A 230,713-nucleotide genomic window follows, 5' to 3' on the forward strand; every position below is an offset into this window, starting at 1 on the left:
GCGGCCGCACCTGCGGAGCGGCGCCTGCCTCCATCCCTCAGCATCCCGCCCTGCCGGGGAGCGGCCGCACCTGCGGAGCGGTGCCTGCCTCCATCCCTCGGCATCCCGCCCTGCCGGGATGGGCGCAGAGCGGCTCGGCTGCGCGGGGCGCGGCCGCACCTGCGGAGCGGCGCTGAGCCCGCGCCCTCGGCAGGGGGCGCCGCGCGTTGTGCTGTGTCACCGGGCGGGGCGGGGACGGGGGTGTCGCGGCCGGGCCACCTCTCTCTGTGCCCCGTGCAGGTGCTGTCCCGCCTCGGGGTGGGTCCCGGCTGGCGCTTTGTGGACGTGCTGGGCTTCGAGGATGAGGCGCTGCGCGCCGTGCCGACCCCGGCCTGCGCGCTGCTGCTGCTGTTCCCGCTCACCGAGCAGGTGGGTGTCCCCTCCCGCGCGGGGGAAGGGGGGGAGACTGGCCGCGGGTAGCACTGGCTGCTGCCAGGAGGGTGTCTGTGTCATCCACTCAAGCATCAGATGGTTGGGCGTGGTTGGGGCTTGCGCTGGGGCTGTAGGTGGACGATGTTGTGCATGGCCCCCGCCTCCAAACAGCCTGAACTATAATGAACTGAGCAACAAAACAAGGCCTCTTATTCTATCCCAATGCTCCTGTGAGACTGCTTTTGTATATCAGACTGAGGAAAAAAATGACCAATCTTGAGCGTGAGGAATAGTAATTCCTTTACCGTGCTGACTCATTGGATCTAGAAAGGCCTAAACTACTTCTCTATGGTTAATACATTCAGTCCACTTGATGCTAAGGAAATGAATCAGAATATGGGCTTTGAAATAAAGTATATTTAACAGGTTCTTTAAATGAAGGATTATAATATTTCAGTAGTAATGGATCTTAGTTGTTTATACATTGTTCTGGTGGGAAGATGTTCATGAAGGGATGTAACCTGAAGGTCCAAAGGCACATTATTGCAGAGACATGTCAGTAGTCTTGTTCAGTGAACCAAAGCACCTGAGGGACGATATCGAAGAGCCTATCCATTCTATGGTTCCCCACCCCAAGCGATTTCCAGTATACAGAACAGATGAAGGACTAAGTGCACTACCTTTGGATATGACTGAGTCACGCAGGTAGTCCATTAAGTGTTGGCCTGAATCCAGTTTAGACATATGGTGCTTACTCGACCTGTGCCATAAAGATGACTTTCTTGTCCAGTCTTTGTATTGCTTCTCCTGCACAACTTATCTGTAGTTTACACAATAAAAAGATACGACTGTAATGAAATGCTTAAAACAGTTACATGTTTACAGCATGAGAACTTCAGGAAGCAACAGACTGAGAAAATAAAGGATCAAGAAATCAGTTCCAAGGTGTATTTCCTGAAGCAGACAGTCAGTAACTCCTGTGGGACAATTGGTCTGATACATGCAGTTGCTAATAACAAGGACAAAGTGAAGCTTGGTGAGTATGAATGTTCTGAAATGCTTGAATTTCCACTTCTACGACAGAAGATTGAGTGCATGTGGGCTATTGGGAGGCATGGGGCTTTCATTCAAGGCAAGTTAAAACATGCTGTACTGCTTCAGTTGGTAAGTGGGTCTTTCAGCTCTTGGAGGAGGGCATGTGGACTCAGCCTTTGACTTATGTTTGGTAGCTGCAGAGGTATTGTCCTTGTGAGCAATGCAAGAAGAAAAGGGCACATAGTAGGACTGACCAAAGTCTGTCTGTAATCTGGAAGTACTGTGTTCAGAAGTAGTTGTTGACATTGGTCTTGATGTCAACTGAAGAGATGGAGTTCTTCATGCCACCTATGTCTAATGTAAATAAATGTGCTCAGAGTAGCCTGTAAATCAGTTTAAAACATGTTTTCTTTTTTCTGGACAAGTTGTAGAGATGATAAGGGTCTGTAAGTAGACTTTTCCTGCTGAGATAATAGTTTTGATGGTTTGCTTCCTATAGAAAAGGATTATTTTGTTGTTCAGAGACTGGAGATCTGCAAAATACAAGTATCATTATTCCAAGAGAACTTGAACCCTTTGTGTGGTGTGGGGTTTCTTCTTATACAAAAGAAACACATGCAGAAGGCATAGTGAGCATATGAGCATAGTTTTGCTTTTTGAAAAGATTCTCTGAAATAACACACTCTAGATGAGTGAAGCAATGATGCAGCACATATTTCATGGAAGACCAGAACTTAGCACATATTTGTACTGCACTACTAATTTATGTCCTGGAAAACCAAAGTAATCCTGTAATGAGCAAGTGTTGCCGTCATTTGAAGGCAGTGAGACAATTTCATCTACCCATATTCTGTTATTCGATACTTATGTGTCCTTACAGCTGGCACCTTTCTTCAATTTCTTCAAAACAGGAGTGAACCCTTCTGCCAAATGTGCAGTGGGGAAATCAGAAAAGCTACATCCCATTTGAAAGTGACTTTCAAGACAACCATCCAGAGTACCCTAAAGTTCTACGCTCCAGTTGTGTAGATTGTTACTAATAGCTTCTGGATAAATAGCTTACTTCAAGTGGTAGTTATAATGAGCTTGTGTAGGAGATAGTTACAGGCTGAACGCAATGAGTTGTAGTTGGTGCCACAAACACTGATTACTGTGGGCTGCATCTCAACTGGGACTGATGCTTTACACATACTGAATAAAGTTTTTGATTATCTCGTGCAGATGAGGGGTCTGCCCTGAAGAAGTTTCTTGATGAAACAGCTGATTTGTCTCCTGAAGAGAGAGCTAAGCATTTTGCAAATAATAAGGTATATAAACTATGCAAACTGCTGACAGCTACCAGCACTTAAGGATGTAGTAACCTGTATCTGCTTTATCTTAAGGCTATACAAGAAGTCCACAATTCGGTTGCACAAGAAGGACAATGTCGGGTAAGATGTGAATGTGTAAAATATTGGGGAAAGAGATTAACAAAGGTAGTAGAGCAATAAAGCTTTTTTTTTGCCTGTCAGATGGCTGTTACATTTCACGAGGACAGACAAATGAGTGACTACTTGTTCAGAGTTTCTTCCTTAAATATGGATTGAAAATTTGGGTCTAGATCCAGATTGAAAACATGACTCTGCATTAGGATTTCTGGTGCATGACCTTGTAGAGGTCTTGCCACAGATCTCTTCAGCTGAACTTAAGTTTTCAGTCCTTTGCTACTGCTTTGTTGTTGTCTATTTTGTTCTGTAGTCACATGTAGGGTTTGCAGTACTAGCTTCAGCCTAACAAATGTGTCTAATGGTATCTCCAAATGTATCTAATGGTATCTTCTAAGGTTGAGGACAACAGTTTGAACTTCCACTTCATCCTGTTTGCCAATGTGGATGGACACCTGTACGAACTGGGTAAGATCCTGCTAACTCTGCAGTTGGACTGGGCCTACTTCAGGCTTCACAGCAGCGTTGGGGGCTCAGGCGAGATACTCAGTGCTGCTTAAATTGTTTGCTGAGGCTCTCAGAGCCAATGCACAGTTTGTACCTTCACTTGAAGATTTTAACTGATGGTGGGTTGCACTAAATTCTTTTGTAAAGTATGTCTTTGCTGGTAGAGCTGAGAATACTCAGTCCTCATCTCAGACTATGTTGTGACAATTTGTTCTGACTTCCCAAATACGTATCATCATATGTGTACTTGTTTGGGCCCACTGTGCTCAGTGCTGCTAATTCTGAAATAATACTAAGTATAGTGAGTGATAAGGCTTTCTTTCACAGATGGCCGTATGCCATTTCCTGTAAACCATGGCACAAGCTCGGATGACTTGCTGTTGAAGGTAAGACTTCTCCCCTGCTGCTTGTTTCCCTGAAAGCAAAGCCTGTAAAAGGGTGATAAGTGTGCATTTGGTGTATAGTGGCTGTACCTACTTGCTCTACAAGTCTGTGCTTCTTAAATCTACCAAATTTACGACTACTAAAGGTATTGTCCCCCAGAGCTAGATACCTCTTAAATGTATTTATCCACTGGTGCTATAAAGACCTTGTAACTTAGTTGGTGGGACTCAGAGAGGAACTGCAATGACTTGTTCCCTATAGCAAGTCCATTTTCTTAGTCTAAACAGCTGCCTTTTTTTTATCCCTAAGGATTCTGCTAAGATCTGCAGACAATTTACAGAACGTGAAAAAGGAGAAGTTCGTTTTTCTGCTGTGGCTTTCTGCAAGTCTGCCTGAGACTCTGAAGAGATGCAAGGAAAACAGTCTAATAGCACACTAGCAAATGCAGTTTAAATTCCAGTGCTTCAGTACTTGTTAAACACCGCTGTTCTGGTAACTATTTCCACCTTTTGCTATACACAAGAGCAACATCAGCTGAGCTTATGTTAAAGGATGAGCTCAAGTTTTAAAGTGAACAGTTTGGACACATCAGATATCTTTAGACTCTTTTTTCACATGTTAAGTAGAAAATGCTTAACAGGGCTTGTTTTGATCTGTGTCATGTTAATTGAGTTGTTGGTTGATATTTCCTTGTCCTTGATGAGAATAAAATGTTCTGCTGGATAAATGGACTAAATTGATCACTAGCTTTCTCTAAAAGAAGTTGTGTGGCATTCTCTGTAAACCTTGTTTTTAAAAGACCCTGAAAGATCTCCTCTAAGCAAAAAGGTAATGTTGGCCTCAGGGTAGCAGGACAGTTGATTTTTCTAGGTCTTGAAGCCCCTCAAGGATAAAGAGATGCACCAGTCTGTGTAATGTGTTCCAGTGCTGCACTACTGTTCTAGTAAAGTTCTTCCTAATGTCCAGTTTGAAACTCTTAAGCTGCAATCTGCCACCCTGAATGCATTTATTTTTAGAGGGGTAAGGTGTGATAAACGAACACTCAAATGGCACCTTAATGTGGTCTATATTAGTGCTACAAGCAACAGAATGCCCACTGAGTCAGCTGATGTTGTTTCCTTATAGGAGACAGTATTAGAACAGCTATTCTCCCTATCTGTAGCTAAAACAAATCTGCTGGCAAACACAGAAAAAAATCTTTGGCTACCCTGTATACTTACTAACTTGTGGTTGTTACAAAGACCTTGAAAGGGGCTATACTCCTCTGTCCCTTCCAAAATGACCTGAAAAGGAGAAACCCACACTACACAAATTTCTAATAGCAAGATGAATTTTTGGGTTTAAGGGAAAGAGATTTAAACTTTATTACATATTCCTTGGCCTCAGTTGTGACCTGTGGAAACTGTTTTTACCTGAGTCTAGTTGCTGTTTGCTGCAGCTCCTTGCTGATATTTCAGGTAGCTGCAAAAAGGGATAAAACACCCTTCAACCCTTATTTCTAATGCATGAGGTCCCAGTCTGTCCCTGCCAGCCATGTTGTGTGGTGCTGGGTAACAGTCTTAGATGGCTGCTCGTGCTCTGTATGCTGCAAGCTGTTCTGGCTTCCAGGCTTTTTTGAAGGGTAAGTAAAGCTATGTGTGGGCTGAAGTTGCTTTGTATTGGGCCTTGTTACTGCTCATATAATTAATTACCTGATAGCTGAAGCTAGCAGAGGGTTACAATACATTTTAATTCAAAGTCTAAGGCTTTGCTCAAACTCAAAGTACTTCAATTCTGAACATTAGTGTCTTTTGGTTTCTGTTAGCAGAGAGGTGAAAGCTGAGAAAAGGTCTGTTACATGTCATTGGTCTCTACAACAGCATCTTCTGCCTGTTAGTGGAAGTCATTGCAGGGTGAAAGGAGGCCTCCTAGGGTATCTCTGCTGCAGCCTTCTGTGCCAGCATAGACTCAGAGCCATGCCTGGGGCTCAGGCTGCTTAGCAACAAAACCTTCAAGAGAAGAACTGGCATAAGCACAGGAGAGTGGAAAGAGCAATAAAAACCAGATACTGATAGAGGAGGGGTATGAGAGCAGAGCCCAGTGAGCTGTATGCCATAACCTGTGGCAGTGTGCTTTAAAGCCAGAGAGGACCCTTTCCTTCCCCTTAAGGCCATTATGAGGGTACCTGCTGTAACTGTCTGTGTAGAGTTACACAGGTGATCAGTCAGTGCTGAAACAACCTGAAAATGCCTTTGAAATACTACTGTATTTTTTATAGTGATTGCAGCATTCAAATATTTTGGAGTTTTTTTCCTTTTTCTTTTTTAATTTTGTTTTAATTAGCAATATAAATGGTGCTATGTAAGTTAATTTAGTGTTTCATAAACTTTTTTTCTCTCTTTTGCTCAAGTTTCTGAGTTAAGAATCTGGTAAGAGGCAACATCTTAATGATTTTGGCCTCATGAAGAAACAAGAAAAGGATTGTGACAGACTGTTCTAATTTTCTCACATTCTGGTCCAAGGTAGAGTTTGAAAGGATGAAAATAAAGAGAACAACTAAGGAATGAATCTTATCCATCCACTCATGTATCCCTAGCAAGCCTGTTTTGCCCTTCAGAAACGACCTCAAGGGTCTGGCAAACAGCTGGGCTTTACTTTGAAACACTCTAGGTTCTAAAAAGAGGAAGATAAGTTACTGGGGATCTTGGGAGTTGGGATAGAATTGCTCCAGATGAAGGGGTTTTCAAACAATGGGTAAGGATCTATAAGCTGAATAAATGGAAGATTTTGCAATAATAACAGTGCAGCTGTTCCAAATGTGTTACTGCATTCACAAGGAAAGTCACAATACAGGGAAGCATGTAGGTGGCAATTTAAAACCATACTGAATAAGTCATAGACAGAAAACAAGGAAGATGTTTTAAAGTCATATTAGGTGTGTACAATCTCAAAATAAATGTGGAGGTTTTGCATATTTTCCAGCTAATTTTACCTACTTGGCAGTTTTTGAATTTTAATTTTTGCCCATTGTTTCACACTTCGGCAGAACTGTTTGAGCGAATGTGAGACACTGCCAGTCACTGGACACTGGGAGCACTGCCCCACACCACACCCCAGAGCCCCCAACCCAGCTCCAGAATGGCTGCCACAGTGGAAGCCCCATCGGGGGGCGGGGGGCGGCCACAGAGGGACAGAGCAAATAAAACCAGCATCATGCAGCTATTGTGTGGTTGCCCCCTACCTTCTGGACATGTGGAAGCTGGACTTGCATGAGACACAAGGTGGTAGCTAAAATTCTTTTTCTTTCTTCTTCTCAATCTCCTTTCTTGATATTTTTGGTAACTTACAAGGTTGGATTTTGCTAAGTTTTATGGGTTAGCATGTGCTAAGTAATTGCTTTGTGAAATGCGTTATTTTGGTTTAATGTTGCCCTTTAAACTTCTGCCAAGTTCCCTTATTTTCTAAAGTTTGCCAGTAAAAGTGTGTTGTTTCACCTCCCGAGAAACATGTTCAGCATCTTCTCCTGTGAGCTCTCCCAAGGTATTAAAAGAACTGAAGGCCCTTTTAATAAATTCAGCCAGGTGAATTTTTTTAGGCCTTGTATATTTTTAAAGTAAAACTCCTTCAGTGAGCTCACAGCTCGAGGCCTGGGGTCTTACAGCCAAGAGGTATAAATGTCTGTAGGCTATTTTAGAGTGTTATGTATCAAAACACTGTTTTCATGAGAAGATGTTCTTTCATAAATTAGTATTTTCTGTTGGTCACATCCTCTCTAAAGTGCAGCTCTTTATGTTTCTTGTCTCCTTATTTTCTCCTCTTTATTCTTAAATCTGTAGTCCCACATGGAACTCTTATCTTTCCTTGATTTCCTGTGCATCCTTCTTTAAGTAAATTAGTTGTTTTGACCCTTTCTAATGCTTATCTAAAGCTCTGTATTTTTTCCCAAATTTCCCCCTGAATTTTCCCTATGGCAATTGTTGAGAAGGGCAGGAGCTTGTGAAGCCCATTCTGTGTTTTATGCCCTGAAAGAAACCTGTGACTGGCTGTTGCCACCACTGCTCTTCCAGATAGAGGAGTCTATTGAGCAAATTTATTTTAAATCAAGAGGTTCCTGCCATTTTTGTGCAGCCTTCCAGAGGTGTTCTTTTAACAGTTAATATACAGAACTATCCTCAGAAATATATAAGAAATATTTAAGAATCTCAGGTAGGATTTCAGATTTATCTGTTTAGACCTGCACATTGCTAATTTAGAACTGTATCCAGGGTTGACTGTGTGCAATCTTATAATTTTTGTGAGTCTTCTTTGCTCTGTTGAAAGCTGTAGTCAACCTATTCTGTAGGTGGCAGCATTGGGAAACTTTGAGCAACAAGTCCAACAGAAGAACAGATCCAGAAGCGATCTTATTTTTTAAATCCACAATTTTTAAATCTACTGCTTTCAGTGAGACCACTCACATGCTTAAGCACACTTCTGATGTGGCCAAATAGCCAATCCTTATTTTAGTCAAAATTTAGGAATAGTGCAATGTCCAAAGCCTCTTACACATTTGAATAGCCTTTGGTTCAGATCTCCAGTTTACTTGAAGCTGATACAGCACCGCACCACCTCTTTGTCCAGTATACACTGCTGTACAATATACACGCTATTATTTCCATGCTAAATAGAATACGTTTTTGGGAGAATAAGGAACAAAAGTGTGAGACTAACTCCAACAGTGTCCTGCCTTTGATGTACAGACCAGCTTATCAATCTCTAAATAATCAAGATGGAGAAGTAATTAGCTGAAAAAGGAACTAGACACACTAGTATCCTTTGCCTTTGATACAAAGGCAGTGGGGAGCTCTATGGGCCAGTGCTGGGCAGTGGGAGGAAACAGACACTGCAATAAACTTTTAAAGTCACAGGATCCCTCTCCTGGTGCTGCGAACAACCAGGAAGAGGCTGATGACAGAACTTCAGCTCAGTGAGACTGTGGACCAAACGGGAACAAACAAGAACTGGGAAAAATGCATCCAGAAGTTGAGTACTAGCATTTAAGTTCCTTTGTGACCAAAGGAATTAAAGTATCACTTGTATTTTGTAATTTTTCAATTCTTGCACAGGATGATATTAAGTTACAAGGAGCGGTTGACATTCCAAATCCTTTGAACCCAAGAAACCTCAACAGATGAGAGGATGGATCTAGAAGAAACCTCACGGAGTTCAACGTGGTGAGGTGCAGAGCTTGGCACCTGGCTGGAGCCACCACAGGGCCAGGAGGTGATGGGATGAGTTTCAGCCCTGCTGCAACCTGGGGGTTATAGCAGGTGCCAAATTGAATATAAGCCCATGTATTGAGTGCTCTCTTTGTGAATAAGGAAATGTTGGGAGTTACATTGAGAGGAGCAAGACCAGCAGATGGAGGGAAATTATTATCCATTATTACTTGGCCCTGGTGAGGCTGCACTTGGACTAGCAGTTCAGTTCTGGGTCTCCCCACCCAGTCCAAGAAGGATGTGGAGGAATCTGGAGAGGGTCTAGCAGTAGGTTACAGAGGTAGAGAGCATGTGGCCTACAAGGAGAGGCTCATGGAGCTAGGTGTTTATAGTCTGGTATAGAGGAGACTAAGGCAGGATCTAATTGTAGCCTACAACTACTTCAAGGGCAGTTGCAAAGATAATAAAGCCATACTTTTTTCTTGGTAGTAGGAGATGGTATATTAAAGGGCAGTAACTGGAAATTGCATCTTGGAAGGTTCAGTTCAGGACATTTGGAAACTAGAAGAGTACTTCTTCATGGAAGGGTGATATATTGGAACAAGTCATCAGAGAAATGGGAGCATCTCCATCCTTGGAAGTTTGTGAGGGACCAGAATTTAACAACCAGCTTTTGTTAAGCTACCTGAGGTCACCTATTACATATGAAAAATTTAAGCAGCAATCAGTGTTGCTCCAGGCTTGGGAACTGAGATCTGTGCTCCTTGACAAGGAGCTAATCGTGAATCTCCTCTCTGTGCCTTGTGCCAGGGAGTTGTTTCCCCCAGGAAGAGCTGGAGGCTGATGCTGCTGACTGCTGCTTTTCTTCCCAGGCTGGGGTGGAAGGACAAGAATGGCTGCAGAAACAACACCTGATGCATCTAGGAGGAGGTGCAGATTTTGTCACTGATGGGAGGGTTGTCACTTCACAGGAGAGGAGAAACCAGATGCCAAGGGAAGATCTGAGGGAGCTCTTCCATGGTCAATAAATCACTGAGGATGTGTGTAACATCTCCATGGGTACCCTAGTGGGAAAAAGAGCAGTGAGTGATAGGGAAAATGGAAAAAGGAGAGAACGCCTGTATATTTTTCAATTATCATCTTTCCAGCAGTACCATGAACAACATAAGACTGTTTAGTGGAAGTTTCCCAACCCCTTAAAGAATTCTGCATCAAAAATGTGTGCTAGATGAAGCTCAATGCACAAGTAATGAGCTATGTAGAACTGATTTGAAACTTTCTTATGTACTTTTTCCCTAGATGAGTTTCACATGTGGTTAGGTGATATTGCAAGGCCTGCAGCAACACATAAAAAGTGAGATCTGAATGACATTGGAGGAACAAGACTGAGCAAAGATATTTCAGTTGCTTTAGCATTTCAAACAGGGTACCATAAAAAACAAGTTCCATTGCTTAAGAACACTCAATACCATACTGAGAGGTATTATTACTTCCAATACTGTAGTCAGACTGAATTGCATTTTCTTTTCAAGTCTTTATACATGTGCATGCTAACATCTTAGCAGAACTGCTTCTACTCCTAGTGTGAGGAGGGTGTGAGAAGTGAAGCTTTACTATTCCCATTTTGCAAGTAAGGAATGAAGACATGGGTTCCCTCATTTGCCTAAGGGGATGCTTGAAACTGATGGCAGAGTTGGAATTAAAACTAAGTTTATAACTACGTACGGATTGTGGGGTTTTTGGTTTTGGTCGGTTGGTTGGTTTGGGGGTTTTTTGGATGGTTTTTTGCAGGCAGAGTTTTTATATTTACTCTATGCTGGCTTTGGGCCTGAGTTAATACATCCACCCTCTTAGCTCAGCTAATTAGCTAAAGCTCAGTGCTGACTTGGAGAACAGTCAGGTGAACTCATGTCTGTCTGCAAAAGAGGGTCTGTATTGACATATAGTCCCCAGAGTCCCCTTCTAATGCCTGCAGATATTTCTCCAGTAGACTTATATTGCATCAACATTCAAGAAATACTGCTTTCTCCCTCTTCTTCCCCTTCCCATCCCACAAATATGTTTAGCAACACTGGGAAGATTATGCATAAATCTAAATTGCAGATGATTACAGAAAAAAGAGTGGTTGCAGTATGGCTTTCTGACATACAGAAGAGTCAGGTGGCAAGGCTGTGGCCATGTTCCTGATGGTTTCATGGAATGCTGTGAAGAAGTATTGATGAAGGAACAAGATGGTTCAGGAAAAAATATAATTATTTGGCTAGCTTGATATTTCTCTGGCTTTACCAACCATTCTTTCTCCTTTCACTGAACAATGGCCCTGACGATCAAGTTGTATCAATAAGCAACATCTTTCTCAGGATCAATTCTTACAGAACAATGTGAGAGAAGGGGTTAGATACTGGATGGTTAATTTTTCCCTACTTCAGAAAGCAGCTGTTGGAGGTCTTTGAGGTAGCCTGATGCTGCCTATGGAATTGGACATGATCTTCCTTAAATACACAGTTCAGAACTTGGTTTTCAATTTTCATGACCCTCTGAGAGCAAGTCATAAAGTAATCCCTGCTGTATTTTAGATAATAGACACAGGCAACTGTGACAACAAACTTTCCTGTAAAACATCATGCAAATCTTTTCTCTAAGGTGGCAAAATTCTCTGGTTTGAATCAGTCTGATGCACGTTCATGGCCCTGGATCAGGCTACGAGGGTTTAGGCAAGTTGTTGCTCTTTGGGAAAGTGCAGTGTTTCAGGGCAATGAGAAACTGCTGGTTAAGCAGATGTGGATCTTGTACAACATGTTTTACAAAAGTTGCTTCATTTCTAGTGCCTCTATGCCACAGCTGCTGCAGGGATCCATGTCAGTCAGGTGATGGACTTTAATCCTCTGCTTAACTGCACTGTGGATGTGTATAGCTCACAACTGTCGCTCCTGAGGCTTGTAATAGGGGAGAGTCCCAGGAAAGCTGGGACTGCTGCCTGTCTTCCTTCAAGGAATATGCTTGCTATGTTGTAGCCTGAGAGTCACACACTCATTGACTGACTGAAAAGATGTGTGAAGAAATTAGCTTAAAATCTCTTTAATTTTCAAAACTTGAGATATTTTTCCCACCAGCCTCAACCAATATGCAAGCAGGGTTTTTTTATTTTATAATTTACCTGGCATTTTTGAAAGTAAAATCCACAAGTGCACTTGAGTCGCTGTACAGTGCAAAGAAAAGGAAAAAAATTGAAACATTAGCTCCACAGCAACATTGTTTTTGTTACTGACCCATTTGATACAAGCATGTCAGGAAATGTCCATTAGATTCGGTGGGGCAGGGAAAAGTTCTTCGGTCAAATATGCTAGGTAAAGTCAGCTCCTGGGCTGAACAGGAGAACTTTTTATTTTCTCTGTACCACTTGGGGTCTGATTTTGCAGAGCACCTCAGCTCATGGTTAGTCCATGATTTCAGCTAAAATCAAGCCTTCAGTTAGGCTCGAACACATGGTTGAAATTATGTATAGGCTGAAGTGATTTCCTTAGTCAGACACTTGATGATATTTCCACATCTGCTTAGACTCAGAGCCTGAACCCATCACATTAGGAGGGCAAAAGTCCATTTACTTTTAAGCCGGAGCCCCTTACTTGGTATTTTTCACTCTGGACTGGACAGGGAATTAGCAAACTGCCAATCCTTCTTACAAAATTATACCAATTCTACTACATTGAGTAGGACAGCTTTCCTTAGAATGATTTAACTTTTCCAAGATTTCATATCCTCATTCCATTTACCACAGGAAATTACAGTTAAGCTGTACGAAGACTTTCCCTGACTAAATCCAATGTTTATAAATTATAACCAGGCAGAAAATGTGAATCTCAACAATGTAACTATAGTCTGAAGTGTAAGCATTCACAAGTTCAACTTCTTTCCCAAATATTTTTTACTGCAGCAGTAACATGAGTTTGTATAAATAAAGTATAGATTTTTAGCATATTTGCACACTGCAATATAATAGATAATGTTTGTGTGTATTAAAAGAGCACAGACCTGTGTGGGCTGTCTCTGCCTTCATTTTTAGACAGGAGATTTTTGGACTTTTCAAACAGTGACCACCAACAGAGCAACTTCCTTCTGTTCAGGGTTTTGGTTTTGTGTTTGGGTTTTTTTTGTTCGTTCGGATTTTTTTTTTTTTCATAAGAATGCTACTGGAATGCTTCTTAAGAAATAAGCTCTATAAAGCTTCTTAAGAAATAAAAGAATAACAAGTTGGATATGCTTTATCCAGTCCCACATTATTCTTTATGTTTACACAAGATCTCAATATTTGTCCTTCTAGTCCTTCAGCAGTCAGATCAAGATATACTTGTTATTACATCCATGTAATAACCTCATACATACAATATAGACCAACAGGTGAAGAAAAGGCTCTCTCCAGAGAACAGAGAATATCTAGCAGCACTGAGGGCCAGAACCGGTCATACAGTTCTTTAGATTTTCTTGTGCTGTCCTCAACAAATCACTGACTGGACCCAGATTTGTTATTTTCTCTTATGTATATAACAGATTTAATACCTTATCCACATTGTGTAAAATATGCAACATCCAACATGGATCATCATAATATATATCACAATAATATCATGGATCATCATAATATAGAGAGTTATTTATAAAACTTTAAGGCTAAATAAGAAATCATAAAACCTAAATGCAGTCAATACATCCTGCATGGTAATTCTTTAAAATGCTTGAAGTAGAGCTACTGCTCACAAGCATATTCATGTGTAAGAGGCAGAGGATTAGGAACAAAAATAAGATCAATTACTGCATTGAATTTAAGGAAAGTTTATCATACACTGATTTCTGGAATCCACTACATTTTAAATTTTAGGGTTTGCATTTCTAGGATATAAATTAGCCTCTTAGTACCTAAACTTTGTGCAAAGAGGCTGGCTTTAAATATCATAGAATCATCATAGAATTGTAGAATGGTTTGGGTTGGAAGGGGACCTTGAAGATCATCTAGTTCCAATCCCTCTGCTGTGGGCAAGGACACCTTCAACTAGTTTAGGTTGCTCAGAGACCCATCCAACCTGGCCTTGAACATCTCCAGGAATGAGGCATCCACAATTTCCCTGGCCAACCTGTTCCAGTGTCTCACCACCCTAACAGTAAAGAATTTTTTCTTAATATCTAACCTAAACCTATCTTCTTTCAATTTAAACCCATTCCCCCTTGTCCTGTCACTACATGCTCGTGTAAATAATCTTGCCCCATCTTTCCTGTAAGTTCCCTTCAGGTACTGGAAGGTCACAATTAGGTCAGCCCGCCAGCTTCTCTTTTCCAGGCTGAACAATCCCAGTTCTCTCAGCCTTTCCTCATAGGTGAGGTGCTCCATCCCTCTGATCAACTTGGTGCCCCTCCTCTGGAGTCGCTCCAACAGGTCAGTGTCCTTAACTATATTTTGTTGAACTACTTTTCATGGATGACTGCAAGCAACCCCTTCAGGTATCACCCTACAACACCGCAAATGTCACTTAATAAAATCAACAGTGGTGAATATGTGAGGTGTGGAGTATAAATTAGGGAACTTCAATGCCAGGTTTATGCTTGGCCATAGCAGAATGAGTCGCCAGCCCCCTACCTTGATTGTACATAGAACCAAAACAGATAAACCAGGAATGATGCTTAGCATTCCCATTTAGGATCAGTTTTAAAAAGGAAAATAGCTCTACTGTGCACCAACAAATTCAGCTTAATTGAAAATGTTAGCACCCAGGAGAATTCTGGCCTGTGACCTAGATAACACAGAAGCAAACCATCGTGTGACGGCATCTCTTTAGCAAATGTGGTACCACAGTCAGCAGTCTGCAAAAATACTCATTTTCAAAACAAGGTTTCAGTGAAGCTTTCAGAATGACTTCTGTTTCAGGAGGGAAACACAGATGCAGAAACTGGAAAAGGCTTTCAACACCTGTTTGTTTATTTATTTATGTTCATTCTCATCTGAGGTAAAATAAATGTTTGTGCATATTTTACTTGCAAATAAAGCATGAACAGTGAAATCCATAACAACACAAAAGGGTACACAGTGGTATCCTTTAAGCTTGGCCCAGTGTATATAAGATAACTAGTTGGAGGAAACATCTGCAAATATTAATATGCATATACTTTGTAAGCTGTGAAAAGAAATAAATCATTCATAATGTAGTAAAGTGCTCTGAAACTCATGTCATTTCTTGTAGGGAATTATAGTTGACCTTTCTGCATTTAAAAAGGAAAGCACACCAGAAATTATTAGAATGGAATACTGGAAAAGGCTCCCAAACTACAGCCAGTGCATGCTTATGGTATTTAAATATACAACTGCAGCCCACATTACAGAAGGCCAGGCCTCTCATGTCATGGTTCATTTAAAACTGTAGCTAATCTGGAATATGTTCAGGGTCTAGGGTGTTTTTTTCATATAGAAATGTACTGTATTCTAACCTACAGATTTTTTACTTGAATTGGTAATGCGTTTCACTTATGTCTTGTGGCCCAGATGTGCTTGTTTTAGTACATCTCTAAGTGTGCTAGTCTGGGAAGCCTTCAGGGTGAGACACAACAGATGGACAGAAGCAGCCCAGGTCTGCACTTCTTCGAAGCAGCCACACATGAGCTATGCTGGAGCTTAACTGGCATGCAATGATGAGGGGATTGTTTCCTAGAATAGTCCTTGTCCTAAGATATCCTCTCTATTTCCACTGTATCTCAAAGTGTGACAGTTTCTCTCCATCGTGTAAAAAAATACCTCTGCCCAAGAGACTCCATCAACTCATCGTCATGCCCTTATTCTCATGGAGTATCATCTTACTCTGTGCTACTTTCTACAGCCTGGTGGGCATTTAGAAAAAGGAAGTATTCACTGAGGTGACAGGCAAAGGAAAGTGTCAGTGTTGAAAGAACTACAGTATTGAAAGAAAAACTGTGTTTCTGGAATGGCAGCAGCTCATCTCAGCTAGTCAGACTTTGGTTTTAACAGTGATTTTTTTCACCCACTCAGATCAAATATCATAAACATTATTCCTGCTGGAAGAAAAATTTTAATTCTCCCTGCTCATTCAAAATATTTTCCCCAAACCGGTGTCTAAGGCTTTTGAAAAGATAACACAGCATTTTTCATGAATATCAAATAAATGTAAAGAGCAGTTTTCACTAGTGAAAGACATTACACTGTTTCTTTTAAAGATGGCTGTGAATTTTTGCCTTTATGTTTTTTGTTTTCATCTTCTTAGATTTGTTTTGCAAGTAGGTTTTTGCCAGTGTTGAAAATGGATGCACATTGCTGTAGGTAGGCACAAGAAATTCAGTTGCACAGTGAAGCCTCGTCTCTTCAGGGTAATAAACCAAACTCCTAAGGCAGCTGAATTTGGTGGCAAAACACCCAGTGATGGTACCCGGTAGCACACTAGATGCTGGATCTTCTTTTACTCACCTAACAAAATCTACAGACTTATAAGAGGCAGAAAGCCATTACTGTCCAAAGCAATGGGGATGCTCAGTGATAAGCCACAGTGCTGTGGCCAACTGGTAGTAAAAAGCAGGAGGGCTGGGCCGGTCAGACCAGGTCACCAGAGTTTTACATTAAATGCCCTGCTCTGCCACCAGCCTTCTTGAGCAAACTCTTCAGAGCAAAGCTCCACTCCCACACACTTTGTCACTCAGGGAAACCTCAGCCTTCAGTTAGGCAGCATGATCCCTACAAAATAAATGGGAGGAACAAGGGGCTTATGGCTGGGGAATACAGAGAGGAAAACAACAGAGTGGGACATTGCTTAAACCAGCTGGTGGGAAATACTGAGTCTAGGCACAGGTTTACCCCAAATGGAGTTAAACATGTTGTGATGGTAAGAAGGAGGCACTTATCCCTGCTTAATACTCTTCAAGCGAATATTCTCCTAATGTGAGGTGCCCTTTTGAATAAGAGAAAAAGAAGAGAATGATGGGCCACCCTGGGTTGTGTCACTTCCCTGGTTAGGCATTTTCTCCTGCTCTGCTGCCAAGACATACACTGAAGCCCCCTGCATTTAATTAAGTTTAACTACTAAGTTATCTGGCACTTCTTGCAGTGGTCCTCCACTTCCTTAGCAATGCACTGTCCCTGGAATAGGGACTTGAATCTGACTCTTTCACACCAGTTTCTTCATCATGAAGGCAACATCTTAACATCTCTCCTTGGCTTAATGTATATCCATTTCCTTTATGCAAAATATATTTCAAAGAGCTGTACAACTCACTCTACAATGTAACAACCTGCTGGCAGTATCCAGCTCCTAAAATACAGAAGCATCAGCTGCAGAAACAACAGCAAGCTGGAGGAAGACCCCGACGTCCCAGTCAGACCTTTCCCACTAGGTGATAACAGACGTGCACTGAGAATTACAAGACTTTCCTCAATTCTGTCTTATGCAAAGCCTCACCCAAGAACCTTCACTACCCTACTCCTTTGGCAAGGGTAAACCCAAGTTTAAGAGTGCTCTTGTCCCTAATTGAGACTACCAAGCAGTTCTGTGTTACCAGGAGATGGAGGCCCACCTGAAAAAAACAAATGCAAAACTGGGACAACACTGGCATTAAAATATGGCCTCAGAGAACTAGGGGGGAAAGCTGAACAAGTCTTCTGAGGATTTCAGTAGTACCTAAAGATTGAGTGCAGTGCTCAGAGTTTCCTGTTGGATTTAATGTTTAGTTCCACCTAATGGTTAAAACAGTGACCTGGTTGCTGAAGGTAAAAAATAAGGTTTTTGAAGGCAGTGACCTCAGTTTGCAGGCTGGTGCTGTGTTCCTTCTATAGATGGCACTGTAACTTACTGAATGCTTTGTTTCCCTGCCCGTAGTTTTTCTGATCCTATCAGCATTATGCCATCTCAAAAAAAGAACACTGAGGGGGAAAAGGCCTCAAAACCATCAGTAACACTTAGATGCACCTCAGATCACAAGTGTGATTTCTTGTCTCAAGAGCATTATAGCATTTTACAGGATCTGATCAAAAAGTGTCCTTGTGCAGGATCTGTGAACGGTCAGTAGGATGACCTTGGGGTAGAATGCCAGAGGAGACTAAATTTATAGTTGTGTGCCTTTATATGTTGTACCAGCTTGCAGTGAGTTGAGGGGATGCCATACAGGCAGATGTGCTATCTTTACATTTAATACTCCTTGACAGATTTTTCTTCAGTGAATTTCTTCAATTGCTTTTGCACCCATATAAACTTTAAAAATCCATAGCAAACCAGAAGGTCCTGGTTGAAAGATAACTTCTGACTTTTTTCCAGAGTGAACATAAATCCAAATGCATTGTAAGACATTTGAAGCAATTAATGTGCAAATGATTATCATTATGAGCAAGAGCCAACTAAAAACAACTGCTTACATATGACAAGTCATACATGATTTCCTCCATTATCTTTCTCTTTGCATGTAACTTCTTCACGATAAGGGCTCTTTTGTCTCAACACTGCCTTGTAAAAACGGCACTATCAGCATCCTTAGTGCTCATCAGTAGTTTAGCAAACATCAGTGTCAGTTAAACCAGGGCAAATACACCAGCTGAATGAACTCTGTGACCACAAAACATTTCTAAAAATATCTCTGAATGTAAACAACCTCCATAAAAAATATCTGTTCATCAAATTTACAGGAGTATCAACAAAGTACCTTGATTCAGAGTCAAAACACTTTATGAAATCCACAGGGACAGCCCAACAGCTTGGCTTCTCCTCAGGGCATGGAGTTCACATTACAGCAAAGTGGGCTTTTTAAGTGTTACAGCTACAGAGCTACCGCAGCACCAACTACCTCATCACTGAAAGCAAAGTAACAAGTAGTTAGTTACATGTCCTAGACCTTACACATCCAACACAACAATAAAAATGCACCATTTCTTTTTAAACTCTAATAAAATGCATGTTTCTATCTATATAACACAACTCTTTCAATCATGCCCCCCCATTTATGTTCTTTCTTCAATAACCTCAACATATATATACATATTTATCTACATAAAAATTATAAAAGCAGTATCAAATTGTGTTTCCAATCCCAGATGCAACTTCAGTTGCATATGGAATTTTAGGATAAATTGTCATTATATACCTTCCTTTCTGACAGTTTTCCTGCTGTTATCACCCAGACTAGTAACTTGTAAATATCTATGAAAAAAATTAATCCTCTTATCTTTTGGAAATTTACAGCAGTATTCTTCATAATTAAATACACAGATAGTGGAATGTATACAGTAACTGAGCCAGATTTATGATTATGAAGAATTAGGCCACAGTTTATACCTGATAAGCACAGTGTATTTCTTTGGTGGAAGCAAAAGATTTATTATGTGTTTAAGCTTTCATTTCCTTATTTTTGTACATGTTTTCTGTAAGGGATGTGTTAACTGTGTTACAATCACTTAAACAGGTTTGGAAAGTCAGCCCTAAGTTTCATAATAAGTCGCCATGTTATAAACTGAGGGTATCTGTTAATTGTAAACATCTCCCTCCCTACTTTTGCATGGTGTTTCTGTAAGAAGAGACCAGTCAGGAGATGGCTTTTGTTTTATCACAAGCTTTTAAATGCAGAATGTTCCAATTAAGTCACTTCAATTCAGGCATAGAGGGCCAGAAGTTTAAGAGGGAGATAAGAGGTACATCTGGGAAGTTAGGATGTCCTCTTCCCACTGTCCAGCCTCCTCTCTGGCATGGTTGCAGAAACCTCATCTCTCTTTCCTCCCTAGAGACAAACTGGGTTTCACAGTCATGAGCACTGAAAAATATAAATGTATTCAGAAAGTCTATGTGGTCTTGCCAAGTTCACAAGTGGGATGTAGCAGAATTAGTAAAAAACCAACAAAGGTCCATATCCTACAGACAGAAAAGTAGATTCTATCCCTCCCTCACAGCTCCTTCTCACCTGCCTGAGGTGTCTTGACAGCTTTTTCTTTCCCCTGCATTGCTCCTGGAGGCCCCAGCACTTTCAAGCCCTCAGAAAATAGGAGCCATAGACTCTTTGCAACAAAGGAGCCCTAAGAAGTGGCAGGTTTAATGGAGCATATGTACAGCTCTTACACTTCTCCACATCACCCCCAGCATGTGCTTATGAACACCATGATGGTTTCCAGCTGGCTTCTTCTACGCTGGGAATGGCTTCAGCCACTTTCAGCACTCTGTACTCAATAGTTTTCACAGCATTTCTGCAGCTGAAGAAAATAACTGCTGTAGAAAGTGAAAGGGAAGACTGTAGCCACCTGGTGATCCTGGGACATATCGAGAGATTGACATAGCACATGCCTTGAAGAGCCACTGTTCCTCTAAGATGTCTTACTCTCCACACGAGACTCCATTTTCCTTCCTGAAGTGCATGCCTCCCTCCTCTAAGTTTAGATCATGAATACCTGAGTGCTGTATTGACATCAGCTACCTCAAAATACAATTAGTCTCATGTTAGAAGAGCTCCCACAGCTGATAGCCCAGCCAACCTCCACTGATGGAAAATCTTCCAAGCTGTGGAGCCATTCAAGTGACTTCCCTTACACACTGGGATGGAGATCCCACAGGTCTTGATTGTCAGCAAGGTTTGAGAGTCTTTATTCCTGACAGGCTCATGATTTCCCAGTTTCATTGAGGCATGTAAGATGTTGACCAGTCCCACAAGGTGCTCCAGAGGCTGATCATCTCTTCCTGCACAATGATCTTTGCTACATTGTGCTTACAAAGTGGTCTATAAAGAGAAGGATTTACAATGAAGCTTGACTGAAAAGTCTGGAAGTAGTGCACAGACATATATTTGACATATTCTAATTCAGCACTGAAAACTGATTAAAAATACTCATTTTCAGAAAAACATCATTCTGCACACTGTCTAAAGTTAGCTGAAGGCCCCTTATCCCTTAAAAGACCTTAATGCAGAAGTCTCTCAAATGATGAATTACCCTAGTGTTCCCTGTGCTGTCTGACCTGAGCTTACAGCCATGACTTCTAAAATGTTTCTTTAATGCTAACGCTCCAGTCTCTTAGAGACACACCATAATTTGATCTTTTCCTCACCTACAAGCAGGCTAAGCAAATATGGTGTCACTGGTGTCTAAGGACTGGAATTTTTTAAGGCATAGATGGGACTTGGGTGCTTGACCCCACTAATTTCGGTGAGATTTGAGCATCCAATTCCTTTAAAGTCTTATGAAAATCCCTATCCAGTTTCCTGGGCCTGATTCATCAAGACAGTGAGGATGCATTCAATGAATACTGTATTTCAAGAAGAAAAACCACTCAGAAAATACGGCCCTTTTAAAAAGCAATGATTAATGAAAAAACATAGGCATACCACAAAATGCTAGCTTGTATCAGCTACAAGTATGAGAATTCTGCAGCCCATGCCTGTCCTTTCCTCTGTCTAGATCAGGAGCTCCCGTGACAGGCAATCCCACCAGCAGCCAAAAAGTGCCTGGGAATAAGAGTTAACACGTATCGGCAGGTATCAGTAACATGGATTATCAGAACGTATTTTCTGTTCTCTTGAGTGATCAGTTGAGGTTTTCCTGACCTTTGGGCTTCTTTTGGAGGCCCACAGAGGAGTACCGGGGCCTCTAAACTGGGAAAAATTCCAGGCACTTTTGCTGGCCAGACAGAAAGACATAATTAAAGAAGTAATAATAAAAGAAAGTTATGAAAATAACTTTAAAGGAATTTCCCCCCCAATTTTGCTATTTTAAGGGCTGTGCTCATGAACCTTTTTGGCTGTACACTCAATAGCAGTGATTTTTTGGCAATCTTGTTAGCTCCACTTTCATATGTGTGGGCAGCCCTCATATAATAAATCATTTAGGAGTTCAGACAGTGATTCAACAAAGTGTAATATCCTTTTCTTCCCTGACAGCTTGTCAAAATGGACTATGGCCCAACAGGCAGACCTACGTCATCACATCCAGTCGTAAAGCAGGCTGGAAGAGAGCCAACTCTGCTCCAAAATGTCCTCCACAATACTTGGGCTTGAGCGAATAAGCCCAGTCTGTTAAGCTGCCAGAGTCAGTGGTACAGTAATGGTGCTACTGGTTTGGAGCTGGCTCATGTCTGACCAGCTGGGAGCTGAATGAACTTATGTCTGGGTTCAAAAGAGTAGAGTGGAAAACTTACATGAACCCTTCCAGCACTGAGAGGTATGGAAAGTCCTGATGGATCCACATTCTTGCAGGGTAGGGTCTTCAACTTCAGAAAAGTTTCTGGGGATTTCAGTGAAGTTTGATCCCCAAGAGATCCAGAAGAAAGCAGAGGAAGTTATTCTCTAGAAGCACTGAAAGGTTTTAGGAAGGTCTTTACCAATAAGTGTCAGAAGAAGAATTCAATATCTGTGGTCACACTTAAGAGTTACATTTTACGCCATCAGTTGCTCCAGAGAACAAGTTTTTAGCTCGTAAATGCATGTAAGTGGTGAAATAATATTGCCAAGACATATCAACCTTTTGGTACTTGCAGTTTAGGGAGTTATAAGGTTGCTGCTATCTGGAGAGATGTCCACTGCCCCTCCTAGCTGACAGTTATTTAGGTAAGGTTGCAAATGATACTCCATCCTTTGAAATGGTTGGTAGAACAAAATAAAGAAAGCATAATAGACTTCATTTTGAGTTTAGATTGATGGTTGATTTTGACACTTTGACTCTTACAATTATGTGACCATCCATGTCTGTAATGGCATGGCAGATGCCATCTGTCCCAAAAATGGTACTTGTTGCTCTGAAGGACACTCATAGTCTTTGACGAGTGTCTTGTTCTGCAAGGACTGTCATGCCATGGGAGATCACTGAGCAAAAGAGCCTGCCTTGGGAGAACAAACTCACTTATATCTTACACTACACTGCTTTCTCTTGCTTCTAGTTGAATATAATCCTCTGCTAAATATTGTCCTTTAAAAATTCAAAGGAGAACAAACCCACCTCTAATATTCCTCTGTCATGGAACTAAATCATAACGTTGTTAAATAAGATATACTGTTGTCCTACTGCATGGAGGCAGTCTTTTATCTTTTTTTCCCCTTGTTTTCTGCCCCTGCTTCTTTCTTTCCTTTCCATTTTCCACTTTTGGTTGCCTATATCCTTATCTCGAGTAAATGAATATTTCAGTTCACTATGAACCAGCTAATACTCGAAACAAATTTGGATGAAGCCCAGTGTTAATTACAGGTACAGATTTTCCCTCCACAGGGATATTAACTAAGACAAGAAAAGGGAAGATACTGTTCACCAGTTCTTTGCTGGATGATGCAAGTCACTGCTAAAATTAAATGCTGAATGTGATGTAGCTTCTCCCATATTTCTTAAGCTTCCACAAGCAGCTACCTAGCAAATCGCTGTTCTAACATCAGTGAGAGGGGCATTTGCTATTGTTTTTTTCACATTTGATAAAAATAATTGTTATAGGTTTGAAATTCAGGAGAATTTTTTCTTTCCCCTGCCCCCCCACTGTAAGAAAGACGGAGTTTGAATGGAAAGGGGGAAAGGAGTTAATTAGCCTTACAAAAGAACTAGCTAGCAAGGCCGCATTCCTCCCTGATGGCCCATCAGAGGCTGGGGGGAGAGGCGAGGAGTTTTGGGAGGGGGTGGCTGGCTCTCTTGGGAGGAGAGAGATTCAGACTGCTGGGTTCTTTTTCGGGGACGGAGACAGGGTCTGTGTTCGGTGCATTTGGAGAGAAGGCCTGGAAGCCTTTTTGTTTGGTTTCCCGTCCTGGTCAGCCCTGACTGCTGGCTTCAACTTGCCTGTGAGCTGACTTTTGTCTCCAGCCTGGACCTGCTGTGTTTTCATCAGAGAGTCTCTGTGCTCGCTGGGAGAAAAGGAGGAGCTTTTGTGGCGCCATCAACTGAGAACCACAGTGAGTCCTGTTGGGGGTGAACTGCTTTCCTTTCCCCTTCCTTCCACTGGGGGAAGGGTGCCCCATTTTCTTTTTGGCTTCTCCTGCAACCCGAGACCAACCCCCAGACCCCTCTCGCCGCGTGGTGACCGCCAGTGATCCAACAGCGCCCCCTGCCGACCGTGATTAGAACTGTGCTAAGGACAGAGAAGTATCCAGACTTTTTCTTTTGTTTGAAGGGAACTTCTGAGTACAGGACTATTGTTTAGCTGTTTTTTATGTTCTGTTACTGTTCTTGCCAATATACATATATATCTTTTAATAAAGGGTTGTTATTTCTTCTTTTCTTCCACACTTCCTCGATTAAAGCCCCTTAATTTTTGAATTTACAATTGCTGAGAGAGAGGAGTTTGGTCTGTCTCATAACTCATCCTCTTTAACAAACATTCCAGTCTCTTCAAACTGAGACAATAATGTTGTTTGGTGAACTACATGGTTATGCCACCACTACATAAAATTTGTTATATGCTAAAAAAATGAATAGAAGAACCCAGGAATTTACTTTGGAAGCTCGGACTTGTTTCCAAATCACCTTTTTTCCACATATAGTTTTTGATTTTCATCCCATTTTTCACCAGTCTGGCAAAAGTTTCTAACTGACTTTATTGCATTCTGTTGCACACATGACAGCCCCTCTCTTCCCCTGAATACCATAACTCTACAGCACTTGTTTGAAGTTATAGCTTGCTGCAAAGGTTTGTAGACCACTGAAATACTTGCTCTGGCTCTGTCTCTTTTCAGGTACTGAGCCTAGACAGGCCCAGCTGCACTTATAGAACTTACAGCTGGCGTGGGCTCTCTGAGCATGTTAACTGACTTGACTCCCTTCCTAGGTGATGACACTATGAAAGAGGTGTTGAGGAAGGTACCTGAAGGTACTAAAACCATGCTACCATGTTCCTCACTGAGAAAAATTTTACTAACTCTGTGTGCTTGAAAATTTACTCTGGATGGCGAAATGGGGTAAGATGTATACTGGGTGGGTGGCAGCAGTGGAAGATGCTGCATTTAAATGAGCAGAGTGCAAAACTGGCTGGAAGATTATTGCAGATACAAACTAGAAGTGGAAAGTCCTGCTCTGGACCAGGCTGTGTTTGAAAGAACCCTCACTTTCACTTCCCATCTTTAATGAAGTAGATTGTAAGAAAGTGAATGAAAAGCAGTCAAGCTCAGAAGAAATCTGTGGGGGAAATACCATTTTGAGCTCCTGTGCCACTTCCAGCTCAGCAGAGAAGTGAAGGCCATTTTTTGCCTCTACATTAAAGAAACGAGACGTCATATTGGCAGGTACAAAAACCTATAACCATCCGCTCCCTACCAATGCACTTTTTTTTTAATGGGCTAAAAAGATCCTTGATAACAGCTGGTGAAAAAGCCATTGTCCTGCCACATGGTTTTCCTGGCTTGACCTGTCAATAGAATGATGCTGTGCAGCTCTGGGAATAGAGGGTAAGGTAGAAGAGCCATACATTCCTTCAGAGTACTCTTTCCATTGCTGGTCTGTGCGTGTGGACACTTTCCTCTTGTAATCTGGTATATATTTTATGGGAGACCTAGAAAAAACATGCTTGGTAGCTATGAATGCAAAAGGAAAGAATGATTTCTGGCCTGACAAGTTCACTGGTTTTGTGCCCAGATTTATTATTTCCTTTACCTTGGTACCTATATATTTCTGGTTGCTTCACTTGCCTTTCACCGCTCCTCCACTTTTTTATGTTACTGCTCATTAGTCAACCCAATTTATGTCTTTTTAATTTTGTGTAACTTGTTATCAAGTACTTGTGATATTTCTCCTTTCACTGGCCTTCTTTTTGCTTTTCTTTCCCAGTGGTTTTCATGGTTTATATGTATTATGTTTTCCCTCCACCTACTCTGTATGAACAAGAGGAAGTAAGAAGCACCTGAGACTGAAGAGACAGAGAACGGGGTGAAAGACAGGAGATTATGGCAGGCTGGGACTAAGTAAAGCAGGCTGGTCAAGAAAAAAAAAAAGCTTGTTAAAGAGGAGGCTGGATATAGGAATTTCCTATACCAGAGGAAAGGCAGGTCTTGATGAGAACAATATAAAGAAGGAAGGAAATGGTTGTTTGGGTAAGTAGGAGTTTGACCGTGGCTGCAGATTAAAGGAGAAGCTGATCCAGGCTCTGTGCAATTAGCAGAGCTATCAGCCTGGGTTCTGGAAGCCTCCAAGAGAGGCAGAAGGAAGTTTCAAACCAGAAAGGAAGGCCAGGCAGGAAAACCTCATAACTAAAGGCATAGTAACACTTAAAATGAAGAGATATTGTCAGAGATTTGTTATGCAGGGAACAGAGAGGATGGTGAAATCCCCCAAAATTATGCCTGTGACATTGAATATTTACATGCATTTATGCATTTATGCATCATGAGCTCTCATTTTGAATCATTCTGATTCATTAGGGTTATAGTTCATTAAATGAACTATATACTACACAACATGTGTAGTGGTATATCCAATACTGGATAGTCAACAGCTTTTGAAATCTAAAAATTTAATCAAACGCAAATACAGGAAAACAGGAAAGTGTCAAATGGTACTCAACTACTAGATGACAATTGGCTGTACTAGCTTTCAAAAATTAGTTCAAAACCCCAAAACAGACGACAACTGCTTCGCAAAAGAGCTTCACATTCTTCCACGACAGGATGAGAAAGGATAATACTGCTTTCCTCCCAGGAAAGAGCAAATTCAAATGCTCCATCTATTCCTGTAATTCCCAGAACAACACAGAACATCAATGCCAAGCCTGACAATATGTTGCTGAATGAGTGGTACCAGAGAGAAAGTGACTATGACAGAAGACAGCATGGCTGGGATAAACAAACAGGTGCTGTCAGCCAAATGCTGAACACTGCAAATGCACCACAGCAGATGCCCTGATTAAATAAAATGTGAAGTCACAACATTTGTCTGAGTGATTGAAAAAAATCAACATGCTCTCCTGTTGATTCATTGATTTTTCATGAGACTTAAAAATAACTAAAGCTCATTTAAAGAGTCATTTTTCAAAATATGGATTTTTTACGTTTTGCTTCGGAGTGGATATCTTTACCAGCCTTCTGCATGGCTGCATGTCACTGAGAGTTGAACTGTCTTTGAGTCTAGTTTTATCAAGGAAGAAAATGCTAAACTCTAGGTAACAGTCTCCTCCACCTTGATAAAGGCTGCTGTCAGGGCTCTTCCCATATGCTCTCTCAGCTCACCTCTCAGCTCACTCTTTCACCATGAGAGGCTGTGAAAGTGCACAACCTGCCTTTGGTAGTCAGTAAAAAACCTGCAAATACTCTCCAGCAGGATTAATACCTGTTGAAAAGTATTAATATCAATGTCTTTATGTCAGAGCTGTCCAACTCCCACAGCATCCCCAGGCAGTCACACTGCTCTTTGCAATAGTGTGAGTTCCATGGCAGCTCAGATGCTGCAGCTCTGAAATAATTTGGAAGTTATACAGGGCTGTGCTGGATGTGCCTATCCCTACCTTATGCTTTAGAAAATGAAGGAATTCCAAGCAGAATTTTTACAGTAAGTACCACACAGCCTCAAGTTCTCAGTGAGACATTCAGTGGTTTGTTAAATGTACAAAAAAGACAAGCAAAGCAAAGAAATGTATAAAAATCCTTGAAAAAACAAGAAAGATATTTAGCCAAAACAGTCTGCTTATGGCTCAGCTCAGATTTCTACAAGATCTGGCCCAGGACTGTGCAACATCCTAAAGTATGACCATTATGGTCTGGGGAAAAAAGAAGCGCCGTTCAGAGAATTTCAGCCAGAACTGGCAGATTGTGAAGGAGATAAGAAGACAGAAAAGCCCTGGTGCCAGCAGGATAACTTCCCTTCTTAACCAGCCCTGAGGCTTTGCTGGTTTAAGGCACATTTATAAAAGCTCAAAAAGAAAAGATTAATAAGCAAGGTAAAATACAATAGAAATAGAGGATCCTTGGGTGTTTCACCCATTTGCTCTCTGTGCCATGCTTTTTGGTAAAAGTATTTTTTTTCAAATGGAGGATGCATTTGTGTCAAACCTCTTTGAAGAAAGAGGTTTATCGTCAGGCTAATATAAGCAGAAAAAGTAGTGAGAGCACAAAGATATCATCTAGGAGCAGTTTTGCTGAGAACTTGTCTTGAACACCAGACCTGTTCATTCAAGGAGATAGATCATAGTGGCAGAAACTGTCCAGGACACAGTTTCCTTGATGCAAGCTGTTCATTGCTGCCATGGGATAAGATAAGGCCTGCCATAACAGCAGTCAGGCCTTATTAAACCTCTGCTCCTGCTACTCAAGGGGCTTTAATATTTTAAACGTTAGGTTGAAGACAAAAAGGAAGGGAAAGTTCCTCTTCCCAGCAGAGAAAACCAAACTGGGTAGAAGACCAAACCCCCTGCCTAAAACTGTATCTTCCTAAAAGTGTCTATTTTTCCTTTTGTGTATAATAGCAAAAATATCCCTGACAACCAGAGAAGACCCTCTTTCTCTCCTTCTGCCTTCTCCTATAACCACTATATCACGCATTTTTCCACAATTAGCTTACTTTTGCATAGGCACAGTCTGCTTTTGGGAAGGCTGCCTGCACCTGGACACTGATACCTGCACCTCCATAGGTAACAGATGCAAGTATGTTGATAAGGATTGCTGACACTCTAGCTTGAGTTTTAATGGAAAGAAAAGCATAGAAGCTAAACTGAAGCATTCGTTTTAAAACAAGAGAGTTTTGCAGAGAGCTACAAGAAAAAAATCTCCTATTTTGTTGCTGCTACAAATTCCATCACTAAGTTTCTAGTAATGTTTCTGGTCGGGAGCAACAGACCGACCTTGGCAAAACCTTTCTGGAGTTTCTAACATGCTTGTTTTCATATTTTGTCTCCTGTACCAGTTGCCAGGGTGGTTGTAACAGGGAAAGTAAAACCATTGAAAAACCTATGACTGCTATTCAAGGGACTTAGAGCAAGCCCTGAAACTCCCCAGGCAGATGGTGGTTTAAAAAAAAAAGCAAGCTGGGCTGATGCTAGAAGTGTGTTTCCATGGGAACAGGGAGGTAGGGATGCTGCCTTGTACTTGACCAAATGGGAAGCTGGTTCAGGATTAGGATTAGGAAACAAGTGGCCAGATTCCTGCTGCCATTCAGGGTGTCTTTTGAACTCCTAAATGCATGACAGGGCTCTTTAAAGACTGCGCTAACTCTATATCCATGTGTCTCTGTGAGGATTTAATAAATTTAAAAAGTCGTGTATGCTTGAATATAAGTGTGTGAATAGGAGTGTTCATAAGAACACACTTTCTTTAGTGATCTATGAAAAATGACTGCATAAATGTGAAATGAATGTCCATCTTTCACTTTAAGACAAGGTCTGGGGTGGTGGTCTTTGTTTTGAACAGCTACTTTGTGCAATATGATGCTTACCCCAGCCCAATCCAGCTCTTCTAGTTCTCCGAGAGACGATGTTGAGATCACCAGACAGCAAAATCATACATTTGATTTTGCACAGTAATAAAAAATTAGGTAGGATGATTATTTTAAATTGTTAGTCTTCCACCGCCCCAGGAGAATAAATGTAATTGTTGTCTGATAAACATCAAAGTTATTTAAATATTACAAGAATCAGAAAATAGCTTGTGTTATCATAAGTATTTCAAACTACACTTATTTATCTTTAAATGTTTGAGATTAGACTACAATTCATCTAGATTTTGTCTTGTTGCAGTTCTCAGAAAAATTCCTTTAAACCTGTTTTTAGGCCCTTTGTTACTCCCGCAAATTTGAAACAATAAACAAAGGCCAAAACAAAAGACAGAGAACAATAAAGACAAAATCCTAGGATATAGATCCCTGGGAAATAGAGAAATAAATATATGCACTTTCGTGCATATTTGAAGAGTTGGTATTTTTTTCTTGACTATAACAATAAACAAAATTCAAAATCCCAACTGAGGTGAATTCAGGTTTAAATTAAGGGCATGTTGAAAAGTAGATCCTACAGTTTGCTTCTCATCAAAATTTGTTGACAACTGAAAAAGCAGCCAGTTACGACCCCTTTCAAAAAGACCTTAGTAGTAAGAGATTAATGTTCGCACACCTGCATTTCCAGCACACAGACACCTTTCTATGCTTGCATAAATATAAACAAGTAACTTTGGCTCATCTTTCCAACACTTACGAGTGGAGATTTTTAGGATTTGGCTTTTAAAAGGCCTGGTGAAAAAAAATTCCTTCAGTTTCTAGAAACTTCTATGGTTAACTATAGCATCTGTTTGAGCTAGGACTATTCACACCATATAAGTTAGGCTCGTAAGTCTCTGCAGGACAGAGTTGGATTTTTTCCTCTGCATACAGAGAAAAATAAGAGGGAATTCACCCATGGTATATTTTTTTAAGCACACCTTGATGCCTGCTCCACTTTTGAAGGAAAACTAACGCCGTTCTGCTCTGTGCCGACCCTTAAACGTTTTTGGAAGCCCAGGTTGATGTCCGCAGTGCCGTGAGAGGAACCTGCCGTGCTTCACTCCTGGGGCAGAAGCCCCCGGCCCCCGAGCAGGTGGTTGAGGGTCGGCCGAGGAACAGCGGCCTTTCTCACCGCGGGGACTGGAGATTCTTGGGTGCTCCGTGCAGCAACACCGATTAATGAGGTGTTTAAGGCAGCAGCCGCAAACAGCGATTCGACGCGTGCGGCTCGGTGCCCTCCAGGACTGCGGGTGGGAGACTTGCCACCGGGTACCCCCGCCCCAGGAGCCTCCTCTCCAAGCAGGGAATGCCTTGCCATCACGGTCCCTATCCCCCACCCGGGGTTCCCGACTCCCCGCCTGCCCCCCCGCCCCCCCGGTCCGCAGCGCCGCCCGCGATGCGATGCTCGCAGCAGGGAGGCGGCGGCGCGGGTATTTGCATGGGCTGAAGGCAAAGCGGCTTCGCCCGTGTGTTTTATTTTTAGCTGGCAGCTCAGGGCAGCGCAGCACAGCTCCGCTCCGCCGGCGGGGCGGGCGGGGCGGCAGGCGAGGGAGGACCGAGCCGGCAGGGCGGGCGGGCGGACGGGGCACCGGCGGAGAGAGGTTACCGCAGGCGAGCGGCAGCCAGTCGGGCTGCGGAGCGCCGCCGCCCCCGGCTCCCGCCCCGGCGGCTGCGAGGCAGGGAGAGGCAAGGAGAGGCAGGGAGAGGCAGGCAGCGGCCTCCGGCGTCCCCCCGCTGCGGCCGCGGCTCACCCCGGGCCGGCGGCTCGGTGCTTGGCTTCTCCCACGCCGCAGCCGCGGCGCGCCGGGGCCCTGCAGATGGCCAGTCCTGAGCTGGAGCTGGGAGAGGTTCAGCCTCCTCCCGAGCCCCCCCAGCCTGAGCTGGCCTTCACCGAGGCTCAGAAGTGGATCGAGGTAAGCCCGCGGGATGGCAGGGATGACGGCGCCTGTCCCCATCGGGGACACCCCGCGAGACGACCTGGTGTCCTTCCATCCCCCCCAACCCGGGTCGCGGGGACTGTAGGCATTTTATCCCGCGCCGAGCTCCTTCCCGGCCTCCCTACAGCTCTCTCCAGTTTTCCTCGCTGCGGGGAAAGCAGCCGGGGCTCACCGACGCGTTTAAGCCCCCGCGCACGATGCGCGCCTTTGGATGGGCCCCTGCCCCCCTCCCGTCTCTTCCAAACTTAATCTGTTAATCGCATTTCCCCTCCCCGCCCCCGGCGTTGGGATGAACGGGCGGCTGTAAACAGGAGCCGGGCAGGTGCGCGGAGGTGCGGAGTGGGCGCTTCCCCGACCCCCAGGGTGCTCCCGGGGGCGGAGGGGCCCCCAGTCCTGCCGGGAAGCACCCGGCCCTACGTCCCGCCGGCTCCCCGCGCCCGCGGGTGGCGGCGGCGGCCGCGCAGGTACCGCTCCGCAGTGCGCGGAGGGCGGGCCGACACCGCTGCGGGGCCGCGGACAGCCCTGCGGCCCTGCTCCCGTCCCTCAGACGAGCCAAAGAGAGAGATTTGGTCTCGCTCTTCAGGCAGGGCGGAAAAATAGATGTGCTTGCTGTTTGCTCCTGCCGTAAAACGCAAAGACGGGCAGGTGGTGGGTGAAATTTAATAGTTAAATATTTTGGCATGTGACAATAGAGACACTTTAAATAGCTCTCAGTCTGATTACCAGTACAGAACACACATGAAGGTGGCATAAACCCAGATACCAGCATAGCAGCTCCCTTCAGTTGCAGGCTTTGAATTTAATCTGCAGCTTTTAGAAAGCTTCGGTGGATTCTGGTTCCTGACAGTGGTTAGGCAAGTGGTTGCTAAAATGATTGTGATTTTAAGATTTCCTGAAGCTTTGTGGTTTTCAGACTGTGATGGCTTACTCCAATATCAGCCAGAAAGGTAATGCTGTGTCAGACTTCAGGGAATTGGCCCGGACACAGTGATCTGGCTGGTGTAGGACTGGAGGCAAAGGAACAACAAGGAATGTGAAAAGAAGGGCTTTTGTGCCAAGGAAAGGTGAGTATGCAGCCTGGAAGAGGAAAAGTGCAGTGCACATAAACACCATTTGTCTCAGGAAGATGAATACCACATCTTCTGTATAGTCTTCTTTATGATAGTGGATCAAGGGAGACACATGTGACTCCATCGTATGTATGGTATAAAAATGTTTTGTGACCATGAGTTCTGCTGACTGCTAATGAAGCCAAGAACTCAACGGTGAAGCGGTTCTGTGTGAGTAATGAAGCTGTGACCGGTCACTTCAGGCATGATTATAATTAAAGGACTATAAATCTTCCTGTATAGAGCAGAAACTTTTGGGTCAGGCAGACATTTCTCTCTTGGGTAGTTTAGTCCACAGTTCACTGTGACATGAAGTCTCATGCCTGTATCTTGTGCTACCCAGGACCTGGTGAACAGAGCAGAAGGGCTGCTTAACTTCTTGTGTTCTCCATGCAGGCACAAGGGATCCATGTGTACAAAGGAAGTTGTCTATAACTTCTTGTGCTTCCTCCCCTTTTTAAACTTGCTTGATACATGGATGACAAAGCTGTAATGTGCTGTTAATGTTGCCACTATTACCTTGCCTGTCAGGAGCCTGGAGCATTACCATGGCTGTGGTGTAAGAGGGAAGCATCTGCCTTTCCAGCAATGCCCAGAGTTGATGCTCTTATGATGAGAAAGGAGGAAGAAGCTGCCAGTGAAGCAAATGTGGCTTAATTTGCCTAACATATTATATTTCCTTTTAATCCCTGTTTGGCTTAAGCTCTGGAGCATGAGGGTTATTATCTCTTCGGAAAATCTGATCAGTATTCACTGTTCTAAATCTGGATGATTTGGACTGAGTGAATTATGCTTGACATGTTAGTGCAAAATTATTGAAAAGCATTGTCAGTCATAAAAAGAAATAAAAAATTGAGGAATGATACAGGTATCATCATTCAGTGTACCAAGCCCTGTTGATCTGGGTGAAAGCAGAAATGGGGGTCACGTTGTGTCTGGCTACTAGATCCATCTGCTTCAACTGGCTCTGTACTTGTCTCTCACCAATTTATTCTTTGGCCTAGAGATGTTAACAAATGTCCAGTGTGTTGTGTCTTCCAACTCCCTTCTGATCATTTAAAATGATATCTCTCTCAAATGAAAATAAATCATTATGGTTGCAAGCAGTGCTGGTGGACCCATGGTAGGAAGAAGACAAGCTAGTGAGGATGTTAACAGGGTGAGACAGCTTAAAACCTGTCTTAAGCTGTAAAATAATGCCATACAAGGAAATTCAAGTAGAAATGGACAGATTGAAAACTCTGAGCTTGCTGTGCATTTTTATTTTTGACAATTAAGTTGTGTGACTTGCTTGTTGAATTCTCATCTGGTTTAAATCCTTACATGAGTCCTGTCACCATTGTGTAGGGCTGACAGGAATCCACCCTGCGGTCTGTAGTGCAATTCTCCTCTGGTGGAGCTGGAAAGGGAGGCTGTCCTCTTTTTACAGATGGAGAGACAAAACATGAAGTTATGAATGTTTAGATCTGCAAGGATCAAGGTACTTCCCTTCCTCTGATCCAGAGGTCTTAGGGGTCTTGTGTTTGCTCCTTGGGTTTGTGACCTTTCACCAGAGCTTGTCTTCTGGGTGCCAGAAGCCTTCTTTTTCCTCTGGCTGCTAGAGGGTAGGGTAGTCTAAGTTGCAGTGAAGTTTGGGTGGATCCTTGTAATAATCTTTTCTCTCCCTGGAGCTCTGACCCAGTAGCACTGAGAAGTGCCTGAGCAGGAAAAAAGGCCAGAGCTCTCTTACTGCCAAGGCTGTTTATGTATTTAACAATCTATGTTTTGCAAGAGAGTATTTTAAGTAGTGATAGATTTGGTCTCCTTTGTGTGTTGCAGAAGATGGGATTTTGGAATTCTGTGGTCTTTCAGCTTTGATCGTGAGTCTACTTCGGATAGGAAACCAGCATTTGGGCTTGCTTAATTTTGCATAAATATCAACTGTGCATCGCACTGTGTAACAGTAAACCAGTCCTATCATTTTAGTTTAGCTTGGCATGTGCTACTTAAATGAAGAATGCCCTCTTAGTGATAAAATGCACCATGTTAGTGGCACACAGAGGAATTAAAATAAAGGCACTGAATGAAAAACCCTACATCAGTCTGCATTATTAAAGGTGTGGTATCTCATTTCAATTAAAGCATCTCAGTTTCACTGAAAGAATATATCAGCCTTGTAAAGCCTAGAAGGTTACGGAAAAATAACAAATCTAATTTAATATAATGGCCTGTCATCTTAAAATGTTAAGGGTTCCTCTTATGTATGTTTAAACTAGAATAACTGATGGTAGAAAGAACATCTGTATAAACAGAGTTACTCTTGCCATAAAGATTCATAGGAGAGTAATACAGTAATAAAGTCTCATTTAATGCCAGTGTAATTCCTAAGGGTATTGTTATCTCCTCATCGCACCTCCTAGCCTTGCCTCATTAATACGCTTTCTCCTCATTGCCGAGACTTGGTTCAATTAGAGATGGCTTTTCCAAAGACTTATATTCCTTAGAAACTTTGCCAGCTGATAAGAAAGTGTCCTTTATAGTTGTATGGTAATAATAAACAGGTCATGTTTTTCTGTCCCGTATGACCAGCATTTGACTTTGCTGTTCCCTCTAGATTTGTGTAGGCTAAACCCCATCAACTTCTAATAAGTATGCTCCTTTTTTCCTGTATATATTCCCTTTGAGAATTCTCTTGCTAAGGAGAAATTTACCAGCAGGAGAGGCTTGTTGGGTGTTTGTGGGTTATCTTCTTTTTTCCCTCTAGCAGAACACTTACCTGTGTTAGATTTCCGTATTGAAGGTGGCAGTTTTAAGTTGGTAACAGTGCTGCTGCTTCTAGGAGAAACCATGGAGCCATGTGCATTCCTTAGTGTTTCTGGATGTGTCAAATCATACAGCAGAATATGCACACCACTTCTGCTCCGCCTTCTCTATGGAAGAGTAAGAGGGGCATAAATCGAGGAAATTGACTCAGGCAAATAAATGTCATGTGACTTGTCTTGTGCCACGAGTCTGGAAACAAGGTTTTTATAGAGTGTCTATCTTTGGTGCGGGTAAAGTGCTGGAGAGCTGAGGCTCCCACTGCAAAAATGTAACTTAAAGGCAGTTGAAGGTAGTTCATTGACAAAATCTTTCTTAAGTGGTGAAGAACTTGCTGGAGTATTTGCAGTGGGGGCCTGGAACTTGAGTAATGCACAAGTTTGTTTATATGACCTTCAGAATGTGGTATGACATTTGAGGAACATCAGTGATAAAGCTCTTTTGATGAAAAGTATTGGGTAAGTTAACTGATTCGCTGAATACGTGAGTGACCTGTGTCCCGCAGGAGTATTTCTTTTTTTCAAATATATGTAGACAACTACTCTTCCTTTGCTGTGAAGCTGATTTTAAGATCCTTGAATAGGGGCTCCAGTTCCTTTGAACATTAATACAGTACTTAGAACAGTGGTGCCTCTAGCCAGATTGGGACGTTTGGGAGCCACTGCAGTCTTGCTGTTATTTGGATAGGAATGGATCAAATCCAACAAATATCCAACAAGCATTTCCAGATAATTCAGTTTTGACTGCCTTATGAGTGTATTTAAATACAACTATTTAAGTGTAGAATGTTGCACCAACCTCTAAAGACTGCATGGTTTTATTAACCAAGTATTGTAGAAAAGCTGTTGAATGAGTCTCCAACCAGTGTCTGCAGTTAAAATTTCTCAGCATTTAGCCTTTCTTTTCTTATTTTGTTCTTCTTCTACTGCTGGAAAAGTGTCTTACCTGTATACTTTACATAATGTATTGGGAATGAATTTATTAAAGTGAACCAGTGTATTGTCAGACTAGAAGAAAACTATACAGAAGGATTAGACAAGTTGCCTGCTTTGTGGACAAGATGAAATATAGGCCATGTGAATCCTTCCTGCAGTGTCTGTAAGGCCACCATGAAGAGTCAAAATGTGTGTGGATGGTGCCTGGTCCTAGATGGATGTGAATGCAAAATAACTTTACTGTGCTTATAGTGACTGGACTTGGACAGGAATTCTTCACTGCTATCTCTACATCTCCTCCTGGGCAGTGTTTAGGGGCTGCAGGCAGGACAGATGGGATGCTCTTCATTCTGGCTAAGTTAGTCATTTGAGTGGAATGAAAAACTAAATAGATTTAAAGGGGGTGGAAGAGGTCTCCCATACTCCCTGACCCTGTTTGGGAGGAGGTCAGGGAAATTTTTTCTGCTCCCAGTTGCCTACTAGCCAACCTTCTGTCCTGTATACATGAACCCAGTTCCCTTACCATGAGATCCGTTTAAACCAAGTAGCGCTTGGCTCTGGAGTAAGAATAATCAGAACAACAATACTATTGATAAAGGGATAATGTCAGGAAATGCAGGACTGAGTTCTTAATTGTCTTAAAACTGAGTTAATTTCTACTTTCAGTACCAAAATTTTAAAATAGGAGAAATATCTGCCCTTAAGACCAGTCTGTGATGCCACTATGCAATTGATGGTGAAGGTCAGTTAGTGCAGGTATATAACCTCATTACGTTTGTTCTGCTAGTGTCAACTACATTTTTTAATTATTTTTTTTTAAGGCAAGCATTGGTCCTCTAGAAAGGAAGGTGGAATCTGGAGAATAAATAGTAGGTTGATACAGCAGAATTGTTTTCTAGCTTCTGAAATGTGTTGGCTGATCTGGGAAGTGGTGTTTAATGACAGGTTATAAAAACTGCATTATCTTTTGTTTGGAAAATCTACCAGCCTAGAAGCTTTTCGTCCATGGATGTAAACTTCTGTGCATTGGTTCTCTGCAAATTTCCTAACAAGAACATTTTTTTAATGATGTTTTGGAAAAAACCATTTATAGGGGTGAAAATTTCACTTAAAAGGGCAGCTGCATGGGGGAAGCTATGAACATTTTGGCATGCAGACTGTGAAGATCTAAGCTTTCCCTTCTTCCCCTTCCAGGATATCATTTAAAGAAGAAAGTACTGTCTTCTCTTGCCTCGCTCAGTCCCTTAGATGACAATGAGTGCAACAGCTACCATGGCACTAGTACCATGACATCAAAATTGATCACTGAAACTTCTCCCAGCTATGTTAATTGCTGTCTTGGGCCTGTGTCCTTGAAACAGCCTTGTCAGAATGTGAGGAACAGTAACATGCCCCAGCTTAAAATGAAGAAATCCATGCCTATTATGCCTTTATTTTAGAAACAGCATAAATGTACTCTCTGTACCTGGGACAGGGTGGGGAGTGACTGCTGGGGCAGCAGCTCTGCTGGAAAGGACCATGGGAACCTGTGGGACAACAGGCCGCGGTGTCCCGGCAGCAGGAGAGGTTACCCCTTAGTGATTTTCTGGAGCAGGTAGTGATGGAAGTGGTTGCTTGCTTCTGCTTGGCACTTGCTATGTCACACCTGGAATACTGCATTCAGTTTTGGGGCCCAGAGCATGGGAGGGACATTGGTAAGCTGGAGGGAACTGAGCAGAGAGTCCCCAGGCTGGATGGGGCTGGAGGACTTGCTGTGAGAGAGCGGGTGATGCAGCTGGGCTTCTTCAGGAGAGGCAGATTTTTGGGCACATGGCAGCAGCCCCCCAGTATACCTGTGGGCAGGTTTTTGAGAAGACAGAGCAAGGCACTTCACAGAGGTATATGGCCATAGAGTGAGATAGTTGTCATAAACTAAAATAGGAAAGGTTATGGCTTGGCATAAGGAAAAATTTCTTCACTACAAGGCCAGCTGAACACTGGTACAGGTTGCCCAGAGAGGCTAGGAGAACACCATCCCTGGAATGTTTCATTCCTGTCTGGACAAAGCTGGGAATGGCCTGGTCAGACCCAAGAGCTGCCCTTGCATGGACCAGGAGGTTGGAGGAGGAGCCTTCTGAGGTCCCTGCCAACTTGGTTATTCTGTGCATCTATGACTGCTTGACAGTGAGTGAGTGAACATCACTTAATTTTATTTTTAATGACGCTTTATTGGTTGCTTGTATTATTGTAGTGCTGAAGAGCCTGTTTATATAAGCAAGATCCTTCTCTATACAAAAGCAAAACTCCTACGGCTTATGGCAGGCATCTTCAGGGTATGCTGCTGAGTTTCCTTTGTAGAAACTCCTCAAGGCAGTGTAAAATGTGTTTGGCTTCCAGTCTAACTATTTTTGCTAAACCTGTTTTATTTTAGAAATCTGTAAATATGGCTGATTTCCTTGGCTTGGTGAATTTTTTTTTGTTGCTATTTAATTCACTGTGCACTGCTATAATTGACCCATAAGGAATTTAAATTATTTCCCTTCCTTTTTAGATCTTGAGAAGATGACATCCAGGCTTAATTATTGAGAATTTAGATGCTAAGTCCATAAGAAGCTTTTTGTTCGTGGTATTAGTTGTTCATAAGAATCCTTTACCTGGATAGTCACTGCACAGTTCTAATAAAACTTGCTACTGTTAACTAGTTTGGGTTTTTTTAATTGTATGTGTATATAATGATTATTGCTAGCAGTCCTTACCTTAGCAAAGTGTCTAGCTTAACAACAGAGTTTAGTAATAGAGCTTGCATCTGATATTAAAATTGACTTAAAATAATGTAGTGAATTCTCAATTGGTGAGGAAAGAAGAAAATCTGCTTCATTTGCCTATTTTAAGAGAAACCCTATTTTGCTGGTTTTTGCTGTTCTGAGGGCTCATGCCTAGTATCAAAGACAGCTTCATGTTGAAATCAACTTTGACAAGCTAAGATTCTGAAAAATAATACTGCTGTGGCTTCTTGGCTCTGGTATCATCGTCAGTGATTCACAGAGCACTTCACAGGCTAAGGTGAAATATGGTGGAGGCAGGGGAAGCAGTTTTTTAATTCTACTTTAAACGGATGGATGAGTAAGGTAAGAGAGAAATGCTCTTCATTAATTGCTCCTTCCTTCACAATCCCTGGTCTGTGATGGAAATATGACAGGGATTTCTGTGATGTGTGATCCCACAGTGAGTTTCAGGAAGAACATGAAAGGATGTCTTTTCTTTATGCTGTTCCAGCATCTGAATTCTCCCTACCTCCATCTGACCTTTCCACAGTCTTCAGAGGAACCCCAGCCCTCTGGTTATCTGCAAACTATATGGCCAGTGGCTGCACATACTCTATGTAACATACAAACCCCAGGATTTCTCATCCTGATACTGTAAATACATTCCCTATTGTTTTCTTTCCCATAGGTGTTGGTAGATTTCCATACAGTGTTGCAGTTGTGAGCACTGAAGTTCCTGGCTGGATTGCAGTATCATTTAAAAGACAAACTGTTACCTGCCTGCTATTCCTCAGACAATACATTGCTGTGATTCAGGTTTTTCTCACCAACATCGAGGAATTGAAATCTGTAAAAAGATTAATACACAAGGGTTCCCCAAATTTATTTTAGCTCTGATACATTCAGCAAAACGTGCAGGTGGAGGGCTTTAACATAGAGTATTTATAATGCCCCATAGCACTGTATCATGTGAATTCCCTTACATGGGATGGGACTCTTGGAAGGAGAATTTGTGAACTGAAGATGAAGAAAAGTGTGGTCTTCTAGTTCTGGAACTTTGCATTTCCAGAGTGGCAGAAAAAAGCTCCAAATGACCTTTCCACCAAAACCAGAAGACCAAGAAACTCAAATGAAGTTTGTGGTTCAAGATCAGGTCACAGACTGGCACAGAGAGTTGTAACTGTTGCTCTGACTTGAGAAACACTGCCTTACTTTTGTGTAAGCAGAGACTAATGCCCATAAATAACTGATTTCACTTGGGAGCAGAATGCTTGCATGACTACAGAGAACAGGGGGCTGAGGTTAAAAATTTCTTTGTCGTGCTTTTCAAGCACCTTTTTCCATTAAATGCACAGGGTTATGTTATGCTGTCATATCACAGTGGAGATTTTGACTCCAGTGGAGTTTAGAGGTCCCAAATCCAAACCTATCACTTTAGTCTTCATCTGCCTATAAATATTTGAGGAGATTATGGAACTCATAATGATTTAATTTCTTGAATACCAGTGGCGCATGTTTTATATCTGATATGGGTCTATTGGACACTGCCTTCCAACTCCACTTCCAACAAACACTGAAAAGCTTTCATCAGAATGTCTACTTTATTAATCTAGAAAATTCTGAAATAAGAGATTTTTCTTAAGTCTGCTGTCAGAGAAGGGAAGTTTCAGTACCTAAGGAAAAACACTGAAGTCTTTTCCCCCCAGTTCTTTTTTTTTTTTTTTTTTTTGAATTCTTTGATTTAAATATTAACTGCATGCCTTTGATGACAATTTTTCTTGTATTTTCCAAACTGAATTTCCAGTTTAAAAAGGAGCTATGGTGAAGGTCTGCTATTTGTCGGTGAGCATTTTCTGACTGGGTTTGGGAAAAGGGATGGAGGAATGAGAAGAGGCAGAAGTGACTGCCTTGTCTCTGTCAGACTGGCGTGGGCAGGGATGCCCAGTGCTCCAGTGCGTTCAGCACTGAATCCCTTGGCTTTGTTTCTGTGCGATTGTTGTGATTCATTTCAGTGGGCTAATTCACATACATTGTTGCAACAAAAGCAATTCTGGAATTTTTTTCAGTCCAGAAGCATAAATGTAACTATGTAATCTTAACAGGAAAAAAGAAAAAGACGACAACTATGTAAGTGGTTTTTTTTTTCTGGTTGTCCTTTTCCTGATTCTGATCAGTTGTTTTTTAAAGTTGTAGTTTGGAAAAAGAAAGGTCCTGATTTGGGAGCATGCATGTACGATGTCTTGGCTTCTGCTGGTGTTTGGATTAATTAAAGATAGTGAACAAAATAAACTGTTTTCCAGAAAAGATTATACTGGCAAGGAATAGGAGATGTCATAATCAGCGAGTCATAAAGGTGTGTCTTGCCTGAGTTCAAAGAAATTGTATAAAAGCTTAGCCTAACATCCTACCCCTCCCAAAACCAGTTTTTACTTCAACAAGAGGGCCTTCAGTTTTGGAATAACATGGAAAAAACCAGTAAATCAACAAAGTTTAGGCGACTCAAATGATCCTTTATTAGAAACAGCTTGCCTCCTCTAAAGAGAAACAAAAGTACCCTCTAAACATTTTAATTATGAACATGCAGATCTTCAGTCTTGCTGGGGCCTTGTTTTCTCCTTCCCTCAGATCAGTGCCACTCTGCCCACATTGATTCTCTGCTGAGGGTGCTGGGCTGATGGGCACTTTCTGTCAGGGCAGGTGCTATTTCCCACTGGTGGTGTGGGCTATAGGCAGTGCTACACTGTTCTCTTGGGATGGCCCAGGCACATGACCACTGCTGAAAGTGGAGGTGGTGCCTGTTGTATGGTGGCTTCAACATAGGCAGCTGTTGCATTGCAGTTTCTGGTATCCAGAGCCTCTTAGATTGGCACAGCACAGCTGAGGGTGAGATATGTCCTGTGAGGAGATCAGCTTAAAGGGAGCAGAGGGTGTTAAAAATAAAGCTGGTGAAGCTGCAAATTTCTTCTCCCTTGCTTATCTTTCAGTGATTATTTTCTCCTGGGAAGCAGTCCTCAGTTAGATTTGCAGGTGTTCATTTGCTATGGGTGCTCTTCAAAGATGAACATCAAACTGAATTTATTGCAGCCTCACATATGAAAGATGCACTGCAGTTGATGGGAGAACCTTCTTGGAATGTCCTAAACAGAAAAGGATCCTTATTTTTATTTAAAAAGGCAGCTCAGGAATAAATGCTTTGTTACTTCATTCCTTTCCTTCATTTTGCTTCTTGTTAGTAGCTTCAGGGGAGAAAGTAAGCAAAACTGTTAGAGATAGCTGTGGGATAACTTAATGAAAATTCACAGGGGTAGCTCTGAGGTGACGTTCCAGTACGATATAATAAATAACTCATCTCCTAGTGCTCGTGAGATTTTATCCGTTAATTTCCATTCGTTGTAGTTCACTAGTGTCTCTGATGTTGCACTGCTGAATAATAGCTTTGATTCTTTACTTTTTATTTTCGGATTTCGACCAAGACTCTTGAGTGCATATTTTAATTTTTTTTTTTTGGTTGTTTGATTGTTTTTGGAGTTTTTTTTGGGTTTGGGGTTTGGGGTTTTTTTCTTTTCTTTTTTTTCTTTTTGTTTTAAAATTGTCTGGAGAAAACTCGCATTTCAGCTTCCCACATTAAGGGCCTTGAAATCAATAGATCAAAGCCAATGCAGACTTCTTGGAAGTGGTGCAATCTCAAACTGTGTTGAAAGCTTTTGTTCTTTGCCTTTTTCCTGTCTCTTGGTATCTCCCAAGAGAAGGAAGAGCATAAGGGGGGATCTCTGTGTTGGGAAAGAAGAATATCCCATCATTCTATGCTTGTAGTACCAGGGCTATGTGACTAGAAGGAGCAGATTTCTAGAAGTAGCAGTGATGGCAGCCTTTGCACAGGATGAGGAGCTCCAATATGAAGCATCAAAATGACAGTTTCCCATGGGAAACTGTGCTCCAGTATAGCCAGGAAATAGGTGCTATTGGAAAAACTGTTGTTGGAGAAAGGGCTGTCAGTGTTAGCTATGGGCAGTGAACATTTTCCAGTGCACGCAGCATCAACCAGGTTGAAGTTTTCTTTTAGGATTGAGAAGGAAAAGTTGGGCATCTCATACACAAAAAAAGTGAAAGAGCAAAACATAAGCTCCTCTTTTTCTGTTTGGTGGAGAAAAGAGAGTGCTTTAGCCTCAGAACAGTCTCTAGAACTGCTTTAGACACAGAACTGCAACAGCATGCAAGCTGCAAGTGGTTGGTGAAGCAGATGTGATAGAGTTGACAAAGTTGAGATGCCTTCACATGTCCAAAACTCTTGCTAGTGCTCTGTTGAGGATAAGCTTTCATTTCTTCAACAAAAAGCAAATTGGAAAAATGGCTCTTCTTACAGTGTAGAAAGCTGCTCTGCTGGTAGAGGGAGAAGGTCACTCCAAATGTGCTCACTCGTGTCCTTTGTTGTCCAGAGGTGTATCATGGCAGATTTCCTTAGGACAGTGGCATGAGACAAAAAGAGCTGCTGTTTGACAGTTCCTCCACAACCAATTACATTTATGGGTTGCCATGAAAGTATTTTGTAAACAACTGAGCTCGTCCTGAACTGAGCTTGTCCTACTCCTCAGAGCTATGATTTCTTCCTGCCAGAAGTCTAATGAGGCTGTTGGAGGGAAAGAGCATGTTTGGAAATTTCTAGAGTGTAGTAACTATAGCTCTTTCACTCCCAGTGCAGTGACAGAATATTTGGACTAATAGAAGTAGGAGAATTACAACTTTGTTTTTGTTAATAAAGCAAAATGCCTCTTTCTTGCTCATCAACAACCTCTCTGACTTCAAATATGATTTTTTACTGAAGGGCTTTGGACCATTTTACCTGCTGTTTGTGTGGCCAAGGTTGGGGATTTTTTTGTCTGTAAGTGACTGTCCAGTAATCCATCTGTTATTGCACAGCAGTATGGGTAGCAAAAGGCACTCACTTGAGTCATCTGTCACATGGATGCTGCCAGCTGTCTGCATCCTATATGCCTTAAGGGCTTTAAATATCTTTATGTAAGATAATGATTATTGCAAGCTCACTTGAATAATTTTTATGTGATTGGTCATCCATGCTCCTGGTGTCTTCATATCCTGGTGCATATAGCTTCAAGGTTTTTCTCCTAAAGTTGCACAGGAAAAACAAGTTAAATTTAGTTGAGAGAAGGAAAGAGATGCAGAGGAACAGAGTGTGGATAAAGAGCTTGAAGAGAACACACCCTGTAACAGGCACTTCAGAGAATATAAGCTAGATCAGGCATCTCTAATCCACTGTGAAAATCTCTTTTTCCTCTAGGAAGTCCTGGTTGGAGTGGGGATTTCAGGCCTGATCATGTTGCAGGGAAGATACAGCTCTTTCTACTGGAAATATTTGATAGCAGTTCTGACTAGAGTGTGTTGCTCAGCAAAGCTTAATAGAGCTTCTCTGGTACATTGTTTCTGTGAAGTTGTTTCTGTGAAGTTGTTTCTTCAACAGTTCTGTGCTAGCATTTAGTATTCCTTTTCTACCTCAGTAGAAAGTTAAGAAGCATTAATATAGACAGGTATCAATTTACCAGATCATCTCTTTGGAAGACACTTGGACTTGACTCTCAAATTCATTCTAGTTACCCTGCTGCGTTTCTGAAGAGAATAGTTGCTTCTTTTCCTCTCTAATTCTGTCTTTCTCCTGCATAACTCCCGTTTTTAAGGTAGAAGCTAGAGGCAGATATTAGTTAAACTGTGGTGTCAGCACCTTCTTTTGCTTTGAGGTTAGTCTGAACAGCTCTAGGCAGTTGTTCCTCTAGTCAACTTGAACAGCATTTTATCCTCACAGCTGTTTTGCTGACATTATTCCCAGTTAATTATTCACTGGGATTAAGAGCTTTCTGCAGCCAGAACTCTTTGCTGGGAGTGTGCTATCATTTGGCAGACCCATTAAATCAGTAATTCTACAGTGCTTAAAAATTTTAATTTGCCCCATATCCTTCATATTTGGAGTTCCAGCTTAATTGCCTTGTAGACAAAGAGTAAAGATTTACTATAAATACCCGCATTTTTTCTACCTTTTCCCCTCCTCCACAATATTTTCAAGCCAAAACCTTAAGAACCAGACTTTGCTAAGCTTTACTTCTTCTTGAGGTACCACAGATATGATGTATGTGCTTGAGGCTCTGTATACAACTGTTTCTTGAACACTGAGTGAAGTCTATAAGCAACAAGAAGATCACTCTCAGCGTTTGTTTGCATTGTTCACTCCCTGAAGATGATTATTGTAATTTCCAGATATGGCCCCACGGGTAACATGATCCCGGGAAGAGAGTTATTGTAATGGTGGTGATGCTGCCACTGGTGCTACGACCTTCTGCCGGACACCGTACAGGCGGTGTCCTTTCAAACCAATGTCTTCCTCCTTCATGTAGGTGGCAACAGCAGTTCTTGCCAGCACAGCTGGGCTGGGTATAACTAGAGGAGAGTGCTTTGTGTGTTGGGCACACTTGGTGCTTGAATGGCCATTTCTCTCACTTCTCTGCTGCTTGGCAGTCACCTGTATGTATGTCACTTGTGTCTTATGCTTTGGGAGCTCCAGTTTTAAGCTAATGTGTAAGTGTTCCTCCTGTAATTAAAATCAGTTATATTTTGGATCTGTAGCATAGTTTATCCTGGCACTGGTCCAGGCTGGATGGAGAAGCTTTGTTCCCCTATGCAGGCTGTTTTACTGCAGCTAAGCAGGTAAAAGGAAGAACTCTGATTGGGGTGTGTGCTCTTGAAACATCTGTTTCTTTACTAATATGTTTCTCACTGTCATTGGATCTCGTGCATAATGAAGAGACTGTTAAGCATATGTATTAGTCTCTCATGATCTGCATTTGATTTCAGCTTTAGTGCCACCTACTCACACATTGAGTGTAAGTAATTTGGTGTAGTTCTAGAGAGAATCATGATAACCTCTTAATTTTTATCTCAATTTTTACCTTTCCCCTTGGCTCATTTTATTTCTCCTGCTACCAGAGTGCATTGAATGAATTTGATATGCTTCTGATGGGCAGTACTCTTGTGGGCTAACCATGGGCATGGAAGGACAAAAAGGAAGGAGGTTTTCATTATTAAAAAGAACAAAGTCTTAAATAATTAAGGGCAAAAGAACTGATGTCCCTTTTGACAGGAGATAAATTTCCAACACCCTGTTCAGCTGATGTGTGTTGTATTTTCAGACTTAACTAACTACTTATTTCAAATACCAGCCCAATTTATATTTGGAAAATATTTGGCAAAGCAGGTGATTTCATGCGTATGATCTGGCACAACAGAATTCTGTCTCTGGAAGCACAGAATAATATTAAATTAGTATTATGAAAGGATAAAATTCCTTGATAATATGTCTGTAATCAAAAGGTTCATCTTCTTAAAACTCAAAACTATAAAAACTGACTTGCTTACTTTAATGTCATCAGCAGAAAGATTTACTAGCTAAGTTTTGAGAAATAATTTTTTCTTACATAGGAGAATCAATTTATGTGTCCATCTTTCCCTCAAAGACCAAATAATTTAAATCCCAATCCTTCTGTTTCTACTGTCTTCTGCTAGGCTACCCCAAGGATTGGTTTAGGGCCAAATTGCAGACCAAGCAGATGATTCAGCTAAGCTTGTTGGAAGTGGGAGTGGAATATGGCTTTCTGGGCCTTTGTTGTTTGTGCAATTAAAGTAAAAACTGCCAGCCCTGCCCTACAAAGCCAAAGACAATTGGTGCCCAAAAGCCCACCAACTCGCTTCCATTTTCATTTTTATGAAGTAACCTATAGAGATTCCTATGTAATACTTCTGTTACTAATATTGCTTGGAGTTTGACAGCTTTTGAAAGTGGCCAAGACTGGATTCAAGACTGTAGCTCAAGATGATCTCTTTATTTAGTCCCTGGTTGGGGAGATTTTGTAAGTTTGTGTCTTGAAAGACCGTGTTTTGTGTATTTCCACTGTTGGTGTCTCATTTCTTTATTGAGTCCAGATGTTTACTAGTTTTGTTCTCTAGCACTCTGATTTTAGGGTGAGTTTTTTAACTTTAGATAGAGTGAATCCTTCTGGTTTCTTGGTAGTTGTTACATTAAGATTATACACCTGAATTTTTACAGGAGACTTATAATTTTACCTTAGAATTTTAGCATGCTAAGAGTAACTTGGCATTAGCCAGTTTGCTGTGTTTTGTTGTGGCTTTACGCTAGAGTAGCAAAAGTACATTATATAACCGAAATGGGAAACAAAATTATTTGCATTTTTTTAAGTACACTTATGATTTTTTAAGAATCTATTATGATGGCTTCCTATACCATAGAGGTCAGTTGATATAATATTGCAGAGAGCTGAGGAAGGCTTTGTTTATTCCTCCAAGAATACCTTACTTCCTACACCAATAGAGCTTTTGTGTATACAGTACCAGAAAATCCAGCTTCACACCCTCATGAGCAGCAGAGATTGGAAAAGACAAGTGAACACTAGTGCAAAGGATAGTTTCCTGTATACATATGTGTGGGCTAATGCGGTAGTTTTAGCCTTCGCTAAAGCCCAGACAAACTCTTTGACTTGAGGACAGCACAACAAACCTTCCTCATTTGGACTTTTAAATTTTTTTCTTTACTGTTTTTCACCTCAACATTTACTTTGTCTGACTGTTCACTCTTTTGGCACTTCTTCTCCTGGCCTCTACTTGCAGCATTTGTTAGACTGAATTGCATGTACAAACTTTAAAATGTTAAATTATGAAGAGGTGTGATGTGTTCTCCCTGGGAAAAGATAGATAGGTTTTTACTTTACTCATACAGTACCTAGCATCTCAGAGCCTGATTTCCCTGAAAACTGCTAAATGCAAGTGAAATAAGAATTATCTGAGTAATATGTTTCTGTCTTCAGTCTTGGAGAACGTGATGAAATTTGCAAGGTCAGGCCTGCTAAAATAATACAATAGTGTTGTCTCTGCAAGCTCAGTTCTCCTTCATGGGCATGCATATTAAATACATGGTCACTGCTGTGTTTCTTCTGAGTATCTCTTTAGTCCGCAGAATGAATAGCGCAGCTCTCAATGAACAGCTATTCAGTGTTTCATTTTCTGCTTACTGTTCAACATGCAGTCCTATGCCATGTTCTTTGTGTGTAGTTCAAACCAAATTCCAAGGACACAATTACTTTCTCAGACTTTAGTGGTGCTCATCACTAAAGTATCTTCGCAAAAAAGTTCTTTGCAAACATGAATCTTATTTCATGCCTTCACTCTAAGTAGCAGGACTGTGGTACAGAGAAATTGATTCAAGACTGTATGCTAATTTGAGACTCTTAAAACCTTGTATTCTTTGCCATGTACTTAGCATTCTGTAGCATTATAGAGGCACAGCTATGACTCTCTTCCGTGTGCTGGGATGCCAGGCACTCATAGCAAATGAGCAACGTGTGACTACTAATCAGCTATCAAAAGCTTGGTATCAGTGACTGGACTAGTAACACCACTGAGGACAGTGGCACAAGCCAGGACAGTATTCAAATCTCAGATCAAGCATGTAGCTGGCTGAAATATAAGATCATCTCTTCAGCTCCCTGCAATTCTGTCCTGCATTTGCTGCCTACATACAAATTATACGGGCAAGAAAATATCATTGTCCTTGCCTGAAATGTTGGTTTCTATGGCTTTCAATCTGTCTCCTGTGATATGAATGATGTAATGAATTTATCTTGTTTTAATACCAGTTCTTTATTATTAATCATTCTCAGGCAGTTTCCTCTTCTTCTGTCTTCTCATTTCTCTTCCTCTCACACCGCACTGGACTGTGTGCTTTAAAGTTAGCACCAGCCTAAGAGAGAGAGAAGCACTGGAGCTGTTGAATCACAAGATTTGGAACTCTTCCAACAGGAAAAAAGCAGGGCTGAAATGCCCTTAGCAAGGAAACCTTTGTTTTATTCTATCAGGATACAGTTCTAGTGACTTATTTCCCTTGCTAATAGATGATAAACTACTTTAATTGTTAATACTTTCCTGATTAGCATAGCAGACCTTCTGTCTTCACCTCCCTGGATAAAGACAATTAAAGGCTGTGTCCAACACAAATTTTTTGGCTTATTATGCACATTTCAACTGGAATATAATATTTTTCATGCTTATGATCACTTTTTGGAAATAAGTCGTAATGAATTAGGAGTCCATACATGAAAAGTTTTGAAATGACATGTGGTAGGAGAAAGGGCTGGGCAGGCCACCCCGTAACATCTGTCCTGCTGTGTGGACATCATCTGTTCCTTGGTATTCTGGTTGTCTGAATTTTTTGGCTGAAATTTAGCTTGTGAAGGTTACTAGATCAAAATTTGTCTGTCATAAAGGCTGTGGAAGCTATCACTATCACTATGCTCTTTTAAATCTGCTTTATTTCAATAATATCTTCACTAGCTTCTGTAATTAGTATGAAAAGTCAAACTGAGATGATTCTTTTAATACCCACTATGCCCATTATTATCACACCATAGTATTCATTTGTAGCTCTCTGACATCTTAAATGTCTCGTGGCAGATTTGAAGTAGGCATCTAATTTTTTTAAGTTTAAAAATCTAAAAATTTCATTTTCCTCTTTTGATCAAACTGTAAGGTGTAAAAACTGTGTAAGGCAGTTAGGTACATTTATAAATAAATGTACATAATTTTTATAGTGATGAAAGGAGAAATTAATTAATTTCTCTGTAATAAGGGGAACTGCACAGTAAGAAAGGATCCATAATAAATTTGACTAGGAACTGCAATAAATTTTACTTCATCTTGGTAATCAATAAATCAATTCAGGGTCATGGAAGTAGGATGACTCAGAGTCCAAGTGGTATGTCTGATGTGACCCACAAGACAACAATGCTTTGAGCATAACATGCTGAATGTTCACAAGTAGTGAGCATTTGAAAAAAGGAAGGATCCTTAAAGGAATATTGTGTAAAATAATCCAAGCAGGTATAGTTGGCTTTTATGCACTTCTGTCCTCATAGGACTTCTGTGGGCATGTATGAGTCCTATTGCAACCCAGAACAGTCAGTGCAGTTGTAGGAACAGTCCTGTCTCAAGATACAACCCTCCAGTTGTAAAATATGTGAGTATTTTTGAGGCTAACTTGATAAACACAGGTCCTACCAGCTCGTGATTTGTCATGAAACTGGAAGGCCTAAAGAGAAGGTTTGTGTTAAGTGTGCACAGAGGAACACCAACTATGCATTTAAAGTGATGTCATGTTTCCCTGTAGATAATTCTTGGAAGGCTCTGGGAACAGCCAAGTGCAGTATCACATTCAGGTAGAAGGGAAATTTCTGGCTCATCTTGGTGAATCATGGTTGAATCTGAAGAATGAATGCCTTGGAGATCGTTCAGGTTTAAAAAAAATATTTTCTATTTGCAAAGTACATGGTGATCCTTTAAAAGTTGTGGTAAAAGTCTGGGCTTTGTATCTGTTTTTTGTGCTGTGACTGTAACATGAACTGCTTTATCTCATATAAAAGCTTCAGGGAATTAGAAAGCTATATATTTAAGTTAAGTTTTAGGATGCCATTGTAAGACTTGTGTTACCATTTTCACTAGATAAGTGTTGATCAGAAAGGAAACCTTATCTGTCTGGCTTTGAAGCACAGGGTCTACATCGTACGAGTCTCTTTTGGTGTGTTGGCATGAAATCATCTCTCAGAACAATAGCTGCACTATGACAGTGTGTAGAAGTAGAGGATAGGCTCCGAAAAGGAGTCACCAGTAAGCAGAATAAAAGTTTTGGCTGGAACCCTGGGAAAATGCTTGCAGCTAGTGTCTCTTGTGGAAAAAGAGGAGAAACTTGAGATTTTAGCACAAGGTAGCTTTGTGCAGTTTTCTGTTGATGGCAAAGAGAATGTGGAAAGTTGCATGGCCGACACTTGATAATCAGGCACCAGGAAAAATACCTTTTGATGTTATATCCTCTAGGTCCAGGTGGCTTCTGAAAAACTGAAAATATACCCTTTTTTCCAAAGTAGCTGACCTTGAAGTAAGGGGAGGAGCTGGCAAAATTAACCCGAAAGGGAATTTTTGAAGCTGGAGTGTGCCTCTTGCACTAATTTGAACCAGACATTATCTTGTTTGGGCTCTAGGAAAAGCCCCAAATAAAGTAAAGAAGGTACTTGTGTCATGCTGGCAAGAGTGTGGTCATCATATCTTGTTTATTCTTCCTGTTCCTTCATTATGTGTGAGCACCATCAGTTTACCATCTCTGAAAATCAGAGCTTGTATTCTGCAAAGGGTGGAAGAAGGCAGCTGGCTTACTCCTCAAGTGCTTTCTTGGGTGCTCTTGCAGAAAGCCTTATAGAAGACAGCCACAATTTACCAGTCTTTATCTTGTCACTCTAAAACTTGTGGGTTGAGGTTTTGGGCAGTGGAATATGTTTTTGTAGACTCATTAGAAGCTGTTTTCCTCTGACTTCTCTGACTAGGGTCTCACAGGATTTTCCTGAAACTCTTCTACGTCTTCTTGTGGTTTTAGGACATCTTAGTTCACTCATCAGATGTTACTGAAAACCCAAATTCTGGATACAAATATATACAAATAAACTTTTTATGACCAGGTAACCCATCCAGTTGATCAAGGGAAGCCAGTTGATCTTTTTCAATTTAAGTAAAGCTTTAGGTACTGTCTCTCACAGGATCCTTCTGGACAAACTGTCCAGCACACAACTGGATAAACACATCATGTGGTGGTTGAGCAACTGGCTTATGGGTCAAGCGCAGAGGGTAACAGTGAATGGGGTGATATCAGACGGGTGACCTGTCACTAGTGGGGTTCCCCAGGGCTCCATCTTTTGCCCTGTGCTCTTCAACATCTTCATAAATGACTTGGACACAGGACTGGAAGGGATACTAAGCGAGTTTGCAGATGATACAAAACTGGGAGGAGCTGTTGACTCCCTCGAAGGCAGGGAGGCCCTGCAGAGAGACCTCGACAAATTAGAAGGCTGGGCAATTACCAGCCAGAGGAAGGTCAGTGATGGAAAGTGCCAGATTCTGCACCTGGGATGGGGCAACCCTGGATGTACATACAGACTGGGGAATGAGATGCTGGAAAGCAGTGCTGTGGAAAGGGATCTGGGGGTCCTGGTTGATGGCAAGTTGAATATGAGTCAGCAGTGCCCTGGCAGCCAGGAGGGCCAACCCTGTCTTGGGGGGCATCAGGCAAAGCATCGCCAGCCCGTCGAGGGAGGGGATTGTCCTGCTCTGCTCTGCACTGGTGTGGCCTCACCTTGAATATTGTGTGCAGTTTTGGGCACCACAATATAGGAGAATATAAAGCTATTAGAGAGTGTCCACAGGAGGGCAACGAAGATGGTGAAGGGCCTTGAGGGGAAGCCGTATGAGGAGAGGCTGAGGGCACTTGGTCTGTTCAGCCTGGAGAAGAGGAGCCTGAGAGGAGACCTCATTGCAGTCACAACTTCCTTGTGAGGGGAAGAGGAAGGGCAGGTACTGATCTCTTCTCTGTGGTGACCGGTGACAGGACCTGAGGGAATGGCCTGAAGTTGTGTCAGGGAAGGTTTATGTTGGAGATTAGAAAAAGGTTTTTCCCCCAGAGGGTGGTTGGGTGTTAGAACAGGCTCCCCAGGGAAGGGGTCACAGCACCAAGCCTGACAGAGTTCAAGAAGCGTTTGGATGATACTCTCAGTCACATGGTGTGACCTTTGGGGATGGTCCTGTGCAGGGCCAGGAGCTGGACTCAGTGATCCTTGTTGGGTCCCTGGGTCCCTTCCAACTCAGCATATTCTGTGATTCTGTGAAATTGGGGAGAAAATAAACAAGCAGACAAATACACAAGGGGAAAAAAAAAGATTTGCAGAGGAACTCTTAATGACAGATTTGAATAAACAAAGTTGATTCACAACTTTGTCACATCTTATCACCTCTTAAGGAACTTGATAACTTTTCTTCCAGTACTTAAGTAAAGGTGGTGATTGAAAATTCTAAAGCTAGAATTTTTCTCAATTGGTAGATTGAGAAGTAGATTATTTTCTCACATGAACTAAATATCTGAGCTTTATGTAAACTGTTTACTTGGCATATTAAGTTTTGACTGGGATAGTATTGAAGCTTAAATTTATTCTGCAAATTCAGTTCCTGTGAAGATTATTGTGACTGCCAATGTAAAAAGCATCACCATCTTTATTTCAGGAGAAAATGAATTTCAACATAGCAATATTATGACATACTAAGTTGAAGCTCCTTTTACAATGTTCACATGCATCTATGAATCAAAGCAGGATGACACGCAGAGACTGAAGTAGTGTTTTGATTGTCAGTCTTCAGCTGGCTTTTATTCCATCTAGCCATGTATACAGTGTTGAATATATGTAGCTGCAGGACACCTGACCATTTCATCCCTCCCCCTTAGATTCAGTTAAGGGATTGCTGTTAGGGGGACGAAGATGGTGACCAGCTTCACACACCTGGAGGCAGCTCATGCCACCTCTCTAAGCTGGTCCTTAGCTCTAGCGAAAGACCACCCATCTCTCTGAGGGCTGACCTCAGAAATGGGCTTTGCTATGAGGTGACACTGTCTGAGCACAGCCAGCATCCTTTTCCGTTGTACTTGGCTGTCATACTGGAAAATAGCTTGTTTGTGGATTTTCTTTTTTAATTGTGAGGGTTTAACACTGTAACACAGATCTCCTCATCATTGCTGAACCTAGAAATATGCTTATCTACTGATGCCAGAGTTCTGACCTAATTTGGCTTTCAGAGATCCCCATGTGCTGTTCTTGCATGGCACATTTGAGAGCCTTGATGCTTCAATAAAGTTAAGAATCTGTTGTATGCAGCCCTTTCACCTTAGCCACAGAGTCCCTGTGGCAGTATTTCCCCTTTATTTTCCTCCTGCTGCTACTTCCATAGAGTTGGTTTCTTGGCCTTGTGATTGTGACCCCTAAGTGTATTATTAGGCAAGTTCCTCTGAGAGGTAATTCTCCTTGGTGTGAGAATTGTTCCTCTTTCCCTCCTTCTCCTTATCTCTTACTTTGTAGATTTTTGCTCATATTAGAGTAAAACCAAGACCTAGTGCACAGCAAAGTAGATGAGTCATTTGAATACTTGATAGCTGTTATCCCATGGTATATATACACAGAATCTAAACAGCTAATCAGTACGAAACATGTGTACCTAGTTGACATTCTCCAACCAGCACTAATAGCATCATATATGAGAACAGCTGTACTTCTCCACCACTAAGGAGCAAAATCTGCCTCTAGGATAGCCATGCATGTAAGTGGGCATTGTCTCCAGCTTGGCCCAGGAATTTTGATCTTAGACATCTGAGGTGACACAGAGTATTGTTAGCCAGGTTTGGTGTCCAGAAAATGTTCTGTAAATAAATGTGAACATCTGAGTGCCTTCAGTAAGGCACCTTGCCTGTCAGTTCTGTGACAGGATTCATCCAGCTGTATCACTGATGCAACTCAATGGGGAATCCTCCAGAAGGGGAAGGCTGTGTCCAGAACGCAGCTTAAATGATGCCTGTGGCCATCTTTAAGCATGCCATTCCTTTTCTAAAACATACACTGAAACCAAATATCCCTGTCATGTCCAGCTGTTCCTGAAATTCTCTCCTCCTCCTCCTCCCTCTCCCCCCAGATCTGATTCTTTCCCTCCTCTTCTGTCTCGACCAAATGGTTTGCTGACCTCAAAAAAAGACTACTCCTAACCTGATGTCTGCCGCTCTTCCTGGCTGTGAGACTTGCAGCATTTCCCCTCTGTTTTTAAGTGCTGTTGCCACTCTGCCAGCAGAAGCAATACCATGGAGATGGCTTGCTAAGTTAGGTACCTTTTTAGCCCAGCCAAAACCCATTCTAGAGATGGGCTGACACACTCAAATGCTAAGCAGGTCCTGCAACAGCCTTTAGGCAGGGCTTTATCAGGGAAGAAGTGTCAACTGGAAATGTAATAGGTCAAAATATAGCAGAATGTGGATTTAATGTCCGATTTCATCGCAGCTGATATATGGGTAGATTGTTACCACTGCCGTAATGCCATCCATCAAGGAGAGAACATGGTGGATAGGATTATTGACCAAGCCTCTAGCTTTCCCAGGGACAATACGCTCAAAGAAAGGGCACATACATTTGTATTTTTTAAGTGTTGTTGTGTCTAAGTTAAGCCAGAAAAATGGCATGTCCTTACTGTTCTCAGAGCTATGAGGTGAAAGGCTGTGCTGAGGCAGCTGTCTGGTTAAAAGGAGAATGACTGCTCTTAAACGTGCCATAAGGTGATGCTTCATCCCAGCCTCTCGTTGCCTGAGGTTAACCTCAGACCGCAGCTGGAGTGCTCAGCTCCAGTGCAGGGTTCCTGGGGTCAAAAATGTGCTCACATGATTTTTCTGTTTAGTTCAAAGATAAGAAAAAATTAGTTGGGTGGAAAAAATAAAACCCAAACGCAGAACTTAAAGGACTGCAGGATGATTATTGATATACATAGATTTTAAGGAAAATGTACTTTGAAAACTGCAGCTTTGTCTTCACGAAATAACCTAAGTTCTTTCAGGGAAGGTAAAGGCAGCTCCATTCTTTTCTTCTGCACATCAGTCATTTAGAGGTGATGTATGTTCGGGGAATCAAATTACGCAATGAAGTGCAAAGCTCCTTTAAAGGACTCGAGATGCTCTGCAGGGTAAGAGCATTTTGGAATTCTTGGATTTGGTTTTGTGCTTTCCCCCCATTTTCTTAATCAACAACCTTCCCTCCCCTGCCTTCTGGAAGCTGTATTTTTGTATTTGTGTGTGACTTTTTCAAGTTGTTTTTGCATGTGGCTTTGTCTTTCCTTTTTTTTTTTTTCTTCTCCTTTCATTTCCCCCCTTTAAGGGGCAGTTATGAAACTCTTGGCATTTCGGGGTGTTCCTACTTGCAGTTGATGTTCATGGTTCATTTTCATCACTGAATGGGAAAGAAAAGGAATAGGATAGTGTTCCTGTAGTCTGCCTACACTCGTGGTGGAAAAAAACCCAGCTTTGCTTGTCTTTGAATTTCTATGGGTAGAATAAAAGGATCTCAGATCTCTTTTGACTGCCTGTTGCTTGTTGGCACATATATATATATATATATATATATATATATGTTCACTAAACTATCTTGGCAGTCTCAGGGAGGGCAGCTGAGGTAGTGCTGCCTTGTGCCAAGCTCAGTGAAGCTCAGTGATGTGCTCTTGTTGTGACATTGCTTACAGCTGCTGGGCTGAACTGTGTCAATTAGTTGTGGAATTAATCTGGTGGCAAAAGGCATTGTTCATCTTTTGCCAGGGAGGTCTTCAAAATAGTTCAGGTCTGAACTCTGTTGTTGGGGGGGGTGGTGTTTCTGTCCTGTATCCTTAAACTTTTGCAACAGGTCCAAATAGCTGCTTCTTTTTGGACAAATTTAGAAACTACTATCATGTTGCTTGTAGCTTGTGGCATGCAGTAGAACTGGGAACAAATGTCTGCACAATGATATACTTGATACCATTTGATCTATGGAATGCCACACTCCACCCCCATCCCCCAATTTTTTTCTCTATTTTTCAACCCCCTCACTCCTGTGGAGCTGCCTAGTGGTTTAAAATTCTGCCAGCTCTTAAAAACAACTAAATCATCCATGTAGTGTACTGAAAGACTGAGATAACAAAAGTTTTCTATTTGCAGAACATGATGCTAAAGGTTTTATTACCCTCCCTCCCCCCAAAAAAACCCTTCAAAGAGAAAACCTCTGGGTGTAAATCAGGCTTTTGAAGCAAAGTGGTATTCTTAGTGGGCGTGTGTGTTGAGTCTGTGATGCGAAAAACTGCTCTCAAACTGCAGTTGTTTAAACCTTCCTGTGTTATCCTGGCTTGCTTTCTTGTGGGATGTTGAAAGCTTTCATTGCTGTGCAGTTTCTCCATCTGTGGCTGATGTTTGATCCTTCTGCTTTCTAACTCTTGTTACTTATGAAGTTACAAGAAATGAAAGCTCTTGTTCACAGGTTTACTGTCCCAAAGAATTCATTTTAGCAAGGGGGCTTTCTGGTTTTTGTGTGGTTGGTTCCCTCTCTCCCTTTTTTTTTCTTTGATTGTTCAGTGTTAGCAATTTATTGGAAGAGTGGTTCTAACTTATAGCCATAGGAAATACAGGTGTCAGCTGTCTCACACAAGAGTTGTCACTGATTAATTTAGAGATTAGTAGACTCATTTAGAAAGTGCGGTTTTCCCACTCAGCTTTACATGGCTCATCAATTAAGGGGTATTCCTGGCAACCAAATTTTTTCAAACCATAGCGTTAATGCATTTGCATTATTAATGAAGGTTGGATGAGCTTTGGGACAGCCCTGTTGCTGCTGAATTTTTTCCTTTTTTAAAGCTGAAGGTTGCTGTATTTATTAAACAGATGCTACCTGGCAACCTTGCTCCTGGCATTGGCTCCCACTGTACAGATCAGCGTTAGTGTTCACAGTGGTCCAGCTCATGTGTGGCACCCATAGGCCGTGCCAAGTCCCTGGCATTTCTGGTTGCCTCACGTGGATCATGGTGACTTCTGTTCTGTATTACAGTGACCAAAGACAAAGCAGTAAGCCAGCAGCAGGTGGAAGGTTGTTGATTTGAGAAGCAGGTGTGTGCTAACACCAGGTAAGGCTTTGAGTGGCTTTTCAAAGTGTTGTCCACAAAAATTGGATTTGTTACTCAGTGTGCAACAAGCCAGTAATTACACACTCAAGAGAGACACTGGTTATTTATTTCAGAGTTGTACAAGCATGGGTGCTTGGTGGTATTTTACAAGTCAAGCACGCCAACTATCAAAACTTTTTACTATTTATACATTTTAGCAAACAAAGGAATTAATGTTCATTGGCTACTCTCTTCTCATGCTAATTAGTCCACATGCTTGGTCTTTCTCTTCTTTTGAGTCGGCGGTTTCTTGGGTAAGTGGTCCATGAGTTAGTGGTCAGGATTTCCCCCTGCTGGAATTACCTTTTACCCAGTGGGAGCTGATTCATCACAGTTGCTGAGTTGGCTTTATGAGTTTCTTCCTTATCTTGGGAGTTCTGCCAAATGTCCTTGTGGCCCATAAATTCTGCATTCTTTGTGTCCACTCTCAGTAGTTCATCCTTCTTCCCAAGCTTTGTTAACCTCCCCCTAGGTCTGAGATCATTGAAGCATATCAAGCCCTAAACCTTAACAAGGCAATTCTAACAATAACTATTTCTTTTTCTAGCACCTGGACATCACTTAGAGCTTGTTAGCTGCTCTTTGTTTCACGGATTAAATCTCCCTTCCAGAAGGGTCTTCACTTCCCTTCTCTGGCCCAAAAGCACACAAACATCAAACATCAAAAAAATATCCATTCTCAAGAAAATTTTACATATTCTGCATTTTGAAACAAAGTCAGTAGTGTCCAAGGGACGGAGACCTTGGAAATTTAATGAAAAGTATCCATTCTCCTTCAGAGACATCTTCACTGTCAAGTGCATGGAGAAGACACAGTTTGAGAATAGATGTTCTGCAAACAGTTCCTGTGAACCCTTATGGATCTGTCTCTCTCTCTCTTTTTTTTTTTCTTTTTTTTAGTGCTTTACTTGCTCTTCTTGGCCCTGCCATGAATGATCTCTTGCAGTGCACTGTGCATTTTCCTGCTGGGGAAAGGGCAGCCAAACAATAAACAATAGATTTATGTTTGGTCTCTGATTGTAAATTAAAACAAATTTTTTAAGTTGGAGGTTTGACTTTCCATAAATCATATCTCATCAGTATCTGTTGTCAGATGTAACACAATGGTTTAAATCCTCTGGAACAGAATTAGGAGACCTTATGTACTTGGATACTCCCATCTGTTAGTGACTGGTAAGAAATGCCATCATCAAATCTACACTGATGTGTTAGTTTTGCTCAGCCCTACAGGTCAGAGTACACATTGTCAGAAAGGGTCCCAGGTTTCGAGGAGGGACAGGAAATTACAGTGGACAGGAAAAATGGCACTGCTGATAAACATGTGATTTTGGCGTAGGTTGCTGATAAACATGTGATTTTGGTTGATGCTTGTTGCCAAGCATCAAGATTGGAAAGGTAGCTTTTGGTTTGTGTTGAATGACATTATGATAGAGGACCTAGACAAGATTATCCCATTTAGAGTAGTCAAGCAAAATAACTTCCCTGAAGTGTTGATTTGAATATTCTGTGTGACATTTCAAGTGGTAAGTTAAAATTAGTCACTTCTTATTCCTTACTATAAAATCACTCTTATTTGCACACTTCTAAAATATCTGTACTACAGTAAGTACATACAAATGTACAGATTTTTTTGCTCCTGTTCCTTGTTTGTAATATTGATTAGCATATTCAAGCCATAAGTGGAAATAAAGGTCAAAAAAATTATTTTGATTGTGCTAAACAAAACACTGTGATATGAAAAAAAGTAACAACTTCTTATCAAGATAATGTTTCTTAGATGATATCTCTGTCTGAAAATAAACTACTAACAGTGTGTAAAGAAGATAATGGCAATTATTCGGTTTTCAGCAGCTTTACAATGTTTGTCCTTTAGCATTTTAAGTGTGCTGTATGAAAGTATATCTGCATATTGAAAATTGTTTGGAAAAATACAAAAGAAAACACAGTGGCAAATAACTAGAATGATCACCTGACTCTCAGAATTTCATATACACTGATGATTTATAGTTGTTGTAGTTACTGTCCTAAAAGACTTATGTGAGACATGAAAATATCTAGAGGAGGAGTGTTGTTCTGCCAGGAAAATTTTAATAATTAAAGCTATTTCACAAGAGCAAATGACTGTAGCACTAAAACCTGCATTATATGGAAAAACTGTTGTTTAAACATGTCTTAAAATGGCTTTTGGTGGTCTCTTTGCAAACACATGCTTCTTCTTCCCAGCACCCCCCACAAAAAGTGTTATCCATGCAGGAATGTCCTGGGAAGGTGTCCTGAGGTGTTTCCCATTGGCCTTTGTTAACTCCTTCCTGTGATTGGGTGTTCCTGTAAGCCCCTTGAGACTTCTAATTGGTTACTCTGTGAATCCTCCTAAACCCTATAAATGTAACATCCCCAACAATAAAGCTCTCTTGCCTCCTCTCCACGCCCGGTATCCTGTCTCCGTACCGGCCACGGGGCCACGTGCGGGGGGAAAGTGGAGGGCACCTCTCCCCTCCAGGCTCAAGGTCGGAAGAAAACCCTGAAGAAAACCCTCGAGTTCCCCTTCCCCATCCTTCAAGGCGTCGGAATGATTCTTCAGATGGAAATGGAACTAGAACTGGGCCACCCCACGCCGTGGGTGGGGAAAGGGATCCAGAAATGACTGAGGAGATGTTTGTACGAAGATTGTTTTGTGCTTGTAGAATTCTAGTAGCTTTGAAAATGTCTGCTGTTCCTTACTTGGTTTTATAAATTCCCTCCTAAGTAGTTTATGATGTTCACTAAATTAATCTTGGGGTTGAGCTGGTGTAGAAGCTCTCTACAAGGAACTGCAAATGTGGAAAGATTTGGCTGTGCTAAATACACAGTTAGTATAAGAAACAACTAGCTAAGAGACACGTGGATATCCACAGATACAGGTTACTGGTTTTGTAGAATCCCATTATTTGTCTTTTAAACTTCCCCCCCCCATTATTTAAAATATCACTTGTATACGTTGTTTAAACCATTCTTCAGACCCATGGGTGCTGCTTCAAAACCAGAACTGGGGCAGAAATGCAAAGGTCCGTTAAGTGTACATAAAGCTAGGAGAGCTCTCTGACCCTCTACTCACTACAAAATTACATTGTGTGAGACGGATACCTAAGGAGGAGTCCTCCCTTTTATATGACTTCCAAAGAGATGAAAGTGCCTATGTCTTTCAGTTTATCTACCCAAACTCTTTTGTAAGAATTGTAGATAGGATGCTCTTGCAGCCAAGATTGGGACTGAAATTACAGAAACACAGAATCACAGAATATGCTGAGTTGGAAGGGACTCACAAGGATCACTGAGTCCAGCTCCTGGCCCTGCACAGGACCATCCCCAAAGGTCACACCATGTGACTGAGAGTATCATCCAAACGCTTCTTGAACTCTGTCAGGCTTGGTGCTGTGACCCCTTCCCTGGGGAGCCTGTTCCAACACCCAATCACCCTCTGGGGGAAAAACCTTTTTCTAATATCCAACCTAAATCTACCCTGACACAACTTCAGGCCATTCCCTCAGGTCCTGTCACCGGTCACCACAGAGAAGAGATCAGTACCTGCCCTTCCTCTTCCCCTCACAAGGAAGTTGTGACTGCAATGAGGTCTCCTCTCAGGCTCCTCTTCTCCAGGCTGAACAGACCAAGTGCCCTCAGCCTCTCCTCATACGGCTTCCCCTCAAGGCCCTTCACCATCTTCGTTGCCCTCCTGTGGACACTCTAATAGCTTTATATTCTCCTATATTGTGGTGCCCAAAACTGCACACAATATTCAAGGTGAGGCCACACCAGTGAAGAGCATAGTGAGGCAATCCCCTCCCTCAACAGGCTAGCGATGCTTTTCCTGGTTCCCCCTCAGGACAGGGTTGGCCCTCCTGGCTACCAGGGCACTGCTGACTCATATTCAGCTTGCCATAAACCAGGACCTCAAGGACCTTTTCCACGGCACTGCTTTCCAGCATCTCGTTCTGACTTGCAGGTTGCTTGTGATCAAAGTAGATATTTCTTTTGCCGTCTGGTGTTAAAGACAACATTTATAGGCACTGTTTTGGCCTTGTTCATTTAGCAATTGTTTGAATCAGAATGACTTAGTGCCTCTGGTGGAGCTTCATGTAGAGCAGAGAATCCTGCCAGGTGGATCGGAACTGGGAACTATTGTCTTCATTAGGTCCTTGGGGTACTTGCCACTTGAACTTGAAGTGGCCCATTACATGACAGGAGGTTCAGTGAATGGAGAACACAGAGAGTACTTTGGAACTTTTTTTAGGACCTTAACATTTGGAGCTCTGTAGTTGGCTTGTCCCACTCCCTACACCTTCTGTTTGCTTATTATAGTCACAGCTGAATATAGAAAATAAAATCTTCTTGCTTATTGCAGTGGAACATAGTGTCATATGTCAGACTTGTCTTCACTGGAGACTTGGTTAATAGAACTGAGCTTCCTTTGAGTCATTTCTCAAGAAGCTGGTATGATACAGGTTGGTAATTCCTACTAAAAAAGCAACCTATCTTTTGTATACTTCATCCTAAAGTACTGGTTTCAATCCCTAAACCAAAATTTTACTGACCCTTTAGTAGAAGTGAAAAACAATCTTGGTATGTAGTGACTCATTTTTGTAGCTCAGTCCTCCTTTGGGGAGGAAAAAATTCTCCCTCTCTTACATTCTTTCTGTCTCTTTCACACTTTGGTACAGGTTGTAAAGACATTTCATGTGTCTACTGTGTAGCATTTCCTGTGTAACAATTGAAAGCAGATGTGTGAATATGCACATGCACACTCTCCCATAGTCACATACAGTCATATGGAGCTAATGAATTTTGACTGAGCCACTGATGATGCAATAAATTTATGTGGCAGGTTTGGGAGTGTTGCCACTTGTAGATATATGCATATGGTATGTCCACTTTCCTTTTTGCTCTCTCCTTCTTCAGTATTACATGTATTTAAACAAAAGACATCAGGATGACACTTGAGAATGCTAGTATGAACATATTTTGTAAATTTTGTGACTCTTAAAAAAGTTTAGAGCAATTCTGTCTCAATTTTTTGAATTTTTTTTTTCCTCAAAAATTATGAAAGATGCTGACTGATTTTTTTTCCATTAGCATTGCCTTTCCACATTTCATTGTGGTCTAAAATGAGACCAATGTCTAGGTTTTCATGGGTGGCATTATTTTGTTTCTAATGTGGAGGACTTCAGCAGAGTAATGTTTGGAATTAATGCTCTGATAGAGTGGAGTTATTGGAGTTCTGTATGGAAACAAAATCAGCCTCTCTAACAGTAAAGCTTAAAGATGACATAATCTTCTGTATTGGTTGTTTCTATCAAGGTTCATCCTTTATATAGTGCTTTTCCTGTTGACAAAATAATTGGGGGCTGTGTTGGGATAGCAAACAGTACTCTCCTATTGAGCACAGAGAGGAAAACCTAGCTGCTTTCTTGACTTTTAAGGCATTTGCTTTCTAATTTTTAAGGCATTTTGCATTTGTCAGTTTATTGCTGCTGCTTCTATAGTAATGAACCCTGAGCTTTCATTTTAACCCGTGAGTTCTAGAGAGTTTAGAACTTCTTTTCTCTTGACTTTTAATCATGAATACACCTTAAAGTACAGTTGAATTTGCAGCTTAAGGGAGACAAAGTACAATTAAGAGCATGAAAAGCTGTCATAGGTTTTACTTGAGTTTTTGTTGATCTTTACTGAAGTTGTCTCTTTAGAGACTTACCGAAGTCCTCTAACAGGCCAACAACAGGTGAGCAATTTAAAGTGTGTTTGAGCGTTAGAGACCACTTTATGTTCTGCACCGGCTGCTTACAAGCTGCAAAATTCTAAGAATTGCTTCTCTTGCTGTAAAGACAGCACTCTGGTAGTACCAGAGTTTGGTGCTACCTGGAAGTTCAAAATGTTTTGTATGTGGGAGTGAATGATCTGTAGCTGTTGGAATATGACTTAGAGAGTATTTTAAATTTATTTTGCTGATCAGTTTGAGGTTTTCCCTGCTGTACTCCAAATTCAATCGACTATGTCAAGTTTTGAATAAACAGTTTTTCAGAGTTGATTTTTTTAGTGATTATTTCAAACTGAGATTTTTTGATATCTGCAGTGTTGGACTTGAGTCATAGTGCATAAAACAGAATATCCTTTTAGCCTTTAATAAAACACAATTGGTGATGTCTAGTGTAATGAACATGGTTGAGAGGTTTAGTAACATGTTAAGACTGTAAAGATCACCCCCTAATGCAAATGTAGTCTTGAGCTGACTGAGCAAAAAACGGTTAAAGGAACAATTTAGCCACGAAGCCAATAATGTCATAACATAAACTTGAGTATCTAAAATTGTTTCACCTTTCCCACTTGTTAGATCATGACTGTTGATGGACATTTGTGTGGAGTTCTCGAGAAGGTGTTTGTGGTACAAGATTCAAATAGGTAGTTAAATATGTGGTTTCAAGTCTCACAACACACCAGGAGAGTAATATGAACAAATTAATATGCTTCTTGTGAAACTAATATGAGCGAATTAAGAAGGATTTAAAGAACTCCACCTAGATTTGCTCTCAGTGGCTGATGGCAGGAAAAAACCATCTAGCTTGTTGAACGTTTGACTAACAGCAAACTTTCTGTTGGAGGAGATCAAAGACAGGTATGCTAGAAAATGGTACAGGAATTGCTCAACTGTAGGTGGGAACAACTCTTTTTTTTCTTTTCTTTTTTTTAAAGCCAGGTTTTTTTAACAGAAAACTGAGTAGATCTTACAAATTATCTTAATGTTACTTCAGTTTCTGCTTCATGTCTAGTACTACCTGGTAGAGCTTATGAAGAACAAAAACTTCAGAAGGAATTACTCTCAGGGCTGTTCCGACCAGTATTTGCTGATTACAGTGTGTGTAATACTGTAATCATGCCTTGAACAAATGCCTTTTCTAGTCATATAGCAAGGTAGTCCTCTGCCCTGAAGAACCCTGCCCACGCACTGCATGGTCTAGTTTTTCTTGTTTCCCTATTGACCTGCAGTACTAAAATACTCTAAGCTTAATGCAACCGGACAAGTCAGTAGTGAGAACAGTGCAAAAAGTCTTGCTAAACCGTCTCAACCCTAAATCTCACTAATAGTGTTGGCTGCACCATGTGAGCAGCAAATACATGTCCATTGCTGAAACTTCATTTTTGATCCCTGTGCCTTCTGTGGTGGGTAGCTTTGTACTTAGAGAAAGGAGAAAACCTGAATCTCATTGAATTTCAGACAGACTTACATATGCATCCCTGGCTTGGAGCCTGCACCTGTGGTTTTGGAACCTGTCTGGACATTCAGATATGGCCAAGTTTTCTCCAGAACAGCTGTTCTTAGAAGATTTAGAACAAGAAGAGGAAATCTCCCAAGAACTGCTGATTGTTGTGGAACTCCTTGCCATTTTGGCAGAAAACTTGCTTTAAAAATTGAGGACAGATCCTAAAGTGCTTAAGTGCATAAGTAACTTTACACACCCAAGTAGTTCTGCTGCACTCAGAGAACTACTATGTGGAAAACTGCTGATGCACTTCAGTGCTTCCAGATTCAGGCTTAAGTACTAGTTTGTAGATGAGCCTCATGTTCTTTAAACTCAGATCCACAGATGGAAGAAGACATGTTAGGCAGGAGTTCTGAAGTCATGGGAAAGGCAGAGGCTGAAGTACAAACAATGTAAAACTAGATCTTGAGTATATTTATGCACATAGAAATATGGACACCAGTAGTGTCAGGTCTTAAACTTGGGGAGGGAAGACTGAAAGCTAAGTAATATTAGATGTCTCAAGTTATAATGAGCATCAAGAAAAGGAAGTAATTGGCTTTCTTAGGAGCCTATAAGTCAATGGAGTTGGGCTCCATAAGTTGAGTTCTTGGTGGAAAAACCCTTAAAGTTAGGTGACAAGGCTGGTAAGGAATCACCTTCCTTGACAAGTGTCAAAACACAGCCAGTGTAGTCAACACTAAGACGATGCAACTTCCAAGGATGGCAAACCCCAAGTTCAGTAATTTTTTTTAAATGACTGTACAACAAAGTAACCAGTAATTGTCCTTAAACATGAGCAAAAGTGGGGAAGTAACTTCTTATGCAAAATGATCATACTCAAGTAAGTGTAAAAAGTAGAAGCTTTTCCTGGGAGGTGAAATGCAATGGGAAAGGCAGCTAGGATCAGGTGCATATGGTGGGGCTTTCTACTGTTTCCTTTGAAAATGGTAAACCTAGCTAGCTTTCTTCTTTGTGGTGTATACATAGACGTGTGCAAGGAGGGGTGTCCATACTTGTGTCGATCTAAATAAAGATGCCAAACGAAAGCAAATAAGTCAACAATATGCTGAAGGCATGTAGTACATACGCTTTTTTTCAGGAGATATATGACATATGATCAAGTTGTAATTGTGCTACCAGTTACTCTGATGCTTGAGGTCATCTGTTTTGTGTAAAAACTCATAAGGGGAATTCCTGTAATAATTTTTGCTGGTGCTGAGATGTTAGGATAGACCAGCTTGGGGCAATTTTTCTCTGTCTATTTTTTTTTTTTTAAATGAAAGATCTTTCCTCCTCCCCACACAATGTATAGGCACATTTCCAAAACACTGTACTAATGAATGCACTAATTTAACAGCATGCAGTCTGTAGCACTGGATTTGAGAACTTTCAATGCACAGATGGAATTTTTTCCCCACTACAATGAACAGATGAAGTGAGAGACAAGACAGGCTTCTTGGATTTCCCAAGAGATTTCTTTGGGAAGACACTGAAACCCTTCTTTTGTACGGGTAGACTGTACTTTCCATGTTTTGGTTCAGAGTAGTCTGTGGTCAAGTCTGTGACTTGCTTTCAGAGTTCACTTTCTGAATATGTGTGGCTTCCTATTGCAGGCTCGCATTAAAAAAACCCAACACTTCTTAAAATGTGGAATGCTTATAGCTAAAGCCAGCTTGTGGAATTGCTTTGAAATTAGACAGCTTAACGGCTCAGAGCTGGGAGATGGAGTCAGTACTTTTGTGCAACTCCTTGAAGTCATTTCGGGACTGCTTTAGTCCAAGATATTTAATTTTCCAAGCCAGTGAAATTTACTACAAGAGTTACAGGTTATTCGTGCTTTGTTTGGCTGCCCCAGTCACATCTAAGTTACTTAATTTTGTAGAGGTGTCAACAGAGAATCTCATGGGAAGAAGGCACTGGTTTGATAGATGCAGTGGGAATGTTTAACCAGTTTTAGTAGAGTGGGGTCTAAACTAATTAGATAGTAGCCGAGGCAGGAAGAGCCTTTTTCAGAGACAGTGCTGTGTTAAAACAAAGGGATAAAACTTTTACATTAGTACACAGGAACTATGAACTAGTGGGAATCACTTTATATCATTGCTGCAGTTACTCTGCAGATGTGGTTCATTGGGATTTTGCAAGTTTCTTTCCAAAATGAATCTGGCCGCTTTGGCTTTTAAAGAATTTTTTTCTTTTGTCTATGAAAACATGTGGTATCAACTCATTTAAAAAAAAAAAAAAAAAAAAGGAAAACCTCAACAAAAACCCCTTTACTGCATATTGCTTTTAGCAGTAAATGGTTACCAACTGTATAAACAATGAAAAACTTTATGAAAGTCTCAGTTCACATATGTCTCAGTGTGTAGCATGTCTTCAAGTCTCTGAGCTTTGACTTAGCATGAACTGAGATTGTTATGTGGGCATCAGGAAATTATAGTCACAGTGAAACATTTTCATTTTGTTGGCCCAGTTAATTTTGTAAAGTTTACAACATAACTGAGGCAAACATATTTTCTCTGAAACTTGCCCAGTGTTTTTGCATATGATTTGGGCAGACCTTTGTCCACGCTTGAATCCTGTGTTTTGGTGTCAGATGTTTATTGAAAGCATAGTTTGTTAATCTTAAATCAAGTTTTAGCATATGTTCTGTGTACTCATTTTGAATTCAGTAGGCCATCCCATTTTTGGGGCAATAGGGATCTTGAGGGTTCATTAGAACGCCTTTCCTGAGTTGTTTTTAATCTGCAATGCACACCTGCTGATTCTTGAGCATATTTTACCTCAATGAAGTGGAACAAAAGCAGGGAACAGCCATCTTCTCATTTGAGTACAGCTTGTATTGCTGGACCAAGTGAGATTGATTGTAGTGCTGGATCTGCTGGATGGAACAAAAAGCACAGGTGTTCTCTGGAGTTGTGGGCCAAACAAGAGCTTTTGTTGGGTAGGGAGTGCTTGTCAAGAAAAGGAAATTATCACTAGCATGCCAAAACCATTTCCTGAAAAAACTTTATGAAGAGATTAGTTTTCTGGGATCCATCAACCTGCATGAATGTTGTTGCAAAAGATTTGTACCTTGGCCATAGCAGGAGCAGAAGGGACATGGGAGCAAAGACCTGACTGACAGCACTTTTCGTTTTGGTTTTTTTTTTCAGTCATCTTACATTTTCACAGGGGGTAAAAATAAGGAACTGTGTTTTACTGTAAAGTGGATGTTTTAGTCTTCTCCTATTCAATCCAAATTAATATGTTCTACTTTGACTTTCCATTGATTTGAACCTAGGTTGTTTGAAGATGGGCAGATGTTGGCATAGCTTGTTTCTGCGATTTTATACAAGTCATTATGTCTGTGAGACAGATATGTTGTTTGCATTGCTAGATAGCCATCTGTGGCACTAAACTCTGCATTATATGGGAAAACTGTTGTTTAAACATGTCTTAAAATGGCTTTTGGTGGTCTCTTTGCAAACACATGCTTCTTCTTCCCAACACCCCCCACGGTAGTGTTATCTCAGGAATGTCCTGGGAAGGTGTCCTGAGGTGTTTCTTATTGGACCTTGTTAACCCCTTCCTGTGATTGGGTGTTCCTGTAAGCCCCTTGAGACTTCTAATTGGTTACTCTGTGAATCCTCCTAAACCCTATAAATGTAACATCCCCAACAATAAAGCTCTCTTGCCTCCTCTCCACGCCCGGTGTCCTGTCTCTGTGCCAGCCATGGGGCCACGTGCGGGGGGTGAGGGGAGGGCACCTCTCCCCTCCAGGCTCAGGGTTGGAAGAAACCCCTGAAGAAACCCCTGGAGCTCCCTTTCCCCATCCTTCAGACGTGTGAATGGTTCTTCAGATGGAAATGGAACTAGAACTGGGCCGCCCCACGTCGTGGGTGGGGAAAGGGATCCAGAGCCATCAAAACGTTTTTAACATTTTCTCTATATAGTGTATGTAACTTAATGAGTAGAGCTCAGGTGGTTTTCAAATTCTGCATTCCATGACTTACTGTGTTTGAGCTTTGGTGTTTTATTTTTGTCCCTTATACTGATGGCTTAGGAATTAGGAGATTATTAACTTTGTTTTCTTCCAACACTGATTTAGATTTTTCATTTCTGAATGACATTGCCTGAATTTCTGAACTATTAATTATTTTAATTTTCTTGCAGTCTTACTGCATATACACATGAAGCCTTCTCTTGTGCCATGTGTGAATTTTGGTAATGTAAGAACGTCAAGACATTTTGGTTGGTTTTAACGAAATGAAAAAAAACCAGGCAGCTGGCTGTTATGACATCAGAATACTTATATAAGCCAGGAAAATATTACAGTCACAGCTAAATTGAAAAGATGTTCTCAGAAAATTCTATTCTGATGCAAGAAGCAATCCTCTCACCTAGTAAAGGAAACTGCAATGTTGTTGGTTCTTTTTTTAAGTCTCGAGTCCTAGTAGGCTTTCCACAATAATGGAAAAGAGTTTTCAATATCGTGTAGCTTAAATAGAACTGCTTCCCTTTCTCTGAGTTGTGAATGCTTACTTTGGCCCAAAAGTATAAGTGGTTTAATGCTACAGAGTGAATGCAGATGAAGTTGGGCAGGTAGAACATAATTTTAAAGATGAAATACCATAAATATTTTATTTATCTTTCAGTAATTAGTGATAACAGCTGTTGATTATCTGTTGTAAAAGTCCTCCCTGTTTTTACACCAAGGGAAACTTTTTTCTCGAGTTTTTTCTTTTTGGTAGCCTTTCTACTCCTTTTGATGTCTTTGTATCAATCCCTTCATACCACATTCTCTGTGAGTGTTATGACTGCACATTTATAGCTATTTTTTATGCATATTTTTACTTGTAAATGGGTCTGGAAAGTCACAAACTGTTTGCTAATACTGAATGCTAGAGGTGGGTGTGAGATAAGGGATGAAGAACCATCACCGGGTAGAAGTAAGCCCATGTCTTTCCATCCCTCCTTGTGCAGGATGCTATTGAGGAAAATGTGTGAGGGGTGTTACATATTTTTTGAATAGAATTGTGTCCTCTTGATTATAGATGGATCTTCATAGAGGTACATCTTTATCTCTTGTAATCTATGACTTTAATGACTGAGTATTCCCAAGTGCAGTATTGGAAGAGGAAGGGGGAGTATAAATTACAAACTTACTCTGTCTGTAAGGAAAGTATTATTTGTTTCACAGAGCAAAGAGCAAGGGCATGTAGAACTGTTGCTTTATGCTGGGGGTGTGTAAGGTGTCTGCATGAAAAATATTGCCAACTCTGCTCAATAATTATGTTGCTGCAGGGCTCTGCTAAAACCTAGCTGAATTATTGAGTATTATTGCGCTTTCCAGTCCTTCCTTCTGTTCATTCAGTGTTCCTCCTTCCTATACTTCTTTTCCTGAGTTGCACCCAAACTGTAGCAATTCTGTGGGCCTGATACAACTCTTACAATGCTACAGTATGCATTGTGAGGACAGAAAACAGGGAAAACCATGTTATTCCCACAGCAATTTTGCAAATGCTCATCAGATGACTAAAGTTCCTTATTTATTTGTTTTTTAAGCCTCTTTGGCAAGGATTTCTGTGTCTTAGCATTAACAACTCTTTTGCCAGGTGTCAGTAGAGGTTATGCATTTTCGAAATTCTCAGTAATTGTCACCGCTATCTGTACAGTCTGCTTTCAACTTCCAGTTGGACCTTAACTGTGGAGTGACTTTAAGTAGCAGGACGGTAGCTTAGGAAATACTAAGGAATGTTTCTGTGTGTAGCTTTTCCAGAAGTCCTCTTGGAGGGGTGCATGCGTGTGTTGGGTCTACTTATTCAAGCTGGAGGATTCAGTGTTTTCATACTGTGTTTCATACTGAGTATGGTATGAAGTTTCATTTCTCACCTTTGACTCATACAGCTCTCTTGCTTGGAAAGTAAGCTCAAAATATGCCTAGAGTTGCCAGCATTTAGTTGGGAAAGGTATTGATTGAAAAATAATATGGCAAACTTCACTCTTTAGCTGAATGGTCTGTACTGTAGACTAGCAGAAGAGCAGACATGAAGCCACTTTGAAAAAGGAGTGTACGTGGCTTCTGACAGTCTGCTCCTAAGAATAAAATCACTTTGCAGGAAGCAGAACCCTAAGAAGCTGAAACATGCTGTCTACAAAGGCCCAAACCAACTAACTATCTAAAATGCTGCAGCCTTCTGCAGGATCTTTGAACCATGACTATGTGACCCATGTCAGTATGAGTGTCCATCCAAATAGGAGGAGATGGCCTACTAAGCGATTTCAGAGCTCTGCCACTTAAAAAGCCGAAGGAAAGGATTCCTGATGAAGATCTTCTCATGGAAGATGACCTCCATATTTTATCCTTCCTTGATCCACACTTGACCTTAAAAAAGAAAAAAAAAAAGTGCTTGAACATTAGTCTAGACATAGTGCAGTTTTTTAGCAGTCTCCAGTTTTTCAGAGTCCTTCTTTCTGCTGTCAGAATCTAAACCTTCATTCAGCTTTTTCATCAGACAATCATATTTTAATACTCAAACATAAATATGCCAGACTTCTTTCACTCTGTCTCCCCAGCGACTGTACAGTGGCTCTGTTATTTGACTACTGGACATCTGGACTCTGTTTCCCTTCGCGACAGTCAAATCCTTCTAAAAATTCCATGTATGCTGGAGATTCAGATCCTCAAAATGATAAACAAAGACTGTGTTGTCAAATTCCATGACTGCCTCTTTCATTTCTTCTTTTTCCATTTTCTTAATACTGAAAAGCTAGACTGACATCAGTGCATGTTCTTGATGCACTTAAATGAAGTCTTCAGCCTCCAAAGAATTCAGATGGTTGCTAAAGGTATATTGGACCCTTATGGAAGTCATGCCTGAAGTTGTGCAATGGAAATGCGCTGTGTTGGATCCTCTGTATTCCATACATCTGGTTCTTCTGTGCATCATGGGAGACAGGCAAAGGCAGAGCATTGATTTTTGGTTGTGCTTTCTAACTGTTAGCTCACTAGATCTTATGCAAAACAAATGTAATCCTGTGGTTTTCCATAAGATGGAACTGTTTGTTTCCTGGAAGCTGCATCTCATACCCCTGGTAATTGTTCCTGAGTCTTTTGACACAGGTGCTGCACAAGCAGAGCTGTCCTGTCAGACCTGCTACTCATGAATAGTGAAGAATGGATTTGGGCTTGATGATGGATGTGGCAGCTGCAACTGTGAAATGATGACATTTTAAACTGTCAGTGAGGAGAAAGATTATAATGGAACTGCCATATTGGACTTATTGGACTTCAGGAGAGCAGACTTCAGCTTGGTCAGGGAACTGGTAGGAGTGATCCTGTAAGAGTCTGATCTGAAGGAGAGGGACGCAGGGGGACTGGCTGGTCTCCAAGGACAATCTCTTCAACAGGAATGAACAGACTGTCTGGTAGGGATCAGAAACTTTACCTGGGCATGGAGGGAGTGAACTGAAAAGGCCAAAATTCAGCTGGAGTTGAGGTCTATGGGGGATGTAAATAGCAACAAAAGGGTCTTACACAGTAAGTACAAGGCAGACTAAGGAAAATGTGGACCTTCTGCTGAATGAAGCAGGGGATGTAGTGATGAAGGACATGGAAAACACTGAGCTGTTCATTGTCTTGTTTGCTTTAGATAAGGTCTTCTCTTAGGCCTGGATTCAGTTTCCTTTGCTTAGTGACAGTATCTGAAGGAGTGAAATGCTATCCCTGATGGGAGAAGATCAAGTGAGGGACTTGTTAAATAAAACTGTACATGCACAAGTCCAGGGAATGTGATGGGGTGCATCTGAGATCCTAATGGAAATGGTTGATATCACTGGAGTGCTGCTGCAGTGTCTGTCATTGGAAGCTCTTCGTGATTGGGTGAGTTTCACCATGGATGGATTTGGGTGAACATGAGACTTCTCTTCACAGAGGCCAACAGGAGCCCAGGGGGATCAGCCTAACCTTAGTCCACAGGAAGATTATGGCAAAATAGATTATCCTGGAAGCTGTCCAAAGCTGTATGAAGAACAAGGAGGTGATTTGGAATAGTCTGCTTGAATTTTTGAAGGGTAAATTTTGGCTGACCAGCATGTTTGCCTTATGTGGTGACATAACCAGCTCAGTGGCTGAGAGGAGTGCAGTGAATGTCCTTTGCCTTGATTTTTGATGTTGTCTTCCATAGTGTTCTTTAAGACAAATTGGAAAGCAATCAACTGAGGTCTGCCAGAGAGGTGGAAAACAGACTGGATGCAAAGACAGGTGATTAATAACTGTTGAGCTGGTGGCCATTTACTACTGGTTTTCTGCAGATCCATATTGTCACCAAGGCTAGTCCTTCCATTCTTTGTGTCTTTCTGTAGGTATCTGTCTGAGAAATTTATGGCTATGTAGCTTTCTGTCAGGAATTTTGGGGACTTTCTGGCTGATGCATCAGTATCTGCCTAGTGACATACAAGTACCCTGTTTCATCTGAGATCCCCTGCTTGCTCTTCTTTCCTGACTACTGTTGGCAGTCATCCCAATTCTTCTACATAGGCCATGCTAGTGCTTTGGCCTTTGCTTTCTGCTTCACTGTACATCTTGCAGTTGTCCAGAGCCCTCTGCTTGGCGGTGGCTTTACATTGCATTTTAATCCTTACACACACTGACAGGACCTAGTGTGTTTTGCTGACCTCAGTTTGGTTGTGTGATATAATTTTTTTTCTTTTTTTTAATGCAGGGGAAGATGTACATAATGCATCTGATTGATGTGCCATGTTATATGGAAAGCCAAAAGGAGTTGGATCCTGACTCTCTTCAGTCACTGGCTTCATGTATTGTTATCATTAGCTGGGCTTGTATAGGTTCACAGCTACTTCACACATCTTGGTTCTGTTAGGGACACCTGTTTTGTGAGGCAAAAGAGGATGATAAGAAAGACTGTAAAGACCAGAACATGATTTCTCTGGCTTCTGTCCACAAGCAGCCTTTAGGAGGAATTGAGAGTGAGGTGCCTAAAGATGTCAAGTGCAGATAATTGTCTGTTAGGTATTTAATAGAACCCCAGAAAAATGAAATGGGAAGAGAATGCTTTCCTTTTAAGGAGGATTATTGCTTCCTCATGAAAAACAAAACAAAACAAAACAATCCCAACTCTCTGTTTAGGGTTAATACTATTTTTGGATAGTGTTTTGGTCAGGTCTGCAACACAGGGATAAGAAGTCTTACATGTAGAAAATTGGGAAGTATTTCTGTGTTCAATATGTGTCTTAAGAGTCATAAATGCCAGAGTTCAGGCTGGGTTCTGTGCTTAGACTTCTTTGATGCCTGACATGTAAAACCATTACTGGTTCCATATCAGGTGAGCTGTGATGGCCAGTAATGGTTTTCATTACAAATCAAAAGAAATCTTTATGTTCAGTGCAAACCCCTGTTTATCCAGCTGCTGCACGTGTTGAATGATGACTAGTGCATGAAGCGTGAAGTAGTGAAATATGCAAGATTTTCTTAACAGTCTTCAAACAGCAGAGCAGGGCATTCAGTTTGTCAGCTTCAGCATCTGAGAGATGAGGCCAAGAGTCCTTGTGTGAGCTGGATTGTGGAGCTTTGTAACAGAGACTTTGGACTGTCCAACTGCTTGATTAGGAGCTTTTTGGTCTATGTAATCATCTTCATGTAAAAATTTTCTGGAGGTTGTGATCCTCCACTCCTCTCTACTGTGAATAAGGACCAAAGCATGTAAATCAGAGGGAATGTGGTGCCTACTGTGTTCTGTTTTGATAGAGCATAAAAGTGATTTCATATACTAACTGATCCACAAAGTGGTTTCTTACAAAATGGGACATAAAAATGCATTGAAGGTATGTATGAACTTCCTTAGCTGTTCTATCTACTGCCACTTACCCGAAGTACAACTTTGTTTTTTCTGACTAGTAAAGCTATTTGAGGTTCATTATTTGTGTATAACATTTCTAATCCTTTTACCTAAAGCCTGAAGTCAACTTTTAGAGTTGCCTATAGCAGGATTTGTCTAAACCACCTGTTATAAAAAAAGTGGTATCTAAGTTCCGGCAATCCAGACTGTGTTTTCATATCCTCTTCCAAGTAATACTTTTGTCCTTCATGAAGCAAAACAATTGTAGAATTGATGATTTCTTTGGTAGCTCGTGTATAGTTTTCTAAATATCTATTTTAGACAAGGGCTGTCAGCTTGGCATTTCAGAGCGACTCTTGGAAATGTGTGCTTGTCTCTGAAGGTTTTTCTTAGACTTAGGAGCACTTAATACAGAATAATATGTGAGGCTCTGTGTTTGCATGTAGGAACTGCTGTCAAAGGCAGTACAAAGAATTAATCATTTGCCTAATTTAGCTTGCAGGTTTTAGGGCTTATCAAATTTCTGGGAGTTGTCAGGGCTTATTGAATACTTCACATTTCTGTGTGCAAATTCTGCCACGGTTCAAACAAGATCTAGCAATATTCACTTATGGACATTCTAATAAGATGTCATAGATATTACATTCATCAGAGGCTTTTACATTTATAGTCAATATTTGTACATGACTTTCATTGCTATAGTAAGAAAAGTAGAGTAAATTTAAAGGTAAGCACTCAGAATTTCATGTTAGTATTTATACTGCCTCTCTGGTCTTACTTCCAACATGCAGCATAAGTTGTGATCTTTACCTACATGATCACAGGCTCTCTTTGTTCAGCAGTCTTTTTTTCTTTCAATGTATAAGGGGCATAGAGCTAGGGCAGCTGGTCAGTACTGATCTTCTTTATTTGGTGTGTGTCTTCACTCCAGGCTTACTGCAGAATATCTAAACATGGTGCTGAAAACAGCTTTGTTAATTTATTGGTTTGAGTTTTCATCCTTGTCGTTTGAATTATATTTCAACTCCACGCAGTTATGTGAGTTCAGATAGGAGAAAAATAACTACTTGCCTGTCCTATTGGTCCCATTTTGAGATTATCTAACCTGTTTGATCTTCCTCTCCATTTGGGTTGACTGCGTTTCACAGCCTAATTCTAGCACAAGTGTATCTTCCTTCACTTATGGAGAACCTAATCCCAGCACAAGTGTATTTCAGCCTTCAAATAACACCAATCAGTGCCTTGCAGTTCAGAGTTTGCACACGCATTTGTAGCAGAAAGATGAGTAAGATATGAAAAAATCTCCCCCATGAATTCAGTTGAAGTGGACGCACAGAAGAGTACTGGACAAAGTCATGAGTCTACAGTACTTGTAAGAGGATGTGGCAAAAATCTTGGCTGATGTCAGCACTAGGATAATTTTGAAAAGAGACCTCAGAATGCAGGACTAGAGAGGATGAAACATTCTAATTTTCAACATATATCAGTCTCTGCATCTACATCTGCCTATTCCCTGTGCCAGTGTTGTCCTTTGTCTTAACTCTTCTGGGTCCAAATGCACCTCGTTCTTTTAACAATCATGTAGCTCAACAGTTTCAAGGACAGGAGGTGGAATGAGTTAAGGGTAAAAACAATTTCTCTGAGTGAGTTGGTAGTTAAAAATGAGTACAAAACAGGACTCATGAGTGTTTGTATAGTTATTATCATGAAATGTATTCCATGTAGGAAGAGGTGATGTCTCGGCCCCAGGCTTGTTGGAGCATTATTAACACAGGTTGTAATGGGAAACCAGAAATAGGCCATCTCTGAAATATAATTGAAAATAGACTGCTATTAAAGACTTCATATATATGTAAAAAATTGATTACACACTCAATTCCAATTCAGAATATAATTGTCTTGTCTTGTTAAACTATATTTCAAGGGTGTTTGCTTTTCGGTTTTATCTTGCTTGTGGATAAAAACCTCTTCACTTCCTGACTCTTTATACAGCAGGACTTTTCATCAGCCAGTAAACTGGCTTTTGAATTGTTGAGGGGTGAAGTTATCTTTGCCTTTATGTTTACTCATAGTGCAAATTGTAAAAAACCGTGTTTATTGCCTTGCAAATCTGCTTTTGACTGTTAAGAGGCTGATGCTCCTACGTGTAGTCGAGAACAGAGAACTTTCTTCCCTTTTGTTTCCCTAGTAGGCAGGCTGCTTAGTTACGCCATGAGCCAATTTGCTCTCACTGTGGATAAGAAGGACCTGTCTGAAGTTCTGTCCAGGGGAGCTTGCTTCTTAAGGGGTTAATTATCTGGAATTTCACACATAATAAAAATGATTATGCTGTATGCATTCTCTGCGAATTATCTCATTGATCACAAAAGACTTTTGTTTGGTGTGCTAGAATAGTCCATAGACTAAACATACCCTGTTCTTTTAATTGGGTGGAAACAACTCTGCTAATTGGAGAAAACTGAATAAAGCAGTTGGTGCTAGATGTCAAATGACAGATTTTGTACAGGAAGTATACCTTGTGTATTAACAGAGTTGTAGGATAAACGTGTGATACAACATGAAGCTGACTTACTCAGAATCAATTCTATCATTTTTCAGAGACTTGAAAATTTTAGATGGCATCCTTACCTGAGATGTGTTTAGTGTTTATTTTGCAAGGGAAAGCAGGTGTAGAAAATTGAATTTGCCTGAGAGAAGGATGTGACTTAGAACTTGATGAGAGCGGTGGTGTTTGTTTAGCATTCTTCCAGTAGAACAGCCACTAATGCAGAAGAAAAGAGCAACACATTCCCCCCACAGCCCCCAGTCTGTGTGGGGAAGGGAAGAGTTAGTTGTTATTAAAAGGGCATTCCCTTGGTGTGGAGGATCACAGATTTTTAAGATCATTTTTAAGATCACATTGACAAGAGCAGTTTGCATTCATTAGCAAGTTACTATTCGGGATGATTAATTTCATTAATAAAGGAGGCTCAGAAGGATGAAAGGATGAAGGATGAAAACACACACCCCCAGCATAGCTTTAGTCCTTTTATACTGCTGCTGCTGATTCCTAGGTAAACATCTCAGCATCCTGGTGAAATCCCCTAATCGTTTTAGTGTGGCTCTGTTGTGTGAAAAGTAGGTTGAAGGTGCCAGAGTACATTTTACAACATTGCCTTCTAAATAAAACACTTTGGAGAATGTTGGATGTGCCTAGCCATGTGCCTAGGCTGAGACACTGCAGGACAATTTGAAATTCAGAAATCTTTTTTACTGTCCCTCAAGTAACAGAAGAAAAGGATGTTAGTGATGTACAAATTGTGTAAAATTATTTGCAAAATGTGAAATCTACTAACCTGATAGTTTGAGAAGAGGGTGAAAAGATATTTCTTTTTGGTTTGGTATTGAAAATTACCTTGTGGCTTCCATGGTTTGCAGCTGAATGCTTGGTGTGTCTCTGTTAAGGAGCTCTGCCTTTTATCAGACAGCCACCTTTGTGAATTTGGGAGAGCTAGCATTAAATGAATGTGGGTGAAGTATATACTGTTTTGACTTCAGGTAATATTTATGGTATCATAATTATGTCAAATAATATTGATGAGAAAAAATTAAATAAAAATTTAAAAATGCGTATTTTAAGATATATGGGGCTGAGGGCACTTGAATGAGTATAAATTATTTTGTGTTTAAGGTGGTGGAATTAGTTACCTATTCAGGATGAACAAAATAATAAGATTTCACGAATGCATGCAATAAAACTGTAGATATTTGTCTTTATGTACTTAGGTTTTGTCTGACATAGAATAAGCAGAATGCATTGATGAATATTTTCTCACGGGCAAGTTAAAGGGAGAAGTGCATAGGCTTGTTTGTTGGGTTGTTGGGGTTTTTTTTAATAAACTGCTTTGGACCAAGGTTGTCATGTGAAAAACATGGATCTCTAATGCATGTTACTGTTAAACAGACATGCTTTCATTCTCATTTGTGCTTCATGGAGCAATTCTACTCTATAACTCTTCTTCTCTGGGACAAACAGCCAGTCGTTCAAATATAGGCGGTAGGCACTTCATGTCTCCCAAAACTAATTATAATTGCTTTAGTAAATTGCAATAGAGTGGTAAAGTAGCCACCAGAAATAAGAATTGCATGAGGTACAAAAAGAGCAACTTTGCCTTTTTTTTTTTTAACCTATTGTATATCTTTTAGAAGTAAACTGGCAGAGTATGTAAGGACTGTTCTCCCTTATCATGGGAGTTTGCAGCACAAGGTTTTTATGACTCCAGTTGGAAGCACAAACTAGCTGAATTCAACTTCTAAAGGTGTATAAGGGATAGGCAGAAAGGGACAGCAACTTGTACGTATCTCAGTTTTTAAAACCTACTTTCAGAAAGACCCTTGTAGATGCCATTCCTGAACAAGTAAGTCTCAAAGTTAAATGGCTCCAGTCTAGAGTTTTTGAGGAAACACCCACACACACACTTGTGTGTAGTTCTGGATGGCTGGTGAGCTGGTTGTTTGTCCTCAGGGAGGCAGGACTAGCTGGATGAGAAGGGGTGGTGAAGCTTCTCTGAGCACCCAGGTGCAGAGGCAGGTCCTTGGGGCTGGTGAGAGAGCGGGGTTGGTGTACAGCTCCAGTGCTCCTGTGATGGATGACTCCTTCATGGCATGCTGGAGATCTCCCACTCACGCTGGAGATCTTGTCCTTTCATTAGATGTGGGAGCCTGGAGATGGGTCTAATCCTTTGGTCTACACACCAAAACCTAGGTGTTTCTTTCTTAGGCTGGATCAAGCGCCTTTTACTGTTCCTTGTCTTGCTGTCAGCTTAAAGCAGTCTTTTCCAGGCTCTCAAGGTTGCTTTTCTCCATTAACCAACAACTGACCATCAGCAAGTTGCCAGCAGTTCTGGGGTGTCTGCAGTCAGCCTACACCCACTTTTTGGAGCCTCTGCTGTTACTCCATGCTTATACTCCACACTGTAGCAAGCAACATGGGGCACCAAGCCCCAGCTCACACAACAAGTTCTCCTGACCTGTTGGTAACCAGCCCAACTGGCCAGGACAGGGCTGCGGCTAAGTCAGCACAAGGCAGTTGGCATAAGGCTTGTGGCCTCTTACGAGTGATGGCAGCATTGATTTTGTGGCACCACTAGGCAATCCATGGGTGGGCTAATCATCTGGATCTCCTAAATTTTTGTAGCATTGGGTGGTTTGGTTTGTTGGTTGTTTGTTCTTTTTTATGTTTGTTTTGGTTGGTTGGTTGGTTAGTTGGTTTTCATTTTTTTAAAAAAAGAACCTGTAAAGTCATGTGTTATGTAAACGGACTGTCACAGATGATGCATTCTGTTACATCTATTAATTTGTAGCATTTCAAAGCTCAAGGAGTTTTGAGAGTGTTTTTTAATGCTGTGGTTGAAATGCATGAGTTTTGATCCTGTGGCTTAATGGCCATAGCATTTTGCTGAGAGCTGTCTTTGAGTGTAACACCTGCTTTAGATGGCTGCTAGTTTTTCATTCACGCATATAGCAGACTAAGTTCTTTATTGCCTAACAATAAATTCCTATAAAAGAAGCTCATTTAGTTCAGGGTGAGATTTTCAAGTAGAATAGAAGCAAATTCTTACTAGAGTCAGTAATAAATCCATATGTAATGTTGATACAGAAAGAGGCTGTTTATTGGCTTCCATATCACTGGGCATACATGCAGTGATCTGTGCTTGCTATGTATCCTCCTGTAATCTCCTTCAAAGACAGTGTAAAAGGTGATTTCATTCTGCATCAGTATAACTGCTTGTGTGGGTTTTCTGGGTTGATAAAACAAAGCATCAATATATGTCAGACCTAGTTCCCTGAGAGTATTGGAGCTTAGAGCAGAATTACAGAAAAAGTTGCATAACTTATTTCCTTGTTTTTCAAATTATTATTTTTGGAGTGCTTTTCTTTGGTTTTACTAAGGGATGAATGACTGTTGCTGTCAAGGGGTTTTCTTGGCAATGGTTAAAATGAAAATATTTGAATTTTACTGAATTTGATTTTAAATAAACTTCAAATATTTTGAATTTGAAATATTTGTTTCAACTTTGAGACAGAGATGATTTGGCCTCTAAGGGCCTTTCTGAACTTGACGGATTTTTTCCAGTAGAGCCTCTAAATGAAACAAATGGCCACCAGGCAATAATGCAAGATAAAGCACCACTACCGTCATAGTGGAGGAGGAAATGCTTATATTTATCTTCTTTCTTACTCCTCGGGAGGAAATTTACTTCAAAAGGTAATGTGCAGACTGCCATTACATCTCTTGGTTCCAGATTACTGCACTTTGAGTAATAGGTGAACCAGAATATTCTTTATATTAAGACACACTAGGATACATAAGGTGCTCTAGTCAGCTGTGATTTGATCTAAGTATCTACTGAATTGAATTCTGTGTAGCTTTGTGAAGGACTGAAAAGTGCTACTGCAGAAGGTGAGAATTATTCTGGGAAGGGAGAGGAAGAAATATGTGAGAAATGAAGCTGGTCACTGGTGTCTCTGATCTGATAAGTAGAGAAAAGCTTATCTCCAGAGAGAGTAACTGAGATGGCAAACGCAAATTGGTACATGAAATGTATTTTATGCTGCTTACACACCTATTTTTTAGCTGCACAACTAGTGGGAGCCTCAGGAACCGAGAGTAGTTTGTTTTAAATCATAGATGATTTTCTTACAACAAAATGATCATTGTATTCTATGTAGGGAAAGAAATTTTAGCTCCTAACTGTAGAGAAGAAAGCTTTCTGTTTGCTTCTGTAGTTTTAGGGAACTTCCAGATAAATACTCAAATTTCACAAGTTGCTCATTTTTAATGAATAACACATTTGAGGAGATTTAGCATCTATTTTTACAGAACTATTAGTCCAAGATTCTTACATTCCTTTCTCTGTGTGTCCGACTTAGTCTGACAGATTTGAACAGGTTATTTTATCGTCGAGAGTGCCTCCATCTCTAATATATAAGTGCTTATCCGTGCCAATTGGGTGGCCTGATCTGTGCAAAGTAACTGTGTTACAGGAGAGATTGGTCCAGAAAAATAATTAGATTTTAAAGGCTGGTGAGAGGTGCATTGTTTTGTAAAACAATATACTGATTAAATAGCTGACCTGAAATATAATATTATAAAACCTCAAAATATGTCTGCATGCAAAGAGAGATTAAAAATCCTGGCCAGGAAGCTGGGTTTGTATAAAGCTATTGATACATTGAGATTTTTGTCTAAGACAAGCAGCTTGTGGCCAAGGCACAAACTGGACCTGGATACCTGTGTCTTAGGCATCATAACTGCAGAACAACTTGTTTTGGCAGTAATGTCTGCCCTCCGTCAGCAAAGTTCCAGTTTTCTCTAGGATTCACTGCACAGTCAGCCTAGGAGCGGCTGCAAAGTTCCTTTCAGTACCTGGTGGTGGCACTGGGAAGGGAGCATCAGCAGAAGCTGATGGTGGTGGGAGGTGGCATGACAGGGGCCCCCAGAGGTCTCAGCAGAGCTCAGGGTGGTGCTGGGCTGGGCTGGTCTGGCAGTGGCTGAGGAAGCTGCTGGAATGCAGGCTCAGGCATCTGGTTTGGCCTTGGAGTGTAACGGGGAATTGACTGACTTTTGGATCAGATAACTGCTTTTATCTCACGCCTTGGTCATATGAGTAACTAGCATATGGGAGGGGGGATGACCTCTCCAAAGCATGCGTATGTTTGGTGTGGCTCTGTGTAGTTCAGAAGTTGCACATCTGGATGCTTCTAAACTTACAGTTTTAGAAAAGAGTTCATTCTTGTCTTCTGTCCCAATAGCAAAAAGACTGAATTTTGAGCCCAGTGGGAAATGTAGAAAATGTCTTAATTGCAGGAAGCACTGTTTTGATCTGAATTTCATAGATATGTGTGTTTAACAAGCCTAACCTTTGGCTGAGTTTTGTTTCTGAGCTTTTTTCTGAATAAGAGATATGTAAAACCTATTAGCTCCTTTTCAAAAACAAATTAAACTCTTAAACGGAATTTTGAGATGAAGCTTTGGCATGTGTTCATTGAATCAATTGAGTATTAAAAATTCCTAGCTAAACCACAAATAGTTACATGTGAAATATGAGAAAGAAAAGCAGCTGAAATGTTTCCAAACACATTTCTAAATTTGTTTTTATTTCACAACTTCCTTCAAAAATCTTCAGTACAGGTTATGCTCAATGTTCGAAACCAGTGAACTTCCTCAGACTTTTTTAATTTGCTACTTGGTTTTTAAAGATTTTAGGAATATAAAAATAGGATTGAACATTTGTAATACTATTATTTAACACAGCTTAGATGTGTCAACCACTGATACTGATGAGACTGAAGTTTCTGATTTGAGTCAGCTGCCTACCATCGTGCATCAGGACCTGTTTAGTCACACATACATCGCAGACACGGACACAAGCTGCAAACAGTTTGTTAGCAGCATAACCTCATGGGTTCACTAATGTGTATAGATGCTCTGCAGACAAAAGTCTTGGAAGGGGCTAGGGAACCATTGCCCTGTCGCTTTCCACTTCCTCTCCTTTCTCACACCCTCAGCCTTAATGCTGGGAGGCTCTGCCAATATTTCTCAGCTGTCTCCTACTCTCTGGGGTTGCAATCAGCCTAAGAGCTGGCAGGTTTATTGCTGATGTTTCTTTTTTCCAAGCTAATTACAAACAGCCTCATAGGTATCTTGTTCTGTGAGTATGTCAAATTGCTGTTTTTTTATTCGGAAAGGTACTCGTTCAGAGTCCTTTTTTAAGGGCTGATCTCCCAGCATTAAGATAACTTAGAGCAGAGATTCAGGTTGTGTTGTGTTCCTGAGAATCTGGAAATAGTCCTGACTTCTAAAGTATGGGAAAAGAAATTATTTGAGTGGTATTTGTTTATGCTAATGCTGCAGTCAGCACACACCTCGTTTTGTTTACTAAGTATAGTCTGAGGGCTGTAGATGTTGTTTGTTTTGATTGTGAGACATGTAAGTGTTGGTCCCTGAGAGGCTGCTCTGTGAATTTGCAAACTGATAAAACCTGTAAAATGTGTTACGTGGAGAGATCATCTTGTCTGTTAAATTGTTAGTTGTATTTAACTGTTGAATGAATGCAAACCAACAATATGAAGACTTAAAAGCCTTTTATGCAGATAGATATAAAAATGGTTATTGGTAAACTTTTGTGCTTAAGGCCATCAAGAAACTGTGTAAGATCTAGCAATGACTTTGAGAAAACCAGCTGTTTATAATGAAATGGATATAATCAGGAAAACCTTTGTTTGATTTTTCCCATCTGGTCACTCCTGTTATTACAAGGGGAAGGAAGAAAGGGTTTGTTTATTTTAGGGCACTTGAAAGAAGTAGCAAATCTCAGCCTTCTTGCCCCGCATGGGAGTTACTAGCTGCAGACAGTAGCACCTTCTCTAACTCTGCTACAGAAATGATCTCCAGGTACCTAAACTGGTTAAGACACAGTTCTCTGTTGAGAACTGAATGGCTTAGTTTTCAGTAGCATTAATAGAAGCTGAGATGGTTGTTATTACCTTGGGATCAAATACCACATGCCTAACTTAAAATTAATAAGAAACCAAACTGGAAGCTCGAGGGATATTTAACTAGACATTAGTTTCCTCTCCTGAGTGGAAATATTTATTTTCTATTCTTAGTGTAGAAAACTGGATAAACTAGAGACTGTGTTATTGCGATTATAATAGCAAGAGAGAAATTATCAAAAATGGTACATGCGTGGCAACAGTAAACAATAGGGGTTTCAAGAGGATGACAGTGTCAGTGAAGGTAAAGGGGTCATAAGCTAGCATTAGGAATAGACTGAAATAAGCTTTGCATTTTCAGTTTTAGGTTCCTTTCCTCAACACAGTATTGTGACAGCTCATCTACATGCATCAGCTTGAATTTCGAATCTTTCTATTTGCTGAGGTTTTCCTCATTATCCGCATGGGGATTTATTTAATAAGAATAAATCACAAGAGTAATGGGTGCTGTGTGATCATGTAGATCACTGACTTGCCCTGGACAAGTCTAGAAAAAGACCTTGAGTTTCATCTGAGTAAACATTTTTGCTCAGCTTTACAAGTGTTATCTTGAAAAGTGTTATAGAAGACACAAATGGCAGATTTGTGCACCTAGATGTTGTGGCCTGCTTCTACTTACAGGGTCTGCAAAGGACATCACTTTTTGTTGATTATGTAGCAAGAGTCAGTATATTTGTTATTGAATTTGCCTGTTGAATACCACTCTTTAGTTTTGATTTTAGAGGGCCATTCCATCTTCCCTTGCTATCTGAAGCACAAAAGAATGCTACTAAAGTGTGAAAGGTCATTTAATATGAAGCTTGTCTCTAGATAATCCTGCTTCAGTTGCTCTAATAAGTGGCCAAATAGGGTTCTGTTGGATGGAGTTATGCTGGAGAGGAGGTGGGAGAAAATGGCATGACTGAATCAGGGAGAAAATCTGCTTTTGCAGCATGGCTCAAGAAGCAGTTCAGACCTCAGTGGAGGGGTGCTGAACAGTGTTCAAAACGCAGTTTCAAATGTTGATTTCTAAATGTTCATTTGTGTTTGCTGTCTGGTTTAAATTGTAAACCCTGTTACATAAAGACAAAAGTTTTAAAGCAGCGTATCTGGTTTTAACCCAGTAACCAAAGACCACAAAGTAACTTAACTTTTATTAGTCTTGGAAAAAATTCTAGTGCTTGCTGGCTTGTGGTTTGGATGCGAAACATACAAAAATAGTGTTATTTTTTCTGATGTTGAATCTGTTTTTTTTCATATTAACAGACATCCAATTTTGTTCTCTTATATCACGATTCTTTAGACAGGCAGAAAGAAGATACAATTAACTCTTGAGACATTATTAAACTTGATAATTTTGTGCTAATACATTATATGGTGTCAGCTCATCAAGATAAAACTGAAATCACTAGAGTAAGTGTTTGAGGCCTCTTCTGCTAAAGTCTGGATGAACATGGATTTTCTAACTTTTGGAGACAGCAGCTGTGCTTTTCTGTAGGAGTTAACCTGCATCAAAAGGACTTACATGTAGCTCCTAATGCATAAAGTACTTTCTGTCTGCAACTTTATTTTTATCCTCATGTGTCTTCTCTTTGTTTTGCCCAAGTCAAAACTTTCAGAAAGCAGAGAGATTCATCAGACTTCATCTGAAAGTGATATGAACAAAATTTATGGGATGTAATTAAGGCATCTAGAACTGCTTGCTCTTCTCGTCCTCCTGCTCCCTTGCCTCTGCCACCCACCATTTGTTGAGGCAGCAGGAAGATTAACTTTCTCTTTTTTAACATAAAAATACTTTGGTTTAGTGCTTAGGGGTAAAAATCAGTGATGTTTTGAAAGGTAGAGAATGACAAGTATAAACAAGTATTATTCAAGGTAATTGGGAGAAAATTTCTAGCAGTTTTTTAAAATGCGGAATCAGAGTGCAGAGTCTAGAAAACACTACAAAAGTACTGGACTTAAAATTTTTGGCTAACTTTGCAGTGTATGGTAAAAACAGATGGTTGGAGAGCGTGCTGATATTCCTGTTCTGGCTAAAATGAGCCAGCTCATACTCAGATACCTGGTGCCTCTCATCATGTACAAAATCAGCAATGGTAGGCTTGATACCAGAAGAAAAGCTAACTTTAAGATAGATGAACTGGCATAGCTAAATCATGTGGTGGTCACAAATGTCTCAGCAGTTCAGTGTTGGCAAAATAACACTGGGTTTCCAGCAGCCTCTCCAACTCAATATAAACCTTTTCATATTCTGCTGAGCAATCTGCCCCTAATCATGGAGTGAAAAATGAGGAAACATTCAGAAACTGGCTTGACTGTTAAGATGAAACTGTCCAAATTTCAGTGAGGTGTCAACTGATGCTTTCATAGCAAATAAACCTGTGTCAGTTTCTTTTCTGTGTTCTTCCTTTTCTTTTTCCCCTCTCATGGGAAGTCTTAAACACTTCCCCTTAATTCTAGATGACAGGTTGTTATCAGACAGCTGTTCCTGGTAGCTTGCTATAGGTGACTGTTGCTTCCAGCCTAAGCTGGGCAATATTTAGCATGAGAGGTTTAGAATTTGCACCTAATAGAGTCAGCTGATTGCAAGAGACACTTTTAATTTTAGCCAGAGAAAGAAGCTTTGGGTTCTTCCTGGTCTTTCTCTTCTAAAACATCACAAGGCTTATCTTAGCTTTTAATGTTGCTTTGGTGAACTTGCAGACTGTCGGGATGGAAAAACTGTATGAGCACGTGAACTCGGCAACAAAGCTCCTGCTGTCATGCAGATACCTTGTCTCATTACAAAACAAGGGGAGAGAAATACAAATCCTATAAGTTAATTCCCTCTCAAAGGAGTCTTGTGGTGGATGCACAAAATATCTGTATTATTTAAATAAATTGTTGACTTGGTTTGCTTTTTTCTTTTTGGAGTGGGGGTGGTGGTGTGGAGTGCGTGTTTTTTTCAGTTGGGGTGTGTGTGGTTTTGTTAGTTTGTTTTTGGTGAGTTTGTTTGTTTATTTGTGTATAATTTTGCTTGTAGATTAGGCAGATATTCCTGTTCTGACAGTTCTGGTTCATTTTCCAGTTTGTGTGACAGCAGTGCTCCTCCAGACCTGCATGTACAGTATTACTGATGAGTGCCACATAACATTGTCAGTACTATATGCTTTTTAAATGGAACAGAGAAATTTTTTATATTTATTTTATATTTAATTTTATCTGTGAAAATCTGTGAATTTTATCTATGAAAACAATTTAGGAAAGTAACTTAAACTATTTCCCTTTTTTATATAGTTCTATGATTAATGAAAAGTTTCAAGATCCATGGATTTTTTTTAATTTCAGATTTGAAGAAGGTCGCTGATCAGTATACATGAGTGTCAGGAGGTACATGCAAAACCGATGTGCTGATAAAGAACTTCAGTCAGGCATACTTCTTCCTCTCATTTTGACAGCTGAAAGTTGTGAATTAATCAACTAATTCTTAAAGGTGCTTTGCAATCCAAGTCCGATAATATTTAAAGATGCTTTTCAATGTTGATTCCTGCCAGTGCTTCATGTTCAATGTAGCATTTGAGTTGCCCTCTTGACATGAGTGAATTACTCTGGATTGGAAAGGGTGAAAATGTCACTGGGACAGGTCTGATTGTGTCAGGGAAGCAGCCAGCTCAAAAGATTTCTTGGAACTGTAGAACTGTAGCAAGTGTTTTGAAACTTGCAGTTCTTATTGTTTAGATTGGAAATGTTAGGCATATTTTTAATAGTCTCCTTTTCCACTCTTAAAGCATTATGGAGAAATAATTACATTTCTTTCCATCCATTTTAGATCTTACATGATTTCCGTTAAGAGTGAAAATAAAAGTAACAGTAGTTAAAGTAATTGTCAGGTTTTCTTCTCTCTTCAGGAATTTATTTTCTATAGGGCTAAATTGATACATTTTGTTGAGAGCAAATTTCTTTTATTCCTCTGACTATGTTTGAGCAAGATACTTAATCTAGTTGCTCCTAGTTCTTGTTTCACCCACCAAGGGCAGAGAATGAGTGCTCATGCAACTCACTGATTTGATAATGAGAGATGCTCATTCTGTGCCTTGCTCCTTGGTCATGTCTATCATGTGTTCAGAGCTGGTGCTTCTGGAGCTGTTGAAGCTGGTGTGCTGCATAATGGATGAGCCTGAACTGATGGAGGCAGCAGGTGTTCTAGTAATAGAAAAGAGCAGTGTTTATTATTGTTGTATGCATCATCAATCCTTCTCCCTTTCTCCCTCTGCTTTCTGTGTCCTCCAAACAAAGGCTCCCTGTATCAGCAGCAGCAGGGGAGAAAAGAGCAACAACTTACCCTGTGTAACATTGTGGGGTTTTGTCTCAGGGGCAGCCTTGTAAATAGCTCTTGATTTGATGCTCTGGGTCTTTGAGTGGCATGTTTATCATTGCAAGGGACAACCATACTGATTTATGAATTCCATTTAGCAGAAAACTCTTGCTGGTTAGTATGTGTAACTGCCCTATTCCATCTAAATTGGATGAATGAAAAATGGCTTTCAATCTAGTACTCATTATGCACTGCAAGATCCCTAGCTCCTATGGGAGCAATCTGTTGAAAGATGGGTCTAAACATTCTTTAGTTGGGGAAAATTGTGATTTTTGGGAGGAGGAGGAGGAGAAGAAGTAAATAGAGGTTCTTAGTTCTGTTTAAGCTGATGACGGCTCTTTAAAGTATCTTTTCAAGAGTCGGCTGTGTTTTGAAATCTTAGAGAAGTACTTCCTTTTCTATTTATAGGCAGTCAAATCTACCAACATTTCATGTTCACTTGCTCCAAGACATCAGTTGATTCTAGCTATTCTGCAGTGTTTCTCTTGTCTGGAGCATTAATGGCAGCCATTATTTCCTTCTGCAGGGCTATTGCCCATCCTTCAGGATCTGGAACAAAGGAGTCATGGAGTAGAGTGGGGGAGAACAGAAGACCAATTTACTCCAGTAGAGGCTGCAGTTGGCTTTCTATCTGCTTGTAATGTCATCATAATTTAGAAAGAAATAGTTGTTCTGTTTCACCACACATTCCTGTTTACTTTCTGGTTTTTGTTTCTTCTCTTATGACAGCATTCTCTTTGTGGCTGTGTTGTGTTTTAATACCAGCTCTAGCAGCTAAGCACGACACAGCTGCTCACTCACTCCCCCTCTCCAGGAAGATTGGGGGAAGAGAATTGGAAAAGCAAAAATGAGAACTCATGGGCTGAGATAAGAATAGTTTAATAATTGAAATGGAATAATAATACATTGTAACGAAAAGGAAAATAACGAAGAGAGATAAATAAAATGCAAAAAAGACAAAGAGTTGCAATAGAAAACAATTTCTCACCAACAACCAAACAATGCCCAGCCAGTCCTGCAGCAGCAGCTCCTCCACCAACCTTCCTGCTGGTTCTACTATTGCTGAGCATGACCCTATATGGTATGGGATAGCCCTTGGGTCAGTTGGGGTCACCTATCAGGGCTGTGTCCGCTTTTAAGTTCTTGTGCACCTGCAAGCTACTTGCTGGTGGAGTGGTGTGAGAAGCAGAAAAGGCCTTGACTCTGTGTAAGTACTGCTCAGCAGTAACTAAAAAATACCTGTATTATCAACACTTCTCAGCACAAATCCACAACATAGCGCCATACCAGCTACTGCAAAGCAAATTAACTCTACCCCAGACAAAACCATAAAGATGTGTCATTCTCTCCAGTTCTCATGCAAGATGCGAGGGAAGAACAAAGGAGGTTTTTCCATTTGTCAGGTTTATCCTGGCTTCAGAGCTAGGGCTACTGGAGCCACTTCTGTTGCCATGCAGCATAACGCTGGAGGTACCTTGTCTCCTGGATGGTCTCCAGAACCATATTGTAGCCTTGTTTCCAGTCCTGTCTCTGATCCTGTCTTTTTTAGCTCCTGACTGGACTCCTTGGATAGACCCTAGACACAGTTCATTGCTTTGCCAGCTCTGATGCCATGAATGGACTGTGTTATCAGTACCAGGTTTTATCTATCAGTTGCTGCCCTGTGTGATTGCGTCCCATCGGTGAGGATGCAGCCTGTGTGGGGCCACCTTCTTCTCCTGGCTTGACTGCCCTTCAAGAGCAGATGGCCCTTGCTGCTCCCTGACAGCACTATAAGTCTAGCTCCACCCAAGGTTGGTGGCCAAATGTAATTTAAAAACTGGCTTAGCTGGAAAAGCATTCGGAGTGTGAATGCTTTTCCTTAACTCTGTCTCTATAGAGGCAGGAACAAAGTAGATCTACTTCCAAAGAGTTATTAATGAAGGTCTCAAGAGTTTATGACTGAATTGAGGTTAGCCCTCTTTCTGCAGGAAAGTGAATCGTTTTTCTTCAATCTGTAATTTTTGAAATGCACATTTTTTCCTCTGTAGAAGTGTTAGTAATTCTATGGTTTGTTGGCAAGTGGCTGCAAACCTGTGGCACATGGCTCTGTTCCTGCTGAAGAATGTGCCAGGTGATGATCCAGAGTTCAGAAGGAACATCCAAGAAGCTCTCAAAAGGGTTCTGTTTTCTCTCTCTCTGTTTTATTTGAAAGGAGTATAATTTTGCAGAGCTATATTGACAGCACATAAAATTATGCTTTTCAGCAGTTTCTGTATGACATATCTCTATTCCCCATGGACTGTTTCCTGCTTTGCTTGCTCTGGGCTTCCAGGCTTATTGTCTGGAAAATCAGGTCTTAAAATGCCTTGCTGAGCTATTTTTTTTATATATCGAGAGATATGTGTATATATATTCAAATTGCACAGACTGTAAATGGGACACTTTCCATATGAACTTGCCTTGATAAAACTTGACATTAAATTTAAAGGCTTCAAGGTAGACTGGTGCCTACTGATGCTCATCATTGGCATTTCAGAGCCTTCACTGAGACCTGAAGACATGAAGTGTCATCTTTAAATGGCTGGTTAAATTTAGTAATGATTTGCTCAAGTGAACACCTGATTTCTTCAAAAAGGAAAGATGATGTCTCCTAGCAGACATTTTTCATTGGAAGAGTTCAGTAGTTGTACTGAGCTTTGGTAGTCTCTCTGACAGAGGTTAGTGACAGGCTGAAGTGCTTCTAGTGTTGTGCCTCTCTAAATTGGAGCATCTTGTCTGTTTGTATTCCTGTCTCTGTGAAGCTTTAAGTGTGTGCAGTTCTAAAGCTGATTGCCAAGATGCGTGTTCCTGCCAAAAAGCAACATACTGGTGTCAAAAACTTGCTTGTCCAAGAAGTAGCACAGTAGTCTTGTAAAATATAAATGCAGCGATTAATGCAAAATAGGTTAAAGCAGTGTAATGGGGATTAACAACTCTAGATACTGCAGTGATCCCATCACCTCCTACAGAGCTGTTGATCTCTTCACTGCTTTGAGGGTGAGACAAGACGTTGAGTTAAACGAAGAGTCTGCTGCCTACATTGTGTTCTGCTCTGCCTCTGCAGCTGTAATTAGTTGTCAGAGCTTTAAACAGTTCTGATTCAGGGCTGTCTGAACTTTCTAAAGCTGGAGGAGAGAAAATAGAGGGTTTTATTAGCAGATGCTTCAGTTTCAACATATAGATGATGCAACATAGCATATATTTTGGAGGAGCAGTTTTTCAAGACTGGGGAATACTGCAACTAGGAAAAGGAGTTAAAGGATAAAACGATGTCTGTTTTGATCCTTTGCTCTTTTAGAGATGGCCAGAAACCCGGTTTCCTGTTCTACTGGATAGTTGCTAGTGTAATCAACTTGAGACAAAGGAAAAAAATTCTCGTGGCTTTAGCTAAAAAATCTTTGGCTTGGTGATAAAATGTGAGGCAGACATATACTGGCATGACAGCTACTCTGAGTTCAGTAGCCAGAGCTGCTTGAGTTATCTCCTTCCATCAGTACTGATTCCAGCTTCAAAAAGGATCACGTTAGGCTAAAAATAAGGGCTAAATCAACAATTTCTGCTTTTGAGACTAGTTCCCTGAATATACTTTTCTTTCTGTATGTAACTGAAGAGGCACAGTAGAAAGCAGTGCAAATGTTTGTCTGTCCATGGCAAGCCCCAGGGAATCACTCGAAAAGAGGTTGGAAAATTCATAATAACCTTTATCAGCCTTTCATTTTTCAGGGAGCAGACTGCTTGTTAGCCTGGTTGGGTAAGAAAATAAGACCTTGGGAAAGGGTGTTCATGATAGCGAGGAATTACTAGTCATCTTTTCCTCTTCCCTTCAAAGATGCAGGAACTGCCATTATGTACTGGTTCACCCTGAAGTGGGATAGGTTATGTGGTAGTAAAAGTGGCAACTGAATGGGGAACTTCATCCAGACAATGTAGAGAGGCCAGACTCTCCAGACAACCAGGACTAGATTAAATGAGGGCCTTGAACTGAGGAGGTGCATTCTTGTCTTCTGGTCTGTTGTACTTGTTGGACTCAGATCATACATGCTAATCCTGATCTCTGCTCCTCTGACCATCTGCATGGGGTCTTGTTTTTACAGAAAAGAGTATGGAGCTAAAGAGTGTGTCATTATCTATCAAATACAAGTTATTTTCCAGAAATAATGCTTCATCCTCCTTCTCCACAATCAAGAAGGAGGATGAACACTTTACTGATAATTCTATGGCAAAAGCCTACACCCTGCCCCCATTTTAATTCCCATTAAAACTAAGAAAGAGATGATGGATCCCATAGTATAGGAAATAAATTAGTTTGGGTGGGTTTTTTTGTTTCTTTTGGGTTTTTTTAGCAATAAAAAGAACCCTAAATTGAACAACTGATTGAAACTAGTTATCCTAGGGTGATCTGTCATGTCTATCATCTGGTACTTAATTTTGATAATACTGCTTGAAATACAGGTAAGAACTTGGTTACCCATAAAACAATGGTGCAGTGCAAATCTACTGACTGTCAAATACAAATTGGATGTAACATATGACCTTCTGCTAGGTGAAGCTTACAGCTTGTGCTGCAGCCAAGAGAAGTCTGACAGAAGTCGCTTTTAAGTTCTCTTGCTGCTCTTTGGTCTCTTTCTCCAGAAAATGTTCAACCTTGAATGAAATGTTTTGTGCCGCACCCACCCCAAGGGGAAGGCGGCAATGTCTGGCAATGCACCTGGGAATGTATACAAACAGCATTAGGGAAGGCAGATGAAAAAGGAGGCTGATTTTACTCTATCATGAAATTTTAACACTCTTTAGCAGCTTGCCAGCCAAACGGGATTATACTACCAGATGTCCTGGCAGAAATGTGCATGGCTCGGCAAGATCATAAATCCAAACAACGTATGGCAAGCCTGCATGTATAATACCACTGTTAGCAGAGCAGAATTTTAGTGTGGAAAGCTCTGGTGATGGGCAGGATTAGTAAGGACAAAACATTTCCAGACTTAGGTTTAGAGCCTTAGGTAGGGTAAAACTCTCAGATTAGCTCAGTTGTTTAAAGCGTGGTGCTAATAACAGCAAGGTTGTGGATGTGATTCCCTTATGGGCCATTCACAGAAGAGTTGAACATGACGATCCTTGTATGTCCCTTCCAGCTCAGAACATACTGTGATTCTGTGAATAGCTGCTGATTGTGGTGGTCAGTTAACTGGAAAATGGAGGAGCCCAATGATGCATGTGCCTTATCAGCAGCAATAAGCCTCGTTTGCTTGCAGTTGTCTTTTATCATGTCTTGGCCTTTCAGCAGGCAGAACTGTAGTGCAGCTGCTCCAGGGTTGATCTCTTTACCAAAGACCTGCTAAACTCAAGACCTGAGTCAATGGAGTAGTGTTGCTCTGTAGCAGTTCAGAGTTGCTTGTGGTCTTGAGCATAAGTGGAGCTCTCTTGCTTTTCTCTTTGTAAATTCTTGTTTAGTAGGAGAACAGGGATGGTGGAGGCCTGGAGTGGAAACCTGTGTCCAGTGGTGCATTTGTTTTACTATTCTTTCAATATTTCTTATGTTGTATTTCCTAAATAGAATACTAACTGAATCTCTTCTTTTAGTCTACATATTAAATACAGGTGTCCATTCATAGGATCATGCTCTCACTAATCTGTGCAAAGGATCACAAAAAGCCCCAGCTGTTGTGGTTATTTTAGTTGTTGCTCCCTTCTTGGAAAAGAAAAGGCACTGACTAGCATCCATTAGTAAATATATTATTCCTTTAGTGAGGACTTAGAATTGGGCCCACCAAAGGGGTTGGGAGTATGTTTATATCAGTGAGTATGGTTTTCCCATGCTATATGTGGACACCAAACTGTCAGCTAACCCAACAGGCAGTGTGGCAGAAAGGAATTGAAAGCAAAAGGGGAGAATATGCTGTCCCTATTTTATTCTATTGCTGCTAGAACAAGTGGAGTTTCTATGAAGAGTAAAAAGAGCGAGTCAGCTCTCTGTCTCATTAAAGAATAATATGAGGGTGAATAGTCAGAGGAAAAGAACAAAAGGAACTTCAGCACAGGTAGTTCACTTTGCAAATTGCAGTTAAACCTAAGTGACCAGGAAGTGAAAGATCTAACAATAAATAATGTTAAGTGTTTTCTTTGCAGATTAATCTTGCTACCCAAGTGCGAAATTGCCCCACATCCTCCCATACATTCTTTAATTTTTCAAGTTCCATACCACAGAATTTCAAATGATTCATTGCTGGCCACATTAGTCATTCGGAGCTCATACTAGTTTTGTCCTTGAAAATAGAATTACACACTACAGATATTTGTTTGCACTTTTATTGATTTAAATAATGAATTACCTCAGTACTATAAAGTCTTGGAAGGCTTTGTGCAGAGTGCTTGTCATCATTCAGCTTTCCTGGAAGACAGGTATGCTTAGATGCATTGTTTGTTGCTTCTGGATAGCTCCATTCATGCAATTTTCAAGTTTCTCTGAACTAAGTCAACCAGCTTCCTAATATGTGTAATAAAGCTGTTAAGGACTGGCTTGTATTGCTATGATTTTAGCTAATTTAAATCCCTCTGTAAGAGAGAGGGAACTCCTACCTAGATGATGTGTCCCCTTTTGCAAACAGACATTGTGTGATCAGTACATGGCTGAACCAGAAGCTGGTGAAGGATCTCCAAGTCCCATTGACCCCACTAATGTGGTAAAATTTTGGGCTGCAAATATGAAGCTGACTTTAACTGGTCAGGGTTGTTTAGTACAGAAATCTCTTGCCTCCGTTATGTAAAAATGGAATTTAACTTGCGCGTTCATGTTATTAGCTCAGATTATATCTCAGAAATGGGGAAGTAGGAATTCATTGCTCTAGAGGAGCCAAATCCTGATGTCCTAAAAGCTGTCATGCTTCTTTTGGTCATTTGTGTTCCCTGATGCTTATACAGTTCAATGCTTTCTATTTACATACCTGTTATTATTACAATTTAAGCCTTACTTTTATAGCTCCCTTGTTAAGTAGCAGGGCTGACTTTTTTAATTTAAGTAAAATATTATGTAGAGGGAAATAATGGTTGTGCAAAATAGAAAAGCAGCATGCCCACATACAAAGAAATAGCCAGCCTACGAAACTTTTTGAAAATCTTTCTCTCTTTACTGTCATGCTTCACAAGCTCTCCAAAAGGCATAATGAGGAACAAAGACCTCTCTTTGCTGTGTCTCTATTTTTTTTCTCTGCATAACATGCCATTTTCAGATGTGCACGTAGAAAATGAAGCTATTTTCACTACGTTGTCCCTGATGACCTAGTGTTTATTCAACTACTTATATCTTGTTGGCCGAGATAAATTTCACCTGAGGCCAGCATCTGCTCGGTAATTTGTCACCTTTTCTTTTTCATGCCCCTAAGCTGTTTTGACAGGAGAGGCTTTGCAAGCTCCATCTCAGGAAGCACCACCAGCAATATAAAATGCAAGGAAAACAATGTAAACCGAAGCTTTGTGAAAATAAAGTTGTGTAATATGGCACTGGTTAGTGGCTGGACGACAGCCATCCTTGATGGCATAAATTTAGTGGCATGTGTAACTGCAAAGAACAAAGGAGTTAATCAGCAATAATACTGTATATAAGAAGCCTTACTGTGTGCAAATACATATTAAAGTTGTTGCCATGAAAAACGTCTATTACTCATTTTAGGTTCATTTTCTGTTGTTAAGTGGCAGGGAAACTGAGAAATGCATCTGACACTCAAATAATTACCCTGGTTGCAACACTTGCAGCTTTTTACAGAGAAGAAAATAGCATCCAGATGAAAAATAAAAACAACTCCTCACATTAATGAAGCACACAATAATAAATTATGCTGTTTCAATTCTGTTGTCTATTCTTAATTTACAGTATGACATGACAATGCATTTTTTTTTCTTCTCAGCTTTATAGAACTTATTAAAGATGTGGGAGGCTTTTCTAATTATCATTAGCAGGATACAGCTTGTTTTGCCTTTAAGGTACTTCGTTCTAACTTTAGTACCCCTGCACTGCAGAGAATTACAGTGTTCTGTCATTACAAAGTGGATTGGGAGCTCTTCAATGTATCCTGCATCCTGCTGTACTGCCGATGTGCGCTTGTCTGTACCAGAGAGGTGGAGACAGTGTGAGGTAGCAGATGAGTTGTGTCTTCAAAGCATGTAAGATGTGGTAGTCTGGAAACCCAGCCTTACAAGAAAGGCCAGGTCTCAGTGTTGTCTCAGTTAATATCTTGGGGTTTGGTGTTACTTTTCTTTTTTTTCCTTTCCTGAAGGCAGCAGTCCAGGATACATACTGCCTTGCATTTGTTCATGACTGGTTTTGTACAGGTTCAGTTCTGAACACCAGTTCTCTGTAATATGACAACTGATGGGCTAAAGATCTCTTCCTCCACTTTCCAGTTTTCTATACCTGTTTGCAGATGGACAATTTCCTTTTGTCCAGTAAAGCTCAGTAGAAGCACTGTAAATGCTACCCTCTAGTCCTTGTGTCAGCATTTTCAGAGTTTCATCCAGCCAACTGGAGGCTTTTTTTTCCAGAGATGGAAGATAAGCTAGTAGGAACAGATGACTGCTTAGATTAGTAACGTGAGCGTGGTCCTGTGATGTGTGCAGCAGTTTTGTGGCACAGTGGCTAACGCACTGCTTTCCTTTTTACAGGGGTTTGGGCAAAGTATGCACCTTTCTATGTGGGACTCTTGTGTTTGCAAATGTGGGAGTGCCAATCCTTTTGCTTGCAGTCCCTTTAAATGCTCTCTCTGCCTGCTCTCGGTGTGCTAAGCAGAGGTTATCTCAGCAATGTGCAGCAGGATAGCCTGTGGGCCTGCAATAGTTGTTCATGAGGGTATGGCCCAAAGTTGCCTCTGCAGAGAGGGAGGTCAGTGTGTGTGCATATGCCAAGAAACTGAGCTCTCATTTCCTCTGGAAAAGGTGGATCCAGTTTCTTGCTCCTCTCAACCCCATTTTGGGTTTATCTTTGTCATTTATAATGTCATCTTCATGCTTATTTTTAGTTTCTAACCTTTCTCTATTGAACTGTTTTTTCATTTTAATTGGCTATATCAGGAGACTTGTACCTGATTAATGTTTTCCCTCTGCAGCTGGATCATCTAGAACAGGCATAAACCTTTCCATGCCTCATTTACTTCCAGTTCCTTTTCAAACAGACATGCACTGTTCCTGGACCTTCCTGTCTTTCCTCACCTCCTGTCAGTGTCTGTTTTACCTCTTGCTGGATGAATTCATGTGCCAGCTGTGCATCTGCATGTCATGCTTTTATTCGTGCAGCCAGAAGTTATGTATGAACCCTTCCTGCATCATCAGTAATGACAGCAATACTCAGGTGACAGCTTTTGGCAGGTAGATTCTTACCTGAATTGTGGTAACAGTTTCAGTACTGCTTCCTGCTAAATGAGGGTCTTCAAAAAATGCCTAAGAAGACTGATTTCCATAGCTGGGACAGTTGGTGTTGAGCAGTGAAATAAGATGACTGTATTTTTTCTTTAATTTTTTTTCTGCATAGATGAAAAAGCCACTTAGAGTCAAGCTCTTACAAACTAGCTCTTCCTACTCCTTTCTGTACTTTTTTTTCTGTACTCCTTTTTTTTATGGATGAAACAAAAGTCAGTTTTGATATGCTCTGCCTGTCATCCATCTCAAATACTAATGGTTTTATTGTCATAATTTCCATCTGTCTCAGCAGATCAAGATTAGACATGATTTACTATGATTAGATATAGTTTAAATTATTAGAGATCATTTACTACTGGCAAGTTACATGTGGTTTCTTCAGAGGTATGAAGGCAACGCAGTACCTTGTTCTACTTCATGCGTTTGCACAAGACATGACTATCAGCTGATGCGCTTATGATACACTTTTCAGGGTATGGGGATTTAAAGTTTGTGCACTGTCATACCAGGTTGCTGGAGAAGTTTCTTCACATTGAACGAAACGATATGTTTATAATTTAGAGGAGTATTAGGTTTTAGGCTTTGCATTTGCATTTCAATTAAAAAAAAAAGTGTTGTTCTCTGTCTAACACTGCATAGCTATAACCAACATTTCTGAAGCTGTTGCATTTGCTAATCCCGTGGGAAAGTGCCAAACTTGTCAGTTTTTATAAATTGCTGTCTTTATGACAGGAAACTGGGAAGGGAAGGTTCTTGTATCTGAATGTAACAGCAAGGAGAAAACAGGGACGTAAGGACAGATATGTCCCCAAGTCACTATTCTCTGTGGCGGAAGCAACGCCCAGAGCAAGCGTCTTACTGAAAGATTGGATGCAAGCCATGAGAACTCTATAAGTATCTGGTAAATGTTTTGGCGGGGGAAAGAGAAGACCTCCTGGAGGACAATTAAAAACTTTTTTTTGCTTTGTATTGTTTCTTTTCAGTGCTCTCTAAACTATTTTTATATCCTTCGTGGTGGTAATAAAAAGTGTTCTTTTAACTGAACACGTCATCTGTTGAGAATGATATGAGGATGAATGGCAAGCCATTGTCAACATGGTAGTGAGTCATAAATGGGGGTTCAGTCATGCTTGTAGCATCTGGCACCTCAGGTGAGATTGGGGTTCCTAAAAGGTTTCAAGATGGTCCGACCCTGAGCAGCACAGACTGGCGTAAGAGCCTGTGACGCAGAATGTACCTCCTGGCCTAAGCGTCCATGGTGGGACTATGAGAAGGTGCCTAAACCTTGGCTTTCACTGAGGTTGTATTCACACTCACAGTTGACCTGCTGATGTGTATTATCGTTTAATATGACCAGGAGTATTGAGGCATGTGTCTGAAGGGTCATGCCAGTGCTTCCAATTGCCTTTGCTTATTCTATAAAGATGATAGGTTAAGGACTAAAGTTCAAGCCTGATACAAAATTTTTAATGTGGTGCAAAAAAAAAAAGTCATAAAAATACATAGTTTGTCTAAATACAGTAGTTTTAAAATTAAAAACACTATGAAATAAAATTTTAAAAATATTCTGAAGGCTGCATTGTAGTTTTTGGTTTGTCATTTTTGGTTTTTACTTCTGGAAAACAGTTCTATTATAATCTGTAATTGCACTGGCCACAGCAAATACTTTGTTTTATACGTTAAATAGCTTGATGAAATGGGAAGGAGAAATGGGCATGACTTAGTCCTTTGGCAAGGCTTGTAAAGCTCAGATGTTCCTTATGTGGCAGATGCTTTAACTGAATATTATGAATTGTTCTTGTAAAGCTCACTTTCTAATAGATGTCACACTTTTGTTTCCCCTACTCTTTTGCAGCAAGTGACAGGCAGAAGTTTTGGTGAGAAAGATTTTCGTTCCGGATTAGAAAATGGCATTCTTCTGTGTGAGTAAGTAACCCTTACAGTTTTGAGCCTTGAATATAATCATGACTATGTCCAATTGTTGGTTTCCTTTTGAGAGTTTTAACATTGTCCACACTGGTATTTCACTGCACTATCATATCAACGCCAAAGCTGTTGTTATGGTGAGGGCTGAAATGTGGCTTAAAGAATACAGGTTTTGTGAAGTGCTTCCCTCATTCCACCCCAGCTCCTTAGCTGAGTTATGTAAAGAAAAAATTCTGTTTGCTTTTTGGTTTCCTTTTATTAAAAGACTGTAACCACAGATTGGCAAATGATGTTCCACACCTGCCTGCAGATGTCTCTGCTACAGTGAGGCGTTTTGGACCAACTCCAAGTCTGAACGCTGTCAGGAGTTGGCCATCTGAATGCCATCAATACACAGCTGCTTTTATAGTTTCTGGAAAGGTCAGGCATCCTCTAAATTTTACCTAAAGGTGTGTTTGAATGATGTGTTTTGTAATTTTTGGACAAGAAACACAAGTTAGCTTTTGCATATTTCTCTCTGTGGTTTTAATAGTGAGTTTTTAGGCAAAGTCTTCCAAAACCATGTTATAGGCTTAGATGCCAAAGCTGGTGACTTTTAAGAGCAATTTGGCAATGTGCCCTGATGCTCTTAATCCTTTGAAAATCAGGTTGTCAGGCATTTGGGAGAATCTGCTGGTCTGAATCACCTGTATGGACTGGTTTCTTTCCCTGGATATGCATGGTTGTCACTGAAGTTCATAAAAGCTGTCTTTGCACACCGGAAGGATGAAGCTTGTGCAGAGCTGAATTCATACTGAAATTCATAAGAGAGATCTTCTGAGACATTTAGCTGGACCATTGCAGCTATTTGATAAGTTCTATACTATGAAAGGTACTGAACTTGGAAACTGTTTCCAGCAGTAGAGTTGAGCTAATATCCTGTAACTCAACTCTAGGTAGTTTACCATAGATTCAAAACCTTCTTGTGTAAATACTGTTGTATATCTCACTAGTGTCATTAATCAGACAGCTTGAACTTAGATGTTAAAGGGAAAAAATATAAACAAAATTATATGATTATTTTGATTGTAGTTGCGTGTCTTTGCTGAGGAGTGGTTTTGGTTCTGTGAAACTCAGAAGGATCATGTAGTTTACTTTGTATTTAAGGGTTGCCTCTTGCACAAGATCTCTCTCATCTGTGTGTTGAAGCGTAGTGCTGTGTGCTGAATCACTTCACTGCTCTTTAAATGTTAAGGTTGAATTGTGTTGCATGAAAAGCAAGGGATATGGATTTCAAGATTAGATTGAAATCTTATCTACAAGTAAGCAGAGGTAGTCTGATTTAAATGCTGTAAATCTTTAAGATGGAAAACATAACTGACTAATGTTTTGCTAATGAAACTAATAAATATGTATTTCTTAGGAGGTTGCGAGCAGGTAATAAGTAATAAGCAGGTCAAGGGACAACACTTGGTTATACTACTGAATTGTTCTGTGATATTGGGCAAATTGCTCGTCCTCGTTTACCACCTGTGGATCAGTGCAAATCAGCCTGAAGGGATCTATCTCCTCAAATCTGAGAGGCCGTGATGTTTGTATTGTATCCCACTCTTTGTTGGTGAGCTGTGGTTAGTGAGTAGAACTGTATTAGGCTACAGAGCATCAACCAGAGAGCTATCAGTTTGGCCTTCAAGTTTGGATTTCTGATGATTAACAAACCATGGCACCAGCAATAAAAGTGTGCTCCTCACTGATTCATGTGTGAAATGGCACAGAGGGAATCTCCATCTCTGTCTATAGCAGGGTTGTTGGAGCCTTATGCACAGTAATGACAGGCCCCCCTCCAATTGATGCCAATCTCTATGTCCTTCACAGTCTACAGACTCAAGCAGACATCACTACACTGGTTATAAATGATTCATTCACATCTGGCAACAATCCATATATTTTAATAAATGAAAATGAATACAACTGTGTAATGCCAAAAGCTCAGACTGTTGGGATGAATGTGTTGTGGGCCACCATCCTGACTAGCAGAGCAGTCCTGGATGCGTATGCTTGCCACAGGCAACCACAAGCCTCGCACCTGGCTCTCTTGTAGTGGTTATGCTGTGGCTGGCACCTCAATCTGGCCTCACTATAACACTGTATAGTCATATATATAGTCATATATATGACATGCATTCAACTGAGGAACTGAGGAGCATATTTAAATAGTGCAGAATGCCATAAGCAACAAGTCGACAGATGAGACCAACACAAGCCCTTTCTTCTTTCTGGCTATTTAAAAGCCCACTTGTGTAGTTGCCCAGACAGTGCCGGCTCTAATTGTTCACCCAGCTGTGCTGAGAAGCCAGTGACTACAACTTCTGTTTGTCTGAAATGACTTCATGGTTTTTTAGCATAGCTGTCTGACCATCAGTGCAGATAGTGATTTCAGCAAGGAGCATCATAGTGAGGGGGAGGCAGTTCTTGCTTTGTGTATTATCTTCTTATGCGCAAAAACTGAGGAGTTTCCTGCCTATGTTTCTGCATGGGTGGGCAAATGGAGTCATGGTGGAAAGCTACACGATGCAGTAATACAACACCAGTAGCAGGAAATATCACTGGAAATTTCATCCCCAATTTCTGCTCCAGCACATGTTCAATTCTTTTTTTTTTTCCCCTTGTTACATAGCTTTAACATTTAGGTTTGACCCAGATATCATAAGAAACTAGAGGATTAATCAGGAATAAATTAGATCTGGTTGTTGCAATGCTTAGGTGTTCCTATGCTATGGACTCAGGCATCCGAATGAAGGTTAATTGCAAAAGAAAAAGCATATGTTGCCTCTGTCCGCCTGGCCTGCTGGTTTGAGTGGTTCTGTTGGGTTTTTTGAAACAGCAGGTAGGGAAGTTGAAGTTGCTTTTATTTCTAACTATGCACTATTACTAAGTTTAAAAACTATTAAAAAAAAATTTTACATCTTCCTGCAGATTTGCCCGATTGTTAAGTTATTACTGTTCCAATATCCTTGTACGTGCATTTTTAAGGTTTTCCCCTTCTTCTAGCTGCCCACCTCCCCTTGTCCAGCTCTGCTACTGCAGGATTCCTTCCTTCGTATTGGACATTCAGCAGTTAAGAGAGGTCTCTGTAGGGATGTCACTTCAAAAATCTGAGTTAATTACTTGCTTTGATATTACTATCCAAGGGGGATGTATATATATATCCAATATATCTGTAAGAACTTCTGACACGTAATTTGGATGGTGTTTTCTCTCAGGCTTTCTCTGGAATCTAGCAGTTGTGCCACCCTGAAAGTTTGTATTAGTGGTAATGAGATTCTTATGTCAGGAATAGGACCAGACCATAAAGATGAATAACAACAACAGCAATTGGGATATGGATCCTGGGCAAAAGACCTGAAACAACAAACTCAAACTGACTCCAGTTTCAGTACTAGCAGAAATTATTTGGCTTTGCAGTGCAGTCCAGCAGCATCTTGACTGTGTGTAATACCTTGGATTCTGTATGTAGAACAGTTTAGCTGCATGTCTGGTTTATGTATGTATGAAAATCAATTTATAGCAGTACATGCAGGCATAATAAGTCTTTGATTTTTCACAAGCATGAAAATTCTAACAAATATTTAACTGCATACTTTGAGAAGTAATGGCATAAACATATAAAAGTGAAAGAGGACCAACAGTATGTGGTTAAAGATGGATATCACTTTCATATGCAGCACTGAATACCAACTTATGAGCACTTTCCCAAACTTTTCTTTGTTTCTTAGAGACACTTATTTTGTATATTAGCACATGGTGTTATGTAGCTTAGTAAGATGTGCAGAAACTATGCTTATTCTTTGAAACTGGGACTCTCTGACTGATAACTTTTTCGTTATTTTTTGAAAGAGCAGATACAAAGGTGTTTTACTTCATTTAAGTAAACATGGTAAAATTGGGTATGTACAGTAAATTAAGGAAAAAGTTTTACACCTTTTCTCATGCAGAATAATATGTAGGAAAGGCAGTTCTCTTCAGCTATTCACATTAGGAATATATGCTCTTAAAAAGTTCGAGAAAGTTTTTAGGTTTAACTTTTAAATAAAAAAAGGTGAGAAGTTAGTCAATCACATAGATTATTTTATTAGTATTTAAAGAAAATGTGAAGTGTGGCTATAAATCTGAGTGAGCTGAAAGTGATTGTGATCAAGAATTACCTAATGAAATTTATCATTTACTCTGTCATAAGAATAATTTTCTTCTGTAAATAAGAAATTCCCTTAGCTTGTGTTCTTCCTGTCACTGGTGATGAATGAACTGTTTTTCCTCACAGAGCAGTTTCTTTAGAAGTGCATCATCTAGTGCATCTGATGAAGCTTTGGGCTGACATGAACGCTGTTTTCAGCAAGGGCTGGATATGTGCCAGATCAGTGCTAGTGGTAATGCTATGGAATGATAAATCTTTTGTGTTCTGAGTCAGTGATACTTAGAGGTATGGAGAGCAGCCTTCACTGTATATATGGTGTTTCAGTTCTTCTTGCAAGTTAATGTCACTTATGTCACCTGGTAGGGGAAAACAAATAGTCGTCTTTGTAGGATTTTTCAGATATGTCATTCTGCTTGTCTGTCAGTGGCATGGGCCTGGCATCAGCTCAGCGCTTGGCTGTGTAGTGTACAGTGGAGAAGTTAGTGGATGCCCTTGTGCTTAATTAGTGTTTTGCTTGACTTTCCTATTCCTGGAAACTAAGAAGGTATTTGAGTTTCATAGGCATATTTGAAGTGTTGGATGTGACCCATGCCTTGAGGTGAGAAGGAATTGGTGTTCTTCTGTGGTTTTAAGGCTCTGTGTTGTAAAGCCAAAACATTATCAGCATTGTGAATTTGGCATGTCTCCAGTTTTGAGAGATGGGCCCCAAGGCTCATTAAGCATTAAGATTTAGGTTCATGTGAGGACATTTGAAACAGTTTTATATGAATACAGGGTTCTTAAAGTTTTAGTGCTGTGTTATAATGAAGAGCTATTTATTAGTATGGTTTAGGTGAGAGGTCAAACGTAATGTAAACCCTAATGCTCAGCCATGTGCATGAGAAGAGGGGCATAGCCACTGAGGGGCATGCTTGAGTACAGGCAGAATGACCTGTCTTTATATTTACATTTTTTAAAAATGTGTTTCAGCAGACTAAACAGTAGAGTTTTTTCAGTGATGCTTGGTAATTGATAGGGCGGGAGACTGTGGAACACTGACCCATTTGAATGGTGTGTTGCTCAAATGCAAGGCAAGGCAATCCTGTGAGAGATTTCAGCTTTCCAAGAATGTATGTTTAAGAAATTGTGGTTATTATGTACTTTGGGCAATTATCCATGACCATTGCTATTCAGTGTAAAACTGTGTATGAATGGTAAATGTATAGGTGCATGGGATGCTCTTTATGTCATCATTTCTTGTGATGGTAAGTTCTATATGAACAGCTTGTGAAGTTTTTTATACATAATCTTCCCTTTTGCCTTTCTTGAGCTGTTTTGCAAGGCCTCTGTCTTGTTCATATTTTTAGTCTTTGGCAGAGCAAGACCCATGCAAGACCCATGTTTGGCATATTGTTTTCTCAGTGCTGCATATTTGCATAGGTCTTTATTCACTTTGTACTTATCAGACTGGATTATAGGACAAACTCTGTTCTGCCCTGCTTGTTAAAAAAGCAGGTTGTTTATCTAATTCTACATAAATGGTGTCAGGAGCATCATTCACTCAAGAATGTTTTCCCAGAAATATTTTTGTGACCTCCAGATCATCTCTATATTTTGAAACTTCTTTGCCTCTTCTTTTGCAATAAAATATTTTGACTTTTCATTGTTCACTGTTTCAATGTGATTTGTTTATCTTTAAGATTAGTAGTGGATTTTTCTCTTCAACTACGTGGCAGCATTTTTGAGCTGCCATGAGAGCACGAATTTAAAAAGTGTGGACACTGAAGCTGTCTGGGCTAATAATTATCAAATGCTTAAAGGCTGCTTCTTAGAATGTAAGTCTGTAAAACTCAATTTGAACAGCAGAATGTATCCATGAAGGTTTACTGTAGATAGAATTTCCTAAACTCTCAAATATGAAATGCCCTTTTACTTGAAGATCAGATCATTAGTCAGCTTTTCTTTTTATGAATATGATCTGTTACTTGAGCAAAGACCTCTGTTGGATACCTCTCCTTCCAGCCTGGATTGATCTGTGAGCACACATCACTTCAACTTTTCTTTTTTCTGTTTCTGAAGTTAATTCTCTGAAACTGCTTCTCTTCCATTTCTTCTTAAAAACAAGATCGTTTTGCAGGCTGGGTCTTGGCAGCCATCCTCTGAATATTTTCTTGACTGACGCTTTCTTGCAAGAATTTCACGGGCAGTTTATTGGTGCTTTTCATTAGATCTTTTATCAACTGTTGCCTGAAACGCCTTCTCTTCCTGGCAGAAGTTTTTCAAATTCTTAACTTGTGATAAACAACCCCAGGAAAGTCTAATAAGTTAGTCACACAGTGGCTAGTACTGATTTCAGCTTGTCTGTCCAGCTGTGGAGATACCTTATCTCCTGGAAAGCCAAACCTTGGGACAACATCAAATAGAGCAATTGATTCTTCCCGTACCTATCAGAGCTGGTTTTATCGGGGGAAGGAAGTGACCTGGCTTCTCCCTATGAGTGGGGATAGCACAGCTTTCCATTTCCATTGTGCCCTTTGGTTTCTATAAGGTAAGGCAGGTAAGGTTTTAGCTTCTATGCAGTCTTACTGTGCTTCATTTAACAGCTAGTTACTGGAGAGTCCAAGCCAGCACTTGGCACAACGAGAAGGGAGAATGAGTGTGTGTTTGCACCAGGGGAGATTTGGATTGGATATTAGAAAAAAATATTCTCATCTAAAGGGTTGTCAGGCATTTGAACAGGCTGCACAGGGAAGTGGTGGAGTCACCATCCCTGGAGGTATTTAAAAGATATGTACTTAGGGACTTGGTTTGGTGGACTTGGCAGTGCTGGGTTAACAGTTAGATGTGATGATCTTTGAGGTCTTTTCCAACCTATATGATTCTGTGTTGGACTGAAAGCGGCAGGAGAACTTTGAGAAGTGAAGAACAGAGGATTGTCCTGACTCAGGACAGGTACATACATGATAGGGGTGGTGAGCAGAAATCCTCACAGAGTGCCTGAAGTCTTTGAGAATAGGTCACATGTTTATGTAGAGACTCAGGTTTTGTGGATGAAGCCTGAAGATGTTTAGTTTTATCCTGGTTTGGGTTATTGTCTTTTGGGTATTTGGTGGGATTGGGGTTGATTAGTTGGGGTTTTTTTCCTTCATCATATTTTTTTGATTCTTTTAATACCTATTTCAGGTGCATTGCTTTTTGTCTTGTCTTTACTCCTTTTATTGTTAAAAAGTTCCTTGAGATTTCATTATGATATCTTCCCTCTGGTCATATCAGAGAAACACTGGTCATATCAGGTAGCAGAAAGCCTCAATGGAAGAAGGATTACAGTCTTTATCTTTCTGTTCTTTCATTTTTCCTTCTTGTGCCATTTAACTTCTTGCATAAGTAGCTGTTAATGCTCCAGAATGATTTCTGTGAGAAAAAAGTTGGCCGAAAGCTAGAGTTTTAAAAAGTTTTAGTTTTGTTTTGCCATTTATCTCCAAAATGTCTTCTGGTCCCCAGCTACTAAACTCCAAAGCCCAGCTACTAAAACGGGCAAGCTTGCAGAATGTATCTACATTCTCCTTTTGGAAACAGTATGGAAAGACACTGTTTTATGTTTTTTTTCAGCCAGTATTCTCTCACCATGTGGTATCAGACCTTACATTAGCGACATCTTACTGAAGGGGAAGGAAAAAGGAGAAAATAATGGAATATTTAAAGTCATCCTATTTTGTTATCTGTTAGGACTGCTTAGTTGAACTTGTCCCATTCACATCTCTTTTTCTAGATGCAGGAGTATGAAAATAGTACTAATACCTTAAAAACAAAACCAAACCACCCCACTCCCCCCAAAGCTTCCAAACAAAAAAACCCAACAAAATGAACACTTTTATCTAACTTCAGCAGTTCCACTCTGACTATTTGTACAATAGTTCACCAGCTTTGGCATAGCAGAATGTGGTACACAGTAATACAAGGGGTTTGTATTGTTCTTTAGAAGATGCACATCCACTTGAGGATTTTCTATGTTTGAAGAACACAGCTGTACAAAAACCTGAACTAAATTTGTACTTGGGAAAATCTGGACTTGCAGCTAGTGGTTGCTTGGGGCAAGACTGGAGTGAGCAATGTGTCTGCCCTAGATGCCTTTGTGAGGAAGAATATACTTGAGCTCGGATGATTTTTACTGCACAAGAAAAAGGACTGCTTCCTTGGAAGAAAGAGTATCAGACAGGGTCAGCAGGAGCTGGAAGGTACTCAGAGAAGCAAGTCATCTTTCAAAGTACCTCAACTCAGGACCTTTAGGCTTCAACTCTGTCTGAAACTGCCCATAGGGACTGTAGTATCTTCCTTAGACTAAGCAGTATTGCTAAACTGGCCAGACAGATCAGATGTCTGAGGCAGAGGATCTTACTATACCGTCAGCTAGGTGTGTTTTTTGAGAAAGTGCCTTCCTGCTGCAAGAATGGGTGATAAAAGTAACTTGTCTAACATGATCTGCGAATAGGACCTTAAATGTATGTTGTAGCAAGGCTTACATTGATTGCCTGTCCTCTGTGACTCATTATCAAAGTGATATGATTAAGTTTTATAATGTAAGTAAATGTCGGGAAAATAAGGCACCAGACAATGTGTGTGTGTTTCAGCTGATGTAGAAGCTGATGGGTTCTACATTGCTTCTATGACACTTGTCTTGCCATTGCTTTTTTCCATACCTTTCTCAGGGATTGCTGAAATACAAATAGATTTTTAAAGATTTGATTTAATGCCCTAGAACAATCCATTCAGAAAGATTTCTCATGCTTTTTTAAGTTAACAAATTTGTGATTCCAGAAGTATTTAAGGTTGGTGAGGTTTCTTGTTTGTTTTTTGCTGTAGAGGGAGTAATGTGATGCCATAAAATATTTTCAGAGCTAACCATGAGATTGGACAACAGATGGTGGAATTCTTCGCTGTCCATAGATGCATAGAGTGCAGATATCTAGACTTGCTGTGCAGCTAAATGCAGAAAAATAGGTGGTTCTGGTTACGGTGATGCTGATCACCTAATGTGTGACTCCGCTGCTGCCTGCAGTGCAGCAGGTTGGGCAGCACTGCCATGTACTGGTTGCCTACAGCTGTAGCTGAAGTGGGGCCAGTGTTGGGGGGTCGGGGGAAGGTTTACACTGCAAATGTTTTTTCCTCCCTGAACTTGGTTGCTGTTATCATGTTTGAGTGTCTTCACCTTAGAATGAGTCAAAGATTAGGACTGGGGGAGGGACACAGGCTGGAGCTGCAGATGCAGTTGGGGTGCCAGAGGAAGGTGCATGTTGCAGGTTTTCTCTCGTGAAAACTCTTTAAACTAGGACATGGTTAGGGACGGAAGGCCTAGAGCAGCTAAGTCCTTTGGTTAGGACTGGTAGGGCATGAAAGCATGGGACTGCAGTTGTCAGAGGCTGCCAGGGGAAGGTGTGGGTTAGTGATTTTTTCTCACTTGCAAAGTCTTTCTGTTGGGCCGTGACCATGGGCCTTGTGCCAGGTCCCCAGTGCAAAATGGGGAAGAGTCTTCTTTGCCCCATATTTCAACACAAACCTACCAGAGCTGGTGAAACTTTACATATCAAGGTGCATACTCTATGTGAGTCTAAATCAGCACAGGAAATTTAGTTTCCTACAGAGCTATGTAGGAAGAGGTGTAGTTAGGGGCTTTTTTGAAGCAAGGATGGACAGTAACTGTGAGTAAAGGTGACCATTGAGGCACTGTGCATAAACAGTGCAACATTTCAGCTGGGTTGGTAGCAGAGCAAGCTTAAACCACTCAATATCTTGGCATCTGAATTGTCACTCTAGATGAGGCAATAATTCAGAAGCAGTCTGTCTGCTCTGGAAGAAACCTCCATTTGACATGTTCTGCAGTGAGCAGGTCCTGAGGGGTTTGGTGCCAGACTTTGTTTCCAACAGGGTTTTCCATCTTGCCCCATCCCATTTCCTTCCTCTTCAGACTCCAAACAGTGATCAAAAATGTTGGTTGTTCCCTGCTCTTTTTCTTCCTCTCAATTTATCCTTCTCCTGTATTTCACAGAGAAGTCTGTACAAGCCATTTTGAAGATTTATTCAGAATGGGGTTTGGCATTTGAGGTTTCCATTAAGATCTCTTTATTTTACTTTCTATTATTGTCTGTGACTTTTGATCTGCACCTGCAATATTTGTTATGGTGCCTGATATATTTATGTTTCAGTAATAAAGAAATACATTAGATTTAGCTAATATGTTTTTTTCCTGAGACAGAATAGGCAGACTGAGGATTGGAATCATGAGAGACCTACAGTATTTGGAAAGAAGTCCTCTGACAAAAAAAAAAACCAAACAAATTGAATTGTACGTGTAGCAGCTAAATGGAAAATAATAGTTTTATAAGATTGCTGCTGTGTGAGGCCAAAAAATAACATAGTGTCTTTTGTGGAAAAAACAAGTAATATTTTTTTTGATCTGTGAAATAAGATAATGGTTATAGAAGTGCAGTTCTTTTCTTGGCATTCTCTGCATCTAGGGGGGAAAAGTGAATTGTTTGTATATAAAAGTGTATTCATTCATTTGTTCTTAGGACATTAGTGTTAGATTCTACCTTAAGCAGAAGGCAGGAATAGTACAGCAATCTGTATGAGCTTGGGTTTACGGGGTTTTTAACTTCAAGAAGATCAAAAAAATCCCCCCAACTCCCAAAAATGTCATTCATGTTGGCTTTGTTGCCACTCCTGATATGGGATGGTGCTGGAGATGTGGGGACTTCAAGTGTGTAATAACATGAGTACAGTTTAGGACAGGTTTACTAACTAGAATCATAGAGAATATTGAGAATAGCATCTCCTGCTCTGCTTCCCTGTTGTGCCCAAGTGATCGCAGGCACCCCATGATGGGTGCCCATGTTTCAGGGAGAGAGAAAAAGCAGGATATGAAGAAAAACAATAATTTCAATGTTCACAAAGCCAGATGTCCACCCTGGGAGGGATGAACTCCCTCATGAGCTTGCAAACTGCCCCAGCCCTATGGAATCAAACAGCAAATAATATGTCACTATGTAGAGATGGCTCTTGGTGGAGCTTTGAGGAGTGGCACACCCTGTGTTATCCTGGCTCAGAAGCAGGAAGTTGGAAACAATCACAGACTGTTAGCTTTTAATTGAAAGGAATATTCTTTTAGTTAGGATAAAGTTCTTAGCAAGATTTCTCAAATATTAAATATTAATGACTTTACTACCACAGTAAGCTGTCAGAAGAGTCTGCTCTTGTGTAGAGACCATGTCAGCACAAAATGAGGTTCCTCTCTTCCATAGTGGCTATTCTCATTTTCAGAGAGTTTTAAATTTAAATAGACATCTTTGTTTCTCTTCAGAGATCTTGAATTTGAAGTCAGTGTCTTGACCTGATGATTTTCTTCCCAATGGATGGAACTGGTTGAATTTTTTCTTTTGATAAAAGGCGTAAGGGTTTTCTCCTAGGTGAAGGGTGGTGAAGACACAGTGTTTATTGCAACAGGATTTTATAATTAAAATTCCCCACTTTTAGAGGCTTGGTCAGTTTTTTTGAGTATTCTAGCAATGAACTGTGTCAGCATATGTGTGTTCATGGGTGGTGAGGAACTTGGTTTTGGGGAGTTCAGCTGTGGTATCACTGGCGTAATGGTGTTTTCATGATGAGGTGGGGGTTTTTTGGACTCCCTTTTTATTTGTCTTCTCACATCTGTGATTTATGAGGATGTCCATTCTACTCGATATATGCAAGGATGGCATTTAAAGTCAAGTACAGATTCAGGAAAATAGACAGGCCGCCCATAAAGTGTGCATCCTTTCTCAGTTTCCTGCCAGACCTGAATGACTTCTTGGTTTCTGCTCTCAGGCTCTTCCAGGTGTGATCTGCCTGTAGGCAGTGAAGGCAGGCTGACATGACAAAATTCACCCAGTCTGTCTGGGTCACTGATGTGATCTAGATCAATTTAGAATATAAAATAAATACTCTTGAGATACTGTGCTGTGGATATTTTCCATTCTAGTCTTTCTTCATTTCAGTGATGGAATTTGGGTGCCCATGAGTGTTTTCAGAAGGGGAGAAAAGGGAGACTTTTCCAGCCATACTGAAATCCTTATGTGCTGGGAAAAGTGTTTAATAATTTGAAATTTTGTGACTTGCCACTCACAAATACTCCTTTCTCATAACAGGTTGTTGAATGCAATAAAACCGGGATTGGTAAAAAAGATCAATAGACTACCGACTCCCATTGCAGGTTTGGTGAGTATATTGAATGGAGGAAAGTATTTCAGTGCTGCTGTTTGCACCTTGACTTTATGACTGTGTGATTCAGATAGCAATTATTTTTGTAATTTGAACTCTTCTAACCTAGTAAACTCAGGCAGTCCCTCTGAAATCCGAACACTCTGTGTAGTCACCTTAAGACCTTTCAGTCTTTTTTTTTTTTCGCAAGTGGGCAGTATTCAAGAGGCAGGATATATTTTTAGAGGAAGAAAATCTTCTTGGTTATATGTAATTTTCCAGTTGTGGTGCTAGCTTTAGAAAAACTGGAATGCATGCATTAGAAGCCATCACCACAAAAAGATAGTTTTTCGAAAGGAAGAAAACTGTACTTGTGTATTTTGTCTCATTTTCCCTTTCCCCAAAAATACCACAGTCTGCAGATAACATTCATTGCAGGACTATCTAGGGAACTGTTTAATGTTGACCTTAAGAGCAGCGAAAACATTGGTCATAATCTGTTATAAGCAAGGAAGACCACAGAGGATATGCTGACAGCTCATGGGCTGTCAGGAGCACTGGGTGCTCAGGAGGTCACCTCGAGTGGTGGCACAGTCTTGTGGTTGCTGTTAGGGCAGAAAGTGGGGGTATTGAGTGGGTGTTGGGTCTAACAGGATTAGCCGCATAGAAATATGGCTGTATTGATTTTATCTTCAGTTCTAACTGGGAATAAGAGGGTCCTTGAGCATGTGGCCGTCCTTGATTTAGACATGACTCCTTTCTGTTCTGGCACTGCTCATATTGTAACTTAGTTGTGCAAGATTCAGAACTTGTTGATAGCTGAAGTTAACATTACCTTTTATAAACTGCATTAAAAAGTTTCAGTGTATTAGAGACCATGTTACATTTCATTTTAAATTGGTTCTGTGTTATTATATAGCCTTTGAGACTGACATATTTCTGCATGAATACTGCCTTGCCTCGTTTTAGGATCTAATTTTTGATCCCCACCACCCTTTCTCTAAAGTTTCCTTGTGTGCCTTTCTTTTGCCTCTAAAACCCATCTAGTTTTATTCCTTTGCAGTCCTCTTTGAAAGGAATATTTGATATAAACAGCTGCAAAAAGTACCAGTAGTGCAGTTTTCTTTTCCTTGGCTCCCTTTCAGGAAAGACTCAATTTTTGTTATGACTGTTTTAAGAAGATGATATTGAATTACATTGGGTTTTTTCCTTATTCATATGTAAAATCCCAAAGGTAAGGTGGTTGTAGCAGGAGGGGCATAGCAAAAAGTCATTATATGTGTGTATTTTCTTGTTCCTTGAGATAAATATCTCTTGCAAGATGTATATCTTCAAAGCATTATGAAAAAAAGCAGTTTTCCTGCTATTAATGATACAGCAGATCTTTTTTGTATTGTAGGGTGACTTTATTACCTCTGTACTTGTGTCCTCTTGATTCCCTTTAGTAACTACTTTTCTAAATATTTTTCCTAATAAATAATTAGACTATTAAAAAAAGTTCACTGCTTCTGAGTTCTTGAACATTACCAATGGATGTTTAAATCTACTGTTATGTGAATAAATTGGTCCAAACAAAACAAGCCATCAGAACTTCCCCTAGCTTTCCAAAGTGTCTGGTTCCATACCTGCTAACTTTTGTTGCCATTTTTAGTTACAGTGGTAAGTGGCTGTTTTAAGGATTGCATGTGAATTTAAATGATCAAGTGTTCTAGTCTGTTATGCTTAGTTATGGTGTATTATTTTAAAGTATAGACATCAGGAGTATATTTGAGCACAGGGTGAATCTTTTTCTATTCACTTACACATGCCATGTCTGTGTGTCTGAAAAAGAATTAAAATATTGACACTGTAGCCCCGAATCTGTTATACCTCCTAGTAAGTTGACCATTATTTATTGCCAATTTTTCTTTATTATCTTAGTTTTGGTTGGCTTGACATAGTAAATAGTTACTTCTTGCCAGTTATTTCAACCCAGTGAATGTAATTTCCTCCAGTAGAAGTGGAAATGCTTTGAAAGCTTCAGTACCTTTTCTGCATAGCGTGAGATATGTGCTTTTGAACTCCTAGATACTGTTTCTGCCTAAAAAGTGTAACCTAATTATTGTAACAGAATTAATTTTTCCCCGGTAGCTGATAGAATAAGTATTTAGTTCAGAAGTAGAGACAATACATACATTTTTTTTTTTAGAGTTGGAGCTAAAACTTATGAGTAATTGTGAAGTACTCAAAGTGCCTTTTGTTTCATCTTTGACCTCCAGAGACACAAACAGTCATATATTATGTAGCTCTACAAAATGCCTACTTGAGTCTAATTCTCCAGACGATGGTCTATTTTTCTCCTTTGTTATTGTAAGGAAAAATTAAGAAGTATCCTTTATTGAAGGAAAGTAACAGTGAACTTGAAGCCCATAACAGAGAATGCTGAGGTGTTCATCTGGGATTATGATCGGGTGTAAAAATTTTGCCTAGATTTCATATTTGAGTGACTTCTCATAACACTGCTGTGAAGTAATAAGTATAACCGGTCTGGTGTTGACAGATTAAATTCTTCAAACTTTTCCTGGCATTTAAAATTAGATGAATCTGCAGTTACTCTGAAATTCTCACCAGTGACTTCCTCATGTGGTTTAAGAGGGAATGGTTTATTTGCAGGTCTTGTATACGGAACACCAATCATGTAAGTAAAATTTATTGGTTATAGTGTTGTAGTGTTAAAGTAAGAACTGAAGGATCTGCACACCACCAAACAAAGCACGCAGGCCATATAAATACACAAAGATGATCTTTGTCTAGTTGCTAGTCTGAGTCAGGATGTAGATTGTATGCACCATTACATATGGAATTACATATGTTCAGCTTGGCAGGCTTGTTTGTAATTTGCTTTGATCTCCAGAAGTGCCGACTGCCTCTGTTATCACAGCAGAAATGATACATTGCTTTAATGAAAGAAAATGTAGGACCCATGGTTTGGTATTCAGACTTACAGCATTAAATTTGATGAAACGTTTTCTCATTCCTGTTCAGAATTCATTAATCCTGAAAACTAAAGCTCCCACCAAAAGGCAAATTCACAAAACATCCAAAGAACATATTAGGCCTAGGTAGGAGTAATAGAATTTGCTGAAAGCCTCGTTACTAGAAGAAATTTTCTCATGTGAGAAATTGATACTGAGCATCTTTGTTTTAAGACTGTCAGCTTTCCAGCAGCATCCTTTCATGTATTTAATTGTAGAAGGCTGGAAAAGTATTTTGGCTGAGCTATTAATTAAAGAACATATGAAGCTGTAGAAGGCTTACAAAGATGGATTATTAGAGTACAATGAATATAATTAAGTGATTTTTACAAAACCAGTGATTTTTTTCAGTGAATTGCTGTTGGTTTCTTTCATTTCATATGATGTTCTATGTGAACACAACTAATTTTTAAAGTTTCTACTAACTGCAGTTTTGTACAGCTATGCTTGTTAACTCTTCTACAGAAATAAAAAATTACCAGCATCACTGTAGATAAGCTTTGCTCTACAGCGCTAACCACTGTATGTTGACTATCATTTTCCCTTAAAAAATATTCTGGTTTTTGCTTCCTGTCCCTGAATAATGTCACTCCGTGAGAAAAGAAAAGGTTTCTGCCTTATCTTTTGTTTGACAGGGTTTAGGGGAGTTTATAGCATTACTTCAGTTCCTTGAACAATCCCCACAGGAGCTCAGACACTTACTTCAGAGGCTGTGTGAGAGATTCTCACATATAATAGTAGGAAGTAGTCAAGACAAAGATGGAGACATGAACTCTAGCTTGGATCTTGGCTCACATTTCAGCACTACTGAATAAAAATCTCTTTACTGTGGCATCCAGTGTTCAGTTTGCGTATGGTTCTCCACTTTGTGACATCTGTATGATTTAGCACTGGAAAAAATAGCTCTGCAAAAGTCACCTGGTTGCATGGTTACTGCACCCAGATGAACAGAACTGTAACGTGCTGTTTAAGAAAGCTTGTTCCTTTGAAAACAAGGTTGTTGGGTTTTTTTTCTCTGATTATTTTCCTAGGAAGTTTCTCTTGGCAAAGTGTTCTCTGGGATCTTGTTACTAACCTTATAGCTACCTGCTATAAGGTATTGGTATTGGTAGATTACTCTTATGCTGGAATATTGCATAAATTATAGGTTTGAGGTTTTTTATGTCATATGTTATCTCAAAGACATTTCATCATTCTATTAGCTTCCAGGAGTTTGTACTACTAATTAAGTTCAGCAAATGAGATCTTGTTTCTTCATGCAGATATAAACCTCAAAGTAAAATTACAAGACCCAAATAAAGTCTAGTGTATTACACACAGTTAAAAATAGTTAGTGAAGATAGAGAAATACAAAGAACTTAATTTTTATCACTCTTTCCATTCATACTTCCTTGTTACTAATTTTTTTCTTCAAAAACTATCTTCTTGTTTTTTCTCTTAAATTTATCACTTTCCCTTTAATTCTAGCACTTTCTAGAAAGAGCCTGCTCCTGTTGTATTACATAGATTCATAATACATTAAATTTCTGTTTCATTGTTTTGTACTACTACTCACTGCTGGACATATTCATTTCCCAGAACAATTGTATTCATAAAAACGTCTTGCTGTGTAAGTTGAGGTACTTGTGAAGTAAACAGAAGCCAAATTTCCTAACTATCTAAAAACAATAAGTTCTTGGCACTCTCATCCCAAAAGCATTTTTGTGAATGTTGATGGAAAGCAAAGTGTCAACAGCATAGCAAAATGCTGTGCAAACCATTCTGCCGTGGTTTCTGTGAATCTTCCTTGCTAAATGGTAATTGGTTTTTCTACACCTCTTGTGTCTGCCTTCAGTTCTGAAATCTGAATATTTGACTAAAGCAGTATTTAGGGTCTGGCCAGTGGTTTGGAGCAGCCCTGTGTGCCTTGGCTCACCACATACTGGAATATATATTGAATCTTTTCACTAAAGGAGTAGTATCCTTAAAAAAATAAATGGTTTGCATCATTGTCTTTTTATGCTTATGTTGTGTGGTTTTTTTACTTCCCAGGCTTTTTAGACCCTGCCTTTAAATTCATTTTTCATTTAGATTTTCCTGCCTGTTTGTTTTGATGTCATCTGAGCTGGACAGAGCTACCTTATAAAACTCCTCTTTAATGAATTTAGCTGTACGTTATGTACTCATAAACATTTCTATGTTACATGAAGAATACAAAAGTAAACTAACAGGTGTTTCTTAACCACACTGTTTGTAAAGAGTCTGTGTGGAACAATCTGCAGTGAAGCTGTAGTTAATTCATTGCAGAAGAGGAAAACAGCCATCAGTTCAAATTTGGCAGGAAACAGAGAAGAAACAGCATTGGGGGGAAAATGAAATGCAAACCAATAAAACCTAAAACTTTACATGGAAATTCAGCCATTTTCTTTTTATACCTGATTGAAGGTTTTTATTGCTTCCAATTAGCCATACAAATACTGTCCAGAAAGCATTGCTCTCTTCCCATTTAGAGATAAATGAGTAAGTCAAATGCAAAACACTATGCTGGCATCTCATTTAGTATTTTATTGATTGAAATGGGTATGCTTACTCTGCTGTTTTGGGTTTGGCTCCAAAACCCTCATACTTTTGATGCTGGGAACTAGTCATTGATCTGACAGCAAATGTGCTAGAGACGTATTCCACTACTGCATTGGGTTCAGCCTGTGTTGTCCAGGCTTCCAAGTTTATACTTTAATCTGATGTATGGATGTAAGAGAGCCTGAAACAATAGGAAATTAATAAAAGACATAAACTATAGAAAAAAACCAGACAAAACACCTTGTTTATTTGCTTTTGATGGTCTGAGTTGTGTTTAGCTGTAATGCACATCCTCAGAGAAGTGAGTTTAGCCAGCTCTTAGTAGTCTTCACATTCGTTATCCCTCGGTGGCTCATGAGCTGTCCCTAACATCCATGAGCAGTCCCTTCTGTCCTCAGCTACCAGCTGGAGTGTTGCATTTATGATGTCTGGAGGTGAAACTTGAAGTGAAGGCACCTCGTTTGCTTCCAAATTGCCCATTACTGATCCCTCACAGGTTTTCGTGTGCTTCCTGCACCACTGGCCTCAGCCAGAACTCAGCTGGGACTTTGGAAGACCAACCTCACTGTTGGCCCTGAAGTCCCTTCTTCTGGATTTTTCCTTAGCTGGAGTGCCTACAGTGCATTCATTAAGCTAAGCTGTTTGTTGGCTGGGACCACTCTTTGTCATGCTATGGATTACTGGCCTTTTCTGCCAGTGTCAAGGAATTTGTCCCTTGTTATAAGCTGAAGCCTCTCATTTAGCACTCAGAGTGCCCTGAACAATTTCCTTGTTGGGTGAGGATGGCACCAGCCAAGATAGGTAAGGGTTTGCAGTACACAGGTGAAGGATGGCTGTGATCCATAGCTGCTGAGTATGTATGCAAACTTCACCATGTTGTTGAGACCCATTCTCAAACTGGACTGGTTAGGATTCAAAAGTGTAGCAGTTTCACAGTCAGCTTGAGCTGTGCCCTGAGCCTGCTGAGCTCTGCTGCTGAGAATGTCAAGACTTGGTTTGGCCAAATGCTAATAATATGTGTAAGCTCTTTGTGGCAAGGATCATCTGCTAGTCTGTTTTTGTCTAACACCTCACCCCATGAGTCCTGCTCTGTAGCCAGGACTCCTAGACAGTATGTTAGTACAAATAATAAATAACCATTACAAAAATATCACAGGCATTCCTGTGTCATTCTCAGTCTGGTTTTAGACTGCTCTCCCAACAGCCATGAATTTAATCAGTAGATTTATAATTAGCTTTATACACATTGAATAATTTAAAATGTTAATATGCAAATATAGAGGTAAAGGGGAACCTTCTCTGTGTTAAGACCAAGAGAGGATGGCCACTGCAGTGGATCTCCTTATTTGGAACTTCTGTTTGTTTTACGGAGACACCCTTTTCTTGCCCAGTCTTAGCATGCTTTAGAAAAAAGTCCTTGATTAAAAGCAAAGAGTCTACCTGTTTTGGGGCTGTAAAGTGACTCACAAAGCTGTTATTTATAAAATGATATAAATAAAGGCTTAGTGTAATGATTATTTACTTTTTTCCTTTTTTTGACATAGGAAGTTTAATAAAGTGAATGATTCCAGGGATAACATTTGAAAATAGCAAAAAGAAAAACATTACTGCTGAAGCTATAATGCTAGGCAGCTGAAACGTGAACTTGCTCTTATCATGTCATTAACCTTTACTATAAATGACAGAGTCTTTTCTTGGGTTGGGGAGATCAGCTGGAGCTCATTTTGTACCCGTGAAAAATGTAGGTTGCCCACTGGATTAATTGTTAGATTTGCTTTCAGATGCTAAAGAGTCCTTCTACAATTTCAACCATGACTTGCCTTATGTTGGTTTAATGACTCTGACTGAGTATTTCAGAAATGGCAAACTTTTGAAGAATAATCTCTCAGCATCTGTAAGTATCAAAAAATGATAGTTTAACAAACAAAATGCCATTTGCCATGTAGCTTAAGTCTTCACTAAATGAAGTGAACAATCCAGTGCCTTCCTTGAGCTGTCGTCCTAGAAACAAAAGGCCTTCTGAACAATGATTTATACTCTTCAGAACAAATCCTGCTGTTGAAGCTTATGACTCCTCTTAATAGCTGGGCCAATACCACATGCTCTGGAGCATCTTCAGGAATTTTCAGTGAAGGTGTTGGATGCCCTGAGTCTGTGAATGTGTCACCCGTGTCCTATGATGAATGTGGCACTGTTGCAGTTGTATCCAGGCACCTGCGATCTTTAGGTGTCTTCCATTGCAAAGTTGATTAGTTTACCAATGAAGATGTAAAAAGAAGCACTTAGCTGGTGTACTGTATCTGTTTAGGACAACATACTTAAAATAAGCAGAGCTATAACTATTCATGCCTTGAGGTTAAATAAGGATTGTCTTTTGTCCTTAACAATAAAAACTGGACCTGAGCTTATGGTTGCTTTCAGTTGCTCTGAATTTGGCTTTCATACACCTTCTACCATGACAGCACTACCACTCATATGGTGATCAGCTGAAGTGGGCAGCTGATCTGGCTGAAAAATACCCTTCATCTTACAGTATGAGCAGAACGCAGGCAGGAGAGAAGGAAGAGGCTCACCAAGTTGGGAAAGGAGCTGTCATTCGATCAGTTTAAAGTAGTTCTGAAACTGCAGCTAGAGAGTTTAAACTTAGATGCATTCCTTAAGGCATTGGCAAAAGCAAAGGACACAGGAACCTGTGAAAGTCTCAAACCTTACTTCCTTGATTTAAAGGTTGTCTGTATTTAAAACTATACTTAGTAGTACTCTCACACCCTAATTCTGGAAAGCCTCTCACAGGTTGGAGTCTGTAGGTCTGCGCTATAAATACTGTCTCTGATCCCCAACTGTCTTTTTCAGTGACATCTAACATCTGCTGCAGGGAAGAGCTAGGTCCATGTGATATGATCTGGAGAATGTTGATAACTGGATAACAGTAGCACTGGAAGTGTGAAAAGGGAGGGTGTCTTCCCAATAGCTCTTAATCTGACGAGTCCCTGGGAGGCATGCAAGTACAGTTTTCACAGTGTGGTCAGACCAACAGATCTGCCACCTCAAAATGGTCCAGGGAAGCTCAAGCTTCCTTTGACTTCTCTTGTGAAAAGGAAGCAAGCAATGGTCAGTCGTGACCCCAGCCCTTGAGCTGAAGATGGTAGCAGCAAAATGCCGTCTCTAATCCCCTCCCTGGCTGCAAATCAACTTGAAGTCTGTTGCAATTAATGTCTGCTAGCAACTGTTCATACGGTTTCTATGCTGAAAACCTTTCCAGGCACTCTGGATTTCTGTCAGATGATGTGCATGTCACTAGCAGGAGCCTACGTGCTGAATGCAGATGATGGAACATGTCTCGCTCCAAAGATCACATTGCAGTTGTTTCCCTGATTTAAAGCAAACAAGCAGAAAGGCAAACTAGTGGAAAACCAGTGCCTTAAAGATCTGTGCACAGTGATTTCTTTAGTTTAAGAGCCCAGTAAAATTCTGTAGTCTGGTGCTGTGTTCAAGAGTTCACAGAGGTTGAAATATCTGACACTGAATTCTCCTTGTCTTCTGCATTCCTCAGTGCTCCTGGATGAAAGCCACTTGCTTCCTGCTTGGCATGGTACTTTCCAATTGTAGTGTGCTTCCTCTTAAATGTCCAGAGGTCTAATGGTACTATTGTAAACCTGTTAAAATTAATGCTGCAGAGGAAACAGCTTAGTTAACTGCTTGTGGAAAATACAGTGGTAGGCTGAATTATCTGACTGAGGGACACCAAAACCATTAACTATCAACCTCCTGAAAGCTGAAAAGCCTTGTGATACAATGTGGAAATCTGTCCCACAGCTTAGTAAGAGCATTACGATTCATTTATGGACAAGCAATATAACTAGTGGTCTAGAAAATTAATATTGCAATACAGAGGCAATCCTCAGCTCTTTGGAGTGGTGTCATTCTGTTAAAGTCCTCACTATTGCCACATATTTTTTTGTTTCTGCCTTTTCATCTTCATGTGGGAAGCACTGTTACTTAGACCACGAATGTCTGTTTTATTTTGGGGCAATGGTGCACGCTGATTTATTACCGTGTGATGTGTGAAAGGGAGTTTTCAGGCTTTTCAACAGGGGGAGAGTATTGAACTTGCTAAATGTGTGCATGCGTCCAAGTGTGTACTGAGTTCAACTCAGCTTTTTTCAGTCCACTCTGTATGCTACTTCATGATCTCAACTTTTCTTTTTGAATTTTACTAGTTCTCATGCACAATTTAGAATCAAGCTTGTGTTTACCCTTAAGGCCAATGGTAAACATGATGCTTTCCCCCTTCCTCTTTCTTTTCTTTTTTAGTCATAATTTTGGTATTATTTGGTCTCTTTTTACTGCGAGAGAGATGTTACTTGATTTGATGTGTTGCAAAATTGTATCAGTGTGTTGGGAGGCACATTGGACTGAGCTCCAAATTGTGACTCTCAGCCTTTGCACCTGTTGTGAGGCAGCAAATTTCAGGCCTTAAACCGATTGCCTGGGCTGATGATGCTCTTGCTTCTTGCCTTTTATAACTGTTGAGTTGGTTGGTGCAGTGTAGCTTGGCTGCACAACCGACAAATCCTATGGGTGTTACTAAGAGTTCCTGGATATTTCTCATACTTTCTCTTAAAGAAAGCTGCCTCTTTGCTGTTGTTCTCTGAATACTGTTTCTAGTTTGGTTGGAAGGAGGCTTGCTGTTTTTTTCAAAAACAGCCCTAACTTTACCACTCCTGCCTAGCAACAGCATTAGGTTCTTAGAGCTAATGCCTGCCGTTGGCTAAATACATGAGCTGCCAGTAGGTCTTTGCATTCTCATCTTTGCATTCATGCCCCAATATAATGCAGTTGTAGAGGTTCCTCTGAAGCTGCTTGGTGAGTGCCTTCAGGGAGAAGCTGAAGGCGTGATTGCCCAGTGATGGGCAAAAGAAGGTGAAGTACAGTAACCACAACTGTAAAAGCTCAAGTGTCAGTGGGACAGACTTAATGTACAGGAAGCACCTACTCTTTGGCTGACCAAGGGAGGGATTCACGGTCATTTTGGCAACTAAGGAGAGCTGACCTGTGAAGCAGCTCTGTTTCCTTGGCCAGCAGTGCATGGATCAAGAATGCTGGTCGGTGGTTTTTTGGTTTTAACCTTCCTGTCCTTCCTATCTCCTCCTGTTCTGCAGCCCACAGCAGTGAGCAGGGTCACAGTATAAATGTCCTCCACCTCTCAAGCCTGGTTTTCAGACCAAAGCTGACAGACCTGCTAGATAAGAAGTGTGACGTTTATGTATTAATTTCTGGAGTTACAGGGATCAGCCACAAAGTATTAGCACCACTCTACAGCATGTCCTCTGTTATTTAAAAGGGAGAATAATGAATAGGTTCAGTTATTTGAGGTTTCAAGTAATCTAGGGCAATTTTCAGTGTAATTAATATGTGTCAGGAATTTGACCCTTGTGGGGATAACAAGAAGTTTTGGATAACTGAGGTGATACTGTAAACAAGTAGTGAAAACTGTGCCAGAAAACCATCTGCACAGGTCAGTAGTACCAGCTAATAAAACCTCTAAATTTCTGATCTAGAAAAATACTTTATACAACTTTCACTTGGCATACAGAGAAGCAGAAAAAACCCTTTTTTTTGTACAGTTCTGGGATGTTTTCTTTCATTAAGTTTCTCCTGTTCCTTAAAGAGGTCAAGCAGTAGTTGCTTCTTAAACTGTGGCAACTGCATGAAAAGGATAACTTGAAATGTCCTGAGAGTGCCACATTCATTGGACATACACTTTTCTGCTTTCCTGAACATGTTTATTTTTGAATAAAATACAAGCAGATTAAAAGAAAATAATGACTACTAGTACAGGCTTGATACTATGTATTGGAAACTGTATATTTTGATATTTCGTTTAAAAATTATGAAAAAATGCAGGAATTGCATCAATAATTGCAAAAACTAGTTGCAAACTGGTAAATAAAACAGAATGATTCCCAGAGACTGCTGTCAGAACTTTTACAAAAGCCTTCTTTAAAGAGAAGTACATAAATACATGCTGTGGGCCAAAAGAACACCCAAAATTTGTGACTAAAGGCGATGTTTAGTGACAGACATGTAAAAAAGAAACATGACATAAAATTTGTCATAGGAGGCTGGGTTTTGTTTTGTTCTGTTTTTTCTGAGAAGCAGTCAGGCTAGATTGATGTTCCTCCTTAGTGTACATGCCTGTATTTTATTTTTGCACTACTGAATAGTGACTGGGTGGAATCCAGTATGTCAGTGGACTAGGATTTTAGACAAGGAAGAAGCAAAATAATTACATCCTCTTGGAGAAGAGTTGCAGTCCAACAAAAATTTGAGTAATCAAGGTATTAGCAGAATTATTTTAGAATGGGTGATACTTTATCTTCAGAAATATTGCATCAGTTTTTACTTGTTCTTTCATTCTGTCTGCAACAACCCAAACAGCAAAATTCAATCCAATATTATTATTAGTTTGAAGGGAGTTTAGGACCTATATCTTCAGGCATGCCTGGCTTCCATTTTCAGGCATCTCATATTTTTGCATGATGCAATCAGCAGTGATCAAAATCTGTTTTCCTGCAAAGTATCAACTTACTGGTATGAATCCCCTCATCCCTTTTAAGCTAAATGCTATATGGCATCTCAAGTCTCTGCCTTCAGGAATTTGTAACTAAGAAACACCACACTGACACAGTTAAAAAAGGACAGAGAGAAACGAGGTATTTGTCAGCACAGTGTTATCAGCAGACCTGGTATCTCTCTGCCATCAGCTCTTCATTGGCGCAACTGTAATGCAGAATTTTGGGGAGGATGATGGAATCGTTCTAGTGAAATTTAGAGGAGGCTACTCATAAGCATGATGACTGTGCGTGAGAAAATCCAAAATCTGCCTGGAGTCAGCATCCACAGTATTAGATTAAGTTGGCTAGTTCCCAGAGATGTTTGAGACCTTAAATGCTCTTTAGTCCTTACCCTGTGGTTGATCAGAGATTAATCACTTGCTTTTTTAAATACTATTTTAAAATCTCTTGAGCCACCCAATCCTGACTAAAATTTACTTTCTACAATATGATCCTAGAGAACTGAAACTCCTTGAATTCCAGACTTTTACATAATTTTTGAATAACTGAGAGTTCTTGGTGTTCTCATACTTGCATCAAAAATTCTTGCAGATAGTTCATCATCCCAAGAGTAGTTCACCTGGCTTATTCTATTTTGTTTGGCTGAAATTTGATGAGCAATATTAGAAATCCAACACTTAAATCTTAATACAAACTATTAAGTAAGGAAATTCTTGTCCTTTATAACTATGCAGGTTGGAGAAATAAGAATGCCAGACTGAGGTTAGGAAGCAAATGGGAAGCAAATAAGAGGAAAATAAGTCAACTACTCTATTCAGGATAATGGAAGGTGGAGTTTGGGATATGCCAAAGAATGGAGAACCCTGGATAACCTCTGTGTTGTGGGTGTGGGCAACTCACTGAACAGCCTGCTTGGGTTTGGCAGCAGCATCTATCACCCTGGCAGGGGACCGCCACAGAGCACCTCTTGCGGGAGAGCAACTTGACGCCAGTGCCTTTTCCTTTCGGGGGCAAGCGGCCCAAAGGCATGAGATCAGCTTAGCAGTGCAGCACAGCACATTTGGGGATTTCCAGGTTGCCAAAAAGCCCCAGAAAGTAGGTGGTGCTCAGGTGCTAGATGACTCTCCAGGCTCTCTGCAGTCACATGCAGAGCACAGGGAACACTGAAGCCCTTGTGCATCTCTGGACTGGCTGGCATGTACGTGAATGGGCATGTGTGACCAGTACCTCCTGGTACCTCCTGGGTGGGTGAGACCCCTGTGCTGCAGTTTGGGCAGTGTTCCTGCATCACCTAAGGTGGTTGCATAGCTCTGTAGCCCCTGTATTTGTATCGGGCTACATCTGTTGACCTTGTAAACCCCAGGTAGCTCTCAATAGGGGCTCCAGATTTAAGGGCTGATTGGCTTCAGCACAGTGCTGAGCATCAGCTGGGTCTGTGCATTCAAGCAAGGCAGTACTGTGTGATGAATATTCCCCTGTTGCTAGGAAGGGCAGTGTAGAGGTGCTTGCCAAAGCCAGTAAGTCCTGCTGGCCTTGAGCTGATTTTGGGTAGCCATGTGTAACATTTGCATTCTCCAGAAATCTGTGCCTGTGGGAGTGATTTGGAGACGTGAGCTGGCTGGGGACTGGAGCTCTGCAGTGCTTTAAATCAGCTAATTTGCTGGCAGCTTCTTATTGGTGCTGGAGCTAGTACACCTGCTTTCATGGCCTCTGAAGCCTGGCCTAATAATCTTGTTGGACTCTACTGATTCTGCTGTCTAGATACACCTCTCTCTGATCAACTCTGAGTCCCATCCCTCTGTTGAGGAAAGGAAAAAATCATATTTACTTTAAATTTACTATTTTCCTTTATAAAGTCTCATCAGCTAAGTTTTACTAAGGTTTTAATGTGGCTTTAAATTGTAAAGGTTTTCAGAAGTAGCAGTGAGGAGTTGGAAGCTTGTTGTTTGATGGTACATGAACATCTCTGATGGCCTTATTTGTGAGTGTTCTGAGCAGGAGCCACTGGTTATACCCAGGTAAGCTGAATTGACTATTTTCCTCTAACAAACAAAAGGTTGCCTCAAGACCGTCAAGGACAGACGGTAGGGTATAAACTGAAGTTTTAAGAATAAAGTTAAGAATAACTGATTTGTTTCCCCTTTCTGTTCCCATCAGCAACAAGTGAGACAAGATATTTCTGCCATCTCCACTGCTTAGTTCCTGATCCTAAAGACCTGGTGTGATGCGTGTGTTCATCTTTCTACCCTTGTTGCTTTATGCATTCCAAGGGAAGAGAGTACACCTCTAATGTGTTGAAGAAAATTGACAAACAGGAACATCTGTCCTGTAGGAGAAGAGATCCTTTTCTGTCCTCTGTTCTGCTGTCCAGAGGAACCAGAACCAAGACATTGTAAAAGAGCTGGAAAAAAGCCTTAAAACAGGAATACACCGTATTAAAGAAGCAGTCCTTTCATTCCCTCTTGTTTTAACCATTGATTTTATGTACATTAATGTGAGGAAATTCTGCTTCTTAAATATGGTATATTATTGAACTACTTTTTATTCCTCCTGAAAGCTTAGTCTTCACAACTGCAAATTACTCTGGCATCCAGATGTAATCCATGAATCCTGCTTTCCAAATGGCCCTTCAAAGGCATATTTGTATGACCTCTGTAGACTTAACAAACAGTAGTAATTTAAGTTGGCTATTCTGCTCAATGCATCTAGGTTTGCAGCTACCATAGCTTCATGAATAGTTGTGCTAATTCTTGAATTATGCCTAGGGAATACTTTACTGATGATTGAAAAGGGATGCGAAACAAATCACTGCCAGACTATTGGGTAGTTCATCTTCCCTTGAATATTTGCCACAAAAAAAACCACCAAAGCTGCAGATATTCAAGATGACTGACAATTATGGCCAAATCTGGGAAAAAACAACAGATACATGGATTAGTATTGGGGTATTCAGTAATTCAAGCTGTTACATTGTATACAGTCAAAGTTACAAACTGGCACTGATTTACTTAGCATAGTTTTGCACAGATATTTTGATTGTCTGTAAAATTCACTTGCAGAAAATTGAAAATTATTCATTTTTGTTCCCCTTCCTTTTCCTCACCAAAATCATTCTAGTCTTCTAAATATGAAAGCTTCCTATTTATTTTTTTAGTGTAAGTAAAAAGAATAAAGGTAGGTTTTGCAAGTCAAATGTACTGGAACTTCATTCAGCAGAAAACGCCAATTAAAAAAAAAATAGTGTTTTTTGGACTTGAACAGCTTCTTTTAGAAATATTTGCAAGGAGACCCTAACCTGTACATTAAAGAAGTCCAGTATGTTTTATGTAATGTTGGCATGAAAATGCAAAGTCATGAGTGGGGGGAAAATGTATGTCAGGTATCATGTAACAGCAGCAAAGAGATTTCTGATTTTTATCAAACCTTGACCACCACAGATTATTAAAACATATTCCTTGGCAATAAAGAATAGATGTTTAATTTGAAAGAAGAAGTGGAATTTGTTGCTTTTTTTGCAGAGGTCACGAACTGAACAGGAATGAGTCCTCCCTGGCAGTTTCATTATTTTGCTGTTTGCCTTGGGGAATAGAGATTTGGTCTGATTTTAAAAGCTACTGCCAGGCCTCCAGCCCCCACAGGCAGCTTTCTTGCATCTTTCAAGGCCCACCTACAGCAGTTGTACTTGGACATGGAGATGCAGAGGCCCTCCAACAGCTCGGGCTGCATAGTGTCCTGATTCCTGCAGTAGATTGCTGTCTGCTGAGAGAAGTCCAAGTATTGGCAACTATTACTACTTTTTTGCTTTAAATGGAAGATAACTTTGCTTAATATACCAAGCAAAAGAGAACATACCATGTAAAAGAACGAGGCAAGAAAGTAAAGTCATGGTAGTACTGAGTAGTTACTGCAATTAGAAGTGTTATGAAGCTGGCAGGCAGTGGTCATACATTCAGTTTTAGAGGTTTGATGTCAAATCAATTTTAATTTTAGGTACTAATTTCTTTTGTACCTTTACAGTTTCAAACCTTAAAAATAACCTTTAGAAATTTTCAGCTGTTCTGTGGCTGTGAATGTTCAAAGTTTTGTGCTTAGCTGGTTCAATACAGCTGGATGTTGCAAAACTTTGAATTACATTTGTTATACACAAGTTTTCATTAAAATCCTGTATTTTTGGGGCTTATACAACTGTGATGAAATTTGCTTCTGTGCCTGAGTGGGAAGACAGCTGATAAATGACATTGGGAAGGTATGCATTGAGACTATAACTCCAATACAGTTTTGTGTCTCTAATCAATCAGGTTCTTGTGTATCAGAAAAGCATTATATGTAATTCTCACTATTGCTTATTTCTGTTTCCTTTTTTTTTGGTCCTTGCCATCTGCTTTAGATGTAGCGAGAGAGAAAAATGAAAAGCAATTGGTAGTGATCACAGGCTGAGAAGTATTTTTTCATATAGTCATCTCTGAATGTGCATGCAGATGCACTGATTATGCTTTACATTACCTATACTGGTTTATAACACATGATGCTGGTCAGATAGTTAATGACACCCAGATGCACCTTTTCAGGTGGACAGAATTTTTCCTCATTTTCTTCTCTGCTAGACCCACTCCATCCCAAAGGTCCTGGTTGCAAGTTTCCTAGAGCTAAGTCCCTTGAGTAGTCAACAGTGCTCTTCCTGGAAAACAAGGTTATTTTCCCTACAGTCAGGTCAAAATATAGAAAGCAGGTGTTGGGTATCAGTGCCCTGAGATATCAAATGTGATCAAAGGGATCCCATGGGGTTTGGACTCTGCAAGCAGAAAGAGGAAGGCAGGGTATGTGAAAAGAAGCGTATTATCTTTTAGCAGACCTGCTAATATAATTAAAGAAAACATGGAATAAATTTTAGCACATAGATTTGCTTTGCATAGGTAATCATCTTTACCATTAAAGTACACTATCTTACCCAGAACACAGAAGTAGTTTTTAAAAAATATCTGTTGTGCCATGGCTTAACACACAGTTGCCCTGATAGCAGTCTGGAAAGGCACAGGTTTATTCAGCAGTGCTTGGTTTTAGTTGATGGCTATACGTAACACATGAAGGACTTGTGTTGGAGCTTAAGCTAGTTGTGGTGTTCCTTTGGACTACCCTAGGGCTGTACCTTTTGGGTATATTGCTCAGGAGGTAATTCAGCTGTATTTATCTATTTATCTATTTTGGTATGCAGAGTGATAAGCTTTAACACTATGTCTATGAAAAAAACATACTCTCCCATATTTAATGCTCAGGTTAGTTTCTTTGGTGGTCTCCTTTACTTGTAGACTGCTTTTGTTTTCACAATATCTGATGTAGTAGTTCTTATGACTCACAAGTCTAGATTTAAAGTTTATGTATTTTTGTTTTCTTTAAGCAGTTTGTTTGGGATGGGTGTCTTCTGAGATCTAAATCCATAGTTAGACTCTGTACTTTCCTTAATGCTTCATTGTGTCCAGATAATCACACACAAATAAACCAAACATAGAAAATAGCACATTCTCCTTAGCTGTGAATTTCTTGCCCATTTTTATTTTTGCCATAGAACCCATTTGTGGGGGCAGCAGCTGCAAGGATGTGCTGAGAAAGGAAAGTGTCCTGTTTCCCCAACAGGATGTCCTGAGGGAAGCATTGTGGCACTAACTGTGGTTTCAGGGTTGAAACACTTGAAATCTATGTTTCAGTTGGTATTCATATTCCTGCATTCATAATGTGAGTGCAAATAGAGGTAAAATTTGTCTTCATGACCGTTTCTCCCCTCCTTCAGATAGACAGCACAACTATTGCCAAGAGGATGGATAAGAAGTAGTAGATGCCACAGATGCAAGCTCCAGTTGCCTTGAGAGCATTGCTGTTGTGATGTTTCTTTCCTTCATGTCTCTTTTGTAGCTCTTCGACACACTCTGCCACAGTTTTTGTATTGACCCTCTCCATAGCCCAACCAACAAAGCAGAGGAAGTAAATAACAGTCTTTCCATCACAGCAAAAGGAGCCATGCCTTACTTTTTTAGTAGCTTTATGTTTTTACCCATCTGGCTCTGGATTTTACCCATCTGGCAAGGTGAATTCCCAGCAGCTTCTAGGAGTGCTTGACTACAATTCACTGTACAGAAGCTTGTTTTTAACCCTGCTCTTGGTGAGCCTTATTCATAAAAAAATAAAGTGAAAAGTGGGTAACAGAAGAAGTCATAAAACTGAGGCCCAAACCCAAGCCAAGCACTGTCATCTGGTACTTAACAAGATAGTGAGAGAGTGACACTGAGAGAGTGACACTGAGAGAGTGAGCTGCGGAGAGGGAGTGGAAAGGAAATGTCCTCTTCCTTGGCCATAGCATGGCTGTTACTATAGAATATGGCATCAGATAAGCACTCCCTCTCCAAGACCGGGTGAAATCTGACATCTCATTGACATCTGGCTGTGATTTCATCAGCATCACAGCCAGTGAATAGACTTGAAATGCTTTGGGGGTTTTCCCTGCCTGCCTATGTTCTGTCTTCATTGCTGTAAACAAAGCCATCTTACTCAGGGTGTATCTTGGGTTTGGCAAATCTGAGGGAATTCACATCATCTGATTGCTCTCTCCCCCAAAGACATGGATGTTGACTGAGCCCCCATTTGTTTAAATGTTTTATTTGTGCCTTCAGGGATAATGACCTGATGTAGCAAAGAGTAATATCAGGACCTACTTCACTAGTGAAGTCATAGGGTCAGCCTTGTGCTCATGCTGTGTGCACTCCTCCCACCCCCCCGTGGTTTGCTTTTGCCTGTTGAGTTGAAGGCTGTTCTTGCTCATGTTCTTTCCTGTGGTCTCCTCCCATTATTTTCTTCTTTCTTTTCCCGTTATCCTTCTCCTTTCTTGTCCACAGTCTTTCTTCTTTTATATCATATCATGCTGCAGGGACTTTAAGCTCTTTCAAAAAATCGCAGAAATAAGATATGTCATCCATTCTGTACCGAGCATGAAATTTTCACTACCTGTGCGGGACATACAGTGCCATTTTATATCCTGAGCTACTTGCATTTGCCTTGCATTATATACAATATGGTCATTCCTGTTTGGGGATTTTAGTTATGACGATCATACAAATGGTAGTAATACACTGCATTGCATAAGGAGCTTATAAAGGTGGCTGAAATTTGTTACAGGACAAAGATCTTAAAAAGCAAATAATCTGGTGGTGAAGTACAGATGTAGGAAAATATCAAGACAATTTCTTGAGTAGTGCTGCTGTGCTTCTGATTTTCTCAAAGAATTGCAAGCTTTTAATTTTAAATTTGCTTTTTAGTTTCTTGAGGACAAGTGTACTCAAAATTTGCTTTGCTTAACACATTTCATTTATTTTTAGCTTGCTTTTTATAGCCCCCCCTGCCTTCCTCCCATCTTCTTGCTCTAGGCACTTGCAGCACCTAGTGAGCCTGGTTGGGAGCAGCAGGATCTAAACACCTTGGCACTTCCAGCGAGATCTTTGGGGAAGGGTACTGAGCAACACAGAGGGAGCTGGGTTTGTTTAGTCTAGAGAAGAAGAGGCTCCACGGGGACCTCATTTCTCTCTACAACTATCTGAAAAGAGGTTGGTTGTAGTGAGGTGGTGGTCAGTTTCTTCCACCATGCCTGCAGTGAGAGGACTAGAGGAAATGGCCTTGGTATAGGTTGCCCAGGGAGGTAGTGGAGTCGCCACCCCTGGAGGTATTCAAGAGGTGTCTGGTTCTGGTGCTGGGTGATGTGGTTTAGTGGTTTAGGGGCTGCAGTGGTAATGCTGTGTGGACAGCTGGACAGGATGATCTTGAAGGTCTCTTCTAACCTTGATGATTCTATAAATCTATGATTCTATCTTCAGCCAGCCTTAGATGTTACTTGAAGGTTGCTTAGAGCCATGTTTAGGGTTTCTGGTGTGTTTTGTGCAGTTGGAGTATGGTACCAACCGGCCCATTTCTTCATACAGTTTTAAGGTGGGTTTTGCCTTTTTGTTAAGGGAGCAGGGCTGTTGTTGGAGGAGGCGCATCTTTTCTTTGTTGACTGGGCAAAAAGAAGCAGACAAAGGCTGCGCTTTCTTGGCAAAGATAGTCTTTGTCAGCTTCTTCCAGCGACGTGCTGGAAGGCCCTGCCTACGGAGCCGGCATGCCCGCCCGGTGTGCCCTACTCCTGCTGGTTCAGTCTGATCATCGCTGTGTTTATTCTCTGGACCTGCCTTCTGCCTTCGCGGCTCACAGGATCCCACGCTCGTTAACTTTGGTGCTTTGCCCTCCAGCCGCGCCGTGCCCGGGCGGGTGCCGGGAAGCGGCGCTGCGGTGGGTGGAGTTGGGGCTGCAGCGGCAGCAGCTGTGCCGCTCCCGCCCGGCCCGGCTGCCGCTGGGGGACAAGAGGATCGGTCCGGCTGGCGGGCTGGTAAGTCCTGCTTTCCCTCCATGCTCCCGGGGTCCATCTGTTTCTGTTTTTCCCCAGTAGCGTTTAATTTTCGTGGGTGAGGCTATTGAGTGACAGAATCTTTTTGGGATGTAAGCAGCCCTGACTCCCCTTGCTGTTCTGGGGGGGTAGTTGCCTTCAGTTCTGGTGTGCTGTCAGCCTTCCTCTTCTGGAGATTAACCATCTCAGCTTCTAAGTGAATATGTCCCAGCTGCGATCGAGTTCTTCCCAAATTTAGTGATTTCAAATCTGCCACAGAAAGCTATGTTTTGTGAAGTGTTGTTATATATACAGTGAAGTGTATTGTATAAACAGTAAACCACACATATATATAGTGAAACATACATATATATAGTTAACCACAAATATAGTGAAACATATACAGTAAAGCATATTGGATAAATAGTAATATATATACGTACTTATATGTGTATGTATGTATGTATATGCATATATATACACATATATATATACACACACACACACACATATATGTAAAAAGTTCCCAGCCTTTCTCATAAAAAGTTTTTTCCTGGTGTGCTTGAACAGAGTATTTCAATATTTCTGTGAGCCTGTGAATCAGACAAGATCCATTGCTTTTATGTAGATAAATTACCACCACTAATTATTTACATAAAATGGAAAAAATAAGAGAATTTGGAAGATATGTTGAGAGCAAACAAAAGGCTTTAAAGAGTCTGAATTGGAAATTGCTCAGAAAAGCAGTTTGGAAATTTTTTTTAAGAGATCTTCCAATTTATTCTGGAGCGGGGAAAATATCGGCATTCCAGAAATGAAAAAGGCCACCTGTTTGTCTGCAGCTGTCCTGCAAAACAGAGCAGTGCTACTGGTAACTAATAATATCTCCAACTCACAGAAGTGGCATGTATTTGGCATTTTATGCAGTGTTCCATGCAGACATACAGCTAGGCTAGCTTTTATTTTCCCCAGGTTTATCTGTATATCTCATCCAGGCCATGCAGTAGCAGATTGACAAATGATGGCTCCACAGTGATAAGCTGTAGGACCGATTTGCAGTGCGAATACAGTGAGAATGTTTTGTATACTATTGTGGCAGATGAAAGGAATGGAAGTGGGCCAAATTCAAGCTGTTTGCCATTGCATCTGATCAGCAGATCCTATGGAGAGAATTTGCCTGCTGTGAATATTTGATTCTCGCTAGCTTGAGCTATCTTGTGTGTTGGCTGTGCTACTGTGTGAATTTGTAGTGACTTTCCAGGGTGTCTGTCCTGCTCAACTGCCAATTTCTGGGGTTTTTTACAGGATTCAGGATTTTGTACATGCACTTTGTGCATGAGGAAAATGACTTAATGCTATACAGTGAACATTTTTTCATATTTGTAATACAGAGGTTAAAACCAACCAAACAAAAAATGATTACAAGTGAGCAGTGCATTATTTTTTCCTCCCTGCACTTTCATAAAGGTGTAGCCCCTCTACCACCTACTCTCTCTGCATTACCTGCAGGTGGTTTTCCTGGCAAAGTGATTTTGTAGAGGTAAGTCTGTCAATTACACACCAGAAAGGATGAAAAGGTGATGGTGTTGAAATGAAGTTATGAGTGCAGGAGCATTTTTCCCTTCCCTTTTCCCTTTCTGCACCCTTATCTGTCCATGACCCTTCTTAGTGGTTCATGGCTGACTTTGCCTGGGAGTTCGTAGTTTTGTGTGTTGGTTAATTTTTTGTTTCTGAAATTCAGTAAAGCAAAACAGTTACATTAATAATTTTTGGTTTTCTATACTGACAAGTAAATGACATTGCTTATAGTGCTGATCTAACAAGAACTCTCAGGACTCTGCTGAGGAAAGCAGAAAAGTGTTGGGATTTAATCTGTCAGTGTATCCTAGGCTTGTGTCCTGTGTCTGTCACCACACTGAAGTGTTTGTCTTCTGTAAGCAGCCTATTTAGACTTTCTGTCATCTTATCAATTAAGCGTAGTTAAAATTTTATAGCTATCTGTAGATATCTCTAGATTATAGATTTATAATTTATAGATCTGTATAAATATATTTATAGATAGAAAATTTTACATTTTAAAAGAATAGAGAAAATTCGCAAAATAAATTTAGACTGTAACCTATCAACTTGCTTTTCCTCTGTGTGTATGAAGGACAAAAGCCAAAAGACTTTTGATTGTAATGCTGTGGAGTAAAACCAAGAGGAGTCAGCATGAGACAGTTGCCGCAAGTAATAGCTGAGAGAAAGGCAATATCATCTCCATCTAATGTATTGATGAAATTGTGTGCTAGTGCCTTGTAGGGACTGCCAAAGGGACCAAATTCTGGTCGTGTGTCTTCTGAGACCACTGTAAAAGATACCACTCCGTTAGCTGAGGCACAGCAGCTGGCCACGCTGCGATCCTTGCCATTGCAGCGTGACCCATTTGCATGACCTATTTAACTCTGTCAAGTTGTAAGGAGCTGGGCAGGCACATTAAATGTGCCTTTTCAGTCACTTATTTAAAGTAAGGATGTTTCATGCACATTGCTACTTGTAAACCTGGGGTCTTTTTCTTTTTTAGTTTCTTCAGCAATGACAGAAAGGAGTACTTCAGGTGACTACAAAACATGCATAGTTGCAACTAACAGACGCTGAACAAAAAATCCTCTCAAAAGATGTAAAAAAAACTTTTGAAAACTGAAGAAGACAGGACCTGATCGATGCAAAGTGTAGTAATCCTGCGAGAAAGCTTTGCTGGGAGCTAGGTCTTAATGTTAAGACTCCTTTCTCCTTTTAGTGGCTTATGACTGCTTTTCTCCAGTGTCTCAGTGGTACTAACATGCGAATTTCATCTGTACTAGAGCAAACTAGGAAAAGTTTAGTTTTGCACTAGAATGAGATACGTTTTTGGCTTGGGCTTAGGCAGCCTAGGCAGGTGTTCTTGAATAAATATGACACCTGAAAACATCTTTTTTGTTGGCCTTTTTTTTCAGTCTGTTTAAACAAATGGCCATTTTTAGTACCATTGGGAAATAAAAATTACGAGATTGTTAGCAAAAGTAAAAACTTCTTTCTGCACTCACTGATTGCATCTTGTTGTTATGTGTGATTCTTTGTGCCCATACAAGATACTAACTTTCTGAGGAATTGTTTGGGTGATGATGTTAGTGACTGTTGGCGAGTGTTTTTCCTATGATGACCATCAAAATAAAAGCATGTAGGCAAACAGGCATAGGGTGGTGACACTGTTTTGTGAGAAGTGGGCATTTGTTCATCAACAGAAGAACTGAGTTTCCAAACTACATGGCTGCCAAACGGACTGGTGTTTTTGTTACTGCTTATCATAACTTGGCTGTGAACTTTTGGCATAAAGATGGATGCAATTAGTTATCTCCCGCGTTCCTCCTCCTTTGGTTGTTTTCTAAGCCTATTAGGTTACTATGTCCTCTGTGTCCTGTATATTTTTGTTAAATTTGGAAATACTGTTTGGAACTTTTTTTGAATGCTTTTGCATTTTCATTAGATTTACACATTGATCTACCCAGCATTTGAAAGTGACCAGAACTGTCCTCCATCAAAGACCAAACACAAGAGTTATTCACAATGCAGTTGGAAAAATTATAGTGCAAACAGTAAACCAGATGGAGAATTTTACAAGCATCTTTTCGTGTCATGAATGATGCTGTCTCCCTGGGTTATGGGCACTCTGCTCTCTCGACTGCTGTTCCTTTCCCCCTGGCTCCCCTCCAGAGCTGTTAAATTTCAGCCAGGGAAGAAAGGGAGATTTGGACTCCTCTGAATTTCCAAGTCTTTATTTTTTGCGGTGTGGCTGGCGAGCTTTGTGTGCGAGAGTGTTGGCATGCTGAGAGCTGCAGTGATTAGCATTCTGATTGCTGTCCCGAAACAGAACAAACAGGGCTGCTCTCGAGGAGCCATGGCCTCCCACCCAAACAAAGGCCTGGGAGCAGATGTGGGGAGAGCCCTGCTCATGAATCCTGCTCTGTCACGAAGGGTGGGTAAGAGCTAAACACTACCCAGGCTCCTCTGGTTCCTAGGTTTTACAAAAACAGAGTTCTCTGCCACACTTTGTGGTTCTGCTCCTTTGTAACTCTTCACGTGGCAGCTTAAATTTAGTTGGAGATTTAAGATGAGAGGCCTCAGAGAATATCAAGCTGTACATTATGTCTTTACTTCTTCACACATCTAGTGTTGCAGTTGCTGATCTAGAAATATAGATATCTAAACACTTGTTCTCTACTGACCTTCAAGATGTATCCATGTAAGAAATATTTACTGGTTCTGTAAAAGGTAGCAGTGTACCTACATGTGTGTAAGTATAAAACATTTATTAACTGTAAAGGTTGTGATGGTTTCACTCTAGGCCTTCCTGGAGACCAGCTTGTAATCCCCTGCGTGCAAACCTATGTGTCATCACTTGCATTTGGTTTGAAAGAGGATTATATCAGTTTGTGCTTAGTCTGTCTTAGTTATAGGTTTTTAATTTTTACCCTTTGAAAAGTGTAAATCCTTCATAAAAAGTGTTACACAATTGGTGTTGTTTCTTCTTACAGACAGCGGTCACATTAAGTGTAGCTTCAAGGTTTTTATTTCAGAAGAAGCCACTGTTTTTTCAGTGGCTTCTGACTGGTTAAGGCTGGAGAGGCAAGAGAGCAGTTGTGTTAACTGGCTTGCTCATATTGACATGGAAGATCTTTTCTGAACAAGCTGCTTGCTTAAATGGTGGTGGGCTGTTTCATATCTATTCTTCCTGCTTCCTTCAGAAATCCTGCCGTTTCTATCCCATAACATGCTGAGATTGTGTTGGCAACCTACATCAGTAGGTGGGGAAATTAGCAGGGCTTTTTCAGTTAAAAAAGTTGCCAACATCTGAGTTTGAAAAGAAGCAAGTCAATAAGCTTGTTGCAGTTACATATTTTGGGGGGAAAAATGAAAAGGAAAGAAGTTTAATATCTATCAGGTTTCCAAACAAAATCTATACTGACTTCTTAAATTATGTGACTGGAAATGTCTTTGGTTCTTCATTTAGCTGGTGGTATGAACAGATACAGAGTTAGAAAGAGGTTGGTTTGGTAAGATATATTTTTAAATGAAGGAGAGTTAAAAGTGTTGGGGGTTTTTTTGTGTCTCTTTTCAGGATAATATCATATTATTCTTAAGAGGCTGCAAAGAACTGGGACTTAAGGAATCTCAGCTTTTTGATCCTGGTGATCTGCAGGACACATCAAACAGAGTAACCATCAAGTAAGTACAAAAGCAGTTTGTGATTAGCATGTTATAACCTCAGATGCATGTGATGCAATAGTAAATATTTAAGGATAAGCAAAAAGGCTATAGAACTGTCACTCGTATAAAGCAAATAGGAAGCTGAGGTTTGGGAACCCTTCAGTGCTGGGAAGAATAGATAGTTCCTTTCAACAGGTTTTGTCTAAGGGCTGTTATTTTTCCCACAGAGATCAACCACAGCTCTTTAAAATAGGACAGTGTTTGGACAATACTCTCGGGCACATGGTGTGACTCTTGAGGATGGTCCTGTGCAGAGATGAGAGTTGGACTTGATGATCCCTGTGGGTCCCTTCCAACTCAGCATAATCTGTGATTCTGTGAAAATACTGGTTTAGTTACGTGATGAGATTCTGAGGGACTTGGGGGTTTTCCTGAGTCTAAATTTAGTCTGTCCAACTAATGAACTATTGTAGTCTGGGGAAAAAAATCAAAGCTCAGATTAAAGTGTTCTGATTTTGCAGTATAGGGCATTTATAGGCCTCTAAAACTCTATGAGGTGCAGACATGAGCACAGTCTGTTTATTTCCCTACAAGAACTATAGATTGGGAAGCAGTAATTGGGCTGAAGATGTCTGTGTGGACTGGAAATGCCACAGTTTAGATACTTTCTCACCAAAACCACACATCTAGTACCACACAAATTGCACAAGTTCCCCACCCTCCAAAAGCAAGAGCACTCCACAATCTCATAAAATTAACAAAATTTGTGATTCGTGTTATTTAAAAGTTTTTCTGGAAGTCTTGGGTCTATCATGTGTAATATTACAGTTATAACAGAAGTTATTGGTCTACAGAGCAGAAAATGCTGCTGAGTTGATTGAATGGCCTTGTTTCATTTGGCCAAAAAGATCACTAATAAAATCCTAGTCATACATACCCATTTTAGAAAAGTATATGGAAACAATTTACTAAATTTCAGCAGCTTTTTTTTTATTCCTTTCTGGCAATGGAAGCTAGGCGAGCTTTCATGGTTTTCAAGCATTGTCTGGGAAAATTTGAAGGCTTTGAAAATCAAATTGGCCACTTTCCTTGTTTGAAGGAATAGTCTCCCATTTTTTACTCCTTTCCAAGGTTCTGACTCCAGTATGAGGTTTTCTTGCCTACACATACCAGTGAGAGGGGGCAATGTGACATTTCTTCTAAATCTGATAATAATGTAATGGAAAAGATTCTTCATGATGTCCTATAAAATCATTACAATGAGTGACTGGAGAGAGTTGCAAAGCAATCCCTAATCTCCATTTAAAACCCTAATCTCCATATGACATTAGAAAGAAAGGGTTTTTCTGATAAGCACCTTGGTCTTTTGGGTTTGAGGATGGATGGAGTACCTTGATGGAGGCAGGCTGAGATGCTGGGACTAGGGTGGAGCTCCAGGGAGAGCTGTCCAGCATGTTACCGAGTTAAATACATAAACTCTGACATCATAAACTCTGCAGAGCTGGCCTGGCCCTCTGCTGAATATGATGCTAGATAGATGTGAAGCATCTCATTGGCATGACTTTTTTTTCCCCCATCAGCATTTCAGAGAAAGCAACTGTGGAAATGAGCCAAATGTTTTCCTAGCACTGGCCAAGATCATGCTGAGTAACTGAGTTGAGCTGTACAAGCCAAGTCCATGACTCCTGTAGAGAAATATGTTGAAGACATGTCTTCTAGCTAGCTAGTTCCCAAAGCATGAAGGTGATTTTTTCCCCCTTTTTGTAGACTTTTGGGTTATTTTTTAAACATGTTGAAAATGTTACTTGTTTTGTGGTAGAGGATGAATATGACATTATTGCACATGATTAACATAATGAAATGCTAACCTTTTTTTTTCATATAGGTGTTAATTGAGGTATGCATCAGATCTATTTTTTTGGATCATTCTGCTTATAAAAGTTATGAGCTAATGCTGTAAAGAATTTCTTACTGACTTGTTAAACAAGACTCTTTTCCACTGTTATTTTATTAAGAAAAAAACCAGGACTGTTCTATTTTTCTTAGTGTGTGGGTATTGGTGGACAAAATTTTGGCTTAAGAAGATGTTATCAGAAAATACTTGGTTTTACCATTGCCTATATTTAGGCTTTTGTTCTAACAGATTTAAATACATTTACTTTTGGTTTTGTCAGGTAACCTTTCATGCTGGAGTGGTCTTACCGTTATAGTAGAAGACAATAATCAGGAGACAATCTTTATTAAATCTGAAGTGGTTTTATTTATTTTTCAGCACTTAAATGTCATACACATTTCCTCCAATTTTTTTAATGCTTTCTTTGCTGAATTTTAAAATGTTCAGGTTTGCACAAACTTTGTGCCTTGTTGTTTCTAACATAAAAATTCCACCCTTTCAGGAACATTGGAGAAAAAAAAATAAATTGAGAAGGATGCCAATGTTCAGTCTGAGCACTCAAGTATACATTAAAAAAATAAATGTTTTCCACAGCAGGTTCTGTTTTAAGTGGCAGGATCTTTGTTGCTTCACCCATCTACTTTGTTCTTTGTGAGTCTTGTTTCCACAGAAGCTCCTGCAATATTTCCTTAATGTTTGGTGATGTCTCCTGTGCATGTTCAGTTGCTTCCACAATCTGTATGGGTTGCATGATTTATCACAGAGCAGAACCTGTAATAACTGCAAAATGTATTTTAGCAGTGAGGACCTTTTAGCAGTGAGGACCTTTGTCTTATTTTTGTAAGAAATCAGCAACTCTATTTAAAGGAAATATTTTTGGCACTGTTCTACTTTAATGTGGGACCATTATAAACACATTTTATTTTTGTGCTTCCAGAGTTCTAATTTAATGATTGAAATAATGGTGACAAAATACTCCCATGTTATGAATAAATGAATGTGTGAACTACATCTTCTTAGCTTTCATGTGTTTTCACCCAGCAGAAGCATTCTGCAGGATTTTGTTAGGGAAAAAGGGAAAATGTGATTTGCTGCATACAGGCTCTTGGAAAGTGTGTCTACTTTCTGATTTTTTTCCCCTCTCTCTTTTTTTTTTTTTTTTTTTTGGTGTGTGTGTTTGTGTGTGCAACCAGGAACATTGACTATAGTAGGAAGCTGAAAAATGTAAGTACATCACTTGGAGTTTGTTGAGTTTTTTTATCTGGTTAATCCTGTATTTGGCCTGAGCAAGAATTATGTCAGTAAAAACTGAGTACAGATAAGTATTGCTGAAAAATCCTTCTGAATACAAACCTAACTAGGTTCTGCTGGAAATTTAGGTAGAGCTGCTATGGCAAAGCAGCCTTACAATAGAAATAAGGTAGAGAACATTTGTCTCTTCTTGGATAAGTGATAAATAATGTGATTTCTGTACTGTCCAGTGTGCAGTGTACTGGGAACGGTCTGACTCGCCCATGAAGCGACAATTTTATAGCCCTTCATGAATATATTGACATAACGTGCATTTGCACAAAGCATTTAAAATTAAGCAAACTGATCATCAGATCTGGATGCAAGTCTTTACTATCCGGTTTGCTAGTTTTCTCATGGTTCTTCCAAATAAATTAGTGTTTCCCAAGAAAGATTATTTCCATTTAACTTAAATGTCTTGTTAATTTAAACTAATTGCAATCCTGTAATTGTTAAGTGGAAAAGAAAATGTCTAAACTTTGCTGGTCTCAGAGTTAGTTATTCTCTTAAAGCCTAGCAAGCTGTCTGTCCTTAGTCGGCACTTAACTGGTAGAAATTTGATTTTGTATTTGGCTCACATCCCTATAAAGTGATGGGAAATGCCAAGATCTTTTCCCAGTAACACTGCAAGCCAGTAATCATGGCTGTGGGTAAAAAAACCCCAAACAAAACAAAAACACCCCCTCCCCCAAATTATTTCATGATGTCTTTCCCATCATCACCATCATCAGTAGAGTAGTATCTTCTGCACACAGCACACAAAGTTTTGGGGAAAGAGTTCACCTTTGGTATTTTAGCACTGTTGTAGGCACTGGCTAAATATCTTTGTACATATGTATTGTTTTAAAGGTAAAGTTTCAAAAATATCTTCCATGATGTGCTTCTAGGCAATATATGCTTTCCAGGTGCATGATCCTGCAACCTTGGCTGGCAGCCAGTCGGAATTACTTGCAAATGTGAAATTATCCACTTTTTTTCCCCTTTCAAATAAAGAAAGGAAGAAGAGAGAAAGTGATTAAATGCTAGCAGAAATAAATAAAAATACCACATCCTTCATCAGTGAACTAAATGGCAAAATGAATTGGACAGTTTCCTGGTTGCCAAAAATACTATATTTGCAAGTGTTATCGTTTAACTTGACAACATATACTGTAAGAATTCTTTGCATAAATTTATCAAGTAGTACTGGTTGAAGGATAAAAGCTCAGATAAAGGTTGTTTCAAGATAAAAAATATCAGTACTAGCGAAACCACCTCCTTTCACTCAGCACAGTATTGATTTGGATGTAATTTTGAAACAAGGGGAAAATTTTTGTACTTTATTAAAAGTGTTACTCAGATATTTTATGCATGTACACTATTTATAAACTAAAGAAAAATATAAACTGTATTTATATATAAAATACATATTTTACATTATGCACCACTGTTGGTTTTAAACTGAGGATCTGTATGACATACACAGTATCCTCTTCTGGCAGGGCCTCACCTGTAGTGCTGCATAATTTTGGACATCACACTTAAATGAAAAATGGGAATGCTAGAGCAAGTCGATGAGAAAAGTCCAGCATATATTGCTGAGGAGGAAGCACTGGAGGAATATGGGTGCATGTTTTAGGGAAGAAGAGTCTGAAGGATGCCTGTTCCCAATACCCCCTTGGGATTTTTGCTAATCTTGTTTTCTTTAGTTCACTATATAGTATGAAGTATATGGCCCTGTCCCATCAGAACATAAAGTTAATGTAACTTTTTTGATAGGGTTAATGGCAACTATTATTTATTATTGGTTGCACATCTTTTCCACATCAGAATATTTCCTGTTTGTTCTGCAGTTAAATACTTTGCACTGTTACAGAATATGCCAAAATAATGAACATTAAATGAGAAAAAACCTTAACTTCTGAGGTGATGGTTTGTCATTTTTATCCGGTGCAAAACACTGAACTGAATTGCTTTTGATGATCAGTTTCCAGTCCAAATTGCTGCTGCACAGGTGCCATTAAAGACATTGCTTTAAGTGGAGGCATATGTGGGTGCAGAGAGGGACTTTCTCTGTATGGTGTTAACAGCAGCATTTTTGGAGTTGTTGGATTTGACTATCCTAAGCATCTTAATTTCTCCTTTCCTAAAACATGTGCAACACCAGCAGTGTCAGGGCAGATTTCTTTGCTACTTAAAGGAGTGAAAGGGTATATAAACACTTGCAAGAACAATTCTTGGCCTTGAAATGACTTTTGAGTTATGAAGAAGCAGCAAGTCAGAACTTGAATGAAACCACTAACTCCTTCCCCTGTGGTCTGATAGAAACAACCAGATGCTCATGGCTTTTGATTAATCTTTATTTATTCATCTTCTTTATTAGGCATTTCTTAAGCTGTTATAACAAGTTGTTATCAGAAGCCTAGAAGTAAATGTTCCTGTATCATCTGGTTGATTACATTAGGATGATTAAAAATGAGACTTCCTTTTCTGTCCTTGAAATAGACAGGCACACATATGAGATGTTTTTAGGCAGTCACTCATTCAGGATGTTTTGTTTATTCCCTTGGTCTTAATGGTTTTAATTAACAACTTCTAGTATCAGTACTCTTAAGGGATTTTTTTCTTTTTGGGTTTACAAACAGATATATTTATGTGTCTTCTAGACAGTTTCAAATATATTTGTCTAGTTTTTCTATTCAGGTTCATTTTTTCTGTTTCTTTTCGAGGCAGACATGACAGGTGTATTATTTTTGTTAAAAATACCAGGGAGATAATGTGTTAAGTTACTTATTGTGTAAGACTGTTTAAATTTTCACAGTTACTTGATGTATTTATGTTTAACCTTTGACAGACACTTCCCTTTAAATTCTGATTTATAGCAAAATCTTGTGCCACTGTGCAGTTTAGAATAAATCAGGGATGCTGAAGGGAAGTAAATTTAGCTAAGTGACTGTGTAGATGGCTTAAATTAATTCTTATTAACTTCTGCAGGTATTAGTCACCATTTATTGGCTAGGGAAAGCGGCAAACAGCTGCACATCATATAGCGGATCAACCCTGAACCTGAAGGAATTTGAAGGTTTCCTGGCACAAATGAGAAAGGTATCTTTTTGTTATGTTTTGGGAATGGAAATTTAGCTCAAATTATTAGTCCCATAAATGAACTGTTTGTTGCTAAATATGAGGGGGGGGTGGAGTTTCCATATGTTTTGGTGTGAGATTTTTCATTTATGACACCAAGTTTCAGCTAGAAGAGCTGAGACTCAAAAAGAAAGTGTCAGACTTGCAAGAGCAGAGTTTTTCCTCTTTAAAACATTCAGTCTCATGGGCAACTTTTTTGGTTTTATGTTGCAACATAAAGCATCAAACCGAAGTATCTAAATAAAGCTGAAGGGGAAGAGAAGGAGATTATGTGTCACCAAGGATATAGTTATGATAAATCTGTGTTTTGCCAAGCTCTAAATTCTGACTGAAATCATATTTGGTGGTTTATGAGCTGAGCTGTTGGAAAGGAAAAGTTGTGATTGCTCTAGGGTAGTTTGGGGACTTTTGGTTGAGCATTCCAGCACGCCCTGAATCTTGAATCAGGTTGCTTAGCATCGATGACCCAGAATGCATTTCTCGGGGATGCAAGGGGCAAGGAGCAGGCTTGTAAGAAGATGGCAGCACCACACGTTAGCATTGCATGTGTTGGACATAGTGCTCATGAAAGGCCATGTAGATACGTTCTCCAGTCCACAGAGGGCTTCGCGCCTGCTGTTTCCTCCCCATGTCATGTAACGGCCATGTCGCCACAGGCAGTAGGGTTTGGGGACCGTGGGAGAATCTCTGGACTTCACTCTCCTAGAGCTCTGTGGTGCTGCATCTGCACCAGCTGCAGCTCTCCATTCTGGGATCCCATAGGGCCAGCACCAGATTGCCACTGGAGAGGAAGAAATACTTGTCTGATAGCAGCTTCTATATCCTGGTGACACCAGAGAGAACCTTAACTAGATGGGTAAAATCCCTGTTTGTGAGCCCAGTTCAGGGAAGGAGCAGTCTGCACTCCAAAGAGTCAGAAAGGTGAAACAAAGCCAAACAAGGGGGCTAGCACAGAAAAATTGGCAAAGTACAGGTTGTTATAATGTTAGTGCTGCATGGTATTGTGGTTTATTTTTTAATGTTTAATCTTGCACCACGAGGCCCCTCTTTTTCCAGGTGATATTTGCCTGTGAAACTAATCATCAGAGCACTTTAGAGGTCTTATCTTGAGCCCTTTTGTGAGATGAAGTAGGCTGGAGCTTAAAGGCAGCATTCTCTAGGGAACTGATGGTAATGGAGAGCCTGGGTGGGCATTGCAGAGCACTGTGAATCAAGGCCAAAGGCAAGAGGCTGGGACTTGACTTGTTGCAGATTTGGAGCTGGGAGAAGAGTAGAGATCTCATAAAAGCTGAAAGCTATATATTCTTTTAATGCATAAACAGAGCACTTTGCAGTCCTGAAAAGTCTTGTTTAGGTGATTCTGTTATGAGGGCCGTTATGACTTGTTTTGGGATCACCTCCCTACTCCTATGTCCCTGCAGTATTTCCCACTGGCAATTCTGGGTTTGTCTGTTACTGCATTTGAAGAGGATTTGGTTGTAAAATAGAACATGTTAATCATGCTGTGCCACACTCTGATGTTCTTTGTAGCTGAACTCGAGTGATGAAAAGGCACTTTATCACATTCTCTACTAGTATTTTTCCACAGAATTTAGTAACTAAATCGACCATAAATTCAGTCTGGTTTAGTCTTTCTGTTGTAAATCCTCTCTGCTCTCTTTTAATAAGCAAATCAAGACAGCTCCAATGTAAGTTGTCTCAGACTCATCTTTTTTTCTTCTCGTATTGAAGGGGCTATTCATTTCTAATTTTATTCATGCAACTCTGTTTTTAATTTCTTTAACTATTAGAGTACACATTTTTCTTTTAAACTAGAAATTCACAACGACAAAAGATCCATGGCTTTTTGATTATATTTAGTGGGTGGAACTTCCTGGAGAAATGCGTCTTATATTTGGCAGTCATGCTTCTACTGCCACTCGGTAATGTACTGTGTTTTTAATTAGATAATATGAAAGACTGATGTGCTGGTTTGTGTCATGCTATGGTGTTATCAGTCCCACAGATAACCACTTTCCCATTGATGATGTTTGGGAAACAACATTTGTTCAAGGCAGGACAAGTACCCGTCTGTGTGACGGCATTGTGTTTGCCAAGGGAAAGGCTGTAAAGAACATGTTTACAGAAGTCTAGGATCCTATCCTGGTGCCTGCCTCCTAATTCCTAGTGAGCGACATGCAAAATTAACATCAACAGGCCTTTGAAAGTAAGGTCTGCAGAACTCATTAGTTTACAATTGGACTGTTTTCAAACTCTGATAGATAGTGAATGCGGGCTGGGGCTTTTTGCCCAAGTTTAAGTCCCTGTAGCTGCTGAGCAGTTCTGTGTCATTCAAATACAGTAATTTAGGAAAATGGAAATGTGCCTAAAGGTTGAGAATAGCTGATTGGTATGAAGGGATGAGTGGATTTAGGGAATTTGGATTTTTTTTAAAGATTTTTGGATCATGTCACAAACAGGATTTTGATAGGATTTTTAGATTTGTTCTTGGATGTGTGTAATTCATGAAGATTTCAGGGAGAATGGTCCTTGTTGTCTCTTGTTTCTATCAATATTTTACTTCACTAAGCAGAACTGAAAAAGAGAATTCGGTTACAACTTAAATGCATTTTATTTGTTTTTAGAAAATATTTTCACTTCTATTTGCAGTGAGGTTACTTAATGGCATTACCACAGTTTAGCTTGGCCTTAGGCGACCTCCGCTGCCCTTAATGTGGTATTTTGGCAGATTAGTAGCGAGTGGCACTAATTAAGCCTTCTTCCTGAAAAGTCTGCAGAACCTTTGGTCTGATCTCTCAATCTCGCTTCAAGCCTCCCTCTTTTTCAGCATGGGAGTGTTGGTGTATTATTGTAGGGCTCTCCTCCTTCCATCACTTTTCCAGCAAACTCTGTGATATTCCTGACTGATCTTCTCCTTGGTGATACTATTGACGGGTAAGCCCTTAGCAGTTAAGGACAGTGAGAGCTGTGCTCAACTTAGCCATTGTGCTTCAGCTAATGGTAAGCAGGGGGTGCTTCTTAATTAGGAATTAATATTCAAATGCTTCTGGGAAAAAAAAAAAATCACATTCCAACCTCTTTGGGTCACAAAATGTCAGTCTGATAATGGCACCCACATCTCTGACTTTACTTACTGTCGGGGGAGAAAAAAACAGATTCATCTTTGAATAAACTTAGTTATTTTTGTTTTTTCTCAGTCTGTATGATTTTAATTAATGTTAGGATGCTCTCTAAAACAAGGGATTTATTATAATTCAAGGGTGAGGATGGCTTCTATTGACCTTTCCCTCTGCTGGAGTTTCAGTGTTTTAGTATGTGCTGCTTGCACTGGAAAGAATTTATAATCACAGGGCTGTCAAAGACAACCATTGTTCTCCCTGCTCTGAACATGTGGGTCAGCTACAAGTGCTTTCATATCCCCCAGAGCCAGGAGCTGGCAAAGAGTAAAGAGCACAACTGAATTCTTCTGAGGCATCGGGAAAAGCATTTTGCATATTTTTCATTGCTGATTGCTTGAGAAAGACATCCCTCTTTCATAACAGGAATTTCTCTTCAAGGTAGAGGGAGGCTGGGGCACACTGCTTTATTATTTTGCTGAGCTGAAGCAGCAACAACAAATGCTGTCTGCTGGTGTCCTGGCCAGATACAATAGATGGGCAGTGGGAGGAGGGGAATCTTTTGGAAAGAGCAGACTTAAACCTGATGCAGGCACGATGTTAAAATTGTAGTGCCTTTGCCTGTGCCATGGACTGTGGACGACAAGTCAAGGTTCAGGTTGCTTTCGTTTTTGATCGGTTTATTAACTGACCTATTGGAACTTTTTCTCAGTTCATTGTACTAATCCAGTGAGAGTGATTTCTTCTTAATCAGCATAAAATTGGGATTTATTGCAAGCTTGCACTTTCGTTTTGAAGGGAAGAAGGGGCAAAAATCAAGGAAACCCTTTTTTTTGGGGGAGGAGATTTTTAGTATTTGGGAAGATGCTTTGCTGTCTGATGTGTAATGGATATTTCCACGTAGGAAACAGAGGATATTGAGAGCCCAAAGCGCAGCATTCGTGACAGTGGTTATATAGACTGCTGGGACTCTGAACGCAGTGATTCCCTCTCCCCGCCTCGCCACGGCAGAGATGATTCCTTTGACAGTCTGGACTCCTTTGGCTCCCGCTCGCAGCAGACACCATCTCCAGATGTAGTGCTCAGAGGGAGCAGTGATGGTGAGTACCAGTCACAGTGCAGCACATGAATAATGTTGTGACACAGAGGCAAAGTTTCTGGAATAAATGTCCCATTCAGAAGCTGGATACTGCCTCTGAACCGGGCTAATCCAGTGGGAGAACTTTTCTGTGAGTGCTGATTCGTGCTCCCTGAGGTGTAGATGACTTTGCCAACAACTTACCTGAAATCTGACTCAGGATAGCGTAGCATTGGAAAGTGAGTTACATCATTGCACTGTAATTTTATGATGGGAAGAGTGTTTTTCTGGGTTACAGTGTAAGAGGATGTTATGCAGACTCATTTTAGCTTATAAACTAGGCTAAAGTAAGAAATAAAATTGCAGGAACAAGGAAAATATTGTAGTGAATAAAATGTTTGCTTAGGTAAACTCTGGGCAGATAAATGACATAGAAATATCTTGGGAATGTCTGATACTTTACAAAGTTTTGAAGTCTGATGTACAGTGCTTTACCAAATGTCGTATTTGTTTGCATAGTATTTAGAAAATTGGGTAAATTAATAGCTCCCAGCATCGAAGCTGTGGCCATCTTTATACACATTCGTGCGAGAACATGCAGCTCTAGGAGTACAGAAGGGGTGCTACTTTTCTGCCTTTCTTTTCTGATTCCCAGAACTTTCCAGAAGCTTGTAAACACAGCATGCTGGATGAAGAAGGATTTGCTTAGGGTAGGTGTAGAGCATGCTCTTAGGTTATCTGTCATGAGCAGGGTTCTGGTTCAGGACAAAAGGATGCATGATTGAGGCTCTCTCTGCACAGTTACATTCCTGATGAACTGATAAATAAGTCAGATTTCATCATCAGATGAAGCTGTGTTGCACACACGAATCACTTCTCCTTAGTAATGTTACTTATTTAATACAAAAATGGAAAGGCAGAAGGACCGTTTGGTAGGAACCAGATGTTCATACTGCTTTTGACACTGTGAAAGAAACCGGTGCTAATCATAACCGGACACATGAGAGATTGCCTGAGATGATGGGGAACCCCTTAAAACTGGAAAGCTGGCAGGGAGAGCTGGTATCACAGTAGAATTATGAAAGAGCTGTGGGAAAATCAGAGCTAAGATCTGCTCTGAGTGGTCTGTGGTATTTGGGCTGTTATTGGTTTACCATCCAGAACCAGCTACTGGGGCTGATTCCTTGAAACAGCCTCGTGGCCCTTAAAAGCACAGATTATAATATGTTTTTCTGCCTTCCCAAATGAGACAAGTGCGGTGTTGACAATTAGGAACACCTCACAAGTCCTAATCAAGAAGTCTTGCTCTGTCCTGGGTGCTTGATGGGTGTCCTGTGTCCCTGCTTACTTGGAGCTGGTAGGCAGCCAGTTACATATGTCCTATAGCTGCTTCCTATCAACTTCTGCTGTATTAGCAGATTTTAGAAAGGTTTTGTGTTTTTTTGCCACAGCTAAGACATACTGTCTTGTCACATTCTTGAGCCTGTAACAAACACAAAAGAAGATAAAAGCATACAAAGTTTGTTCTTAAAAATTAGTATTTAACTATATCCAGGATGCGAGCAGATGCTGTGTGCACATGTATGACTTGTCCAACCAGCACTTTCTGTGTCCCGTTTTCCCTGCTTGCTGCTGACATAACTTCACAGCTGTCTCCTCCAACAGTTGCAGGTGGGGTGTAACTTGGCTGACCTCTTTTATGTTGAACCTCTTCCTGTGGCCCCAGCAGGCTAGTGTATCACTCAGCTGTGTGTAGTTTTTGATAGAAATAATTTATGTTGGACTTGATGATCTTAGAGGTCTTTTCCAACCTAAATGATTCTATGATTCTTTATGCAAAGCTGGATGGAGGAAAAGGTTCTGCTTTCATTACTTCTTTCTCCATTCAAATGGGAGCTTTATAAACCAAATAATATTGTAGTGAACTAAAACTATAATTCCTTCCACTTCTAGGAGAAAAAAAAACCAAATGTAGATCATTTAAGTGATCCTAAAGTCGTGATTAGTTTAGATGGAAGCAGTGAGAAATGCTGCCTTCACAAATGCCATCTGTGATGAGTCTCACTGTTGAGGAACTGCTCTGGTGTCATATGCAGATCCTGCCCCTTGGAAAAAAGCAAACAAAACCAGTGGTAGAGTAGAGCACTTTATTTAAAACACAGTAGAATTGCAGGCTGACCTGCTTCTAGAGTTGCCAATGAATAAAATCCTCTACTTGGCCAACAGTTGTGCATGGATCCTTGTACGAAGGGTCTGTACTTGTCTGTGGTGTATAACTGCTTGTTACTGGTTGTGGAAACTGTGTGGTGCTACTTCTACTTGGAAATGCAGAACAACAAATTTAAGGTTATAAATGTAGAGCACAGCTGCATCTTCCATTTGGTACTTTGGCTTCCAGTGCTTTTTTTGCAAATTTGAACTGAAAATAATTTCGTGAGTAAAATATGAATAATTAAAGAAGCTATTTGTTTTTGAAGTACTCAGCTTGGGGATACTTGTAGGCACATCAGTAATGAGAGAGAGGAATGTGTTCTAATTCCTCTGCTACTGTGGTTATCTATTCCAGCATTTCTGTCTGCCAGATCAAGACTGGTTTTCATGTGATACAAAAATAGACACCAGAACAAAGTCAAAAGCAAACAGAATAGCAAATAACATTTGCTAATATATTGCTAAATGAAATAAAATTTTATTTTAGTTCCTCTGTGCCTTGCTCAGGCTAATGATACTGCAGCTCTTCAAACCTCAGCTATCCTCAGAAACCCACGATTCTGTGATCATATCTCTCCTTTTTGTTTCGACATAGACTCAGTTTACCAATCACGGTGCTAGTTATCGTAAGTTCTTAAAGAAAATTGTTCAAGCAAAAGAATCCTGGCAAAAAAAAAGGGCATTGTGATTTTTGTCTAACTAGTTCATTTCCATTTTGTCATGTCTTTTCTTACTGTTCCCTTTCACTCTTCTTCATCTCTCTCCAAGCAAACAATTAATTACTCAATCTGCTGCAAAACCTCATTGCAAATAACATTCCTAGAATATTTAGATCTCTTTTCCTTCCCCCCACTTTGAGTTATACACAAGCTACTTGTGATTTTTATGACTTCATTGTTTTCAGTTGTTCATTGGTAGCCCAGTAAATTAGCTAGTAATTTACTAGTGTGTTGAATTAGCAAGAGGACACAACCTGTGTGGCTTCCCCTCACCCTGGAAAGGGGAAACAGCTATTGCACATGCAAATGTTGCAAAGGGGACAAGGACCAGAGACATCCAATACTCCAAAGCTCAGAGAAGATATGAATGCTGGTGGGACGAACATGCTCCATTTCACTCTTCAAACCAGGGCCTGTGATGATGTTACACTGCTGAGAGAGAACTATTTGCATAACTTCTTTGTGAATTGCTTTAAAAGGCTTGTGATGGTGCAAGGAATCTAGTGAATGTCTACGAAGTGGCTTCCAAAATGGCTACGAGGGCAATTCCACACTGCAAATGCTCTTTAGCGTATTTGTCCTACCATTTGGGAGTTTAGTTTTCAAGTCAGAAAAGTCTTGCCTAGACTTCAGTGTTCTAAATGGCTTGTAAATATCAGGAGGCTTAGTTCATTTGAACAAAATCAAGTAGTCACCCAGCTCTGTTATCTCACATCTTGTTCTCTGTAACTCTTGATTTTTCTCTCTCACCTTGTTTCTTCACCAGTAAGGATTTTTCAGTCTTTGCTGTACTGACCTAACCACTAAATCCTGAGGTTCCTTCCCTGTCTCCTTGCACATTTCCATTTGGGGATCAAGTCTCTCTGTCTGTTTTGCAGTGTGCTAGAATGATTGACCAGGCAACTGATGAGGGAAACCATCCGAGTTTTCTGGTTTATAGCAGCTGATGCCATTCTTAGATCTTGGCCATAGCTGATGCTGTGTGTGTCCAAATTGCTGGATGTGTCCAAATTGCTGTGTGTAGAAACACCCACATATTCCTGCCATTCTGTAGCTATATAACATGCAGCCCTTTTTTGCTTCTGCTTGTGCTAGGCACATATAAGAATGCAAATCAGGTCAGGCATACCCATATGAATAACTAGGAGTCATTTGGGCTTTAGTCAGGTAAGCTTCTGTATCTGTCCTCTGTGATTGACAAGTCTGGCTTAGTCTGACCCTGAGATTTTTTGATGTGACCTGCGGCTGAAGATGAGTTTTTCAGAGATTGATGAAAAAAAGTGTTTATTGTCTGTGTAGATGTTATGGCTACTACCTTCAGTGACTGACTTTAAAATACAAATGCAAGTAAAAGTGGTTAAATGTAAATTTTTGGTGGTGTCTTCTCTGAGTTATAATTTTAAAAAAACCCAAACAATTGGATGAAAGTGAAAATAAGGGGATTTTTTTTCTCCTTCCTCACTAGGGAGAGGAAGTGACTCGGAAACTGACCTGCCACACAGAAAGATGCCAGATGTGAAAAAAGATGATATGTTGGCGAGGCGGACCTCACACGGTGAACCTAAATCAGCTGTGCCTTTTAACCAGTACCTTCCGAACAAGAGTAATCAGACTTTCTATGTACCTGCTCCACTTCGGAAAAAGAAAGCTGAGCGAGAAGAATACCGAAAGAGCTGGAGCACAGCGACCTCACCGCTAGGAGACAGACCTTTCAGGTAAGACTGGCCTGTCCAGCTTCTCCCTTCCTTAGTGATGAGGATAACAGTTGCCCAATTTTCATTCTTTTCACGGGGCGTATGATAACTGTAATAAATCTCTTGCTGATATGGTACTAATAAATAGTTTGTAACAATTGGTAGAAGAAAAGCAATGAGTAGAAAATCACTGTCTTGATGTTATTTACCCATACAGTGCAATGTATAACTTGTGTTGGACAAGATGTCAGTTAATACAAGTACCATGGATGTCGACTCAAACCCAAGGCTGGAAAAAATTGTTCTGAATGATCTGTTTCAGTTCTCAAGACAGTTACTCAGTGACAAATGATACTTATAAGTAATGTTTGATGTATTTAATCAAAATAGATAATATTTTTGCTCTGTTTTTTGTAAAATCGGTTTATTTATGTGTTGTGTTCTATACACTAGTATGGTTTATATAGTTGTGACTATGTGTTTATGCATGTTGGCTTTGTCAACTGATACTTAGCTTGTGGTTTGGCCTAAGAAGCAACTCCCATTAAAGAGCATAATTATTTTCCCTGATTATTCATTAGAATTCATACTTTGGCATCTTGATATCAGCAAAATGTGCTTACAAGTGTATATGTTTTAGACACAGTCTGTATTAAACTAACTTGTATAATTCAATAGTAAATCCCACCCTGAAACCATAGAAGAAGAACTGAATGAAACATCAGGACTGTGTGAAAAGGAGAAAGTGTACTCTGTGGCTCCTGAGGCAAGCTCCCTTAAAAATCAATTAGGTTTGAATCAAAGTGAAGAAAACTCCGTAGACCAATCTCCTTCATGTAGTGCAAAAGAAACATCAGCACCCAAGGGGAAAGATACAGAAGAGATCAGAAAGCTAAGAAGACTGGAACAGGCTGGCATTAAGGTCATGTCAGCAGCCCAGCGCTATGGCAGGTTAGCCCAGTGGTGTGGGAAATTGTGCACGCTTCACGTTTTTAGGATTGTCTGAAGTGTGGGCTTCCTTGATCCGCTGTGATTTCACATCTCCTAACAAAACCCCAGTCGCTAAGCACTCACAATTGCTAGTGAAAGTCTTGGTCTCAAAAACCTTGTGATGTGGCAGCTGTGGATTGCAGTGTTATATGATGCTAACTGCATTTATGTTGAGAAATTGTATTATCTTACAGCATAATGTAAACAGACTCCAGGAAGACTACTACCCAGACTACTTGTCACCTTCCATCTAATGCTTTCTTGTATTTAATAAAAATGTACATAAATATTCATTAAAAATGCCTTGTTTAGGTAAAAGTTTCAGAAATTTATGTTACTTGTTGCTGGTGGGGCGGTGAACTGTACTTTTTAGGTGGTTAATATTTTTAACTGTTTTAATAAATGATATATTTATTTTTAATGGTAGGAACTATAAAAGTACAGTGCTTCTTAACACGTATACCAGTAGAGGCATAGTTCTGCAGTCATAATTTGACTGACTTTGGCATGGAATATCTGTATTTACTCACTTATTACCTGTGTTATTTATTTTTGGATGTTGTTCAATTTGGTTATTTCCTGTTCTTTAACTGAAGAACTGAATGATGACTAGGCTTATCACCCATGCCTTTCCATCATCGGATATTGGATCCTCATGAAAAATCTCTTCTAGTCATGGGGATGACCTCCAAAGCAGGGTTTTAACCAATATGTCAGAAGACTAGGCTCTTATAAAGGATCAAAATGGTTTGGCTAAAGGCTGAGTGTCCAAATGTCCTCCTGTCCAAAACATTTAGTTTTGGATTGTGGGATGAAATCTTAACAGTGAGTAGTTTAGCAGATGCAGATCTGCAGTCTGGGCTTTGAGATATAGTAGTAAGAAGTACAGCTCATATGTGGTGCAGTTCATTCATAGGTACAGTGACGCTTGTCTGCAGCCACATACAGATGTGCCATATGCAGATGACACAGTCACAGTATATATGCTGTCATTTGTCCTCTTCTCAGGTCTGCTTCACTGCTGTCAAGCTGCACTGAACCAATGCTTGTGTGTGTTTGTGGAGTATTACTTTTAACAAAGTCAGATACTAATGTAGGTGAACTATCTGGCATAAATTAGTCCTTCAGTCTCAATTAGTGCTAGTCGATTGAGAATCTGTAAACAGGAGGGGTATTAGCAAAATCCCATTCCAAGTCCCAAGGCTGTAGAATTAATAGTAGTAATATAGTAATATGGAGTAAAATGTATCAATAGCTTGTGTTTATCAGTGCAGTGCACAGCAAATGGACACTGAGAGTCCATTTTCCAACCCTGTGCTTGATCTGCTGGCTTTATGTCTATGAAAGAAGCATGTGTGATCAAATGTGTGATTCTTTGGCAGGAATTCAGGTCTTCACTTTCCTTGGACAATGTGTTGTCGTGACAGGACTGAAGGAGAAGGGGGGAAAAATAACAAGTCATTTTTCTTCCTTACTCTCAGTGGAAGCAACTTGTGGAATTTGGCAGCTGGAAGAAGGAGGAGGTGATGGTTTTCTGTCCCAGCTAAGGGTGAAGGAGCAGAGCTTTGTAACCCAAGCTTCACTGTAGTGAAGTAGGAGCCTGCTTCTGGGGATTGAAGAAAGACACAGCAGAAAAGGCACTGGAGTCAGGGGTCTGTAAGGAAAATTATTTTTGTGTGTAAGTGGAGGAATAGTGGGTAAGGAGAAGGGAAGAATTTAGTAGTAACACTTTTGGATACAGGGCAGCATTTAATCATCTTTCTTAATGTCGTCTTACTCTTCCCTGTTCTTTGAACCTCTCAATTTTTTCTCGCTTCTTGGCATCAAGTTCAAATTTCCATACAGTAATGATACTGAGCAATTCTCAGTCTCTCTTGTTTCTGTATTCTGATTTTTTTTTTCCATTTCTCTTACTCCCTGATCTTTTTAAGATACCAGCCTCTCTTTTTTCACCTGAGATTGTCAGTTTTCTTCCAGTTCCTCTGAGAAGGCTGTTTCATCTCGACATATTGACCTCTGGAGGACAGCCACTGTGACTTTTGCATTCTACAAGGCATCTAATTGTTCCTAAAGCTGAAATTCAGCAGGGGACCTTTCTGAATCCTGAACAAGAATGATTTGAGCTTGTAGGCAAATGTGTTTTTTGCTTGGAGTCTAAGTACTTATCTCCATTGCTCTAGTGTGTTCTAGAGGCTATACAAATGCATGGTATTCTCCTTCCCAAAGAAGTGTATTATCTCTATTGCATGTTGTTTTATTGATATGTGATCCTTCTTGCTTGCTTATTGCCTGCATCTGTCTCTTACTTACTTTATTGTATTTGAAAGGTAAGGATGAGATTCATGGAGGCACCCTAAAAAAAGATAATTAAGTGTGTTGTAAGAGATGATGGAGAGGGAATGTAAGAGGGAAATGTGAGCAAGCATTTATAATATGTTTGTTGCAAAAGGGATGTGGACTCTTACCTTGACAGAGCATAAGCATGCAAAACCCTTTCATTGTTCTGAAGTGCAGTATAAGGATCCACAAGCCTGTGTAAGACTTTGCTTCAGGGAGCGCAAATGCCTGCAGTCTGACACTTTTGAAGCACCTGTTGTACTAGCAAAGACCCCTGGGTTACTTCTGCAAGGGCTGAGGCAGGGTGTGCAAGAGCAATTTTCAGCTAAATCTAGAGTCTGTGCTGTCTCCATGGTAAACTGGCCTTAAAAAACACTTTTGAGACCATCACAAACTGATTCAGGAGACCTCAAAATGTCACAACTAATCTCTGATTCCGTTAAAAACAAAATGTAAATGAATGAAAAATACTCTCAACCTAGAAACTGATTACTGAAGTCTAGTTATGTACTAAAAGTTGTAAGTTTTTCATTACAATGACTCCTAGTTGCACTTTTGAATATTATAACTCAATATTTCTTTGTTTCCGAAAACACTGCTCTCAGAAATGCTGCATTTGATGCTTTCAAACTTCAATAGCACTGGTGGGCATGAGACTGAAAAATCCAGCAGTTTTTACTGAATGATCATGTGGTGAGCCAGCTGTTTCTGAAGCTGTTGTGGACAGAGATACTCATGAGGAAGAGGGACAATGGTTCCATTTGAAGTGCCATCGGCCAGTGTTGTCTGTTGCCTTAAATGGAATCATGATCTTTCAGAGAGATATAAGGAAAAAGTTGCCTTTAGCTGATTTGAGACCATGCTCTCCACATCACTAACAGATCCTGTGTGTTGCAGCATAACAAGGCAAAGGCAGGTGGCTTTTTATGTCCTCTGAGCCTGAGCCAAGCTGGCCTGTCAGAGACAGTTTATGGCTTCTCCATAAGTTTCTCCAGCAACTTTGTTGAGCAGTACTTTGAAAGGGCATCTGGAGATGTAAAATAAGTGGCATATACAGTGGGCTTGCAGGGGTTTAAAATGTTTTTAAATGTTTTTAAAAATCAGCTAATTATAACACTCTTGATATTTAAAATAGCAGAGAAACTCAAAGCAACCCCTGAGCTGTTTAGATTTGATTTCTTAATGCCAGTCTGTTTAATCCTTTGTGATCCCCTCTTTTTTGCTTTGTATAGCAAGGTGTGCTACATGAAAGAACAAATGCCTACAAAAGTACTGCATGGAGCATTCTACTACTTACTGCCCAACTTCCTAAAATATCAATACATACAATTGGATTTTTACATGTCAGAGTCGCCTCTCTCTTGCCATTTGTCTTTTCAGTTTGCATAAAAGTATTGACCATTATGAGTTAAAATAAGCTTAATCTTTATGGGTACCAGCTGTCAAGGGTCTTTATTGTCATAATCTTCAGTAACAGCAAGGCCATGTTTATAGCAGTTGCATTTCTGATGAAGGCAGGTTTCAATGTTTTCCAGCATGCCAGTATCATTGGTGTACTGGTGCTATTATTGTAGCTACTATATGTCTGCATTGGCATAAAGGGGTTATTCTGGGGGAAAAGAATCAAGCATGGATGCATGTGAGAAGAAAAGCAGTTAAGAATAGTAGAGCAGATAGCCTCAGTGATTACTCAAGTGGGGTTTTTTTTAAATAGAGCTATTAAGAAGAAATGTCTGATATTTCAGGACTCAACAGTGTTTTCTAGGGATCAGGTATTTGCATCAAATCTCTTTCTTTGTTTGAAGTGTTCAAGAAGTTTAATACTGCCATTTACAGTGCTACATTCACTGCATCTAGTGTATTAAAACTAGTTCTTACTGGTTCTTCCAGCTATAGCTAAAATAAGTAAAGGTCCAACATGCTGATTTTTTTTGTGTAAAGTCCTTGTGTATTTGGTACTAGTCTATAAGTTTTATTTCTAGCAAAGCTTTGCCCAATCTAACAGCTGCCTGGAGCATATTTGATTAACTGTGCTTGTTTTTTGACCTGGAGATGAGTGTTGCACTGCCCTCTCCTCCTCTGGTGCATCAAGAGCTTTGTTTAATTTTGCTCTGTGTCAGTAAAAAGCTGATATATGAAGACACCGGAAGCATCCCAGACATCATCCTTCGCAAGGACAATCCCTTCATGACACATTATCAAGGAAAGGATTCTGGTTCAGAAGATGAAGCAACCAGCAGAATTCCTGATTTAGAAAAGGATGACTTTGCCACTCGGAGAGCCAGATTGAATCAACCCAAACATATAGTTCCATTTAACTCCTTTTTAGTTGGATCTTATACAAGTAAAGATAAAGGTAAACTGGAAGATGTTAGAAAGCCATTGCAGATGGAAAAAAAGGAACACGCAAGGTGTGCATTCATGGTCTTATTCTTTCAATTATAATGCCTAATTTCACCATAGTCTGTTGCTGTGTAGGACTAAAGCCATCTTGGCTACAAAAAAACTTACAGGGTACAGTAAATGCAAATGCTTTATCATAAGGTGAACCAAACTGGGATTTTTTGTTAGAGTATGGGGACCAGAAGTTTAAATTGGCTTTGAAGGTAAACAAGATAAAGACAGGACACTTTTGTTATCTAAGCTCATGAGACAGCTCATGAGCCTGAGTAGCAGAGAATAAACTTAAAATATATGTTTTGTGTCTCAGCTCTTTTTCTGAGCACTTTCACTACGTGTTTTTTTGGATGCATTTGTTTCATCTCATGAGAAAGTTCTTTTTTGGGAAGCAAGGATATTTGTTTTATTTGTGCAAATAGAAGTGACTCTAGATAAAACCACTATATACACATTACAGTGAATGACTGTAATAACTGATACATTCAGAAAACTTCTTTTAATATTTAGTAGCTTTTTTCAGTAATGTCAAATGTGCCTTTCAGTTGCCAGTAATTTGATTGTATTAATATTTTCTAATGACTAATTTGGCAGGACATCTGAAGAGCACCTAACCAAATTTTAGTAGTCCAATGCTGTTGACATGACTCTAAGATCAAAGAAATTACATAGAATGTTTGAGAGCAAAACTTGAATTCACTGTGTGAATGATATGCAAATGAGATATTTGTAACTATTTAAGAGAAAGCTTATTGCGGAAATGCTTATTACAGTAATAACATAAAGATTTTTCTTGCTTGAGCTAGGAATAGAAGTTCACATAAAGAAGTGGTCTCAGTAGTGCATGAGCGGGATAGCGTAGATAAGAGGTTTGAACTTCAAACGATTCATTCCATGTTTGCTTCCTAAAATTAATGTAAAACTAATATTATAAATTCAGTTTTATCTTCTTGTTCTCTGAACTTCTTCTTTTGACACTGATTTATAATTGCTCCCTCAAAATATCTTTTCTTACTGAACTGGAATGTGCATAAAATTAGAAGAAGATGGGTGCAATTGACATCAGTAGGGCAAGTAGTGACAAGCGAAGAGAACCCACTTCTGCAAAACGAGAAGATCGAATCAGAGAGGGAACAGCAGGTGAAAGAGACTGATACTGAGAAAGATGATTTGGCTAAACAGAAATCTCAAAGCACCCTTCCTCAGCTACAAGAAGATGGGATTTTTGTGAATGCCTCAATAACAAAAGCAGATCTGGAGACCTGGAAAAGACTGAAATTGTCAGTGGAGCCCAGGTACGGTTTCTGCTTGTGGACAGGATTGGCACCCTGAGAAGCATGTTTAGTTTGTCGCAATCTGCTGTGTGTGTTTGTGGTTTTAAAGTTGAAGAATGCCTTGATGACAACCAGTCCTTCAAATCACTTTTCAGGAGGAATCCAAAAATCTGTACAGGAATGCTATCTATTATGAAATGAAAATGTGTCCATCATTTAGAGCATTATAGTAGTTTCACAGTCACTTTCCTGGTGGACACTCTTAATGCAATATCAGAAAAGTCCCTCTTGTCTTGTGGCTCAATCTGCTTTGAAGCTGCTTGAAGTTGAACAGCACAAAGGTCCAAGTGGCACCACTAATATAGAAGCACTATGCTCCTAACCAAGCTGTCTTCAGGACTTGGGGCATTACACCTTAGGGTATTACCTGAAGATCTGCGTCTCTTTGTGTACTGTTTTTGAGGCATGAGCTGATACATCAGCATAGCATTGTGCTCCACTGCTGGGTAAATAGAAGCAGCACTGTTTCTCACTGCAACAAGGCTTTTAGGAGCCTCATTGTATGGTGTATGTATGCTCTTGTTGTAAACAAAACCTCTGCAAAGGGAGCCAGTATAAAGCAGTTATTCTAAGCTATTTCCCCATGGAGATGGACTATAAGATAGGCAGGTGATTTGCGACTCCAGTAAGAAAGGATAACAATTCCTTGCCTTCCTGTTTAGGTGCATGCCATTTTCCAATTAAAGGTGACCATCTGTCCTGGCATTCTTCTAAGAATGTGGTTAATGTATGTAATTTTAGCTCTAATACAATGAAAACTCAATCATTCTTTCATCCTAATGATATTAGTAGTCTCTCCATTACTTTTGAGGTGATTTATTTAAATCAAGATTTAGTCCCCTTGCTTTAGGGTAAGTGATTTACCCTTGCTAGTGCTCTCATGCCACTGTAAGTCCTCCATGCCAGAGTGAGTTCTGGTGCTGTGCAGTCATGTATAGTGCATGGCCTGGGTCTGTGTGAGCAGATAAGGGAACTCTGGCTTTTTAAGGTTTTTTAAGGCTTTTTTAAGGATGTACTAGAAGAAACTGAGTTTGGAATGGGCCATATGCTACGTTCCTTGCCCTTAGGAAGAGCTTCCGTGGGTGCGCTCCCAGAGTTTCCCCCGCAAGTCTGCAATATCTTTGGATTTTATCTGTCATTTGGTCCTCAGTATGCCACAGCTGTTTGTACCTGGGTTTTTGAATTTTAAAATAAAACCCATCAAAACCTTAGAAGCATTTAATTTGTTTAGTTCTGAGGTTCTCATGTTGGGGGCATTCTTTTATTCTTCCTTATGACCAGTGAAGAAGATTTCAAATGTCCTGGCAACACTCTGCCGCCAACTGATACCACGGTGAAAGCAGTAACCCATGATGATTTTGCTGTCCGCAAAGCCAAAGCAAACAAAAAGACTGGTAGCCCCAAGCAGAAGTTTGTGCATTTTGGGCCAGTAACTGAGATTGATCAACAGAAATGGGACAGGCTTGTTATTGGCAGAGCTTCATCTAAAATCGGAACAGAAGAGGAAAGCAAGAAAGACTATGTGGAGAGTCACTCTGGTGTTGAAAGCTCTCCTTCAGCCACTGTTGTCAGTCTTGGGTTTGCTGAACACAGCGATGAAGTATCTGAGCCAGAGAATGAGTCCAGGTATTTGGTGTGGCTTAGGAAGTGCTGCTGAGCTAGAAATGAGACCTGTTCTTGCCAGATGCTGATCTGCATGGGAGTGAACTGCAGCATAGACTTAAGAGCTGTTTATGTGCACAGCCTTGTTCAGAAGTCATCTGATGTCTTCACAGTACCTTAACATGTTTAGGGTTGTGTAAAACAATGCTGCAGAAAGGTCTTCCAAGCACTTGCTCAAAATTTCTGATGGGCAGTGGCATCTCTGGCATCTCAGTCTGAGCTATTATTCATGCTTTTTCTGCTGCTTGAGTTCCAGCAGCTTTGCTGGAATTCCGCCTGCTTTCAGAACATTAGGAGTTTGTTGTTCAGCTTGGTGGCTTTGCTGATCTTCAAAAAAAACTATTTTCAAACCTGATGGATTTACTTTCTTTTTGAAGAGGGTGTATCGCTGCTCTGAGTTTCTGGCATTTATCTGGAGAAGAATTACAGCTCTGAGTCATTAACACATTAACAGATCTTATATTTCTTTGACTTTAATTACTTAGTCTGTGGCCATGAAAAGAATCTTGAACAAATGCTTTTAGTAAGTAATTCATTCAGTTAATTTTGTGTGTTTATAACAACATTTGCAAACTGAGTTGGAGGACTCCTTTTCTTACCTTTCAATTGACCTGAGAATGTTTTTTCTGTTCTCACCCCTCTTCTCATTCTGATTACTAGTGAGGTGGTCAAGTCAGGTATAGATGACTCTTGCAGGAGAATTGCATCAGCTGTACTGGCTTCTCACATCATCTCTGAAAAACAAACCCCATGCAGTTTGAGCAAACAGCAAGAAAGCACCGAGGAAGAATGCCACAGGCATGTACCAGATATTGAGAGAGATGATATGTTGGTTAGAAGGATGGGAACTTTTCAGAGGCGTACTGCTAGCTCCGTTCCCATATGTTGTCGTACCCTGTCAGTAGCTCCTCATGTGCTGCAGGAGCAGCAAGAGGAGACAGTAGCTCGTGAGAAGGATTTGAAGACTCTGCAGGAAGGAGAAAGGTCAGAGAACAGAAGCAGATCCCTCTGAGCTTCATGCCTGGTTTGTGTGTGGTGTTAGCTTGGATCGGTCAGCAGTGTTGTTCCATTCTTCACGTGGCCTTTAAAGATGTGTTTGACTCATTCATCATGGCATGTGTTCTGTTTTATGAAACTACTTGCAAGAATGTATTCTATGAACATAAAAGTCTATTTTCTTTCATAATATTTAAGTACTTCAGTTGTTAATTGCCATTCAGCATGAAAACAGTCTTTCATCTTTTGGGAGGATTTCTTTTGCAATCCATGGTGCTTTGTCTAGGTTTTTATGACAGCTTCCAAGTGACTAATTCATCTCATAGATTTTTATGCAATTCCCAACTTCTAACGAATTACCTAAGTAAGTGTGGAGTTCAGCATCGTTTCCTCTTGTTCTCACTCCCTGTGCTGTAACTAAAGATGCCTAGTTTGCCTAGTTGTCCATCATTCTCAGCTTTGAGTAACTGCACACCACATTGCCTGAGCAGCCACTTGCTTAGAAATGAGCATTATCATGGAACAGTGTCACTTGTCTCTCTGAGCAGTACTGTAACACGAGAAGAGAACCAAGAACAGCTTGAAATCCCTCAGCTGCAGAGCGATGGAACAGAAAACAACATGAAATTTCCAGACCCACAAAGAGATGACATGTTGGCTAGAAGAACTGGAGCTTTTCTAAAACAACCTGGGCCCAATGTTAAGCAATTCCTTCCCATGCCATTTTCAAAGCATCAGAATAAGCAGGGCACAACTACAAAACTTGAGAAGAAAACTATGAGGTAAGAAAGTTGTGCTTTTCTCTGTCCCTTGTAGCTGGCCCTGTGGGCTGTTTGTCAAGATCTCTTGATCTAGAAGGTTTGCTGGTGTCCAGCAGTGGTTTTCCATGCTTGCCCTCAGTTCTGTGCCATTTCTTTCTGCTCAGAAGGCGGCAATACAGAGTTTCTGGCCCTTTTAGTAGAGCCCTGTAGAGACTCAGAGCAGAGCTCTACCAGATGCAAAATTCTAACAGTGTGTGGAAGCAGGTATACATAGCAATTACATTTGCACTACATTTGTAGAGGTTTCTGGTAGAATATGAGGTAGTCATTACAAATGTTTCCAACTAGAAATAGAGATGCTGGATGTAGTAGGTTAGATGCTTGTGAATGACCTAAGTGATGCCAGTTAGATTTCCAAACAGGAAACCTAGAGATCCCAAGGTCCGTCCTGATAATGCTCGGTGTTTTTCTAAGCACCTTTGTTCAGATGTTTGAGGCTGTGTGGGGAAGCTGGCAGTTGAAGCCTCTGAACAGAGTTATCATTGGATGGTTGAGCCACATGCAAACAAGAGTGGAAAGGTGTTTGCTCATCAGCCTCTTCAAAGTACATGAGAAGAAGGATATGCATGCACCTGGATGAAAAACTAGCATATGGCTCAGCCAGGAGAAAAATCCTGTCATCTACCATAGAATTCATCAGTGGTTTGGTGTTGAAAAGACATTAAATCGAATCACTTAATTAAAATATGGACTCAATACCTTAATCTTCTGCAGTGTCCCAGGCAGTTTATTTTCTGACTTAGAGGAATGTTATGAATATTTGACTCTATTAAAATTGTGTTTTCTGCACCTGCCTCACCTAGTTTGTCACCTGTCAGCTATTTGGGTTTGTACAGGGTTTTTTTTGTTAACTTATGGTTATGCTTTTCATTATGTATGTGTGATTTTTCAAATGTTGCTTAATGCATCCGTTTGCACTGCCGCCTTTGGCTCACTCAGGCCTGAAAAATGTCCACAAGTCTGCATTAATATCTCTGAAAAACCTGCAATACAACCGCCGCAAGAACAGCAGCAAGGGCAGGAAAAAGACAGTCTCCCTCCTACGGGACAAGATGAGATTATTTGTACAGCCCAAGTGGGCGAAAATGGCCATAATGAAGTCCAGCTTGGTCAAACATCTAAGCTTCAGGAGGTTCCTGAGGAAAACAAGATGCAAACACTGTCATCCAAGGATGAGCATCTGCAAATGTGAGCTTTTTGGTGTGAATCACGCCGTTTGTATGCCCCTGTGTGCACACTTCAGAATTCTGACTGTGCATTGCCTGGTGTGTTTTCAGTCCAGACTAAAACACTGTATGACAGTAATACATGTTTTAGAAACAAATAGAATGGTTGTGTAATGCGTTTCCTTCTGAATTTCTTTAAATATTTAACTGAAAGCTAAATGAAAGGAATATTTATTACAGTATAAATGTTGAATTGCAAAAAGAATTTATGAATAGGAGAGGCTAAAATGGACTCTGCTTACTGAGAAATGTTCATCCTATTTCTCCATGATTAGAAATGTTGCAGTGTTGACTTTTGAATGTGGTATTCTTTTATGATAAGTCCCAGATATAAATATGTGGTTTGCACAGCTCTAAACAAGACCATCACTTTAGTGAATGACACTGGCTTCTGTATTACCAGTAACTTTTTTCGGCAACACCCCCCTACCCCAAGGGAAAAAAAACCAACCAACCAACCAAGCAAACAAACAGAACAAAAAACCCAAAACCAGCGAAAAGGAAAAGGAAATCATATGACTCACTTTCTGACTGTAATATTTGTCTCCTTCATGCTTCAGTAATGGTGATTCTGAGCACTGCTTTGGAACGTAACCGTTACGTTTCGTCTCCATTTATCACATATATGGCTCTTAATGTAACCGTTAATACGTTGTCTATTTTCAATAACTATTTTCTACACACATTTTAGGTATACTTCAGCAGATTTTTATAATGGGGGGCATTAGTATGGGTTTAGGGAGGGATGGGTGGTGTTCTCATGTAGTTTGACCTCCAGATGATCAGGTAAGTCTTGTTTGCTGAATACATAATCCCTAAACATCATAGTTCTGTTTTGGTCAGATTTACTAGTGCAAGTGACAGTTGCACAAATTGTATGGGTCCAGTTGCAATTAGTACTTAATGTGTTTATCCGCGATCTAATTTTATATTTGGTCTTGTAGATTCGGCCCCAGAACTGCTGTGTCTGATGACGCAGAGTAAGTTGTCTTGTGTTCACAAGATTTTGTTTTAAACAACTTACACTGCATGCTCTCCCATCTTTCTACTAATTTAAAATGCAGTTGATGCCTCCTTATTATTTTGCAGTGTTTTGGCAAATAAATTTTTCAGAATGCACTGAAAAATGGAATGTAATATGGCTTACATTGCAGTTAAAAATAATTTTTATATAAAGACCCATAAAAACTAAGCATAATACTAATGTCCAGCTGTTGCTTGAAGTATTGTTTCTTCTTTTTTTTTTCTTTTATTTTCTCTTGGTTTTCTTCTGAATTTCCATTGCCTCTAATCAGCTACAGGTAAAGGGAGTTGGGTTGAATCTGGATGTTGAATCAAAAAATGAAGTAAGACCAGGAAGGGGAAGAAAAAAAATCCCAAAGCAAAATAAAATCTATTGTGATCTTCAGAATAATTACCAGAAAAATGCATATTTAGCTGATCCTTTATTCTCTTTTAAAAATTTTATATTGAATACCTTATAGGTTAGGTTTAATTTAGTAACGTACTAAACTTCATTTTTAAGCACTTCACCTCAATGTTTTACTTTTGACAGGAGTAGAAGTGACATTTATTACACTCAAAAATTTTAACTGTGTGTGTATGCATGTAAACTGTAGTACAGAATAGTATGCAATGTCATTTAGAAAGTTCTGTGAAATTATTAGCTATTTTTACAAAGTGCTGGCATTTAGAAGCAAACAAATGTTTGAGAACTACCCAAGTAAAAATAATAAACTAATAAACCCACATAATAATGTCTGTAATATCCTTCTGTTCACAGAAATGCACGTGACCTTCTCTGTCTCCCAGATTAAATCCCCAAATAGAAACAGCATAAAGAGTTGTGGGGGTTTTATCATGAGTATATGCAGAGACTCATATGTAATTTTTCACCCTTTTTTCTAATGATAATGCTTAGAATCATGAACAGAATGCTCTTTACAAGTTCTCTAATACCTTTATGCTGAGCAAAGCCTGTGTCCTCTGACCACAGAGTAAATATGAACATTTTCAAGCAGCAGAAATCTGTCCAATCAAATGAAGGGATGAGACAAGCAAAGCAAAATAACACAGAAGTGTTATACTTAATGGGGACTTCTCTGCCATTTCAGAAAACTACTTGTGTGATTGATTTTTTCATTTTTGCATGTCTGTATTAAATGCAAACATGAGAGAAGGTACATGGAGATGCCTTCAAAGGCATTGCAGTGGGGTTGGTGGTATAATGGGAGAGTAGCAAAGATTAATAATCATATTGCTTATTCCACCTTGATTCTGATTTTGTTTTAAAGGGCAAAACAATAAATGTTCAAACCTCATTGTCATCCTTTCCAGATGTGCCACAGTTTACAGAGCAACTGTTTTCCTAAACTGTCTTTGAAGTTCTTATAAATGTGAGACTGTGTTTTTCCATCTGAAGACAGAGTACTTATGAAGAATCTAATAAAACTTGGCTCTCAAGTAGAAGAAATAAATTGAACTGACATTTAAAATACTTCCAAAATATTTGTCAAGTCTCCATTGAAAACTGCAACTTGAATTCAGTCTTAGACTAGATGCACTTTATTCCAGCAGCAAAACTAGGAGCTGCAGTATTAGACTGACAAAGTTCCCTTAGTTGGTGAGGAGGACACTAGATGTTGTCATCAGCCCTTGTCTGTCTCAGGGTCCAGAATAATCTAAATACTGAATTCCTTGAGAATTTTTTTATCCAACATTTGTTCAGACCTGATAAAAAAATAAAAGGAATTGCTTCATGATATCACTGACAAGAACAACTGTAATTTGTGAGAATAAAGCAGTATAACTTTAAAATCCCAACATCCCAAAGATCTAGCTCTCCAAAATACACTGTTTGTCTGTACAGTGTTTTTTTCCAGATCATTGTTAGAATGTCAGGTCTGGTACACTGGTCAGCAGAAAGGCCTCTTGCTTCTAGGCAGAGTTTATATACAATCTCCAGAGCTGTGCAAATGGCAGAAAATTAATAAACTCTAATTTGGTGCAGTTACATCTTCCCTGTCTACTTGAGTGCTGTGTGCCTGCTGTTAAAGGAAGGAGCTAATCTAGTTCTGTTCATACGGGTGTTAGTGATGATCTGGAGCCATTTGTAGTTTATACAAGAAAGAAATAGGATGAAATTATATGGGACTCATCGTGAAAGTGTCTTTTGGCCGAAGCTTGGAGTTTTGGCCTCTCTGATTCTTTTCTAAGGATGAACTTGTCAGGCAGAGAAGTTGATCTAGACATTTCGCTTGGCCTTGTCCATGTACTCAGGAAAGTAGGTTGTTCTCCTTAATGGTTACTATATGTTGGTCAGAGCAGAGCACAGTGCTTTGAGATGTGACTTCTTCAGATTGCTCTCTTGGGAAGATACTGTTGAGGCGTGTTGGTGCAGAGTTGATGTTTGAACCAACCTGGTTGCTTGTCCATGGCAATGAAGGCCCAGCAGCGGGAGGTGACACCTGGAGTAGGAAGTATATGTGGGGTCATAGTGTATATTTTGACTCCTGACCAAGGCTGAAGCCTTTTCCAGAGTACCTTTTTTATTGCATTGTTAATAGCCGTAAAACCTTTTGCTGTCTCTGTGCACCCTGTGAGACCTGAATGAATTCAGGGAATGTATACTAGCCTTTCATTAGGACATCTGGGGACTCCTGCTAGAAAATATTTTTATTCTTTCATCCCAAATGGCAGAGGGTGAGTACTCGTGCACTCTACTAGCACCAGTTACCACCATTTAAGGTCTTATGTTTTCTTCTACTGCATGTGAATGAAAAATTCTCTGACACAAGGAAAAGGTGTACAGGAGAGGAGCTACGCAACCAGTTTGACCCAGTAGGCACAAGGTGGCAAATACTGAACACTAAAGGCTTTTATTAGTGTGAGTTTCAAAAGCTGGAATAAAACCTGTAAGGGTGACTTTATTGCAGGTTATGCATCTCCCAACCTACCTCACCAAATATGAATACCTCCAAAATATGACTGATATTTAAATGTTCTTAGTAGGTGATATGCCTTTAGTTTTAAAAACAACAAAGCTACCCATCTCTTTAGATTCTGTTATTTAGGAGTGCTCCAATCCCATCCTGAGCAATGCAATCCTTAAACTACCCACAGAAAAACCCAAATTAGTATACTGCTCAGCACTCTGTTTAGAGGGTGAAGCACAGTAATACATTAACTTCACTGTTGATCCTTAAAGGCAATATTCTGTTCTTCATTTCTTAGTAAATACCTCCTGAATAGGATGGGATCTGTGCATGTCCTTTTCCATCCACTGTCCAGACCTTTCAAGTTTTCCCTTGAGAGTGGCATTCCCATCTTTGCTTGCCTGAATACAAATGTTGGCTCAAAAAATATATGCACAGCTTTCCGTGTCTATTCGCTTTGGTAACTGTGGACACAGTCACCTACAATTTTATCTTCATTGTGTGCTCCTCCTGCTAGTTGGCTCATTGGCTCACCTAAAGCTACAGGTGATCATTTGAGGACTGCTGTGAAATCACTTCATGTGGAACTGCATGGCTTTCTTTTAACTTTTTTTTGCTTTGAATGGCACAACTGAGGTCATGTTTTACTAATAATAGGTAGTAGTAAGCACATTACCTTCGTATGAAGATCTTTATATAATACAAAGGGATGTATATCAAACCATAACCTTTTTTTTCCTTTAATTCTCCAAAGGTCAGGGACAGAAATAGAAAGAAACTTTTTTGTCCTGAATGTCAGCTTTTCCTTGTTAGGTTAGCAGTACTGATGAGTTGGTGCTGATAGCATTGGATTTCTTTGAGGCAAGGAGGGGAGAAAGTACCATACAGTTTGAACTGTGTGTACTTCTCTGGGCAGGCTCTCCCTGGTTTTGCAGCAATAGCATTTAGCCAGCCATGCTCCCACTGACACACTTCTCAAGCCTCTCTTATTTTACATTGAAATGGAAACTTCTGTCTGTGTTGTTAATTGGAGGGGTCTTGAAAACTCACTGGGCACAGATCTTCAGGAAGTAAAATGTTCTGAATGATAGAATGATTTTAAAAAGCTATTGATGGAAGTGTAAAGTTAGTAACACTTAGTGAGAGACAAAAGTTCCAGTCAACTAACAAAATCAAGAGAAAGTCGAAGATTATAATGCCTGAAGTACTATGTGGGAACCACAAGAATGCTAACGGGTCTTTCTAGGGGACTGCTGCTTTTGGGAGCTTCATAACAGTGCACGTGGCTGATTCTGCTGTAGCACCCTCATGTGGCTTGAGCTCTTACAGTCTGAAGGAATATAAACCTCCAAATAGCACTACACTTCTTGTTGTTTTCCCTTTCTTTAGGAGTATGAGCATGTTTGACATGAGATGCGAAGAAGAAGCTGTGACTCAGCCTCATAGCAAAGCTCGCCATGAGAAACTGCAGAATATACACAACCAGCTGAAAGAGGACGAGACCAGATGGCAAGATGTGAGTATACAACTGGCAGGCACCAAGGACAACTTGCTAAATCTACAGTTGCTGTTTGGTGCTTCACATAATCAGCAGTGCTTTTTTTTTCCTCAGTGTATTGTTGCTAAAAGCTTAGAAGTTCATAATTTGATGTAAATTACAGAATACGTCGTCTTCTGGTGCCTCTGCCTTTGCACCAGGTATTTTGCTTTTTAAAAAAAAGCTAATTAAACTTCGATTAGGTAAAAATGAAGGCAGAACAACTTCTAAGTGCTGCCTTCTCTAACTTTTCTAATTAGTAAATGTCTAAAGTCACAAAATAAAGACTAGGTAAGACAGTGAATAAATAGGTTGGACTTGTCTCTAATAAATTTGCGTAGATACAGAAAATGCTAATGTTTTCCAACTTGTCCAAGCAAACAAATTACCCTTCCAGTTAGCTACACCCTGCTTGGGGGCTTTCCAAACCCTCTTCCCTCGATGCATTTCTGTAAGCTGTCTTGGCATTTGTTAAATTGGCAAGGACAGAAAATCATCATATGCAGGTAAGTTAGTATTAGGAGTTGTAGTTTCAATTCTGTTCATTCCTAAAGACTGATTTTAAATGAGGGATTTTGGACATTTTTTTTAATTACAAAAAAAAACTACAACAAAAACACATTGCTTCAAGTATGGTAGTTCCCCATTACAAGGACGGCTACTGTGAAACACCTCAGAGAGGTTTTGGGTAGAAAATTCAAGGAAAAGTGAAAAAAAAGTATGTACAACTAAGAAGTAACTTTTTGTAGTAGAACAACAAAGGACTTCAGCTGAAAAGTCTCTATGTGTGGGAAGCCATGGTTTCCCAGCAGGCATAAGAAAGAGTCCAAAGGCATTCAAGAAGTTTGAGAACTTGCTGTTGAATTGAAAATCGTCTGAGGTAAAGGGCCTAAGTATTCCAGGCCCTCAGCACCTTCTACACTGAACTAAGTTTTGAAGGGGTACTGAAAATGCCTTTATTGGAATGTCCTTGGCATGTTGAGGGCTTTATAGAGACAACAGCTCTTTCGTGGTCTGATATTTTTATGTGCCTGAGGTGGATATTTGCCAACAATTAACAGTTTCATGGCTTTTTTTAATTATTGTTGTTGTAAAGCATCAGGAGTGGAAAAGATAAGGAGGAAGGGTTATGTTACAAAATTTCCTAATGAAAAACTAATTTTCAAACAATAGGCAATAGTGGGGGTAGCTGAATAAAGAAATGCTTTGGTGCCTCAATGAGAATAATTAGTAACTGAGGAAAATGAAGGGCCTATGTTACATGAAGGGGATTATACACTGATATATAGGTCATGTGAAAAAATACTTTAATGAGCATTCCCTTAAGTGTAACATCAATAATTTGTGCTTTTAAGATAAATTAAAAATGACAAGGTTTGTTCCTGGGTTTAATAAAATAAGTTATGCTTGCAGTACCTTCTGCTGTTTACCATTAAAAATGCAATTGAAGTATTTGGAAAACCATGTAATGAAATAACCTTTGAATTGAGTATGTATACTGAATATCTGTGTTTTATTAAAACCAGAATTTATTAGTGTATGAAATATAATCTGTATAGTAATCTCCCGATGTTGTACAGTTAATTACAATGTGCCCGTACAGTTTCCTACAAAGTTGTTTTTCTTTGCAGTGCTGCAGTGGTTATTTTTTACATGTAAAACTTTGTTCCTTTAATAGTTGGCTGCAAAGTAATTTTATAGCTTAGGAGACTTCTTTACTGTAATACTTGTACTATGAAGAAGATCTTGCTCCTATACCTTCCAGGATTTGTGAATTCATAACCGAAGCAGGATGCAAGACATAGGGGCCCATAACAGGTATTGCCGTGACTCTCTGGTTTAGTGTCAGGCTAGTTTTTCAGCCTGACCAGAATCAGTCAATCTACTGCACAATTTCAGGCAGGCAGGTTCCAAAAAACGTAAGTTTGTTACTTCAACAAGGACCTCTCTCTACAGCTGAATACAGAGCATAGGCTTTTTGCTCTGTCGCAGGTGTGAGCCACTTGGGTCGCTAACCTGTGTTGCTCACATCTGGATCCAAAATATTGTAGAGTGCCCATGAGGAAGAATTTAAATTTGGATGCTGCACTGGATTTTTCTGTCAAAAAACATCATCATGGGTCAACCATGCTTGCATGTAGTTGACTGATAGCATGGACACAGTACAGAACTATCAGCTCTCCAAGGCAGACTATCAGTGCCATTGTAGCTCATGGTGAAACAACATCCATTCTTCCAATGACCCCTGCCTCCCATATATCTGATTATTAAAATTCTTCACCAAACATAATTTTTCTGCTTAATGTTCTTGGGGGATTGGCTTTTGTCCCTAATGTTGGCACAAGAGAAAATGCGTGCCCTGACTTTTTCTTTTAGGCCAAATTTCCTGCCAGAAATAGAGTAAATCAGTGAAGCTATGAAATCCTTACTGGATCGTGCTATTCGGAGAAAAATCAGTCAGGCAACATTTTCATTTTATGGTGTAGTCTCCTTTTCTCATTAAAATAAACGTTGATGCCTGCAGGTGGTAAGAGCCTGGTCCACAGCAAGAACAAGCATTGCAAAGTGGCTGGTTGGGTTCATTGTTGTCTGGGACCAGTTTTTAGCTATTTGAGGCTCTGCATTCAGGTGCCTTCCTTCTCTCACAGGACCTGGCTCGGTGGAAGAGTCGTCGAAGGAGCGCTTCACAGGATTTGATAAAAAAGGAAGCTGAGAGAAAGAAAATGGAAAGATTATTGTCTGGAGATGGAACGAATGAGCGCAGAAAAAGCATCAAAACCTACCGAGAAATTGTGGAAGAGAAGTATGTTGTTTTACTGAGGTGTAGTGGTATGTCTCAAAATACCATGCGCTCCATAGGTAACTGTGGGCAGCTGTGCCTGCAGGCCTGAGGGAGGGAGGGAAGGATGTTGTTGGAGCAGAGGAAATAGGTGTGATTTTCAGTGTTAATTTTAATGCATTGGTCTCTTATGTTGTCTCCCTTGCAGAGAGAGAAGAGAGCGGGAGCTTCATGAGGCATACAAGAATGCAAAGACACAGGAGGAGGCTGAGAGCATCCTCCAGCAGTACATTGAAAGATTCACTATCAGTGAAGCTGTCCTTGAGCGTTTGCAGATGCCAAAAATTCTGGAAAGAAGCCATTCAGTGGAGCCAAATTCCCCACTGAAAGACCCAAATCCTCTGAGATATTTAAGGCAACAGTCACTTCCTGCTCCAAAATTCACTGCCACCATTGAAGCAACCATTGTTCCCACCACTGAACTAGAGCCCAGTGGTTCGACGGGATGCACATCTCCCAGCAAAAGCACCCCCAAGGCTGTGCCTATGCTGACACCCAAGCCTTACTCACAACCCAAAAATACACAGGAAGTTTTAAAGAACTTTAAGGTAGGATACATCACACTCCCCCAAGTCAATCAGGAGGCAGAGATCCTAATTAAACAGTCTGAACATATGAATGTTTATTGTAATTAAGTGGAAAAGAGTTGCAGCACTCTGATGTTATAAAACTCAGCTTTGTGCTCTGTGCTGCCCAGTTCAGTGATCTCTTCTTGGTTACCAGTCTACTTAGAAACTTGACCTGTTCGGACTGCGCTGGTCATTTTTCCTCAGGCTTAACTTGATTGAGGAAAGGCGGACTTCAAGAAAAAAGCAAACCATTTCCTCAGATTTTGTAAAAGAGTATGTGGTCATGTTTTTTGATTTTAAACAACATGTAAGGGGTGGGGAGTGTGGAGGCCCTGACTTTTGAAGCAAGATCTGAACTGACTTTTGCATCAGGGATCTGATTTTTGCCATGCCCATACAAGCCTGTCCCATTCAGCCGAATCATAAGCCTTGGGAACACTGAAGTATGCCTGTATTCAGTGCAAAGTGTCCCTACTCCTGCACAGTCAAGAGCCAGCTTCCCATAGATATTCTCTGTCTTAAACGTGCTTCTCACGAGGGATGAATGGGGAGAGCTGCTTCACCGGTGTAAAGAGAGGGTTTAGATTGTCCATGCAGGTTTAGGGAAACAGATTGATACTGGGGCAGCAGAGTAACTGGAGACTGATGGTGAGAGAAGGGGAGTGGCTGCACTGAATTGCTAGAACTGTGCTACAGTTATGGGAATAAAAGAAGTGAGAACTTGAATGAAAGCAGGGCTGCTGGGAATAAGGAGCCAGCTATGAGATTTGTGGGAGAAGAGGATAGGAGAAGAAACTGAAGCCAGGATATGGAATGTGAGGAGCGTATCTTTGGACTGGGTGGTTGTGGAGAATTGGAGTAAGATACTGAACCAGTGATGGAGAAAGCAAAGAACTGGGATGTGTTAGAGAGAACAGACCAGAATAAGTCAAGTTTGAAAATGTCTGCTGTTCACAGTGCCTGTACCAGAACTGGAGTTTACCCAAGTCTCATTGGGTAGCCATGTTGTGAGCAGCGTATAGGCAAGGGTGCCCCCAGCCTGTAGAATTTGGGTTCCCTTGTGTCTGCCATTGCTGATACTTTGCTAGTGATATTCAAGGATCCCTGAAGCCCAGTAGCATTGCTACCATGTACATTCAGGTTGTTTACTTTTTAAAAAAGAAGTCAGCTTTTTACCAATAGTGAAAAAAATGTGTTGTGATGCCTGTCCCACCTCTTGTGGAAACCACACCCCACCCCCACCATGTTTCCTAGTTGAAGTGTGAAGTGTAATTCCTGTTTCTCCTATACCTCAGTTGGTATGCCCCTAGAGTTTACCTTTTAGACATCAGTGAATCTTGAATCTTTGGGTTTTTTCTGATCCCTGACACTTTTTTCCTCAGAACACGAAGATACGTGTGTGTATCACTGTCACATTATTGCATATATAATTCACATAAGTGGGGAGAAACTAATCCATTGATGCTTCTACCCCCACCAGCCACCACTAAAAATCTGTCTGGATCTTGTTCACATGATGTGGAAGAATGTGATTTGTCTCAGTAGGAATTACTCCCTGGCACATATAGCTGTAGCATTATTTTCCCTGGAAACACTAGTCTGTCGATGATTTTTGGCTCTGGTGACAATGTGTTGACTTCCTCCAGATCAGAGAGAAGGAGTATGTTTGTTTAACTCTGCAGCCAGGGCATCTGTCCTGATCATTCAAACATTTGGTTTTCCTCCTTAATATAAATAAAGAAATGTCTTAGTCTAAACAGAGACACTGAAATGGATGGTGTGGCCTGCCAGTGTTTTCCTGGCTTTTTTATTTCTGTGATCTTTCATAACCTGCCTCTCTAGTAGATAATCCAACACACAGTCCCAGAAGACTTGGGGCTCAGTATCTGTTCACTCTTGTGTTTGGAAATAAACCCTAAGAGAGGTACTATGTTAAGTGAATGATAGCAATGAGGAAAGGGAGGGAACCTTTTCATCTGAAAAACAGTCAGAAGGGACACAACAGCTTGTGGAGCTGATTGCACAAGGTGCTACTGCCTTCACCTCCTCACACATCTGGCAGAACTGAGGATGCCCATCAGGATGGAGATGGCCCCTTAGTTAATCATGCTTATTGAGAACAGGCCTCTGGATGCATATGTACAAGAAGTCAGTGGGAGGAGTGCGCCCTCAGCTTGGTACTGATGGTATATACCAAGCTGGAGTGCCACTCTTGAGGTATCAAAGCTGTTTACTCAATAAGTAGGGAAGGATTGCTGTGCACAGAGTAACAAAGCCCTCCTCACAAGACTATAAACATCTATGCTGTAGCTAGGCAGGAGCAGTGTGGTGGTACTGTGGTGGTCCACTCCTGGTCTCTCTCCACCTGGGTCCTCTTACGATGAATGGCCAGTGAGTTCTTTGTAGCAAGACTTTTTTCCTGTATACTTCTACAAACAGCCCTCTAAACTGAAGGAGGTCTTTACATGCCACCTCCATTCAGGAACTACAAAGTATTAAAGTCTGAGAAGAAACTGTATTACTGCAGAGGAAGAAGCCAAAGCATATTTTTTATTTTCTTCCTTGCTTAAGTGTTCCTTAGTGAGAATATATGGCCACCAAGAGCTAGCTTGACCCTGAGAAAAAAGGTAGTTAAACTCCTGTGCTCTCTTTTTCGAGGAGGTTGCCCAAAGTCAATTTATTTTATCACCTCATGGAGAGGGTGGAATGCCCAGTTTCATTTGTTGGTGCTTTGATTCCCTATTGTGAACAATAAAGAAACAAGTGGATGAACTCTGCTGCTCCTGACCCTTCAGAGTTCACACGACAGTGCTTCAGAAAGCACAATCTACTAATACTGTGGTGAGGTCATTGGGGTACAGAAGCAGTTCATCAGAATAACCTGCTTGCATGAAGCAATGCAAAGCCCAGCAGTTTTGTCTACATTTAACATAAAACTTTTGATTTTTGGAAAAAATCCTTTGATCTGTGCACACAAAGGGTGTCTGTATGTTTCTGGGAGAATGGAATGTGGAAAACCCGGAAATCCAGAAAAATTATTACTTTGTTCCTGTATTTTGTTTATGACCACCATAGGGTCATAGGGTCTTCTTCTGTTTTGGCCCATTGAATGAAATGTGTGCTTAGCTCCCTCCTTCACTGATAACACAGACTGTATTAATGATTGTAATATCATGTTGAAGTCCTAATTTCCTAAAATCCTTTTAATGCTAATTGCCTCAGCATATTTATTTAACTGTGTTCTGCAGGTAGATGGAAAAGTCAGCATGAATGGAGAAAATGTCAACGGCACAGAAGAGAAGGATAAAGAGTGTTCAACAGTAATATTTACTCCTTCGTCAAGCAGATCTCTGAAATTTGATGGAGTAGCCAGAGGGGACAGGCCCCCAGTAGAGTTGAAGAAGGACCCCCCAAGTGTTGAGCTCAGTTTACAGAGGCCTGCCACTCAGAGTGTGCACAAAGAGCCAACAGTAAGACCAACACGAACAAACCAGCCTTACTTTCTTTGCCAGTTTTCTGTCTCATGATGTATTTAATCACGAACTAATGATACTCGAGTGCTTATGTTTGCCTTATTTCAAGAGGGTGTGCCCAGATCAGGAAAAAAACAAAAACCAAAATCCTTTGTTAATTAAAGGCTTCTTCCTTTTGTATGTGGGTAGAGAAATAGGAGGGTAAGATTCAAAACACTTTTTGCAGCCAACTTGTCTTCTTTTTTTCTTTTTTTTGGGGGGGGACATCATTCAGCTGATAAACATGCTTTAAATGTGCTAGGCCAGGGAGAAATTGATTTAGTGTCCCAGCCATTGTGCAGGTTTATTCCACACTTCTCCAAATGTAAGCTGATTAGATCAGCAACATAACTGGACTGTGTGAACCATTATAATTAGTCTCAGTTTTCAATTTTCAAAGAAGAGGATGTGGATGTGCTGGCAGTTTTGAACATTTGGTTTTCATTCCCCTCTCAGAAATATTAGAAAAGTGGATAAGCTATTGAAATGCTCAGAGGGACCAGCGTGCTTCTTAACTGCCTTATCAGAGAAACAAATTAATTTTACCTTTTCATCTTTCTCTCCCCCTCTTCCCCAGAGAAAAAGGCAGGAGTAAAACTAGAGCATATCACAGCAGGCATCTAGATGCTACAAAACTGTAATGAAAGTAGATAGTAAAAACAAAACAAGAAATAAGGGCAGGATTGCAAATAAAACATTTAAAAGGGTTGCAAACAACTGACAGGAGAGGGAATTCTCACCATGTTTTTCTGTGTAACAACAAAGAGAATTGGAGATGTGGTGAGAGTCGGAGTATGATAATTTTTTTCTTTCATCTCACATTTCATCCAAGCATTGGCCAAATGGATAACAGGGAGCAGACAGGGGTCTGTCCTGGGGCGTGATGGTTCATTCATGAGAAAGAGTTTGTGTCTTACTCCCCTGCTTAATGCCAGTCTCTATCAACGGGCAGCCAAACCATGGAGCCTGCAGCAATCATGGGAACTGGGGTGTGCTGTGAGCACAGACTTGATCCTGTGAAAGGGAACTGGTATAGAGTCAAAAGTGAATGATTTGCAGGGAAGGCAGAGTTGGGGCTGCCCCTGTCAGAACAATTTGGCTGTGAGGGAAAAGCCAGGTAAGCGTTGCATGTGATATGGAAAAGCAGATAATGGGAGTATTTGGAGAATAGAGAAGAACCTCAGCTTGCTGAAGATTAGAAGCACAATGACAATCAGAAAAGTAGCCAGTTGAAAGTGCTACTGTCTCCTTTTTTAGGATTTCCAGGTCTAATTAGAGTTATGAGGAAATTCAGCAACAGAAGCCACTGTTAGTTCTTGAGTGTACTCATATCTGTTTGGTGTTACCTCATCCTTTCTACAGCTTTGAGGACGATAAGGCCAGTTGAACACAGATGTCTGATTTCTGCTTCCAGTTTTTAGCCCTTGTGGTGATATTGGCAAAGGAGGCAGAAGAGTTTTCCTCCTCAGATTTTGCAAAATAGCTCCTGGTTTGTAAACTTGAGTGCATTTAATGATGAAGCCTTCAAGAGAGAATGAGTGTGCACTCAAATGGTGCTATTGACAAAGTGTCTCTGCTCTAACTACAGATTTTATATCACTAGCTTCATGATTCCACCAATAATGTGACTGGGTAGTGCACATCATTATAATTACTCCTGGCACTTAATCTTCAAGCAAAGATATGTGTGTTAAGCGTGTCCAGGACAGAACAAGGACAGCAGACTGCTTTCAGGGGGATCTTCCATGGGAAAACAAGTTGGAATGCACTGAGCATGATGAGGGAAAGGAGGAGACCTGCCTGTGACTGGAAGGGAATTGCCCAGCCTAAAATCAGATTTCAGGTTTTGTTTCTTCTAGATATTTACTTCTCTTTGCCCAGATGCTTCTTGTTAATTTTCCAGGTCTCAATGCCTCACACTAAGGCATGGGCAGTAATTTAGCTGTTGAGCATACAGTAGGGCCCTGATTTGTGGATGGAAAGCCCTTAGATGTCAGGTTACAGAGATGAGGTATGGGACTGGTGCTTGGCTTCTTCACTGTGTATGTTGGGACACAGACCAGCATTGCTATAGGCAGCTTGATATAGATGTGATTGGTCTGGACCCTTATCTGCAAGAGTTGGGCAGCTACACTGGACTCACTTCACTGAGCCTTCTCCCTGTGCCAATTTTACTTCAGTCTTTCGACAACACAACGGTGTCAGCCTCATCTGCAGAGCCTGAAATGCTAAACTCCTCTCTGAAGGTATAATCCCTTCTAGGAAGATTGGGAATCCAAATTAGTAAAGATAAGATCTTCGTGGGCTTGTCCCACTCCCCATAAAACATGGCCTCTTGCTGGGTAGAATGCTGGATCTAGCTGTCACTGTCTGCCCTCCAGAAGGGAAGAAGAGGTTTGGTTTTGTCCCCACCAGTGGGGCTTCCAAACTACACATTCCTAGAAGGAAAAAGCCTTCTGAAAGCCTCGAGTGTATCACCTCCCACAAGGAGAAAACAGGGTTATAGGTTTTGTCTGATGCTTAACCCTTCTGAATTTTTAGAAGAGGAGAAGACAACAGAAAAGGCATAGAAAAGCAACTGGGATGAAGAAGAGCAGCTGCCTGGAGTGGAAGAAATTACTGAAGTTCTTTTGTCTTGAGAAAACTTTTACAAATGAAGCATGTTTTCAAAGCCATTTCGAAACTTGCTTTCACTACATTTATTTGTATACTTTATTGATGTAGTGCTTGTTAGCTGTGTCCTTCCCAGGCTTTGAATAAGATTCACAGGCAGTAATTCCTCTGTTAAGAGATGCTAATTCAGGATTTGATTTTTCCCCTCTAGTTGCTCGTAGATTTGGTTTAGTTTTGTGTTTTATTAATTCATTTTCTACCCCAAGTCTATTGCATGAAACATATATTCCTCTTCATATATACCTTACCTTTGGGCCTCCTGTCCTCCCCTTCTGATTCCCTTCCTGTTTTTACATGTCCCTTCCTCCTCCTCCATCCCTCTTAGGGCTGTCCTCTTTCAGTTCATTTGTTAAATGGACTAGTTTCTGTCTTCTCTCTGCCTGGCAGGCTTCCCTTTGAAGCTCTGTAGTTCTGCTTTAAATCTGTCTGGCTGCCCTCAGGCGCTGTCTGCAATGGGGGAAGATGCTGTGCAACTGTACTTCAGCTTTTTTGGTCTGAAGTTTAGTCAATTTGCACCACTTAAAACACTAATACTGTTGAGGTTTTTGAGGAGCTAGGGAAGTGCAGGAATCATTTCCTATGGGAGAGACCTCAGTGTCACTTGTCTTTTTTGACAATCTATATGCGAATCAAATAATGTTTGGCAATCAGAGACTGATTGGGAAATATATATTTATCCTGCCTAAATCTACTATGAAATGAAATGCAAAAAACTGCAAGAGGTGGGCAGGATAGTAAAGAAAAATATTATCAGGAAACTATACTTGTATCTGTAGTGTATAGGTAGAGTATTATGTATAAGTAGTGTATTGGGAATTTTACAAGAGACTTACCTTTACTTAAAGTAGCTTATGAAATTTGCCGGTGATTCAAGGCTAGAAGGATAGAGCTGGCCTACAAACAGGATGAGAATATTCCACTGGTGTTTGTGGAGCAATGTAATGCTAAGAGGGGTAGTAGGTAAAGCACACCTCTCTTAATGCAGTTTTTAAAACTGGGACCAAGGCCTAAAGATTGATCAGTCAGTGGCAATGCCAGCAATAACCTGAGAATCATCTCCTCATCCCGTCAGCCACTTAGGTTGTGTTTTCTTTCCGTTATACAGAACAGTAATGCACATTACAAACACTGAGAAGTTCTGTCCTCTAGCTCTTTGAATCAGAAGTTGGCAAAGTAACTGTTTTGTTTTAAAGCAATATTTGTGCAGATTCTAGTGTAGGGAGATTAGTATGTCACTAAGTAACATCACTTTATTTTATCCAATCTTATAAAAAGAGCATTTAGAAATTATTGGCTTCTTATAGCTCTAATTATAACTTTAGTCTGATCAACCAAAAAATAGTAAATATAGGCAGCAACTTAAATAAAGATCAGGGTGAGGTGGTGATGGTGGGGAGATAGCTTTCTTTTAATTTTTCTCTAGCTAGCTTAAACTTGTCCATTTCTACTCACTGCATGCTTGGCACAAAATAAACTTTTTTTTCTATATCCACGTAACACTCTCCTTCATCTTCAAAAATCCACTGATTAAACTGAGATTAAAGTACAAGCTTTCTTGTGGTTGAGGATTGTTGGCCGAGCTACAGGAGAGCAGGGCTGATTTGTACAGATCTGGTAAGACAAGTCTTTGTTTTTTGATTCTTTGCAAGAAACACTCGTAGAGTAAGTATGCCTGTTCCAGATTGACAGCTTTGCCTTGAACCACACATAAAAAGGTGTATGGAGGGCTGGACTACCTGAAGGGAAAAAGGTTTAGGATGAGAAGCGAGAAAGCAAAGCTTCAAAGCAGCTAGAAGGGAACTCTGCTCAGTGTTTGGTTATGAATATAACATGCCTGTCTCCTGTCCACCAGACAGCCATGCCCTTTTCAGTGTCTGTGAGTGACAGGAGCTTATTTTACATCCCAGTTGAGCAGTAATAACTGTAATGACTATCAGGAATACTTCACACTATTTCTTGCAACATTTTCAAGGCTTCTCTGTCAGTTACTGATTACACTGATTATTGTTTGTAATAGATGGCCCGAGTATAGCATTATATATAGCTGGCAGATGGCTTAACCTGTCAAAGCAGTGTTCTGGCTGTAGTAATATACTGTCATAGGATGCAAGAAACTTAGTGGTGGCAGCCCAAAGTCATGCCACCATTACTACTCACAACAACTGCAAACACTAATGTTGGTGAGGAAATCATTGTATGAAAATTTTAAAGTCAATGATATGTGTAGAATTCAAATCACAGAAGTTTAAAAGATGTGTCAGGCAATTTTTACATGTGGCTATTGATACCACAACCAATTTAATTCCTAAATGATTTTACAGAATTTAAATTGTAGTTCTAACCTGCTTCTTCCTATCTCTGCATTCTCACTCTTTCCAGACAACTTGTTTTGTCATGTTTTCATAGCAAATACAGTAACAATATTTCACGTGTTTTTGTGTGCAAGCAGTGTTAACTGAGCTATGTTTCAATTTAAATTGCAATAAGGGCTAATAAAGTTCTGCTATAACTTCCTTTGGAGTTTGTATTCTTGTAGAAGTTGTGATATTATGTGTGTTAGGTGTTCTGGGTACTGTATTTTTAGGGTTTTATAAGGGTGTATGATTCTGCCACAACAGTAGGCAATATGGCTATTTCTGGCTTGTATGATCTTAATTAAAGAAATACTTGGACTGATATCCTAGTTTATGTGGTAAAAATCCTATCTGTCACAGGCTGAACTAATTTATTTTCATGCCTAATACGTGTTTGGTAACACTATATGTGCAACTGTGCTTGTGTCTTTGTTAAATGGATACCTTGTTTAGCAGAACCCAGTTGTTGCTTTGTCCTCTGTTACTGATCTGCTCATAACCACAACTGCAACCGTGATTTTTAATTTTCCATCATTGACTAAGGCTTCTAAATTGTAAATGGCAAAGCTTCCAGGAAACTCCTGGGTAGCTAGATGCACAGGGTACTGAAAACACCGATCCAAGTAGACAGCAATCTCCAGTTTTCAGGGGTTAATAGGACAGTCTTCACGCCAGCCTGGATCACATCCCCTACGCACCAAGGTTTTTCCTACTTCCCTTGAAGGCTTCATTGCCTGTGGTGGTGGACAAGCAAGTGTTGTATGACCTTCCCTCAGAGGCACCTGCAGCAGAGCCAAGGTGTGGAATTGCTCTGCCACCCTGCAGAGTGAGAGCTCTGCCCACACAAATGCATATGGCTGCAGCAGAGAGGTGCTGAGAGACCATGTGAGGCCTTCATCCCAAAGCATGAGAGCTCCTCTGTATTACCTCAGAAATGTCACTCACCAAATTATCCAGTTTTTCAGTGTCTACATCAAAATTTGATCCCCTTAGGTATAATAAAATGATTGTATGTGTTTTTTTTCATGTTCAGTGATAACATCCTCATTTATTTACAAAATATTTATGAAATGGGAAGGGTGATAGTCTGTGGTAGTAAAGACATTTTATCAACTGTATGAGGACAAGGATTTTTTTAAGTGTATCATATACCTGTGGATAAAATACTAGATAATATTACATTAGCTTGGTATTATAAATAGATTTAGTGGAAATGAGAGAGTTCCCCAGTGAAGTTGACTTAAATTTTTTATAAATTACTTACTAATCAGTTTTATATTTTTAGCTGTATGTCACTAGCGTTTAATTGCTTACCAGAGGGAGGAGAAGGAGTCAAGTCTCGTGAGCAGGAACAGAACTTCTGCAGCGTGCCATTGTAAAAATCCATTTTCCTGCAGCAAGTAGTTGCTCTTTTTTTTTCTATAAATAACATTTATGTCGATACCTCGTTCAACCTCCTGGATATAGGTTATGGGTAGATTTAGTTGTTACACTTTTGCAGGATAGCTACATGACAGCACCGTGTTTAGGTTCATGAGGTGATTCTACACCCAGAGGTGATAAAAGTGCATCATGCATCATCTCAGCATTCACTGAGCATTTTAACCCCACTGAGAGGCCAGTGTGGCTGTGCTCTTTCTCCAGCCCCAGCTGACGTCAGCAGTTGCCCTTCCTGAGTGTATGTAACACTTTTAACACTTTTTCGGTTATTACCGTTTATGGCTTCAAAGCCTCCAAGGTTGAAATTAAAGTTGAATTTCTTTATTTATTTTACTTTTTCAATTTGGACAGTTGCTTTTTGAGAGCGGAGGCAGAATTCCATTGTTTTACGAAAAATAATAACAATCTAAACATTAATAATTGAAATTTGCAACAATTTCTTTGGAAGGGCACAAGGTTTGCAACAGTAGGTTTGGAGCCTCTTGCTTCCAGGTGAAATCTACCTTGTTTAGGGCAAATCCTGAGCTCTCAATAATAGCCATTTGTTTAGGTTTAACAAAGTTTTGTAGGTTTTAGAATGATATAGAATAATTCAAGTTGTAGGTCTCTAGCTGAGTCTACTGCTCAAAGCAGGATCAGGCATGAGATCAGAACAGGTCGCTAAGGGCTTGATCATTTGAGTCTTGAAAATCTCTGAGGGCAGAGATGGTATGACATATTCTGGCCAGCCTGTTTCACTGGCCTGACTGTCCTCATGCAGAAAAAAAATACTTGTTTCTGCATTGAGCAAGGTTGGGAAGAATTTCCAGTATCTTCTCCACTGGCCGCTGTTGTATCTGGAGCCAGAGGCTGAGGCTGAAGGAGAAATTTTTTTTGTTGCAGTAGTGTTCTGCTGAGGCTTTCAGTGTAAAAGCTCTTAGTGAAACACAGGTTGGTATCAAGATGGGCTGGGGGAAAGCAAGGTGGGTTATATGAGAGAAAAGAGCAACTAGATGGCAAGAGGCAAACCTCTGGGGCACAAGACTTGCAGTCTTTGGAGCATTTCTCTGGGGCCTGTGTTTTAGCCTGTGCCTCATCTCCAGTGACTGTCCCTCTTTGGAGTGTGGACAACATGGAGGGAGAGGTCTGTGCCTTGTTTGCTCTTGGTGTAGATGCATTCACAGATGGACATGGTGGAGAGGAGGTCCTGAAACTTCCATGTTATCTTTTTGGAGACTGTATTTCTCCATCTGCCTCATCCAGTTTGAGAACAGCTTTTAGACAAGTGGGGGATGTGTCTCCATGTCTTGCCTGGGGCAGAGGGTGAGGGTGGGCAGAGGTGTGTTGGAAAGCACCAGACAGTGGGGAGGATGGCAGGCAGGCAGCTCCAGCAAGTGCTGGATGAGACATGCTGCCGCTTCTAGAGACTCCTGGCTGTGATGTGGTGCCTGTCCTACTGAGAGGTGGCAGCACAGCCCTTGGCAGCTTCAGGCTCCTTTTGTTTCCTAGCACTGCTGAATTCCTGCTGGGCTTGACCGGGTTGCTGGCCCTGGCCCCAAACCAGTCCACACCATTTCCTTGCAGGGCATCTTCGCAGACATGTTCCCTGCCCCTCTTCAAAGCATGTCCCCCTCCAGAGAGAAGGAGATGCAGGGATTTGTAAGCTCTGCCAGCAGCAAAATTCTCTGGAGCTTTGTGGTGTGTCCACAGGTGTTGTCATCCTGCTGGCACTGCCAGCAGATGTTCCCCGTGACTGAGCTGTTAGAGCCCAGGTCTGCTTTTCATGGGGCATGTTTGGATAAGGGGCCACAGGCTCATGCGGGCCTGCAGGGATAGGAAACAGGATCTGTGCAGATGGTGGAAGTCTGATTCCTGCCTGCAGAAAAGAGAAAATTTCGTCTGATTTCCTCCTTTGCATCTATTAATAAGATGAAGTGGTGGAAGGAGGACAGAAAAGAGAGTCTACAACAGACTACTTCTGAAATATGTTACTTTTTATTTCTAAAAGTAGTCTTTTTTATTTTCCTCTGTTGAATGTGCCATTTTCTAAATCTTCTTGGCGTTAGAAGCACTGGGAAGTGGCTGATCACTTTGCTGCAGATTTTTCTTTATTTGCCTTCTGGAAAAGTGGGTGTATGGTGGAAGCTGCTGAATAGATCAGCTGAAGTGTTACCCTTGTTTTGACAGTGTGGTTTTAACTCTGTAACAGCCCTGCCCCGGGTCAGGAAGCTTGCTTTTCAAAGCCATTTGAATTATTGGCTTGATATGGTCTCACCATATTTTTTCAGTCCTCTCTTAGTAGTATTTCAAGTATTTCATTACCTTTAATACCAACTCTGGCTTTTCCCTTCAGATAACAGATTGTTTAGACAACCGTGAAATAGAGGAAGTATTTAATTACTTTGCCACTTTTCAAACCCTAGTATGTGCTATGTATTCACTAATGCATACATTTTTGTGTTACTCTGGAAGGGGAAACTGGGGGTGAAATGTATGCTTATTTCCAGCTAACACAATCCAAGATACACTACAATTTTAAAAGCTTGTAGGAGCTATTCCAAACCAGCCACATTAATGGCTGATGATGAGTGATTTGAAAAGGAGATTAAAGCCCAGTGATTCAACACCCGACTGGCACACACTGCTCTGAAACATACTCCTGTGTGCCCTGCTGAGCTCCAAACTGATCTAGTTAGAACCCACTATAAAGGAGAGCAACAAGCGTTGCCTTGAGGAATTAACACATGCTTTTATTTCCACTGCACTTATTCTGTCTGTGCTGTGTTCCTCTCTCCAGGCCTCCCCGGTGGAAGCGGATGGATCTGCCAGCCCACAGGCCGAGCCCAGCCCCAACGGTACAGCCCCTGCTTGCCCGGTGTGCCCATCCCCAGGTGGGTGTGCTGCAGATGTCAGAAATCTCCACATAAAATGAAATTGCATGCAGTCAGAGCAGTCATTCGCTGCAGCAACCTCCCAAGGGACGTGGTAGAGTCCCCATGGCAGGAGTTTTTTCGGGTGCAGCAGGACAGGGTGCTAGACAATCTCCTCTAGGCTCCCTTTCCCTTGAAAGGTGGGAGTAGATGGTCTGTCAAGGCCCATTCCAACCTGGACTGGATGACAGACCGCTGTCATTCTGTGGTTGAAATGACACACCTGACTGCACAATACTCAGGGTGCAAGTTGCCCACTTTGCTGTTTGTGCAAGTGAAAAGCCAGTGCCACAGTGTGCTATAACTAGAAAGCAGCAAGGGTAGAAGCTATCAGTCAGGAATAGCTTCTGTTTAACACCTCCCTCCCCCCCCCCAAGACATTAAGAAATGGAGAAAAAGAGTGGGAAGGGGCACTTCAGTTGTCATAGGGGCTTTAAATGGACAGTATTGTGGAAACTCACAGTTTTCTGCTTTAAAGCCTTTATGCATGATTCCTAATCTGGGGAAAGGAATTTTCTGGTAGAATTTTAATCTGTTTTCCTCAAAAGTGTGTTTCTGAAACATTTTCTTTGAGTAGGCACTTTATCTGCTGTCTGCTACCATACTAAGTTCATGGTCTTTTTTTTTTTTTGTTTCATTTTTTAAAATGGGTCTATCAAAGTTCAGCTTGGCATGGGTAAGTAAAAAGTACTATATCAAATATGTATTTAAATGAGATCTCTGGCTGTAATTGTTATGTAAGCATAATGCTACTGTTTGTTGAGGATAAATGTGACTTAAACGGTTGAGCTTTGCCTGTGAACATCGATGAAGTACCATTCCCCAAAGATTAACAAGGGCTTGTTCCCCTGTTAGGAAGGGCTCATTAGCTGACTTAATTGCTTCAGCTAGTAGATGCCAGAGTACATAGGGTGACAATCTTGAATTGCACTTGGCAGGTAATGTAGAAAGTGCAATCTTGTGATGAACCAAACAAATTCTCCTCTCTAGAGTCAACAGTGATGAGCTGGTGTTGTCTACAAATCACGAAGTTACCTTGTCTCCAGCTCAACAGCTATGAGAAATGGTAAACATTAAGTATTGACCACAAAGTTTAATATTGACTGGAAAGGAAAACTGAGATAGCATTGCAAAAATTGAAATGGTAAAGTAACAAGGGGTTTTTATTATGTCTGCTTTGGAGGGATAGATGTGGTCCAAACTGTGTGAACTTCTTGTAGAGTAAGCAACCTCCTCTGCTGTTCAATAAAAGACAGATCATTCCATGCTGTGCTGGTTTGAAAGTAAACAGGCAGGAGAAATGAACCCAACTTGAGAGAGATTAGAAGTCAGAGTTAAAATTTACTAAAAATAAATTACAATAGATGCAACGATACAGACAAAAACTGGGTTTAACCCACAAAGACAGATGTATAATCCAGCCCTCTGGGACAAGAACAGAACAATGTTCATTGGCCCCTGTACTGAGCATCACGTGTTCCCCTGGGTGCAAAGTAAAAGGAAAGGAAAACCTGTTGGTCTAGATGATGGTGGCAGTGTCGAGGTAATGATTGCAGTCTTGTCAACAGTGGCAGTGGCAGTCTTGTTGGAGTTCTGGTCCTCCTCTCAATCTGATAAGTGATACCAGAAGTCCCAAAACCCCAAAATTTTATATGCTCAGCTTCAGGTGGGAATGTCCAGTACCTCCCCTAGGGCAGGGAATTTCACAATGGGTGATTTAACTCTGTGAGTCACAGGATATTTTTGGAGTCTTTGATGGTCTGGTGTTGCAGCTGCCTATTATGCCAGTCCAGTATGACCCATTAGCAGAGATGACCCCTCAGGCTAGGTATGAAGGTGCTAATGCCTCCCTGGAGGGGAGTTATCATAACTGAGTCATTGGGTGTGCCCTGGGCAGCTGCTGCAAGTGATCCATTACTAACAGTCCATCAGAAATGACATATAGGGTGACAAATACACAGTTTTGGTTATACCCACATAGTAATAAACTTGTCCTGGTCCATGTAACTAGAACACATGCTATGGCCCCTGTGCCTCTAATGGTGTGGGAACTGCTCCAATGCAGGGTGCATCTGCCTGGCAGCAGGAGCAGCCCTTGTCTCTGCTTGCGTGCAGGTTCTTGGTGGAGCCTTAGGGTACATCACTTCCTTAGCTCACTCTCCTAGCCTGTCAAAGAGGTACATTCAGAAGCTGCCTTTGCTACTGTGATTGAAAAGGGGACAGGATCTGAAGCTTCTGCTTTAGGGGGTTGGAGAGATACCTGGGTGCTTATGCAGTGCCTGGTATGCTGGCAACTGCTGTGTTTCCAGTGGTGGTATCAGCTGTAAGCAGTCTAGGTGTCACAGTTCTCTGCTGTAGACTTGTGTGCTCATGGTCCCTTCTCTCATAACCCAGCACCAGCTTGTGTTTTCTTAAGAATTGAATGACAACAAGGTTATTTCAGTCTAAGACTTCCTGTTAGGACAGTTGTTTGCCGTCTAATGCTTAACTGATGTGATTTAGTGGAAATAGCCAAGCTGAAATATCCTCCAGTGCTGACTGTAAGATCATATTCAATGTGGTATAGCTACTTTTCTGTGTAGCTTCTTAGGATAGCATTCATCACACAACTTCAGTGAAGAGATCTTAGCTCAGAAGGCACATTGTAGGCTACAACTCAGCCAAAGAGGAGTGTCTTTCCCAAGAACTACTTCTCTGTTTTTATTGACCATGAAGGGTGTTCCATGATGTCTAAGTCAAGTGTAAGCACCTACATTTTGACAGATGAATTTCTCTCTTAAAGCCTTGTCTTCTCTGAGAGGTTAATTTTGCCTGTGTTGAAGAAAAAAGATTGTTTTTTCAAAACAGGCTGTAAATGGGCTCAAATATAAGTAAGAAAGTGGACTGTAAGAAATAGGCCTACATTTTATGTCAAAAAGTGTCTTAACCTTGCAATATTATCTCTTTTATGTATGGATTAGGTTCAGATCAAAAGCAATTCAAGTCAACTGCAGCTTGTGCCAACCCTGTTGTGAAGAGATTAGAATTTCTTCCCAGTCCTGTCCCTTTGGAGGAAGCTGCTTCAAGCAACAAAGATGTGAAAAAAGCTGAAATGGAACAGCAGAAGGAAGCAGAGCTCCCTCCTACACCAGAGGTATGTATGGGCAAGGAAGAGAGGGAGTGGAGAAAAAACAAAACAAAAAAGGAGAAGGATCTCACATGGAAATATTTATTGTGCAAATTGATATTTTTCTCTACATTATGTCACTTCTAGAGTGACATTCTATTCAAAACAATATGCCAACCACCCTGGAGGATGGTTTCTGTTGCCAAATCCTGCGGTCATCAGAGAGTTCCCTCTCAAAAGGAACTCCGCAGTGTCTGCTTGTAGCATTTGAACCTGTAAAACTGGAAACTAGCTGGACCAGAAATGAGAACTAAACCTACAAACCCCAGTCCCACCCCCTGTTAGGGGGACAGAGTATCCAGAAGGTGTGGACAGTGGAGCTTACCCTTCTGAAGTGCTGAACAAGTGCAGGTAGTGGCAGAGGGAACAAATGGCTGTGACCGTACTGCTCTGTCGGGTAAGTTAGATATTGGTTAGTTAGATGTTGTTAGAGGATCAGCCTTGGTGTGCAGGGCAGTGTGAATGTCAACAGCAAACAGCTACCAGTTACTCACAGGACATCAGTACTGCAACTCCTTGTTGTAATTCTGGAGATAGAGGCTTCATCTTTGATAATGTTATTTCAGAAAATAAGTAGGAAGGGTTTAAATTAACCTTTGAACCTGTTGGTTTTTTAATACTGTTTTCTGCTCCCAAATGTCTGAACAGGTGATTAAAACAAAAGCCCTGGAACAAAAGGGGAGTGTAGTGTTGCCGTTTTTAAAGAAACTACCGGAGACTAGCCAAGTTACTCTGCATAATTCTGTTCTACAAGGTGAGCAAAAAACATTTGGAGAACTCAGGCAGACCGTAGCTGATATGTGCATGTGGTGTTCAGGGTGAAGTGCCTAATCAATGGCCTAGAGGGTTTCGGAGCTAAAATATTATAGTTATTTTCTAGTTGCATTGACTGATATTGGTAGTGTGGCTTCTGTGATGCAAAGGACTCTTCTGGCTGTCCCCCTTAAACACAACAGCAGAAATATGACACAGTGGAGGGGGGCAGAGAAAGACCTGTCTTGCATTTACTTGGCCTGGCAATAAAAAATGTATTATGCCAGTGAGTATTACTTACTGCTGCTCACAGATGAAAATGGCTTAGCACTTGATTTTATCTTACCATAACATTTTCTGGAGGTCTGCATTCTGCACTCAGCTGCTCACGTGGAACTCCTTTTCACAGATGAACAATACACATATCTGGGCACATCCTTGAATTTGACTGCTGCCCAACACAACAACACAAGTTCTTTCGAAACAGAACCGTTTTTTTCCCTCACCTTCATGACAAAGTTTTACTTGAGATTGATAATGTTTAGTAGTTTGATTTTATATTTATTTTAGAGATGTCTAGATATAGGTTGTGAAAGAAAGAAAAATCATCTAAGGTTTTCTTACCCCTGAGAACTTCCTAAGTTGTTAGTTTATGTATAGGTAATATACTGATTAACCCAATGTTTTCAAGGTGGAAACTCCTGAAGGTGATCTGTTGAGGAAAGATTGGAGAGAGACTTTTTACAAGGCAACACAGAGATAGGACAAGGAGCAAAGGCTTTAACCTGAAGGAGGGTAGATTTAGGTTAGATATTAGGAAGAAATTCTTTACTCTGTGTGTGGCGAAGCACTGGAACAGGTTGCCTAGAGGAGTTGTGGATGCCCCATCCCTGGAAGTGTTCAAAGCCAGGTTGGATAGAGCTTTGAGAAACCTGTTCTAGTGGAAAGTGTCCCCCTCCGTGTCAGGGGGGAGTTGAAAATAGATAATCTTCAAGGTTCAGTCCAGCCCACACCACTCTATGATTGTCTGAAAAGGAATAGAATTCTCACTTGTTTTCAGTGTGGAGGTGCTATACCCAAACAGACTTTGAGAACGACACCGTTTTATGTTAGGCATGAATCAGTCCAAACATCAAGTAACAGAGTGTAGTCTCTTGCCTGTTTTCTGAGTGGTGCTGAAAGACTTGGCTGCACTCTAGTGTTCACAGCACGTGGAGCACTGAAAGGATCACAAAATCCTGTATCTGCAATAGGAATGAATGCAAGCACCATGCAAAGACTTGAAAGGGTGGCTGCCCTTGACTAGCATGAGTTGTTAGAGCTCTCATGTAAGTTCAGGTGCCATGTTGCAAAAGTAGCATTTAAATACAGACAGTCCATGTGATCTTCAGGTCCACTGTAAACCAGCAGAGGCCGACTGGGCCAAAGCGACCATAGTCAGAATCCCTCTTGTGGCCGAGGTGGCTCATGTCTCAGAGTCTGTCATTGCTTTTTGACCGCACTGTTTCTTGTTTTGTCTCTGTGCCGTTGCCTGCAGAGCCGCCCCGCGGGGCCGCGGTTCCGCTTAGGGTTCGCAACAACTGGCGGCGCTCACAGTTTTTCTCACAGTCAGGTAAATGCGGCGCAAGGACCAACTTCAGCCCTTCTGCTGCCTCCAGTTGTAGGTGTCTTCGGACGCGGGGCTGGGGTGAAGACTGATGATCATGGGGACTTGTTCTACCTCTTGCTTTCGTAGAAAGTATCTATTCCTGCTGCACAGTTGACAAAGAGCTGTTGGGTTGCACATTGTTGTGATGCTCTGTTCTCGGGCACCCAAAAGAAATCCCTTGCCTATAAATACCTTTTTCTTAATTTCTTTAAATCAGCCTAATTTTCAAAGACATTTGGATAGAAAATGGCAATGGTTCTCTTCGTAACTGTGGCTCTTGAATAGTGTAGTCCCATCCTTTTAGCTTTGCTGTACTTTTTCCTTCCTTGCACTGAATCATGAAGGGAAAAGTAGATCAAGGTAGGTAACACTCAGTGTCTGAACACTGCTAACATCTGTGGCCAGAAGTAGATGGCATTAGCTAGTGGTAGAGTAGAACCTGGTAGTTAATATTGTGCTCCTCTATACCCAGATAAAAAGTAGTTTTGTTGGTGATGGGTGTAATCTGGTTTTCTGATTTATTTGCTTGCAATTCGTTCTTGCATTTGGTTGTGGGAGCGAATAGGAAACTAACAAGAAGCTTTCCTATACAGATATAATGTAGATTTAATTGCAGGCTAAGCACATTTTGCTATGTTAGATTTAATGTTTCCTTGTTCTGTTTTTTTTAATAGCTGAATCTGATAGTGGTGACAAATCAAATGTGAGTACCTGTTTTGCATCACTGTTTGGTTTAGAGATTTGTGTTTAGCAAAAATTAATTTTTTGTGCAAACTATCCTGTAACATCCATAAATCAGAATGAGAATTTTTTTCTCGTGGACACGTGAGAGAAAAAGTACAACCCAAGTCAAGGCACAGTCTGAATCTGAAATTCATGCATTCTCCTGTTCTCTGGAGAGAATGGTAGCTATACAGTACTCAGTTGCTGGAGCCACTAAAACATGACAGTCTTGAAATAATATGTAATTGTAAATTATCCATTCTGTTTTAAATGCATAGAAATTAAAGGACTCTACAATTCTACTGTCCTCTCAATGAAAACAAAAGAACCCAACACACCGCAAATCCTACTCTGAAGTACACAGTATTTTATATTCTCTTTGTCACATAGAAATAGACATTATCTCTTCCTATCAGATTCAAATTCTCCTCTTAGTGGAAAGGGATATGACAGCAAGTGTCTAAAATTGCCCTCGATTATAAGGATTTTAAATGTATCATAGAATAATAATAGAATCCTTAGTGAAGCTTGAGGTTTTATTTCATTATGGATAAAAATTCAAAGCAAGGCTATAGGCCGTTATACTGGCAGACCTCTAAAATGAGAGAATGTTTTTTACAACATAAAATTGCTTTTCATGTTGCACAGAAGATAGAGAAACAAAATAGGTATGTTCTTTAAATTTGAGTACTTGCAAGTTCAGTGCTGCTTAGAGCTTTCTTTAAGATAATTTTCTTTTTTCCCCTCCAACTGAAGTTTCCTGAGCCTTTCTTTGCAATCCAAATTATTGTTTTTATCATTTGGATACCTGTGGGCAATTCCAAGTATCAGTGAAGCTAAGAATATTGTCTGCTAACTCAGAGAACCATTAGTTCTCAATTTCCGATTGTAACTTCATTGGCAGGGCTAGGTCAGGTGAAGTGCAGCTTTCTCTGGTGGCCTTGAGAAGTGTAGTGTCACAGCCTAATAGATTGGTTTTCCTTCATGTAAGCGTTTCAATTTTTGGTCCTGGGATCCAGAAGAAGAGCGAAAGCGCCAGGAAAGATGGCAACATGAGCAAGAACGCTTGCTTCAGGTAGGGAAGAAACTATATGTCTTCCACCGTGTCATTTAGCTGTTGAGTTGTCCCTTTGGACCAAAGTTGGACATTTAATGTCATGTTCTCTGTGTCCTCTGTGGATTCTTGAGTGAATTCTGTGGCAGATGAGTGATAAAGTGAGCATACACACATGTTGTCTGTGGTTTAGGCACTCTCATGTCTCCCTTCCCCACTTCATGGAAAGACCAAAAGGACTCAGTCCTGCATTCCAGTGCAGAGTTAAATCAAATGTGTTAGTCCTCCATTATATTTAAAGTATGTTAGCATAGACTGCAAGTCACTTAATTACTTGGAGCCTCCTTGTCAAGCCTTGCTGCCCCTGAGGCCTAGGCAACTCTTCTTTAAAATGATGGTCTTAATAGATTTTTGTAGAGTTCTGCTTTGTTCACAGGTTCTTCTTGGAAAATATCAAGCTAAATCTGGACATGAAAGGACTTGGGTTTGGGGTTTTTTTGTGAGGGAGGGAAGCATCCTCAAGACAACCGCTAGTTTTGCCTAGTGGTATGGTAAGGTCTAAAAATGCTGGGTTTGTGTCCTAGTTGGAAGAAGTGCAGTGACCCTGAACACTTGAATTTCCCAGTCAGTCAGCAGTGTCTTTTGAAACTATGATTAGGTTTGATCCCAAAGAAATCATATCTTTCTTCCATAAAACAGAAGAGCAAACAACTGTCAAAGGATGGAGAATAATAAAATGGGTTTTTTTAAGAATGACTTGTATGTCTCTACAGCTTTCTTGAGATTATTTTCTTTTAGCTGATATTGTTGTTTCCTCTTAAAATGCTGTAAAATTCTTATAATAATTTTTCTGACATACGGGGGTGTTCTCTCAATAGTAAATGCATCTCTTCTGGATTAGGCAGATGTTGTTTCTAATTTGAACAGAAGTTGGAACTGGTGTAAAATAGAAATGGTCATCACCATTGTCCTCTATATTCAAACCGGTTCTGGCAAACAATTTTAAACACCTCTTTGAGATAATTTTTTGTGTAAAAATAATTCTCAAGAAATCATTCCATCAAGGAAGAAAGTAAGCTACTTAGCTGATTAGAAGCTTACTCTCTTCAAACCTTTACACACTATTCATGTATCTTTTAAACTTGCACAGGTATTCATTACTCATTAAATTTTATTGGCATCTCTCTTAAATTAGTACCAGTGTCTGCAAAACCTGCTTGTTTATATGCTCATTTGCTGAAGTTTTTAATGTAAAATTCATGTTTCGGTGTTTTGGGGTGTGCAATAGCTTTTTGAAACTTAATCCTGTATGATAAACAAGGGATTATTGAAATTGTTGAGCATAGATTTAATTTCTGACTAAAGATTTTAAAAATTCTAACAAACTTCTTCTAATGTGTCAAAAGTTCCTTGTAGTTTGAAGATGTTAAATATAAGTGCTAGAAACAAGTAGAAGAGTGGAAAATAAGCTTTTTTTTGATACCCATGGATGTTTCAAATTTTTACCTTCCTATTTCATCTTATTTCTGATTAAACCAGTCTTGGCAGGTTCATTTTCACTGTGGGGATAATACAGAATTTACTCCTAATACAGAATTATCTGAATTTACCTGCATTTGTATTCATGTACAGGAGAAGTATCAGAAGGAGCAGGACAAACTGAAAGAGGAATGGGAAAAGGCCCAGAGAGAAGTTGAAGAGGAGGAACGTAGATACTACGAGGAGGTATAAGACTCTGAGGAGGAGGTTGTTTATTGACTTTTTTTTTTTTATTTAAATACACCCACTTACGTAGCAAAAAAACAAATCCTATCCCTGGATTAATTAATGAAAGACTTCTCAAGGCTAAATTCTCAGGAGGATGGCATCTCTTAAACAATGCCATAGATGGTGAGAAAAAAATACTTAAACATTTGGACAGGTATATCCAGAATGTCTGCGTAGGTGGAGGTGTCTAGTTGCTGTGCAGGTGTGTCTGGGCCCACTCAGACTTCCCTCTCGAGGCAGAGCCTTGTGTGCTTTGGCATATACTTGGTGCCTAGACTTGGTGGAACTTCAGATGAAATTGTTGTCTGCCTTGGGCTTGATCATGTAGATATTTTGTAACTAGCCTTTTTTTAAAATAAAAAAAAAAATCCAGAGAAGGTGTTCAAAACTTGCAGTTGTAGAATATTAACAATACATAAGATAGTGGTTGTTCATGGCTCATTATCGGAAGAAATTGGAAAATATTAATGTTTTCAGTTTGTCTAGTATGTTACACAAATTGATGTTTTGTCATCTGTGCTTGAGAAACATACTTGTGATCTGAAAAAGAAATTTTCAACTTTCAGAATAAGTTTCTCATGTACCAAGGGTAATTTCATATTTTTATGTTAAATTAATAGACTGGTGCTATGTGAAACAGTGGTGCCATTCCAAGTGGAATAATCTTTCCAGTTTTGGAAATTCCATGTCAAAGATGGTAATGGTGAAAAGAAAGGAAGTGCAAAACCTTGAAGCAAATTAGAAGTTGAGGTGTTACCATTATTCTTGGTACCTCAGCTCCTTACCTAGCTGTCTAAATATGGCACGTAGCCAAACCTTATGCTTCTACTTCATAAGCTCATAGTGTACATTCTGCATTTTTAACACTCTCTCTCTCCTGATCCTCTTTCTTTAGGAACGCAAGATAATTGAGGATACTGTAGTTCCATTCATTGTTTCTTCAAACTCTGCTGAGCTCCTTTCCTCTTCTTCCTCTACCACTGATGGAAACAAGACAGTGGTGAGTTTCTCATGGAGTAATAAGGCAGTAAAGGTTAAGCCATCTTCAGTGCTAAGTTTAATCCTTTGCCAAAGGCTATTGAAGTCTGGGAGCAGTAAGAGTAAGGATATTCCCTAGGTCCTTTCTGTAACTGGTGATACCTCAGAGTGCGGTAACTTGTGTATTTGCACAACTGAAGAGCCGTAGTCCCAAGCAAACTGCTACCATCCGATTTTCAACTAGAGCAGAGAGTGGTACTTTCTCTCTGCAGCTGCTTCTCTTCTTTAACTGGTGCCATGAAAAAACAATTAGCTCTTTCTGTTTCTTTTAACTACCTTCTCAAAGCCAAAAAAATCTTAAGTGGTTTCCCTGAATCCAAAATCTTGAGCGTAAGATAGTGCTTTAAGCATATCTCAGTTGAGACTGAATCCTGCCTACCCAGTTTTCCTCCTTTTCTCTCCCATCATCCCTCCTAGAAAGTAGCAAAACAGAGGAATGTTCACTCTCTGTGAGTTTTTTTATTCATACAGGACAGAATCTTTAATTAAATGCATCTAGCATATAATTAAATAAGTTTTTGCCAGAGATCAGAGAATGACACCTCAGGTGAGATCACAGTAGAGTAAATGTGGGATTCCCAGACATAATTTGCTCCTGCCTGAGGCACTTGTGCCCAGTCATCTGCCTTTTTCCATTCAACTTCAGGATTAAGAGTACTGTATCATTTGGTTTTCCTCTCCCCCTTCCTGCCCCCTCTTATCACTCATCCCTTTGCAAGGGCATAAGCCAGGGCCCATTTTCCACATGGCTGTGTAGAAATAACTTCCTGGGTGGAGTTGCATATGCCATGTTCGGGGCACTGCCTGCACCCAGAAGTGAAGGATCTTACACCATGGCTTACTCAAACTCCACCAGTCAGATATGAACCACTCCAGTACCTTTTGGACAACTGGTTGTTGTCCTTTGAGGATACCCAGTGCATATGAGCAAATACTTTGTCCCTAGGCATAGACAACAAGCTGAGGTCACTCACGAAGTCCTTGCAAGTCCAGTGGGAGACTGTTTAGACTCTCAAAGTAATTCAAGGATTTCTGCCAAAAATCGGTTGGTCCCTTATTTTTTTTGTGTTCAGTTTAGTCCAATTAGTTGATTGTTTCAGCTGAAGTCTTAATTAAATCCAAAGTTAGCCTTAACAGATTCAACAGTATAAATGTGAGATGTTCTTTTTGATAATAAGATGTGTCAAAACAAGGTATCTAGGGGCTACCTGTACTTTTCACATGTGTGTGCTGATGCCAAATTCAAAGGGAACTCCTTGTTTGTTCTTCTTCTGTCTTTTAGAACTCAGCTGATTCAAACAGCTGTCCAGAGGAAGGCAAACAAAAAGAAGTTACAAGGCAGAAAAAACTGCTCTGGGAGCAGGACAGTATACCATCTGTGAAAAGCAAGGAAAATGAACTCTGGCAAGAAAAGAGGAGGTATGTATCAAGCCTAAGCATTTTATAGCCCTGTGGAGCTTTGTGTGCTGTAGATTCCTGGGATGTCACATCTGTCTGTGATTGATGCTGGAGCATCAGCATCTAGTGGCCTGGTGATAGATGCAATATATGAATATTCCCTCACCCTGCACGGTTATGCACATGTGGCAATGCAAGGTGCTGGTTGTGCATATCAGAAGGCTGTTTTTGTTGGTGTATGGCTTTGCTGAGAGGCTGTCGCACCAACCAGATCAGACCTTAGGCAGCTCAGACATCTCTCTCTGTATGTCACTGCGCTGTGTCTTGTGTACATTCCACAAGCCTTTTGAATGAATAAAGGAGCAGTAGCTGTTTTCACTCAGAATCTGAGTGAAATTGCCCAGCTATCTCAGAAGTGCCATCCCCAAACTTGCCAGGTGGTGTTCAAAGTCCTGGACTTTGCCCAACTGCTAATTAGTAGGTTTCACAAAGAGGAGAGACATCTGATGATGCTGAGCACTGTATAGAGAACATGGATAAAAGCTTTTTCTCTGTCTAAGAAGGCATTTTTCATAAATCCAAAATGATCTTCAGCACATCTAAGTGGCAGTTTGAGGTAAGCAGGAGGATTGGCCTATTTGGAGACAAACTTGTTAATTCATGAAAGTTATCCTCATTGCTTTGTCACTGCTGATACAGTAATAAAACTCTTTTTGCAAAAAATAGACTGATATTCAAAAGTCCGATTTTGCCTTTATATTCTAGGTAAAATTTTTCCTGGCTTTATTTATACAATGTGACTTATTTTTATTGTCAGTGGAAATAAAGTGCTCTCAGGATACCCAGAGACAGGTATCTTGAAAGGAGGAAGTGAACAGGAGCACCACATGCCGATGATGGAGCACAGCTCACCTGCCAGGCTGAATCTGCCATTGACTCAGGGTGAGAATAAGACTCTTAATATGCATATATTCTTTTCCAGATAGGAATCTAGCAGAAATCTAACTCAAAGAATTTTGGAAATTGACAGTACACACGTATCTTCAAAATGGGAATGCTTCAGACTCAGAAGCTTTTTTTGTTAGCAAAGATAAATGTGTTAAGGTGAAATTTAAACTCTTCTTGTCTTTATCACAGATGATGGTTTTAGCAGCAGGTAGGGCTCCTGTTTGTAGGCCCCCATGTTCACAGTAGCAGTTAAAAACAGTTATCTTCCGTCTTTTACATAATCTTACATAAATAGTGCTTATCTTTATACAAAGAGCGTATTTCCAACACTTACTTTGTGTTTTGATATATAATTAGATTCTTTATGTCAGTCTCAGTCCAGTAAAAATCACTTCATGTGATATGTAACCTTTTCAAGACAAGCCTAAAGTGACAAATGCTTCAATTTTGTCGTTAAAAGTGTCTGATGACGTTTAAAGTTAATTCATTTTTTTTAAACTCCCATAAGTATTGGTGTTTTTTGAATGAAGGAATTTCCCCAAAAATTTGCTGTCAAGAGGGTCACCATAAAAAAAAAAAAAAAAAAAGAGTTAAATTCACTAATTTAGCATCACTATCTAATACAAGTGAACAGTGGAAAGTAAATAATTAGGGCTAAAAACAGAAAGTGAATGTAGATTTTGAAATAAAGTTTTAGATTTTTGTTTTCAATTCAGCATAAAAATTCATGATTGTAAAAAATGAAGCATCTATGGATGGAAAAGTTTTCAGTGTTATTACTTACTCCAAATGCAAATTCAGTTTATTAAACTTAGTAGGTTTGCTTTCCTTGTCTCAGTTTTATTGTATTCTTAGTGCTTTGATAAGGGTTACTCAAAAAAAAAAAAGCAGAATATTTTACCCAGCAATATATTACCCAGCAATATATATAGGTTTGACAGTTTTTAACGACTTCTACTTATCAGGGTTTTTCTAGGTTCTTTTCAACAATTTGGTCCCCTGCAAGTATTCTGGCAGTTCCTTTCTCGCCTCTTAAATCATCCCATCTTTGCTCTCTCCTTAAGCCCTTAAATAGTCAGGACCATGGTTTTATTGTCTTGACATCAAAATTAGGTAACAGGCCTTTCATAGGCCCCAGCAAAGTTTTTGTTCTCTAAACCAGCTGGTTGGTGCATGGCAGGGTAAGGCTTCTGCCCAGCCTGTGAGCCACAAAATTCATCTTGAAGGATCCAGGTGGTGCACTGTTTCTCAAAGATGGGATGACTGGCTGCCTGGGCATCACACAGATCACTGCATATTACTGGGAGGCTGTTATTGTCACTGAGCCTTGGGCAACCATCTGAAGCAGAGAAGGAAATTACAAGGGAATTACTGTTTGTCAATAGTGATTACGCTACCGTCCCCTTAACTCTTGTTATTGAGAAATTTGGATCCCTCGGCTCCACAGAAGTTTCAGTGTCTCTGGTGCTTCCTTCGTTATGACAACAATACTTTATTTTCCCGAGTGTTATTCATGAATGGCTGTTTGACCTTGCCCTTTCCCCCTTCAGAAACTGAGATTCAACAGCAGGGTAGGTCAAGTGTATGTAAAGGTAATGCAAAGGAACACTGTTCCGTAGAGGACTTCTGATGTAGCAGAGCCTGTCTCTGACTTTGTGGGGGTTTCTCAAAGCTTGGTTTTAAGTAACAGTACATCTCGTGTTCTTTATTGTGTGTCCACAGGCTATGCTCGTCCATAAATATTGACAAAAGCAATAAAATAACAATAATAAAACAAAATTTGCCTCAAATACTGAGTTTTCCTCACCTCTCGTTGTAGATGTCTCCTGGAATCAGCAGTTGCTGACAAATCAATCTCCACATCGCACAGAGGACATTCGGCAGAGACCATTCTCAGGCCAGATTGCGGGACAGCAGCCAAGCTCTGCAGGGGAAGCAAGGAGGTGAGAAAGTAAAGGTTATTGGAGAGACTGAGAAGTCCTCCTTGCTCTGTTCTCCCTTGTGTTCCTGCTCAGCATTCTTTAGGTTAAGTTTCGTTAGTCCTGCAGTGTGAAGACCGATTTGATTCCTGGCTTTCCCAGCAAGACTGCTAACATTTATCTACTTTGTTTCTCATTACAGGCACCCCGTAAATAATTTAAAGAGGGAGCACACCCTCTGCTTGCTTCACTCTTCTTTCTCCTTCTCTCTTTAAGCACTCATCTGCATTACTTTTCATGTGCTTACTTTGTTAAATTCCTGAGACAAACATTTATAGCTAGGAAGTGGCTAAATATCAGAGTGGGAATGTCAGGTTAAGTTTGCCTCTTTGAAGTTGGTATCCAAGAACTTCATTCCCCAGCTTCCAAATACACATTGATTGCTACTTGTGAGTCCTTTAGGGATTATAGCTTTTAAAAGAAGATACATGAAGATTAGTATTTTCTTTCTGCTGTAAATTTTGGTGAGATCTTATACTTTGCTGCTGCTTTGCCTTGTGCTTTTGAGTAAGCCTTACTGAATGGTACCGCCAGTTCTTTTGGTAAATAAGGGATCTGCTTGCCTAATATTTACAAAAAGCAGAGCTATGTATTGAGAAAGGAACATCTGTTTTCATTAGCATATATATGAGCACAGTCTTCTGTGTTACCTCTCTGAAGCTTGTATCCAGTCAAAGCTAGTGTAGATTGAGATTTGATTACCTGTTCCTCAGAACAAATTGCTTGTGCATGTAGTTAAGTTTGAGAAAACTGGTTTTTAATCTGTAAACAGTTTTAAGCAGTGAGAGTTTGAATCAATCCTAAGATTTCTGATAAAAAACCCCGTTCATTCTTTTTCTCAACAGACTCTTGCAGAGTAGAATGCATACAAATTAACCATTATCCAAATAAACCACCTTTCGGTGTTGGTAGCTGCCTTTTTACTCAGTAAAGGGCCAACAGACAGTGCAGTGTGGTGTGGCTTGGCTTAACCTTCCTTCACCATGATGGTTGCTATGTTGGGTTGATGGAGTGGACAGAAGTCTCCACATGGCTCATCACCTTGTGAGTTACCTCAGTAACAAGGTAGCAAGGAGGCTACCAAAAAATGTGTGCTATTTTTCATTGTATCAAAATGGCAATGGACAAATAACTTTTTAATCTCAGATAAAGTCTTTAGACTGGGAATCCTGATATTCACCAGCTGGAATTTCTCCATGCAAAATCTGGTTTTAATTGTTCTTCAGCTGTAGTAATGCATCTTCCCTCCTGTGTTTCAGGGCAGGCTATCATGAGAACTTCCGATCTGGGCCATCATCTCCCTGCTCTCCTGCTGCTCTGAGTCAGTCACCCAACAGGTACTAAAGGTCAATAAGGAATTTTGCAGACCAAACGCATCTTGTAGTCACTGATGAACTGCTACAGTGTAAATCGCATTAGTATTATGTGGAGGCACTATTAATTCTTCTAAATGTTGCAATTCATAACCGTCCGTGGGATAACCATGTAGCTCCTCTTCTTGCCTGCTTCAGCACTATTGTTATGTTTTCAAATAACATGGTTCAGAAAGCAACTGTAGGACTCTTGCATATCACTGAAATTGAAATGAGACAGTATAAGCCTCAGTCAAAGGAAGCAGTTAAGTGTGAGTTCAGAGCACTTAAGCCAAAGGATGTCTTAATTGTGAATAGTCACATGCTCAGGAGTAAGGTATGTTCTAAACATTTCAACACTTGCTGATTTAAAAAGAAATTCTTCCTTTAATTTCCAAGCTTGAAACACATTTTGCTTTATTCACTGATTTTATCTGCATTCATCCTAGTCTCCTAGAGATTTAAATCTCTCAAGCAATCTATGTAGCTTTTAGTGAGTTATGTGTACCAACTCTAAATAAATGTTAACTGTAACCTGATTGAATCACTGATAATTTGCGGTATATTAAAATCAGTTGACTTATTAAATAGGATAAATTAATACAACACAGAAGAGAACAAGTTTTTGTTCTATTTAAATTACATTTTTCTTCACATTTCATCGCAAAGTCCTCCTTCTGATGTCACTTTCATTGACATGAAACTATTGAAATTTTTTTCTGTGAACAATTATGTTTTTCTAATTTTAGCTGCAGTTTTGGTGAAATAGCAGATAATTTCTTGTTATAGGTAGCTAGTTGTGATAGCTATTTCATATTATTTAGCAGCTATATTCTGATCTGAGACCCTTTTTCAAGATCTTTTCCTGGAATAAATCTTAGTTTTGAAAACAATGGATGGAACATAATTAGTTATTCCACTAAAACATTAGAAGACTCTTAAGAATTTCCCTAAGTGCTATATGCTTTGATCCAACACTTTAACTACTTCTTATGACTCTGATAGTGGAGAAGTGAAAACAGAGGTGGACTTAAGAATGACATAGAAGCAGAATGCTTAAGGTTGTAGGAGGGGAGTAAAAAAACCAGAAAAGTTATTCTAAAAGGAATAATTATCAAGACAATGATGTGTCTGTGCTGTCTGTGTACATGGTGGACTCAGGAGTGACAGGGATTAAATGGAAGCAAGGACAGTTCTCTAATTATGATGAGTCTTTCTGCTGCTTCTATTTCTCTTTCTCTCTCTCTCTTTTTTTTTTTTTTTTTTTTGTAAAATGGCTTTTTTGTCATGCTGCAGTCCAGATCTGTGTCTGGCTTAATATGTTGCTGCATCAAAACCTTAAAGCAAGACATTGTAAACTTGCTTATCTGTGTACAGTTTCATCAAACCATCTTTTCAAAACTCATGAGGTATTGCAAAGTTTCTCTCCTGGTTTCAGCTCTGGATGAATAAAGCATGGATGACACATAATGACAAGGGATCCCTTTTGGTCTCAGGTTCATCTCACAAGACCAATCATCAGTTCTGGCAGGGTGACAGGCAGGTGAGAAGGGAAGAGCGTGAAAAACATAGAAGTGTGCACCTGCACTGCTATTAAAACCATTATGAAAAAGGGTACCAGTTATTTGTGGGGCTCTGAACTTTCACCCAACTGTCACCCAACAGCAGATTGACTGAAAAGGTCTAGATGGGACTGCTGAAGGAACAAGTTGAAGTACTTTTGGTATTGCAAATGGAGATCCAATTTCAGCTTTTCTCTAGCTAGTTGTAATACTGACACGTAGCTGCAGCAGCACAGACTGAAAATAGTTAGCCAGTGTCTGGTCTGTGCTACTGCAGTTACACTGCACTGCTGACTTCACCAGCTTGTTTAGGTACAAGAGTAGCATCCCTATTTTCTGACTTGCAGGGAGCAAGTCCATTTACAAACAAATTGATGAATTTCCAGGCTGAGTCTGACTTGGGTAATTTGTGTGAACATCTGCTTTGATTCCTGTGGCATTGACTAATTCTAGGTACCCTTTACTATAAGACTGGTGAGGCACTGGAACAGGTTGTCCATTGGGCTCCCTGTTGCTAGGGGTGTAGACCTGGTTGCATGAGGCTCTGAGTAACCTGGTCTAGTGGAAGGTTCCCTGCCAATGGCAGGGGAGGTTAGAACTAAATGATCTTTAAGGTCCCTTCCAACCCTCACCATTCTGTGAGTCTGTGAGTCCACAAGTATGGTTCCCTGCCACACGGGCCTCCGTTAAGAGGCTTGCATCTCCCTTGGTCTAGCACAACTGACTGGCAGGGAAATGTGTCTGAGCTGCTGTGCATTCAAGCATTTTAAATCCTTTGCTTGCTTGTCTGCAAGGCAGACTCAGTAACATGGCTGAAGGCTCAGAATGTATTCACATGAACCCCCCGCCCCAGTGCTTCCTCTTGCCGTCCTGTCCCTCTCCATAAACCTGTCTAAACATTCGGCTCCATTTTAGCATCAGTTGCTGTTTTCTTAAAGCCATGTTTGTCTCCTAGGTCTGTCAGCGGAAAGAAGCTTTGTTCTACCTGTGGGCTCCCTCTTGGAAAAGGAGCTGCCATGATTATTGAAACACTCGGTCTTTATTTCCATATTCAGTGCTTCAGGGTATGTCTCTTGCTTTATTAAGAAAAATCTCAAGTCATGCACAGTGCAAGTAGAAAGTATATTGAGGGCTGTAGATGTGAAATTGAAAAGGAGAGGACCAGCAGATTTACATATTTCTTATGTAGGTCTGTTTGTTTGTAAAGAAGTGGAAATAATGCAACTAATATGTTATTTTGCGGTCAGACGTTAATTGGACTAAAACCTCTGATCAAGCAAACAAACTTAGCTTCCACGCTTACAGGGGGAAGCATCATATAATTTCCCTATTGTAATTTGTTGTTGTTGTTGGGTTTTTTCCTTCCAAAAGCAAGGTCAGTCCCAAAGCCATCTTTGATCTGACCCATGGTTGGAAAGCTTTGACTGTGGAACGAATGATGTACTCGGGCTTTCACTGGACTTCTCAACAGAAATACTTCTTGATTGTTCTTAAGTGTTTCAGTTTGGAAATAACTCAAAGTGTTCTTTAGAGAACTCAGAAAGTCCATTTCCATTATCTCTGGCCCAAGTGGTACTAGACATTTGTGAAACCTTTTTTGATTTTAGACATTTACCCAAACTAAACCTCTGGTCTCTCTAAGCTTTATCCATCACAACTGGGCTGACTCCAAAATGCAACCTTAAAATCAGATGTCCCTTAAAATCACTAGACTTCACTTCTATATAAGAGGAGGCTGCTGAAATCAAGTCGTAAACACTTTTGACTGTAAAAAAACCCTCTCACTGATTTGCAGTGTTCCCCAGGAGTATGGGCTGGGTTCTGGGAGGGTGTTTTTTCTCACTGTTCCAAGAACTACTGAAAGAGAAGTAAAAAGTTGGGGAGAGTTATGACATTAGGTCATGGTCTCACTTTCTTTGTTCTTCAACTGACAGTGTGGCATTTGCAAGGGACAGCTGGGAGACGCAGCGACTGGGACAGATGTCAGGATTAGAAATGGTCTTCTTAACTGCAATGATTGTTATATCCGATCCAGAAGTAAGTACCAAATCCTGTCCAAAGGACAGGGAACTGTAAAACTACTGTTGCCATGATTTTAACTGGTGGATTTGTCTCCTCCTGGCTTTGACACTCAGGCATAACTTTGCCATGGGAATAGAAACCTTCCCATACCATTTTAATTGTTTTCTCTTGTCAGAAAAGGTTTCCATGCCCATTAAATTTTGCCCAGAGGATCTCTGCTCAGCAGTATTAGACTTAAAGGCTGTTTCTGTGCATAAATATAAACTCCTACACTATGTGCATGCATTGCATGACCTGGAGGCTTGGATCTCTCACATCATTTGAGAAAATATAGATAATTTTACTAGATGTAGGACCCTTGGCTGTGTTTGGAGAAGTTCCTGTTTTTTATGTCTTCAGGCCTCCCTTTTGCAGACAAAATGCTCATGTAAAATATTAAGAACATTCTGTAACTCATAGTAAATCCTTGTAGTGGCATCCCCAGACGTGTTCTAAATAGTGTTGAATGCCATAGATTTTGAAGAATGAGACAGACAATTGCATGTCAGAAAAAGACTTGATGCATTTTTCTGCCTTAGAGCAGGTCATCTGAATGTCCTTCTGAGTCCTGGATTTCTGTGACTGATACCAAATTACTAGAGCATTTCATCTTCACACTGATGTCACAGTGATATAAGATGGGCAGTGCTCATACTGGCTTCCACTTTGTGGAAAACAGTAAGATGCAAGAAAAAACAGCAGGAGTAATTGTCTTCCTGTAAAATACTATTGAGTATATTCACTGCCTTCAGTTCCAACTGATAAGTGGAAATATAGAGCTCTTTTTGCTTAATATTTCCCTTCTCCTCTCTCAAAAGCAGTGGCTGTAAAAATCCAGGAGTAGGGAAGGTACCTCCATACACTGTTCAGAATAAGAATGGGTACGTTTTCTCTAATGCTTCAGGAAAGAGATATTTCCCCATCAGCAGAGCTAGAGGGTGCTATTGTATAACCATTTGTTTGGTGATATTTTATTTTTTTTAAAATTCTTCTAAGAAATGTTAGCAACTTTTTATTAGTTATTTAACTTGACATATTTAGAAATAGCTTTTCTCCTTTAGGCTTGATACTGTAAACCTTCCTCATGTGGATGAGATCCTGACTGTAAAATGCAGGTTTGCACATCCATCTTTACACAAAAAAGAGGGGAAGGTGGTAAAAGTCATAATTTCCTTTTCTTCTTAATCCTTTTTGCTAAAAAAAAAAAAAATTGAGGTCCCTTAAGGATAGATGAAGGCTCAAATAAATTGTTTATCATCTTATATTCTGTAGAAATCACCCTCTCCATCATCATTTGTACAGCAGTGCTGCTAGAAAATGCATTACGGAGCTGTGTACAGTGTTTCATGCAGTGATGTTTTGCATTTTACATACCTAGCGGAATGGTAAGCAGATCCATGACAGAGGGAATAGGTTTTGAGGAAATGTATAGTTCCTGAAGAATAATAATAGCAAGGGGTCTGTCTTTTTTACTACAAATTGCCTCTTCCTTATGTATTCACTCCTCATGCAAAAATCTCAAAATTCAGTTGGTTGAATTTAAGTTACACTGACTGTTGTTGACAATTCAAAGGGATTCTATGTGATTTTGGTAGAACTGCATATATGACTAGTTTCTAATTTTAACTAAAATTTGATGGACTGCACACCTAAAATGCAGAACAAATTGGTGCAATGCCAGTGTTTTGCCTTTGAGTTCTGGGAAGAGTAATGCAAAATGTAAAATCAGTTGGTTGATTGCATGGGTTGTACCTTCATACCCACGTGGCTGCATCTGAAAACCTGTGCCGGAATGTGCCCAACTGACAGTCTCTGACCAAACCAGAATTAATCAGTATTGGTTTGAGATGCTTATGGACTCAGTGAAATATTTTGGCTGCCAGAAACTTATCTGAAAATGTGGATTATTCTTTTCAAAATAAATCATCAGAAATCTTGAGGAAAGTATTAAAGATTATGTAGTGGTCCAGGGTTCAAAATATTTCTGTTTTTCAGATGAAAGTGGGTGGGGTTTTACTGGTACGTTGTTTCTGTACAACAGAACCTCACAAGGAAGGAAACTCAGTATTCAGTGTCAAATACCGGGAATAGTTACGGGTTTGTGAGTGTCAAAGTCAAATGCAAAAAGTAAGTTCATGAGATTCCCTATATGGCCAATTAACACAAAGGGTCTATATTACCATGTGACACAAACTAGGCATAGCTGAAGATGACTCATCAGCCCTTTGCTTGACTATTTTGCCACTGCAGAGCCTGAAATGAAACAAATAAACCCACAAGTACTTTGGGAGTAAAATAAAATAAAAGTTCCTGCAGAATGCATTCATCACATGGCAAGGAAAATATATTTCCATTGGAGTTATGCTGAATCCTTCTTTGTAGTTAGTGCCCCAACTCTGCAGGAGGAAGAAAAAGCAGGGCACAAATAATACATAATTCCAGATGCAATTTTTTGAATTGTAGAGATCATGTGAGAAAAAAATCTACATTTGTTTGTTAAAATATGTCAACAAATGACTTGTTTTGGTTTTGTTTTACCCAGCTGCTGGACAGCCAACTACATTGTGACATGACTTTCAGTCCTAATAACTTTCAAGAAGGAACTCTCTTCTCGTATGTATCGGCTGCCTCCAGACAATCACTTGTAAAAGCTTGAATCCATGGACATGATGGCTCTCATCTCGTTTTTAAAAACTCACAAAAAAGCTGCACCTGCTCCTTTGAAATGCAATATGTTGGTTTTTGCTTTCTTAAGAAATTTGCAAATTATGTATGACCATGTTAGGGAAGGCAAAACCTAAGTAGTACAAAAAAAAAAAATCTCACCTTTCAGATATGCTCATGATTTCCAGTCTGTTACCTTGTCCTTTTGAAAGTAATAAGAAAATAAACATGCAATAAAGCTGTTTTGTTTTAATATTTCTAGGAATTAAAAAGTTTAAGTTTACAGAACCTTTATAGAATATGCCAATTCAAACTGAGAAGTAATTTTAAGATAGTATCTAATCAGTGCATTTGAAAAACAACTGAACATCACAGCACGACCTCTCTGTTATAACTGAAGCTATAACTTTTTTTATACAGAGACTAGTTTGATAATACATCCTGTAATTCTGAAGCATTTTGTGTTTATATTACCTTCAGTGGAGGGTAGGAGTTATACAAATAAATTATTGCACCTTTAGGGATAGGATTTTTTGTTTGTGTACCTCAAGTAATGTTCATGGCTATAGCTTAATATTCTCTCAAATAAAGATTCCTTCATTAAACCTAAAGACTGCATACCGTTAACGATGGCAAGATTCCCATCAGGAGCAATCCTTCTTACTAAGTTCAGCCTGTGTTGTTGCTAAACTCAATGAAAGATGATGTGGGGGAGACCCAGCTGAGTTGTGAGTCTCCGTACTGCAGTTTGATACTATGGTGAAGCTTTTCTCTTTGGCATGTAAATTGCTAATCACGGGTTCACCTTGGTTTGAGGTCTGCTCATTCACTTGCAAATATTGCACTTGGTTGAAATCTCGTGCAGAGAAACACCCGTGGTTTGGGTTCTCCCCAGAGCAGAGAATTAGACAACCTTGAGCCATCCACCCAAAATAAGGCAGCAAAAGACAAGAGTGTGGAAAGCAGGCAGGGAGGAGGCTGACAGCAACAGGCAGAAAAACTAACTTGCCTGTATTTGGGACAGCTTTCCTTTGTGCTCTTCAATTAGGCATGTGCTCCTTACTAAAGTGATCCAGCAGCTCATTGAAACAGCAGTTCAGCAATTATCTACAATAAAATAAAAAAGTTAGGGAACATGTTGCATCTGTAAAATATCTTAGCACTTTTTGGTAAACAGTTACTGGAAATATCCCATTTTAGCTGTTCATTATACATCTTAAAATGGAGGGAAAAAATTTACTTGTTCTGCCTTAAAACCATGATAAATCTAAATGGAGGTTTCTTTTATCTGTGTGCATATCTGTTGTCCTTTGATGTGTTGGTAAATGGAAATTAAATAGTTATTAGGGAAGCAATAATTTTGAGGTTTTCTCTAGGTAGCAATTATTTATTCAAATGCTAGACAGTTGCTTGCATATGAGTTACATAACCATGCAAAACTGCGTGTCATTGAATACCCACGTGCGATGTTGTTGTTGGAGGACATTGTGACTATCTGCTGGAAAGTTCCATGTTACTTCCTTACTATTGTGCCTTAGAAAATGCGAAGCTGTTGCACACAGTCAGCGATGACTTAGGGATGCAATAAATCCAACAAGCTGAAGTCCTTTATGGAATTCACCTGGGGAATATTTTTAAGTAAAAATAAAATAAGTCAGACAAATGTTTTGGAACTAAAAGTGATATCCAATATTTTGATCAACAACCTGCATGATTTACTGTTAAAGGGTTTTAATAATGAAGATGCTTACTCTTTGCACGTGGTCATTGTAACATTTTCCCGCAAAGAATGTGTAACATGAAAATTCGGGAAACAGATTTTGTAACTGACTTGGTACATCTCTATAACTCCATGGGCTGCATTAAGGATATGTGAATATATGATGTCTGAACCTAATTTTTAAACAAGACCATGCATGCTTGTGTGTCTGTTTGGTATGAGTCACTACCACTGCTTCACCCATGTGATAGAGTTAGATGTGCAAATCGGTCCCCAAGTGTATAAAAAGGGCTGGTTGTCACAGAGGTTAGATCTGCTTCTCATTCACATAGGGGTAAAGTGCCCAAAAGGTTTAGAACCATGATTGGCATAAAGTGCATGGGCAAGGGGTGGGGTGGGGGTTTGCATCACACTGCAGACACACCAGTGGGTCTCTGGAGTTGCTTAGAAATTGATCCCAGTGACTATCAATTAGTTTCGTATATGCATGTTTTAGCGAAGTTGATTGTATGTAAAGCAAAATGAAGCAGCATTTGATGACAAAGATTTTTCCCACTAATGAACATCTGTTCACCAGCATAGAATAATTTCAACAGTTTTCTAAATTGTGCTTGCCAACAGCTTATGTTTAATTTTATATTCCCTTCCGAATCTTCGGAATACATGGTAAATTCATTCAGGCTAAGATTTTTTTTCCTTTTTTTTCCAGTTTAAACACATAAATGTGATACATTGCTAATCAGGAACTGTGAGCACAGAAAAAAATAACACTTTCCTACATTTGAACCACAACGTAAATGTATTTGTTGCATAAATGATTTATTATTAACAAGCAAATACAATATATGTAATGGGTTTTAGATCTTTTGGAATTTATTTAGCCTCTTACTATTTCAGAAAACCTGAACAGGAGTCATAACCCATCTGTATTTTACAAGCCCATTTTCCATGGTGTATTTTTTCCTTACTCTTGCTATGTAGTGTTATTGATGCAGTACGTCTGTAGTTCTCAATGAATGTCCTAAAGGTTGGTGAACCAGAAGGGGACCATCCTTATCTGCATGTCCATTCAGGGACAAGGATTGCTGTCCTAGCTGGGGTTAATGTTGAATACCAATTATGCTAATCTTTATGTTATTTATTCTAAAATGCCTCTGGAAATTAGGAAATCTTGTCTAAAATGCAACAGCTTTTATAGTAAATGTATGTTTATAAATAAAATGTTGATTACCTTTGATGGAATTGATTTTACTTACTGTAACTAACTTCTATTGCATGCAATGTGTCTGTGAATCTGAATTGCAGAGTAGAGGCTTCTGCTTGGTTGGGGTAGGCTGAGCCAAACTATGTTCGCCGGGACTTAGTATATGAGATGAGACAATAAAAAAAGACGTGGTTGAAATGAGAAAATACACTGTGGGTTGCCACTGTAAGCTGTAGTCCAGTATTCACAAGAGCGCGTGTGCCTGTCGTGACAAAAGGTGAGCAGGGAAGGCTTTCTGTGAGTCCAACCCAAAGTTCTCAGAAGAACTTTCATCAGTGTTGGTGGACTGTAGTTCAGACTTTCCCTCAACAAAGCATTTTATATATGGCAGTGCTAAATATATGAGTGGTTTATTCCATTTCCACGTAGCAAAGATCCTTGAGTTTGTGCTTAGTTTTGCATGTGCTGAGGTATCTCACTAATTCTTGAACATCAACAAGTGTGTGACTTGTTCTGTCAGAAGCAGAAAGTTCATACCAAACTTTAAACTAATAACTGCCTCTTCTCCTTCCTTTTAATTGGGTCTTAAGTGGATGATGGGTTTGGGTTTGTGCCAGGAGTGCATCTTGGCTGTTAGATGAGTCATGGGGAAGTACTGACAATTTAATTTTTTTTATTAATTAATTTTTAATCTGATGTCTTAGTAGCGATGGTAGTGGTCATACATTATTTCTGTATGTCCATCTCTGGACAGAAGGCCAGCATTCTCTGTGGTGGCAAAGGCATGCTGGGATTCCTGGTGGTGCCATTGGTGCCCTGTCTGCGGGAGCAGCTCACTGCCACTGGAGGTTGCTCTGAGGCTGGATTTGGAGGCAGTCAGGCAGCTATTTCTGCTCTAGCAGCTCTGCACCAAGGTTCCTGGGCACCCAGACAAACGCTGCTCATGACCCTTAAAAGCCAAGAAAAATGGTGGAAATCCTGTTATGATTTGTTGTAATATTATTATTTTTTTCTGGTGAATGTGACCCAGCAGCTCTGATCTGCGTAGAATCATTTATGATCCTAAAAGGGCACCAATGGGGGTGCACTCCTCCAGCACTGATCTAATGCCAAAATAATTTCACAAACCTTATAAAAGGGGGTTTGTGTCACCCGCTCACTTTTGTCTTCAGGTAGCAAAGGCTTCTAGGAGAGCCCCGAGAGAAACTACTGTTCCAACAGGGCCTTGGCATGCCCCAGGAGAGGACAATGGCTTGTCGAGCAGTGGGATGAAGCTGAGGGCATATGGAAGAAATAGGTGTTGGGGGAGAGGAGTGGGCTGTTAGAATTGATGTTCAGACACTGGAGCAGAGGATACCCCAGGCAAAAACGAATGTTTGCCAGCTCCCCCAGGAGACCTCTGTGCGCCTCCACACCCTGTCCAGGTGTGATGCCTCCATCCCTTCCCTTTCTCCTACCATGGTCTGTCTTATTGCGTATTTTGTGAGCACTGATCCTTGTCCAGAGAACTCTTCTGGGGGATAGTTGAAAGCAGGCAGCTACCAGTTTGTTTAGAAAATTAGCTTTAGGTACAGTTATTGCTGCCCGATCCAGCAAAGATTTGGTCTCAGATATATCCCCTTCCTGATACTGGGAAGCTGGTTAAGTAGTTACTTAATAAACTTTGCAGAGTGGGGCTCACCCTGCTTTACTCCAGCTGGGTAGCTGGGGAACAAGATGACAAAATACTCATGTTCAGAGACACACTTGCAATGAAAATCAGAAGGGGTTGTGGGCACTGGAAGTGAGCAGATGGCACCAATGGGCTGGGAAAAAAAGATGCCAGTAAAATATATCTCCTGTAAAGGCAAACAGGACACGTCTATACTTTTAAAAGCCTCCGGTAGGAATGTAATTTTATCTGAATTTCCTGATAAGGGGAAATGACTAAACTGGAAGCTGCTAAGGTTTTGCAAGCAATAAGAGCCCAAAAAAAGAGATCAAAGGTACAGGGTGGGATGTGACTTTTCCCATAATACATGGGGGGGAGGGTGGTGGTGGTGTCTATTTTCTTGTTCATCTTTGTTATAAATGTACCATGAGTTATGCATGTAAGAAGGATGCTTACCTTTCTGAAAGGCTGTAGCTGCTGCTCTGTAGACTTTATGGAATATTCCATGCTCTGCAAGAGTAGCTAGTGGAGCTAGCTAAACCCCAAAGCATTTGGGGTTTTGAGCCATTTAGGACAAAAAAAATTCCATTCTTTAAGACAATCTTATAAGTCACTGTTGACTCATCCGTAGAGTTTATGTGCTTCACTGCATGTGATGCACTGCAAATTCTCTTAGCTAATTCCACATCCATAGTTCACAGATGCATTTTTTCCTAAGCAGATAACCTGCTGTTTAAAACGTACAGAAGCCTGCACAGGTCTAGAAACTAAACCAAAAGCTACCGAACTGCAAATCTTTCTTTGGAATAACAGAATTTATCAAACAGAAGAAGAAAGCAAGATTTTAAAAATTCCTTTTGTCTATCACATCCATTAGACAAAACCACTCCAGTGACAAGCACAGGAACAGAGACATGCCATCCAAATCTCTGGAAACTACCTGTAGTAATGCCAGATCTGTTGTTCCAGGGACCTGGACTTGGACCTGGACTTTCAGAGACCTTTCTTGTCATGGGTGTCCCCTCTTCTCAATGGCCAAGTGCTCTTTGGAGTGGTTGCCTTTGGAGTGATTCATAAAACTCTGTGAAAGTGCACAACTCCAAGGAGGTGTTACAGTAGTCTTCAATATAACAATATGTCCTTACCACTCAGATTGAAGGTGTCACCTCCAAATGCACTTTCCTGCCATGTGAGAACAAAGGGGTTATTTTTCCAAAGGATGTTAAATGTAAATGAGTTAAATGGGTTTTAGTCTAATTACAAACTTCTCTTAGAAAAAAATGAGTTCTGGTGAATGATTTGGCATCTGAATGGTCTATTGTAATACTAATGTATTAAACTGCATTAGATTGCAGCATGGGCTTTCTGTGTTGGAGTTTGTGCTACTCAAGTCTTAGTTTAAAGTTTTTCCTGAATGACACATGATAACATCACCAACCTGAGAGTGAAACTGAGCTCTCTGACCTGTTTCATGAACTGACATTTTTAAGGGATTTTAGAAAATATTTGATGCTTTTTGGTGCCCTTTCTGGCCCTGTGGGTTTAAACTGAAAGACAGCAGTGCTCATGGTGTGCCCTCCCTGTCCTCAGAGGAAGGCCAAGCTCTGTGGCTTCCGGGGTGTGGACCTGCTTGTAAGCAGGGTCTGGATCTGGGAGCCTTTGGGCTCCCTCAGCTGGCAGCCTGTGCGGGGCAACCGTCCCGGTAGCAGGGAGTGGGTCAGGTGGCCCCGAATCAGAGAGAAGGAACCTCTGTGGGCCTTTGGGCCCAGGGTCCCCCTGTAAGTCAGGGCCAGTGCATTTCTTTATATATACTGTTCAGATTTATGTAGGTGGTACAATAATTTCAAAGCTGTATTTTTTCACGTGGGGCTGCATGTCAAGTAGACAAAATAACTGAATGAGATATAGATAAAGATAAACAGTTTGTGATGGAAAATTATCACTCAGTACTTGGTTTTCTCAATATCTCTCTTTATCTTGAATGCTTAAAATCTGCTTACAGCAGGAATACAATTAAACACATAAATATGTTTCTCTTTACTGCTTTAAGGCTTTTCAATCATGTGGCTATTTTCACACGCTTTCAGTTGACAATAACCCTCACATGTTGTTACCCCAGAAGCTGAAGACTTACATCGTACGTGGTAAACTTTGATGCAAAAAGTGACCAGCTTTAGCTCCTACCAGCTACAGACAAGGTAAAATGAAAAAGGTGAATAAATCACTGGGTGCAGAAGAGGTGTACATCCTACATTACAGTAACATGTGTACCTGTGCTGGAAAAAGTACTTCAACAGGGTATCAAGCTCTCAAAAAGTAAATGGTGGAGTTGCAGCACTTCTCCCCTGTTTTCTCAACCTAGGTCATAGTCAGTTTCTCGCCTTGTTCTGCACACAAATGAAATCCAGCTGTGCCCCCATGACACATCCCAGCTTGCCAAGAACCACATTTGGTTGGAGCTGGCTCTGCACAGCTGCCCACTACCAGTGCAGCATAGCCTAGCCCAACGCAGGGCCACACTGCTCCCTCTGCTTGTTGACTGTACATTTACTGCAGGCAGTTGCAGTTTTTTCCCTCATATGCCAGGGATTTTGCTTTTTAGCCATAAATTCTTCTCAGTTGATCCATATAGCATTTCTCAGCTGCTTGCTGTCCACTTGCAGTCAGAATGAAGGGCTGCAAATAACCAGTGTTGCTGCCTGGTGGGCTTTGGAAAGACACATGCAAACAGGGCAGCACTGCCCGCTGGGGGGGGCTCCAGCAGAAATAGATGAGTAAGAAGATGGTTGGAGCAGCCCAGGTGTGGCAAAACTGTGTGCATGCAGCACTGAGATTCTTTATTAAATGCTTGTGGCTAGCGAGGCAAATGTAAGACATGTCTCTCCACAGGCTGCCATAGTACTTTTCATTATGGAAAGAAAATAAATTCTACAATACCGTTTTATTTTTTACAGTTTTAAGGCAAGATATACCTCTTTTGACAGTACTGAGCTCAAGCTTGAATACAAATATCACTTACTTCCTTTGTATTTCAGGAATATAAAATAACTTGCACTAGATTTGAATAATTTTGAATGTCACAATACCGGAGCACCCAATGTCAGAGGTTTGGAAACAACCGGATTTTCGAGGATACCTGTTTGCACAAAGTCCTGGATAATCAGACATCGTTAATAGGCCTCAAGTTGGGCAGTGCCACTGGCCTTGTGTGAAACCGTAGTTACCTAGACTTGGTTTTTCCAGTTTTCACTGACATTTCGAGTAGCTGAAAAAGAAGAGGGACTAAAGTCGGTGAGATGCTTCCTGGCCCATGCACTCAATGACTGGTGCTTACAAAGCCCATCATCACCAGAAAACAGTGAGGCCCTTTGCAACTGTTAGTTGCAAAGGTGTTTTAAGATTTAAAAACACCACTGTGAGACAGAAAAACACTATTATATATCTGTGTTTCCAAATGGATAAATGGGTCACAGACATATTCAGTTTGTGCAGAGGAAGAATGTCTTCACTAGTGGATTTAATTTAGGCTACAATCTGACAATAAATGTGCGAAACTCAGAGGGAAAACAAAACAAAACATTTTAAAAAGCATGCATCTACCAGCTACTGCAACTACAGCATAGTGACTGTGGAGTTCAGAAGGACTGAGTACTGCAGTAAAAGTCACCAGAGCAAGAAGCCCATCAGCGTGGAGTCAGCCTGTCTAGAAACACGGCACATGAAGCAGCAGTATGCTTTGCACTGCCTACACCAGACAACCAGAAGCAGCAGGCTGGGCTGAAGCCAGCTCAGCATCTCCGTGCAGACTGCTGTTATTTAGCACACAGACCTGTTGGTGTTGGCAGATCATTTCCTATGCATGGACCTGAGTGAGGCAAACTGAATCCTTCTGGGGAAATGTCCTTTTGAGAGGAAAACATGGCAAAAGGTGGTATTTTTTCTGGAAGAAAGGAGATTTAGAAACTGTAAGTAGGTTGTTTTCATTAGTGAGGCCTGCCACAGTGGGGCAAGCATGCATAGTTTATTTCTCTGGTCTTCTTAACAGGACGGACTTCTTTGCTAGGTGATGTTAGCTTGGCTTCACGTGTCTCACCTATGGAGAAGGACAGATGGAAACATCTGCACTGATGTTCCCACAACAGGAATTGTATCTTCTACCTGGAGAATAGCAGATATTTTATCTTAGTAAAATAGTTGTAAAAAATCTAAAAACCTATTTGCTGGAGAAGAGGTGAAGAAAAGGTTTTTCACTAAGTTTTAGTGCCAAATCGTCTTCTCCAGTTACTTATAAAATTACTCAAATGAATGGTCCATATGGTGCTTATCCTTTGGAGGTGGTATGCTATATAACATGCCAGTCAAGATGCTGGGATGTGCCAGGATATGCTTGATCCATGCAAGCCACATGCATGTGGCAGACTACCCCTGCCAAGAGCAGCAGCCTCTGAGAGCAGATGTTTGTGGTCATCTGTTGTTTTTCTTGTCAGTTCTCCAGGGATTTGTGATATGAAGTGCCACTCTGTGTAGTCCTCACATGTCAAAAACCTGATTTCCCAGGCAAATGATGGCCTACACAAGGTTGGGGGTGGTCTAGAGCTGAACAAGTGATCCTGCAGACTCAGCAGTGACCTGCAGCTGTATGTATGATAAGCACCCGGAAAGCAGCCTGAGATTACTGCTGGAGAGAAGTAGCCCAAAGCTAGATTGGGCTAGAAAGAGAACATGGAATCAAAAATATGTCTACATTAACTGTTAGAGCAAACTCGTCCAAAACAAATAGGATAAAAAAAAACTGCACAGATGCTATCTGTGTTCTGCACCAAGAGTTTCAAAACAAAAAAGTCCATCCTTTCCTTTGAAGTGTGGCAGACATTGCATGGCAGTATTTTCTGGATTGAGTTTATAGATGGATGAAGACCTGAAATAGTTAAAAGAATTTCTTTATCTTAGTAAATCCTCCACTAGGAGAAAATAAACAAACAAGGAAAAACTGCCTAGATTGTGCTCTTACTTCAAGTCATGACAAGTGTTGTGATGGTGACTGCTGCCACACAGCTAAAGGACTGAGGCACTTTGTAAATCAAATTTCAAGTAAAGAGATTGGTTTGCGAAACCTCCTCGGTGTGGAGTCACGAGCTGTCAGAGCGTATTAGCATTATGTTACTGGAGTAAAAAGCAAAACAAATTAAGATGTTTAACAGCTGAAATCTGAAACAAAATTGTGTTTAATGCTGAAAATCTTGTTAACGTATTTTCAGGCTTCCCTTTCCCCAGATATTAAATCTCGGTGTGTGCTTGCAAGCATCTTTTTATCACACATAGAAACCTTCTGTGGGAGAATAAGAACTATACACAACATATGGTAAGGACGGGTGGTTCACCCTGCATGCAAAAGCCTCTTCAGCATTGCCACAGTGTACAGCAGCACACTGGAAGATTTTAAGGACCAGGGGAGAAGCACAGCTGGAATTCCCTATGTGTCCAGGATGACAGAAAGCATCGCATCAACAGCGATGGGCCCAAGCTGAAAATTGCATATGTTGTAGCATTTAATGTGAGGGGTAATTTGAACTCCCAAACTGGTTTTTCTTTCATATTGGCTCCCACAATGAAAGAACCATTAACGGTTTTAGTGATCTTCTAAGACTCTGCTTCCAGCAGAAAATTGGCTCCTTCTCCTTGGACACAAGACCAATTTTTAATTTAATTTCAAGAGATGATGGATGTTGTACTTTATTCCAAGTCTATATGCTAAATTAACAAGGCTGTCTGCTTAGTTTCCTCTTTTGAAACCACATTGAGATGAGTTTTTGCTAATTCTCTTACACAGAGCATTAGACATGTGAATCAAGTCCTTATTCAAGAGTTGAAATAGAAGACATTTTTGCCAAGGTTATTATTTGGGATAATAATTTAAGCTGTGAGGCAGCAACAATAACTGGCTTTCTGAAAAAGATTTACCAGTTGAATTATTTCAAATGGAATAAAACTAAGCATATAATATATTTTCATTGAAGTATTTGAAAATTATTAATTAACTCTTAAAAGTGTATCTTAGAGCAGGGACCATTCCATTAATTCTGCACATCTAGCATTTGTTTTTTCCTCATGCTCCCTCTAGTCACTTCAAAGATAACAGTCTCTCAGGAGTACTCCATGCTACAGAATATGTTTAGCCTGAATTGAGTTTGTTACATGTTAACAGATGCCATTGACAAGTTAAATATTTGGTTTTTTGAAACACAGAAAAAAATGGCATGGAAGTGAAGGTTTTTGTTAACTCTGGCCACTGCAGTAGTATTTACGTAATACTGTACATAAAGAAGATGCCTCACAGGGATAAGCCATCAAGAAGGCCATTTGGAATAAAATTTTGGGCTGAACCTAGAAAATTTGACAGCAAAACTCTGATCAAGTTGGGCAAAATCAGCAACCAGAGCTATTAGGTGTATGTGTTCTACCAGTAGAGTCTGGGTCATTTCCTGGAAATGTTGGAGTGAGCATTGTCCTTCTTCCAGGACAATTGATGAGATTCCTTGAACAGCAGTGAGCCTCTACAGCTAGGAACACCTTTGCATGTATGCTTATTCTTTCCAAGTGGAAATGTTTAAAAGCAATTGTGTTTGTAATTGTGAAGTGGCCCAGGATGGCAAGGAACAGTCTTAATTGTTTGCTTTTGAAAGCACAGACCTAGCTGACCTTACCTCGCAAGAAGCTCTCAAGATGGATTGAACAAACTGGCCACATGGACTGGGGTTTGCACATCGTTTATCGCAAAATTGTGGTTCTCAAGTGGAAAACAGAAGTCAATGTGAAAATACAGCGGTCAGTGTCTTCATCAAGAGGAGGTCAAAACCAGAGAGATAATGGAGGATATCAACTAATTAAAGCAACAGACTGAAAGAGTGTGGTTTAAATAGCAGAGTAATTTAAACATGGAATAAATAGAATAATATAACACATTTAGCATAACTGAATAATAGCCTTCCCACAGGTGACACAGGGCGGAAAAGCATATTCAAGTCTTTATTCAGCTGTGGTTATGCTTCCAAACAGTTGGTTGTTAAATAAAATAGTAATAAAATGCCAATTCTTTCTCATGGCTTTGTATTTCAAAAATATTCCAGTCCTAACCTGTGTCAAGCACCAGTCTCATCGTAGTACTCCCTTGCACTGCCAAAGATTCCCTTTTTGTTAATGTTTTGTATTGCAACAGAATGACTCAGAACCAGTTTTAATTATGGCTGCAGCCTGAATGATCCTGCAGAGCTCATCATTAGATCCCGGGAGAAGCTAATGGCTTATCTGTTCTGTGTAATTGTTCAAATCTTCTTTTCCATCAGTTTTCCATCAGTGACGTATCATTTGTTTGAGTCGAATACTGATGAGTCAACCATCCAGCCCATGACTCTAAAAAATTAAAAAATATGCTGTGGCAACTAAACAAGGAATGTTTCAAAGTTATTTCCTTAGAATGTTAAATTGGTGTGGGTTTTGAAATACTATATCCTCATGGAGCTGCCCTGATTAGCAGTATCTGATATGTTTTTATAGCTATTGTTTGTCTAACTCCATGACACAAGTGATTAAGTGATTTGTGCCTCCTGACAGTAAGAGAAAACCTATTTCTCAATTCTCTTGCCACTGACAGTAAGCAATAATTTTAATATCTTTCTTCAACACCCAGCAGCATGATTAATATCCAGTTTGTTAAACTCACAAATCCCAATTTAATGATGCTGAATGGACAAATAGAAGCCCTTCCTCTAAAAGCAAATTTTTCTTTCATAGCTACTTGAAGCATGAGTGAGTGGTTCTGTCAGCAGTGCAGGTTTGTCAGTATCAGTGGGAACATCTGGGCATTTTGAGACCTGTCATTGCAACTCTCTAAATTGCGTGGCACTTTAATGCCAGGGTGGAAGGGGAGGGTTCTGGTGTGGGAACAACCTGAGTCACTCTGCACCTGTGTTTAGTTAATTGGAATCAAAAGGGAGGATCGACCTTGTCTCAGTGTTTTGAGAGAGAAAATGTTATGTCTCAAAGTGTAAAACCACTTTAAACAGCCTGCATGACAAGTGTGTGTTTTTCTCTTGCGGCTGAACACAACCGCAACATGTTGCGAGTGTGAATGTGTGGGATTAAGGCAGTGGTTTGGGACGATCCTGGGAATTCCAATTAACTAAAAGAAAAACACTGGGTGCTGTTTATGAGGGAATATGAATAAAAGTGAAACACTGAAAAGGGTGGGTTGACAAGTCCTAAAATCGAACTCTGTGTGTGCAGCCTCATTTTCTCCTTCAGCACCAATATCAAGATGCTCACAAAAAAGAGATCTGAATGGCTTTCATGAGGAAAAACTGTTTGGGAGGAATTCGTAACCTGAATGAGCAAAAAAGTGACATATAAAAGCAAGCTGGGGCGGTGTGTGGCACTAGGTTGGACATCCCCTGGAGCCTCACGGCCGTTTATGGGTGAATGGAAACTGTGATTGCTGTGAGAGAAGAAATAGTTATTATGGAGGGGAATAAATTGCATTTCTAGTGCCCCTGTCCCTGTGAAAAATTCAATACACCTCGAGAGACACTTGTCTGAGCTTTTCCCCTTGTGCAGAAATATCTGGGAGGCATGACTCTCCCTTGGATAGCAGGATACTCCCAGCTGAAATCTGGGTTGTTCTCTGCCTGAAACTGCCATGCTGAAGGAGCCTAAGATCTATGTAACCTTCTGTTTTCCTCTTCAGAAAACACATCCCTTGTGGCTAATTTATCATCAGGAGGAAAAGGAGATCACACAACCTAAACTGCTCTGGAACGCACAGAGGAGTTTCTGAGCCTGCATTCATAGGCTATGGAGAGGTTTCGGTACACCTGAGTTTAGTGGGATTGCAGCCCTCTTGACATACATAGCAGCATGCCTCCCCTTTACCTTCTCCTCTGCCAAAGGACTGTGAAAGGGGAGCCTTTAAAGGCCTTTCACCCTTTCTGCCCACAGCAGGTATAATTTTGTTGGGGACTTTTGGGGAATTAATCTATCATATCCATCTCTCTTCCCTACTACCCCAACTAAATACCTATAAGAGAGCTTTTCTCCTCTCAAGGCATTTCAGCTTCAAGATAAACTAAGTGACTCCCAATATATGGCTTTATTCTTAAAAGTAGTATGCTGAGTAGATCCCATTGAAACCAGTATTGGCTGAAGCTTCTCAATAGCTGTAGGTCCAGAAAAGTCTCCTGGGTTCAAATATGGCACAAGGCTCTTCACACTGTGCTGAGACTACTTTCATTTCAGAACACCGTTGTGGCTTTGGTTCAATTGGTCTTTAATCCTCATATACTGGCAATACTGGCGTGTATTGCCATTTGGGGGTATTTGCCCAACAGATTTTTCTTCTTTAAAATTATATATTCAGATGATTTGCCTGTTACAGATATTTTCATTCCTTTATGGGAGTGCCAGCATCAACACAGAGCTCCTCTTGTCTTTCTTATCTATTGCCTCCTCATGAAGACTCTTCAGCTGCACCAACAGTTTTCACTTAGACAAGCCTGAGAGTGAAAGAACAGTGACCTCAGCACTGGCAGGGAATTAACTCTATAATCTAATAGGGTATCTTTTTCCATTTCTAAATAATGGGATTCTATTAGACCAAAGTGTAGTTGCACCATAATGATAATTTATTGTATAGCATATCAGAATTTTGCCTTTTATAATTCATAGAGAATTACAATGCACAGTTATATAATTGAATCTTCTCCTGTAACATTAATATTCTTCTTTGTTTGGAGAAAACCCTTTTTGTTTAGAATACACATGTAACTGGGTTTTGAAATTACAGGGGTTTAATATGCCTATTTTTAAATTATTAAATCTTTTCATTTTTTGTAAAAAATTCTTTAAAAGTAAAATACTTCAAAAGCATTTTATACTTAAGAAGTTTTATTCAGATTATTCAGGAAAATTTAAAGACAAATATGGCCATAAGTTTGTCTGTATATATCCTAGAATCTCAACAACAGCAAAATGTCATGATCTTTGGAAGGAAATAATTGAGGTTAATAATTCCCACATTGACATTTAAATGTATTAGTGGTATACACCAGTGAAATCAATGAAAGTAATCAGCAATAATAGGAAAAATTAATCACTTTTGAAGATGTATTTTACTTCAGCTGTGGAATGTACTTCAGCCAGGATTGAAGTTGACCCCATGAATGTAACAGGGACTACTGCCAAACAAAAAAGACAGTGAAACATGTAAATGAGGGAAATCTGGGAGGGCATGCTTTAATTTTCTATTAATTTTCTATTAGAATGTTGAAATAGAGACTGACATACATCTTAAAACTTGTGATCTACAGTTTGTAAACCCATTTCTGAAATGGAACAACAACAGGTGATTTAGAAGAACACATAAAAAATTTGTTGGTGGAAATTTTTGTAAAAGGTCTCATCTTCAATAAGTGGAGGTTGACTTACACTGAAATGGGTGGGTTTATGTCAGAAATCTTTCAGAGTATTTTATTAACTGCAGCTGTGCTGGCTGGATATTCTTACTTGAGAGCTCAAGTTTTTTTAGAATTCAGTTAAAATCTTGACATCAACCCAGTCTTGTGGCAATGAGTCTCAGTTTGATTATTTAGAGACTGGAAGTATCTCCATTTACTGATTCTAAACTCGCTTCAGCAGGAATCAAATGATTACACTGTTATATGTTATCCTACTTTTTTTTCTCCTAACCAACATTAGGAGAGAGGTTGAGCGATGCAGTGACTGAAAGGTGAGATTAAATGGGGAAAAACCTAAAGTGCCTAATCTAACTTCCCAGTTTTGTCAGTGTTTTAGCATTCATACTTAATATTATACAGTAGCACTGTAAAATACAAATTATTAATACAAATAACTTTTCACACCTCTCTTGAATGATATGTGTCCTTGATCCTTCTCACCACCTTTCTGTGAATGCCACCAGATTTGATAGTCAGTGAACGAGCCCAGAAATACTTTAGGAGTGCTACATTCCCAGTGGGAATTAAATATGATGGGAGTGAAGGACTTAGATGTACATTTAGAGCATCCTCTTCCTTGAGGTTGACAAAACCGCCCACACCATGTTTATCTAACTTTTTGTCTCCATGTAGATAGTCCTAGTGATAATTAGATCTCTGTGTTTAAAGCATCACCGTTTTAAAATAGGCTGTCACATAATGCATTACAAGTGCATGCAGTAGCAGCAGATAGAGTTTAAACTACCTCTTCTTCTTCTTCTAGATGTAAGAAGACTTTGTTATTAAAAATGAAGAGACACGCATTTTTTAAAGAAAGTGTGTAACTTTTGAATTAAAGTGAGAGGGATTTCCTCAGATGTTGGTGTCCAAGTTGTGGTGGCGTTTTGTTTACAGTATTTCCTGTGGAGATTCCTGAGCTGCTTATTTTCAGAGCTCATCTCTTTTGATAAACTTTTTGAAGATAATATGCAAGAATATTTTGGTAGCTGTTTTTAGAAACAGTTTGATATTGTGAAATGAATACAGGGCCAAGAGCTCTTAAATTCTCCTGACAGCACTGCTTTAAGATTATTTTGTGATGAACTGTGATGTCAGACTCCTTAAATTAAAAAAAAAAAATAAAGGCAGGAATAACCTGCAGCTTGTGACAGCCTGTGGAATATATCTGTGTAACTACATCACACTGAACTCCACTGACACAGTGATAATAAACCTCAATGAGAATTTAAGTTTCCACCTTGCAGCAAGTCTGCTGTCTCTCCCCCTGCTCTCTGATAGTGTCTGCCAAGCTGAGCCAAAGCACCCAAGGACTCACTAAAGCTGAATTGTCTTCTTGCTTCTCTGGAAGAGAGTCCCTACAAGTCCACAGTGATGGAAAACTGCACAGACCATCACAGAAGAAAGGCAGGCCAACGTTGAGCCCTATCCAGCCTGTTCATGGTAACGCACAAAGAGGCAGGTGGAGAGAAGAGGTTATTCCTGGCTCTACTTGGAAATGAGCCCCAGAAGGTAACTAACCTCTGGGTGCCACAGCTGGCTGTCAGTGGCTCAGCTCCCTTGTCATTGGGGAAGGGAGCAGGCTTGAGAGTGCTGACAGCTGCTGCGGCTGCATGTACACCCTAGTTCCTGTCATGTCTTGGGATGAATGAGCCTCCTCCCTTTGCTCTTCAATGCATAGGTGGGTATTAACAGACCTGAAAGCACAGGGGTTTGTGTCTATATCTTTGGGCAGGGACTGCTGCAGGCACTGTTTCAGGAGGTTTCAAGAAGTAAATTGACTTTCAAAGGCATGGAGTATCCACAGCTCTATCTGGGCTCTCTGGGTGATGCATGCCTCTGAAAGGACCAAACCAAGCTTTCCCAAATACCATGTTCATCCCAGATGACCAGTTCTCTTAGTCATTGATTTCACTTCAGTCACTTTTTCCTGAACCAAATAACCACATAAATTCATAAAATGTATGCTTTGTTCTCTGGACAGATTTTCCTCTTGGTGGAAATTAATATATTGACTCTATTTCTGTAAACATCTTTCTGTGAAACAATTCTGAAGTGAATGCTCCTGAAGACCACATCCATATGTTAAGCCTCTTGACAGAGGCCTTAATGCTGACACTAGATTTCAGACTGCTGTAAAGACAGTTGCTCTCACTTGTACTTCCCAAGAGTGCATAGAACTTTTATCTAATACTATTTGTAGACTTTATATGTAATTTAAACACTCTGTGAAGCTGCAAGAGATGTGATTGGCATTCCTTTACTACCTCTCTTTCAGAAAGGAATGGGAAGAAGTATGGCCTCAGCCTGCCATAATAGTATGAAATAATACTTCTTTTCAAGGGAAAATATTTTAATTTCCTCTTGATATGACAACCATGACAAGGATCAGCCCAAAAGATGATTTCCTGTCTCCAAAGGAAATTTCCAACCTAAAATATGAAAGCATGAGCTTTATTTTCACAGCTAAAGTTTCTTGAGCTGCTTCTGGATGAATTCCCCACAAATCAAGAAGATGGTTTTCCTCTCAAATCATTCCTTGGCATACTTAATGAGCTCTTGCCTAAAGTACAAGGCACAAAGTTGTTTTTCTAAGATGGAGATGGATTTTAGTAGCACCTGGGATGAAGCCACCAGTTTATTTCATAACAGTCACTGGGTGATAGCTGGTAAAAGACCAAATGAAACTGATAGCAGAAACAGAAGGCTTCATCTCCCATTGTTGTATGACCTTCATAGCACTGATCTGCTTTACAGGTGAGATAAATATTTGACTCTTAATGCTTCATGCTAAATGTGCAGCAAGAGTTACAGACAGGTACTAGTTTAGTAGGCATCTTGGAATTACTAGTGATCTTCATGTCTTGTTCCCCCTCTGTACAGTGGGGATCCTTCCCATGTAAAGAAACCCAAGATTTTGACTTCAGAAAGAGCTCACACTTCAGACTGCAGCAATAAGTTTGCTGGCCTTGATTGGAGACTGGCTTATTCAGGGGACTCCTGCTAGGTGCACTTCAATGATGTCAAAAAAAGATGAGAGAAAAAGAGAATTTAAATAATATATTCTAATAGACCACAGGCACTTTTCATGAAATCTCCTTTTCCCACTGGTTGGTAATAGTTTCAGAACTCCACTAAATAAGTTCAATATATAAAGATTAAACAATTTAGAGACATTTACTTGTAAGCGAAAGAGATTGTTTTTATTAATTGTGTTTTTACTGTATGCTGGTCTCATATTCCTTAGTAGCAAAATTAATGTTTACACTGTCATGCATCCATCTAAGAGATTCATATTGCAATCAGGAATTACTCTTTCTGTTCATGTGTTGGAGAGAAAAAAGTGAAAGTGTGTGCAAGAGCCAAATTCAACATTAGACCTGAATTCTAACTCTTGGTATTTAGAAGAGCAGACAATAAAACACTCAAGTTGCTTCAAAAATACAATGTGAATTTATCTCTGAACTCTTCAGAACACAACATGTGTTCATATTGAATTTGAGTTGGATCATAAAACAATTCTTTATTTGAACTATGGGAGGGGGTAAAACCAACAAAAATAACAAAATCTCAATTCTTTACTGCAGCATCTTTTGGCTTCTTAGGTCCTTTTGCCCAGACCTCCTCACCTTGTGAGCCCCAAAGCACCTCTTGATGTTATGGATTAGCTTGCCCATTTGACTTTCACTGGTGCCACTGGAGAGCAGCTTTTTGACATCCTCTTCATGCCTGGACTCCTGCTGAGTACCCCATGGGCCTCATCTAGCTTCTGTGCTTGTAAAGGTCAGCAGCAATCCTATAAGTTATTTATTTAGCTAATACTCCTTTTTAACCTCCTACCTTTGCAGGGAGCGGAAGTAAACTTCACGTATTTTCAAACAATCCATTTCTTCCTGACTGAACAATTATGAAGTTTGAATTAACCATTCCAACTGGTCTGCCATGGGCACACTGTTCCTTACAAATGGTGTGTGCCACATATCTCAGGCCTGCAATGGTTCCCTTTACTGTGTGGGTGACCAGAACATGGAAAGCAGCAGCTCAGGAAAGGATTTATGGGTCAGTGGCAAAGCAGAAGTTACCAAAAAGAACTAATGAGAAGTTTATATACCTAAGTGGAAAATTGTGATCAGAAAGAGAGAGGTGATCTTAGCTCTGTATGAACCATTATTGAGAGAGACACAGCAGTGCTTGGTACTATCCCAGTACCCCTTCTGCAAGGTATCTTCAGAAACAGGAGAGTGTGGTTCTAGCTCTGGAAAAATTCTATAAGTTTGAACCTTAGGGAGTGTGGGAGATGTAAATGACACAGCCTATTTGGTTTAGCAGGAAGAAAACAGGTCAAAATGCAAATCAGTTTACAGTGTAGTAAAATCAAAAGAGAGAAGAGGCCTAGCTGATATGCAACTATATCCACTGTTGGAAACTGAAGCCTTTGTATTAGAAATAAAGCCCAAGTTTTAGCAGATAAAATAGCGAAGTTGGCAAAAAATACCCAAAGAAATAGTGTGTTGTCATCTCTTAATGTTTTCAAACCAAAACTGCACATCATAAAATGAAAGCTGATCATCTTCATACAGCAAGGCCTGACCAGGAGAGATATCTTTAAATTACCTTTGGTTGCTTGCTTGCTTTACTTGTGATACAGGTCTCACCTTCTATAAAAACTCAGAGGTCACTTCAGCCATGGTCTACAGCTGCGTAATTCCTAGAGACAGTCCGTTTACTTCTAACAAAGATATTCTTAGGTCATGGAATGACTTTTGGAAGAAAATATAAAATGGCAAAATCTGCCCACATTATAACAAAACATATATTCAAGAAATGCATTCAGATTTTTTTCTTCAGAAAATACACTGCATATTTTATTAGAGCATTTTAAAACTGATAATTGAAGTATTTTATTAGTGAAACAGCACTTGTCCCATTTGCCATATTTTTAATGGTGCTCTCCCCAGCCCTCCAACCATGCAGATGTCGCACATTGCAGATGACAACGCCTTTGCCAAGTTTGCTTCCCTGCCAAACCCACAGACTTTTTTTCCCTTTTCTTTTTTTTTTTTTAACTCTATGTCAGAGTCAGATAGAGTTCATTGCCCCGGTATCCCTACAGCTAACCCACCAGTGCCCGGCTGCAGGGACAGCTCCGGGAGGCGGCACCGGGATGAGCGGCGACCCCGGCTCTTCTCGGGGAAGGGGGCTCACCCTTGCCTGAGGGGTTTCGAGGAGAACGGGGTGCTGGCTCGGCTTGGAGAGACGGGTGTGCTCAGCTACCCGGTGCCCCGCAGGGGCCCGGCACGTCGGTCCCGCCGTCCGCTGCCCCGGGGCAGGACAGGGCCGGGCCGGGCCCGGCTCCCGCCGACAGACCCTGCAAGCAGCACAGGTCCCTGGGGATGTGAGGCCGCTAGCCCATTCCTGGCCCTGATGGGAGCCAAGCCCGTAGCCGCGCAGTCCCCGCGGGCAGCCCCTCCCTCTGCCCTCTGCGCCCGCATTCTGCAGCAGAACCGTTTGCCGAAAGCTGCAGAGCTGCGAAGCCGATTCGACCTTCCACTTGTGTGTGTAAGGGCTGGCGAAGGTTCTCCGCCGACCGGCGGGATGCTGCACCCAATGGCAAACCGGGCCTGTGGTTTGTGCCACTTTTGTTTTCCTTTTAGCGGATATCGCTTAATATTGACCATCTCCGATTTTCGAGGTAGTGACGAAAGGTCAGATCTGACGCATGTTCCTCCCCCTAATCAGCCTGTTTTCAAATAATTAATAAGGGCAAAATTAGCCAGTAATGATGGGACCCGCAGTTACGGTCTTCCTGATGGTAACGGGAGATTGATGCTGCTGAGCACATCTCCTTTTCATGACTCAGTCGAGGTTCTGCGATGTGCGCTTTTGATCTCTGTCAGAAATAACCCCAAGACCTCCCTCCGAATAAAACCCTAACAAGAAGTCGGAAGAACACCGTAGCTATGTTTGCTTTTGGTTTTTATTATCAACAATCAATTAATGGTACACTCTTGGAAAACTATATGCACATGTAGAAATATTTCCCCTTTTAAATAGAAGCATTCATTTGAACCACATATAAATAAATCTGAAAACCCTGAACATATTTTATGACGATTATGCTCACAAACATATTCCAACAGGTAGGGAAAAGAAAAAATGAGACGACATGCAACCGATAACAAAAATATATATAATTGCCTGAACCTGGTGTCTCTAAACGCAAAGGTAACCGAACCCGTGAGAACCTTATTTCTCCATAAAGACACGCCATAGAGACTACGAGAAGGGAAAACATTATTTATACGGTCAACTAGACAAGTCTGTACTGATATTAACACTATACAGTTGAGTCACAGAACACAGTTGTAGAAAGACACGGAAAAAGAGAAAGCATACCTGGCGACATTCAACTAAGAGCTATAGTTTGTGCCTTTTAAAATAAAATTAGAAAACCCTAACGGAGATGCCTAAAAACTGCGTGGACGGTGTAATAATAATAATTAATAATAATTAATTAATTAATAATAAATACAGGCCGCCGGCCGTGAGAGGCGCGGGCCCTGCAGGGTCCGGATCCGCGGTGCGGAGGCGGCGGCTGCCGCCGGGTCAGGGCCGAACCCGGCGGGGCACCGGTGGCGGGGGCAACGGAGAGACCCAGGACCCAACGGAGGGACAGTGACATCGGACGGCGGAGGAAGAACCGCCCACAGGCGCGGGCCGGGGGCGGCGGGAGGGCGGCGTGGGAAGAGGGGAGGAGGGGAAGAAGACACTTTGTCTCTCCGGCTGACCGTGAAAAGGAACTTAAAAAACCCCACGGGCGAGCAGGGTGTCCCCCCTCGCCGCCGGGCCTCCCGCGGGCAGAGTCGCCGCGGCCCCGCCGCTGCCCCC

At 40.4% G+C, this 230,713-nt stretch overlaps 2 protein-coding genes and 1 long non-coding RNA gene across 5 annotated transcripts in view; all 3 read left to right on the top strand.

The window, feature by feature from the left end:
* UCHL1 (ubiquitin C-terminal hydrolase L1) overlaps window positions 1-4,497 on the top strand; it is a 5,134-nt gene extending 637 nt beyond the window's left edge. Inside the window, exons 3-9 of the mRNA XM_027642805.1 lie at window positions 280-408; window positions 1,297-1,447; window positions 2,668-2,753; window positions 2,829-2,876; window positions 3,269-3,338; window positions 3,705-3,763; window positions 4,071-4,497. Of these exons, the coding sequence (XP_027498606.1) occupies window positions 280-408; window positions 1,297-1,447; window positions 2,668-2,753; window positions 2,829-2,876; window positions 3,269-3,338; window positions 3,705-3,763; window positions 4,071-4,157 (630 nt within the window). The 3' untranslated portion in view covers window positions 4,158-4,497. The remainder of the gene's footprint in view (window positions 1-279; window positions 409-1,296; window positions 1,448-2,667; window positions 2,754-2,828; window positions 2,877-3,268; window positions 3,339-3,704; window positions 3,764-4,070) is intronic.
* Window positions 4,498-30,947: 26,450 nt separating this feature from the next.
* Window positions 30,948-211,705, top strand: LIMCH1 (LIM and calponin homology domains 1). 3 transcript variants are annotated; one of them, XM_027642662.1, is made up of 34 exons: window positions 30,948-31,225; window positions 99,749-99,819; window positions 112,150-112,219; window positions 137,891-137,997; window positions 141,067-141,097; window positions 144,137-144,247; window positions 148,307-148,502; window positions 152,876-153,125; window positions 153,783-154,055; window positions 158,552-158,842; window positions 159,869-160,123; window positions 161,444-161,788; window positions 162,485-162,808; window positions 163,369-163,602; window positions 164,581-164,829; window positions 165,812-165,847; window positions 170,192-170,318; window positions 172,988-173,142; window positions 173,327-173,726; window positions 176,996-177,217; window positions 186,503-186,596; window positions 189,596-189,768; window positions 190,450-190,555; window positions 192,877-192,905; window positions 193,917-194,000; window positions 195,612-195,704; window positions 196,642-196,746; window positions 198,067-198,203; window positions 199,000-199,124; window positions 200,950-201,073; window positions 202,369-202,446; window positions 204,979-205,087; window positions 205,958-206,060; window positions 208,627-211,705. In XM_027642662.1, the coding sequence occupies exons 1-34, from the start codon at window positions 31,130-31,132 to the stop codon at window positions 208,650-208,652; spliced, it is 5,229 nt and encodes a 1,742-aa protein (XP_027498463.1). In that variant the 5' UTR covers window positions 30,948-31,129; the 3' UTR covers window positions 208,653-211,705. The 3 variants fall into 3 exon arrangements, with proteins under 3 accessions (XP_027498463.1, XP_027498465.1, XP_027498464.1); XM_027642663.1 differs by lacking the exons at window positions 30,948-31,225; window positions 99,749-99,819; window positions 112,150-112,219 and adding an exon at window positions 132,672-132,756; XM_027642664.1 differs by lacking the exons at window positions 158,552-158,842; window positions 159,869-160,123; window positions 161,444-161,788; window positions 162,485-162,808 and having other exon boundaries at window positions 30,969-31,225.
* Window positions 134,208-135,964, top strand: LOC113946820. Its single transcript, XR_003527567.1, has 2 exons — window positions 134,208-134,293; window positions 135,317-135,964. It is a non-coding gene; the product is annotated as an uncharacterized LOC113946820 (long non-coding RNA).
* Window positions 211,706-230,713: the final 19,008 nt, after the last annotated feature.

This window comes from Corapipo altera, unplaced genomic scaffold (assembly GCF_003945725.1).
Source record: "Corapipo altera isolate COAL_440 unplaced genomic scaffold, ASM394572v1 22, whole genome shotgun sequence".
In the NCBI taxonomy this organism is placed as follows: Eukaryota; Metazoa; Chordata; class Aves; order Passeriformes; family Pipridae; genus Corapipo; species Corapipo altera.

What these genes read in the sequence shown, in the direction of transcription:
- LIMCH1 (XM_027642662.1), top strand. Translation starts at nt 31,130, where the DNA reads ATGGCCAGTCCTGAGCTGGAGCTGGGAGAGGTTCAGCCTCCTCCCGAG. An exon ending in GCTCAGAGGGAGCAGTGATG is followed by an intron (nt 148,503 to 152,875) that starts GTGAGTACCAGT and finishes CTTCCTCACTAG; the next exon opens with GGAGAGGAAGTGACTCGGAA. An exon ending in GTGTGCACAAAGAGCCAACA is followed by an intron (nt 177,218 to 186,502) that starts GTAAGACCAACA and finishes TCCTCTCTCCAG; the next exon opens with GCCTCCCCGGTGGAAGCGGA.